The sequence below is a fragment of the Lepisosteus oculatus genome, chromosome 10 (assembly GCF_040954835.1).
Source record: "Lepisosteus oculatus isolate fLepOcu1 chromosome 10, fLepOcu1.hap2, whole genome shotgun sequence".
NCBI lineage: Eukaryota > Metazoa > Chordata > Actinopteri > Semionotiformes > Lepisosteidae > Lepisosteus > Lepisosteus oculatus.
This window is the reverse complement of record NC_090705.1, coordinates 37,545,093-37,833,450: the sequence shown is the minus strand read 5'-3', so window position 1 is coordinate 37,833,450 and position 288,358 is coordinate 37,545,093. Positions and strand designations below refer to the sequence as shown.

The following is a 288,358-nucleotide window of genomic DNA, read 5'->3' as shown; positions in this document are numbered from 1 at the left end:
TCAGCATGTTCTTTCATTGAGAGGTTTTTTGCATTGTCCAAGTCTGGACTTGTCTGCTGTAGAAAAAAACAGCTGCTGGATATCTGAAAATTAGAAGTCATTAGTCACATGGCCTGATTTTCCCTATGGGAAATTGCCCATTAAATTCAGTTACTATGGAGCGAGCCATAGGACCACATGGGAAAATAAAGACCATGGTGACAAAGCATTTTTTTTTTAGCTTAAAGATTACTGCATTAACTCTTCCTTTCCTGCCACAAGGTGTTACCTAGTTCAAAATGATTTTGATTTCTGTAAAATGCCAATTGTGGATTAAATTTTAAAACACTAATTTGGAGACTAAAAACAAAGCATGTGGTTAAGTGATCAGATGCTTTATAGTGGGTGCCCCATTTCTGTGGGATTCTTCTGCATTTAAAACTCTATACAAAAAGTAATAATTCATTATTAGTATTAAAACATGGTCTATATTTTAACACTAACATATATAAATCACCTTAGAAAGCCTTGGGTATTGGCTTTTTCTTTGACACACAGGACTTTATTTTACTGTAGTTACACCTTTTAACACATTGACTGTGGTGATAACTGGACTTTGATTTTAATTTTTTTAGCTTTCCCTTCCAAAAAATGAATATTTGATAATTTAAGAAAATAATTGAGCTGGAAAGGAAAGATATGGCTTTCTTCCAAAATGTAAACAATTAAAAGTAAATACTTTAAACATAAATAACCAAAAACTGAGTTGTGTATTCTGTGCTCAGACTTGAGTAGAAGTCTACGTATTGTACCATTATTAAACTCATTCTTAGCAAACTAGTACTGTAATATTTAATAATGTTATTAATAGTTTGATAGTCACTGTCTTTTAAAATATTTAATCTCAAGAGAATTCTGCACCACTGTAGAAAATAATATTGATGCACAGAAGTAGTGTCTGCCACAGAATGTTACTTTGGAGCTGAATTTCCACCTAAAAGTTTATTTTTTCTGTTTCACGTACAGCACATACTGTACAAAAGACCTTTGTGAACATGCATATTGTCCTGCTGTGAGTACAAAGGTAAATGCTGTTATTATTTTAGATTTTATATGAATCAAACAGACAGAATAATCAGGGAAAAGCACTTCTCAGACTAACTAGTACAGAAAAGATTATTTAAAAAAATGAATATTTGTTCTTAATCATGGCTTCATCTACAAATTCTTTATTACTGCAGTTGACTGTGTGAAAAAAGGATGCTTAATGCTCATATTCAACCATTTCCTCAGGGAAGGAAATAGTGTGATCTCTTAATAATCAGTACTTTCAAATACTGCTGCATTACAGATAAATTAAACAAGAAATTAAAAACATTGCTTTTTAAAAATGTTAATATTTGTTGTCATTTTAAAATTTGTCTGTAACAACAGAAAAATGACAGTACAATTAAGCTATTTTGAAATGTACCTTATACAGTATTAAAACAAAATTAGAACCCATTTCTGTATGCTTACTCTCTACATTACAGCAAGATTTTATACTTGGTTAGTTTTGCTTGCTCCTGAACAAGCATTTTGAATTTAATTAATACTCCAAATGATGTATGATTTTATTCTGTGATTTGGACAAACTGCAAGGAGAACCTTTTAATACAGAACTTCCCCAGGAGTGATAATACTGAGCTCTGAAATATATATATATTTTTAAAATACAACAAATTAAGATATTATTATGAAAATACCAAATCTTTTTCATAGCAGGTCAACTGTCACTTTATTGACGACATTATTAAGATAATTCGTTATCCTCATTGACTCACTGCGAGTGGGGCATAAAAGCTGCAATTCTTTAATGCATATTTTTGCGCAATGCAGGTGCTATCTTGTGGGATGGTATTTGTCCATACCATCACAATTGGACCTTGCCATCAATTGGTCTTTTGAACAAATCAATTAGCATATCATTCTACATACCTGCACTACACTTGATTAATACCCATTAGGTGTACACTTTATTAATATCCATGTAGTCAACACCAACCCTTCTTTCAAACTTTCAGAGGACTTGTCTCCACAGCAAGTGGAAGTTTGCTGAATTATTCTCTTGATTAGCATTTTTCTTTCTTTTCACCAGGCTCAACTTTCAACAGGTTAAATCGCTTGTAATCAAGAATCCCATGAACTTGTGCTTAGTCAACAGTCAGAGTCAATTGGGTGTGTCATAAATGGCCAGTTTAGAGAACTGACACCAAAAACATTTAATCCATTTACTATATCCATCCATTTTCCAACTGCTTCATTCAATTCAGGGTCTCGGGAGAGTCATGTTCTATCAAAGCAAACCTTTAGTACAGGGCAGGACACATTTTGGATGGGACTCCAGTCCATTGCAGGGCACATACAGACACAGACATGCACACACTCACAGCAAGGCCAATTTTCCCCACAAACCTCCAGCGCACATTTACTGTTTTTTTTCTAAACTCACACATACTGTATAATGATATAACAATATATTATTATATACTATGTAATAGGAGTTGATCGATGCTCAGTACATGTATTTTGTCTACTCTACACCTATTTCTTGTGCATACTATAATTGTTGGTTAAGCAACAATTAATATAGTAAATTCATCCTGAAATAAAAACCATCTGCTTTTAATCATGTACGTATAATCACACTGATAACTGAATCACTGGAAAAAATACTTAAGTCAAAAGAATGTGGGGCTATTATAACACTGGGGTTTTCTGAAACATTTTATTACATTTAATTAAAACCATTTGGCTATGTATGAATGCAAAGAGAAAACGCCACCGGACGATACAGAACAAAAATAGTTTCTTTCCACCATCCATCTTACAACTCATACAAGAACCAATACAAAAAGAAAATAAACTTCAAGATAAAGGAATCCATGACAATGTGTCAATTAAATAAAACTATTCTGATGATAACTAATGCATGTGTTTAATTGTGTGTTCCTTGTGCCCATCTGATAATCTGGCCAGGCCACAGGATCCTCTTTCCACAGGTGGTAAGGAGCTCAAAATATTTTCCAAGAATTTGGCATTAGAATTGTTTTCTGAAGATTGTCAACCTCGGTCAGAATTTAGCATTCTTTTTTTATATTTTTTTTTCATGGTTCTGATTTTCTGTTGTGAAACATGAGCAAAATATAGCTGCGAGCAGGAATCTCTGGTGGCCAAGTGCACAATCTGAGTCTTGTGTGGTTACTGTTCTATGTTTCATGTGACATGCAACTGGATTGCCAAGGATTTTATGAACATTTATACACATTTTTGTAGACAAAAATACCCTATCAATAATGAGGTGTCCAATAACTTTCCCCCGTAATAAATCATGCTTAATTAACTGTTTTTTATCTTTTCTTTGAATTTTATATGTTTGTAAACGAAACTGATTTGCTTTCCAGTGGTTTATAATCAGATTTTATGCTTTATCATGATAAAATATCTGGAATTATACCACAAGTTGTATAACAGCAAAAACATGAAGATGGAGTGCAAAATAAAAAAAGCAAGAGAAGATAAAGGAAGAGAAGAGCCAGATGATTCAAGATGAGACAAAATACAGGTGGTGAGTGTACTTTTGCGAAGCTGTTGAAAGAACCCACAGAAAGAAATACTAGAAGGGTTCCTAGAAAAGGAGATGGCTGTCAAGGGGATAAGCAAGAACCAGAGAGCTAAAAGCCCAGATGAAGTGCAAATGGTGACATTCAAAGAAATGAAAAGGCAAAGATGGGAAGTATTAAGGACACTGTTCAGCGCACACTCAGAAGAAAGTGCAATGTAAGATGTAGGGCATCGTACCAGTCCCTGTCTTTGAAAGAAAAGGAGATGTACAAGACTGTGCAGGGGGGTAGTACTTTATATTACTTTTGGACACATTAACAAAAGCTGTCCAGAAGGGGCCTCTCATAGTGCACACTGTTCCCTGGCACTCTTCACTCTGTGAAATGGTGACATGGTGGAAGTGATGAGATACTGTAGATTGAGAACAGGAGAAGAACAATGGAAGAAAGTAGAAAGTGCAGGTGCCTATGTGAGAATTATGAGGAGGTTTAAAGTAGTGAGAAATATGTAGGTTGATATGACTGAAGGGAAAGGTGACAGAAGTGTGTGACATGTGGAATTATGTTAAATGACATACTGTAGGATAAGTGGCTGTCACAGCCGGTTAGATTTACATAGTCCAGACTTGAACCCGAGACATCTGGGCTATTGGACTTTTGCTTAAGCCACATGTTATCCCTTCAACATTACTTTTATAGCAAAATGTTTGACTAATGGGAAAAATCCTTCATTGTTTTAATAGATTTATATGATTATTTTTCTATCGCTGCTTTCTATAAATATAAATATAAATATTTGTTTGTTGTGGAAATAAATGGCTTGAAAAGAACTTTGTTATTAAGTAAAAATATAGTTTTTCAAGCTGACCAACTTGTGGAACAAAACGATTTTAAAATTCATTTCTGCAGTAATGTAAAATCAAGAAGGCTTTTGTAAGACTTTCTTTTCTTAACACTACATAGTTCTGGCATTTTCTCTTTGTACACTCAGAAAGGAATGGAAACGCTTTTTTGTAAGAGCATGTAACAGGATAACTAGACTTAACAGATAATGCCTAGAATAGGGATAAAGGCTAATGTGCTCTTCTGATAAATGGTAAGAAAATGCAACGATTGCAGACCCATTAAAGTAAGAGGGCTGATGGGTACAGTATGTTATGTGTCCATAAATTAACCTGAGAAGTAGGCATTCAGACCTTGTGAGAATGTTTTTTCAAAATAAACAGACCTTTTCACCTACACAAATTTTATTCTCCAGTGTCTGGCTCAAATGAAAAGCAAAAAGTATATCCTTCCTCGATGCCTAGATTTAATTGTAGGAGTACATGAGATACTTGTTGCATTTTATCATTAATATTATTCCTAAATTGAAGTTAGCTCACAAAGTAGAAAGTCAGAATTCTAGAGTACCTGGTAACTTGAAATTTGTGAGAGATTTTTCTTGAATTTCGGATTTCTTTCAGTCTAAATGAACAAATACTGGTATAAAAGCACAGATATTATATTTACTTTTAAAAAATATTAAAAGAAAGACATACAACAAAGTCTGTCTTCTAAACCTAAACCTACAGTTGTCAGATCCCTAAGAATAAAATAGATAAATATTGAATTTCTTAGCACTTCAGACAGCCGAGCAAAGCATATTCTGTGATAATCTACAGTATGTAAAGTCAACCCAATGTAGTAATTTTTCTTTTTGACGTCTATTGCAGAACTGCATAATGGTTGCTGTAAAATGTTTCATAAATAATTTACCTCTTTTTGTTATTTTTTCTTTTACGATGCATTGACAAGATGCTGTCCTCCAAGTAAAGCAAAGATTGTTATCTTCCCATAGTAAGATCTGTGATTCTGTTCCTTTGGGATCTGAAAGCTTTATCAGTGGCGCCTTATTGCAGCATTTCCATTTTCTTGGTTTGAAGATACAATAAAGATTTATGTTTGATGCTGTGTGATGTGGTTTCATCTAAGAGCAAAACAATTCTTTATTTTTTAAAGAAAATCCCATATTCCCAAATGAATTGATAATTACAAACAGCATCAACGAGTTATGTGGCTTATATAGATTCGAAAAGTATGAGCTCCATGCTGGAGGATATTTTTTATGAGTTTGGAAGGGGAAAATAATTAGAAATCCTTATGACAGTTTTTAGAGAAAGGAAAAGAAATATGATCCGCAGATTGACTCTTGACACCGTAAGTACATTTTTATTTCATGTCATTTCAAATTTTTTCACTTTGATATTCTCCTCATCTTTTTCAGTAAATAGCCTGTGGACCTTTATGTCTGAATAGATGAAACATAATGTACTCTGAGGAAATCACGTTTTATAGGCTTGGTTCATGCACATACTGTAGCTCAAACAGACATAAGCTCAATAAAAGCAGGACAACTGCTTTCAGCAACTTGGATTTATGGAAAAGTTTGGAATGTTTATTTCTAAACTAGTTTGTCAGGCCTATAGTAGGGTCAGTGCACTGGAAATGAGGACTTGCATAAACCCATCACAATGGCATAATGAGGGCCATATGCTATTCACCCTAAGACTAGACCATGGTTCTCAAGAGGTTCTCATTTTCCAGTGCTTGTCTATACATTTCTACATGCGTCTCCTGTTAGGGTGCCATTTATTTTAGCATGTTAAAGTTCTGGAAGTCTACAGGGTGGGCTAAAGTTAAAAAAATATATCACGGTCCTTTGGTATGCTTCAAAATATATTTCCGTAAAAAAAAAATGTTTGTTCTTCCCCATAAAGCTTTTTACCCTCTCATGAAAAAGATATTGTTAAAAAAATATCTGGGCAGAGCACATAAGAAATATGGTTTCCTGTACAATTTTGTTCCGCTTATCTATAGATACCCTAAAATGGATGATTAATGACTGTTACGACCCCAAGTGTCTAGGAGTAAAGGGGTGTAATATTTAGGATAGTTTTTGAATGCAGGTGGGTTCTGGTGAGGGACTTAGGAAGCGTGATAACAAGGGTTGATGCAAAAGTGATTATTATAAGGTGAATAAGTGGCTGGTATGAAAGAAGGATAATATAACACACAGGGTAAGGGAACTAGAGTGGTGCCAAAAAAAAGAAAATAACAAAGAAAATGGAGCTGGCTAAGAAAGCGAGGGAAAGCTGACCTAACTACAAAACCCCCCCCCAAAAAACTCGGTCTTCGGCATCTTCAAACACCCTAGCGAACCTTCACTGACTACACAAAATCATACAAGACAATAGGCACTCACCCATACTAAACTAGTGTAACTAAAGCAAAAATCAACTACTTGTGCAAAATGTACCCAACAACCTAACCTAACCCTATTCACAAAAGTTCACACAAATACACAAGTGAACTATGAATACCAATTAAGGAAAACAAGAGTAGACACAAGTAACAGGGTACAAGAGAACACAGAGGTTGATACAATACGTCTGGGCAAGATAATGGCTAAACAAGGATAAACACAAACAAACGAAAGTACAAAGTTTGGTTTAGAGACTAACACAAACCAACAAAAGCCAAAGCTAGACAAAAACACACATGAATGAAGCAAAGCCAAAGCAAAAACCAAAAAGCAAAGCGAAACCAAAGCTGAGCCGAGCAGGACCGAAATCAAACGAAAAGCCCCTTCATTCAGAAAGCCTCCAACTTATATACTAAATAATCTGCACTCTGATTGGCTGAGAAGCTGATTGATGATGATGTCATAGGGAAACAATGATGTCATGATGGACCAATGGGGGACAATCAAGGTCAGGAAGCGTGGAACATAGCAACAGAACACACATGGACCACACACTGGGACGTAACAATGATGCTTACAAAATTACATTCTGTTTGAAGAGCAATGAAAAGACGTTTTAGTGGCAATGCATACTGTATTGTCTTTTAATAGTGGTGACATAAATATAGCTTTCGAAAGAATTGGATGTTTTTGTAGGGAAATCACATATGTGTTTGGTCTCTCAATGCAGGATCTCAAACATTTGCATTACACAAGTTTTATTTCAACCCCTTAACAGAGCATGCTACATTTTAAAATTCAAAAGAGCATCAGTGATAACTGCACAGAGAGTAATTAGCCAGTCATTGGTAAAAAATTGGCAATAACAAAAAATATGTCTGTTCCCACCATGGTCTTTTCTTTGAGACTTTGAAACTGTCTGAAGAATTAATTTTCAATAAAGAATAAAGAAAATTTCATGATTAGTCAATATTTAGAGTATTGTGTAAACTTAGTAAATTACAATGTTATGTTATATGTAGCAATAGAGCCCTGCTCTTGCAGAGTAAGCATCCCAAAGAATGCATAACATGCCTAATCTGATCAAGCAAAATACATCCTGAGCCTGAAATGGAGCCTGTTCTATTTCTTTCTGTTGTTTGTATTTTGTTGTTTGTTAATTATTAAAAATGAAGTAACAGCTGTACTTAACCAGATAAGATAATGATGCAAATAGTGAGACAAATGCAGATGCTTTATGCCAGAGGTATTCTTGAATTTTGTTTAATGGGCTTCACTGTCTAAACTATGATTTAAGTTGAATGAAATGCAAATTAATATGAAAGTGGTTTACTGAAAAAAAACAACAACTGGATGGTTTTGAAGATGATTAATCATAAAAAAGGGTTTTTGCTGTACAATGCAATGGAGGTCTTGATTGTCGAAATCAAAAGGCTGTAGAAAAAACTGTCGCAATATACAAACAAGTAGCACTTGATCAACTAACGAAGTGAAATTTTTAAATTTTGAAGTATGTTACATGAAAGAACATGCACTTGTTTTTAGCCACACATTTCATGCGGTTGCTGATGTTTTAATTACTGTCCCGTCTCTTAAATATACAGGTAGTTATTCTCCTAATGAATGTTGTAATAAGGAAACCTATCCAGCTATACTAGTGCTTTATTGGAGACCAGTGTTCCAGTCAGACTTAAGGGAGGACAGCGTTCATTTGGCATTTGTGTGTTCTCATTGTGATCGCATGGGGTTTTACCAGGTGCTCTGGCTTTGTACCATCTCCCACAGACATGCAGACTACCTTTGATTGACTGCTCTAAATCGTATTTTTCCTGGGGGAGCTGAAGGAGGTTTCACATGTGGGTGATTTCTTAGTACGGGCAATTGGACGTTAGGGAAATACAACTTAATCAGCACAATGAATTATGTTCAATTGTGGCCTTTCTGATGTGAAAGCCCCATCTGCTTAAATTCATTGTATCAGCACAAGTGACTTCTCAGTAACCTAGAATTGGGAGTTTCTAGAAATAAAGAAACCTTTTGTTTAGGAGTTAAGATTGACCTTAACTTCCTAAATTTAAAGTGTAAGTCCAAATGTGTAATGTGTGTTGGAAATGGTATGATAATTAACTTGTAATTACTCCTGTTGATTTCTGACTTAAATTGAGATACCATAAGGTTGGTGATGAACCTTCAAAGCAAAGCAATAGCCTCAGATAGAAAGTATAGTTATTAGAGTTAGCTAATTATGACATACAGGTATATCAATTATAAGACTGTGGTTGCAGAAGATTAATTAAAAGTAAGTTAATACAAGACTCTTTATTTTTGATAATCGAAAAATAAGTGACTTTTATTTTCTTTTAATTTGTTTGGATCATACTTTTGATTATTTGTTATATATATATACAGTACCTTACAAAGTATTCAGACCCTTGAATGTTTCACATTAAGTGGCTCCTAAATTATGCAGTTGAAACACTTTGAAGTAGCAATTGACATTATATACATAATGTACTCCACACAATTAAAGCAAAACCAACTAAGAAGTAAATAGATCATATAAATACAAGCAAGCCACACGATTAGGTGAGTGGACTCTGTGTGCAATAATAGTGTTTATTTTATGATTTTATAAAATTCAAGTTTATTTTATGATTTCATAAAATAAAAAAAACACCTGTCTCTGTGAGGTTCCTTGTTCAGTTAGTGAATTTCTGTCAAAGACTCAACTATGAAGTATTAGGAGTTTTTAAAGCAAGTCAGGGATAACATCAATGAAAAGCACAGATCTGAAGGCTCTGAACATCCCTGTGAGCACAGTCCACCACCCAGAACTGCCTACATCAGTGAAACTAATATAGAATCTGGTGAGGGATACCACTGTGAGGCCAACCACAACTTTGAAAGAGCTACAGAGTTCAATGACTGAGAAGGGAGAAAAGATTCGGAATCATGCCATAGGGATGCTTTTCCTCGGCAGGGTCTTGAAATCTTTTTAGCATTGAAGGAAAATGGACAGAGCAGAGTACAGGCAAATACTAAAGGAAGACTTTTTCAGTCTGCTAAAGACTGCTGGGGAAAAAAATCACTCTCCATCTGAATAATAATCCAAAGCACAAGGCCAAAGTTACAATGAAGTAGGAAAGTGAATCAGTGGCCAAGTCAAAGTCCTGACTTGAATCCTATTGAGAATATATGGAAAGACATGAAAACTGCTGACCACATCCAATCCCCAAATAAATTGGACCAAGCAAGTGTGCAAAGTTGGCAGAGACTTACCTAAAAAGACTTTGAGTGGTAATTGCTGCCAAAGGTGCTTCCACCAAATATTGAGTTCATGTACAGTATATGAATACTTTTGCAATCATCATATCTATAGATCTATAGTTATAGTATAACATACTAATTGAGTATAACATGGTGACAATAACTATGTTGTCAGCATAGAGGTAGTTATGAGAGTTAAGTATTGTATTAGAAGTATCACTCACAGTAGATGGAGAAAAGAGTACAACCAAAGACAGGACCCTGAAAAACACCCATAGCAAGTGGGAGAGATTGAGAAACAATCTGTCAGATTTTAAAACACTGTGTGGTGTTACAAATAATCATAAAGCCATGTGATGGAGTTCATACCAAGACCTTTACTTTTGTAAGTGCTAAGTTTTCAGAAGAAATGAGTGATGCAAGTTATTGAAACCTTTGGATAAATCTATAAGCATAGCTGCACAAACTTATAATTTATTAAATGTATTATAATATTTATGAGAGCTTAAAGGCTACTGTATCATATCGAAACCTAGCCTGAAAAAAAACAACCTCCATAAGATAGAAAATAGAATTGCTGCATACAAAAGAGTTTTAAAAATGAATATGTTATTTAATATCCAGTTCTTATTATATCCTAATGACTATTTTTGTAGGGGTTAATTTGTGATGATTGCATAACAATTTAATACATTTCTAAATAAATGAAAACTGAAATATATGGGGCAAAGTAAAGAGTTAATTGACTTCAGACCTTAACATTTTCCACCATTATTTCACAGGCACAATTAAACATACTGAGAATTTATGAATAAATTCACTGTGACAATGTTTGCACTCTAAAATAAACAAACTCATTGTGGGTCCTCTTTTACATATTGTTAATTTATCTGAATTTCATTTTGATGCAACAGGCCTATGTTCGTGTCAGGTACAGCAAGGCAATTATTCATAGAAATTTAGCATGCTGACATGTTAACATTTGTCTCCGAAATGCCAAACCATGAAATTGACACTGTGGACAGAATTTTCCCACAACAGAAGATGCAGGAATGAAGTGTATTGTGTTATGAGATGCATGGCATTTTATACCAGTTCAGAGAATTGAAACTTACAGTCTCAAAAGTTTATATTCCCATTATATAACTTGAAATTAAAAAAGTTAAATATTTGCTTTTGAGGTTGTTAGCTGGTAGTGAATATGGCACAAAAAATTGAACTTGACTATTATACAAATAAACCTACAGTAGGTCACCCTCTGAAGATGGAAAAAAAATCATACTGACACGTATTTTTGTCTCCTCCAAAAGCTTAGTAAATCTATATTAATTTTAACATATTTTTTAAAAAATTTAATGTTAATTATACATACACCCAAAGTCAATAATGCAATGGATATTGAATGGACTCAAATAACAGTTGTTTTATAATTTGCAACAATCAAGCACTCAAATCAGAAAACAATACCATTTTGTTAGAAAATATGAATACTATAAACATTATATATAGTAACAAAACTTGTAATAAATACTGAAATAAGTGATATTTATAACTGGAGTGTGCTGAATAATACTATAAATGTCTGATTTAAAGTACCTGGGTTAGTGATACTGGTTGTTTGCACTAATTATTCTTTTCTGTAGCTGGTAGGATGTGATTTGTAGTTCTATCATTTCAGTGTCTTTATGAGTGTCTTTTTCTACTTTAGTTTAACACTTCAGTACACTTTGGATTCATATGTGTCCTTATCCCTAAATTTTATATTATAAATATCAAATATATTTTAATTAAACACTATGTCCAATAATTATTAATATAAAGTTTCCACAGTTTAAACACTAAATGTCCAATTTTCAATCTTTATTTTAATGGACACTTACACCTCTCTTACTCTTTATTAGCAGCCACTAACCTTTTCCAACACTGACTTTCATGGCTGATCCTGTTTGGCCAGGGATGCTACTCTGAAATCAAAACTTGCATCTGTGACACAGTAGCAGCTGGTTAGTTGTTTTATAGACAATGTTTCTGTTGCTATTAAAATTAGGTATATCTAGATCTCAACCAGTCACTATGACCCCTTTCTCACATATGGATGGAAAACGTATTGCAACAGAGCAAAGCAACACCAATTCTTTCAGGTCCAAACACTTTGTCAATCCTGGCCTAGCCTATTCTTCAGCAGGAGACTAAATCCTCATTGGTCCTGGAAAACAGTTTGTCAAATGGCAACCTTCAATATCCCTCAGCGCAGACCTCAGATGTATTTTCTTGAGTATACCGAGGTCACCCAATTTTACAGATCTGTTAACCAGTTCAATCCATGGCTGCGGTGAACTCCCCTATACATACTGTACTCTTGCTCACTCCTTATAGCCTGCACCTAAATTCAGAATGAAAATGATCTTTTTTTCAAACTGCTCCCATAAGTCTCTTAATTAGCCTAGAGGAGTGATGAATGACATGCAAAGTCTATCTTATCAGCTCCTTTCCTTCATGTGGAATTTCACTATTTCTGATATATATATACATATACCAGAAATAGTGAAATTCCACATGAAGGCATATACTGTATATATACAGTTCAGTTCATTCAGGGAAGCTGTGTCTCATGTGCTCCAGTGTACTACTTCATGTCAACAGCATAATTTTTAAATTATTTTGGTGAAGAAACTGCAATATTTGCACTCAAGAAGCTAAATTGCAAATTCTAACATAGAAGATTTTAAAGAAGATTTATTTTCAATACATTCAGTCAAGCGGTAAATGATACATCAATTTCATTAACTTATTGACACATCATTTCAGTATTTTAAACAAATGAAATTATATTTGTAGTCTCTAAGATGTGAAACTTTGCTAGAATCCTTACCAAATTAAATAAATCTTAAATTGTGTCTGTAATTTGAATTACATATTCTTTGCAAACATACAAAATATTTAGTTAGAATCTTAATATGTAATACTCTTACTTCTATTTTGTTAATTCCCAATATTAATAGTAATCTGTGAATAAAATAATTCAGTAACTTGTTTTTATTACACCTGCTATAGAAGTTAATAATTCTTCTTTGCCTCTGGGAAAAGTAAAAGTTTTATGAGGAGAAAATCTCTGAACCAAAAAACTACTCAGTGAGCAGGAATGTAACAGTAGATTGCAGATCACAGAGGCTTGAGCAAGACTTAAATCACAATTTCAATTCATAGTTACTTGAAAAATTTTCTTGACATAGTCCACCAAGTAGAATTCAGAAAAATGCTGTTGGTTTATTTTTTGTGGGAAATAAACATAGTTTTATAAGCCAGAACTTAATAAGCTTTGTCCCTTCAAAGTACTAAAGTTACAAAATAGAAGAAGGCAACATTCGAAGGGAAATAAAAAACTAAATGATGAGGTTTGGGGCTGGACTGTCAATCTGTTGTTCTCCAACATTGCTCTAAAAATGAGGAGGCTGCCTCTCTTGGCTGGAGACATGGCTCAGAAGGCAGGTGGGCTGGTTGCTATTGGACAACATCACAGTTAAATAATTATAGGTTCCAGTTCAAACTTTGTAATGGTCTCCATTTTATGTCCGAGCAAGTCTACGTTATAAACAACATCAATAGCCAGCTCCATCTGAATGAGATATTTAAAGGTAAGACCAAAATATCACTCCACCCATATCACTTAACCTTCCTTAGACATACAGTAGCCATATCATGAACAAATGTCTAAGGTTAAGGGAAAACCTAATCATAATGATTACTCATAATGTATCTGAATGAGTTGGAATATTGACAAAAAATGTGCTTAAATTCTAATTTCATGTAAATTTAGGAAACATGTTAAACACAGTGTTTAAATGCCCTTATTAATACTGCTATGACCAATCCTGTTCTTGGGTTTCAGTTAAAACTAACAGTAAAGATGGACTTCAATGAATGCATCATTATGTCTGTGACTTTTACTTAAAGGTTTTGGTACTTTTCTAGGTTTCCATTTGAGATGTATCTATTGTAAAGCCTAATAATCCTATATAATAATAACCCCATATAATAAAATATAGAATATTTCAATTGCAACCACTATCCATAAGATTTCAATTCATTTTCAGTTTCTACTACAGGGAAGCACCATGAATGTGTGAAGTAATGTGCATTGCACAAAAACAGAGGAAGGTATTGTAATTCTGCTGTTTTGTGCTTGACTTCTAGGAATTATACAGAAATGACAGAAAACAATAACAAAACAATACAGCAGAACAGCCATTTGTTGTTATTTAAACTACTTTGTAAGAGTCTGAACCAGTTGCATCTACTTTATATAGTTCCCTAGTGCATTATTTTTAAGAATGCTCTTGTCAACAATATGGGTAGTTTATTCGCAGACTTTAAAATTTAGTGATTTGCTTTTTGGTTTGTATATAATCTGAAGAAGAGAAGAGGATTAATTACATTTTCATTGTTTCTTTTATGTATTTAATCTAAGACCTTACATTCTAAAGAAACATAAACAATAGTCATCTTTCTTCCCCTGATTTGCAATTTGCATCACTTACATACAGGTGTGCATCCAATCGACACAATCTTGTATAAAAAATGATTGGGAAATCAATACTTGTATACTGTACATACATACTAATAGAGTGACCTATGAATATAATAGTAAAATGACCATTCTAGTTCAGTGATCTAATATGTGATGTCAGGTGATGTCTTTCTGGAAATAATTGCCTTCTGTTCAGTCAGAGTAATAATAGAAGAATCTTCAACTGCTTTTTTCTCAGCTAATTGGATTGCTGAAAGAGATCTGTTGTTCTTTGTTCTTTCCCTAGTTAATGCCACATGTTGTAAATATTATGAACAGCAGATTAAAAACCTTTGTCTGTATTCCTTCTAAAATGTAACTAATCACTGTTTGCACAGTCCATGGGTGTTAAATATAATTATTTTCTTGTTACATACAGTATCTACAGACAATACAGACATTAAATTTAGGTTATTGTACTATAAGTGCTTGATCCTGTAGTGAGTTAGTCACTCTCCCTGACATTTCCTACATATTGACTGCAAGTATTATTCAGGCATATATATATATACAGTTCAAGCCAACTTTTAATATGAAGAATACTTTGCTAATAATTTTGATCCTTCATCTGAAACTGCTTTTCTGCAGCTCAGCTCTTGATCGAGTAAACAACACAGCAGAGACAGAAATATCCTGAGTCACAGATCCTGGAAAATTGATTTACAGTAAATCTCTCTATTAAAGTGCAGCATGGTGGCACATTGGTTAGCATTGCTGCCTCACTTTTCTGGGGCTCTAGGTTCAATTCCGGATCTGGGGTGCTCTCTTTGTGGAGTTTGTATGTTCTTTCTATTTTCTCTCCGTGTTTGAGTGAGTTTTCAGGTGCTCCTGTTTCCTCCCACAGTACAAAGATATAATGGTTGGTTAATTAACTTTGTGAAAATTGTCCCTGGTGTGAGTGTGTATCAACACTCCAGGGTGTATCCTGTTTTGCGCCCTTTGCTTACTGGGATGTGCTCCCCTGTGACCCTGAATTGGATGAAATAGTCAGAAACTGTATGGATGTACTGTATGGATTCAGGAATCAGCACTAAGTATTTGAGCGCATGGATAACTTTCTAGATTGTCAAAAGAATGTTATATATTTAAAATTTCTTTAGATTTAAGAAGCTTAGCATAAGTTATCTTCCCCAAATGAGGAAAATAGCTTTTTTCTTCAGGAACAATACTGCTTTTGTAACATCCTTTTAAAAATGGATACCGCTGTAGTACTACATTAAATCTCTTTATAAGTTTCAGAAGTTCCAAAACATAGCATTTTAAATGTTAATGTGTTGCAAAAAACAAGTATGGTTCCGAGTGACACACTCACAGGTGGTGGAGAAATACAAACATTCCCATTCACTCATCTCAGATAACCACAGCTGAATTGACTTTATGCTATAGACCACCTTGACATCACCAAATACTTAGAACAGTTGATTTTAAACCCGTAATTATATCAATTAAGAAACAAAGAATTCCTCTGAAATGAAATTCCAAATAACCTGGGGCCTCAGACAAATTAACTTGCCACATCAATTGAACACTGACATTTATTAATGATTATTCAGCTGTAATTAAATTGATGATAGCTACCTGTAACCCCTTTGTGTTTTGTGGCTCTTCACTTACAAATTTGCCTACACCTGCTCTACAAGTTGCTTGCAATGTCAGACAGACAGCATCCCTGAGGACCCCCTTCATTATCAATGTAAGTAGAAGTGACTCCACCTATAATTCATAAGTTTACAAAAGGTGCCAGAACAGAAATGATAAAAAAACGGCAGGTACAATTCTTAGTCAGAGCTACTGTACACACCTTGATGTCACATTTTGTTTTTGGCATCCTGCTACTTGATCCTTAAGCTCATGGGAAACTTTAATCTCCCTTCTGAAAATTGAGTTGTGTTTAAGGGCACGTTGGACTGGTTGAAAATACAAAGTTTGGAAGGGATGAATCAATGATGTGTAAAGACCTTGTGTTCTGGACAAGGGCGAGCAGTTTGTGGATGATTACTGTTCTATATGAAAAAGAAAGAGATGAAAGATAAGAGTAAGATTGGATTGTTTTGCAGCACCCTATGGAGTTTAGTAGTTTAGTTTCTTTCAGCATATTGAACAAACACGCGAATAAACAATTATTTTCAACAAGTAAAATATATCATGAAATCTAAAACAGAATGTTATTTTTCTATTTGAAAATTAAAATGAATAAAATCTAAATGTTTTATGAATATGACCTAAAGCGACATGTTTTTGCCAGTCACACCTCAAAGTGCAATGTCAACACACTAGTGAATAGATTATTGCAAAAGAAAAATTTCTATGTAAATTAAAATCACATTTTTATTCAGATACATTATTAGTATTATTAGTATTATTACATTACATGCTCAGAAAAATTTGATAGAATTCTGGTCATGCAACTTCAATGACAAATCTAGTGCTTTAATTATTTTCTCATTAAGGTCAGCCACTCCTCTGAAATACTTTAGCTGTTGATGTTTTTCATTTCAGATTCCTGATTTCTTATTCCTAGTCACTTACAGCACGCAAACACAGCTGTACATAGCTGCAAACTGCTACACTAGTGTAGTACTATAAAACTGATTTGCATGCTGAATAAACTTGTATCCTGCTTTTAATGGCCTGGTATGCTGTTTTATATTGCTTTTAATGCATGTTTTATTTTGTTCACAAGTTCATGGCCTTAGGTCTTTTCACGGATTACCAACTGCCATTTTCCTAGCTGAACTTTAAAATAATTAAAAACTGTAATTTTAGAAGTTCGTGGGAGTCACATAGAATCGGGAGGAATGAAGAATTTCAGTGGTGACCTGCCTTTGGAAGTGTATTTCCAGTTATATTACAGATCCTGGCACTATTGATTCCTTAAAATATAAAAGAAAACTGGACTTTCTTGAGCTGACTTTCTTGCTCTGGTCTGAGCTGCCTGACCAGAAGTTCTTTTGACTTTTTGCTCCAAAAGTGCCCTGTGACAACTGATAAGAAGTTACTAAAAAGCAAAATGTATTGTTATATTTACTGCAAATTTCATACCATAATTTGATTTTGACAATGCGTATTTCTTTATTTTGTATGAACACAGATTGCTTAAACTGTAAATAATTAAAATTATGAGATTTTATTTGTATGGTGAACACTATGGAAAAAATAATAATAAAAGTAATAAAATAGGTGTATACTGCAATGGGTAAAACTAAAAAAAGCCAAGTTTATTTAGCACATCTCAGTGATGACATTGGAATTCAGGTGTAAAGTCTCAGATGGAATTGCTGACAGAGATTAGAGTAATTGGCATTTGGAAGGCAGAGGTGCTTCCATGCAACCACAATCCAAGTGGAGAGTATAGGAATATGGGGAGAAATCTTAATCTGGCCAGGCTTGGCTTGTGGCAAGAGGCACAGCGGTTGGAAAAATCAGGGATAATTCCCATTTTCTTGATGGAAGTTAAAAGGCCTAAAGTTCTGAAACACTTGAAATAGGGTCAAAAGAGGTTGAGGAGGGAAGACTGATGAAAAGACAATGATGTAAAAAAGATGAAACATCTAAAAACTTTTTTAACTGTTACGAACCGCTAGAGGGCTTCTGGAAGTGTATCAAAAACTTTGGGGAGCTTTGGCAGCCGAAAGCGATGCAGACGGCTGATAAGTAATTGTTTTGCCAGTGCACCTGAAGGAGTTGTCATTCTGTAAACAAGGTATTTTGCCCTGTCAGGTTGACGAGAGATATGGGGTGGTCAATGGTTGTGTTTAATGTAGAAGAGGGGACAAATCATGTAGTGAGCGAAAGCCGGAATGGAGCACCGACTGGAGATCATCACAGGCTGCTGATAGGAGGGAGAGTCCAGGGTAGAGAGAGAGTCCAGGAGGTAGTAAGAAAAACAGGTGGAAGGAAAATTCTTAAGTGAGAGCAGAAACATTAGTGTGGATGGACAATGATCATTTAAAGGGACCTGACCAACTTGAAGCGGAATATACAGTAAGTGCCGAGGGCACACAGCACGGATTTGTGCTCATAATGAATGCATAACCAAGGAAACAACATTTTTGCAACTTTCTAATTTACAAAACCCCTCATGTACTGAAGGAGAGAACAACCCTACAAGCAATGATCATTCTAAATGGAAATATAATTAAAAGCTAATTAAATACATTAAAAAACCATGAATTACCTATTTTGTTAGCTTTATACTAGTAAATATTACCATTGGTAAATATAAGATTGCAACACCTGAACATGCCATGTAACAAAGACTTTTAGTTTGAAACATGTTACATTGAATAGGTGTTTACGATATGTTATGTGGTCTTTCAGCATCTTTTCTATGCGTTCTGAATCTTTCTTATTGTTCTGTGATTTCCCATTATGGCTTTAATGTGACAAGGACACTTTTATGGAATGCCTTATGATCACCTTGAAATAAATTAATGGTTCAATGGTGTAAAAACACTGGAATTTTAAGAGGTCCACATCAAAAAAATTGTAAATATAAAGTGAGATGATCATGCAATTTGATTGATCTATTAAAACAAATGCCTTTAAAGATTCAACTGAGTTGCAACCTGTAAATAATGTACAGAGCATATGTTTTCTAATTTTTGATAAAACTTGCTTGCAAAAGTTGAATCTTAACAGAATCTATTTTGTTGGTTTTAAATGATAACTACCCAAATCTTTTTTAAATTTATGTGAAGGGCATAGACACTGCTTTTTTTCATCCTAGATCTACTCTAAATTTTCAGTAGAAACTTTCCAAATGTCACATCAGTGTAAATAAGGTTAATATTAATAAATTGCCTGCATTATAATGCATTAAACCGCAAGCTGTTGCTAAAATTCATAACAAAGTTTGACCTAAGTCAATGTAAGAATTAACATTCCATCCCCACATCTCCACTTTCACCTATAGCACAAACATTTGTGAAATATGTAGCTTCTGAGGCAAATTCAATGTTATTGCTTGTCAGTTGAGATAAGTTTGAGAAAGTAAAACTCTCATGAGATACCACAACTCCATGGAAACTATTCTCCATCACAGATGTTAAAGAGAACAGAAATGAAACAGTAAACCACCGGAGTCCCATGGGGAAGCTGTAGCTTTGCTGCAAACATGAATGCCCATGAACTAGAGAATATGACACTTCTGTAAATGTAGGTAAGGGAGACAACAGGGACTTCCCGCTTTCCATCCAATTTAACTGTTGCATATGGGAATAAGCATCACTGATTTAAGAACAAACAGAACTTCAGATTTACAAAACAAAATGTTGTCAAAAACTGCTACTCCGTGATCTTTTTTCTAATCTTATTTTACCCACTTCTGTTCTCCTGAACTTAAATATATCACTTACGAAGCATCTCCTTTTTGCTTCTTTCTTGAATTAGGTGTATTGATCTCATCAGCAACAGTTGTTTCTAGCACTGGGCAATGCTAGATTCTTTCATTTCTTCATTGTTCCTGCATTTCTTCTTGAAATGCTTTCACCACTCCACCTCCTAGCATTAACCAGCAACCCTAGCATGATTATATACAACCATGGTTCACCTCCTCCAATACAGGAATTTGTTCTTTTGAGACAGATTCTGGGAACAAGAATTGCTTCTAGCTTCACCTCTAACGAGCTCTTCAAACTCTATTGCTCCATGCTCTGGACAACAAATGGCTGCCTAAATTCACCATGATGTTTGTTCTTTCCATTCAGTTCATCTGATGTACTCAACCTCACTCAGGCTGCAGAACAACCACACAGGAGAGGGTGAGAGTGGAGGAGCACCACTTGCCAAAAGCCAAGTTTGACTGCTCTATCACAATTCTCACCAATTCCTTCTGTTTTAACTATTAAGCTCCCTTGTGCATTTAATCTATTCTATATATATATATTTCTAGTGCACTGCCTATATTCCTGATATTCCTTCCTTCCTAACACCTCTGTAGTACTATATAAACTAGGATGCAACTGCAAAAGCACACCATTTGGATCATGTCAGTATCTAATAAGACAATGTATATTGAATATTACTAGTTGGAGCCTATTCTAATCTTTGATTCCAACCTTTTCAGCCCTACGAATTTCTCTGTCCTCAGTAATATGCTATGGTATAGGAGGGCTCAAAAATATTACAGGTATCCCTGTCTTTAATGCTATCCTATTCTTCATGAAGGACTCAAAATAATAAGAATTTTATAAAAAAATATAGGCTTATTATTAGAGCAAATGTATGGTATAGCGTCTTCACTTTAGTTGACACCTTTCTCAAAAATGACTTACAGTAGTATAGGGTTTGCGTGTGTCAAAGAAAATGTTTGGGGAAGGAAAAGGTTGGATTCAAAGGGTCATAGGATCACCAAGGTATCTATATTCCTTTCTGATGGGAAAGGTGAAAGAGTCACTGTGGTCAGTGGCAGAGCAGTTAGAAACTAGGAGGAATATCCTGGAAAGATGATTTAGTGAGGTGAGTTTTAAGGCAATGCAAACACATCCATTTTGAGATAGCTGGGAGTCATTCAAGAAATGCCAGAGGAGAGGTTCACAAAAGGATAGACAAGAAAGATCTACTGTATAAATCATCCGCAAAAAGGATATCAAAGAATTCAAATTTGGAGGTAAGAGGTGTAAGAAAGTCTTGTATGAAGGGTGACTAGAAAGAGTATGGTTTGGAGAATACATGCATTATCAATTAATGGACTGTATTAGTTTACACTGTACTTGCAAGGACAAGTATTTATAATTTGTCATTTAAAATGTTCTCATTTGTTATTTTTTTCACAATATGTTTTTATGTCAGTAAAGTGAAAGTTACATATGAACGTGGAAAAAGCATCAACAGCCACCATCTGCTCAATGACTTAACCTCAGTGTCTATATTTAAATAATAAGAAAGTCTATATTACTATTTCTATGTCATATGCTTTCAGATTTGTAAAACTCCATAGTTATGCACATTTGCTTTTAATTACACGCTGTTTTCCATGGAAATCAGTAAGAGAAGATCAATGATCTTTGCTCAAACATCTCTTTTTAATAATAAAGAAGTAAAAGGGAGTCATTAATCACGTGTGGGTCTTTTTGTTAAACACATTCAGCTGGTGGTGGGGGGAGTTATAATTTTTAATGTTGGCAGCATGTTTTTTCATAATATATTGTAAAAAGAACGGCTACTGTTTTCTGCCTTCTGCAAAAACATTATTGAAACTAGTTAATTTATAAACTTACATTCTTCTGTATTTTATTTATTGTTTTATCAATGCACGGTTAACTTAGTATGAAAAACTTTATTTCCAAATCAAAAATGTGTTTACTGGAGGTGAGCATAACCATTATAATAATCAGAAATTGTCAGGAAGTGAAAGTAATTATTTTACTGCAGTTGGATTCTAACACTTCAACAGCCATGTATTTTGTATGTGAATTGGATTTTATGCTTGTCTCTGGCTATACAGGGCCTTGTAACTGTATTCATCCACTGTGAGTTTTCCACATTTTATGGCAGTCTGAGAAAATATTACATTTATTTTAACTCTTAATGTTATCATTCTCTTTGTGATTGAATGAATGATCTGCCATTTTTATCAAGGCAGACTGATTTATGTGTAGTATTATTCTTTTTGGTTTACTATGCACTTTTTTGTTTAACTTGTGTTTTGATATTGCTTTGTATTTGTCTGAGAGGTTCCTAGTAGTCATTCTGCCAATTTTCTGTTTCAATGTCTAATTATTCGGTGATGACAGTATCATTTTATTTAGTTTCTTGTCTTCAGTGGTTATTAAGCAAAGTAAAGGTGAATATCTTATTGAGTTAGACAAGAATCTGAAACTGGAACAAAAATTGAAATTTTAGCAGAAAAAGTCCAAAGTCACACTGGAATGTTTTAAGAATAAATGTCCTTGAATGCACCAGTCAAACCCCTATCTTGACAGAAAGTTTAAATGAGTACTTAATGATTGCTGTTCATTAACAATCCACACCAAACCAAATGTACAGATGCAGCCATTCAAAATGCACGGTACAACCCCGTACCGCATGCAATTACCCACAGTTCACTAGGTTGTACCGCGGTACGTGATTGGCTGGCCAAAATTACCAACAGCTGGAGTTTTCACAACCTGTCTATTGTGAAAACAGCCAAAACGTTGTGTTTTATCTCTTCTCTTTTCAGCATGGAATAAACATTACTTGTTCCCTTACTGTAACTACTGCATGATTTCTTTATCCGTTTCAGCTAAATGAGGGGAATTAAATCAGTCAGAATCTCAGAGTGCCAATCGTTAAAATAACCCTTCTGCCATCGTTTGTTTAACTTAAAGAATTTCGTGAAAAAAGTTTGTAATGTAGGGAGCTCCGAATGAGTTTGTCAAGATCATGGTTTCAAAATAAAAAAAAAACATCAAACCTTAGATTGGATGAGAACGTCATGAGTGTTTAGCAAGAATGTGAACTTTGAACGTTTTGTGATATTTAGAAATACCAACAAATTCAATATAGTGTCGATAATATTTATTATCAGTAATAACGACAGTAGTAGTAGTTTTAAATTATTCATTGTTATTAATAAATTACTTAGATCGAACATGTTGTGATATTTAGAAATATAACAAATGTCAATATAGTGTCCATAATATTTGCTATTTTAGTTTTTCAAAGAAATTTTTATTTTTTTAATAATATTTTATTTGTTAAATATGAATATAATTATGTCATTATTAATTTCTTTAGATACGCGATCCAACATTATATTCCCTATTAATCAAATTCTAAAAAGTATGCTTTTGTTTACAACGATAACGAGTGTAATCACAGAAAAGGTTGAAACATTATAACTTTTTACAAAGTATATAAACTTAATATAGACAGAAGAAGCATGTAAAAACTTTAACTGAATGCAAGACTTTGAAGCTTAAAATGTTTAGGAAGGAAGTGGAATACTGGTGTGTATTTTTTATTTAAACTACCAATACCAGCCATATACAGTTTGCATAATATTTTTATGTTCTTAAATTAATATCATTTATGAGCATGTGAATAAATGGTGAATCTGAGATTCTCAAAACTTACTTTCTATGATTGGAAACTAATACGTGATCGGATCAACGAAATGCTGTGGCTGTGGTTACGTTTTGTCAATGGAAAAATAAAGTAATTTTGTGTTGCAACAGTTAAACTGATGCAGATGGTTACAAAGAATACGGTAATACTTTGAGCTTACAACCTGTCCAAGGTCATTCATTATTAATACTATTAGTAATATCTTCCATAAAGACTTTGATGCATAAAATATGTCTGCATAATTAAAATATTTGTGGAAGGTTGCTGACTTTTGTCCAACTGAGCAATCTTGCTTTTATAAAATATACCAACTTTTTAATGTTTAATGATTAACCTGCTGTAATACACAGTTTAAAATTATTAAAAGTTTTAAGAGTATTAGATTTAAATTCTTAATTGGAAAAAGATTGTCCCTCAGCAATGACCAGGATTCGAAACTGGGCTTTTTCTGGCGACAGCTCAAGTGCTGTACATGAGACGTTAAGCTTTATTAGCTCCACCTGGCGGTTTTACAAGATCTTACACGGTGCTTCCAGATACTATTATCATAATCTAATTTGCATACTGTATAATGCGTTATACTGCACATCTTATTTAGGATATTCATTTTAATATGTTCTTCATACGTAATGATGAGTTGGACAATGGAACATTCCACCAGGAAGGAAATATTCTATACAAAAGTAAAGTGTACATATTACAGTATATAACTCTCCGCAATAATAAAATGTAAGATGTTCCATTTTCAGTTTATACACGTTTATTCACAAATAAAAAAAAAATAATTCTTGGCTCACAAGAATTAAATTGCACTTTAAAAATGTTAAAAAAGTTTCAATAGTAGCTAAAGTACATCAATAAATATAGAGTGCAGGAACTGTCTGTGCACCTTTTGCTCTAGAAACTTGTATCTGATCACTATGATCCAAATGTCCAAATGTGCTGATAAAGCCAGTGTCATGTAGCTTACCACATAGTAGGGGCTTCACAGAGTCTGATGGAAACTATGACTGTCTGGCAGGTGGCACTTAAGTTTGACTGTTTTCATTTTGATTACAGTAAAAGACAAAGAGCTAACTCATCATAGGTAGTGGTTGATTTATTGCTCAGTATAGGAGAGGTGTTCTGGGTTATGTGCCAATCATTCTAAATTGAGATATAAATTCTAAAAAAACAAACTGACAATCAAAAGTATTAAAACAATAATTTCCTAAAAAATACCGTATATCTTTAATTCTGGTGGTTTTAGAAATATGACTAATTCTGACCTTTTTCAAATGAATTATAATTTGAATCTGTAAACACAAATTCAGTATTTTGGTCCATTAATTAATGTTTTATATATATAATTCCTTGGATTAGTGCAGATTAGTGTTCTTAAAGTATTTGCTAACTTTCTAAAAATAAATTATATATAATGTTATCTCAAAATCCAAAATATTCATTTTTGGTGAAAGAGGTTAATCCATTTTCCAAAAATAGGAATTTATCCATGACCTTTGAATGATTTAAGGATTATTGTGTGTTGTCTGTGTGTTGTGTGTTTCTTTCATTTTCCTTGTAAATCATTTGTCTTGTACATTTAACATTAGCATAAAATCAATTATTTGGTAACTTACTGATACAGTATATCACATTTAATTTCCCATAATTCCCACTATTTTCATTCAATGATTTACTGTACAAAAGTTAAATAGCTGCTTTGGTGGAAAACACCTTTTAAAGCATTCCTTTCTGTTTGCTATCTCAAAATCCTAAATTAGTTCTTAATGTAAGTGTATTTATTAGATGAATGGCTAAAAACTGATGGACAGTGCATCCAAACAGCATTTTATTATAGTGGCATTCTGGTTTAAAATATTTTAAGAGTGTAAAACACTGTTAAAATATTAAACAATATTAATGTGAATACAACGAAACACAAAACTAAATAAAAGGAGACATAAAAGTGCAGTTTACTTAAACTTAGCTATTTTATATTTGTCAAATATTACATGCATGTCTTTCACCCACCATTAAATCAAGGGCTTAAAAGGAAGTGTCCTTCAGACGAGACTTAAAATGAGGTCCCGATTCTCCATGGTTTTTAATAATCTCCCAATTAAAAAGGACATTTCTCGTACAGAGCAGGGATGTAAACTTCAGTGTCCTAGCCAAAGTTTCCCCTAGCCTTTATTAATCATGGCCTCCTAATAACCCACTTCTTTGAGTTGGCTTTCTTGCTATGTTCTCCTTCCCACTGATAGATCATGTGCAGTCGTAACTAGTCTCCATTGCCTGTAGAGTGCTTTGAGTGGAGTGATAAGAAAACTGGTATAAAAGTGTAAGGTATTAGTATTACCTTTTCTAAATGTCCATTCAAGCTTTCCTGAACATGTAATATTTCCTAAATTCCCAAGCTTTTCAGTTTAGGTCTTTATAATCTAGACTACCTAAATTATATTTAAGTAGTCTTATTACATTTTTAAAGTTTTTAATCAATTCCCCTTATCCATCTTTGAGTTTCTAACTATTCTTAGCCTATTATGTTGCTACACAAATTTAAGCATGAAAAAAGCAGCTTTTGTAGATTTTTCTGGATCAAGGGATATTATGGTAAAATGAGGAGAGTGGGAGTTAAGTTGTCACTTACACAAAATTACACAGATTTAAGATTTATGACTATTTCTTTCTGAACTTATTTATTTTCTGATGTAACACATTACGAATTTTAACATGACCATTACTGGCAATAAAAATGAGAAACCCAATTATTTTGTTCCAGTGAAGGAGTAAAACTCTTTTATCGATACAGTATGGGACAATGCCTGAGATGTTTACTTTATGTGTCTAAAATGGTACAGCTCTCCTTCTCTGCTAAGCTTTTATATGGATTTGAACTGCAAGTATGCAGCTTGGGGACAATTTAGAGAGCAAATCAGTGCAAGCCTTTGCATGAGGCTGACTAAGCAAAATATATTGCATGTAATTTAGATTACACTTCGCTTCAAACAACTGAAGAACAAAGGAGAAGTCCTCATCATGAAACAGAGTATTGATGGTGAGAATGGTCTACAGGTTCTTTAAGACCAAGGAAGGCGGACTTCTGTAGGTTAAAAGGGAAGGGGGAATAGGTTAAAATGGGGGAAATTGTGGTTAGCTGTACCATAGGCTTTACTTTAGAAGAGTGTAGTTTGTTGTAATCTCCCCGTGTTAAGGTTACAACAACAGGGGAATCTGATCATGCAAAGAAGCAAATGGACCAAGTTTGGACAGGACAGTTTATTACACCAGTATCACACCCTCACAAATATAGAGACCCTACTTTATTTAATTTTTCATTGTTAATATTAAGAAATTGTTTATTAATGTGTGTTAATACTGTAACACATACGGCCACCATTACAGGTTGTTCGAGTCGGCTTACCAACGCAGTGACGTCACCGCCCTTCCCTGTGAATAGCAGGGACCGCAGCTGTTGGGCTGACGGGAGATTTCCGATTAGCTCAACTGGCTAGGTCCCTGCTGAGTTACGCCGGAGGCCCGTGTTTGAGTCCCCAACAGCGGGGAGGCCGACCTGAGGCGGCAGCGGCGAGGGGGCATATTACATGAACCCGAGAGCGCTACAATACTGTGTATTAGCAGTTGTTTATAGGTGGCACCTTCTATATTAGATACTATTTGATGACAGCTACTGACATCTAATAATTCTATCAACTGATAATTCTAAGACAAAGATATCAAGGAATGAATATGTTTCTAAGATGTAAATATGAAAAACAGTCTTTAAAATTGACTAGATCAAACTTTTGTGCTTTTAACCATCCCTATCTTAAATCTTTTATCCTAAATCCTAAATCTTTTGTTTACTCTTTGGATACAGATAACATTAGGTTTACCATGTGTCCGCGTTTTTCTGCACATATCCTTCATTATCATCTTGAAAACTGTCCAGGAGGAGTTTTCAAATTTCTTAAAAGGACCAAGATTTTTCCATTATTCTTATTCCCCAAAGGGTTTGATACAAAGTGGTTCTTGGGAAAAAGAGAGTAGTGATCATTTGAGAGAGAGAGATTATGTGTTGATTATAGTCAGACATTTGTCTAGTTTGCTTCCCATTTAGATCTTTATTTGATATTTAGAACACTATATACAGCAGTATTACAACACAACGAAATAAATGCTATGATACAAGAAGTAAGCTCCCCCCTACCCCTGACATACTGTAGTGTTCTCTTTTTGAAATGTTCATATACAGTATAACCCTAGTAAACAGATACCATGGGAAGACAAGTACAGCTTGTACAGAGGCAGTTTATATCTTGGTATGATTTTCTCATTGGAGTCTGAATGTCACAGTTGTCATCCCTCCTCTAGAGGGCGCTCCTACCTTTTCCGTATTGTTCTCAGTTTTATTAGTGTCAGCTGTGTTTCATTCCCTCTCCGTTATTTAAGCCCGGTGTCTCCATAGTTCCGGGCTCAGCTTTGGAAGACGGACGACCAGAAGCCCGCCTACCACCGGGCAAAGGAGTGGCCCGAGGGCACAAGCTTCATCATGGCATCCTGACCTCTGAGTCCGGAGCTCGAAGCATTAAGCCCCGTTATGCTTTTAACTTTTCGTGTTCCCGGTCCCAGTTCCCTGTTCCTGTTCTTAACCCTCTGCGTCTCCGATGTATCTCCTGGTTTCTGGATTTTGGACTGCACCTTACTACCCCTTTGGACTTCATTTGGACTCGTTCATTTGCGCTCCCCCCATGCAATGTAATGTAATGTTGTAATGTTTCTTTATTAGCCCTTTACAATTTCTTGCATGAGGAATTCGTCTTTTCGCATACCCCAGCTTTTCTCCATGTGACACAGACAGGGAGACAAGCTTGGGGTCTGAGCGCAGGGTCAGTCATTGTACGGCGCCCATGGAGCAGTTGGGGTTAAGGGCCTTGCTCAGGGGCCCAACGGAGTAGGATTCCTCTGCCGCCCGCGGGATTTGAACCGGCAACCTTCCAGTGACAGGCGCAGATCCTGAGCCACAGAGCCACCGCTCCGCCCCAGATGCATCAGATCATCTCAGTCACTGCCCCCTGTGCGTCACCCGACCTTACCTCGCCGTGCCTTCACTGACGTCATTCTCCAGACACTTCCGGATTATACCGTCACGCATAGGGTCTTTAGCAATGCATTTCACGGGAGTCTGACCCGGCTCCCGTGACACCAGAGTTGCAAGAATGAAGTGTGGTCTTGCTCTGGTAATAACTGTGTTTTTTACTTTTGTGACAAAAAGTTTTCGAAGAAGAGGTTTATCTACCTCTAGGATCCTTTAAAATCCTAGATTTTAAATCCTAGAATCCTCTAAAAAGATAATATTCAATTTTGTTCTCCTAAAAGCAGACTAATTGATCTGTGAAGTGCTTGCCAGTGATGCCCAGTCTTTATTTTCAGTTTGGCCCTGCAGTAATGTAAATTAAAAAAGCAATGCAACACGTTGTTTATGTCATTTAGATGCAAGACTGTTCAGCAGTGGAAACTTCATTGGCACAATCCTAAACAGCATCAAAGTAAATTTACCATTTGCAGAGCCCCCTACATGTGTTATCATTAAAATGTGAGTGGAAGTGCAGTGAAACAAATAGCAATTTTGAAAGTTTACATTTCACTACATATGCTTGTAGACTTGTGACACACTATAATGTAAGTCACTACAAGAGGAATAATTGAAATATAAATTATTTTTTCTCTGTTGATGTAATGTGATGTTTCTTGTTATTGCTCTTATGTTAAAGCAAACATTCTTTTGAAATGCAATATCAATTTCTTTATAACTCATATTTTGTACTTACTGTGTTTTGTTTGTGACTCAGGAATGATGGTTTGCACATTTTTCTTTCAAAACAGGCTAAAAGATGGAATCCCTTCTTTCCAGCTAGGAGAGGCTATCAGTCCTTAAGCTTTATTTTCTTAAATCACAAAATAGATATCAGTTTGTGTGAAAAATCCAAAACCATAGCAGCCACACCTCCTGGTTGTCCTATAGAGTGAATCACAGGCAGTGGATCTGAGTTAGTCTAATTAGTTAATTTTAATTTTACCCCTGCTCTGAATCAAATGTGCAGGAAGTAATAGGTGTTATAGAATATAAATCCACTCCAAAGTATCTACAATCAAATAGTTTTTAACTATAAAATACTGTATACCATCATTATCAGTTATTGTCGACTAGAGTTAATATACGCAAATCATTCTTCAGAATAGGCAGCAAAAGCACATAGGATTAGAATTACTGATATGCCCTTATTATTATAATATGACAGCTTTACTGTCTATTTATAAGAATGATTCTCTTAGTTATCATGTAAAACAGAAAGAATTTCCTCCTATTTTTCATTATCATAAAAAAACCTTACAGGCTATTCCTTTCTCTATTCCACATTGAAATGACAAAGTATTTCAAATTCAAATTGAAATCTTTAAGAAGGATGGTCTTTACTATTTCCAGGACTTTATTTCTCAATACAGCTTCCTGGCTCTTCTTTCTTTCTGTACTCACGTCTCTTTACTGTTCTGCAATGTATGTGTTAGAGAGAGGCAAAAAAATCGGGATGTTTGGTCTAAAGCTGGCAGTGAATGACCAGAGGTTCTTAAGCTTGTCATTGAGCAGGAAGGGGGCTGGCTCTGGAACAGGGTGTGAATACAGAATGCATTGTTACACTTAGCCACATGGTTACAGCCAGCTGCCCTGTCCACTCCCCAGTCATCATAAGGACACTTCCACTATCCCCAGGAATCTGATTCCTAATGGACAGTACCATTTGAAACTACCTATGAAGTCAATGTGTATGTTTTGTCTGGGGGCAAAATGAAACTTAAATTCAAACTTTTTTTAAGATCATATTTTGGGAATATTAAACGGTGGTTACGTTCTGGAAACAGGTCATTTCTTGTATGCTCGTTATTCTAAAATAGGGATATTCCCTATTTGCACTTGCCTGGTTTATGACTAATCAGGCCCTCTTGCTGCATCAGAAAGGTACAGTATCTGGTTGGCTAGTCACACTGCAGCTAAAGAGGTGCTGCAATGGTGGGAGCTTCTGCATCTCCTCTCCTGACATAACTCAGTCTTTTTATCATTTATGTGGAACTGCTACAATCCATAGTGCCTGTGGGAGAAATGGTGGAGACTAGGTGTGCTACTGCTGCAATAATTAAAGCCTTATGGTATGTAAATTGAAGTTGAATTTTCTTTTTGTGTCCTTAGGTAGACATTTGGAAGGGAGTACCACTGAGGGGATGGGTGAGAGCATGTTTTGGACAGAGCAGTAGGTGTTATGTTATTCTTTTTGTAGTATTGTGTTAGAACACACCACAAAATAAATTGATTAAAACAAAAAATGACCTTTTTCAAGTATTATGGAATCATACCTTGAACAAAATTTTCAATCACAACCTTTGCAAAAAACTTATAAGAAGATCAGATTAAAGAATGAATCAAATGTTCAATAAGAAAGGAAGTGAGTACACGTCTTCTCAAAGTTACTGTTTGTGGGATTACTATAAAATAAGAATGTATACTACTTACTAGAGAATATTATACTTCTCAAAAGTAATTTTTCAATATTGTTTTCATTAAGAAAAAGAAACACTATAGAGGAAACAAGAAATTGTTTGCTATTTTTCAATCTATAAATAAGTTAAAACAGCCCCCCTACACACATACCCACAAAAGGCTTCAGGCATTGTTCTTTGTTGTAACTAATCATTTATTCTTCAATGCATACTGCTTTACCATGCATAATGAGTTCTCAGTTATCCTCAACTTTAGTATAAATGAGGACACTAAGCAGTGAAAAGCAGATTAGATTTCAAAATGCGTAGATGCTGAGAAAACATTTATAAATTATACATTGCATTTTCTGTCTATAAATTAGTGATTATTTATGTTGAGGATGTTAAAATTCAAATTATTCCATCATCATGTCATTCTAAGATTTAAATTTATTGCAGTTTAGGGACGAGTGCTGTTTAACTGGGTCAGATCTTCATCTAGAATTTAGAGGTACTTTGAGGACATTTCCTAGGAACTGCCTTACTCAGCAGTGTTTCTAAAACTCACTGAAACTCAGATCACTGTGAAACTTGGAAAAGTCCATAGCACAACACTTAAAATGAAAGTCTTAGAATGTCATAGATACACAATTTTTAATTCACAGCTATTTGATTTAATAATACAGTACATAGGCTGGCACATTGTAGTCAGTGTTTGGGATTCTTTTATGCATGAACATTAATTTTATTTCACTATAGGTAAGCAACTGAATTTTTTTTTCTAAAAAAGATTCTAATGCATTCTATTCATGTAAAGAGGTTATCGTTTTGTGATAGTAAAAATGTATCACTGGCTTTTTATTGAAATCTTTACAGCCTGCTCACATTAGAAGCTAGAGCTTCTAATTTTCCAGGTTCTTGGGTTTGCAAAGTTTCATAGAACACAACTTCCTTGTTTGCATAAAAGTTTTGTGTTCAAGTGTTACTAAAGCTGGTTTTCTAAGAAATTAACCTGTCACCCATAAGAAAGATGCATATCTGCTGCTTTGTTGCATGAAGTGACCATTCCTATTGCAAATGAGCTTTACAATGAACCTGCATCTCAGTAATTTTCAGAATTTAGTCTGTCAGCATTTTAATTGCTGGACAATGTATTCTTAAACACGCATTCCACTGGCTTTTAGAAGTTTTCTGTTCAGAGAAGACTGAATTCCCCTGCGATAGCGATTGACACTGCCTTTGATATGCAACAGCATATGCTTACAGGCAAAAGTGCAGAAGTTTGTGAGGTGCCCATGATTGTAAAAACCAGGTCTCATGATCCAGACATGATTCTGGAGTAGGAAAAAAAAAGTTCAGCAACTGGAAATGTAATATCTGGGATTTACCAGAAATTGTGTGTAGTTATAATAATTCACTGTATCTGTGAAGATGCTTTGCACGCAAAAGGATTCCAAAGCCGTTAACAAATAGAGGTGATCCACTTTGTCCACAAATGAATAAAGCCCCCACCTACTGTATGGGGCAGCCATTGTGTGCTAGCAGCCCCACTAAAGAACAGATTAGGTATAAAACTGGAAAAAGGGCTAGACTATGTAAAGCTTAAGAGGAACATGGAACAAGAAATAGGTTTATTCCATGCTGAAAAGAGATGAAAGAAAACACAAAGTTTCGGCCGTGGAGCCTTCTTCAGGTGTAAGGGGTTAAGAGGAATATATCCAGGATATTTGGGTTAATATTTCTGTTTTTACAAACAGTACTAATGGACTATTCACGACCATGAAGTCAGGACCCTGATTTAACGTTTAATCTGAAGAACAGTACCTATAGAAAACTGCATATTCTTTTCAAGTTTTACTTAAGGTAAGTATTATTACAGTTAAGAGGTTTTGATTTTCATATTCATCACAATTTGGTTTTATTATTGCTTCTGAGATCCTTTGGGTCAACTTAAATGAAATAAAATAAATCGATACATATTCACCAGTGTGTGGCCCAGTTAGTGTATATGGCACAACTAGTGGTTATTTTGAGGAGATTAGCAACGTCTTTGCTGTGGGCAAGGGTTTCTAAAGTGAATATGAAAAACAACAAAACATCAACTGTGGCAACTGTTTTGAAAGGTTTACTATACAGTATCAAGTCAAAATGGTATTAAAAAAGTAAAAGCAGTCTTTCAATTTAATATTCTGTTATATTCAGTTGAATACTTAGATGGTCTGAGCTTGAAAATGATAAATTGTGTATTAGAATATGTTTTTGCAACCATATAACAAACTATTTCCCAGGGTAGACAGATTAGCATCTGGCAGATAGTGGATAGATTGTGTGAAAGTGGGTATAATTTACTCTACTGCAACATGTAGGTAAGTCCCAGTCTGTTTCCAAACTAGAAATCATGTTTTATACATCGTTTACATTTGTTACTTTATCACAGCACAACTGAAGTACAGTAGTACCCATCAAGTGGCTACAGACTACTTATCTCCAAACAGTTACACAAGTACTGATAAGACATGATAGGTGTGACAGTGTGCTGTATTTAACATTGTAGTTACACTAGGTGTAACAGAGTGATGACCGCTTCATACAGTAGGTATGGACATTTGAGCTGGATAGATTGTCTGGAGCCAAACAGAGAAAGTTCTTCATAAATCCATATAATTGATTTTATGACAGCTGAAAGTTAGCTGCCCAGGCATGATGATTTCAGATTTTAATGCTTTTGGGAGTTTCTTTTATAACTCCACATACTGAACCTGATGCAAGGAAAAACAACAGTCTGGTGTTTCAGATACAGTATACAACTGACATTTGAATCAAATATGAAACTTAGTGATTATGCTTCAGAGATCTCCTTTTTCTATACCAGGGGTTGCTCATTTCTGGTTCTGGAGGACGGATGCGTCTTCTGCTATTTTAGCACTTTTAAAAGTACCTGCACCTGAGAAGCTGAGAGAAGTTGATAAATTGGTCCAATTAAGCCAATAATGGGTTGATTTAGGTCATTAAGAGCTGAGTTGGAATGAAAGCCTGCAGGCACACTGGCCTGCCAGGACTGGGATTGGATAATAATTACTAAGAATAATTACTAAGAAAGACAAACTAGTATCTTCAATACAGATAGACATTTTACCCACTCCGCAGTAAAATGCTGCACTATGTCTGTATTTTCAAAGAAAGTATACAGCATTTAAAAGAAAAGGCCCACATATCATTTGTACTTTCTGTGATACAGATGAGTAAGCCGATCTTGTAATTAAAGTAAAATTTACAGCAGTTGTTAGTTTTCGAGAATATAAAAATACATTTTTTTACTCATCCAAGTTTGAGTCTGAAAGGACTGAAGGTCAGATTACTTTTTTTTATGTGACAGCGAATGCAGCAGAAAAAAAGAAACAGAACGAGACACTTACGTTAGACTTGGCTTTAACATTGAATATTAACAGGTTATGAGAGTTTTTTTCCCCTTTCACCACAGATTTTAGATTTTGAAGGATGGTACCATTTTTCTTTTCAAAAACAAAGGCTTGATTGTATGGCCCATTAAGTTAACTAGTGTACTATGCCCAGAACCATTTCGGCTCATACTTTAGGTGAGGTAATGTTTATGTATGATTATGCTATGTCACTTACAAAAATTAAATGAATACAATAGGCATATTCACACACCATTTCTCTCAACAAATGGCAGCAAAAATAATAATAAAATAAATCCTATATTTCTAAGTTTAATAGGCATAATTATATTGGTGATATGGTAATGTGGAGCAGCTCTCTTCAGTCTGCTGTAGGGAACAAAGAAGTGGTTGTCAGACTTTTTCGAATCAGATGTTAATGATATTTCATGACTTTGTTGAGTCTGGGTAGAAACGCTACTGCACCTAAAAGGGAAATGACTTCCATGCCTAACCTACTTCATCCAGGCTCTCTGATACAGGGGAAAATTGGCACTGAACCACTCTGTTTTACTTTCTGTGTCTGAGTATGAAATAAAACTTTCAAGACATTATTCACAAGTTTTTCCACCAATATCAATGGGGGTATTAAGCTTTTCAGAAAAGCAAACAAATTCTATGAAGAGAACTGAATAACTTCAGTCAAATAATTTGGGGTATTATTATTTTAATTTTTTTGACAGTGATTTTGTTTTCCAGTGTTTACTTAAAATGCCAAATTTGCTTTCATGAGTGTTTTTCTTGATCCCTTGTCTTGGGGTACGACTCTCCCAAGATCAGAAATATTTCAAAATCTGTTTTTGCAGCTTGACTAAACTTAATGAAACAAATTATTATAATTATTATAGAATTATTATACAATTCTTATCAGCTATTAAAATGCTGTGTTAATATTTGTGTTTACATCAAATACTTTTTTATATTATGGTAATATAGTATATGTATACATTAAAATATACAAGGATTATGATTTAACAGACATAGAATTGGTTATAACTGTCCGGTTAGTGATTTTTCCCATTGAAAGCAAAGGATTAAAACAATTTATTTTGCATTTTAAAGGTTTTGAACACAGTTGTTTTCATATTTAGCTATCCACATATTTATTTTGATCACACACAAAATTCATTATGGGGCCAAAAGAGCATTCCACATAAAATATCTGTTACAGTAATATACAACTAAATTCAATATTATTACAGTATATATATTATAACCACAAGAAGCCAGTGACAGTCACACATTATAAAGCATCATACCAATTTAGATTTACTAGCTCACAGTCACATTATAACTGCTGTAGGCTTCACTATTTGTCTTGTTGTTTCTGATCATGTTACAGCCCAACCTAGATTCTGTATCAGTGTAGTTCTTGCTTCACCCAGGCTTTACTTTTACATTACTTCATTAACTGAAAAAAGCAAAACTTTTTCCAGGCCTGAAAGGCATACATTTTAGTTGTCATCCAATTCTGGATTTTTTAATTTCAACACCCTTTTATGCACATCGCATAAGCTACAGTATTATAAAAGTATGTGTAAAGGACAGTTTGGGGTTACATGTGTATGCATTGCATAATGAGACATCCTCCCAACTTTTGGATTTTTCTAAGAATATAGCTGATTGGTTGGTATAGTTAGAGGTATGAGCATTCTTTGATGTCTGGCACAGATCTGATGAGAAGAGTAATAATTCAGGCACACTTTGTTGAACAAATATTTATTAACAATTACAGTGACACACAGTACTCTACACACAACATAAACATACAACAAACAAGTTTCTTTATTTACAGACAAGGCGTTTTAGAGACCTATGTCTGGACCACCCAGAAAAACCCCAGACTGTTACAAAATATTTGATTCTTAAATAATGTCTACAGAGGCCAAATGCAGAGAAAAGCTATGTTCTAAACTAAATAGATTACAACCTGTGGTTAAATCTCTATCTCTGCAAACATGGACATCACAAAAATAAGGGAACCTATCTACCAATTCTAAAATGCACTTAATTATTTTGAGAACTGAATTAACTAAGGTGAACCCAGGTAAACTTTATGATTGCTTTGATCAATGAATCTGAACCCCTTACATCTCAGCAAACATCCCCTTTGCTTTGATGCTATGAATTTTGACAATATCTAGGCATTATTCATTGTTTCTAGATTCCCCCTAAGTCACCTACAGCTATAAAAATATTATGACTTTTAAAGAACTATATTCTGTTATATTCTGATATTCTGTTTATTGAAATATGTTTAGCTCTAGAAAGTGCAAATGGCATGGGAATGAGAAAATAAATAATGATATTAGGAGGGTAACCATATGATCCTTAATATATTGTTTTTGTATGTAATATATCATTTCAGAAATGCATATACCCTTTTGTCAGAGTTCTGCCTTACAAATTTATCTTTGCACATGAAGGGTATTTAATCATCACATAATCTAGTATTGTAGAAGTCTGCAGAGAAGTGCTATTTATTTGGCGTCGTGGTTGCACATGACATACACTGACCTTATCTGTTGCATTGTAAGCCTATTTATAGCTCCCCTAGAGAGACAGATCTGACGAGGTAATACTTGTTTTCCACTAGCAGTGCTTTAATACACCTTAGTTGAATACACCTATGGGCTGGCAGAGGTTTAACTGAAAAGCATTTTCCTGTATAATCATTTACAACACCTTACAAAGTATTCTTTCCTTATTGTAATTGGTTAGTTTGTACCGTATATCGCTGAATAGACTTAGAGTGAAAAATGACTTCAAACAAAACAGGGGATATGGAAATAGAAGAGTAACTATTCAGTTGAAGATTTCACAGGGCTAATGGCTTTCCCAGGTTTCCAATTAAAAACATGAAGTATCCCAAACAGGTTTTCCTCAAACCGTTGCTCAAATCTAAACTAGACCATAACCGAAGCTTCTTCTTCGTAACTGTTTCACTGTATTATACTCTCTCTCATCCTAGCGTTAAACCCGCATCAGCAGGGTCCGCTTGTCGGCACGCCCGTCTCCATTTGGTGGTTTGAACCAAATCTTTGAGCTGACGTTGCCATTAAATGCGACCAAGAAATACTCCAAACTCCGCCTGCTGTTGGAGGGGGAGGAGAACAAAGTAATGTAGCCAATTCATAGAGGCGTATTATTAGGAGGCATAGGAAATTTGGCCAGGATGCTGGGGTAACACCCCTACTCTTTTCGAGAAACACCCTGGGATTTTTAATGACCATGGAGAGTCAGGACATCGGTTTTACGTCTCATCCGAAAGACGGCGCTTGTTTACAGTATAGTGTCCCTGTCACTATACTGGGGCATTAGGACCCACATGGACCGCAGGGTGAGCTCCCCCTGCTGGCCCCACTAACACCTCTTCCAGCAGCAACCTTAGTTTTTCCCAGGAGGTCTCCCATCCAGGTACTGACCAGGCTCACACCTGCTTAGCTTCAGTGGGCTGCCAATTGTAAGTTGCAGGGTGACATGGCTGCTGGCTCGTTTCACTGTATTATACTAATCTTCTTAAATCTTAATCTGGTACATTTAGAGTATGTTTTGTGTAATCCATCCATTTTTCAACTGGTTCATCTAATTCAGGATTGCAGAGGAGCTGGATCCCAGCAAGCAACGGGCGCAAGCCAGGACACAACTCCCTGGATGGGATTCCAGTCCGTCACAAGGCACACACAGTCACAGACACAAACTCATGCCTGGGCTTTGGACTGTAGGAGGAAACTGGAGCACCCAGTGAAAGCTCAAGCAAACAAGGGAAGAACAAACTAACTCCATGAAGATAGCACCTTAAATCCAGAACTGAACCCCATGGCCCTTGTGGTGCAAACAGCAATGCTAACCACAGTGCCACCAAATTACTGTATATCAGCCAAGCTAGTGGGGAATGGTTCTCCACATTGTATACCTCATGATTACCAAGGAATGTAAAGAAATAGAAGATGATACCATTTCCTCTGTGTGCTGACCATCAGTTTATATAAATGACTATTGGTATGTATCACTGGTGCATTACCTAAATCATCTCAAACATGGCTAGCTTACCAGTTTGGGCAAGAATTAGCAGACACAAAAAATGCCCAAAAGAAAGAATTCAGGTCGCAAGAGACTACCGATGCAGAGTTGTGTCATCTGCTGTATGAGTGAATGCTGCACAGGTTGACAAGGTTAACTTGAAGTATTTGTATATGAAACCTTTATAAAAACATTGTCTTTATTGCACACACAGATTGGCTAGCTATTTTTAGTTATTAAAATGTATAATAACTATCTATAATTAAGAATATAATAATTATTTTCTTTCATCTTATGCTCCTGTACTATAGGTACAAAAATGAGATTTGCAGAAAATGTCAGTAAGATTCTAGACAAACCTGATTTTATGTATCTTCAATTGGGTCCTAATTGTGTGGTTTTAGACATCTGAGTTTAAAATCTTTTTACTTTATTGCAAATAACTATGGTAAAATAAAAGACAAAACAAAAGGCAAGAACAGTTTAAGAGAAAAAAAAACAAATAATTTATTCCCAGGTGATGTGCCTCCTAAACATGTCAATTTACAAAACCAACAAAGGTTATATACTTTTTAAAGTTCGGTAGGTTCACTTATCTTTTCTGTTTTTGTGAACCACTGCCTGAATAAGATATGTCGAAGCCTAAAACATGTTGAAGTGTCATATACATATTTTGAAACTATGGATTTTGTTTTATTTAAATTTTGTTGGTATTTTTCCTTTCTGAGCAGACCTTTTCTGTCATGGTGTTTCCTAAAAGGTAGAAATCTAGAGAAAAAATGCAAATGACAGATCAAACGAATGTAACATAAAGCATAGTTTTGTCATTTTAGCTGGAGTTTATTAGCAAAATTGTAAATGGAACCTTTTTTATGTGACATATGGAATTAACATTTTCTGGTTTTATTAGTAATTGTGTAGACGACTGCATTGTCTTTCCATGCCTTAATTGGATTATAATTACATTACAAACAACTGAATAAAAGCTTGTAATTTAATTAGTGGGTTCTGTGAAACCTTTTTTTTATCTTAGATGAACTCCATTTTATGATGGAAAAATGTTTTTTGGCCAGTGTGCGCTTTTAGTAACACACAGTAGTACTTAGAGAAGGAACTTAGGTAATCATTTAATATACAGTATTTAGTCAGATATTTCAGTTAAAATATTACATCAGGCCTGACACTAGCCTAACAAAAGTCATCCCTTCCTGATTAGAGAATAGTGAATGAGGTCACATAATTTTGAGCCATAATCAAAATAACACGATTTTAGTTAAATCAATTGGACACTAGAGACGAAAGATTATTACACAAACTAACATAGCCACAAGATAAAAAAGACATAAACACATATTTATGTTATGTAGTAGCTTTATTTAACTTAAAAAAGGAAATTATTTCATCTGTGCTTTCCTAAAATTTTATTTTTTTTTAGATTTTTATTTTACTTTAAATTTTAAAATTTACATCCCTTCAATTCCCAATACCCAACAGGTTTCAGTTCATCAATAAGAAATCCACTGGTGAAGATGTATTGCAATCTTCTCTTCTGTCTTGTTGCTTGTACCATCCTGTTACAGTATATTCTGTTCATCTTCTGCCCTATATGCTTTGTTTTAAGAATAATATATGGACACTTCCTGTAATTTCCTGATAAGTGGTCTAGCCATTTAGTCTCCACTCAAATTGAGATGACATTTACTTAGATACCACTGCACCAATGTATATACCTCATTACCCCTTTCATCTAGCCATTTCACTATACTAATACCTGGATGTTTCTTTCTTAAATAATGGATAATAATTTAGGCATTTTAAGACCTCTAACACGTAACAATATGGAAAGGACCTGGAACATAGGAAGGATTAAACACTTTCAGACAACCTCAAGAAATATGACAATAATTATATAACATATAGTATGAATAATTTGTCAAACATACTGTAAGTTTGAAAAAATAAAAAGGGCATTTGGAAATATTCCTAATAAAAACAGGCACCTTCAAACACATACTACATTGTATTTCATTGTTTTTTAATGAACATTAAAATATATTAGTTAAAAGTGGAAAGCAATTTTCAAATATGTATTTTTTTCAAGGAACTAAGACTTTCATGCAGTGTGAAGGAAGACTTTAAGAGTCAAAACCTTTGTTTTCAAAGCATTCACCGCAAAAGGCATGAAAAAAGGGGTCCAAACACTTGTGGTGAATACAGTACAATGCAGGATACATCCGTATTTCATTGAGTGGAAAGCAAGGTTGAAAGGAAACTAGGAATGCCATCTGGAGCCCCAGGAACAGCTCCCACACTCATGTTAACAGAAGGAATGCCAGAACACAATGTAATAACGTAAAAACCTGCATGTAGGTTACAGTTAAAACCTGCATGGGTTACAGCATGTGGACGAGTTTTGTTGGGTACTTATGACAAGGCAAACGGCGAATGATGTGCAGTGTTACATTACGAGCTCTGATCTTCAAACCAAAGTGGTGGCAAGGCTTCTGCCCACTTCACATGAAATCCATGTTTTGCACACCTGCACTAACTTTTTTAATTTAGTGTAAACATGTTGATTGATGACAGCCACGGGGAAAGTGGACAGCAACATGGTGACAATCATATTGTCCTCGTGCATAAATACAAAGAGTGATTCTACCGAAACTCATCCCATGGGCTTTTGGTGGGGAGTCAAGTCAAGCTTTGCCAGTAAAACTGGAAAAATTGATCCAGTCCTGATAATTTTGTTGGAGTCCGTTAGGAATTTGTCTTTCGGCATACCCCAGCTTGCTCAAAATGAGACACACAGGCACAGAGATGGGGAGAGAGAAGCTTGGGGTCAGAGCACAGGGTCAGCCATTTATACGGTGCCCCTGGATCAGCTGGGGTTAAGGGTCTTGCTCAGGGGCCCAATGGAGTACGATTCCTCTGCCGGATGCGGGATTCAAACCAACAATTTTCGAGCCACAAGTGCAGATCCTTAGCCACAGATTCACCACTCCGCCCCAAGCAGAGCCTATCCCAATAAAGCATTAGGCAGAGGTTAACCATAGCCTATCCATTGCATTGCAGGGCAGACACACTAGCGAAGGCCAATTTTTCCAGAAGCCGATTAACCTACCAGGATGCTTCTGGGTTGTGGGAGGAAACCAGAGCACCAAAAGGGAACCTACATGAACACAGGGAAAACTCCACACTGGTAGTAGCCCAGATCTGGAATTGAACCCAGGGGCCCAGCGCTGTGAGGGAACATTGCTAACCACTTTGGCTCCATGTCTCCCACATTGACTCCCATCTAATATAAATATTTCAAAGTCACTACTGAATTCATAGTGGCACCCCTAACCAGTTTCTTGTTTGCTTGACTGGTTGGTTAGGAGGTGGCCTGATGTTCATCCAATGCCTAATGAAAAACATCACTATACATAAAGCAACGAATCAGTCCATTTGGAATTTTAGCGTAACTTTCGCCTGATCTATGCTTCTCTACTGATTTATCCCTAACTTGTTTGGAAAGCTTTGCTCTTCCTTAATAGTTTGGCATTTCACTATATGCGTTGTGGATTAAAATTCAATATACAATGGAACAATCAGAGACAGATATGTTTACTTTGATGTCAAGATGAACAACTTTGAGACCTATACTCTGATTTTGAGACATTTTAAACCGATGTTTAGGGTTTTAGGGTTGCCATATCAAAGGGGTTTAGTATTTACGTAATTGTGAATATTCTAAAATTTCTAAAATGTCTTATAATATATTCTAAAATATCTTAAAATTTAGAGAAGATTTTCTTTGAAAATGTACATTATTTTTGTAACTTACAATCAGCAGTTTTAGCCTTATCCATTTGGATAAGTTCTAAATTTATAGTCTGATTTAAAACTGGTATTATTGCAAGCTTGTAAGAAAACAAAATGGGAAAGATTTGGTTGGAGAATGCAAAAAGTTCATAGGGTACTTTACATAGACAAGAGACATTATTAATGACTCAGTTCTCTAGTTCATCTGTGCATTGTATTTTCATTCAATATTTTTTCATTAAAAGAATACATTTCCAATTTTTAAAATGTAAGAAATGAATGTAAAACTTCCATTTGGGACTTTTAAATCAACATAATAAAAGGTTTATGTGGCTCATTAGAGCATTACATTAAAATTATTCCTAGGTAGTGACAGGTGCAAATTGTGCTCAATGTTTTATTAATGTGTATTAATAATAATGTTATGTATGTTATTAAAAGAATGGATAAAGTACATATTATTTTTCTTATTTTAATTTTTAAGGGTGGTATAGTTTTTTTTAACACTCAGAGCTTCTAAAAGCAAATAGGTCTTTAATTCAAAATATGGTTACTTTGCATTGCTTTAATATGACTTTGGATTCTATCAAGTACCTAGCTGTTACAATAACAGAAATATCCTTGTTTCATAGAACATACTGTTACTAACTAGAGAAGAGTCAGATGTATCTCTTGACTTGATTAGTACTATCAGCATCTAAAAATCACAATGACCTTTTTTAATGGCATTTCTTGGGGATGCACCCTCACTGCCTCCAGCTACAGTATGCAGCACTAATAGCTATAACATTTAGTTAATTACAGCACAAAAATTACAAGGTTAGTTCAGTCTCACTGCATGTCTACAATGACATTTGTAATTGAAATGTTTTCCCAAATGCTGTGAATGACACAAGAAAATGAAAGTGCTATATTCTATTGAAATAATTCTGAAAAATCAATCCAGTTAAAAAAAAAATCAAACAGTAATAATTCTTATTTAGCTATTACTAAGGTTATGTGTTGAACATCATCCCCAAAAAAATATTTAATTCTGTTGGCATTATTATTTTAAATCTGGCCTTATATCAAGAAGTTCTGGTGTATTTTCCTGGATGGAAAAAAAAGTTTTAAATAGTGGCATATAGTAAATTGTTAGGTTTTGCCAGCATTATAAAGAATGATGTACCAAGTATGTGTGAGGGAAAAAATCACATCACTTGCTGATTTAGTGATAATCTTAGTTTAAACAAATATGTTAAGATAGCATCTCAGCCCACACTATTCCATTGTGGTGACACAATGCCTTTTGTTGAACAGAAACATGAGCGGTTTGTCTAAGAAAATAAATACGGCTGTGTTAGTTTTATGATTGTGAAGCAATTTTTATGCCGATGTTCATCAAGCTCAGAGATTCGACTCAGCATAAAATAGTTCTAATCTGTAAATAGCATTGTTTACATTGTTTTTGCTGGATGTTTTACATAAGCTTTTAAGAGCTCTTATAAGCTTTAAGTGGGGCATACACATAAGACATAAGTCCGGTTCACTGAAATCTTGGAAACGTCACCCAATTTTTCTTACTTCCTCAGGGTTTACTCAACGTGGAAAAGATGAAAACCATTTTACAGAACTGTAGGATTAAACTTTCAGAATGCTTACAGTGACATTTTAAAGACATTTCAGAATGATGCAAGCGTGAGGTAAATAAATTATAATGCAGGTGTTTTTCTGTGAAAGCTGCCCCTATTTGACAAGACTCAAGGATATGAGTCTATTACTGGGTGTTTTATTGCAACAATATTTTGGAAGGAAGTGTTGTAATGTAACATGACTATCTTTATAACTCCATATTGAATTGAGGTTCACCCAGGACTGTTGAGATCTAAGACAGTCCTGATGAGATTGATGGTTGGTGATACTATGAGCTCTATAAGCATTTAAATAATTTGAATAAGTGGCATATGAGATTAGATTAGATGCATGCATATAATAAACAAAAATATACTAGGAATGTTGACTTTTACATCTTTCATAAAATGTAGGGAAGCAAGCAAATAAAAAAATTCAAATCAATTATGTTTGATTGTACAATTCCCTAGTAAGGCAGGGTAGAATATTGTGTACAATTTTGGTCACCATGTCACAAAAAAAAAAACTGTTCTGAAATCAGTATGGAGAACAGCAATTAGATGCATTCCAGGACTTAAAGGAATGTCCTACACTGTAAAGCTGAAAGAACTGATAATTTTTAGTCATGAACATGTACGTTAAAGTATGACAGTATCTGTTACAAGTATTCAATGTTCTCAAAGCCAACACAAGGGACTTCTTCAGAATATACAGTGAAATACAAACCAGAGGAACAAGTGGAAATTATATGGCAGTGCATTTAAGATGACACCTTCAAGAAACGGCTCTTTGAGATGCTTGGGTCAATAAGCTATATTGTGTTTATTCTTTCTTTTATACCTTTCAGTAACCTCTCATTGTTCCTTTGTCTGTGTTATATAGTTTGTGAGAGATATTGTTCTGTACTATGCTGCAAATGCCACAGTAATCCTACAATTATGATATATGAAATGCTAGGTTCATAAAAATAATGAATGACAAGACACCTGTAATAATGTAACATCAGCAGTCATAAAAATAAGTATTGTGAATGTTCATTGTTATCTTATTATTTTAAGGGTTAAATGAAATGAATACTTCCTGTGGTTTTTCACTACATTGCTAACAATAGTCTATTATAGGTTGTAATGGAAAGTCTATCATAAAAAAACAACAACTATTAATTCTGGTTATAGAGCTTCTAGAATGTTCCAAAAGAATGTATTATGTGACATATTTGATGTAATTAGGTTTTAATCTTTGTACAGTCAACCCTGCATTTTTGTTTTTCCTCTGCTGTGTTCACAGAGAACATGACATTGTATATAAACATGATGGGAAATCAATCTCATTCATGTTGTTTCTTCTAGAGTATTGATCTTAGAGTATTATCAAGCTGTTTATTAAAGGATCCCTAAAGAACTGTCTTCAATAATGGAGATTCAAAGATTATTCAATACTGTATGAAAATATTTGTATGAAAAATTGTATTACTGTTTCTGCATATTATTGGGTATGTGTATGTAATGAGTATTACTGGGTTCTGTGTTTGAAATAGTGGCTTTGGTTGTGTTTGTACAGTACATACAGGTATCTTTCAAAGTTTTGAACATCCCAATAAAAGTTTGAAAAAGTCTTAGTCCCGAGGCTAAAGATTTTCTAAAAGGACTTAATATTTACATAATGGACTAAGTAGTTGAAAGCTTCATTTTACAAAAAAAAGAAAAAAACTTTGTAAAAAAATAATGTTTGAAATTAATTGTCAACTTCTGAATCATGTACAAACATTTCCAAATGTGAAATTTGATACTGTAGGACAGTAAAGTACAGAAAAGTGGAAAATGAAGTGAACCTTATACTGACTACTACTGATTGATACAATAACTATTTAGAATCAATATTTCATTATATATATTTACAATAGCCTTTAATTTCCATGCCTAAACGTTTATTTAACAGAGAAAATGTAGGCTTATATCAGGATGTTTAGAACATTTAGGAATTTAAAAGGTATATAAAATATATGAAAAGGAATAGGGGATATTTTAATAGTATTTCTGAGTACAATATTTGATATATTTCAGAATACACGATGCCCGGATTTGTTCATACCATGTAAATATGCTGAAAATGAATACTGTGAATGTAAGTTTAATATCAGGTGTAGTGTCCTCAAGAGGTTAAAAACTAATGGAATCACTGCCACCTCACAAGATACTGAATTTTTAATCCAAACGTGCAGTTGAAAAGTGGATTTGAAGATTCAAGCAAGAACATCAACAAAAAACCCCAAAACCTGTGGAATTATGTGTATACAATGTCTCCAAGAGTACCATACAAGGCTGAACTCATGAGTCTGGTGACTGTGCTCAATGATATCATAAAAAGGAAAGAAATGCACTTTCTAGCATGGTAACAACCTGGAATACACTTACAAATCTACTGCCAAATAGTTAAGGGAGCATAAATCATTGTTCCAAATTGGCCATTCCAATCTACAGACCTCAAATTGTAAGTACAAATGGTTAGAACGCCTGCTATGTTCTTATACTCTTAAATTGAACACATCAGTGCTTTTTCTTAAATCAATATAAAAATATATTAAATACAGGATTAAAAAATCAATATCAATACAACTGAACCTAGTATTGGCATCTCATTAACCAAACATACAAATAATGAGTCTTCTTTTTATGTGGACCTCTTCATTTCTGAACTGTTACTATGAAATACTATAATTTTGAATTCTGTTTGCCTGTGCATAATATGCCGTTAGAACAGAAAACAGCGATAAGCCAAAATGGTTTCCAAGGTAGCATCATTGCTTCACTTCTGAGCAAAACTTTTGGTTTCCAACTTGTTTTACCATTTTTATTTTATTTAAAGCAATACTGAGAGTGCCCAAATATTGTCATGTGTATACAGCATACAGTATGTCTGCACCAGCTTTTTTTTTGCAGCATTTCTAATTTACCTTTTTCTTGTGTATATTCTTCTTTTTCAAAGTTCAAACTTCGATTTGTGGGTTAAATCATAAAATTATAAAATAAACATGGTAAACCATCAGCCTTGCTATACATTACAAATTGTTCAGAATACATTGGCAATTAATTTTATTTCATAATAGACTACTTTGTGCTTGTCTATGATTTGTGTTCACCATGCTTTGCTTTAATTGTCAACTTGTATGTTTTTAATATGTAGTATAATATACATATAGTATAGGCTAGATATGAAATGAGCTTGCAAAAAGCATGTATTATGATTTGTTTTAAAAGTACTGAGGAAAGTGGTCTTAAGTGGTAATATCAGAAGAATATATATTTTCTAAAAAGAGAACAGCTAAGAAAAACAAAGGCAGAAACCATAAGAACATGTCCTTTTAATTCTTTGTTAAATCTATAAATGCTCCATTTTATATTTTTAACATTTCAATGTTCTTAAACACCAGGAGATGCCACTTATTCCCTTTAATATTGTAGCAACAAATGTCTCTTCAGGGCAGTGAGGGTCAAGGAGATTTCTTACAGACTCACAGGAAGCTTTATTGACCATTTTATTTAAAATAGGTGTGCTAATCATTTTGAGGTAGCTAAGGCCAGGGACAGAGGAAGAGAGAGAGATGGGCTTTCCTTGGGAGAGCACAAGGGAGAAAGAGAAAAGGCAGGGGGCTGCCCTCTTTTTTAAGAGTAAAAAAGTGGGAAAGAGGAAAAGTCACTGGAACAGTCTATTCCAAGGGGGACAGAATGCTACAATATTTATAACAATGTATTACTTATTTACATGAGTAGTTTTGTCTTAAATGAACATCGAAGGGAGTTAAAGGTCTTGGGCAGGCTGTTTCGCTCCTGTTTTACTTAATGTCAAAAAAGGTGCATTTACAGAGAGAGACTTTGAGGATTTTTGGAGCTTTGAAAGACAGGTAATATAAAATGTACTGTAAGTGAATGTTCGAATTGACTCAATAGACTATTAAAAAATATATATATGTAGTGTCACCAGTGCTGTTGGCTCTTGTTTAATCATCTGTATCATCACACTTTGCACATATGTTGTAAGAAATAGGTGGGGGGTGACAAAATAAGTACTATAAATACAATCAGTATCAGGTCCTGATACCAGTTGCTCTGCATGCAAATTATTAGAGTAACAATAATACACCCCCTATTGTCAGGGAATACCAAACATCACCAGCACAACATAAGACAAAACAATTTTTTTGCATCAATGCACAATTTTTGAACTACTAATACTGTATGAAAACATATTTAAAATACTGTGAGTATCAGAGCTTTACCATTTACAGATATATATACTGTATATATCTAGGCACAAGTAAATTATATGGAAAAGAGGGAAACTGTTCACTCAAAATAAAATGTATTTTTCTCTATAATAAATGCTAAACAAATAGGAACCTATCTACCTATTTAAAATAATGAATAATGAGCAAAATGAGATATTTATTTTAGCATGTTCATTACCAAATAGGAAATTTCAGTACAGAGTTGGGCTCTTCAGTGCTCAAATTCATAAAAGTTATATACTGTATTCCTCGTCTACAAAGGAGAAAACTAACACAACCTAGTTGCTTATACTATCACTTCCAGTCTGTAACTTTTCTCATACCTCTCCCTGTTTCTTTTTGCTCTTGAGGCCTGCTCTGCCATCTCATTTCTTATGCAAGCTACCTTAAGGATTTAAATGCAATTCGTTTAGTCCTAGCTAAAAATGACGACAGTTGTTTGGCTGTGCTTACTGCTTCAGATTTGACCTGATAAAGACAGCTAGATAAAGATGTATACTGTACATCTCATTGTCTTACATTTATTACTATGTTTAGATTACTATGTGTGGTTTTTTACAAATAAAAAAAACACACAGGTCCTTGAAACAGAAATATACTGCACAACCTAATCAAATTCCAATGGCATTGGCTGATAGATTGCACCGCTTTAGGCCTGGTATGATTTTGTTTTTTAAAAGCCTGTTTTTGTCTATTCAGTGATTCACATAACGTGGAGAAATCAAGAATGGAAGAAACAAAAATGCATTTTAACTTCCTGTAATCTTTGGATACGAGTATATCATTTAAATCTTTAAGTAGTTCATGAAAAATCTTCAGAGGCAGATTTGAAAGGGTGTGAGCTTCTGCTTAGGTAGAAAATCACCTGCATTATTAAAAGGACTCTAATAAGTGCATGTAGAACATATAAATATTTGCAATTTCAGCATTCTATGATGCAGAAGTAACTTGCTTATTTGTTAATAGAAGTCTGCCCAGGAGATGGGAATAATTTCAATAAACTAATGGTTATGCCATTGCAATATGCTGACCACTTAATCAATTTAGGTTTAAGTACATCTATTCCACCCTTTTTAATAGTGTTAATTTTCTTCACTATTGACAAAACTTCAGTTAGCTTTCACATTCCTGAAACACATTTTTGAACATACACAGGTCAATATTTCAATCCATATGTCTCCACATTCCATTCAATTCCAGTCCATTCATTTTCACCATGAGAAGACATATTGGCATGCAAAACATTTACTCAGATATAATGTTCAAAGCATTACTAGTCTGCAAGCATTTTTGCAAGGACTTGATTTTATTTTTCATTGTATTGGATGATTGGCAGAGTTCCCAAATATAATCACATCTTTCCACCACTGCTTAGCTTTGACAAAATTCTGTATATATTTATTCCAGTAATAGGTAACTTTAACATTTCTAGTGTAGTCTTACACATGCCCCATGGGCAGTGATAAATTTCCTAGTCTCTAAATATCTTTGTCTTTCTAAATTTGAAGAAAGCAGTACTCCTTACTCTCATCCAAGGCTTGTCTTTTACCTTAACACTTTTTTTCAAGCAGTATATCACAAACCACTGTCAATTTAGAACAGCCTATAATTTCATGTTCCCAGACAGATCAACCCAGATCAAAATTAACCTAATTTATATCTTGAACAAATTAAAGAAATATATGAATGGTAGTTTTTTAGTGTGCGTGTGAACAAATAAACTGAGTTTTGACTCATTAGTCCGCAGATGAACCTAGAATTGGGAAGCACATTTATCAGTAAGTGAGGTGAAACTATACAGTAGTTTGATCAAATCAAGGATCTAAATCCAAGATCAAATTTAGAGTTTTTTTTCTAAAAACATAAGTTACATATTTCCAATGTAAAACTTGATATCATTGGTATACCCCTTGAACATCACCCTTTTCACTGAATCTGATAATTGGCCATGGAAGGATTCAGATCTGCCATATAACTTAGCATCTTAATATATATTTTTAAAATTGAGTACTTCTTTATTAAATACCCCATGGTAGTTTTCATAAGAGTGGGTGTGCTCACCCCAGTATCCTGACTGAATTTCACTCTGACAATACAGCTTGACAATACGGCCTGCCTAAAACCCTCCCTGAATTTCAAATAGTCAAGTCACTTCTCTCTTCTCTACCTGATTTGCTGTGTAATGGGGCTGCTAGCATATAAAGGCTGCCACATATCATCCAGAGTGCTGCATTTCAGTGAATAATAAAAAAGGTTTCTACATATGTAAAGTGATTTGGGGAAACTTTGAGATGAAACGTCTCACATAAATGCAGTTAATTGGTACTATTAGTATTAATTAAACAAAAAAACTGTGGGTTTTTAATGTATAAAACAAAAGTAAATGAATAAATGTCAGAAATACATAAGAATTTACATACATAAGAATTGTCAAGGACAGGGATTAAATCAAAGCCTTGACTGAACTGCTAATTACAAATGTCAGAAATGCACTTGATGACAGTTTTTTATTTGCCAGTGGTTTCAACACCTACCTAGCAGAAGCAACCATCAAGTGCTGGATTTGAAATATACAGTTGGTAAGAAGCCATGGTTACTTTGGGATTTTGCCAGCACATTTGATTATTCATTTATATATATATGTGTGTGTGATGTAGTGAGAGGTGGCTCATGGAGGAAGCCACCATCTTGTCTTAAAATCCAGGCTGTGGAGAGGCCTTGATCCAAGATGGCCAACAGGTAATTGAAAAGAGCAGCCGAATTAGACAGCTGGACTAACACTAGCCTAGAGCACTCCAAAGGTTCTATGGCATGGAAAGAACAATCAGGATGGTAGATTGGATGGTCACGGAATTAGTCAAACCTCTGAGTAATCCAGAAACCTAAAAGAGCAGCCTAGAAAAATGGGAAACAGTGTGCATCTAGGCTGTAGCCTAGAGTGAGTGAAGGTGTTTCTTGCTAGAAATGAATTGAGCTAGCTAAAATCCCGTGGGACTCGGTAAGCTTTGGGATCACTTTAATAAGGTCAAGTAAACACTATACTGAGGTGTGTCACATGTCCTGGACAGGTGGGCTGCATGGGTAGTCTGTTTGCCAGACCTAACAGGGAAGCTCTACATTGTGGATGGCTAGGAATAGGAATGGCTAGTTGGACCAGTTTGGACAGGAGGTGTTAGCACCTTGAGAAGTGGGGTATTTGCCTGGCAAGGCACAAGTATATCTATCCACCACAGAAAGGTGAGCAAGTAAGTGGCAACACAGAATGAGTCCCTACAACACCCCATGTCTTAATAGCTGTACAATAGATAGTCATCCTAAAGAGTGAGTTAAAGGGAAAGGAACAGTTGACCTTTTGAAGCTGTCAGGGATGCTAGCTTATAGAGAAGGATCCGTGGCCAAACAGGATCTGTTTGGAAAAGTGAGATAGATAAAGAAAATGAGATGAGAGTAGTGAAAGGAAGTGTAGTAAGAAGACCGTAACAAGAGTAACAAGACCGTAAGAAGAGAGAGAGTTTATGAAGAGAAAGTAAACTGGGCACAAAAGAGGAAGTCAGATTGAATGGTATACCTAGTAATGAGAATGAGAGAACAAGAAAGAAAAGGTGTCATAGAGTGAGTCAACATCTATTTTTCATTACCTAATGTAAAAGAATAAAAAGGTTTGTGAGAAGAGGAAAAGATCAAGAAAGTGTGTGCAGTCAAAAGCGTTGTGTTTGACAGAAGAGACCAAGATAGAGATGATAGAGAGCTACGATTCCAGCGAGGGTCCAAGTACTGTAGTTATATAGTATGAAGTCCAAAAAAAAGCCACTAAAAAGCTCAAAGATCATGTGATATGGCTTGCAATAGGTAAAGTAAGGTAGGTTTTTAGGAGACTCAGCATTATAGGTAGATGGAGTAACTATAACTGCATTTTTTTAAAATAATGAATTTTCTGCACAGTCCTTGTGAGATTAAGCTGAATAAATAGGTAGATGAAGTGTAGATTAGTACAAAGCTATTCTTCCATTAGAGTCAGCATATTGGTCTGTATGCTTCGGCTTTACACCCTCCCCCAGGTTATATATGACTCAACATTTGTAAATTTGATCTTACAAGGTCCCATAATAAAATTAAGTTAAAGAAAGCTACAGTTACATACAGTACATAAAGAGCACATTGTGTGGTGAGTTCTTTCCATTGATAAATAGTGTGGAATAGGTAATTACTACTAGCATCAAAAGGGGCTCAATTTTACACTTTGCCTCATGTTGTTCATGTGTATAATTTATTATTATTCTCATCAGCATATTGTTTTGTGTTTTCTTGCTGAAAATTGTGAATCACACATTTTGCATTAAAATCACACTTCATTTTGTGTTCATTACCAAACAGTACAGTTAAGTGTAATGAAATATATAGACTAAATTTGTTAAAAGGTAATACTCTCCGTGGTCACATTTAGTGTGTAAGTATTTTAATTGCATGTTTTTAAAATGTTTTCTATTAAGAAAAACATTTCATGCATAATCATTTCTGACTTATGCAAAAATTAAATGTGATGGGGAATGGGTATACTTCAGTCAACCAATGTCTTAAAAACACCTACACAAAATGTGTTTGTGTCCGAGTTTGTTTCCATGTGATGCTAAATTTATATATCCCCAGTACACATCACATTTGTTTTCAGGGTTTATTTTTCAATACTAATCCATAATACTGTAATGTTACTACTTGTCAGCCATTTACAAGCAGTTCCATTCATATTCATTTAAAATTAAAGGTTTTTGTTTGGGGTGCTAGACAAGGTCAATAATAAAGTCACCTGTTCCTGTACTGAGTGTTGTCACCCCTTGTAGCAATGTCACTGTTGCTTCAACGCTTCATTTACCAAATAAAAGCTTGAATCTCACTTTGGGAAATGGTATCCCATGCTGTGCTAGTGACTGTGGTTGTCTTTTAAAATCATAGTGCAGACACTTACAGATGTCCCTGGGATGTTCACTTGGATTTAAATCTCAATTCATAAAAGACATGTTAACCTATTGAATCTGAATTCCATACATGTACTGACTGGATCATGGATCTGTGTGGGATGAAAACCCGATTTTTGAACATGTTGATGGGCAAGTACTCATCTTTCACATACAGTAGATGCCTCCTATGGTTTGTTGAGCACATTGGAAGCTCTGTGTGATTATTTATTATTTAATTCTGTTGCATACACTTGCTATTTGTTTTTTAATTTAGTTTCTAATATTTCAATTTTATCTAATATTTAGATTGATTTGTTTTAAGATAACTGGACATGATATCTCATTTATTTTGTCCAAAATATATGTTAAGATTTATTAAATGAATCACACAATGTCTTTAAATCTAGTTAAATGGAATATTGCAAATGGCTCATCCTTTTTTTATATCTAGTGTAGGAATGATTTTGAGATATAGCTAGGTGAAACCCAAAAATGGACAGAAGTGAAAAGTATGTAGATGTGCGTTTAAGACCAAGAATAGGAAGGCATTTCTTCACACTAAGTGTTGGAACGAGTTAGTGTTGTTGAAGCTGGTATCCTGGTTTCTGTTAAGAAATGTCTGAGTAAGATCCTGAGATCAATTAGCTGCTAAATAAAACACAGTCTTTGAGCTGAATGCTCTCCTCGTTGTGACTTTTCTTAAGTTCCTAGATATTTAACAATATCATACATTTAATTTGAGATATCAGTGAATAACAATTTGTCTTACTGTAAATGTAGTCATATTTGAACACTTTTCAAAGTCAATGTATTGGCCAGCAAGAGACTGGGCTAAACCCTGACAACTGACTGACTTAAAGGACCAGAACTGATAGTTACATTTTATAACAACAAAGTTAAAATCTGGAACCCAAACAACATTTCTGATAGAAAGCACTCTGGTCTTCAGGTGTGTGTCAAGGAATTGCAGGTGTTGTTTTATTTGGTATTTATTTATATCAAATCTATTATCATTTTGTGCTTTATATGTTTATATGTGAAACTTATCGATAGTTTCACATCCAAGTAACTATTCTTGGACAACCTAGTGTTCTTTTATTTAAACAACTCTAGGAATAGCTCATCTTGGTGTGTGAAACAAGTCCATACAGTACAATGTCTATCATTTTTTTACAGGATACTGAATAACAAGAATCAAGATTTAATTACCGTTTATTATTATTTAACCAGCCATCTATGAGCATCTCATGGCTGTTCATTTGCCCAGCCACTCTGACAACACCCTTTTTATAATCACAGCATCAGATTTACAAAGTCAATGACTGCTACGCATGTACAGTCTCTTCCATATAATTATTCCTTGATTCCTATTGCCCTTCATATACAGAAACAAGTGACATGCATGGAAGGCATTATGTGAACAATAAGTGTTTTGAATCTTAATCCCAACTTTGATACAAATATGTAAATATTTAAAGTGTATATAATTTACTTTTATGAGCAGTATGTAGAGATGTAAATACTGCTTTAGTCAGCATTAAAGTTTTTTATTTGGTCACAATATCCTTCTGTGCACATGCTATGTCTCCACTGTTCTTTGCCAAGTCCAGGGTGTATTTTTTCTCTTTCTTTAAAGAATCGTTCATTGAAACTGACAGAATCTGTAACCTCTGTGGGGTCATATCTCTAAATAGATTAGAGCACTGAAGTCTGAGTTGCAAAGCTTAGCAGAGAGACCTAGGCCAAAGGGCATCACATTCTAAATTTAGGAATAGCATGAAAGGAATTTAATGCAAGTCGAAGAAAAGAAAGGAAGAAGACTTATGTCCTTGTGACAGCTTTTTGAATTAATTTTTTTTTTCACAGTGAGTGAGAATGGGACAGAAAATCAGTAAGACTAGAAGCTTAATGAGACACATTCATCCAATATCATTGCCTACTTTATTCTCAAATTAGCATAGTCTCTATAGAAGAGAACATTATGCTTTTTTACTTATGTGGCATTTGTGCACACCTCAATTTGTATGTACTGATCTTATTTCACAGACTGCATGCCAATTATATTTTAATTTGTGACTTTTGATTAATATTGGAATCAAATCACACACTTTCATTGAACTTGGGACGAGACATCATCTTGCGGTGCTTTTCTTGGACATTGATGTATGCGAGTTTAAATTGAATCCAAATACTATAATGATGTGCATTTTTTTTTTTGCTCTTTCACAGCATTTCCTGTGTTGGAAACAATACAGATTACAAATTATTTGACCCTCTGACAAAAAATAGAAGTTCAAAAGATTTTGCTGCAATATGTGATAAAATAAATGTATTATTAGCTGTACATTTTGTCTATTTCTTCCTGATTTTGTAAAGGACAAAGTCAGGACAAATGCAAAGAACCTTTTCTTGAAAAACATTACAGTGGAATCTTGGCAGAATGGGGCACAAGGTACACACATAAGCTCAATTGAGAGACACCAATTACTGTATGTACTGCAGTCGGCATGTCTTGGAAGGAGTAGGATGAAACTGGAGAACCTAGCTACAATGCTTGTGAACACAAGGAATGTTCATATACTGCAAAGAAATGCCTGGTTCAGAATTGAACCCAGGACCTAAGATCTGTGAAGCGGCAGATCTTGGACAACCCTGCAGTCCAAGATTCACACCAGGAGAGGAGAAAAGAAGAGTACAGTGTGTGTCCTACAAAACATGAGCTGTTTTATTTTCGTAACAACTTTAATAAAAATAAACATTATTTTATATAGCAGAGTTAAAAGTGGCTTCTCAAAGAGCTTTGCAGAAAAGAAACCTATACAAAATGAGAAGAGACAACAGAACTACACTGTTAAAATTAGGGACTGCAGTAGGAGTAAATGCAAATGGTCTGGCACAGCAATCAGTTAAATAAAAGCCCTACAGAAGAAGAAGGTTTTGAGTCTTGATTTGAAAGAGCCCAAGGGAAGTGACTCTTTTCGGCATAGCAGGAGAAGTTCTGTTACCTATAGCGTGTAAACGAGCTTGGGAGACATAGAGGAGACCAGAATGAGACAAATGAAGTTTGAGAGGTGGGGAGACGAATAATAGTAACTCAGACAGGTACTGGAGTGCGAAGCCATGCAGAACCTTATTGCAAGTCCTGTAGTACAAACAGCAGGCTACAGGGTAGAGAACTGCTACTGTACATTGATAAGAGACTGTAAATTCACAAGTGTACTGTCAGCCAAAAAGGCGATAATCTATTGTAACCATCTGGGGTGCATTTGGAGAATTGTGCACTACTCTTAGGGAATTCCAATGTCAGATTTAAATACAGATCTCTGATCCTACGAAGACTAACTTTTGAAAATCTGTTAATTAGTGTATTGTATACAAGTGGCTAACTTTGCAAAAAAAAAGTTTGTGTTTAGCATCTTTCATTAATCTTTTATAGAAATGGCATAGGTTTCAGGAAATCATTTCGCATGTGTGTAGATTTTCCCACTCAAAAATTATTTTAAAGTTTGAAAGATACTGTAGCTGTTGGTAAACAAACCAACAAAAGCTGAGTGTGTAGAAAAGGTTTTTATGCCAGCATGGTTCCTATTGGAAAAAGGAAACTGTATCAGTAAAATTGATATTTTTTTTTCATTTCAAGGATAATAGCGATTTTTTTTAAAAAGAGTAAATAGTTTTGTAAAAAATATTCTTAAAGATATACTATAATGATTTTTGGCAAAATCATACTGGTAGGCAATTGTGCTACAACAAAATGAAGTTTGTTTTGTAATTTATTGTTGTGATTTGTAGGTCATGCACATCTGAAAGATTAAAATCAATATTAAGTGACTAAGGGTATCACAGCAGTTTAAAATGAAAAAAAAAACATTCTCAGGGGAACAATTTCCTTGAAAAACAAAATATTTACCGCAAAATATGTCAAAAAGGCTCATATGAACTCTGAATTCCTCTCTAGTTGTTTCTGCCTGATATTTTAACCCATGAAACTGTTCTTCGAAGTAAAATGTCCACTAGTACTACAGTACCTAGTCACTATAATTACAATAAATATATTACTAGACCACCAATCTCTTGTTATATTTTCAGTCTTGCTTTTAAAACTTCTGTTGAATTTATTATTTTTTTAAATTTAAGAACTGCTTAGGCATAATGCCCAGTATCAGTGTAGTTGTTTGCATCATGTTGTGATTTCTATTGAAAAATACTTATATAATGGATTTACTAGCAGGAGATTATGGTCCAAACAATGATGATTCCTGCTCAGGGGTCTCATCTAAGAACTAATGAAGGCCATTTGTCATTTTCCTACTGTGTTCTGTGAGTTCTGTGTACATGCTTTTGTGGCAATGTTAATGTTAATCAGCAGTTGCTTGTTCCGACTAAAAAAAAACAGCTTTTATTACATGATGTGGTGTTACCTCTTGCCTTTCAAAAAGAAACCACTAAAGACATCATTAGATCTTAATGAAAGGGGCAGCTTGGACAGCACAGCAGCACAAAGCATTACAGATGAGGTCAGGCAGTGCCTTCTGGCATTTACTGCTACACTGTTTTTGCATTATTATTTTTTTAAACAGAAAAAGCCAAACAATAAACTATAACATACAAAAAACGGAATAAGTGGGAGCTCACAAAAAAATAAAAAAAAGGAGGCTAATCAGACAATTTGCACAAGCGAAATGTAATCTAGCTCTATTTCTTTCTTAGGAGCATTTTCTGCAAATGAATGGAAGCCGTTTAGAGGTATCTCAGTCTTCAAGTCAGTTTCAGCCAGTTTCATTATCTCACTTGCCACTAGATTTTTGATGTGGTTAGACCCGTGAACAAAAGATATCAGGCTTGAAGATTGATCGTAACCTGGGAATTGTTATTTAACAGTTGGAAGGTAATCAGCATAGTCACAGAAAACAGATTAATCACCTATTCACAAAAGCTCTCTGTCACTGGACACTCCCAAAATATCTGTCGTAGGCACCAGGTACACCAAATGACAGGGAAGTGCCAGCATGGTGATGCATGTACAGTATTAAATGTGCAAATTTGAAATTAATTAATTGAGGTGTTATATTTACACAGGGAGAGAATGTTTTGCCCCAGACTACATACTATTCAAGATTACCGCCAAGCTTGTTCTCTATCCCACATAAAAATGAATGGGAGGGGACTGATTTTAACTGTGAAAAGTCATATATAAAGAAAGGAGACAACATGTTGAAACTATTACATCAGTCACTGGATGTGATTGTAAAACAGTGTTACACAGCACCCCATAGGTGCAAAGGTCTGAACAAGGTCTGTGATAGATAGGTTAGGAAAACCTAGGAAGCATGTTTTCATCAGATACTGAAACATGAGCTGACCATTACTATCAAGGATGTCACCTAGAGTATGAACATTTCTTCTGACCTGAGGATTTCTCAGTAACAGAACATAAACAAAAGAATTAGGGCTACATTCAGGCAGACTTGAGCCAGCTGTACAACCTGTAAATATAAATGGTCAGATTGTGGAGGTTTTTCCTTGATTTAAATATCTGACACAGATTGATAACAAACTAAATTTCTAAGACAATACAGAATATCTTTTCCAGAAAGCCATGCAGAGATTATTTTTCTTGAGAAGGTTTAATGTAAGACAAATTTGATGTCTACCAAGTCTGGTAGAGAGTGCTGTTTTCTCCACTTGGTAGGGGAATCTTGATGACAAGAGTAGTGCCAAAGCCCTCAAAGATATAGGTATAGACAACAAATTTATTGGTCAGAAATAGAACCTGTTGTACCATATCTATACTAGACATGTTTACAGGAAAGCAGAGTTAAACTGTAAATGATGCCTCACATCCACTACGCTCCCAATTTGAAAAATTACCACCCAGACAATGTTTCAGAACGCCTAAGGTTATAAAAAACATTTTTAAAAAGTCATTAATTCAGAGTGCCATTACTCTTTTAATCTTTGATATTTCAAATTTTCATAAGTTTAATAAACATTTATCCCTTCAGAGCATTGCATTGATATCATATACTGTACTGTATATGCTTGCAGCTCACACTTGTATCTTTGTACTGTATTGTATGGTACTGTTATTTACTGTATATAACATTGATTGTATACATCTGTAAAATCCACTGCATGTTTTATATACTCTGTACATACACTGTTTTTATTGTTGTCCAAATTGTTGTCTCAATGAGGCCAAAGGAAAATTTCCACTGTATGTGGACAACAAAGTAGATTCTGATTCTAATTCTGACATTACTGGAAGTTAGTGAAAGCTTGTGAAATCTTGAAAGGTTGCCAAGGGAGTTATTGACTTCCAAATTTCCACTGAGTTTACAGTGTCTGGGCCCATTTGCCCTTGGGAGCAGAAAATAATAAAAAAAATCTAAAATATAAGTAAAGCTTATTCAGCTGGTCATCATGAAGACGATGTCTCTTGATCCAACATTACATACCTGAAAACAACTGAAACATATAACTGGAAAGCCCAAAATTAGTATTTAAAATTAGATACTTTCAGGCCACCAACATCTTTGAAGTGTAAAATTGTCTGCCAAATCCTTAGCCACTTACTCCTGTAAATTAAACAATTATAATAGAGGTTGTTTCCATTAGGCATTGTGCAAAGGGGAAATTTTATTATTGAAAATAAAATGATTTAAAAAGTTTATTATTTTTATTTTGGAAATCTTACCATATAGTGTAGTCTCAAAAAAGAACAAGTAATCTAATCCAGTTTTCAGTAAACAAATTCTTTTTAGAAATCACCTGAAAATGAAGTTTAACATATAAATACAATAACCACTTTGTGATACAATAAAAACTAAAAATAACATTCAGTAGTTACAATACTACTAAAAGTACATAATGCTGTATTCACTTGAAAAAGCTATACTAAAGGTGTTGATGTTGATGTACTAGTTTGTATTCATTCCAGGTAAGAACAGTAATTCTAATAGTTCAAAATAAGATCAATATCAATTAAGATGTGGAATATCCCTCAGAATTTGGGTTAAAGAGCACAGAGTTTGAGTTTATTAAGAATACCAAGAATATATACAGCATTATTATACTGCAAGAGACATTGTGTCATTGTGTTGGGCAGACATGGCCACTTACTGTCCCTCAGGCTAAGGGGAGATCATTGTTTCCACTATTAAAAAAATAACAGCAAACACTCATCACACTTGGTTAAGATACTCGGGATCATGGGTTATTGTGTGGTACACAGCAGAGTTTAGTGACTCTATACAGCCTATAGAAAGAGAAGAGTCACTAGTTTGGTGTATAATCTGCAGAATATTATCTCTCCATCACAGAAAATAAGGATTCAACACTCACAGATATGCCACTTTCAAGGGAAGTATGCTTCTTTGTTAAGACCTCAATGCAAGAACAGGCACAAAAGCAGACTTCATCAGCAACACAGGGACTATACAGTCACTGATGTGGACCCCTCCTTTACTACTGCATTCAAATATATGGCTACAAAATCCCACAGCCATATAATACTGTACATCAGAAGAGCACACCAGTCCAAAGGCACACTGATAAAGCCCAGAAAGCTGTATTGCCTTAACCACATGGCACATTATATCACCACATACCATGAGATAGGGCTGAAGCCTGAGACAAGTACTTTTCAAATTCTAAATCAATGAACTAACAGAGGTGCTAGAAGTCCTCAGGTACTGGCCTCTATACTTGGGTGGGTAAATCAGGAAATTCCAAACCCAAACTGGCAAAGGGATTTCTGAATTGTAATGAAAGTGGAATAATCTAGGAAGAACATGTGCTTCACCTGTGTTATGCCATGATGATGCATTTAAATTTCTGGCTGACTGAAGGATAAGCTGTCAAATAGTATAGTAAAGAAATCTTAGAAAAAGGTTTGAGCCTTGAGGGTACATGGCTTGCTGCTCCATCTCTTCACCATGCCTTCAACTGCTGTTGCAGTTTTGATGTTCTACAGTATCTTAGGGATGGCTTCTGTTGTATCTTTCTTCTGGTTCGACATACAGTATGTTCACACACTACACTCTGACCATTCTAACTACAACACACATACTTCACACCACATTTGCATCTGAGGCAGGCTTTGCTAACACTTCACTCTATAACAGGGTCCACCTACTTCGTCAAGAAGGAGAGAGCTGCTGCAATCTTTTCTTTAGCTTCTGCAGGTGATGCAGAATGTGATGCAGACAACTTTAACATCAGCAAAAACACTGGTTTTCAGCAAGACCAGGGGTAACATGTGACATTGTCCTTCAGCATATGGTGCAACAGATAGTCATGCTTATACTTGCACCACTGAGCAGTCATATCAAAGTATGGTGAAAGCATCTACTGTATCTGCTAAAAGCCGTCTGCATAGTAAGAAGCTGTTTTCTTCTTTCTTACCTCTGATTTTGGGGGATCTGGTGCCCTGCTCCATGGCTGCCAAAACGTACTGTTTGCTGTAATCATGGTGAGACTATACACTTGGAGAACGACATACACTGAAATTTTATTTATTTTAAGTAAAGCTGGTTCTAAGATGCAGTTCCTTGATTAATGAAGCACCTTGGCCAGGAGCCATAGGAAGTCTCACATTTCATTCCTTTTCAAAAAGTCCTTGGTATTTTGGTAGTGGTTCAACCTCAACTTGGAGTATAAAATATTTTGTGGTCTATTTAATGCAGAGTGCAAAACATTTTTCTTGGTGTAAATTTTGTACTCCGATGAACAGATGGCTATAAAACAGGGAGTTTGTTTTTTAAAAACATGCACTGGAAAGTAAGCAAATACAATTTAGGTTCAAGCATGGAACTAAAGGACACGTGATGCTGTGTTTTATTAACAAAACTATATTTGTTTCAGGTTTCTAACTTTCTTTCCTAAGTTTCTTGCAATGTCAAAGTGAATAAGAACCAATAAGAATTTATTATAAAATGTACCTTTTGCTGCTGAAACATAAGTGAGATTTAATTGTACAGAGTATCCAGAGTATCAGATCATTGTGATATTAAATATTATAATGGTGGCACAAACCCATCAAAACCATTACCTTTATTGTATTGGGATAATGTTAATTATCCACTCAAGAGTATTTGTGGAATTATGACCACAAAATAAAAATATTTTAATCTTTTTAAATTGGAATATTTATGACATATACATGAGAAACGTTTTAGTCTTTGTTCCCAGAATTTATTTATTTTCTGTATTACTGATATCACAGGCAGGCATGTTTATTAGCTCATATATATTTCTATTAATATGTATTATAATATAGGAATATCTAAAACACTGTTCAGTAGTCATTTTAAATGGACACTAGCTTCCCTGCGGAATATGAATAGAAGTGAATTTTGTTTTACAGTGTTTACAAAAAGCTTGATGCATGTTGTGTTTATGTTAAACAAGTTCGATACATTTTTTAGTAGTATATTTGAATTTAACTTTATAGCTTGCTTCATTCTGCTCAAACTCATAACCTTTTATAAATAGCAAATTTCTCAGCATGTTGTCATATGCCTCATTACTGGCATTAATATTAAATAAGAAAGTAATAAATATGTAGATTTCAGCTTCAGATTTTGTGAAGTTTTAAGTAAAATTCCTGCTGAGCCAACACGACGCAATTAATTATTATGTTTTTTAATAAGAATAAAAAAGTACACTAGTTTCAATTTTAAAACTCCCTAACCAGAAAATCACAGGGAAATCACTTCATAGAGATACTATGCAAAAGAGTCCATGCTTACTAATGACAGGACACTAGAACTTCTGATGTGGTAAATATTTAGGGTGCTTGCTGCATAGCTTATGAAGCCTGACACATTGAAACATTATAATGATTATTCATAAAAATCATTACTGGGCTATAATAATAAAATGTCATTTATGAGTACTTTTTAAGAAACCTCTTTTAAGAAACTGATACTGCTGCCGTACTGCTGCAATAATTATTGTATACGATCATGCATTATACAATGGAAATCAAAAGATAAAGAATGAGAAGATGAGAGTATTAAAAAATTCTCTAATAAATCTGGACAGTGAGATCTGCTGATAATGAACTGCACACCTGAAAGTTCTAACCCTTATTGTGCTAAGCCAGGTCTTTGTCAGAGTACGATTCAACAGGCTTATCTCATATTAAGAGCTCCACTATGCTTGTACAATAAGTGCTTAAGATAGCCTAATAACCTGGAGGGACACCATTCATTGCCTTATATGTGAGCAGGGAAACAGCAGAAAACTCTCTTTGGTTAAAAGCAAGTTGCAGAATTCACAACATACAATACCAAACCTTAATTAGTACCTTATACAGTAGGTTAACTCAGCAAGGTGTTAGAGTTTTCTAAACTGGATAAAGCATACACCAATATTTTAGCAACCTAAAGGATGGGAAAAGCTGCTGAGAAATGATAGGCAGGTGGAATAAATGTACCCTTGTATGTTTCTAGCATGAACTTCAAATGATAATGCAGGATCAAATGTACAGTACCATTAACTTTTCTTTCAGCGCTGTCAACAACAACACTAATGTAACTAACTGAAAAAAACTATGTTGGAAGCTTTTGAGCAAGGCCTTAGCCACAATTTAACTTCAGGAAGATGTATGGTATCCATATCTTAATATGTATACCTGTAAGGAGCAGACACAGTAGAGGTAGTAAGACTGCCCATACAAAGAAAGTTTTCCTATTTAAATTCAAATCTGTGTAAAAAGAACCAAGGACTGACTAAAAATCTTTGTAAACAGCATGTTATTTTAAAGGGCATAAACTAACAGAGTAGTGAAACTAGATCATGGGAGGACATAGGAAATTTAAGGGGAATTAATTTAGAACAGAGGATAGAAAACATTTCTTTTCTTCCAGCATAGAACACAAGAAGCAAAAACGAACGAAAACTGAGAGAAACGAAGCTGTAGCAAAACAAAAGTGAAACGAAGCTGAGTCGAGCAGAACCGAAGTCAAGCGAAAGGCCCCTTCATTCTGAAAACCAAGTTAAATAGTGAATAAGATGAGTTCTGATTGGTCGAGAGTTCATTGATGATGACGTAATACGGCATTAACATTAATAAAGACTACTTTGTATTGTTTTTCTGCCTAAAATCAGACTGCAAATGCTCGAAGAGCTCATCAGATGAAGACAAAATTGTAATTGACCTGCTAATTCCAGCTTTGTCGTTTTTTTCGAGTAAGACAAATGGGAAATAGCATGTCAAATACTTCAATATTTGACTAATGATATTTGTCAAATACTTTGGGGTCCAGCATATTACTGCAGCCATTGCACCGATCTGCTCTTGTCAATCTTATGATCCTCTCTACCCCCACTCGTGAACAAAACCCCGAGGTACTTAAACTCCTCCACTTGGGGCACCTGTGACCCCCTTACATGTAGAGAGCACTTAATTCATTTCCTGGGGAGAACTATGATCTCAGGTGGTTCAGAATATAAAACTCTGATCTTACTTGATTGATTGTGAGCTTGACTGCCTGATTGAAAGACAGGCAGTGTTTGAGAAATGTGTCCAGAACACATTCGTACAGGGTCAGAAGGAGGCTAAGGCCTCTGCAAATGTGCTGGTTGCCCATGAAAATGTTGGGACACAAACTGCTCCCAGCCTGGGTGTAACAGTCGACTTTGACCCCAGTCTGCTCGACCATGAACCTGGACTGCTTGCTTCCTGGTTTCCTTGCCTGCCCCGGCTCCATGCCGGCAATCTGCCTGCGTAGTTCCCCTGTATGGATGCAGCACTGTGCAATTCTCCTGTCTGCACACTGCTTGCAGGTTTTCCTGACTCATCTGCCTCTCGCCCAGCATGTGGGTTCACTCTATACCTCATAGATCAGCTGCTAGTTCCACCACAGCAGTGAATTATTACACTCTCATTAATGAATTTTATCTTTCAGTGGAGATGCAGCTGCCAAATTGGGCCTTTACAATCTTACAGTCTGTGTATACAGTATAGTCACAGTTGCTGATACACAACTGCAATATATATTCACAATTAATAAATCTGTGAACTTAGTCAATATAGTATATACACCAATGGAAGTATTCTCATGTGTTTTATTTTTCAATTAATTAATGGTTCTGAGAGAGTGTGTGTGGTGTTATTCCAGTGATATTCAGTGTGCATTTTTTAAAAAGTATGTCTGAAAATATATTATTCATAATTTTCAAATACAGTTGTTAGAATGATGAAAAAAGGAAATGTGTTTCTGAAGGCATTCTGAATACAGATGGTGCTAATCAGACAGCCCACAATTAATAAGAAATACTGACTGAATTAACCATCACTCTAAAGTGTTTAATTTTTGTTGATTAGGTTTAGGTTGTGTAGATTTGTTCCAGTGTTAATAATAATGGTTTTTCCTGTCAATATCATTTTTGTATAAAAATATAACATTTTGGTACTAAGGGTGATCCATTATGTCCACCTAGCATATCTATCACAGTAAGGTGAACCCTCTGGGCGAGGAATGTTCCTGCCTCATGTACCACTACGCCACCTAGCGGACAGGGAGTTAGGCCCCTTTTTTACCACAGGTTCGATTTATCTCCCAGAATCACCAATGCACTCACAGACCAGCAACAGACACTAGTATTTGTTAAGTTCCCTTTCTATTTTCTGCATACTGTACATCAACATGATCTATTGTTCTAAGAAGCAAAAAATAAAGACTTTCCACAGCAACAAAAAGGTAGTTCCAAAGGGCACAATGAAATCCAGAGGGACAGCAGTCTTCTCTGTAAGTACTGAAGAGAGGCCACTAGAACATTTCTTCTTAGTATCTGTAAAAGCCGTTGATGGCTCAGAGAAGAACAGCCACTTTAAAGAGAGGGGTACCACGTACAGTAGTTTAAGTTCCCAGTCTCCGTTCAGGTTACACTAGAAACCCTCCCTGTATTGGGCTGTATTACATTCTCCTCAGTTTGTATCAGCTAGCCGGTACAGTTTCTTTGTTCTTTGCCTTCAGGTATTAAAAGTCTCAGTGCAGTACTTCTGTTCCAATGCCAATGTCTCCTGTTGTCGTCAGCTCCCAAACCAATAGGTCCTTGCCTCTGTGGACTTGCACTCTGCAGCTTCCCTGGCGCTGTCTGTGTTGTCTCGAGGGTCTTGTGGGGAAAATGGGACTGTACTCTGTTCCAGGTCAGATGTTTTTATTTCTCCCCTTTATCAGTCCCCCTCAGGGGGTTTTCCACTGTCCCTGTCAGAAACGGGTTTGCCCAGTATTCTACCAGGAGGAAGCTGGTGTTGTTTGAGGGGTGTGAGAGTGCTGCCTTTAGGTGTTATGGGCCCTTTTCACTTCTTTGTTCACTTTCCTGCTCTTCCTCTTCCTCCCTTGGTCTGGTTAAAACTGGCTCAGCAACTCCTCACACCTCCATGCATCAGTACCTACTGTAATTGCTTCCTGAGCGACTTGGGTGTGACTGCTGTTACTGACTGTTCCCTGCTAGGCTGTATTCATTAGAACCACTGAAGTTGCAAACCTTGAGTGAGAGGCAACATTGACACCATCCTGGCAATCAACATAAAGCAATCAAATCCCAGCCTGCCACTGCCTCAATGACCCTCAATGATCCTGCGACATATCCTTTTACCATTTTTGAATTCTTGAAATATAATCAGAGAATAAAAATAAAGAACACTTAATTCTTCAGTTAAGAACAAAAAGAGAACCACTCATTGTATGTACCACTGACATAAGAGAGTTAATGATCTACACTACAGTACTTGTATATATATATAGATCTGTTTTATTTCAGTGCTGGATTTTGCAAGTGAGGCCTTAAGACATTCTACAGTATAATGAGCATATGCTTTTTATTTTGATTCTGTTTTACTTGGTATTGTTTGTCTGCTTCAAGCTAAGATATATGTTTGATCTTTATTGGTCATGTATTGTATTGTAAACTTCCAAGTGATCACAGTCTTTTGTGCTCGTCAGCCCAGGGCTGCTTTGCTACCCAACAGCACATTCCATGTTTATTCCATTCAACTGTCAACTTTCCTTTCTTATATGGAATGGTCTGAAAATTGTGAAAATACAAGTTGCCCCCTATCTGCAAGTATACATTTTTATCACCTAGCCTTGTCAAGGACCAGTTATTCAAATGTTAATGGATTGTGTTAAAAAATATTTTCCCAAGACACCTCAGACTTGGTTTATTACAGTAGATTGTGATCTTCAATAATGATTGAGGGTTTTCTGATCAATTTAGTCTTGACTGCTTCAAGTGACTTTGCATCAAAAATCTATAGAAATGTCTTTATTCTTTCTTGTCCTCTTAAGTAGCGTCTCCTCAGGATGTAGAAAGATACTAATTTAGATTCAAATTTAGTCTGAATATTTTGGGGTTTTTGTAGTATTTGGATGTTTGAAGAGGCAGATTCAGAAAATAAATCCAAAAAGTCAGGAAAAATTGCAAATTGGGTACAATATTCTAGACCTTTTTTAATAGTTATGAAAAGGAAAAAAAAGTAGATAATAGTTGACGAATCTAAATTTAAAATTAAATTCTGGGATTTGTCATTTCTTCCATTTCAATTAACTTGTATATCAAACATGTCACTTTTAATCTGAGGTCTTGTCATTGTGGTTTCATAAAATCAATTGTTATAGTTTGTTAACAAGTAAACTTTTTGAGTAGAATCTGAACCAGCCGTAATTAAACGAACTCAATCAAAAAAAGGGATTAGCTAGCTTGTGTAGTTATTATGATTCCATAAACTTACATGTCCATGTTTAATTTGACTGCTTCCAAGTAATGTTCAGTAAGTTAATATCTGTTCCACATTATTAAGAGCATCAAATGTTAAATAATGCTATATGTGCATTATTATGAAAGGCCCAAATATGTTGCTCATATTAACTACATAACTCCTGTTGTGATTTTATAGTATAACATGGTAGGATGTTTCTAACTTGCATAACAACATAAATGAGTTTTCAGGAACTTTAAAACCTCTAGTTGAGCTGTGGCATATTTAGTATTTTAGCTGTGGAATTTCTGAAAGAGGGCCAGTTATACAAATTGCCTATGAACAGCTTGTGCCCTTTTCCCAGTAATCTCTGAATGCAGGGGAGTATAAAGAATCAGGCACACCAAGACAAAGAGAGTAGAAACAAGAGTCTCTACGTTTTTGAGGGTTTGGTGCTGAGAAGCGTTGTGAATAGTCAAATTGGCATAGAACAAAGTCCAACCCTATTGAATAATGTATTACAGCATATAGTACTGTGCAGTATGTATGGTTAAGATTTAAGTAACCCTCCCTCAACAGTACTATAACAAACTTATTGTATTGATTAAAATAATCAAAATAAATCCCTCCTCTGCATCCAGCCTGGACATTCTCTCTCTGCCTCCCTGATTATCAGGCCCCACTGTAATGAAACTGTCACTGTGAAGTCATCTCCAGTTTGTCTTTTTCCATGTTGAGGACACAGGGTGTTCTCTGGAGTGTTTATTACAGTGTTCTGGAGTGTTCGTTACAACATAAGAACAAGCAATATATAGCCTGTTGTAATGTCGCATATTACAAATAATTTTGTACCAAACTACTGACACTTTGAGGAGATCACTTGAAGGCCAACGTCCCTTTCCAAACAAAAGCGGTTAATTTGTAAATTACCTGTTGGATTGGGGAGAATACTTGGACAAACCTTTCTCAAAGGGCAGAAATTATGTTTTGGATTTTATCCATTGAGTTTGGGCTTTGTGTGGTACTATGTGAAAAGTGAAATACTTGCAGAAGTAGTACTACAAGTACTGCAAGTATGGAATCGACCCTGAGAAAACAAGTCACCACCAAAAGCTTTGGCCATCACTGGATTTGTGGACTAGTTTTCCTTCGATAACTTCTTTTTGACTGATGCCACACGACGTATTGTAGCCAAAATGTGTATATTTTGACAAGTGTGGTTTTGCCTTCTTGTGGATCTTTGAATTGAAAGGAAGCTGTCTTGTGTCTCATAGTTCTCCAGCATGCATATTTGTTTCTTGTGAAATGTGAGACACAAAACTTTTCATCGTTAAACAGTTTTAAACGGTCGGCTTTAGTTAGATTACAAGAGAGAACTACTTTGATATCCAACTTTGAGGGAGTAAACTTGAAACTCTCCTTCATTCTTCAGTCAGAATCAGTGCTGGATTTTTTCATGTACAGTATATCCTCAGTCTCAGAATATGAATTTAAAAATAAACTGGATTTGTTTTTCTGTCAGACATTTTTTGCTGGTATGTGGACATCGCTATAATCGGGCTTTCTCTCAAGCACTGAGTTTAAAAACATGCCAGAGGGCAACATAGACATATAAAAATAAAAACAAATTTTCACAGTGCTTTGTAATTTAGGAAATTGTATTTTAAAAGTTATAGGACATACAATACATTCATTACTCCCAGGGGCTCACAGAACTTTTGATGTATAATTGCATCCGTAATACTCATTAAATGCCAGACTTAAAATATTGTGCAAAAATGCATCTGTGAAGTTAATTTTATTCACAATTTTTTAACTGTGATGACACCTTTTTTACAGTAAAGATTTTCAGAAACATGGAAAAAATACAAGATGGAAGAAAACAGACTGGATGGTGCTACTTCCCCAAATAGTTAAGATATAAGAAATGCCATCTGAGATGACTTGAGAATAACATTAGATTATACATTTTCTTGCATGCTTAGCTTTCTCTGCAGCACACACTCCACACATTCTCTGAGAATATCAGCTCTGCTGCAAAAGGGACAACTATTGTAATACTAATTTCACCTGAGCCTTACATCATAACCTGCTGCAACCATGGCTGCTGGTGCTGCTGTACATGCCATTGTGTGTCTCTGCGTTGGCCCACCAGGTAGATACATCTGTTCTGACCAAACTATCCTATTCTTCTCCCCACATGTCCGGATGGCACCCGGGCTGGGCACCATTTGAGTTGGATGCTGCATCACTGCCATGGATCCAAGAGGGAGATCGTGGATATAGCTATCGTTTAGGAGGATTTTGCTGGTCTACAGAGATCTGCATGGAGTACTGACAGAGATTCCTTTTTTTTAATGTTAGCATGCCCAGAGGAGTTAGGCAGCCAGATGACCTTGGACCCCTAGAGGTTTTTTTTTTCTCCTTACTGAGGAGTTGAGCAAATTAACATGGGAACAGGACATTCTTCTGCTGACTTGACTTGGAAAAGACTGCTGTTTTTAGCACCTTGCTGCAGAGATATACAGCCCAACTCCTCTGATGCTTTCCAGATAGTGGACAGTTTAGTGGCAGTAAAACAAAGGTATGATGAGAGAAAATAAGTCTATAAACCTTCCTCTGTGTCCAGTACGAAGGTACCTCTGTTCCCTCTGATTAAAGAGACTTCAACACTAGCTTATTTATTTTGCTGATTTATCTCATCTCATTGAACCCCTGGATTCTTATTCTTGTTCCTGTTCACATTATATCACTGTGGTTAGTTTGAAAGCATTGTATACTGACTGCCTAATAGAATAAAAAAGTCACTTCAAAATCATTTTTTATAAACAAATGAATTGATAGAAACAAAGGTTTAATTAGTTACTTTTTGCCACAATAGATATGTGTAACAGAATCGAATAGAGTATTTGTTATGTTTTCATTATATTTAATAATCACTGTTTACCTATTGATACTGGTATGAGTTGACATCCATTTAATTACAGAGTAACATTTTACAAACATAGCTTTTAATGGATGTTCTCATCCACGTAGTGCTGTCATCTTAAATTCTAAATGCAAAATTCAGCATGCTTTTCATTTCTAGTTAAGAACAAAATATCTTAAGAATTTAAGAAATCTGTTATCCTTGCAAATGAACTCTACTAAACATCAAAATAGTCTGCAGGTATAATATTATTTTCATTTCTTAACATTTATTCCCCGTTTTTAAAGAACTTCCTCCTTTGCCTTTATATATTAAACTAAACCTTAATTAATTAATGCATTTGTAAGCCGAAATCCTGTGGAGCATGCATTGATGCTGATAAAGCATTTTTGATCATTACTATTAGCTGATCACAGCTCAGTACATTACATAATACTTTTTTCTTCTAAAGTGTCACATATACCACAAAATAAAAGTAAAAAAGAGCCAATACTAAGTATGACCTCAAAAAAGGGTAAGATCACTGTACCCATTGATAACTTTGAAAGGGCATTATAGAATAATGTTCTGTATATGGCTATGGTTGTTTAGGACATATACAGAGTAAAAATATTTTGTGATTGATAAATAGAGACTTCCCTTTCTGATATTTCTGAACCTGGAAATTGCTACAATAAACAACCTTTTAAAGTTTTGCTGTTTTTTTCAGCACTGTCTTCTGCAAGGGCTGAAAAGGTTCTTGGTCTGTTCATGCATAGAGCAATGTCCAGTCCTAAAACAGGGAGGAAGACTCTGCATTGTAGTTAATCAGAAACTCTCGGTTACATTAATACAAAGAAGATGATTACAAAAATATAACACTTGCATTTATACTGTACATTGTGGCTGTGGAATTAGCTATAAACAAGTGTGGAAACCTATTGGAAATACTGTATATTAAGAACTCATGTGTTTAATAAAATTTTAAAAATGTATTAGAAGGTACATGGCTCAAAAACTCAGTATTTTAAGAACCATGAGGGTGAGCCTTGTTACTGTAATAGCCGGTATTTCAAAATAAATGCGAGGTTAATTTTCCATTGGTATTTTATGGGGTAGCAATGTGGAACTTGATTAGTTCAATTATTTTCCTTTTTTAAGACATTTCTCTTAGGTCATATAAGTATGTTAACAGAGGTATTTAAAGTCTTCTGTCATGGAACGGCTGCCCCTGAAACCTTTTTCCCAATGATTTTATCTCTGTTGAGATTGCCTGCTGCCACAGTAGCAGGGAGATTTCTGAGCTGTAGCCTCAAAGAATTTTATCACTGTGATAAATCTATCACCTAATACAGAGTTTTAAGATTAACCTTTGAATTTAAGGCCAAAATAAGTTCTGATGGCATCTAAACACATTTAAGCTTTACATGCAAAGTAGAAAAAGAAAAATTATAATGAACTTATTAACTTCTATGTACTTATAACTTGATTTAGTAAATAGAAACACTGCACGTACCAGCACTTACCAGTTGTAAAACATAGGTATCACTTGCTGTACATATGTTGCCTGCCTACTTAATTTGCTTAAAAAGTAATGTCAGAATTAGAAATGGACCAGTAGAAGTCAGATCCTTCACACAATTTTAATAAAAAATTACCATATCTTTTCTCTTCTTTTACCATTGCAAATTAAATTAATAATGCTTCATCTCACATACTGTATAGAGACTATATTGTACTCTGTATCCTAGTTATGGTGTTCAGGGAGTCAATGAAATAATATCTATTTGAAAATTAATAAAAGTTTTTTTTTATTATACTTATTTATACTAATGAAAACACCAAATGCATCATCAGCTTTAACATCATTTGGCTGTATCACTTTGTACATTTTGCAAACATCTGAAACAATAAAAAAAAAACAAAATACAAATAATACTGCACTCCATAAAATAGCGCCACATACTGTACCACACAGAACTCGTACAGTATCTCACAGCACTAATTTTATAACACTACAGAACAATATCAACTACAGAAAACAAATGTTTTATCACTACAGTATCAGAGTACTAGAGTATTTTATCATAATGTAGAACAATATCCAAAAGTACAGAATTAATTTTTATTTTATTTATTAATATATATCAAAAACTGATAAATGATTATCAATATACAGTCACTTTATCTTATATTATATACATTTAATATACTACAGTACATGACTCTGTTCAGTACATAATATGTACAGTCAAAACTTGTCACATCTACCACATTTAGTACAATTTTCATAAATACAGATTCCACAAAATTGACTGACATTTCTATCACACAGCATCTTTGGTGAAGATGCATGTACAGGCAGCTCTCCTGTCTTCAGACAGATTGAGTTGAATGATTTCAGCTGCAAGTACATGTCCATATTTGTTTTCCTTCATTTCAAAATGTTTCTAGGAGGTCATGTCTTACAACTGTTGAACACTTACACCAGCTGTGGGCTCATTTTTCTTTTTTTTTTTGGGGGGGGGGTTCATGTATTATTTCTTTAAGAAGAAATTCTACTGACTTAATTCCTACTTTCTTTAAATCCTTACAAGAACTTTGAATAGGTTCCAGAAACATGGTATCCATCGCAAAAAAAAGTAATGCATTTACACTTTTACATATCCTTGACTGAAAACAATTGATTGTGAGCATCACATGCCTTTTGCCATCTACTCCCCAAGTGCCGTGGGAGCAGATTGATTTCTCTCGGTCCATAATTCAAACTCGTATTGTCAGACTCTCCATGCAGTGTGCCTTCATATGGCTCTGGGGTTTAATAGAAATGAACGGGAGTGATTTGAAATCTCTTTTATCTCACTCAGTGGCAGTTGGAAAGGAGAAGGAAGATGTTTAACCCAAGGGGACCAAAATATCTCAGACAGAGTCTTGGGAGTTTGAGTGGGGTTGCAGAAGGGCTTTAAAGGTTTTACTGAAGAAGTGCAAAGCTGCCACAGTTTGATTCAAATATGCTACAGTTTCCAGACACCCTGCAGCCATACAAACCCCAAATAGACCACCCGTTACTTCAAACACTGAATTTTACAATCTGATATTATATATATTCTGCCTCGGTTCTGATAGGTTAAAACAGAAGCTGCAAAAATATTTTAACTTGTTTTGTGTGCGTCTCACCATGTCCGATTTTACCAATAAACCCAATTAGTTTATTGCTTTCTACTGTATACAGATTATTAGATTATTCAAAACTCTAATAAAGTAATCCAGCATATGATGCATATAAAAATGTTCCTCAAAGCAAAGGGTGAATAACATAAGTGGGGAAGTATTCTATTTAACTTTTGCACATACATTACTTTTGCACAGAAGTATTCCATTTTCTGTTTTTACAACCGTTTGCTTTCTACCAATTGTTTTCTTGAAATTATTCTAGAAATAGCAACTTTCCACGGTATATTTACACTTTTCTGCTTGTTTTTCCTTTAGATTTTACTCCAATTAAAATCACATAACTAAAGTTTTGTGTGGCTTGGCTATACCATCATAGTGCATTTATAACAGGGCGCATGCACCAAGCCAGTTACAGAAGTGACATAAAACCCCCTTTGGAAAGCTAGACAGGGTAAAACTGCTGAGACAGAAGACCAAATCTAGTGGCGCAGCGTAATTCTTTGCTGGCTATAGAGTGGCACTGTTTGGCTCTTGGTTTCCTAGAAACTTTGATCGAATTCTGGCATGGACAGTTGTACTAGTAACTGGTCTTTTGGCGTGACAAAGTTGCTGTGCATACTCAGAGCATGTGAGAGATTCTAGTTCTGACAGGCAGAGAGAGCTGCGTGCATTACACATTATTATAAAATTCAGTATTGACACTTTTTTCCATGATAAATAACTGGAATTGATGTTTTGTACGATATTACCCTTTTCACAGTTTACGATTATAAATCAATGTATAATAAAAATAACAATTATTGCATTTATATGAGGCTTTTCAATCCCAAAGGTGTCCAGATTTTCTACTGAACATGTACAAACCTGGGAATGTGCAGCAACCCAAATATGAAGAAAACCAGTTACAGAAGTGTAAAACTGATGCATAAATTAATTATTGGAAACTTTACGCATTCCTGACTGTCTAAACTCAGAGGTGAATTTAGCCAGGACACTGGGGATAACTCTCCTAGTTTCATAAACACTGCCATAGGATCTTTATTGACCATATAGTAGCATTTTTATATCTCTTTTATCTTTATTGTGTAAACTACTTCTTTAAACATACTGTAGATGTACAGTAAAGATTTGGTGAACGACAATTGAAGTTTTAGGGCCTCTGATCTATGTGCAGGAATCGATTTATTTTATGGTTTATGGCATGGAAGAGTGTTTTTTTGTTTAAAAACAAACTTCTTTGAGGGATACGGTACATCTGGGTATTGACAAACTATACTTTAAGGATCTTGTCCCTTCTATATAAAATTATCAGTATATTTAAAAATAAGTGCTGTGGTTAGGTTTTGCTATAGAAACTTGACATTTTCTGCACAGTTTTCTGTATTTTCCTATTAGCGGGTGGTAACTAATGACTAGAGGAATTCTGCTGCCAGGGATGTTCTTACCACTGGTTAAACATTCTCTCATTCTATGGCTGGTTCTATTTCCTCTGGATTTATATGATATATAAATATTTCCTGTGGAAAGCAACATTTTTTTAAAAAGCTACTAGCTTGTTTAGAAAAACTTGAGTATTTTTGCAGATATATATGAATCTTAAAAGTTGAGAAGAATGAACCAAGCCTCTGCATGAGGAGTTGTAATGCAGATAAGACCGAGAGTTGGTAGGTATTTAGTAATTATTTAGTATTTAGTAATGTTAATAGTGTAATTTAAAGCTGTGTTGGAAATATACAATACTCATTCCATGTTCTACTATATATTCCAGCCTTAGGTGGAAATAAATAGATAATACTTTATTAATCCCGTAGGGAAATTGATTAAATAAATTGAGGAAATGTGCTACCAATTGAATGATATGCTACTGTCAATATCTATTCTGACTTTCTTTATTGGAGTAACTAGGTGAGCTAATGAGAAAATAAATAGTTATTTTTTTTATTTTTTACTTATAAAAAATAGTTTTCATTTTAAAAATACAAACTAAGATGTATTTCTCCAAGTCTTTTTGAATGATTGGGTTATGTGAAGCAGCCTATGTTTTTCACAAGTGTGCGGGAAGTTTCTAGAGTGATCATAGCCAGCTTTATATCTATCCCAAGTACAAATTTAATACAGCTTTCGATAAAATTTGATGTATTACTTCACCCTAATGTACAGAAAAAAGTTTGTAATCTTATGTTGTTTTGCTAAAAACAGGCTTCATAAAAAACTGAGAATTTGACAACAGCAACAATAACAACAGCTAATTTTAGTCAAATTAAATCTGGATAAATCAATGCGCTTTGGACATCTGATAAGTCATAAATTCTGGAACTACAGTACTTTTTCCTTTTCAGGATGTAAAGTGTACTTTTATTATAGTTGCAGTTTTGTATAGGAAAATAACTTTTGTTTTAATGTTTGCCTCATTCTCACAGTGAGACAGGAAAAAGCATATATTAATTTATCTTCTAGCAAGTAGGTATTATAGTATAGAGTTAGTGGTGCACTGTAAGTAATATGATAGAGGTTTCTGTTCACTATTTCGAACTCTTGTAAATCCTGGTGTTATGAAACTATGTTAAAGATAAAGATATGGTGGTGTAGGAGTGTATATTTTATGAAAAATATATTTAGTCACCAACTTATAAATTAACGGGAAATCCGGGGGGTTCTAACAGTGAAAAACTATATAGTATGCTTGAGTTAAATGAGTTTCCATCCTGAGTCATACTCCATGTACATTAGATAGGTTATACAAACACCAAAGCATATGCTAAATCTAAAAGGTCTTACAAAAATAATCTGTTATGAAAATAAGTTCCTTTGATACAGTATACGTTTTTTGCTTTAATCTTTCCTGACAAAAAAAAAACGTATCCTTCACAAAACATCAGTTTTCCACTTGCAACAAATCAGCAGTCTGAGAAATCCTACAGAGGTATTGTGATTATATAAAAACAGTTAGGCAATTCTGGGCTTCTGCTATCCAAGAACAGTTGCACTTCATAATTGTATTGATAGAGACGTTAATTAAATAAGACAATAAGTGTAAAGGTTACAATCCTGATTAATTTGTGAAAGAGCAATCTTTCACATTCATTGACAAACCATGTTAACACAAGACAAAAATACAATGCACCTGATAAAATTATTTTTTGACTGAGAAAAATGTTGTTACAATACAATAATACACAATTGTTACAAAGGTGACAAAGCAAATACAGAGAACAAAAATCAATAAAATGTACATAATGTAACAAGACATAACAAAACAGAATGTGACAGTGTGAACAAGTGTACATGTAAAGCAAATACAGTTTAATCATGCAACTGCAAATGTCCTTAAATACAAAGGTTGATAGGCTCAGTTTACTCTGCAGATTGTTCCAATCATTGATAGCAGCAAATTGAGAGGATGTGCACCCAAAGTTGGTAGTTGCTCTCGGAAGGCTCTATTTGATAAATGTGCTATTTCATAAATTGTAAGATGGCACAGAGAAAAGCAATAAATTATGCAGATAGTAAGGTGTTTTCTCAATTAAAGATGTGTAATTAACTTAAACCAGTGAAGCATTTGTCTTATATGCAGAGTGGGTGAATCAATCAAACAAGAAAGATTGCAATGATGTTGTGATAGTGGGCTCTAGTGATTAATTTTATGGAGACATTACATTTTACAAGAACAGCTTTAGAGACCATTCTGTACACAACAAAACCATAGTTCAAAATGGGAACTGTGTACATTTGAACTACTGCACACCTAGAAGAACATGAATAACAAGATATGTTTGGGATAAGGAAACCAATTCTAGACTTCACCTCAGCTTCTAATGTATTAATTTAATTTTTCAAAGTTTAAGCACTATCCTTCCAGTTGCAGTACCTACATATTTATAAACTGTGACATGCCCCAAGTTTTTCTTACTTAAAGTAATGATTTTTTTTATCAGTTGAGCTAACGTTTTATGAAGGTCAGGCTTAAGAGCCCTCAATCACCAAATGTTCACCACCCAAGTAGTCTCTCCTTGGACCCTCTTTCCTTTCTTTTTACCATTTTTGATCTAGTAATATCTTTTGGCATCCTACCAGCATAACTGCCCCCTACTACTTTATCTCCCCAGCATGCAATTTCTAAGATGAGTCTTATAACAACATTTGTATCTTTGCTTTTCCAAGTTTTTCACAGACTTTTTTCTGCTGCTCCCAAAGCTTTAAAACTTGTGATAAGAGCTTTTTCCTGCTTTTTGAAGAATTCAATTATTTTTAAGGTGAAACTGGAGGTGACCCAGATCAGGGCAGATACAGATCATGACACCTCTAGCAAAAGGTCTCCTCTGGAAACATTATTTTGGAGGTTGCTTGTAAAGAGTTTTTCTTAAATTATTCCATGTCTTATGAATACAGAGATCATATTAAAAATTATATTACATTCACTCGTCTTTGTGGTCCTTGTGCTATACACATACAGTATGTACTGTATACTGTATGTTCTCTGGCTTCTCAGATTATTAATCTGTAAGCCATTTTTTTCACAAGAAAAAGATGGAAAATCCATATTAAGAGTTGACAGAAACTGATAAAAATAACATTGGACTACCTGGTTTCTTTATTTTAGTCTGTCTGAAAGACTTTGTGATTGAGAGATGGGTCAATTTATGTTAAAGGGTTCTGTTCTTGCTTCATCTAAACAGGGAAAGATAAAAGCAGTTCACAGCACAATGCTATCTGGGACTAAAATGAGACGTGCGAGGGCTCAATCACTATGAACTAAACCATAGGAAGGTTATTACAATTTTCATGAAGACAGTCTGGATGGAATTTGGTCTGTCATATTCTTCTATTTTTCTTTAATAGCCATCTCTGATCCAAGTCTGTTACTTGTGCCCCTGAATGATTGAATCTTTTTCAGAAAACTTATGACTTCCAGAGCTGGTGTCAGCCTCCTAGTAAATGGGGCTGCTGAAGTGGTCTTAAAAAATTCGGGATCACTTCATGTGGATGGGATACGGGGACTTCAGGTTTTCAGATTTTCAGAGATTGACAACTACACAGATGTTTTCAAAAGTGGGGACTTTTTTAAGTCCCCAAATCTTCTAGAACAGCTCCTGTTTATAACGCCCAGCTACAGTTTCCAAATTATAGTAGAGGACAATTTCCAAATTATAGTAGATATTAGAGGATAAAGAATTTATAAGTATTTAAGAAATCCCTATTGTTACACTAGTTATTCCCATGTTTGTTCTTTTACTTCATCTTTTTTTTAGCATTTTTATTAACCACTAAACTCTCACCACCACTGTCTGCGTTTCATTAGCTCACTTTTCTAAAGTTTGTCTTTTTTTATGCAGTGAAATATAATTGCATCTGTATTTTTGCACATGAAGTAAATGCTAACTTTTCTGGTTCAGTAAAAGCTCTTTTATTGTACTGTACTTGAGCTAATAAATTTTATTAGCAGATGTGAACACTGAGTTGAATATGTAAGTTATTTGTAAAATGTATGTTTGTATTTCTTTCTTAATTACTTAATTTATCCCCATACCAAAGTACTTGTATTGTTTTGCTTGGTTTATGCAGTTTTTTACACATATTTTCTTAGATCAATTAATGATATTTTAACAAAATTAACAGAAAAATGCTAATTTCATTTGTTAAATTAATTGTATGTTGTTTAATTTATTATGACCAGTAAGTATTTTTTTTTCCCTGTGTCTTAAAACTTTTGATCCAGCTCAGTTTTGGAATACAATTACTGAACAGTGCAATATACAATATACGCAGCCAAAACTATATTACAAAATTTAAGATAGTAGCAAAGTATTACCCATGCTTAAGTTCATTTGGGCTGCAAAATCCAGCACTGAATGTAAAAAATGTCTAAGTAATGTGGGATTGCTAACCCTAACCCTAGTTGGGGTTTTAACTGAGCAATTCTGCAATCTGTCTCTGAAGCCCCTCAGTTTATCAGATATGCAAACCAAAAAGTCTCAAACCAAGTTTGAGTTTGGTCTCAAACCAAAAAGTATGAGTCTAAAACAATTAAAAGCATTGAAAAAAGCTTTAGGAAATTCATATTCTTCAATAATGTCTTCTTTAGACACATTTTCAATCAGCTAAAAACTACTGGTCATATGATAAGTAAATGAGAGTGCATTACAGGCCAGTGTACAGTTAAGATTACAAGAACCATTAAATGTTTATTCCAGTTGTACATCTAGTTTCAACAAGACTGAGAGAGTTTACCCAATAAAAAAAGGTTTTCTTAAAACCCATTTTGGAATACAATTACTGAACGGTGCAATATACAATGCAGGCAGCCACAACTATACAAAAAAAATGAAAATGGGAACAAAGTATCACTCATCCTAAATTAAATTTGGTCCCCTCATTGCAGCACTGAATGTAAATAGATGTCTAATTAATGCTGGAATGATAACCTTAACCCTAGCTGGGGTTTCAAGTGAGCAATTCTGCTGTCGCTGAAGCCTTCCATTCCTCAACCCCAAAAATATGAGCCTAAAAAAATTGAAAGCATTGATAAATGTTCTTGGAAATTTATCCTCTTCAATAATGTATCTTCTTTAGGCAAATTTTCAATCAGCTAGAAAAGGTTGGTACAGTATATACTGTAAATAACAGTGAATTTCAGGCCTGTGTACAAATAGTACAGTTAGAAAAACCATTAACCGTTAGATTAAGAGAGTTTACCTTATAGAACGTTTTATTTAAAGAAGAAAACACATAATTCTATTGTTTATTAATTCCTAATATATTGTTTCACAGCATACTTAAAATATACAGTAAAGGTTGTTTTTTTAGTGCATTTACAAAAGCTGAAAATGGGGATTTTCCTTTAACCTTAACTGTTAATACTTTTTGCACAGGGTCGAATACAAAACCTACAACTCTGGTATTTTAAAGTCTTCTTATTCCAAAATTATATATCTTGTTTAGCTCAAAATTTCAGCCTTTTTGAAAACTGGCCCAGCGCAGTGAAGTGTAAGAAATACTGCAGTCACCTTACAATGCTATACGAGTGGTGGGGGTTTGGAGAGTCTGCTAGAGAACATGAACAGTACATGAAAGGACCAGTCTTCCCTGTTCTGTTTCTTCAATTTTCATTTAAAACCACATTAGAGAAATTAGCCTGCCATTAAAAATATATGAACTCTTTTTAATGTATTATTACGATGTGTACAGAACAAAGAGATGAGTTCTACACTGTCTCGTGACACAAAGAAAATAACTTAATTAAGCTGCTTTCTGTATTTGGGAGCCTTATATGTCATGAAAAACACAGATCTGTGATGGGGAAGCCCTGGCAAAACCGTAGTTACAAGTGATGTAGAGTCATTTGCTTCTTAAACTGTCCCATGAAAGGAAAGGGAAGGGGATATGAGTTTTCTGGCATACAGCCAGGCTGAATACAAAAATGCCAGAAGACAGATCGATTTCTGTGGAAGATCAAATTAAGTGTAAGAACTGTAGAATTTAATAAAAGGGGCAAATGCGATCTTGAACATTAATATTGCCAATGAGGACCATAAGCATAGAAGTGCTGTTTAGGACTGTGAACAATAGACTTAATTTCTTTAGTAGTAGTTTTGTTTCGCCCTTCTCAGTGTTTTCCTCATATGGATTTCTGTGTGCAACGCGGTGTTACAGATTTTTAAATTTTCTCTTGAAGCTTTTGCAAGTACTGTATGTATTTTTACATAGCTCAGTTTCATTGAGGAACATGCCAGTAGACATTTTGGACACCGAATAAACTTCTTAGTCATTCAGAATCTTGGCATGTGATACACATTGCAATTCTTTGTATCGTATATATGTATATCTTATATATCTTTATGCATAGTTTTTGTATTAAAGGTATGGTGTGCCATGAGGTTGATTTTGGACTCAAAGTCCTTTCACATTGATTATTTGGAGAGGAAATTTCATACACAAGTAGTTAATGTGTGCAGTTTTCCCCATAACCCAGCACCATATGCTGTACTGGCATCCTTTACATAAATTGATACGATCGTGTTGCCTCAAAAAACAAATTTTGATTTGAATCTTTATCATTTTTGAATTGATTCTATGTAATAAAATGAGATTCAAAAAAATTAATAAACACTCCCCAAGTCAAACTGAATTCTTAATGCAGTTCCTGTTGGACAGAGACTTCATGCATCTACCTGCCTTTAAATATCGATTCTGTAACTTTCAATAGGGTTGTGAGCCAAAGCTTTGTTTAAACTGGCCCAGGGTGTGATCACTGAGGAATGAGGTAAACAAATAATTCAATCATGTAACATTTCAGGCAATTTGTTCAGTTAATTGCTTTCAATGACTTGTCAATGACTTTTTGCATTGTACAGACTCTTTGTTTTTCTGTTTAATGTATGTATTTGATATTGCTGGCACCTATTTATTTTCTGTCGCAACATTACATTAACTTTAACACTTTAAGATAATAATATGGTAACGCAAATAAATTATGAACTTTACATCACATTGGAAGAAAGCCCCAATCAAATTAAAAAGTCAACATTTGTCACAGATTATCATATTTTTTATAGTGGTTAGCTTCTTGGCTGAATGTTTAGATGTGGCCATCTACCAAAGGGCCAATGGGTTTTTAAGCCGTTTTTGCACTGTTAATCATTGGTGTTATTTTGTTTTACTTTTATGTGTTTTGTTTCTTTTTCAAAATCTGCCCTCGCATGAACCATGATATGAAATAGTTATGCTTTGCAAAGCTGAAATGGATTCGTTCAGACCTTCCTTCCAGTCACACATGAGGCAAAAGCTATCCTGTGTCCTTCAGCTTTATATGAAGAGACAATTTTGTGAAAATGGTTGAGCTAAAACAGATGCCCTCAAGTCAGCTCCTTCGAAGAGCTGCAGTGCTTTGCTTTTGTATGGCAAACGGTTGTCACATGCTGTATGCAGTACTGGACAGTCAGTGGTCAGTGGACAGGCCTTATAGTGGGATAAGCTGTCCAAGTCTGAAGTTTTCATTATTAGTTTTCTAAAAGATGTCCAAGATGCCACAAAGCACAAAGGTGTTTGCCTTAAAGGTTTTGCTGCATGATTTACCCATGGAAATTATGCAATAAAATAGCACACTGATCCATTTCATCAAAAAGACCTGTAGTTTATTAGGTTGCTTGGAAGGTGAGAGTCCCACTTGAGAGGAGAAAAAAATAAGTAAGGGCTATGTGACAAAACAGCATAGATCATTCTGAAATGTCAGGGTGTTGTTGTGCTACTAATAAGGATGGGAGAAGAGACACTCTGTCAAAGACGAAATGGCAGCATAGGCAGTTTTGGCATCATTCCCATCACGGAAGATCTGTGGAACTGGAACAATAACAATCAGTCACATTCTTTGTAGCTAGATGACAAAAATATGACAAATGGGACACTTGCTGACCTCCAACTGCTTACATGTGACCATGCTGAATTCCATCAATAGATTATGCTCTTGACATTATTATTCAACAAGCACTAGAGCTGATGTGAAGTACAACCTACAGAGGAGTATCTGGTTTTGCATCAACAGGAAAACTGTTTGCTCTTGCACAGAAAGTCTTTGTGGACTTGATACTAGGGGAATTAATATATATGTGTGAGTGCATGAATATATTATAGACAAATATATGACATGTAAATTGGGAACTTCATTATCAGGATAGGGATTTTACTGCTGTCAAGTGTTCCATTGAGATTTTCACTTTTGAAGCATTAGTAGTGATTTAGGCTTGATCATTTGGGGTCTGGGTAATGTATGCACTGTATATTATGAAAAACATTTTCAGTTTACGGTCTGTTGCTTTGTCCATAAAACATTGTAGCTTTGGCACATTGTTAGAGATTTTTAAATCTACAATAGCCCTCTATTGTTTTTATCTTTCCTATGTTTTGTGGCATTAATAGGACTACAGTACAAGTGTCTCTTTTCTGCTTATTATTTTTATTGTCATTAAATTTTTAACTGTTTCTGTAATGCGTTCATGCTCTTAATTCCCTACTGCATCTGGTTCCTATCATGTCTTGAATTTGGTGTTAACAGATATATAAAAGAATCCTTGTGCTCTTAATAATACACTTCATTTTGCAAAAGGGGCCATTTTGAATGACTGAGTGTGTCTGGGAAGGGATGGAGGGAAATTAGAAATTAGAGTACTTTGTAAGCTACAACTAAATTATTGTCTTTGTTTAAACTAAGACAGTATGTGAGCTGCAAATTTGTAAAACTTATCTAAACGTAGTGGAATACCTAACATTTCTCATTCTTTGTTGATATTTTTGCAAGTGTTTCTGTTAATATGGAATTAGTGATGAAAACCATAGACTTGTGAGTCAATGTTAATTATGTCTTACTAATGAGCACCAAGAAGACCAAAACAGTTGTGGCTACTAACTGTGATAATACTTATTTATTTTATTAATGAGTAACTTAATAGGAGTAGATACTGTATAGTAGACGAATAAATAGTATAGAGACCAGTCAAAAGAAAAATGTACTTTTCATTGGCTAAATTAAAAAAAAACTGCTGCACCTGTCAAATAAATACATTAATAATAAAGGGAAAAATATGCATTGTTACTGACAATATCAAGATGATACCCAGACACAGATCATTCTGTAGTTGGTTTTGAACATGAAAGAGCACACCAACCAATCTTCTCGGGTGACTTAAAATATTTAAATAGAACAATAGTGTTTAAAATGTACCCTCCATTGCTGGCTAACACAGGGATTTTTTGGAGGCATTTTTAGCATTATATTTTAATGTTCTAGAGAGATTTAAGAAATTAAAATATGTGCAGTAATTGCATTAGATCCCCTCTCACTGTCTGCACTGAATACAGCACAGTGAATTCTAAAGGAGAAAATAAATCCCATTTGCGTGATACTTGTAAAAGCTCTGTACCTCTGAGATTTTTCTCAGGACAAACTGACATAAGCTGAGAAATGAAGAATGAAAAATAAAAAAAAGATAATTAAAAGGAAATTTCTGGCTATGCAAACTTGCTTAAGGTACTTAAAATGGATGCACCAGCAATATGTATAGAACATTGTTTCTATATCCACTGACTAGAGAAAGAAATACACATATATTTTTAAGGACCCTGTTCGAATAATGTCATTCCCATTATGGTTAAAAAATAAAATGATATTAGCTGAAACTATGAAGATGGAAGTTGTAAAACACCAGCTATCACAAATTGGGTAACAGATCATTATTGCACTACAGGTTAAATTTGGAGACGTCTTCAAAAAAGTTGCCAGGAGTTATTCAATTTTTTGCTTTGATACAGTCTGATGAGATCCTTCTCCCTTTATACAGTATCCTTTCTCGTAGTCTTCTATTTTCTTCAAAGAAACAAAAATTAAACACATTCCTAAAATTAACCATTAATAGACCTTCTTTTCCTCTCAAAAAATGCCGTTATTCCAGTGTGCAATTTTAAGCTTGAAAGCACAAATGAAAAATGAGTCAATCATTTGGAATTATTAGCCAAGCAGTCCATACTCTAGTTACAAAATCTGAAGCCAAAATAGAAGATTTTTTTAATATCCTCTACTACCTCAGTCACCAATTTGCATAATGGGATGCAAACTGTGGCTTTATTAGAATTTCAACCACAATGTCACATTTGATTATCATCAATGTAATGTCTAATACTGTATACATGTATGTGGTATTGCAAATGAGGTATGAAGAAGTTAGATAAAAACCTGTAATGTCTATTAGTCATATTATTTATTGCATTTTAAACAATACCTCCTCCAAGCAACCCTATCTAAGTCTACATATATTTGTAAAGTAGTACAACGAAAATATGTACAATATTAAGATATTATGAAATTACTGTAGATCAAAATGTATGTGTATAAATATTCTTCTGAATGTGGTTATTTTTCATTACTGTGTATTGGAATATAACATAGCCATTGTACAAAATAAGGACAATATACACAGCTGACAGCATTCTATGGATGCAACTATGAAGACTAAGAACTTCTCAGTTTTTATGTGGCTAAAACTGTTTTCACATTAGAGCTTCCAAGTGACTCAATCACTTGAGGGCACAGTTCAGAGCATTGGCTGGACCCTGTAATTAAGAAAGTATTGGTCTGAATGTGGGCTATGCCATTAGTGATCCATGACTGGCTGCCCCTATTGAGTGGTGAACATTTGATGGAGTACTGCTGTGTTTAAGTGAGTTTAGATTAAGCAACCTTTTTTTTTAACTTGACACACAACAGGGACCATGAAGGCATGTTTGATACCATTGAGCTTGTAGCAGCATAAGTTATGAGCTCAATCAACCAACCAATACTGTGGATCTAATGTTGGTACTGTGGGCTTGGCATATGAAAAGGAGCCAGTGTCCTTACTGTGCCTTTCTAAGGTTTCAAAGTGCACATCTCTCCAGTATTGATATAAAATATTTACCAATGAGCGAAGTTGATAAAATATGGGGATAGCACAAGAAGTTCCGGTTCTTTTAATAATAATTCATACTTTGCACTTATCGCTATTTTCTTTTTCTTTTTGGTATTATTTTTTCGACATAATGCATTTTGCATGAAGAAAATACAGTGCTTGTGTCCAACACAGTATGCTTGTTTTAAATGTATACAGTATTTCAAAACAAATGGATTGTTGCTGCCACGGATGTCTGAAGGGCCGAACTGTGGAATGGCAGGAGAGCGAAAAAAGACCCTATGCGTAATGGCGGGACGGGAGTTAGCCCGGGCTAAGCTGTTCAGGAAATGTTGTATAGAAACCTATGCCCTCAGGCCACAGACGTGGGGCGACCTGGTACCTGGTCAGGACATCCTAACCTCAATGCTTAATGAAGAGGAAAGCGTGACCCGGAAATACATAGCCGTGGACAGAGACACAACGGAAGGACAAGCAAAGCACAGAAAACCAGGGACAGGACAGAGTAGGAGTGCCCTCTAGCTCTAGAGGGAGTGACAGTTGCCAAGAGGAATGCTGTACATCGGCTCCCTTGGATTCATTATATATAATCGGTCCAGAGGTGATAACAGCTTACATATTGAATGCTAGTGTTGCAAGGTCTGCTTCTGCATAGCTCTTTCTGAATAGCCAAAATGACAGAAAATCATAATTATTTTCAAGGAAAAACATTTGTTTTGGCCCTTTTGAAGCGATTAGAGCATATTGTGATGTTACAGATTCAAAATAGTACTCCCTGCTGTTCAGAGAATGTATGAGATTTGGCCTGTAACAGCACTTTCATAAATAACAAGACATGAAAAACAGCAATAATCTAAGTTATGAACCTAGCAGACAAAGCTTCATATCAGGAGTGGCAATAATCAGCATAAATTATGGCCAAATACACAACAAAGAGCTGTGCTTTCTTGGATAATGATACTGTCAGCACAAACTGATGCAGGATCAGCATGTGCTTGAATGTACTCAAAATATGTTAAAATAATTGTCCTTTCTCTTTAGTCATTATCCTTTATAATTTCTGTTATTTTCATTGGATGAAATGCCAGTTTTCTACTAGAAGTCAGAAAAGTATCCAGAGCTTAAAATGCGTGGAAAACACCAGTCTTAAAAAACATTTACTAATAGGTCATTAGATTACAGCACCTTGTCAGTCTCACCATAGAGCTGTTTAAAGACCTTGTCTCTTGCCATGCAGTTTTCAGCTTCTGAGATAAGAGAACTACACATGAGCATGTATAACAGGATCAACCATTTTTTTTCCAAGAAGAGACTTAGAATGTAGACTTAAATGTTTCTGACACGATGTAAGATAATTTCAGTATTCATCAAATTTGTTTCTAAAGGATTCTTCCAAGTGAAAGGGCAAGCTACAAGATTTAAGAATTTGTTGTGTGGATTTTATTCATTATTCATTAGCCCATTGAAAGAGCGTTAAAAAACGATCTTTCAAAATGATATTTGTTCTGGTTATGTGTTTTTGCTTTTTTATTGCAAAACATTTAGCAATCAAATTTATAAAATGAAATAATTATAGATGCATTGATAGCCTAGTCTTTGAGGGGGCTGTATTGTAAGCGTCTCATGCATGCCTGAAGTCTTCTATCATTTGTAATAGGCACAAATTGGGTCATAAATAGTTAATTAACAGATATTGGTGATGGCTTTAAAATGCACTTTCTCACATGTGTATGGTATATGAGGGTACAGTAGCATCAGAAACTGAACTCATTTGTTCCTTAGGTACTTGTATTTGTTATATCATATCTGCTTATAAAGTCCGAGTTTTTTTGCTTTTCACAGATGGCTTGCGTTGACAGAAATCACACAGAAAGGAGGTCACTAAGATAATGAGTAGTCTACTACCTATAAGAAGTTCAAATCAGAAAACCATATTCAGCCAGGTGCTAAATGTTATGATGTTAACATTTTCTGTGTAGTATTAATTTTCCTGTTGTCTGCAGTAATTGATAGAATGTTCTATTTATTCAGTTCTATTTATTGCGCCTCTGTCCTTTAAATCTAAACAAGAGAAATTAATTTTAAACATGTAAATTAGTTCGATTTTAATTTTACCCATAATTTTCTTCAACAGCATCCAGTACGTATGCATCTAGAAAGACATGATGTTTGCCCCCTCATCAAGATAGTTGTGGTAAAAATCAAAATCACTTCAGTTTAACAACTTTATATGTTTTCATATTCATGCCTCAAGAACATGGTACACCATAACTTTGATAAGTACAATTCAAAAGCTGTAAAATGAAGGAGTCTGTAAAATGTGCTGTAAAGTACAAGATCCATCCAATTCATGAAAGTTCTACCTTTTAATAAAGAATCACAGTCACAGTGTCAAAAGCTGACAAAAAATGACCTTGAACTCTACTAATCATAGTAGGATGCTGTAGTAAGTAAACAAATTCCTGTCACTCAGTACAGAGAGAGATTCTGTTTTATGGGAAGTGAGAATCCTGTGAATGATTTAACCAATCAATTGCAGTTGCATGAATATAGCTTTCCATTGCTTTGGGGAATTCTCAACTTCAGACAGCAAGGGGCACAGTATTTAAACCAGCAGGTCTTAGGCTGTAAGTTTCATTGTGATTCATTTAGGGAAGGAGACTCTCAAGAACCCAAAACATTTACCAGTGCAGTTACAAATGTGGAATGTGTTTAACTTTCCAATCTGTAAATGTAGCCACTTCTTTAAAATAAACATTTCATTATTTCCTAACAAATGAGTCACTAGAAGAAGTGTAGTTGAAATATATTTAGGTTTTTCTTGTCCACAATTATATATTACACTAAACATATTAATACAACTTTTTTACAACCTGTTTTTGTACTTGAATGAACATATTTTACAATTCTAAAATGAAAATGGTATCTAGGAAATCACTGAAAATGCAACATGTGCAAAGCAATGTATAACTATCATACTATGAAATCATACTGCTCACAATATGTAAATATATCATGTTCATATTCCAAATGCACCTAATTAGATAAATAAACCATTTACTTTAAAAATACAACTATTAATATTTGAGTTATTCTTTACTATTGAATTTTTTTAACATTAAATTACTTGCAGTAATTTACAACACAAAATACACGTTTTCACTCTACAAAAATGTCATAAATCACACCATATATTAGATATTTTTTGTCCAAAAACCAAATCTTAAACAAAACATGCAAATACATACCTCTAAATTAAACTGATATTGTTAAAAATTATTACAGTATATTACTATCTCAGTCATATATTAACCTACAGCACAATCTTTATTCTGCATTCATTTTGCATACTGTATGTTCTCATCAATGGCAGGTAGTGTATTGTGTATCAATGTCTAGTAACACATCAGTTACTGATGCCAATTGGCTAATGCAATACAAAGGTCTTTTGGTTGGTGTTTTTTGTTAGGCACTGCTTCCATGCAAAATGAAAGAAATGAAAGACCTTAAAGGGACATAGAGTTGTGCATTTTAGCCACTGATTCTTCTAAGAACAGAATTCAAAGGTTCAAGTGATAGGATAACAGTATTCTCCTTTATTAAGGGAACTCAAAAATGATGAAGTAATCAGAAATCCAAAATAATCAACCATATACAAAATAATTGTCTCACAGTAATTCACATCAGAAACAAATCTCCAATGATTAGTTTTATACTGTACATGAATTCATTTCAGCTGTGGTAACCATCCTGTCTGGATTAGTTACTTAATTGTCCAGGACCATACATGGGGATGTATGTTTTGTTGTTTTGATGTTGATCTGAAAGTGGCAAATTATATTTTAATATCAGAAATCATGGATTTGATCTGACAATCCTGTTATTTTCTTTTATCGATTGCCCACAACACCTGACACCACTACAGATGCAGTATACTACAGATACAGTATCTATACTACTAATTAATTGACTAACAGTTAGATTTGATATTTAAAAAAAAACCTACATCTGGACAGAAAAAAAGTAATCAAAAAACTAAAATGAAGCCATACGTACATAATAAATAACCTCATATCAGGCAAGCCCGGCGAATTGTTTGTTGTAAAACTAGAGGTCATTGATGTATTTGTTTACTTGAACCAACATTTGTTATTCAAGTCTTTTATTCTAACATTTTTTTTATTTGCAGACAAACATAATTACTTTAAATGTTTTAAGACCAAATACAATGTAAACAGAGACTGAGGCAAATGACAGTACTATGCACTGACGTCCAAGAATGTGGTTTTCTTCATGGAAAAATAATGAGTTAAAGATGAAGTCTGGCCTCCAGTTTCTTTTGCATCTATGTGCAATCAGTTTTAGCCTGGGACTGTAATTCAAAGCGTTTAGAATCTTCTTTTTTCCATTCTTTTCATCTGAAAAGCCACATTGGCATTATTGTCATGAATGGTTGTAATGGCAGCTCTAGCGAGTATACAGAGATGAACGAATTTAATGACAACGCTTGAAAATTCCTGACATTACCACTGTTGTGCCCTTAATCCATCAGGTTGTAACGCATGTACTCTGCAAAATCTTTACCCTGACATGAACTAGACCTCTGCCCAGTGCACAAGATGTAAATAAAATTGAAAACGTCTTCAGAAAAGCCCTTCTTTTTATTTGAATAGGGTACACAGCATTTATATCATACAGTGCACAGACATTTTAAATAGCTGATTTAAAGAGCTGATAGTCTGTGCTAATTAGGAGGTGATAAAATTATCTGTGAAAATAAACATATACACTCATTTCATTTATCCACTACTCCTACATTAACTTTCCTTAAGGTACTGTGTACCTAGGTATGTCTGTGAAGAGAAAAGTCAGAATATCATTCACACCGATGTCAGATATCTGTGAATATTAACTCCACCCTTCCAAAGCTTGCAAGATAGGTAATGTCCAGTAGTGTTCTTCACTGTTATAGCAGCCTAAGGATGCAGAATGAGGTCAGAGGTGGATAACAGTATCCCAGTAGAGACTTTCTGAATGATGAGGATACTGCTTTCAAATTTCTATGTTGTGCTCCCAGAGGGAACGTCTGAGGTACAATCTAAATTGACCACTTTCCTGGTTATAAAACAATAAGCAAAGATGGAACAAAACTCAGTTATCGATATTCAAATTGAATATGTAATTTATGTGAACCCAGAATACACTCACCTGCTGTCAGGAACACCTTAGTCTCTAAGGCAAATATTCTGCAAATATTTTATTATGTTTAATTTATTTATATGCTTATTACTATTATATTATTGATATTTTATCATGGTTTTCATTTATGATCTTCATTTATCTGGCTGCATTACTTATATATGGACACTTTTATGGAGATAAAGACCTCTTTAGGCTCTTTTAGATTCCTTTTTCGCATATAAATTTAGAGATTAAAAATAGGGATTACACCATAATGTCTATGAATGCCATATGTTTAATTTTACCTAATTTTCCAATAACATTGTGATAGTCTTTTCTGGCACCCACCTTTCTTCTTTGTTCTTACTATATATCAGAAAATGATACCAAGGTATTATATACAGTACAGTATCATTATACCACAGCATCATCAATTCTTTGAAGAACAACCAGTTCTTCTACATTTTCTACACAAAAATGTCAGTTATCTCTTTTAAATGCCTCCTTTTATTGATTACTTACTAAGGTATTTTTAAGTTGTACAGGGTATGTATCTACATCTACAGAGACAACATGAACATTCTCTTTGTTGACCAAATTGTTCACATTCAAGTGTTTATTACGCCAATCAGGAGTTACCTGCCTGTGAGTCATATTATCTTCAAGAACAAGCTATATATAATTCTGAGCTGCTAAACTTTTGACCAGTAAAATATATTTAGATTGCATCAAGTATGATGACAACAGTCTAGTATAAGTCAAGTACAAGGTTACGACTTAATATGATTAAACACTTGATTCTTTTCAAGACAAATAAATATAAATCCTTATACATTTGTGGTTTGTGGTGCGTCTATTTATTTCTAAACACAGTATGTGCAATACAGCATTGTAAAATCTTGTCTTCAACTTTCTAATATTGATGATATAATTTTAGAAAATCTTCATGATCTTCGTTAATGTGGTTTCATGGATACACAAAGTAGCAAATATTTAGTTTAGGGACAAGGTTGAGGAGAATGTCAATATAAGGTATTTTTCTCTACTGCTGCACTTCTCAGGATTCAAAGCTACTGACAACTGTTGTCAGTTTGTTTCATTAAGCAACACTTCACACTTTGTAAAATATGATCATTTTGATTAGATTTTGTTTCATGTTTTTTTCCATTCGCGGGTCTTTTTTTGTTCAACTACGATCTCTAAATATTCTAGTCCTCTTTCTGTACATGCTGCACATACTTTCAGCCTTCCAGCTGTCAAATATGTCCATTATTATATTAAACTGAGCAGCAGATTTCTGTACTATTAGATTTAGGAAGTTGTGTTTCAGAATCAAGACAGTTTTATTATAAGCCTTAGTGATAAACTCGACTTTATGTTAAAGCACTTCGCAGTTGTGTCCCACAGAGGTCATTTTCAGGTTACTTTTGTGGTAAATCTGTAATTGTCAAATAGAAGGATATTAAATTCATTCTTTTAATCCTGGTACAAAAAAAGCAATGTGATCAACGAAGCAGTAATTTATATACATAAAGTATAAACTTTTTTGCTGTGGTCTCAATTTGGCAATGAAGATGCACATGTAATCATAAACAGATTTTTGCCAGCAGCACAAGATATACCACAATTTCATATTTTATGGTGGAATACTTTTGTTTTAATATGTTCTTTTACTAAAAAAAAATACTTCAAAGGAACATGCTCAGGCTAAACGTTCCTCCAAGATAAGAGCAGAAAATCAATTTACTTTGGAAACATTTGTTTTTAAAAATCCATAAACATCTTGATGGAATACATTAGGAAGAGTGCTTTCTGTACTTAATTTAACAAACAGAATTATGAATTTTGTACCAATTTGAAATATGTAGTTTCATGTTCTTTTTATATTTGCAGTGACATAAGTCTTTTGTTTAATATTTATACTATAACAGACTAATATTGAAAAGGTTTTGGTACAATGCCTATCAATTTCTAAAGTATGGAAAATATCAAAATTTGTTCCATGTGTATTTCTAGTCATCCATCCATTTTCAATAAACACTTAGACTAATAAAGGGGTGCACACATGTGTTTAAGATTTAATTTAGTTAGTTAAAGAAACCCAATTTTAACCTCTTCTACTACTGCTTTGCTGAAAACTGGGATTAAAATCCCTGATCAGTAGGTCTGTAGCACTACCATCCAGCATAATTCTTGTACGCTTGTATTTCATTGTATGATACCATTTATATAATACTGCAAACAAGAGTATTTTCTGTATTGGTTTCTAAAATGAAAAACGCCAGGAAATTATGAGGGTTCTGATGATACCTGTGCCTAACATTATAAAAGAACAAATGTAAGGCGTTCGTTGGCTGCATTGTTTGGGAGATGACAGTGGTGTCAGATGGACAATGCTGGAGTTACCGACTCAGCAAGAGGAAAGGGTAAAAGGGAAAAGACTTGTTGTTTGGGATGAAGGAAATGGGGACCAGTGGCAAGAACAGAATTATCTTTGACTGTCCCTAATAAAATGAGAGACTTAACCTTAAAAGTCGGCATTTAGTTTCTCCATATTCTGTACCACAGTAAAATAAAAGATTCTGAGGCAAAAAAATGGCTGTTTCTGGGGTATGATTTATTTGCAGCCGGAAAAAAAGTAATTTGGCTGAGGGGTAAACAAATGCCATATATTCACCACACCCAGATCAGACATATAATTTCTCTGTGCTGTAGATGCCAGCAATAGGACATTCATCATCGTCAACTTTGATCAGTCATGCATACGATTCATGACAGATTTCACGGGATGTACCCAAAATAAATATTTAAGTCAAACGAATACAGGAATTTGGATTGGAGAAAATAAAAATCTGATTCGGACATTGTAGGGCTTAAACTAAAACAAAAACATTTTTTTTCAAAAACATATTATTTACCAAATATGCCAATCTCTTTAGTTTATCACCCCCTGGTTCCAATATAAATATTGAAAAATTCCTTTGCAATACAATTAAAGCATCTTTTATTTAGTTTTCTGCACAAAATGAGGTTGCCTTACACTGTATATGGGAGAAAAAAAAATTCTAGAGATATAATTGAAAGAACACTTTTCCTAAATATCATTTTTGTCCTAGAACACTGCCATGACCTCAAAAAATATTTACGTTTTGCAGGAATCCTAACCCTAACCCTAGCTTTGGGTTTGCACCAGGTTAGGGTTAGAGTTAGAATTTCTTCAAAAAATTAATGCAATCTTCCACTCATTGGAGTGCAAAATGTACTTCACTGAGACAAAATAATCTTCTGAAATGGTTAAGCAAGCACTCCATACTAAAGAGAATGTATTAACAAGGATAAAATTCAGGTTTTGGACAAGTATTCTACTATTGGAAATGTTGTGTTGGATGGTGATCTCAATGAGCATGGTTTCAGGTTCAACTTGGGTAAGAGTCAGAAATACTCCAAATATTTGGGCTATATTTGTTAAAATGCATGTGCATTCCATGCCAAAGGCATGATTTTGAACTGTATTATCACTTTCTGTCAAACATTTGACTTTTGGACAATATAGGCAACATTCCCTTTTTGAGCAATGCAGGGCAAATAGCTATAAATGGGAGAAAAAAAAATTCCAGAGATATCACTGAAAGAACACTTTTCCTAAATATCATTTTTGTCCTAGAACACTGCCATGACCTCAAAAAATATTTACGTTTTGCAGGAATCCTAACCCTAACCCTAGCTTTGGGTTTGCACCAGGTTAGAGTTAGAGTTAGAATTTCTTCAAAAAATTAATGCAATCTTCCACTCATTGTAGTGCAAAATGTACGTCACTGAGACAAAATAATCTTCTGAAATGGTTAAGCAAGCACTCCATACTAAAGAGAATGTATTAACAAGGATAAAATTCAGGTTTTGGACAAGTATTCTACTATTGGAAATGTTGTGTTGGATGGTGATCTCAATGAGCATGGTTTCAGGTTCAACTTGGGTAAGAGTCAGAAATACTCCAAATATTTGGGCTATATTTGTTAAAATGCATGTGCATTCCATGCCAAAGGCATGATTTTGAACTGTATTATCACTTTCTGTCAAACATTTGACTTTTGGACAATATAGGCAACATTCCCTTTTTGAGCAATGCAGGGCAAATAGCTATAAATGGGAGAAAAAAAAATTCCAGAGATATCACTGAAAGAACACTTTTCCTTAATATCATTTCTGTCCTAGAACACTGCCATGACCTCAAAAAGTATCTACGTTTTGCAGGAATCCTAACCCTAACCCTAGCTTTGGGTTTGCACCAGGTTAGGGTTAGAGTTAGAATTTCTTCAAAAAATTAATGCAATCTTCCACTCATTGGAGTGCAAAATGTACTTCACTGAAACAAAATAATCTTCTGAAATGGTTAAGCAAGCACTCCATACTAAAGGGAATCTATTAACAAGGGTAAAATTTAGGTTTTGGACAAATATTCTACTATTGGAAATGTTGTGTTTGATGGTGACCTCAATGAGCATGGTTTCAGGTTCAACTGGGGTAAGAGTCACAAATGCCACTAAATTTGGGCTTTATTTGTTAATATCCATGTGCAGTCCATGCCAAACGCATGATTTTGAACTGTATTATCAATTTATGTCAAACTCTTGCCTTTAGGACAATATAAGCAACATTCCTTTTTTCACCAATTCAGGTCAAATAGGTATAAATGGGAGAAAAAAAATTCTAGAGATATAATTGAAAGAACACTTTTCCTAAATATCATTTTTGTCCTAGAACACTGCCATGACCTCAAAAAATATTTACGTTTTGCAGGAATCCTAACCCTAACCCTAGCTTTGGGTTTGCACCAGGTTAGGGTTAGGGTTAGAATTTCTTCAAAAAATTAATGCAATCTTCCACTCATTGGAGTGTAAAATGTACTTCACTGAGACAAAATAATCTTCTGAAATGGTTAAGCAAGCACTCCATACTAAAGAGAATGTATTAACAAGGATAAAATTCAGGTTTTGGACAAGTATTCTACTATTGGAAATGTTGTGTTGGATGGTGATCTCAATGAGCATGGTTTCAGGTTCAACTTGGGTAAGAGTCAGAAATACTCCAAATATTTGGGCTATATTTGTTAAAATGCATGTGCATTCCATGCCAAAGGCATGATTTTGAACTGTATTATCACTTTCTGTCAAACATTTGACTTTTGGACAATATAGGCAACATTCCCTTTTTGAGCAATGCAGGGCAAATAGCTATAAATGGGAGAAAAAAAAATTCCAGAGATATCACTGAAAGAACACTTTTCCTAAATATCATTTCTGTCCTAGAACACTGCCATGACCTCAAAAAGTATCTACGTTTTGCAGGAATCCTAACCCTAACCCTAGCTTTGGGTTTGCACCAGGTTAGGGTTAGGGTTAAGAATTTCTTTAAAAAATTAATGCAATCTTCCACTCATTGGAGTGCAAAATGTACTTCACTGAAACAAAATAATCTTCTGAAATGGTTAAGCAAGCACTCCATACTAAAGAGAATATATTAACACAGGTAAAATTCAGGTTTTGGATAAGTATTCTACTATTGGAAATGTTGTGTTGGATGGTGATCTCAATGAGAGTGGTTTCAGGTTCAGCTGGGGTAAGAGTCAGGAATACCCCAAATATTTGGGCTTTATTTGTTAATACGCATGTGCATTCAATGTTGAAGGCAATATTTTGAACTGTATTATCACTGTTTTTCAAACATTTGCCTTTAAGACACTTTAGAGTACATTCCCTTTTTTTAGCAATGCAGGGCAAATAGCTATACTGTAGTAATGCTTATTAACAAATCTACAAACATTTTCTTTGAACGAGCCTCCTGTACCAGGTACAGATTCTAATTAACAAAATGCCATAGTCCCTCCCTAACCCCCCTTCTTCATTGTACCTCATCAGTTAAAATCACTTTACAGATTTGTATGTGCTGCTTCTGTTGCTGAGGAAATTGTTTCATCAAAAGTATTCGCCTAGTTTACGTTCATTGAATGAAACATTAGACTGTCATAATGTGTTTGGAGACCGGAGAATGAGAATGAAGATTTTCTGGACAGCTCACACATGGCACTCCAGTTTCTGTAATTTAATTTCTTAAATCATGTCATAAAATGACCCTTTGCCATTCATGCCAGCTTAATCATTCAGGTCAGAACTCATGTTAATCATTTGAAATGTGTTACATTTATTTATTCTCGATCAAGTATTGCACTGCCATATTGTGGTCATGCATTAGTGTTCACTTTTTATGAAAAAGATGACCAGTGCCTGTTAAACATGAGCTTTGAAACCAAAACTTTGCAACAACATGCTTCAAAGTGATGATAGGTTAGGGTGCAATGGAAGGGTAGAGAGAGCACAGATTTTTGAAGCAGAGAGAAGGGAGTTCTGGAGATGGGAGTTTTTTAGCATGGAGTGTGTACTTTTGGAAGAGGAAGGTGGATATCGTAATATAAATGCAACAGCAAATCTAAATAACTAGCACAGTTAGTGGGAAAGATCAACCTGTATAGATTCCAGGACAGAATATAAATATTATTCATGCATATCAGAAACCAAATACATTGTCAAGAAATAATGTCATGATTAAAAAAGAAAAACACACAGCAGCTTCTCAATGAAATAAGAAACAATGACAATGTACTACTGCACTCCACTTTCTCCAATCAGGACAACCTACGCAAAAGAAGGGACCACAAATGTGAGCCTCTTTCCCCATATCCCATACTCTAGCCCCATACCATTGCTCTAATGATATGTACTGTAGTAGCACCAGCTACTACATATCAAAATTCCCCTAGTAAAATTTCCTAAACAAATCACTTCAATGCAACAATGAATAGCCATCAGAGAAGAAAAGGAAAAAAAAAACAGCCTCCAAAAACATTCAAGAGGTAGGTGCCAACATGGGTAAAAAAGGAAAAAAAGAAGTAATAATTCAATTAACATTAACTATTGTAATACAGAACCTCTGAGTTGATACCATTCTACAGTATGTAACAAAAGCAACTATCTGTGTGTACTGTCCATTTGAAAGATAAAAAGTTATCTTTATTTTTTCTCCATCAGAGATGGATCAAAACTGGTGATTCCCCCTGCCTCCTGTATCAGTGTAAACAGATAGCTAAAATGGGGGATTTTAAGTACAGTGAGGTGAATTAGGAAAGACTAGACACTTCCAGCTCCAACAAAAGCCCACATCTGCACGGCTGTTGCTGGTGTGCGTTTCTCAATCACAGCACACATTATACAGTGATTTTCTATGATAATGAGCATATTTTCCCACAGCTGTGTGCCGAGTGATACAAGTGTAGTGTACGCCTGGCAAATAGGAGCTTTAACAAAATGCTCAAAAACTTTCTTGCATATTCTCACAGAAAGTTCCTCCTGGAGTTACAATACTTAAAATAAACATTACATACCTTCTGCTGCATTTCATTTTGCTTTTAAATTGACAGCTTCTGCAATTTTCATAATGAGTGGCACGTTATTTGTATTATTTGCATTTGCTTAGACAAAATCCAACCAAACTTTTTGTGACTCTACACTGCACTACACTAACATAAAAAAATGTTATTTGCATGTACAATATCCATGTGGTCACTTAATGTTTTATGAAGAAAAAGTACTTCAAAAAATTATTTAACTTTATTAAATTTATTTTAACTATTTAATTTGGGTTAAACTGTGATATTTGTGCTGTTTACTATTTAAAATCTTCAGACACTCTTGTGCTGCAGATTTGCCCAGTAAGCTACAAAGAGCAGAGGTTCATAAAACCCTTCTTATATAGTACTTACTGTAATTTTAGGCTGGTCAGTTTGCAGCCCAAAGGTGTTTGCTCAACAGAGATCTGGGGCTTTTTAAAAAAAAGATTTTTCAAAGCCCTTTTATAAAAAAAACTATATAAAATGTCAAATACAGACATAACTTTGATAATATAAAGGACAAAATCTAAAACAAAAATTGAAAAAAAGATGATAATTTTAGCCTCTTTATATGCAGTGGTGTAATTCATATGAATTGGGTAAATCAACATTCTAAAGCAATAATAGCAAAGGCACCATCATTATGCTATTTTTTTTAAGCGATAGAAAGTTTGGGAGCACGAATTTTCACAGTGTGCAAACAGCCTACAGTATGTAATCTATTAGCTGCACAATGGGCAGTTTATCTATAGTAGAAGATATAAGGCCTGGATCTCCTTAAAGACAGCTTCTTTCTGCCCAATACTGTTGATCCATCACCAGTTAAAAGTCGAAGTTTCCTGTCCTATGAAGATTTATTTCCATCCATAAATGTACAGACATACTTAACTTTCCTTTTATTATACAGAATTTAGGTTGTACAGTACTTTCATTTTGCACATTTAGCAAACTGCATCTCCAAAACAAAACAAATACAAAATGTGTTTTTGTTTGGTGTAAGTATTGGCGTTAGACACAAAGCATTGATAATAAGAAGTGTTCAATGCATTTTGTGTTCCAGACCATTTAGCTTTTAAAACAAAACTAGCCATTAACTTGAAAGTTAACCACTTATCCTTCTTGTTCTCTACTTTTTCAGAATAGTAATATATTCAGTCAATACTTTAACTTATCTGAGATACACCTTCTCCAAGTACAATACAATATAAATAGAAAAAACAGCATTGATCCAAATTTGTAATTTATTCCAGATTCTTATTTATATTCTATAGTTATACAGTACCTATAATCAAAGATCTAAACTGTAATCTTTTTAACAGAATAATATTTGAAAACCCAATGGTCTCACTCCCTTTTTTAAGTATAAGGAATGATTTGCAGCTCCTATGCCATTCAGTTAAACCACTATAGGATTATAGATGACAATAAATGTGCGAAAGTCAAAATGAAAGGAGTACAGTATTCAGTGTTTAATTTCTTTGTTTTTTTAAGCTTTTTTGTCACTAAGCAATGTAGTTTCTGTACTTGAATAATTTGTACTTACATATATTTTTCAGGCCTTAAAGATGATATTGTTTTGTTAAGGTGATGTTTTACAAATAGCCACCTTACTTTTATTTCATTCTGTAAAATATTGCCAACATCATGGTATAATATTGCCAAAACAGAGACTACATAAATTTAACCAGATTTAACCAGTATGGAGAAAAACTGCATGCTCTAAAGTCTTACATAAACCGGCTGCAAAATACAGGTGGGGTAAATAGCTTGTGGTTCTGCAATGTGCATGGAAGCCAGGGCTCTTGTGTGTGAGAAACTAGGATTCTTGGTGGCCAAAACTGTCTTAAGGGGATCAGAGGATTTGGTACTGTATATAAAGTCATTTTTTGCTAGGCTTTATCAATGATAGCCCCAGCATGGTAAAAAGGAAACCCATGACCAACCAAGCTGGGATGCTTGGACTCTTTCCATTTTTGCAATTCGTGGGCAATGTTGAAGTTTGGCATGGGCCAGTTACTAAACATTTTAAACACAAAATCTCCTAATAAACTAATAGACAGTGATATTCTATATATACTGTATAAATATTTCCAGGTGTTATTGAACAGGTGACATTCATATATACTGTACATAACCCACTCCACATATTCAAAGAAAACAAATATAGATATAGTGAAAGAAAAATGGAGAAGCCATGATTGCACAAGTACTTAAATCCTTTTTTGGGGCAAACAGAAATTAAATTAGGTGTCCAAGTCACACCATAAGTTGATTCTTTGCAATAACAGAGGTTGAATAATTTCAGAATAAATACACCTGTCTCTGTAAGGACGGTAAATTCCAAGTAAAAATGCAACAATAAAGATTCAGTAGCTTTCAGACTTCAGGGATAGACAGAGTTGTATAAAAGCACAGAGCAGGCAAAGGGTTTAAAACCATTTCAAAGACCTTTAATATCTCCTTGAGCATGGTGACGATGATCATTAAAGTCATCTCACGATAGATGGCGATTTCATAAAGGGGGCTTCTATGGAATTGAAAAAAGAAAATATTAAATGCCTCAAATACTGCATAGGGTTTGCTACAAAGCACCTAAGTGATACAGTGAATGTGGTAAAAGGTTTTATAATCAGACTAGACAAAAAATTTGAACTTTTTGGTCTAAACTCATAGTGTTACATCTGATGTAAACCCAACATAATGTATCCCTCAGTCAGCACCATCCACACTGTCAAGCATAGTGGTGACAACTTTACTGCATATAGTTCTGCTTCTTATGAGAAAGGACTTGTAAGCTTTTTTGTGTAAGTCTTTAACTTCTCAAGACTGATAGCAACATAGATAGAGCAAAGCACTAGAAAACCTAAAACTGGGACATGCATTCAATGTTCAGCAGCACAATGATCTAAAGCACAAGCCCAGTGCTATAAAAGTGTGAGGCTAAGAATAAGAAAGGGGAATGTTCAGTGTCCCAGTCAAAATCCTCACTTAAACCCTAAAGTTCTCAATAGGATTTATGAGAATGGGCAAAAAGTTACATCAAGCTGCTACGCAAAGCTTTGTACAAGACTAACTTCTTAGCAACTTCACAAAATCATATAGGCTGTAATTGGTGCCAAACATGTTTCCACCAAACACTGAGTTCACAGGTCTAAATATTTACAGTACACAATATATTAAGTTTTTCTCTTTTATTTTTGCTGGCAGTTTCTTATAACATCTTACACTTAAAGGTCTTATTTGAATATTCAAGCTCTGAAAGACATTAAATAAAAAACAAATCTGTTATTTCAAAGAAGCAGCTTTTGCAAAGTGATGTATCTAGACTCTCTGAATGTTAATTAGTTTGCCAGGGTACTTGATTTTGTATTGAATGCAGTACCAAGCATAACTGGTAAAATGTAACAACAATAAAACACAAGGACAGGTTCACAATGTTTAATGAATGTTGTCAATACCAGTAAGAACTGACACTAAACCTAGACAGTGTCCCTGAACTGCAGGGAACACAAACCCCCATCCAGCTCCCTCCTGGGTACTAATATACCCTATGTTGATTCTGTGGTATGTGGAATCACCAACTAGACCAATCACATCAGTTCTTTCCCTCCAGTGGCATTCCAGTCCCACAAGGCACTAATCAGGTAATTGAGCCAGGTGTGACCACTTTTCACAGCCAGAAGAGAGTAAAAAGCCTTGGCTTTCTCCATCACATAGTGATTGTATTTAATAGTTTCACATTACATAGTGAAATATTTTTGTCCAATTGCTCTTAATGTTTCCATTGTACCTCTGTCGTATAACTTGTCCTTCTTTAGATCAGAAATCTTCAACCAATCCTTAATATAGGCCAGGAGGCCATTAAAAGCAGAAATTAATATCTGCCTTCATTCCAGTTGCTGTTTCATTAATTTGTGGTTTAAGTGCACTGAAGATAATTCTCTTTCTAATATTTATTTTAATATTAGAATATTGATATTCTACTTGAATAAATACTAACGTTTGTTAACAATGTGTTTGCTTTGTATTATTATTCCCAACAAATTCAAGCAACATCTTTAAGGTAAGTTGTTAAGTGATTCCATTCCTTAACGAGCAATTTTAAGTTCCCTATTGTCATTACTGCAGTATCTTGCTGTGTATGAAAACACAGTATCCAACTTGCTTTCTGATATGTTTGTTTATTTGACATAATTTACAAAACAGGATAAATTTTTTACGTTTGAATATGTTGAAAAAGAATAGGTTAGAATACCCCCTGTCTATAGTTATTTATGTTCCATACAGAAGATACTACACCATCCCATTTACAGTTACACCCAGATCACACAGTGTATGAGTCTATTTTATGGTTCAATCATTTCCTGCAGCAACCCACTACAATATCAAAGAAAGCTTTTTATTTAAACTTTATAACTCTATCATCTTTCGTGCCCCAACAACATGTAGAACTGTAATTATTATGACAGGGATTGTACATTGTGCAGTCCAGTTGGTCACTAAATGGCCATCATCAATACTACCACCAGCATCCAAATGATGTAGTGGTTCATTGTAGACGCCTGGGGTTGGAAAGATGTGGGTTAAAAGCAAAGCCAAGTTTGAGTCAGCCTTAGACCTAAGTCTAAAAGGAGATTTCTTGGTCAGACGAAATGACCACAGAGACTTCATCTACTTCAGGGTTTCTCTGTCTTTGCATGAAGACAGAAGTCTGCCAACAGAACAATGCTGGCTTAAATATGCTTATTAAGAGTACTGTAAAAGAAATTAGATGGGAACAGCAATGTTTGTGACATCTGCTTTCCTTGAAGCTACATGGTACTTTGTATGTGGTGAAATATTGTTTTGATGTGTGCAATGTCTTTCTTTTTAATTTGAATATAGTGTTTGATCTTTTAGAGTTAGTTCATTGTATTAGTCTTTTTTTACTTGACTGCAAAACATTGAGCTCTGATATTTTGGCTACTATAGCTCTAGAAATATTATGATTTACTGTTTAAAGCAATGCAGTTTTCATTTTCCAGAATTTAAGATACAACAGAAAGATAAGACAGCACCCAACTATAGTGATTCTGGATTAAAGACCCATAAATCCGTATAGATTAAATGGTGTTTGTCAAATAAAAACCTGGAATGCAAAAAAATCTAGGTTTTTGCCGTGCATCAAAATAGATGTACAGTATTATAGATCAGTCAACAGGAAGACATACAGTATCTGAGACTATTACATAAGATAATACCAGACAATAGACTGAGAATAAGAAACAAGTTAAAATCTTCACATATGGTAAATTATGAACTTTATAAGAGGAGAATAATAATCCAATTTAGTTTCCTCTTTCAAATCATTATTTTGGTAATCATTCAAGAACACTTTCCTTTCACTATAATAACTGTTACGTTTGCTCAACATTTTTTCCATTGTAAACAGATATATCATACAACTACAATTTCACAACAAAATTCATCATACATTTTGGTATCATCTGTGGGTTTAGCTGTCTTTTAAGTACTGTTTATGTATCATCTAAAAGATTCTATAAAAGTACAGTGAAAATATTTTAAATACTTATTTTAACACTGCACTCCATGTAAGTTGTTTTCACTTTAAGACATGTGGCTGTGTGTGGTTAGGTCATGCTGTGTGAGAGAAATAATACAATTAAATATAGAATATTTTATGAACATACAGTATGTCAATTTAATGTGCATAACATAACACCTTCATTAACACAGTGTAATAATAGTGCAATGCTGGTCTACCAATACCACTTTCAATGGTGACTTGTCTCCTCACCCAGTATGGAGAAGGCCAAACCATCCTTGATTTCTGAGATATGAAGGAATGGTTGAGATATAATTACACCAATATTCTTGAGACTTATTTTCTTTGTAGTTTATTATTTTTCTGTACATTTCTAATACTTTCTAACCTATAAGAACCACTAGTCACAAAAGAAATTAAGAAATGACAATCCATGCATGACTGTGGTGGCTCAATATGTTTTAGAGAAATATGCTCCACTGGACATATGGATGCAATAGCAACATGGAAAGCCATTCTCACTGATAAAATGAAGAAATGGACAACACTACCAGTCCCTTCCTTTGTACTGTGTAATTGATTCATCCTGGAAAGCATACAATTCAACTTCAATCGCCTTGAGTAGATTATTTTTCTCACTGATGCCCCTTCTGGAAGTGCTGCTGCACTGGTTTTCAATTGCAGCTTAATCGAGACACCCAGAGACAATGATACAGTATATCAAATAATACTGCCTACTACTGAGAAGAAATAACTCCTAAAGCTAATTGTGTGGATCAAAGAACAGAGGAGTTTGCTCAGATATGAATCAATGGAAGGAAGCCTAGAAACTTGTTTCAATTACTGTAATAAGGGATTTTCAAACTCTGTCAAGAGGCTTTCAAAAATGCCTCCACAGGGAAATTTTCTGTCTTCTTCTCTGGCTGGTGAAAGATAGTAGGCATGAAGATGTCAGCTGAATAGACAGCTTATGTTTGCTATCAATCAGATCAATCAAGTCTCGATGGAAACCAACAAGTTAGAAGTCGGCAGAGGCAGAACAAAAGGTTCAGCAAATAAGGAGCAATACTGTACTTTCAACCATCATCGTCAGAAAAAGAGATACATTGTGAAATCAAAGGTAATTCCCGAAGTGTGATGGAAAAAAAAAACAAGACATCAAAAATCCAATGATAAGGAATAGTTACCTTCTTTTCATTAGTGAGCGTCAAATGTTTTCTGTCTTCTGAAAGGGTGCAATTACAGTCTATTTGTTTTGATATATGTCAGAAGGACCAAAATGCTATGTGAACATTTTAACATTTTATCTCCCGGAGGGTTGAGAGGACCTTGATGTGACAACTCATCCCGATGACAGTGCTTTCCACAGAGATGGTTCTAGTGGATTTTTTTTCTGTTGACTATAGATATGAGCCAGTTTGACATTTTACAGATTTTACTAATATACTTGCATTGTGCAACAGTTCTACATATTACTTGCTGTTTCAGAGTTCATACACATTACACCTTAAAACTTTGTCAGCTATTTGTTGTTCTTACCCTAAACATCTGCTATGTCTTAGTTATTTATTTTAATTTGCAGCAAATTTGCATGTCGGCAAGTCCTGTAAGAAAGCAAATTTTAAATAAGTACATATATGAAAATAAAAAAGCACAACAGATATGACTATGTATTATTATATGCCCCTTCTGTCATGAGCATTCAAGAATCCAAGATTGATGACAACCAATGTGCAAAAAGGGCATTTTTATTGGCATTGCATGCACTTCATGTTTAAGCCACATTTGTCATTTAATTAACTTGTTTTATGTACATGATTGTTAATTTACCTCATGTAAATGCCTTTTTATGCATTGCACTCTGGATAAATACGTGCTAACAGAAATTAGTAATAGAGTTTGTGTCTGAAGCCAGGATGAGTAGCTCAAGAAATGGTTGTAATAGTTGTATTTGTTTCATTACAGAAATGTTGCTGCCCTGTTGTCAGAATAGCAAAGTAAAAAAGCACAAACTAAATTTGTTTATTCTTAATTGACATTCAATGACAGCAAGTTTTTTTTTTAAAACCGTTGAACATTTGGGTAAAAGAAACAGTTTGATGGATTTTGTTTGCATACATTTGGGTTAATCCAGGTTTCTTCATTTATTTTTTCCCTCCTGCATGACCATGTAATTTATTGCATCCTTCTATGAGCATGATTAACAGCAAGACGTGAAAATATACGGATGGCTGTAGCTATTTTTCTTCTTATAACTCCAACATCATTAGCATTGTAAAATATGAAACATTACCTGTGGATATGACTGCACAGCAATACACTTTTTATTTCAGATAAATGAGAGAGGCATTACTACTGATTCAAAAACAGGCACCATCCTTTGATATATTGCTTCTTCAGTGAGAGAAGGATTTTGTTCCTTAGCAGTCATATGTTGATGTGTTGAAATAACTTCGGCAGTTTAAGGAAATAAGAAACAATAAAAGCAACAGGGCATCACAAAGCTGTTACATGAAATGCATTGTAGCATGCTATTAACCCAAGGAGATAAGAAGTGGGACTGAACTTGGAATGCACTTTGGTGTGTTCCTGATGGTGTAATTATTCATACTGGGAATAAAGGACCTATGGCATATCAGGGTAGAAAACTATTGATGTACTGGTAAGTGTCCAAGTGATAAATTTAACAGATTTAAAATGAGCTTGGAAATGGAGGCTGGTTCCCAAACTGAAAAACCCTAGAGATAATGACAATTTACTAATTCACATGCCGAAAGTATTCAGCAGCATGCTCGATGTAAAACTGACTTTTATCTTTAGTAGAATATGGCACAAGGAAACTTGTCATTGTTTACAGAAATACAGTGCTTGCGAAAGCTGAAATAAAACTCTTCCATATTGCAATTTTATTTCTTGCACAATATAAATAAACAAATGTTTCTACAATTCTAGAGCTATAACAGATAAGGGAAACTTCATGACTGAATGATACTCTGCACAAATAAGAGCCTTAATAGAGCTGTTCAATATAAAAAATGTTGTCCAGGTTCCTAGAAACAAGGAACTAGAAACAAATTACAGTACTGGATGTATTGTATCCTTAGAATTAAATATTTCACATCTTTTCAGGTAATTGATTCTGGAAAATTAAATTTTGTCTGTGGGATCTTGTTTAGTGGGAAGTGTGGTGACAGTGATCAAATATTTGCATTAATAATAGAAATTGTTGATTAACATAATTAGATTTATGTTTGCTAACAGGAAGTTTGCAGACAGGCTGAGCTCTAGTTGATCATTTATTACTTGCTTAACATTCACAGCTTAGCTTTCCTCCAAACTCCTGGGACTTTATTCAAGAGGTTTTAAATACAACTCAGCCAAAGCCCATAGAGTTTCTATACTGACACATGCTTTCCTGATTCATGTCTTCAGGCTCTATAGAACATTAATATCTTGACCTTGGATGCCTCCTGACCGTTTTTTACATATATCAGTCATGTCTATGAATTCTCACTTTACAACCAACATTAATAATAATATACTGTCATCTTTGGAGTGAATTCCCATTTACTCATAATGTCATTACAAAGACAAATTAAAAATAAAAACCTTCAAACCAACAGCGAAGCATTAAATTAATTAATCTTTGCTAGATTTTGAAAATAAATGCATTTTGAAAAGCAGGATTCTTAACTGATAATATAACAATGAAGTTTCTCCTTTATCTTCTAACCAGCATTATAATTAGGGCTGTGTATTCATTACAGCGTATTTTCTAACATTGCAATATAATATTGAACCTCCAGAGGTCTGTATAGGCATTTAGCTTAGCCGCTCATCTAAATAAAAATCTTTTAATCAATTCATTAAACTGTCTCATTAGGAAATACCCCCATCCCTAATTATAAAGACGATAAATACAGCTATAAACATATAATTTGTGTGTATTCTACAGTTAATTAGATTAAGTATCTAACACATGTATAAAGACAGCCACAGATAGACTTTTTTAGCATTTTTGTCACTATTTATCATATACTATAACTGGGTATAATATTTGTTGTAAATCAGAAATTGGAGGATGTGTTTTGCAAAAATTACATTTTCTTTTTAAGAGAGAGAGATAAGATCACTTTATTGGCCATATACAATTTCTTGTAATCAGCACCCCTAGAGCAGTTGGGGTTAAGGACCTCACTCAGGGACCACTGGAGTAGGATTCCTCTGCCAGCCACGGGATACAAACCAGCAACCTTCTAGCCAGACGGTGGAGATCCTTAACCACAGAGCCACCGCACAGCCACCTTAACACTTTTTAAATCGAAGAAAAATAATTTCCTAATTTAACAGTCCAGCAGAAAATTCGATCCCCAGCTTGACTAGATAGTCACCAGCTAGCATTGTTTTTGGAAAAAATTAAGGCTGGTCTGGACCATTTACTAGCAACATGACCAGTCTCTTCCAGCCATCTAGCTGGCCTAACCTTCTCTTAACTTGTCAAACTTTTGTGATACCACCAGTCTTGAAATATAAATATAATAGTTTATACTGTACATATACTTTATATCAAATTGATATCTGTCACTGTGTGGTACAATCTTACCACACAGTTACCACACAATAAACAAACAATAGCACAAATAAAGTACAACATTGTGTGTTGGAAAAAATAAGGATGAACATTAACCAGTGAAAAAGAATATCCAGAAACAAAGTGGGGAAGCGGTGGCCTTGTGGCTAAGGATTTGCGCCTATGGCTAGAGGGTTGCAGGTTCAAATCCTGTGGGCCCCTGAGCAAGGCTCTTATCCCCAGCTGCTCCAGGGGCACTGTATAAATGGCTGACCCTGAGCTCTGACCCCAAGCTTCTCTCTCCCTGTCTGTGTGTATCATGGAGAGCAAGCTGGGGTATCTTAAAAGAAAATATGCTTTCTAAATATGCTAAGAAACCATCAATCCATGTCTGCTTCATATTACAAGTATAAAATACTTTATTACACAAGTATATATTGCTTATTTTCTGTCCCTGCTTTTTTCTGTTTTATCTCAGACAACATTTTAAATATCTTCTAATGAACTTCAACTTTCTTAATTATTCTCTGTTACTGCATGGACAAAAGGTTTACACTTCCAATTGAAATTGGAACAACATTCAGATGTTATTAGATTTGGATTTTGTTTTTACACAGAGACCAAACATAAACAATTGATAATCCTTATACTGTCCAAACCCTCAGGTATCTAGGTCTCTTTGAGTCATTAATTGCTTTGGAAATATGGATTTGGGAAAATGAATTCAACTGAACCCACCTTGCTTTGGAGATTGTAAGTAAATAATTTAAAGAAACCTACAAAACTCTCTCTACAAGCACTTGGATTGCGGATCCTTGAGCTGCCAACAGAAAACATGACAAACAACCTGCTGTAGTATATGCTGAATCTGAATTGCTTCTTGTAAAAGAAAAGAAAATGTTATGAAAATATGAACATAAATTATGCCGTACCATATTGTATTCTTATTTGCTTGAGAGAGTTTAAACAGCTACATCTTTGCCTGCTTTTAATACACTTTTTCTTATCAAAATATCAATATTTTTTTATCTTCTTACATTTTAGTTTTTCCTCTATGATCATGGTCATTTTAGATAGATATTAACAATATTATACATGTGAACAATGAAATAGAATCTTATATTTTCAGGTGCTTAGCAATATGAATATGAAATGTTTTGTAATATTTTGATTAACAATGGTACAAAATGTTCAAATCTGAAAAGTTATTTATTTCTTTTAAATATTATTTTAATATGATATGATTTAATCATGAAAAGAAGAAATATGAGTTTTCTAAGCAAGATAATTTTGTATGTTCATTTCAGTTCTCAAAAAATGTTGGAAAAGGTATTTACTGTATAACAATACCCACAAAATAATTCTGTTTTGTTTTCTTTTTTGTTTAGCAAGTAAAAAACTAATGAGAGTGATTTTTTTTTGGAGAGCAGGCAACAGGAGATGATACATACAGAAAGATGAATTTAGGGGGAAAATGTAAAAATGCACAACAAAATATTATTAAAAACAATTTCTGAAATTGCAAAGTGCGACAAAAAATGTATGACCTGACCACCAGTTTCACCATATCTATACTAGCCTCACCTGCCATATGAAATGTATGAAAAAACAGCACTGTATCCTTAATACACTTTTAATATCACTGTTAGCCTTTTTTAATCAATTTTGATTTGATGCAATATTTTGGTTTATTTTACATTTATTGTTGTCTTTTACCAAGTAGAAAAATAGAAAATTGTGTCACCTGATTACATACTAGTAAAATATAATGTAATATAATGGTGTGTGAACAAACTGACATTCACTTTCCTTTTAAGAAAGCTTGCAGGAATACTTTAGTACATGGTATATATATACTGTATACAAATGTCAAATATCACAATTCAAACAGCTGTCAGAAGGCCAAAATTATATCTATGTGATATAGTGAGAGGTTGCTTTGTAAGAAAGCTACCATCTTGGCTCAAAACAGTGGTGTGGCCTTGAGCCAAGATGGCAGCCAATAAATTGAGAAAACTTGCAGAAAGAGGCATAGGTGGACTGGACAAGTAAAGTGGACTCAGAGGGGCTGAGATTACACATCAGGGAAAATAAACTGTCAGGATTCGCACTCCTCAGGACTAATTAAGAGGCTTATAAGACCAATTTGGAGGAAGATTGTCTCAGTCTATATCTACACTTCAGCCTTCAGAGAGCTTCAGGAGGAGAGCTCTTGCTAGTAATGCATTGGGCTATCTTACAAGCCTGTGGGACTTGAGCTAGGAAGCCTTGAGAAAATATTGCTTGTGTTTTACATAGGAGATTCTGGACAGGTCAAATGGGGATAAACTGAGTGTGCGAGGGCTGCCTCACTAAACCAGGGCTAATGGAGGTGCTGACACCTGAAGAGAGTAGGGCATCACCTATTAAGGTACAGTAATAGTGTTTCTCCTCCCCACAGTTGTGGAGAGAGATGAATGTAAATGGCACCGGATGAGTTCTGAGTACTCCGTGTGCCTAGTCTTCAGCAGCTAGATGGGCAATCTCTAAACGTGAGATAAAAGGAAACTGTAAATCCAGCCGCTGGTGTGTAAAGGATACAGATGTTTATTAAAGAGACGTGTCTCTGGCCAAACAGGATTTTCCAGGGAAAGGTAGTGATTATTTTAATACTTAGTGATATAGTGGATATCTGCAAGAGTAGTGAGTAGAGCCAAAAGAAGATCAGCATAGAAGGAAGAGAACTAGGATCCCAGAAGAGTCTGGAAGAACAGGAAAGACAATGTAAAACATGAAAACTGTGAAAAACAGTGGCACACACTCATCGGACATCCTAACACTGCCAGCATGCCACCTTAGTTGTTTTGCATTTTTATGGTCTTTCCTTTTAATTATGTGCAAGAATTGTCTGGCAAACAGAAAGTCTCTGTGGACTACAACATTTTCTATTTGTACCTTTTGCAGGTCCACATAATATAATTTAATTTTGGTCACAATCTGTCTCTCAAAATTGTTTTTACAAACATTGAACCTAATTTTCTGTAAAAAGGTGCAATTTGATTTTATGGTATACAGTACTTAAATAATTTCAAATATGGATGCATGCAAAATGTTCAACCTTTTTTCCTGCAATTACAGTGTAACTGAGACTGTAGGAAAATCTAGAAAAAATGCAAGAAATTCAAATTAGTAAGCAAGTGTGAAACTATTTCCTATATATTTTGGCCTTTTACTATAGTAAATAGGAATATTTTCTTTCTTTTAGAATTTATTATTATATTTTATTATTTGTTAGAGGTATGCTGGTGTTTTTTTCCAAAAGGTTGTCATAAGTTTACAGTACAAGTGCTTTGATATTAATCTCATCACTAATGAGGACTCGTATGTCAGCAGTCTCCTTCTCTTTGATCTTGTATTTTTGTACTCTTGTTGCATACTGTATACAAAGACTGAATTGTGAATCATTTATTTTATTTGGAAACCATGAGAGTTTGCAAGACCTTTGTTGTTAAGTTGATTGACTTTTACAGCTTTTGTTTTCAAATACTTCATGGTTTATTTTGTAAAAATTAGAACTGCAAATCATAAGTGATTTGTTAAAAAATATGAAAAAGGGTAAACAGATTTGAATACATAAAATATAGTATAATTATACAGTATAATTAAGTTTTCAGGAGATAGAAATCAGAAGAGAGGACACTTTTTGTTTGTTTATTTTCAGATGACAAATTTATAACAAATTGACTCAGTCTTATCTCATAAGATATTTCAAACATGCTTAGATGATACAAAACTGAAATGATAGGTAGTAACAGATGAATGCTGAAAGAGACAATTAATAGTTTTGTAGCACAGGATCCTGTAAAGTAATGTAAAGAGATGTTTCTGAAAAAGGAACTTAACCAATTTGCACAGAGGGTATGAAAACTGCAGCCAAAACTTGCAAAACATTTTGTTTTGCCCCTAGCAAAACTGTCTCAATGGAAGGGCAGGGTCAGAGCCACTTTGAAACATTGTCATATATACTGTTCCTTCCTGCTCTGGATCATGAAAAATATTTATACAATTTATTTTAAAAGTTTCTGTAGTGAAGAGACACATGGGAGAAAATTACTTGCTTAAAAGTAATAGCTGTAACTTAAGAATACCCATTATTGCACTACTCCTTGTAGGCAGGCTCTTTGGCCTGCATTCCAATCTTCTGAAGAACAACTCAGAATAACCTTAGCCATTTTTATCAATTTAATAGGCTTATTACAATACACAACATTAATGCTACATAACTTGAAATTCCTGATACATTACTATCTTACCCCACCCAAGGGTGTACTATTAAAGCTAGTATAAATGTACAAGCACTTATAAATTGCAGGGATAGTGTACTGTACTGTATATCTGAACAATGTTCTAACCCTTGTATAGAGAACAAAAGAGAAAACATTACTCAAGATCAAGTACATCTCCATTGCTATATCAGTTTCATGAATCACTCAAAAGATTTTCACACTATTATTTTGCATTACTTTTTGACAAAAATCAAATTTTAATTAGGAAGTCCTGTGTGCCATGTCAGTTATTTAGTACTGTATTAACACTATTATAGTGTTTAACTGTATGATTTATGGGTAATTCTGTTAAACATACCAAATGTAACTAGAACTTCGAGGTGAGACCTGTGTTAGCTACAAAGGACAAATTAAAGATTAATTAAATGCTGAAAAATATTAAGGAGAAACATAACATTTTGGCATTCAGCACGGAATTAAACGTTTTCCTTATGAGCTAATTACTTTCAAAGTGATATCACACATATGTAAACTGAGCATAAAAAACATATCACTATATAAACATAGATGTTCTTTGAAAAATAAAATATAGAGATTTTAAATGTTTTTATGTAATTTTTTTAATTCAACAACCAATATGTGCTGCTTTTGAAAATAACAAAGCCTTTATCTTTAAGCAGTCTGTGGTTTTCAGAGTCTCACTTTCTTAATGGGAACAGCATTACTACTAAACCCAGTCAATCAATCCAATATGGAAAACCGTGAGTCAAGATACCTCACTAAGACTGATGAGAAGATCCACGTGTGATGGTCTGGCCAACTGCACAGCACTGTAGTGATCTAGTTGTGGGGCACCACTTGCTGCATTTCTTGCAAGTTTATTCCTAGAGGGCAACATCATAACAGGACAACACTCATCCCCATGGTTCTTGTGTAACAGTAGATTTTTTGCAAGATGAAAATGTGACCTATGTGACCTAGTTATGTTGTGCCCTACTTGTGACCTATGTGACCTAGTTATGTTGTGCCCTACTTGCTAGACATGTGCCCCGTTAAACAGTTTTGAGATGAGCTGGAATGACGTGCGTCATCTAGGTTGGCCAGGATGGACAGGCTCAGGACAGGTAAAGGACAAAAACCAGACAGCATCTGAAACCTGATGAAAAACATGCATCAAAATTATATTTCCCACAGCAGTGTCTACACCCACTACTAACCTGTGGCTTTCTCAGTAGACCGCCTAATGGTCACTTCTGTTCATGAGAAATAGCATAATGAATTTACTGTACCTGTCCTGTGTGTTCAATATAACGTCATCGCACCGTCTACAAAACACCGACATTTCCTTCATGCTAGATTTATGAAATTCTACATTTCATAAAAGTGAGTTTCTTTTGATGCTCAATATATTTACAGTATGCATTTTTCTATTATTGCAAGCACCCACACTTGGAATCACTGGTAATTTTCAGTTTTCATACTCTGAACCTGAAACCACCATTTGCTATCCGATTCAGCAAGCTACTGTTTGCTTTTCTCTTATACTGTATAAACATATGTCCCCACTCAGTAATTAAAGACTAAACCTTCAGTTTTTGTAGAGAAAACAGGCATTTCACTTAAGCACAATATTGTGTGTCCCCCCAAGGACAATCAAACATGTTTTGGGCCAGATTAGCAAACTGTGAAGAATTGATTACAATACTGATCTGATTTTTTCTCAGCTTTGTGTTTTACCATATCATAAGAATAAATTAAGTAGGATTATTACAGCTTTGCACACATTTTCCTCAATTTTGTTGAGGAATATCTGGAAACATTTCTAAATTACATTGTATTTCTGTCCAAGAGAGGTGTTTAACAGTTGATAACTTTTCAAAATCCATAATATCTCTGGAATGACGCTAGTTCATGCTTTCTGTTGAGAAAAAAAAAAAACTTTCAGGCTGTTCTGATTTTTTTTCTGTTGTAGTCTGTGGATTTCACCTGTCCAACTTTCAGCTGCTCTGGACCTCTTAACAAGCAAATTGTCAATTAGTGATTTTTCACAGAGATCCAGGACATGCTCATTAGGAGAAATCAGAATGGTCTGTCAAGATGAGTCTCACCCTGTCAAAGACAACCTAAGACATTAACCATAAGGGAATCAGTTGTCAGTTTTTGCCTCACTTTATCCAGAATTATTCTTAATTTTATCATCTGGTGTCACATACAGTGGCTCCTTAGTGTCAGATGTCACTCCAGTTTTGTGTCTGTTTTTGCCATTAATGCATTATCAGGTGTCATGCGCATTTAATGTCACTGCTCAAATCATTTTTCTAGTGTACTTCTGCATCTTGTGCCCAATGTGATTGTTACGTGTACTGTATAACTTGAGATGGAATATAAACATACAGTACTAGCACTTTCTCTGTTGAAAATGACTGACTCATTTTAACCAGTAATGAACCTTAGGTATAAACTGATTTCGCATTTAAAAATGCTTCCAATTACACTAAAAACATGGTACTGTAGATGTCACCTTAACAAATGACTGATTCTTAGACTCTTCCTGCCTTTGCAATGCTTTTTTATCAAACAGACACCAGTTCTATTGGTCTGTATAGGTGTTCATGCATGCATTTTCTAACCACTTTATCCAGTACAGGGTCATGGGTGAGCCAGTAAGCAACAGATACAAGGTGGGATACACCCTGGATGGGATGCCAGTCCATCACACTGCACAGACACACAAAAACACTCACACCAGAGGTAAGTTTTTTTTAACAAATTAGCCAATTAGCCTAATAGTGTGTCTCTGGACTATGGGAGGAAACCAGAGCACCCAGAGAAAACCCAAGCAAATGCAGTGAGAACATACAAACTCTATAACAAACTCCTGAACCCAAGAAATTGTACGATTCTAAATAGGGTCCTGGCACTGTGAGGCAACAATGCCAACTAATGTACCACCAAGCTGCCCCTTATTGTAGACAGGTACGTATTGTGCAATATACAGTGTTTTTACCTTTATGTGCTCCCTCTGAGGAATTTAATACAGATTGGTATTCAAATCAAAATGAAGTTGTTCATGCAGAATTTACCCCCCATGCCTTGAAGGCTGCTCGAAAAATGTATTTTCTAAACAACTTCTACTGGTTTTGATGCAGATTTCAAAATAAGGTGATCCAATACCGGTTGGACCAAATATTTGGAAAGGGTGAGGGTGGAGATAAAACTGAAAGAAAAAACCCCACAAATAATGAATGGACTAACACCCAAGTATCTTGTTACAAAAGAACACAACTTTGAATGTTACGGAATGTGTTATCTTTAAAAGCTCATGGCAGCTACACTGGAATTAAGACATAAAATAGCTGTTCAGGTTGATCATTATGCAATAAGTGTCTGTTTCTAAACAACAGTATGCCTTATGTTCCAAATAAACATAATCAGTACAGCCTTCAGACATCCTCTTTGGTGTACCTCACAGTGTGCTCACACAGAACGAGTTGTGCCCATTTAGGTGTTGAGTGTGTTAGTGAACACAGTAAAGCCTTGTGGACACTTTTAATGTAATTAAGTTAACTGATGTGTAGTTGTGGGGTTTAAATGAAAATGGAAAGATTTCCAAAATTGGATTTAAAGCTCCAATGGGAGACATTTGCACAAATTAATCTTTTTGTAATGTAAATACAATCATATGTTATGATCACTTTTTGAAAGTATAGGTCATACAGAATTTACATATCGCTTTTCGTCTCATGGTGTTATACATACTGCACATGAACAGGCATACTTTATTCACCACTGAGGTGCACCATTTACCTGCCTGGCATGCAGTTTCCAATTTTCAACAGCATCCTCTGTATACACAGATCAGGAAGAATACAGAGAAAGTGAATCAATAGTTTAAAGGGAAACTTTAGGAAGGCCAGATTGTGAAATCCAAAGTAGAAGGAACACAGGGTTTGACGCACCTTCCCTTATAATCAGTGTCTCCAGTCACCATACTGGAACTTTTTGACCTTAACTACTTAATTGACAAAATTAACTAATTACAAATTGATAACCAACTCTTTAGGTCTTCTGGTTGAAAAATACCTGTAGGACTCTGGCCCTCAAAAACTGGGCTTGGCCATTCCAGTTTTCACTATTTCACTGTCCCCATTGTAGTAATGTTTATACTCTATGTACTGTATAGTAATGCACAGCAGCTTGGTGGTTAATTCTGATTTCCAGGTCCCTGGATTCAATTATAGCCTTAGACTTAAGCTTGGGTAAAGTTTGAATGGTCTCCCTTTATTTGCATGGGCTTTTTGTAAGTGATCATTTTTTTTCTCCAAGCAGCATGGTGTCTAGGGCTGGTTGACTAATCTAAATTGTCACTTTCTCTGTTGACCTGCTATGGACTGGCAGCCTGGGACAGGACAACCTCACTGTGTTATGTGGCTTGTTAATAGTAGATGGATACATAGTGATTATAGGGATTACTAAAAACATAATTGCTCTGCTCTAAATTTTACTTTTGAGAATGATCTATTCTGTCCAAAACAATACAAAATGAAATGTGTTTTAACATTATATGATTGAATTTCTTAGACAAATATAATTATCATACTGAATATGTTTACTTTCTCAACAAAAAGCAGCACAGACCTTGCACCATAATTCAAAGTACAGTATCAGTGATGGGAAGCATACAATTACTTATTATGTTAAACAGTGCTGTTCACTTTTCATCTGAAATATGAAATATTTGTTGATGTTCATTTCTTACATAATTACATATGGAAAGAAAATTAACTAAAGTAATTCTGCCACTTCTTAGTGTTAATGCAGTTCTGTATGAAGCAATTGCTGGTATTTGTCCAAATTGTGACTTACACAATTGCTCAGGGGAAGTAAGCTTGAGATTCAGTGGTCTAGAGAGAATTTTAAAAGTTTAAATTTAAAACAGTTTTGCTAATGGTATTGCTACTGACAACACCTTACACACAAACTGCAAAATGATATTTATGTACAGTAATTATATATTTCCCTTGGTAATATGGAGCATTGTAAGATTAGTGTAGATTCTTTAATGATTCTTTTATATCAAATTCATTGGATATCTACAGATTCACACCTAGAATTTTACAGAGCCTCACTTATTTACCTCTGTGTCCTAATTTAGTACAATTTCCACAACTTTAGCCTTTAATTTAACAGTAGATGAAATTGTATTTTTGAAAATGATAGTGTTTTAAGATAACATTTTAGAAGTTCAAACTTTGTTGTTTCTGTTAATCAATAAAGGTGTGAATTAAAATTTGTTAGCCCTGTTAGAGGATCGGCTATAGATTATTTGTACTGAGATTTTGAAGTTCCATATCTTCAAAACAAGGGGATTTTTGGATATACTGTATGCTCTTCTCCTTTTACAAAATGGAAGCAGTTTTGCAAGGCTAAATCTCATGATGTGTTTTTTGCTTTATATTTTTTGTATTGTCCAAGATCTATATCAAATAAATGTTGTTTTTAGCATTGGATATTATTACAAATGTATTACTAACTGTGACATAAAGACTAAAAATGTAGATGAAGTGGATAAACTGTATTGAATGATTCTGAATATTTTGCAATCTTCCCGTGGTAAGATGAAATAAATGTCATCAAGAAAAATCAATACAAAATGAAGAACAAGAAGTTGCATCACTTCTTATATTGCGATAATTTGTGGTTCCTCATATCAGCAACTTATGATGACTAAGGCATCACAGTGACAGCCTGAGATTCCCCAAAGTATAAAAATATCCACCTACTGTAGATGTTATGATGAGTCTTAAAGGCCAATGACTGCTGGACTGTACTGTAAGTAGCTTTCCTTATAAACAGGCTGTAGCACTTGGAAAGAATAGTGGTTTACAACCACCAAGATGTATTGGAGCCAAGTCTCCTGGAGAGCTATTTGCCTGACAAATCGATTCGTTTTAATCAACGTTTTAATTTTGGATAATTTAGGTGTAAAAATATTAACAAACATCTATGTATACAATAGCGATGCTATTTAATATGATATACTGTATGTACTGTACACAATAACATGCATTTTTAATACAACACAGCATTGCCTTTCTATTTATGAAATACTGTGTATAATGTATGAAATCAAGCCAGATAGTGAAAATGTCAATTAAAGATAAGTATTGTTTGTCTGATTTGAAATATGCACACAAGCAAATTAATTTAAGAAATTTGAGAGAAGACAGATGTATAGCCGCAATTTAAAATGTGCATGGGTCTTACCGTAGGCCATCTTCACATAATTCATGTAATTGGTGTTATCAGCATAATACTACAGTACTTTAAGCCCATCGCACGTCTTGATGTGTAAAGAAACTAACTACTGTAGGTGTAACAGTTACATGTACGTTCTTTGGTACCAAAGACCATTGAATCTGAAAAGTGCTGAAACTTTCTGCAGTGAGAGGCTTCGGTCTTTTGATGCACTGTAGCAGAATTCTCTTTTGTCTGGGGAGTAATGCTTGTGAAGCTGAAGCTGGAGATACCGATGAGAGAATGTTTGAATCCCATCAAGGGCAGAACTAACCCTAATTGCTTTTCCAAGAAATGGAAGAAAAAAATAGTTCTGACGTATGAAGATCTGGCAGAAATTTCTTGATATCTTATTTTATAAGTGACTCTTGTAGCTAATACAGTTAATGTCTTCAGGCACTTAAGAAGAGGCAAAGGAATTTCAAAAACAACAATTCAGACTGGGCAAAATAACATTTAGCGTAGTGAAGAGCAGAGAGTTACACACAGCAAAAACATCAGATAAGTGCAAAATCTGAAACCCTGAACTTGAAAAAGCTGCATGAAAAAGAATTTGCTGTTAATTCAGCATATCATTTGCCTCCTCAAGACAATTTAAGGAATAAAATAGTCAAACTACTACAATATTATGAAATATAGTTATAAATCATTCATTCTTCCATTTTCTACCGGCTTTACAAAATAAAAAAACGTTACAGGGAAGTTGAAGTCTGTCCCAGCAAGCAACAGCCACAAGGTAGTATACACTCTACATGTGACACCAGTCCATTGCAGGGCATACACATACACAAACATAGACACATACTGTATACAGTACACTCACACTTACCAATTTTCATCAATACGTTACCTGCCCTACAAGGCATAATAGGATATTGGACCTGTGTTATGGATCAGTTAAGAAAGCTGACAAATCCCTGCGAAAGCACCACTGGGATCATCCGGCCACAACGCTGTGCATTGGATTCTGACCTATAAAACTGCCCTGAAGAGACGTAAAACTGAATGAAGAGTGGTGCCGTTCTGGACCGAGGACTCCATACAGCGATTACAGGATTGCTACAGTACGATGGCACAGACTGGGTCATGTTTAACCACTCATGCCCTGATCTCGAAGAGCTGACAGATACCAGTTCCAGTATGTGTCTTTCTGTGAAAATCCTGTTACTCTTTTGAAATCTGGCAATGTGTATCCTCACAACAAGTCTCTCAAGTCAGCTCTGAATCGGAAAAAAATCCCTTTCCATCAAGGTGCTGCTGTTCTGTTTAAGGAAGCGCAAAAGAATGTCAAACCAGAGATTAAGAAGGCTAAATGTAGGTAGAAGGATAAAGTGGAGGTAGCAATGTGCAACTCACACCCTGCATGGGAGGGTATTAGGTCTATGTTAGGAATGCACAAGAATGGAGGTAGAAGTATTAATACATGTTAAATCAGACGCTGACTTTGCCGATGATCGGAATCAATTTTATCTTCTTCGGTTTGACACACCTGATTTTAGTGCGTTCAGTGGCAGGATCTCTGATTGTGCAAGTAGAATTGACGAGTCTAAGGTTTGTAAACGGTTCAGTCAGACTAAGGAGAGGAAGGAGTCTGGGTCCTGATTCGGTTGGGACAAGAGTTAAAAAGGTGTGTTAGACAGCTGTGTGGCATATTTTCTTTTATTTTTTCAAATATCATTAACCCAACAAAAGGTTCCTAAGATGTGGAAAGAATCAGTCGTTATCCCAGTAGCAAAAGTCAAATCTCCCAGTTCACTCAATGATTACAGACCAGTAGCCCTCACCTATCTGGTTAAGAAATGTTTTGAACAGATTGTGAAAAATGAGATTGTGGCCAAAGTACAGGATCAGCTAGATCCATTACATTTGCTTACAGGGCAGGTAGGGGGTGAAAGATGCTTCTGCATGCCTTCTCTATCTTGTCCTCCAACATGTTGAGGGAAACAAGACCCATACTAGGCTGCTGTTTGTGGATTTCTCCTCTGAATTGTATTCACCCTCACCTACTGGCAACTAAGCTATTGTCAAACTTTGGTCTTGATCTCAATCTTGTCACATTATTTCACATTATTTCACATTACACCCTTTGCTATAGTTTCAGATGTTTTCAAGTCACCTGTGCAAAATAAAGTCAAAAACTGATTCCTTAATCATGGTTACCAAAACCAATTGTAAGAGGTAAGGACAAAGAACCTTTTAAGCAGCAGCTTTGCTCTCACTGTAGTGTTTTTATGTTTCTTTTCTTTCATTTGTATTTCAGTATTGCAATTGTGAGGAAGTTTCACTTGTTTATTTTAGTACTATTTACCATTGCGTGCTATATACATGCTTTCTCTTTTACAGGAATTAAAATTACTCAGTCTGCCGATACCTGAGTCATTTGAAGCCCTTACTATGTGTCATCAAGTCAAGTTTTCGGAACTAAATTTCTGTTTTCTTTTTTATTATGCACATGTGAGACATATTTGAGAAATCCGTTGCTCAGCTTTGGGTGTTTATTCTTCCAGATTCAGAAGTCCCCTTCTCTTTGTGTTTTAATCCTTGCACTCTTCAAAGTGTGCATTTTTACACTAAATGTCATTATGTGTAGTGCTTTACACTGCCCATGCACATGATGTAAGGAACCTGTGAAGTGTGAAATGCCCAAGAAAAGACGAAACAGGGAGCAGTAGCATTAACAATGCCTGCCCTTTAATAAATGTCATGTGTCAAGGAAATGCAATCATTTAATCCAACATAAAATTTAAACACATTTTTGTAAGTGTTAAGTGTCATTCTACCATGGCCTTATTGAACCCAACTGATTCATACATTTCTGTGTGTATTACAGTACCTGTTCATGTGATCTGACGAGTAAGATATAACTGTGTTTTTCACATCTCCGAATGCAGCTACGAATGCTGCACCCACACATAGGGGAAAATATCTATTTGATATTGAATGTCATGCTTTGAATCCTGGCTGGCCAGACTCACAGGAAGCCAGAGCCTTTCCCAGAAACACAGAGCATCAGGTGGGCCTCAGACGCTGCTGCTGCCCCCGGTTTGTTAATAAGTAACAGGACGTATGTCACGAAGAAAGGTTAAACTTAGAATAACCAATCAAACCTAGCCAAATTTTTAAAGAGTTGTAAAAAGACACTGGTGTATGTGGAGAAAACCCACAAAAGCATTGGTAAAGCATGCAGGCTGTACTCATGCAAATGCTTGAGACCAAACCTTAGATCTGAATCCTACAAGGCAGTATGACTAAATGCCACACTACCATGAGGCCCATAAATTTAATATTACATGATTAAATCTGTTAATTCTACATAAACCAAGTCACACACCTGGCCCAAGGTCAAAATATTCCAAGTTTTCTCCAGAAGTACCAGTTTCTTCTAAGCAAGTCTGAGCCTTTTCAGGAGATCCAGGCCTAATCTATATATATATATTAATTTATCCTGAAAATAGAATGGCATAATGGAATGGGTTTTATTTTTTTTGTCTCACAGATGTTCTCACTCTTTACTTGCTGCTCGAATTTTCACCCACAAAAGAAATATATTCTTATTGTATACAGTAGTATCTCTATATTGTGCAGTCTGTGTGCCCTACCATGGACTGGTGTCACTCCATGGACCTATGATAACCTGTGCCCTTTGTCTTTCAGGTTTTTATTGGGCTCACTACAACCCTCTATTGGACTAAGCGGATACTGAAAAGTGATGGACAAATGTCCTTAAGATAACTGTTGGCTGTTTAGAGATAATGATGTTCATCATTTGAAATCCATTGTGAGGAAGTATTTCTGAGAAAAGGCTACAGTATAGAGCATAAAGCCAGTCTTGACTAGAATTCTTTAGTAGAATACATAAAGGAGGGTAAACTCTTCTAAAACCTTGGAAGGATCTTAAATAAATATCTCCAAACGCTTTTCACTGATGTATAATGAATTAATGAGGTAAAGAAGTAATGACGCACAAAGTGCAACTGTGACCTTGAGATGCTTGACTGACGCAGTTTGTGTCTTGTGGGACTGCTTTGAAAGGAGGTGGTACATCTCAAAGGCTTACCCTGTTGTACAGAAGTCTGTACGTATAAATCTTGTTTTGCAGAGTACTAGGAGCTTCAACAAGAGAATTGTTTAAATCTTCATCAAATAAAGCTGATAAAGAGTTTTAGAAGATCATGCATAAGTCAAGGTCTGTCGTTATTGTGCAGCACCGGACTTGTCTTTGAAAAACAGTAATTGTGATGAAATGATTTTTTTTCTGTTAATTGATCTTAGCAGAGGAATTTGTGAACACTTATTGAATTCCTCTCATAGGTGAGAAGTAAAAATGATTACCTTGTGCAGAATTTCCTTATGAATCTGACACAATTATTGTTTAATATAAAGTATACTTTGTAATGTACAGTGGGAAATGCAAAACCTTTGGGAACATTGATGTATGGTACAGATTCTCCTCACCTTTTCACCTATGAATTCATTTTACTGCTACATACTGATAGTGAGATATTTCTGCACTGTTAGATGGTTGCATTGAACATATTGTTAAAAATGTATGAACAAGCATCATGGACTAAAAAAAGAACAAGCAAGAAAGTAATTGTTAGCAATTGTAAGTATTTTAGCCAATGTTAAAATAATGCAAATAAAAATGTTTGAGCAAATCCTTAGGTTAAAAGTAATCTAGCCTGATTTTCTTATCATCTAAACTGGTTAGAGAACTCATAAACAAATGAGAGATTTTTAAAAAGGCCACAAGAAAAGGTTTTGTGAATCTTTCTTGTGACTTCATGGCACTTTGATATAGCCATTTTGTAGAAGCTGAATCAATTTTTTGGTATTCCTGGAAAATACTGTTGGACCAAGTTGGTAATTTTTGCCTTCCATAATACCATTTGGTTGTAATATTGTAGCAATCCATTTTAGAAAATATAATTGTTGTATATTATTGACTATCAATCTATACACAAGGGATCAAACTAATTAAGATGTTTAAAGCAATATTTTTAGTTACGATGTTGTATGGTCTGAGAGCTTCCAAAGCAAGAGAGTATTCCATCATTGTCTTTATGTGTGAACAACAGCGTGTACACACCCTTGTTTCTCATTTTCTATTTGCTGAAGTTTTGTATAAAATATTAATGTCTTGTTTTGTAACATAGTTATGGTGTGCAAAAAATAAATACAATATTATTGTTCAGATTAAATCAGGAAGATACATTTAAAATAAATATTTCTGGTGAAACTATACATTATGGTTGCCCAGGATTATAATGAGTGTTCATGCTGTTTTTGATTCTTTAGATAACATTTTACTTACTCTTTTGCCTCTGATAAATGTTTCTGGAACAAGACCAATGCAAGACCAATGAGGGTCCGCTTAATTACTGGATTGGGATCAACGAGACTGCTGAAAGAGCAGAGCAGTGAATTAGGACCAGAGTATGTCCATGGAAAATTTTGTCCAGGATGCGGCTGTTAATTATCTACAATTATCCAGATGAGGAATTAGTTTTAATTTTTAAGAGCAAATCACTGACTATATGGACTGTTTTTAAGGTACCATAGAAGGCGGATGAGCTTAACATCAAATTAATGGTCTTGGTGAAGACAGTGTCTCAACTTGCTGTCACTACAGCAGTCTCCAGGCAGTCTGGGATGGGCTTTCTTGCTACAGAAAATGCAGCTAGCTTTGGGACACAAGAGCCAGGAATCTTGGAACCATCAACCCACCATTAACTCAGGATATGCATTCCATTGGGAATGGTTTTGTTTGGAACATGTGTAAGAACAAGGAACATTTAACTTTTTCCCCCTCTGTCGTGCAGAGATACTGTGTTTTATGTTTCATTGACTAGAACGTACAGTATATGTGCAGATGTCTCAGGTCAGTGACACCAGGCTCCTGTGCAAAGAAATCTGATGCAGGATCAAGGAAGCTAGGAAGCCACCATTAAGAGGAGGACAGCAGTAGTCTTCAGATAAAGTCCTCTACATCTGACACCAGTTTAGAATCTATGCATATTTCTTTTAGCTAATAACTACCTGTAGGTTGTAGAGGTCTGTTTCAGCTACGTTTATACCACTGTATTGATTCAGGACACACTGAAATTGCAAATTAAGCTACATATTGAATCAATGGCCATGACACTGAGTGTTAGTTTGTTTTCTCAGCTTACAGAGTGAATCAAATTTATTATGTGTGTGTTAGTAAAAGAGTGGCAGGTTGATCAGTTGATCTCAGACACTAATGTTCTTAATCAGCCTTAAGGAACTGATACCCACGTAGGAGTATCTGATTTGGTTGCATTTGAAGTTGCAGCCAAAAATTAAGATTTCAATGAGCAGGACTATAGATGTGAGTATCGTGTTGCAAAGTGCACACCTGCAATCATGTTCCTGGGCCATGCAGCAACTTTTGTGGTAACAGATGGGTTCCTCTTAATGTCAAAGATGCAACTGTTAAACAAACCACATTGCATAGAAACAGTAAATTCATGGATGTGTTCCCATTCACTGTGTTGGAGGAATTTGATGTTGAGATGGAAAATTTACAAGTGATTTCCTATCCTGAGAATGTGGGGGTAGCTGAGTTTGGCAGTACCAAATGTGGTACAACACTGCTAAGAGTCTCTTAGCAGTGTTGTACCACATTTGCTACTGTCCCAGTAATGAGCAATGATTACAGAATGCAAAACTCTGGCTACCCATTAATGGTTATGAAGTATGGCATTGCTTTTCTTTTCACACGTTCACTTTTTCTGTGACTAACAACAGCAGGTGTGTGTGTGAATGCAAAATTCATCTGATGCATCTTCTGTTTTCTGCTATTTTTATGTGCTAGTTAATAAAAAATAAGTCAGAAGAGATGATCTAGTCATTGAATCATCCATCAAACCCAATGCAGCATAAATACAACATTATACACCTGCAAACAGTAAAATATGCTGCATGTTTTGGCAAGACTCTAGTGTAGAAAGGTCAATCTTAGGATGTACAGACTCAAGCGTACTGTAGTACAGAAGTGCACATTAGTGGGAATGGCTTATGCAGTATACCACAAATGGCTATACCGTGTTAGAGTTTATTTTACTCTTCTGTTTTTGCCATGTGTTGCGTGAATGTGTAACTGTAGTTTGTGTATGGCACAGCATAAGGAAAATGTCACTCTGGGTCGAACTTTGACCCCCGACCCCCACCAACATCCTTTCATCAGATAGACTTTAGCCAGACTCCAGCCGGATCTTCTTGTGGATTTGAAATATAACTCTACATCATAATTCCTGCAAAAAGAATTTAATTTGGAAAATATTGTAGCTTGAAAATGAAGTGTATCTGTTTAAACCATTTTCATATTTGCTCACCTTTTTTACTTGTCCCTTCATTTGATATACAGATCTGAAATAAACATACACTTTTAATTTTCACCCACAGAATTTATAGCTTGCGGATAAATTTTGGCTATTGACCTTTAAAACCCAACACACACCATAATGTGCCGAATGGCTGTCCAGGTGAGCCACCTGTAGGACTGACCTTGTGCTCATACCATTTCTATTCTGTAAGTCCTCATGTGTATGCCTTTTCTTCTGTGCTCTTTAAACCAACTCTGTGCATCTGTTCCTGTTTTTGAGCAAAGATTCTCCCCCTAGAGGTTCTATTTCTGAGTTTAAGGCTGGGGTTATTCTTTAAATTAAAAGCTGCTTCATGGTGCATTCTATTTCTCTGCGGCTTCCACATAAACAGACTTTTTAAACACATGCATGTACTGTATAGTGGTTGTAGTTGAATGGCTAGATGTCAATGAGAGTTAACTGAAATGAGGAGTATAATTTAACATAGTTAAATAATACAGAACTGGGTGTTTCAAGCTTATAGTCAGGGCTCAAACTTATCAGTTTGTATTTTCTGACAATATTTACTTTTATATGACGTAGTTGGTCAAAGGGTTTTCTGAACTATTCCTAGAATGTTTTTTTTATATTATGGTAGGATATTTTTTTTAATTCCCAGTCTACTGAGCACATTGTAGTGCCACTCACTAAGTTTATAAGAATCTTTTAATAATTTGAATTGGAAGACTCCTTTGCACTTTTTTACGTTTTACAGTACACATGCTAAATTCTTGTTGATTAAACGAGATCATATTTCTTCAAAAGAGTAAAATGGCATTACATTCTTATATGATCAAATAAAAAGCTTTCACTTGATCAGTGATTGCACATATTTGTGGACAATGTAATGGTTTTACTGTACAGTATGAATTACATTTATCTTATTATATAAGTATGAAGTTTACTTTATTTTTAGATTATGCTACTGTATTGACTAACACAAACCACACACACAAATCGCTTTTAATTAGTAGTAATTTCTATGTTGAGCTAGAAAGAAAATCAGATCTAAATAGGTTTAGAATAACATCACAACACCACTTCATTTGCAAAAAGAAAATATGGAAATATGATATGGAAAATGTATCCATATCTTTAAATATCCATCTTAAAAAATAGTAACTTTTTCATAGCTAATGGTTCAATGGCAGGCTACACTTCAATTAATATCAAGAATATGATCTGTTTCTAAGAGATACAGTACATTATCACTGAAAAACTGTATAAATAAATGTGCATCTAACAATATATGTGATGTATTTAGACTTGTATCTTTAATGGAGTGAAAATATTCTGATGCTTGTAGAATTTTATGCAGGTTTATCTGAGCTTAAGGATATCAAGGAAATTACCAGGGGACAGTTTTGTCTGAGTTGGTGCTCTTGATTTAAGAATATTTTACATGATTTAATTCTTAATATTTACTGGATTTGTTCAGATATGTCAGGATTGTGGACATATATCTTGCTTCTGAAAATATAATTAATCATAAATGTAGATTGGGAATTTCTCATTAATAAAAAACAAAAATAAATGTGTTTAAAACCATCATACACACGTAAAAATGCTGTTAAGGAGAAATGTTTTTTTACCATTGATAATTAAGTTTGTTTTACTGTATACTTATTTGTGTTGATTTTACATTAATCTTTTTACAGTATTATAATTAGAGTCCTGGTTTCAATACAATAATGGCACTTTTTACATTCCTTATAAGTACAGAGAATGCATAATGGAAATATATTATTGTTGCCTTTCCATTTTAATGCTGATTTAAGCTTGTTTTAAATACATTCATTTTAGAATTTTGGACAAATCATATTACCCCAAAAAAATTTTCTGTAATAATAAAGCTTATTCTTCTGCATGTTTACCTTGTTTTCAAGCATTAAATCTATGACAACTGTCATATTTCACTGTTGTTATTATAATTCTTATCTGAGGAGAAAGAGCATTTTGCCTCAATTTACTATGCAGTGGCCCTGAATGAAATGTGGAAACTGATTTAACAAGGCAGCAGCAGTGTGAAAAAGTAAGTGATTGCAGGTGGGACAATGCTGCTGTTCCCCTGAGCAAGGTACTTCACTCAGATTGCGTCAGTGAAATTCCCAGCAGGATAAATGGGTGCAAATTTAAGTCACTTTGGATAAAAGCATCAGTCAAACAAATTAAACGTTATAATAATATCCTGCATGATACAAAGCTGCTGCAGACAATTTAGAGTAGAAGTGCAAAGAAAAGCATTTTATGGTTCCACCAAGAGCTTTCAGAACTTAAATTCTCACACTATCACTCTCTATTTTTTCCCATTTGGGGGCCTGAAAAAAACGTCTCCCCATAACTTAAATTTTGTAGAATTATCTGGATTTCAGTAAGGATGGGAAATGTTCTCAGATACAAAGAACAAAGTTGACGTAACGGGCATCTTACTTATTGAGTGACAGTCACAATTAATTTACAAACTGAAAGTAAAATGAAAAGGAGTTTGCAAACTTTACATTAGATTTCTGGTTATTAAGGACAATGCACAGTGTGTAGTTTAATAACCTAAAAACTCAAATATGCACTAAAATTCTAGCAATGTAAACCATGCACTGAAGAGCTTAAATCCTAATCCCTTTTGTGTCTGGGCTAAACAAACTTTGGTAGGAGTTAGGAGAACATTTTTTTTCCATTGTGATAAAGGACACAGTGCTTTACTTGGATTTAACAAGAAGACATAAGGCACAATTTCAGAATGATAAACATCAAACACCACCCCTTCTCTACCTCCAAACAAAAAATAACCAGCTACAAAATATTTATTTCCTTAAGTAGTGTTGCTTGAAATGAAACCCACCCCCTTCCCCCTAAAACCTTTCATTCTTACATCATTTATGTCTGTAGCACTTTTTTTTACATCTAACATGACTACTTTGTGAACATGTAACTGTAACTATAAAGTTTAAGTAAGCAACACAGGTGAATCAAGCAATGTACAGCGCAGGTTTAAAACAGCACACAGTGAGTATAATAATTGCCAAATTAAACTAAGATTTGATTTACTGATATAGTTCTGATGGAACATAGATTCACAGATTAACTGTTTATCCTGCAAGTCGTGTTTATTAATTTGTTATTTTTTCTCAGAACAAATATAGAACTGCTTTTATTTACATTTAATTTTCTGTGAATATTAGAAGCTTTTACTCACACTTACTAAACTACAAGGCATGTTTTTCTATACATACCGTACATGAAAAGAAATTGCACAATAATATACAACACATGTGCAGACATTTAAGGGCAAAGAGTAGCAATCGAAAACCTTTTCTGAAAGTTTTTGTTGTCCGGTAGTTGCGTATGCAAAAAGGAAACTTTAATGTTAGTTGTGCTTTCTGTGGAGTACAGTATGTAACCAATTTAAGGCAAAAACACATCAAATGTATATATTTACATAAATAGCTTTGGAAACTTTTGAAAATAGTGCCTTTATATATATTTATTTATTTAAATTGAAGTGCAAATTTTAAAATAATGCTTATCAAACACATTAAGGAAAACATTTTTTCTTGGATATACATTAAGGAAGAAGATGCATGTTTAGAGTTACACATGACACAGTATATGCTGTATACTGTATATACAACATGATAGAGATATGGATGCAAGATAAAATGATTAACTCATAGTACTAAGTTTTCATTTATTTACAGACTTTTCAAATTTCAACAATATTTTTCATACTCCTTAGGAAACCAAACTAAAATGGTGCCATTTTTATCTTGGAAAATTAAATGATGATTTACAATAATGATTTATTACAATAAACATGCTGATAGCATTATATCATATATATTATTTGGATCAGCAGTCTTGTTTAGGTTACTTGCAATGTCTGAAGTGTTAGCAGGAAATAATTGCCACGGTGCAACACTCATGTTATTATATTTCATAGAATTATTAAAAGACCTACAGTAGATAGCTTTATACAAATAAGTCACGGCTGGGCACATCGATAACTATCAATACTCATTTTTGCTGATTAAATTTAATTTGTGTGAGTAATTTAATGGAAACAATTTATAATTCACTATATAGCTCACAATACATTCTGGTAACATTCAAAATGGCAAACGTTTAAGAAACTTCAAAATACAAACTGCAAATAGATTTCCTTAGGAACATTTAAACTAGATGTTTGGCAAAATATATAACTACACTGTATGCCATAGAGAGGCATTTTATTGTTGACTATTTTCTGTTTCTGAGAAAGTAAAAATGTAGTGTAATAAAATCACTATTTTTTTCTGTACCAATTTTAGTATATCAGGTACTATAGTTACAAAATCTGTCCATGTTCTTATTTTTAATTTTTTTTCTACGATATTCGCGTATCACCGAAAACTCTTCGAAGACAACTGTGGTGTCAAATTTAGACAGACGAGGGAAACAGAAGCATTTTAACAGGGCATATTAGTCTAAAACTTGAAATACCTAGATGATTGATGGATACAACAGGAAAGTTAAATAGTTCAGTAGCAGACCATTTGCAGCTTACAAATTACACGACATGAAGGGAAACCAGGCGCTCTTAAAATTACATGGTGCTAAAAAAAGTATTTTTTTTAATCAATAAATGATCTCTGACAAGAAGGTCATCACAACATTTATGTATAAATAATTTGCTTACAGTTTTCAAAGCAGTTCAGTTTGTCATAATTATTGGATCAGAGAGAATATTTAGAACCGACTGCTGGCATATCTCTTTAATTAAAATTTAAATTAAATCTTCATGAATGTTAATCGAGATGCTGAAGCTATTATCGGCAGATGTTGTTTGAAATGCATACTTTTAAAAATAATTGTCAATAAAGAGTGTTGTATAGGAAATACAAGGGCATAAATACTTTTGGAAAAACTTAATTTTCGGATTTATTTAAGTACAGTATCCTAAGCTTCAAGGCAGTGCGCGCATCTCAGCAATACGATTGTACCATTTATTTCCATAAAGATCTGCTCTACATAACATGAATTACACGGGGAATCTAACGTGTAGAATGAGAACATTGTCATTAACTACCTTATTATAAAAAAAACAAGTATTTTATGAATGAATCTTTGTAACTAATAACGACTGAAGAAAAAAAAATACATTGTTGTGTGTCCCTGTCGTTCTTTATATTTTCTTAAATAACGAATCTTAGTAGATCGCGATCTTAGTAAGAAAGAGTGCGATATCGTTACGAATGTCGCATCTTATTATAGAGGGTTTATTCCATCAGGAGTTTTACATGGGAGACGTAAGTCAACCTGTAGCGCTCAATGTCCAAGAAACTGCTTGCTGTACGCAGTGTACAGCTATAGCATCTGTCTCTTTAAGAGCGCTCAGGCTAGGGTGGCGCTTTCCTCTGCAAAGGCTTCTTGATATTAATAGTGTTGGTGTCTTGAAACTGACGTAATGCTTGGAGTCTGAGGTCCTGACAAGCGATAACATTTCTGATAAAGAACTGAGCTCACTGCAAACTAACCTCCTTTTTTTTCAGTTACAGGCGTTTATTATTAAACACAGTCACCCCGATTGCACTTGCATAGGAGAAATCAGAAATCTCTAAATCCCCTAAAATAACCAGAGATCAACAAACAAACAACACAAAGACGGTTCATGGCTCAAGCCAAAGCTCCACCATCTTTCAGACTGCAAAGATTATTGCAATTTAATCAACAGGTAAGGTGAAAAGAAACAGTCAACGTAAAGAATGGAGCAAACAATGTGATGCGAATAATAGTTCCTGAATGCTGATCTCTTTAGGATTGTTATGTAATGTTGGGGAGAGCTAAGGGATTTTGTGAATCAGTTGTGAGCTACTTTGCTAAGAAAAAAGAGCAGGGCTTCTCAGATTTCACATGGCATTTAGGTTTTGTTGGGTCAAATGCATGAGAAATTGAAATTGGCTACTTGCAACTTGCAGTAGCCTTAATCGAGAGGTCACGTTCAAGAAAGGGAAGAAAAACATGATTTCCAGTAGGTTTGTGGCGAAGTTTTTTTTTCCCTTTTTTTGGTTAGTGCTTTGATACGTTTACCAGTTACAAGATTGTGACGGGCGAAAGTTTCTTTTAAGTGTTGTGAAATGTAGCGATATTATGTAGCGCATGCTGTGTACATATTGGTATTTATGTTCTAAATATGATACATGTTTAAGTTTTGTTAAAGCTTATAGCAGATGAGCGAAAAGGTTATCAGCTACGCTGCGGAACTGGTGGTGTTACTTAAAACTTTCTTAAAAGGAAGGTTTCTGTAAAAGGGTAATGATGCGTAACATAACTACGGAATGGGGCCGTGTGCTTGCAAGTTTGAAAACTTTCAACTGTGAAGTCTGATCTTAACTATAGATAAGCGATTAGAAACGTATACATGTTTTAAATGTGTTTGTCGCAGACAGCATCCTGAATGGGCTGTGTGTTTAATTCAACCGGTTACAAAATTCTGCAGTTTATCCAGAATAGTGGAATATAACTTTCTTTAAAGAATGTTTTACTGGAATTCAAATAAAAAGGGGGAAAAAAACCCAGGTATTTTTGTGTGAGTTTATGTTGCGATAGAAAACAGAACGAGGTTTTTTTTTTTTAAAGATAATCTTTATCTGCTTTAAGGTTTGGATTGAATTGTCTAACGTGGTTTTGAAGTTTTCAGCGGATATTGTTCTCGAACTCGGTCTCTACTTCTCTATATTAGGTATGGCAAGACTTGCAAAACGATGGTACTCTTTTATATAAAATTAAAAGATTAACAAGGCAGAATACTTCAAAGTTACGGGGTTTTGACGATGGCTTTAATGTAAGCAGACAGGCAGTTCGGCGCTATAGTTCAGTAGTAAAAAGTTCTGGGTAGCGTGACTAAGCAACATGTACTGTAGTTCTTAAGTACCTTTTCTAAAATTCCTTTTCGTGAAAGTTAACAAAGGAAAGTTATATATCTAACTCCTTATTTCCGTACCGTTTGATCAAACAAAAATGAATTAAAATATGTAAATTTCCATCTTTATTATTCTTTTTTAATACAGAAGAAGCGCTGATGACATTATTTCCAGACTTTCAAGACCAAATGCTTTTTTTATATTTGCTCATAATTTTAAGAGGAAATAGTTGCATGATTATTTTGGATAGTGATGTGTTTCTTTTATGAAAGTAACTAACCTGGTAGTGTAAATAGGCTGCGCTGATACTTGTAAATTAATTTAAAGCTTTTGGATTTGGCAATGCCAGCTTTAAGTCATTTTCAGAAGTTACCTGCTATCATCTTGAATCAATATTAGGCTGCTACTATGTATAGCTGGTTATGACACAAAAATCCCGTGTTGGTTCCAGTAGATGAATTACAGTATTTCCTGTAAACTGTGAAACTGACAACACTGTCTGGAAATGATACGGCGCTTCTACCCATGAAAGATCTCATTATTGTTGGTGAAAGTTTGTTAATGACGTGGCCAAGGCAAACAAATGCGGCTCATCTTTTGAAAAAAAAAAAGGCCATGTTTTCAACTTGTCAGATGAATAATAAGAACTTTCAACGAGAAAGTGCTACCAGGAAAACTGATATTTGATCAAAAAATACCAATACGGGGTAAATTATACTGTTATGCGTTATTAAACTCCTGACGGGGTTAGCTATTTCAATGTTATGTTACATATATTAGATGTTGTTATTATTAAACAGGCTAACCCCTACTTGATAAACAATAATAAACTATTTGAAAGCTGCTTACCTGCTCATTTCTATACTTCTATCCTGAAGTAACAGTTTTAATACTTAAAAGAATTTGGAGAAGTTCAATTAGGCACGTAAGAAAAGGCAGATTTTAACCTTCAGAAATAAGCTGCTTCTCAAATAGTTGGGCGAGAAAGTATTATTAAGCATCATTTTGTAAAGTAGTATTTCTCGGGGTGTGTTGTATTCTTCCTAGAAATACCATATGGTATTATTCCCTATATTGAAATTGAATAGTCTTTAATATGTTTGAAATGTAAATGGGCCGACTTCAGTTTATGCTCCAGTACGACTATAGATCAGTTCAATGTAGTGGGAACTTTACGGGTGACAAAAGAATTTTAGATCTCAGTGTTAACAGAACCCATCTGTGGGGGGCAACCATTTGTTACACATGGCTTTATAGTTTGCATGACTTAAGAAAAGTTAAGACATTACTTGTGTCTGTTATATTTATCTATTTGTGTTTCCATCGATTTTTTTTTTGTACAGTTAAATTGGATAATGTAAACGTTAGGTACCAGTAAGAAATTCTAAAGAAAAAGATCTCTTTAATGTGTCTAACATTAAAAAAGAATAAACAACAACAACAGGCGACTGACTATATTAGCAAGATGCTTGGAGTCCTATAAAGCCACCACGCCTGTTCAGAAATAGTTTTTAGTAATTCGAAAGTGCAGCTGGAATGTGTTCTTGTGTTCTATTTAATTTTAAAGGAACAAAGAATGCTGTACAGTAGATGAATCTACAGAATGTTAATTTGTTTTGTCTCCTGCTAACTTTAGACAAAATACTAGTCCGTCTTGAGAAATGTCTTATGCTCCTAACTGTAGTTTTCTTTTAATACATTACAATGAAAAAATGTTATAGCAAATACTAACGCAATACTTTATTATGATGGATAATGAAAACAATAATTCTGATGCATTCTGTATTTTGGTATAACTCACAGGAAAAAGAAAGACATAGTATATATGCTTCTGCTTTGTACAAAAAAACTTAGCTTGGGGACTGGGGACTGTTAGGACAACAACAACAGTTTGAGCTGTTCATCAGTAGTTTCCTATTAAAAGGATGTACAGTACGATATAGAGAATATTTGATATTAATGTACCCAAATTAAAAATGAGTACAGTGTTTTTTTTACTCTGCTAATACAGGAATTGGTATAAAAGGGAGGATAGTAGGATCTGCTTAACCATCAATTTAGTGAACTTTTTATCGTTTCAATAGGTTACATCTATAGTGGTAAAAGTAACATTTTTTCATAAGACTCACTCTGAAGAAATATTTTTTCTAGGATAAAAAATGTACGCCACACTTTGAGCAGGATGCTATATGAAAATGAACCTTTCATTTTTTTAAGTATTTTAATATCTGAGATCTGCCTTTAGGCCTGTGTGAGTACTTACACTGCAGTGATCTGACGATTCTTGAGTGGCTTTCTCTGATTTCTAAATGGAGAATAATCTGGAAAACCACTTTGTCGTTATTTGAAATTATGTTACAACATGAAAAGTTTACTGCAAGTAAACCAGTAAGAACAAAGTGCAGAAGAAAAATAACTATTTAAAAACTAAAATACTTGTCTAAGTATTCATTTTTACCAAAGTGCCCAATGCTCGGGGAAAAAAATGCTCTTGAAACAAAAGACCCTTTGAAAAAAAGGTGACACTGTCTCTTTAAAAAAAATGTTCCATTAAAAGTTTTTGCAAGTGGCTAGACACCTTCCCTGGTGGTTTAGTTTATCCAAGCAGGAAACTTTCGATTTTTTAAAACCATCTGACGTAATGCCAAAGTTTACTTTGAAAGAACAGACAGCAGTAATTGGTAGCCTTAAACTTTTAATAACGCTTTGGATTCATTCTGGTAACCAAATGGGTTGTTTTTCAGATTCAGGAAAATAGGACTGTGGTCGGAGTAAGAAAGGGCTGGTTGATGCAGTTATTTTTATTCTTGTTTTTAAATCTGTTATTTAAATCCTATCCTGCTGAGCTGTGCTGGATTCCTCCAAAAGGGCTCTTTTGTGATTGTTAGTGCATTTCAGGCTACTGCTCCTTGATAGTTTTGACAACTGTAGAGTTTTCTGTTGTTACATTAAATGAAGGAATATCCTTTTTCAAAGGTTGTTATTTGGTGATCAAGACACAAAACCCCACTTTAGAATCTGGTCTTGCTATTTGAAACTTCCTTAAAACATTTCATCTGACCTCCTAAACAACCAAGTCTCAAAATAAACACAGTCCAATTTAATTGGGAAACATATGTCCTGAAATGTATTTGTAGCTATCAAGAAATCCTAGATTTAGAGGTGAGGCCTGCAAGAAATTTGAACATTTAGGATTTCAGATACTACTAATTAAAGAAAGAGGTATTAGTATTAAAGCCATATGTGACAAAAAATTACATGGAGAAAAATGTTAAAATCCTCACATTCATTGAAGGTGCTTCAACAGATGCGAAGTGAGAGTAAAAGAAATTGGATGCATTCTTAAATTAATTATTTCTTGGTTGTAGGTGAAGTGGTGGTGGCTGTCTTAAAAAGTAAGTAACTTAAGAGGGAGCTAGTGTTTTCAGAAAAAAAAAGAAGTGCTGGAGTGAAACTTGCTGTTTTCCTACAGAGAAATTATAAATAAACATTTGGTTGTTCGCTACGGTAGCAGTCAGGCAGAAGCAGGCTAAGGGAAAAAGGCAGACAGTGCGTTTCATACATGACTTCTGACCAGTGTGGTAATTTGTCACAAGCTAGCAATACTTTCAGAGATGCATGTCAGCCTTTACTCCTTTGCTGGTGGAACATTATAGCTTTTTGTACCTGTTGTGAGAATGATCGCCACAATGGAAGGGGATACACTGGGGGAGTTGGAAGTTCAAATGGTGACTTACACTTTTTAAACTTTTACATCTATTTTTTGTGTTAAAGGGGAGTTCTGTGAGGAACCCCACAGCAAACTGCCGCATGAGAGCCTTCTAAATTGTAAATATACAAATGAAATACATTTTAAAAGCATCAAACTGTCAACAAGCAGCATATTATTAAATTTAAGGCCTTGATAGAATCATCTTATCTGTAACCAGGCAGAGCCAAATTTGGAAAGTTTTAGATGCTCTTCCAGGGATTGTGTAAAGTTTAGATAAGAAAAGATTTATGTTAGCAAAATGAAACCGCTGTGAGACTTAAAAAGAAATAAGTTGCTCAAAAGTTTTTTTTTGCCTGTGGAGTACTCCTTATTAGTCTGTCTTTCCATTACCTAGTGTTTTAGAGAATGGTACCTATACAGCTCTGAGGATAAGACCAAGACTTTTTAAGTTGCCTTCATTTACTATTTCATCTTCAGTGTTCCAAACAGTTAAATGTCCTTACTTCCTTTCAAAACACCACCACGATTTGAGGGTTAAGCGATGTGTTTAGCCTAAGATCTTCCTTACACATCTGCTTTCCAAGAGCTCCGATGACTCAGTCCTGTTATTTTTTTTGTTTTGTTTTTTCTTCTTTTTCTGGGGCTAAATGCTCTATCCAGCTGTGTGGTCCAGGAATGATAAAGTGGATGCATTATATACTGCAACATTGTTGAAACAGGTTGGGCAGGATAGCATGAAAAGTTGTTTTCCTAGCGAATGTTTCTTTACCTGCTTCCAATTTTGTCACCAGAGTCGTCTTTAGAGCTCAGAGCATCTATTCATTAATCAGCATCCAGTTCTGAGATGCTAGAATTAATTCATTTTCTTTCAGTCAGTCTATTTTTTTTGGAGGAAAAGGGGGTAGTGGTTTTTGGCTCGTAAGAAAATTAATGCCATACAATAGACCACCCTTATAGACAGTCTTATACAGTAGGCTGGAACTTGTTTATGAGTTTGATTTTTCAAACTATCTTGATATTGACGGTTAACAATTTTTACATTTTTTTTCCCTAGAGTTCAGTACTTTGACTGCTGTGGTAAATTTTATGTCCTTCAGTATTGAAGAAATCCCTTTTTTGTTGGCTCTTGAAGAAATGGAATTAAAAGGATATTTTTCATTCTTGCTTTGCAAACCAGACAGACATTGTAAAAAGACACAGAAAATCTGAATAATTTGTGATGCGTTACTGATTGTTTTTAAAAAACAGTACAATCATTGCAAATAATGCAGCGATTCAGCTGGGGCACTGAGGTATGTATTTGCTTATTGGAAAAACAGTTATTAAAATTTCATTTGAGTATTTTATTGCAATTTCTAAAATAATTTGCACTGTATTCTCACATTTGTATCTTCTAAATCTGGAGATGTTATTTCGTTGTTGCCTGATACAGTATTTATAATTATGAGCTTTCTATTTGCTGTGGTTTGGAATTTTATTGTAGAAATTTTATTTGTCATGCCTACATGTAAATTTGAAACTAAACTGTCTTGTGTCACAGCAATTCTTTCTTAAATAGGTTATTTGAAAGATAATTATTTGCTCTTGTATGAACCTAACAATAATTTAAACTAATAATATAAAATATGTTTCTATGAGCTAAAAGAGAAAAAAGTTCAGGAAATGTAAAATTTTGTAATAGCTGGAGACATGTATAACAAAGTTATTCTACACTTCTGTAGGACCAAATGCTTGTACTGTAGGAAAATTAGAAAATAGTCATACAATACATTCAATGAAGAATGCAGAGTATGTTTCAGTTTCATTTCAGTACTTTATCTGATTGGAAAGAAACTTCCAGTACTGTTAATGTGCAGTATCAGAATCTGAGTAACGTTCAACTTTTTAGGCATAAGATATGCAAGAGGCTACTACTAAAAGACAGTTTTGTTTACTTTTATCTGAGTCACAATTAATAAATCTGTGCATTGAGGTTCAAGGCTTTCCACAGCTAGTATATAGTCTTTGTAAAACATTTACTGTTCCTTTAAAATTCTGTAATATGCGTGAGCATAACATTGTTGTTGTATTGTAAAGTTATGAGTCCATAAACACGTGGCTATACATTTGTACAAAGAAAAGAGTTATAATAATTGGAGCTTACTGAAATCTTATATTAAAATCTAAAAAGTACAGTACATTTACAGTAGGTTAGAGGGATTTATTAGGGTGTTGTTGGATTCATTATATGAAAAAAAATGGGTACCTATTCCTCATCTGTACCTATGGGTACTAAATAAAAAGTCCTTTCCCAATTTAAGTTGCATACACTAACAAATCTTTTGCAAAGGTTTCTGTCTTTTCAGCAGATTGTATAATTATAAACATATGGTTAATTTTCCTGACTATACAAACTCACTAATAGTTACAATCAAATCACTTAACATGAGATGTTTAATTCTTTTCTACCTTCCCTGAGTACAGTGATGATAAATTGCCAAAGTCAAATGAATTAACCCTTAATCCACTCCCCTAAAACATGTAAAGGCACGTCTACCTTCTCAAGTTTGCTTTCTGTGGTACACTTGATTCACAATGAGCTGGCTGAATGCTCAATTGGTAACTTCTGTTTTGAGTAAGGCTGATAATTGATACGAACAGAGAATTCTCTTTGCACAGCAAGGTTCCATTTCACAGTCTCGCAGTCGTAACCATTTAAAAGTTCTGAAAATACAAACAAAAGAAGTAGCCCATAACACAATTAAGAAACGGATGAATAGTTTCTTTTATTATCTGTATACCAGCGAATTAATCTATTTGATTTACGTGTGTTATCCCCTTTTCCCAATATTAATATTAATGTCGGCATATTTTGCTGTGTATGTATGGTTGAGCCTCGTTTGACATAGATTTGCATATGACTTTAATTTAAAATAGTTACTCAAATAAATGATCCTTGTCTCTGTAAGCGCATTCTTCTTACAAGTATGTTTTAATTAATGTACATGCAAATCAAGTTGCACTGTCTTCATGTGTGTGATTGCATATCAGTTTGAGGAGCTTGTCTTCTGAGCAAATATGCATACTGTACATGTTTTAGAGTAAGTACTTTTTTCCTAAGATGACTGTATTCTGATAATTGATAAACTGTGAGTGATTATTGTGCGAATTGATGAAACAAAAATAATTTTAATAAATTTAAAACAAAAATAATTTTAATAAATTTTTGTAGCCTGATAACTTAACTATATTTACATTTTTTTTATATGAACTTGCTCAAATTCAAAGCTCTAGTAATGTCACACCAGTAAATTGAAGTAGCTCAACAAACCCAGGTGTACAGTTTCTGAAAACTTAATGATTGCTGCTGAACTATGCCAATCACATGAGGCATTATTAAAGGATTTGTCAGGCAAAAGGTTATGTGGTTACAGTGTTAACATTGTGAGATGTAGAAATCTAGCAGGAATTTTCTTTATCTTATCAAACATAGGTGTTTTCCATTATAGATGTATAGTGTTTAATTGGATTACTATTGGAATGGTGACATTTGAACATCATTCTGAATGAGGTGGGCTAACTTATCATGTGTAGTATGCTGACAACTTGCTGGCTGTGTGTTTAATATCGCATTAAGACTCTGTTGGTTAAATTAAGAGAAGCCTCTAACTTGTTCAATCCTGGTATTTATTGGTCATGTCTTTTTGTAACGATAATAAGGTAAATTCTTCCCAATAGGACTTCCACAAACTGTGTATTATTTTCAGCAGACTGTGAATGAGGATATCCCCTGAATTGATACTCTTGAACAAACATAATTTGAAATTATAGGAAGATGCTCAACTTTCTGTTGAGGATATTGCCTTTTCCTTCTCATCCATTGTAGTTTATTGTTTAATTGTTATTATTTTTTATTTACCTTTTATTAATCTTTAACAGTCTTAGAATATACATGTCTAATTTATATAACCTGAATGCCAAAGTTGTTTTTTTTTAAAAAACAACAACTGTAGAAATAAAAACATGTACAGTACAATTTCAAGAATTCCGGAGTTCTCTTGTAAAAAATAACATTTTTGGAATTCTGCTCCTATTATTTGACAAAGGCCATAAGTATGAGTATAAGTATGAGCCTAAAATGCACATATTACTTCGCTAGATGCTACTGTGGAACTCATAATGTCAATGCAGCCAGAACCTTGACCAGGTCTAGTGCAAGTGATCACATTACTCCTATCCTGGAGTCTTTGCACTGGCTTCCTGTCAAATTCCATGTGGACCTTGAAAATCTTTATGGTCACCTATAAGGTTCTGCATGGTTTGGAACCTCAGTACCTGTCTGAAGTATTATCACCCTATTTCCCACCTCAAACTTTCAGTCTAACTGTCCTAACTGTCCCCCCAAGCCCATCTACATTGTATGGGTGACTGGGAATTCTCCAGTTATGCCCCCAAGCTCTGGAACCCTCTGCCTCAGGATATCAGAGAGTCATCTTCTCTAAACTCCTTCAAATCCAGACTCAAAACCTTCTTCTTTAGAAGAGCCTTTACTTAACTGGTTCCATTCTTTACCCTTCTGCACATACTATACTTCGTACCACCATCCACGGTCTCCTCTGTTTATTGTAATTATGTTTTATCTTGTGTATTCTTTTTATTTATTGTTGTTGTTGTCATTTTAGAAAAAAAATTCTTTGAGAGGCCACTATTAAAGGCACTATATAAAATAAAGTTAATTATTTTATTATTATTGTAATGCAGCTGACTTTTATAAAAGTGCAATAGAACCTGGCTGTGCAAAGACAGTTCTCTTCATATATCAATTATCAGCTTTATTTAGTACAGAAGTTAACAAATGGTTACGCATTATGGTGCGTTGAAATTTGTAATAAGATGCGGAACAGATAGATGATGTGAGACTGCCAACTCCTCTTTAATTAATTCAAGTGATGGTGATCACTTGTGCACATATTATTCTTGATTGTGGAAAAGAAAAACAAAAGCAAATTCAGAGTTCTTGTCACGGTGGTCAAAGGTCTGATTCTCCTAGAGTGAGCGTAGGTTTAGTAGACGCACATTTTAAAGTGAGAAAAAGTGAATTGGAAGGGTGATAAGAATTAAACTATTGTACCACATTACAACTTCAGGGGGAAAGGCAGAAGTTACTGTCCAAAATAAACACAGAACTAAAAGACTAAAAGCATTTTAAAATCATTTAAAAATGCTATACAAACACAGTGTTTTCAAATACCTTTCATAAGGTGTGTTCCATACCTGTAAATGACTACCCAGTGGATGTATGTTTTTTTTATGAAGATAATGGAAATACTGCTTCATATACTTCACAAACATATATACACTTCACAAAGATATTGTGCCTAACCTTGACAAAAACAAACCAAATGAATATACGGTATCCTCAGTGATCATTGTCTATGGAAGTGAAAAATAGGAAGGGTAAATGAAAGTACAGTAAATGTGCTGCCACCTGATAGCTTTGCATATTCATATATTTCCTCATGGTTTAATATTTTACAATGTTTAACCCTATAGCATTAATTTAAATTTGATTAGGAGAAAGCAAAGGGATTTTCTCAATATCAAAAACAAAGGAGTTACTCATAATAATATACTATTAAAACATTATGTATAAGCTTGAAACTGCAGAAAAAATAGTTTTACAGAGAAGCTGCAGAAATATGACTTAACATAAGTCTTAAAAACATTAGAATTTTAAAAACACCTTTCATGTATTTATGTAGAAGGCTAAGTTACAAATATTATCTTTTTCATTGTCCTCAGTGGCCTAAATGATTTGTTTTACAGTTTGCAGTCAGAAAAAAATATTATCTCCTTAAAATATTTAGTCCACTTCAGAAATCATTACAATATCAGAAATGTACAATCCGGAAATCGTGATTTATATCGGTAGATGCATCTGGCATTGCTAGATGCCATTTATTTCTGAGGAAGCAATTTCCAAACTGGCTTGCATTATGGTACAAATGAAAAAATATGTTGCAGAAAGTTTCGTATGTGAGATGCTAAATCAAATGGTCTGAGAGAAAGTGACATGAAATGAATGGTTCTAAAAATAGCCTTTTAAAAAAATACCTTTACAGTAATTGCCTGTATTGATGATATACATTTCTGTGTTCCACCTTTCTTCTCAAAAGAGTACTGAAGAGATTATTATAGGATGAATTAAAATTTTTTCCTCTATGAAATTTTAAATACTTATTTTCATAAACAATCCCATTTTATTTCGCACACAGTGGAAACAGTATCTCTTTAAGTTTACCGCGCTCTGAGACTTTGCTGGGTTCCTTTAACTGTGGCTGTGTTTTCTTTTAATGAGTTCCAGGAGAGCTGGAGTCTGTTATCTTTCTTTTTGTACCTTCACATAATTCTTCCGAAATTCCTACGGTTTGAGACGAAGCTGAATTGCTGATCTCTGCCGCAGCACCTCAACACCTATTATGGTAAACAGACACAGAGCTATTTCAGTTCTCCTCCACTGATAGACCATGGTTTGAAATTCTTCTTATTTGTCTTTTCAACATGTTCTTAACTTCTAGATAGGAGATAAAATATCTATAAACAGTACTTGAAAGGAAATGTAAATGTTTATAGGCTTGCTGCTAAACTTATCTGATATTGTTCTTATTTATACATTGTGGACTTGTGTGAGTTGTTCTGTGCTGAACACAGCCAACGCTTTTAGCACTCGATGAAAACTTTGCCAGCTGCAGCCCACAGGGAAGATTTAAGGTGACAATTGGATTGTAAAAGTTATAATGAAGTAAACTAGAAAGGATGATGTGAAACAAAAGAAAATCAGATCCCCCATTTTTAGTTGTGCACTGAAATGAATACACTTAAATTATCACAAAGCAAAACCTAAACCTCAAAACCTCTCTGCACCGTATTACAATTTAAAGGCTTTGAATTCAAGAACTACTGTTTTTTGTTATACACTAAAACCTTCTTGGGTCTGTTAACTTTGTTGCTAGGCCCAGTCTTTGGAATAATTAGCTATCAGGAAAAGGACAATTAAGTCAACTTTCACGAGTGTCTCTGTTTTATTATTACTGTAAATATATATTGTAAATTGAGGAACAATATAGTTGTTTTGTGCGTTACTTTGCTTCATCTTCTTATTTGAACAGTATCTTCTCTTAAGGAGTTATTTTTCCATTAGTTAGATGTCCTGAAATTGAAAAGGAAATCCCCATTAGAAGCATGCATGAAAAACTAATCTGGGAATCGTGAGAATCAAAAGTTCAATTGATTAAAAGACAAGGATGACAAAAATATGAATAAAATACATACTGGAAATTAATGTGGTTACTAATTAAGCAATACATACACAATCAAGTTTAATGCTATTTTGTATGAAACAGAAGCCAGTCCTGCCAAAATCATTGAATGTTGTAGGTGTTAAAAGCTGAACTTTGTTATGTTTTACAAGCTTTACCAAACAGATTTTCCTTTTTGCTGCTCAGAACCACGTGACTTAGGTTATGTCCATGGTGGATGCAGATTGCAGCTCACAGGTTTGCAATCACATTTCACTTTTTTTTTGGCTGTGAATTTTACTGATGAGTCATGCTTCAGTGATGTGTGCAATCACACCAACGAGTAGGTGGACTAATGAAACTGGAACTTATAATCAGAATTGAGAGAACATGAGAACAAGACACAATTTATTTCCAGGAGACAGCCTTAAACAATTTCACATGGCTAATGTAATATTTAAATAATACTCCCTTTTTATCATTTGTACTGCATGATAGATCCCCAACATAGCTGGAAGGAGACCAAACATCTCTGAGTTTTCTTCTGTTGTCTTTGAAGGCCAGGTCAGTGGTGGTCTCTATAATGTATTTTGATTTTTGGAGCTCAACTTTATTTCTACAATTTAATTTCCAGTATATTTTGTCCCCAATACCAATTTCCAGTAGATTCCCGAAAATCTACTTTTATTTATTACGTCGATTGTTTAATGTTCAGCATTCGTGCTGTCACCACTTCGATATTATGTATTTTTTGCAATAGCGTTTGATGCAAGTAGAAACAATCTGAAGAAAAAACTTGAGGGTGTTAACCAATGTACTTCAGAGCCATGTGTGTTAAGAATTAGTCTGTTTTTGTATTTAGATACCATGTAACATGAAAAAAAAATCCATCCAGTGATAGAATTTGACTCAGTAGTAATGAAATTGGTAGAATCACTGATAATTCTATTTTATAGATAGTGTGTTAAATATTTCATTGAGGCCTACTCTTTCTCCATTCTGTCATGATGTATTTCAGTTTTCTAAGATTTTCAATAGACAACAAAACTCCTGTGCCCTTCTTGAAAAAAGGCCTAGACCATGGCATTTTCTTTTGTATCTTAAACTCTTTAAAATTAAAGAGTGAAAGTCAAACATACTGTATTTAAATGGTTTGTTGTAAACTTTATGATATGTTTCAAAGTATACCTAGGAATCATACTGTGTGTCATGTAAAGAAATAGAGAACTATACTGTGTTATACTTGTGGTGATTAAAATAATCTTTAAAATAGCAGAAAATAGCAGTTCAATTTTTCTGAACCTTGCAAGTAAACTACTCTACCAGATAGCTGCTAAACATTGAGGGCCATGGGTTTATAAAGTTATGTATTATTTTTCTACTTACAGCACATTTATAGTTAGATTACACTTTCAATACTGATGAAAGAACCCACTTGTTCTGCTTAAAACAGTACTCTGGAGTTGTTTTTTCACCTACTGTACCTGTATGTGTCTGTGGTTTTCAGTGCAAAGTGAATTTGTTTCAGAAATAGAATGCATTCTGGTCCTTTATTGTTGATTTTAACTAGGTTTTTACAGTTTTATTATTGTTTTAAAAGTATAAGTCAAATATTTTATTGCTGTTTGCAGTGGTGTTGATGACATTGAAAGATATACTGTACATCATGTTTACAAAGATCTTGCATGGGTTTCAGGGATACAGCCCTTATATTAAAAAGAATCATAAAAGGGAAAATTTCAGTTTGCTATTAGGCTTGGATACTTTAGAAATGTAATATAATGTTACCAAGAGATTGAGAGATATTGAGTGATCAGAAATAGTTATTGTTGGTCTAGTGCTTTTCATATAATCTATTAAAGGAATTAAACATTAAAGTAATCAGTGGATTCATTTCATAGGTACTACCCTAATAGGTCCTATGTACTGGGGAAAATATTGGGTTTCCTTTAGGAGATATTGAGATTCTGCTACCTTAAAATGGATGCACTGATTGAAGTGCAATTATGCGATCCTTTGAATCTAAAACTTAATTTTTAAAGTTGTCCAGTAGATTCTGATTGCAGTGTTTTGTCTCATTAATTTTTTATGACGCAGTATGTGATTCTGAAGCAGGCAATGTGATTTGTCTTGTTTAAATTTATTATAAATTGTTGTTACACTGACTATGATTCACTTTATAACCATCACAGTTGTGGTGTGGGATTTTTTTGGTATTACTTAATATTGCAGTATTCCTGTCCATGGTGTTTCTTGGTTCCTTAAACGATATTTTGAACTATATCCTGTTTATTGCAGTTAGGTTCTATTGCCATCCTTGAGGGTAGGACATTGAGGAGGTAAGAAATGACATTCATAAAAATCTCATAATAATCGTTTCAATTATCAAGTGGGATAGAGGAAATGAAATCTATAGTCCTGCTGCAGGCTATTAAATAAAACAGTCTTAAATTCCTTCATTGTAAAGCATGGAGCAATTGAAATACAATTATTTAGTGGAAAATTTTAACACCAAGTTCCATGTCTTCAGCTTACTGAAGGAATTTCATAAAGAAAAACGAATTGATTTGAATTTTACAACACCCTTCAAAGCTGGTGAAATCAGTTTGGTATTTCAACAATGTTTGCTGTCTTCTTTCCTGTTGCTAAATGCTTTATATTTTTAGAGGACTGTATTCAGCCAAGTCCTGCATGTTGCCTTTATTGGTGGAAAATACATGTTTTACATATGAGATGTGTCAGAGCTCATAGGTTTTAATTTTCATTAAAGAAAATAATTTTAGACCTGTGTAAATGTTGACAACTTTAAATGTTCTTTCATCTAGTTTTTTTTAAAGATGTCAAAAATACCGTCATGTAAAAGCTATTGTTTGAGAAAAAGTATAATTGATAAATCTTAAAAAGAATCTTAATTAAGTGGTAGATCACAGCCTTAGAAAGAATTGAATTGAATAGTGATGGCTAACTGAATAAAAATCTTAAAATTAAGCTCTGTCTCTTTAAAAAAAGTGCAGCTCAGGGCTATGAGGAATACTGTGTGAAGCGACCTGATTCACATTTGCATTCACTTGAATCTTTTAAGCCTTTTGAAGTTGTGATCTGGGTACAACGACCGATCTGCCTTATCACAGGAAGTGTTGCGGAAAGCAGTTGTTCTTTCTTTCTCCAGTTCCCAACATGTGTTGATTAACAACTGTGGTCTCTGAGAACTGATCATTTAGACACAGCCCTTATGGGGAAGTGAATATGGAGACATTTAAAAAAAAAACTTTCAATAGTCATTTCTTAATTTATTTGGGGGAGCAAATGGTATAACATGGTTTTATACAAGATGACTAATGGACATATGTAAATTAACTTAAATGTTTGGAAAATATTTGCCACTTTTCACTAATCACTTTTATTATATTTAATATATACACAGCCTTGCAGAAGTATTCAGACCCTCATACCGAGTTCATAATTTGTTGATGTAAATCTTGCAATCACTTTGAAATAACAGTATTAACTACATACATAATATATTCCATGCATTCAAATTATAAACAAAAAGGAAGACTAAATAGATAATATGAAAGAAAGATAGAAAGGTCTTCAAATTATTTGCTGTGTGAAATTTAAAATTAAATGAGCGCAAGTGGCTTCTGTCTACGTGCAATAATGGTGGTTCTCATGAACCTAAAACCTCATGACTAAAAGCACCTTTTTCTGTAAGGTTCCCAGGTAGGTAGAGAACTCAAGCATGAAGACTAAGCTGCATTCGAAGTAGATAAGGGATAAAGCCATTGAAGTCATGTCCAGGCGAGCATGATGCAATCATCAAAAAAATTAACACAAAGATGAACACAAAGCTGACCTGTATGACATCTCAGGTTCCACATGTAGTTTGCAGCAGAACACTAGAGTAGATTGGTATAAATGTGGCAAAATGTGTTATGGTCAGATGAGATCATATTAGAAATTATTGGTCTAAATGCCGAGCGCTACATTTGGCTCAGATCCAGCATAGCCCATCGTCCCAGTTAACATACAGTAATCTCTACAGTCAAACATGGTGTTGGCAGCGTCATACTATGGGAATGGTTCATTTCAACAGGGACAGGAAAGCATGTATAGATTGTAGAAAAACAGTGCAATATACAGGAAAATACTAGAGGAAAATCAATTTCAGTCTGCCAAAGACCTAAAAATGCAGCAGTACAATAATCCAAAGCACAAAGCCATAGGTACACTGCAATGCCATAACAATAAGAAAGTGATTGTCCTTGAGTGACCCAATCAAAGTCCTATATAGAATCCTACTGAAATCTGTGGAGAGATTTGAATACTGCTGTCCATAATTGATCTCCAGGCAGCTTGAAAGAGTTTGGGTAAACTGGCCACCGAGCCAATATGCAAAGTTGGTACAGACCTACCCAGAAAGACTTAATTGTAATTGTCGTCAAAGGTACTTCCACCAAAACCGGAGTTCACTGGTCAGAATACTTATACAATCAACATATTAAAGTTTTTTTTCTTTCCTTAGTTTTTATATACATTTCCTGTATCTTATCTTACCCTTAAAAAACTTCAGTGTGCCCATTTGTGCTTTGACTTAAAAGATAGAGTTTAAAACATTGTTTACATTGCTTTTTTTACATTTGCAAATGAGACACCATAAAAAGGGTCTGAATACTTTATATTATGTCAATGTGATGCGGGTTGAATGCCATGAGAGTTATTTCCCAAATAATTTGAAAGGTTGTTTCAGCTAACATGTGAATAAATAGCTATCATCAAGGTTTTTTTTCATAGGGATCAGGTCTCAAAAATAACAAAAAGAGTAAATCATTATACCATCTCTTGCTTTTCTTTGTATTAAGTTGCATTATTTTTTAATGTCTTTATCAGATGTTGATATAAAAGGTCTTTTATTAGTGTCAGTTCATTGCTAACTGCATCTTAATGCAACTTTTCGTTTCTTAATAAGTGTGAGCATGTTTTTTACATACTTTAAATGGGATACATTCGACCGGCCATATTTGTGGATAACCATTTGTGTTTTAAGCATGCGATTGTTTTGGGCTTGGAGTGATTTTATTCTTTCACAGCAGTAATAAGATTTCATTTTGTTTTCATGTGCCTTTCCCACCTGCTCTTTTGTCATTTACTGTGTTTTTTTCTGCTGTAATTGAAATTGCTAACAGCTGCAAGTAAAGGATTCCTTTAAGTAAGAAATTCCTTAGTATAGAAACCCACTTACAAACATTTTTCTTAATAAAACCTGTGGCATATTACTTATACCACTGTAGCAATCCACATACTGTGACTCATTGTTGTGCATTTGAATTTTCCTCCCCATTATTGGATTTTTGAGATGCAGAATGAACTTTATTGTTGTTTTAGTCCAATTAACATATCTTTCCTTAAGTACATTGAGTGGCCAGATTGATACATCATTATTTTTTTTTAAATATAGTCTGCTTATTTAAACCACATGGTTTTAACTTTTCTCTTATTTTCTGTTGTTTTTGTACAATTTATATACAACATGGCATCTTTCACTGTCAATATTACAAGAAAGCATCATTGACTAAGAGTACCATAATTAACAATGTCTTTCTAAGCACCTTTCGTACTTAAAAATTAAAGAAGTATACATTTTGCTCATTTTAGCTATAGCTCAATGGTGTCTCAGTATGTTGCAAAATATTTTTCTATGAAGAGTGCTGTCTTTGTGTAACACTTTTGGTTTAAGAGAAGGTAATCGTGTTAAAAATAGTTTTTATTTGGAAGCTGGTATTTGTCCAAGGAAAAATTATTGAAACTGATAAATTGAAACTTCATAAGTGCTGTGTTCTCACCTTTGGGAATAGCTGTACTGCTTGATTTCATTCTCTTGGCATTTAGCTAATGATAATTAATTGTAGATGTTTTGTCTTAGTGTTTCTCATAGAGCTTGCTCAACTACTAAGACAGAATATAGATGTATTTTTTAATCTTCTAAAAGTTTAAATGCCAGTCTGACAATAAAACGTGTGGCATTCAGCACCATTTTCTTAGTCTCTTGTAGTGACATTAGAAGTGTTCTGCAAGGGAAAGAAATGAGCTCCTTTTTAGACATGACCACACACACATGGTATGTACTGTAGACCAAAGCATGTCTCTCAGCATACACTGTTAAAATATATATATGTATTTAAGAAAACTAATCTGTTTTGGAGCCCAGCAAGATTTTCTCATCTTATGTTACAAAAAGTCTTTACTCTGATTTTCTTAAATGTGCTGAACAGAGTCATTTATGGATACAAATGCCCAGACAGCAGGGCACGAAGAGAGTAAAAGGAAAATTTTTGATCAGCCGAGTGTGTGACGGATAACAGAGCTACAACCAAAGGAAAAGCATCCATCCTTAGTTTTAACGTTATTTTTCCTATATATGTTGCTTAACTTTGTTTCCTGTTGAAAAACAGCACTATAGGTTTTTATTGCAGTCATTTATAAAGGGAAATGAGAGTAGTGAGGTGAACCACCCTGTTGGTACAAGATTCATAGAACTCAATTCTCTGCCTGGATGATCACAAGTAGGGGTAATTTAGTTGCAGTAACCATCAGTTTGAAAGTCAGAGAATCATGCCAAGAAATGAAATGTAATGCAAATGTATCAGTTGAATTATGAGGGAGAGTGATTGTCTAGTTTTAATAAACATTTTTGCCACCTACTGAAGAGAAATTGACCCTTTTTATGTTTTATTAGGTACTGCAGGATACATAAACTAAAACATGCGTTTTTATGCTGGCACTTAATTTTTATCAGAAGGTCAAATAGATTGTGGAAAATTATGCGAGAGGTTCATGCTTTGTGTGTTTTAAATAGGATTCCTCTGATTTTTCAATTTAAATTTTGTGTTACAGTCATTGTCTATACGTGTTAAACAAAGTCTTCGTTTTTTAGAACACCTCCTGTATCAGCACCCCTCTCTACTGTAAACCATATGGATTTTCAACAATGATTTACAATGTTTTGCCCGCTGATTTTAACAGTGTAGCAAATGGCAACAAACCAAACAACAAACAATTTCACTTATCGGCAACTGATTTCGCTTATGGTTGCTCTGTTCACTTCAAAGAACTTTCAGACCTGAAACCTTGATATGTAGGATAAATTATTCTAAGCTTAGCAGTGTTATTGTTTTAGAATAAAACATTGAATGCAGAGCGGAAAGAATAATCCATTGTGTACGAATGTTTGTTTATTTTCTGAGGTCCCATGGTGCCTGGACAGTCTCCTAGGACCTCCAGGCATTGCTGGGCCTCTGAATGAGAGCCAGTGAAATAGTTAATTTGTCTTTCATTGCAGAGGAAATAAAACTGCTGTTTAAAAACTTTTTCAAATGCTTTTTCTGATTTGAATTTTGACTTTAAGGATTTTGTTTATATGGTGCAGTCTTGCATAAACCCAAGACATTTAGATGTGGCCATTATTAATTTAATTTTTGTTCCATTAAATATATTCATCTTTTTTATATAACAATTAAAACAAGCAAAATTAAAAAAAAAATTGAATTAGAGGGACACAAAATGCATGTGCAACTTTCTAATAAACCTTCTTCAAGTTACTCATCAAATACAAACGAACATATAAAAGACAAAAAAGGCTTTGATTAGCTTGTCATCTTTTTAATAGTTTTGCTTGAAATACACTTTCTCTTCAGGAAATTTCGGAAATTTCCATAAAGTTAATCTTAAAAGTGATTAGCAAACGTCTGTGAGCAAAACAGAGTCCAGTATTATTTTCCTGTGAACAGCTGGACTCCAGGCAATTTTTCTTAAGTGTGTCCTAAAGTTTATTTCACTTTACCTTCAGAGCTGTTAGAGGTAAAATGCAGCAATTCATCCTATTCGGTATGCAGGTCTCGGCCAATATACGATTAGTCCCTTTCTTAGCCCCACTTTTTTAATTAAGAAAATGGATTGTACTCTCCATTTCAAAAGGCACATTATATTCTTATTAAGCAAGTTCTTGAATTAACACAATAATGGACTGCGAATGTTCAGAAAAGGGAAGTAAAACAGCAATTTGATTTGATTGGTACTGGAGCATTAGTAATGCCCGCAAACTATAAAAAGCAGATTATACCATTTCTGATTTGGGATCAGTATTCTAATATCTTTTGGTTTCCCCAAAGTGATATTAAACACCACTATATCCAGTGAAATGGTAATAGTAAGGCGCATTGAGATCTTCCCATTTTAGGTCATAGAAGATATTATAAAATTGGCAAGTCAAGATGTGAGAATTTATATACACTATTCCGAAATGCATACTTTTCATTTGGCGTAATGTGACTTATGGCATTAATAACTACAAAATATTAGCCTAGCACTGTTATGGAGTTAATTTTAAATATCCTTGATAGTTTCAAAGTGCACCTTCAGAATGATTCATTTTTAACACACCTGTGGCACATAACACATTGTGATTTCAAGCTCCCCCATGCGTATCTCTGAAACTTAACCATGTTGCATAAAATTTAAGAATCTGCAGTCTTTTCCTATTATATAAGAAAATTAAAATATCCCACCTGTCACTGTTCCACTGATTCGGCCAGGCTGGGCTCATTCATTGAGCAACAATATATTGTGGATCCTATAATCTAAGATGGTTTCAGGTGAAGTAGTGGTGCCATTGTTATATCAGAATGGTAAGGAAGATCAGTCCTGGGACTATGTGGTTATGTGTTGCACAAGACTGGCAGTCAAGGAAGTTGAGTTGATTTTAGTGTTCTGCTGGCCATTTTTATGAACACATTTCAATTTCAGTGTGTAAGGTGTGAGTGTTGGTACACCAGACCAGATTGTAAAACTCCTGAAGATCTGTCATCTTTTTTCTTATGTTTCATAGGTCCCACTTGTAACTCATAGTTTAAATCAGCGTTACACCCCAGGTGCTCTGGGTATCTTGTTAGCTTTGTTGTTCTGAAAAAGACATTAAGATTTTTGCGTGCTTGGTGTTTGTTTGAGTGGAACATAGTAACAATTTGTTTTCCAAGTTTGGCTTGATGTGCCATTTCCAGAAGCCTTTAGCCTCAGGAAATGATGTAGAGTTTTAAAGTTTCTTCAAGCATCATATCTTGGATGACCAAAGCGATGTTGTTACAATTATTGAAATAATTCTATGAAATTGTATTCCATTGCTATAGGAAACTGGCACTGTGATGTAACTCCGTAAATACATGACAGTGGGATTACTTTGTATGAGGGTTTGGCAGTTAAATAAACACTTACTACACATTATGGCGGAACTGTTCACATACAATATGTAAATTATCCAAGTGTATAATAGACCCCTGGGTAATCAAATGCTATATTTATTAACATTGTTGTGGGGTTAAGTGGGCAAAAGCAGACCAAACTTAAGTACAGTTCTATTAAGTTTTTCCTCTGTTATTTAGGGCCTTTGCACTGTAAATCCAATCCATCATTTGTCAGCCCACATATGAAAAATTTTGTATGTCACGTTGATTATACATTGGATATGTTAAAACTGCATCGGAAATACTTAAATATTGTAGCAGTTAAAATGAATAAACACAAATATGGTAGTATAAATGTTCATAAGAAAGAATACTGTTCAGATTAAAATACATTCAAATTATACATCTGTCATAAGAAAACAAACTTGCTATATAAAATGTCAAGAGTCCTTTCTGTATGTGAAGTAAGATCCTGTATAACCTTTGTGGATATCCAGTTCTTCTGAACCATGACAAATGTTGTTTCCTAAACCCTTCAACTACACTTTATTCTGACAGTACTTATCCTGCACTCTGATAAAGGAAGGTTGTCATGGGCTCAATATTGTATGTTCATGTCATAATTGTTGTAGAATATGATTTTAAGTTTGAATTAATTGCTCTGGCTAGTTTGCCAATCATTTGAAATTTGTGGGTTTGTGGTTTGTAGAGGGGGAGGGGTCACTGCACATACACAAATAAACTTGAAAATACACAATTCAGGAGTGGTAGTAAATGCTGTATACAATAATATACAATAACAGCTTATTTCTGCCTAGCTCCCTGGCAATAGCATTCAAGTGTCTTTGTATCCTTTATTTTATTATACTGTTCCTTGTGTTGAGCTACTTAAGCTTCTCAAGAGTTATGTTGAACACACAAACATGGAACAGAAAACATCTGTGTGTAGCAGACTAGTTGATAATGATCGGTCTTATTGTTAATGGGCTTCAAAGTGGATCATATTGAACTTGTTCAGGTTGATGTATCACAGTTATACGATCATTTTAGACATGATGTGCAACATGCAATAGGGGATGCATATACTGATTGTTTTGCAGAATTTTTCCACACATAAAAAATCGGATGTGTGATTAGATGCATTACGCATAGGTTTTTAGTTTGCCAAGAGACATAAGCTTTTCAAACGGTCTACGTTTGTCTAAGTTTGAAAAAAGCCAGCCAAACATAGGATGATTTTCTCAATAAAGTGGGCTAGAATTAGTTGGAAAAAATACACTAGAGACACATGCTGAGTGTTTAATGCAATTCTCATTCTTGATTAAAAATGGAAAATATTTGAGAAAACATGATTTGTGTGATAACAGCTCTATTAAGGCAAGGGGGTGCCATGAATTTGGCTAGTATGATTAAATTATGAATACAGATTTTTAGCAAATTCTGAAATTATATGTTTAAAAATTTAAATGGTTTGTCACGTAATTACGGTACTTATTCATGTTTCCAATGGTGTTCTTTGTGAAAAAGAATTTGACTTATTTCACACAACCCAAATGAAATTATTACAGAAAAGTCACTTGAATAGCGATTATTGTGAAATAGTTTAAAGTAAAAAAAGACAGTACAGTGGTGAGACAGGGTGTGGCGATGTCAGAGAGCTGTTTACTCACATTTTGTCTGTCTTTTATTTATAATAAGAACAATGTTCTGAACGGCATTCTTTCAAACAGAAATCACCTTCACCTTTACGACAGTAAAGAGAATATTAATTGTTTAAAAAGATATAAATGTATGATTGTGTTCAGTTTTAGATGCATGACATTTTAAGCACATAAGGTAATGTCTAGATTTGATCTTTGTGCAAACATTTATTTTCAGCTCCTTTCTGACATTTGAAAACCCAAGTCTAAAGGAACTAAAACTTCTACTTTTTGTGTATATCTAGAAATAATACAAGTCTCACAGTCTTGGCTACGATATGAAAATGACTGCCTTGTAGTTTAATATATGCTTTTTCTTATAAAACATATTTTAGCAAATCCAAAAGGTTCATTTTCTAAACACCTCAGGAAGTACTTTCAACAACATTAGTAACTTTAATAGTATTTTTTGTAAATTGCTGTATTTCTACTACAGATGGCATTGTTTTTAAAGTAATATGTACAAACTTAAAAGGGACTTCCTTACTAAATTTTGGAGCTGCTGTACAATTTCCAGTGTTGTTCTGTTGTTTGTTTGTGGTGTGTGTAATGTTTGTGATATTAGTGTTATTTGATGTTCAACAGAGTTGTTAGCATGGTGTTGTAGAACAAGAAAAGAGAAACATCACGGTTAATTTTTTTTAAATGAAATGCTATTGTAAATTTAAGAATATTCTCTACTTTTTGTAGTCTGGTAGTTATACTAGACCGCCACTAAATCTGAGCGTTTCTTCTCTTTCTTGGTAGATATGGTCCGCAAAAAGAATCCCCCTCTGAGAAGCTTTGGTGGTGAAGGTGAAGGTCCAGAGCCCACAGGTACTGAGAGTGAGGAGTGTGTGAGGAACAAAGACCTATCTTCAGATCTCATGCAAGACGACCTCAGTCAGGGAGATGTACTGGAGCCGGACAAGAAGGAGGATCATTATATGCTTGTCTCAGAGCCCTCTTCCAGCATCAAAAAAGATTTGAAAAGCTCAACACCAAGTGAAAGGGCTGGCTTCAATTATGAAAGCCACAAGAAGGGAGGAAATGTTCCATCCTTCCCCCATGATGAGGTGACAGACAGAAATATGCCGGCTCTCTCATCTCCAGCTGCTGGGGGAGTCTGCGATCTGCTGAAGTCTCCTCCAAGATCAGATCCAGATGATGTTAAGGATGGGGCCTGTGGCCCATCTGGGGACCTGTGCGAGACAAAAGAAGGGCACCAGTTGTCGCCAGGGGCCGTGAGTAGCAGTGTTATAGTGCAAGGTGGTCAACTGGACCAAGGGAGCCCAGCCCCAGATGATGAGTCTGTGGCCTCTGAAACCCCTTTAGTGCCTTCTACAGAGCCTTCTGTTGAGGGTGTGGACAGATCAAAGCCAGAGGCCCAGAACAGTGACAGCTCTGCCGACACGGCCCCCTCCTCCCCCAAACTGCAGGACTTCAAATGCACCATCTGTGGTTATGGCTACTATGGCAACGACCCCACAGATCTCATTAAGCACTTCCGCAAATACCACCTGGGTCTACACAACCGCACCCGGCAGGACACAGAGCTCGACACCAAGATCCTGGCTCTCCACAACATGGTGCAGTTCACTCACTCCAAAGACTTTCAGAAGCTTAACCACAACATGCTCACTGGGGTTCTCCAGGACATCAGTGCCCAGCGACCCATGATACTCAATGGGACTTATGATGTGCAGGTTAGTATACGTTGTGACCAAATTCTTCTAGATTTCTGAAACTGAACTGTTGGTTGTTTTTTTTTGGACATATGAAGACGTGCATTCAGGGATTTCCACTGGCTCATAATTACGGAGCTTATTTAGAGCCTTTTAATTCAGTCACCACTACTTTGAAAATGTGTAGGCCATTAGCCAGCTAGAAGATATCCCAAGACACACAACTGCCTGAGTTCTACTGAAGTTACCCAGGCTATCTCCAGTTTTCTGTGCAATAGTGGCAATTGAGATTTGTTTAGAACCTTTTAACTTATGATGCTGGTAATATGTGCAGAAACTCTCTCTGTACAGAAACTTTTTTTAATATTACGAAAATGTCTTTGTCAGAGTCCGGTTCCCTTTCTTGATGTGAATTTTGGTCCTTTGTATTTTTTTTAAAGAAAGTATTAGGAACAATTTAAAAGCTATTTGTAGATCTGCTGACATTTTTACTAAAGGAATTTTTGTAACGTAAGTACTTATTCACTAACTTAATCCATCAGTGAGTAATAAGTAGGTTTAGAATTTCAGGAATGTTCAGAAAAATAGAATCAAAGTAGTTGTTCAGTTTTCAAAAAGGTTTCCTAAAAACAACTTAAGATTTAACTTCAGCTGATAGCACACCTGCTATTATCAAAACATTTCACGTTTCTTTAATGAATTAACTTGTTCATTTTTTAATTACAGTATGTTTGAAATTCACTAATTCAGTATGACCCTAAGATTTCTCATCTTTATTTTAATGTTTACAGCACGTTTCTGCAAATGTGTTTTTGTTAATAGATGGTATACGTATGTTTAAAAATGGTTAATATACATACAGAATAGGACATGCTTTTGATGTTACTCTGCACAGTCAATGATTACATGCAAATGTCTAAAATGTTTCTCTAACGAGTTTTGCTACTTCAACTAAATGTTTCAGCGTGAGAAAATGTGAAACTGTAAAAATTAAGAGTGTAACTCTGGATTCTTACAGAAGTAACAGTTAATGCACAGTAATGTAGAATTACTTTGACTAAGTGTATAGCAGTTTTCATCTTAAACCTTTTGACAGTGTAATAAAGATACATTATAGATGCAATTAAATATATTGGGGGTAAAGCTAAATGACCTATAACTGCATGGAAAATTTTAATTTTGACATAACTATGCTGGATGTTCATTATAGCCTTATGACTTATGACATTCGTCTTTAGACGTATGTTTTGACAAGATTTCTGAATGGTCATACAGCAGAGAGATTCATGCCAGAGTGCTCAATTAAGAGCTCCAATTAATTTATCGTACTACATACAGTAAAGTTATCAGTGCGATCGTCTTAGGCAGATTCTTTTGATAATTAAACTGTGAGCTATCTCAGTAGGACATTCCTGATATTTTTACTTTGAGTTTCGACTGTAATGTGTATTGCCGAAATGTACGCACCTGAAGTATGTGTTAAAAATAGAAAATTCATAAAATGGTGGTCACAACGAGACTACGCTCACTGGTTTCTACACCAGGCAGTTGTAATACAGTATACTCTGTGTAAAGAGTCATTATCTTAATGTTGGCAGCATGCAAGTAATATAAAAAATATAGATTTAAGGTATGTATACTCGAGGCTGGGGCAAGCATGTACTATACATGAGGGAGGGGACAATTAATGATTGTTTTGTAATCATATCAATGCATATTGTGTTGCACATGTTAGAACATGTAATTCTTTCAGTAGATAGTGACAAACAGATGGCAAGGTGATACTATTCTTAATTTACTCCAAGTAATATTTTAAAGATGCCTGATAACTAAAAGTACAAGTGTACAGGGTTTACAACACTGCACTTGCTGTGTGCACATACTGTACACAAGCTGTTTTCTGAGATTGCACATATGCAATTAGAGACATAAGAAACCAACATGCAATTGCTCTACCTCACCCCTCATTCAAATCTACATAAGAACACGAAGAGAAAGGAACCTTATTTATTTTTAATTGCAAAGCACAGTTCAGTGCAAGGGCTGAACAGTGGTGATTAGCATTGGTGTCTCATGGTCCTGGGGCCCTGAGTTCAATTCCTGACCTGGGGTGCTCTCTGTGTGGAGTTTGTATGTTTCCCCGGTGTTCATGTGGGTTTCCTCCAGTTTCTTCCTGCAAGTCAAAGACATCCTTGTAGGTTAATTGGCATCTGGGAAAATTGGCTGTGGTGTGAGTGTGTGTATGTCTGTGTGTGGCCTGCGATAAACTGGTGTCCTCTCCAGGATGTATACTGCCTTGAGCCTGTTGCTTGCTGGGATAGGCTCCAGCCCCACCGTGACCCTGAATTGGATGAAACAGTTCGAAAATGGATGGAGTTCAGAGCAAATACGAAGTCGAAATCATTGAAGCCAAATTTCTTACAAAAATGAAATTTATATCAAAGGTTGAGAGAATGCGGGCATGCAAGTTCAAAACTGTACGCAAAGGAGAATATAAGAGAGAAAAAGAGATCAAAGTAAATAATCTATTGTACTTTGAAGTGCTTGTTTTTGTTTCAGACTATAATATTCCTGAACAAACATCAAAACATTAGTAAACTCTGTCACAACACTATAAATAAGAAATTTAGTATACCTTATTTTTGGGATATGAAAATGAAACTTTTTAGGTAGGCTAGTCCAGTTGCCTTTTAACCTGATTTTAGCTTAAAGATACCTTCCACATAGTTTTCCATAGTTAATTCTTTTAGAAATTTCTATTTAATTTCATTGTAGTTGGTCATGGTTCTATAAACCTTTCCACCTCCAGCCTTGTATGAGTTGGCATCTAAACGTACTTGATGGACACATGGCTGTGATTTCATAATCCTAAAAGATCCATAATGCATGAATGTGCTATGTAAACAGATGCCACAGTGTTGGTCTTTAACATCTTAGGATAATTTCACTTCCACCCTAACAAACACATCCTTTCTACCTTCTCATCCAGTTTTGAAGTGAAATGCTATTGTATGATCTATGAGAATATCAAGGTGATGATTTATACTCTCATAGTATAAATTGGCTTTTTATATAAAATATAAAATCTTTACATCACGGGTTTAGAACAGAAATGGTGGTGAAACTTTGCAAACAGTATAATTACGGACTCTGCCAGTATAATATTCAGGTATAATATTAGGTATAATACATAAGGGAAAATGTAGCAATTTTTCAGATATGGTGATCACATAAGGTAGCAAAAATAAAACCTTTTAATACATTTAATACTGACCCGTTGTATTCTCAAATGCTCATCACAGGATCAAATTTATCAAAGGCCAGCCTAATGGTGTCATTTGATAAAAGCCACTGCCATTTCTGTAGGTTTGCACAATGTATACTGTAGCTTTGCTCTGAAAATGACAAATTTGAGGTGGTCAGAGAACACTGAAGAAAATTTAAACTGGCAGTGGAGAGTCGTAAAACATGAAAACAAGGCAAGGGTTTATGGACCTTTTACATAAAAAAAACTGTTGAAACAGACTTAGAACAATAAAGACTTTAATTTGCTGAGAGATTGGGCTTGGCTTGTTGTGAGTGTTGCGGTTCAACACTACTCAAGCTGTCTTTTTATTCGTTCAAATCCTGTTTTTAATAAGTGCTGGACAAACATTAATGACTTGGGAACAGTAGATTCCTTTCAAATAATCATCATAGTGCGTCATGTTCTGTGTGTTGTGCTCCATCATACACTGTAACGTTTACTCTTCAGGTTCTTGAATACAAACCTGACCTGAAAAGTTGAGAACGTACAAAGGCTAAGTATTCTCTGTCGCATTCTGTTAAATAAATGGCAGCTCCTAACTATAAATTTTGAATGTGGTGTGGTTATAATTAGAATTAAAACAAAAAATCCAACATATGTGTCATCAATGGAATTTTCCATGCAGTTATAATCTAAAATTATGATCTCTCATTACACAAAAGGAAAAAAAAATAAAACATAAGCCAACATGATATAAGCAACTCAGATTATTGAAGAAGAAAAAAAGAGGTAATGACAAGATGTCATATGAATTTATCTGCACATTTGTTATGGGGTCGGTTCTATAATTCAGCATTGTCATGTTTACTATTATTGATTATTTCTTGAAAATCATGTAGGTGTTCACACTGCATGTGATTTGGGGCAAGTTACATTTCAAGTGACATATTTTCCTTCCTCAAATTAAATATCTCATAGAATGTATTTTGCTTGTTCTTTTTCCGCTTGGGAAGCAGTTTATCTGCTGGATGATCAATACAAGATTTATAAAAATCTTGAAATGATCACAAATTTGAAAAGGAGATTAAACAGCAATAATGAGTCGATCTGATATGCTGCATTCAGGTTTTTAAAAACAATCCTTGCTTATGAGAGCTTGTTGAGATTGTTTTGTCATTTTAACTGTCAAGGGATTATTTTAACGTTGCCTAAAAGTGGGTACATGTCCTTCAGGAATACACATGGTTGTATAGTGTGAGCACAATTTCTAAGAAAAATAAAAAACGAGTAGTTTTCACTGTGAGGCCTATAGCATGGAGCTTGGTGTTTCCAGTGAAGGAATTGCAGCTTGCCCACTGTGGTGCAGAGTCACAGGACAGTGTTTAATGTCCCTGAATGCTGCTGGCACTAGAATAGGTAAAGAATAGGTAAAACCTTTAAGGGAAATCTAAGTTAGAGTCAGTACGTGTTGGCTGGAAGGGTTTTGAGGTGTCAATGAAAATTGCAGTTGTCTTCTGACAGATGCTTGAATTCCAGCTACCTTTATGAGAGAAACTACCCAGTTTCACTGATGAATAGCAAGTAGCAATTCAGTCATTTCCAAATACGTTAATGCTATATAGTTCTTAAAAAACAAATGTCACGACTATTATTCCAGATGTGGAAGTAATTGCATCCTGTTTCCTTGTTATTTTATCTCAGCTAATGTGCTATGGGAATTTAACAAGAGTATATTAACTGAAAACTGGTCTTGCGCATCATAAAATCCTCCAGAAATTCCATGCCCACTAAACCACATCTGTAGTATGTGCTCTGACCGACAGACTGCTGGTCTTGGTAGTGACAGGAGTAAAGTCTCATCTTTTGAACAAATGCAACCACACTTCTGTCTAAGGCACCTCACACATGAAGTTACTGTACATTTAATTTCCACACTACAGAACTTAATTCACTACTCACTTTTCATGCTTTGTTTTTCAAAGTGTCTTTATCTAGCAAATTAAGACTAGTTTTTATTCTCTTCCTTTTCCATTTTTAACATAGCGTGCTGCCTTTTATTGTAATATTGTACTATAGTACAGATTCTCTGCCCTACTGAAGGTGTGTATGTCTTTCTGAAAGCATTTAAGAGAAGTTAAAAGATCAATATAATAATTTTGCGTTCATAAGATTACTATAGTATAGTACTGTATCAGCAGTGTATTTGCAACAACAAGATTGTACACTTTTTCACATGTATGCTTGAGCCCGTTGAAGGTGTGTCCATTATATTACGTTAATAAAATCCATAGAAATAACATAGTCCATTCCTAATTCATTAAATAAATGAAACATTTATTTCAAAAGACCTCCTTTGTGTTAATGTGAGCCTAGAAAAATCTAGTTTTAAGTTCAGTTTTTCTTGTATTACAAGGTACTTTGTTGATGGAGGTAAAGTAGATGGTTACTTACGTCTGCTGTTTAAGCACTGAAGAAAAAGATAGCCAATATATTCTGTACATATTCTGTAATGTGCAACTCTGAATTCAATGTGTAGTAACAAGAACTAATATCGTGGCAAACATACGGATTCTACTTGTTTTATTTTGTAAAGAAAAGTAAGCTGTGTCACTGGATGGGTAGTGAGTTACATCATCATGTATAGTATGATCTGCAGTCTAACAAGATGACTGTTTTCTATATAGAGCCTGTTTCCTTCTAACTGTTGCATAACCAGGCTTCAGAAAGTGTTTGTTGTGACCTTTGATACTTCGGTATATTAAAATGCTTTTAATTACTGTTCCTCTTCACAGTAAGCTTCATAAACACTGTGTACAACTTCTCCAATAATGCATTAAATTGGCTCTCTTTACTGTATATCAGATTAGCAACACATGTAACACACCATTAACTTCACTCCAAGTCCTGTCATGTTGCAGACCTTGTCTAATGAAAACAGGATTTTGTTTTTCCAATCTTTTACACATTCAGGATAACCACTGGAAAGCCACAGTCCACCAGGTTTTGCAGCTAATTTATAATCCTTAGTGAATAAAGTTATGGCAACAGTGGTAATATAGACTCATCCAGTTTGCTTGCATTGCATTTTGTCACTGGACTATATTCCAAAACAGATGCTGAATTTAAAATTCACCTAGTTGATTCCTTCACTTCACTTTCTCATTATATCAGAGCTGGATATTACTTTGCCACTGAATTGTTGATCTTGTACAAAAGGTACAGATTAAGCAGAAAAAATAAAGCTGTATTATCAAAATGAATTTCCCATTTAATTCCTCAAACTATTTGTGCTTGTTTTTGCAATGAAATGTGGTGCAAAAACCACTACCGATAACTAGATTACATGACACAAACCTCAAGTTGCTTTATTGTTTTTCACAGCTTTGCAGCTTGACAGTTTCACAGCATTCTGCAGTCACTTGACATACTGTAGTTTTTTAACTGAGTGAAATATTATAGTTCAGTTATTTGGGGTGTCAAGAGCTTTTAAGCCACGTAAAACACTTATCGCCAGATCATGTGAGTGTCATATCTTACCACAATTGTCTTGAAGACTATTGGGTGACATACAGTACTGACCTGTTGTATACAGACATGTGGGAGGTTTTGATACTATTTATGCTACTGAAAAGTACTACATACTGTATCTATAGTTTAGGAAAGCATATATACTGTACCAACTTCTTTCAGACCATGTTTCTCTGAAATATGACATTTGTTAACATTTATTGTGTTGCTGATAGTTAGACATAGCATTAAAAAAAATATTTTTCGGAGATGGTGAACCAAAAGAAAGTTATGAATACTCCTAGTGCTCAGTTCTGTGTTAATGACCATATACTGCATTTTTGAAAAGTGTTCCCCAGATGAATTGGAATGCTGTGTGCATGTAGTTTCAAATTAATGCTAATAAAAGAGGAAGGACAGCAACTTTTTAGTTTTTTTTAAAGTTAAATGGAAAATTCTGTGTACTTCTGAAATCAAAGTAGGAGGGAATTATTCAACGGCCAAAGGTTTTTCCTTCAGTACTGTAGGGCTCTTAATGAATTTGACTCTAAAATGCTGCATTACCATGAAAAACGCACCAGGCCCCATGATCAACATGCACATTTTGTCACTACCACTGTATGTAAGAGTTAATTTTTAAGTTTAAAGTCTACTGTGAACATCATGGACTTCACTTTCACTTCTTAACATATCTTTAACTCACTGAAAATTACTTCCTGTTCACGCTTCTGTATATTTCTGTGGTAATTTACATTAAGGAAGGCCATAAATGGGAGCTAGAAAATATATTGCACCTCATTAGGTAACTGGTAGATTGCTGGCACACATTAGGCCATTACTCTTAACACCATTTTCAGGACCTTTGAAATGGAACTTCTTTTGTATTGGTACTCTTAGAGCAGGTTGAGACTGCTATGCTAAATTTTACCTGGATGTTCCTTGGTTCTGCAGGGATTCCCCATGTGAAAACATACAATTAGCCACATACTTCCAAGGAAGTGCTGGAGTATCCCAATTTTTAGCTTGACATACTGTATAACAGCGACACCTTTGACATAACAGAAAACGTCTGTAAGCCTACAGATTTGTGAGTTAAAAACAGACCATTATTCAGTAAATTCTGACTCTTCAGTAAGGTGTAGTGGTGCTTTCAGCATATTGAATGATGCTTGGAGTGAGCATGTCAGAGGTCTCTTGTGTGGCATAGTTGCAGCAGTGAGCAGAGTATATTAACGCTTGTCAATTCTTAATTGGGAGTCTATAAAACAAGAGAGAAAGTGATGATTCCAAGGTAATAAAGAGGAAAAAGAATAAAAAAAAGTGATCCTCTTATAACTGAAACAATTTGTTCAGTAGTCCATAGGGCCTAATTACTTTGTTTTAACGGGCATTTGTGTTATCACAAAAAAGAACACCATGTTCCTAATTGACAGTTTAAGATGGGTATTCTCCATGATTTTTTTGTTGTTATTTCCTTAAGGAGTTATCAAGGGCTTTTACATCACGGTCCATGCTGCCAAACAGGCTACCTTATAGAAGATTTGATCTTGCATATTTGATGATATATAATCAGTGGTTAGACGCCTGTAAAAAAATAATAACTCATACTCCACCATTAAGACTTACTGTTAATTTGGTTTGTTTTTTTGTGTCATTTTTCTGTTTACTTTCAAACTTCTGAAACGGATTTTGATCATGCTGGTTTAGAATATATAAAATACTGCCTTAATTTAGCAGGTTAGGATAACATCCAAAGAAACAAATTTTGATTCAGAAGAACAGCACTTGAAATTATTACATTATATATTTTACATTTTCCTCATATTTTGTTTTCCAGTGTGATTATTATCTGTGCTGCACATTATATACAGCAGCACCTTTAATCAAAAAGTAATTGAAATCCCATTTCAATGAGAGAACGTGTGGCTATGAGGCACATTTTAAACTTACAGTGGTCTGACGAAACAGATCAATAGTGTAAGAAATAAGTCAAGCAAGAATAATCATTAGCACCCACAAAATAGAATATGAATGAAGTGAAAACTGAAAGGTAACTGTAGATTACATAAATTTATCTCCTTCAAAGAAATAATACTGTGCAACTGAATTATTTTAAAAGCTAGGCATTTGTTGACTGGCAAGAAAGGCAAAATTAGCACAATGCAGTGGGAAAAGACAGAATAGTACAAAGGATTATCTAAAGTCAAATCATTCTTAATTGTAAAAGTTCTAGTTTTGACATCTCACTGTTCCTTATGTAGTGTTACTGTGTGTAGGTGACCCTGTCAGACATTTTTTTGCTTCACACATAGCTCGTTATATAGTGGGGTCTAAATCACACCTTTTCTATTGAAGTGTAAAACCAGTAACTAAAGCAGCAGTTTCTTAAGAGAAAAGAGAATATTTTGTCGCAGACCCTCACTTACTGTGATAAAAAATTCATTTAAGTTAGTAGTATCTCTATAAGTGAAGGTAACTTTCTTTTGGTTCAGTATGCTTTGGCTGGAACTCCTTCAAAGTGCTAAGGATATTAGAAATGTAATCTACCTGAGTGGTTTCAAGTGAAATGGACCCTTTGTTCTCTTACTGCTTCTCAAATCTTTCATCCAGTCCTGCTTTGAATTCTAAGAAAGAAACAGGTATATCAAAAATTAGTCTTTTTGGATGCCAAGGTTTCAACAGAAGATGACAAATCATTGCACCAGGATATTTTTGCTTTACGATCATTTCTTTTGTTGTGTAAGTTATTGGTGACTACTTGCTATATTTTTAAGTTTTTCAACTTTGGGACATGTTTTCGTATCAGAGCTGGAAAGTCTTTGTGTGAAACTTGCATTCATTTAAATTCCTCGGCTAACATTCTTACTTGAATTATAAAGAGGAATCAAAATCAATAAATGCACAGTTCAGTGGAAACCTTATGAACTTTCTTTTCTTTTTGTATGAAGCTTTTTATGCAAAAGCATCTTTTCCCCACTGTTTGTTTGTACGTTTCAGTACATACTCTTTCAGTTTGATATCTGTAGGTGTTTCATTTAAATCAGGCGTTTTATATTTTGAAAAGCTGTAAGCCACATAGAGCCTTACAGAAAAATTAGCAACAGGTGAGAAGTAGTGTGTTTCTAACTGATTTCACTGTTGGAATGTGTGTCACTCTGAAGCTACAGGAGTGACTAATTCTAACCTGACCTCCAACAGCACTTTGTCAATTGTGCAAATGCTCCGGGGGATTCTGGTTCACAATTATGAGCAGTCGGTTATGATGCCTACTTAATATACAGTGTCTCAGTGTGTTTGGAATTGAGTGTCTATATTGGTTAAGTCACTTGGGAATCTCCTTGATGCCCATTTTTTGTTAACATGTGTCACTGATTTTATTGAGGACATCTTCAGATACACTTACATCACATGTGTATCTACTTACAACTTTATTAACTTATTAAGACCTCTCGCATACTGTTTATGATGCTTTCTGTTAGATGTCATGACTAAAATACCATTATAGAGACTGTTTCATAATGCTTTTAAACTTCACAAACACAGTATACACTTATTTGTTCTGTATTTTATTGGTTTATCTGATTTCAGAGGATTTCTTAGATACTCAGAATTCTGTAGTCTAAAACAATATTTGCCTCATTTTCTCAAGCTTTCAGTATTACATTTTCTTGAGGGCATTGTTTTAGCACAGTAGTTTTTTATCTCCAGTTTCTTCATGGCCGATTCATAAACATGCACAACTTAATGCTTTTAAGTCCTGAAGATACAGTATATTCAAAGAGTTGACTCTTAATGTATTCATGCCCCTAACCCATCTGAAAGTTGGTTCTATAACAAAATCAAGTGCCCATTCACGATTTGTTACAGACAGTAAATAAATGAAAACATAAAAACTTGTGGGGTTTCCATTTCTATTTCTCAGAGTAGGCACTATACTTGACTTGCCACTCTGATTTGCTTTTTTGTTCTTAGTTTTTTTCAGTTTACTCATTTTAAAAGGAATTTTAGCATTGGCATTTGGTTTTCCAAATTTTAAATTGAAATCATTGTGTCTTCATTGTTTTGTGCTCACTATAGTCGGCTCGGTTGTGTAGCTATTCTGGGTTTCTGCTTTGTTCTTGGTGCAGTGAGCCTATGACCAGTCTGAGACTGCAGTAGTTGATGTGCTCACTCCTGCTTCTAGATGTGTGTAGCCCTGCCATTGGTGATAGGAGCTTCTGGAGCATTGCTGTGAAATAAGAGATTGTTCTGTTATTGGTCTTGTTGTTTGGTCACTCTCCCTTGACAGTGTATTATCTCCAGATTTCTGCATTTCTGACCTGGATATTGCCATAGTGGTCGTTATCTTTTTCACATTTGAATTAAAAATATGCTTATGAAAATTGCTGTCGGTTTGTTTTTCTGCGGCAGGATCTTAATATTTCTCATTTTGGAACTGACTTATTCAATCCAATACCTGTGAAAATGTTCCATGCTATTCCATACAATATGCAAAGATTGACTAGTCTTGTTTAATACTTGCTCATTAAATATTAAAGCAGTATTACTAAATAACTTTAGCAATGATAGGAAACTGGAGTTTTTTTTCCTATTTAAGTCAAAATTTGTTAATTGTGCTTGAATTAATTGTACTTTAAATGTAACAAGCTCTTGGATTTAGTCATCACTTTTTTCTTCCAAACGACTGTTTGTTTCAATGAGACATTTACTGTTTTTTTCCATTTTATGCTTTAGTTTGAAAGCTTTCACAATTGGCAGTCAGTTGCCTCACTTTCTTATTTTCATTTCTATTGTGCTTTGGAAGGTAAGGTACAACAGTTCAGTGTCTCCATAATACTTTTATTTTTTATCGTGGATCCAGCTACAATGTGGTCTGTCTTTTTTAAGCAGCGTCTCATAAACAGTGCCATAGGAACCAAGTTTTCTGGTTTGAGTGTATATCTTTAATTATAGGCTTGCCTGATACAATATTGAAAAGCTATGGCAAGATCCAGCCATTATGATACCCAAATTATCAAGAATAATCGAAGAAGACCTTTTATCAAATTATCAATAACAAAATAAATCCTAGATAGACTTTTTTCCACCATTAATTGGTTGCCTGGTAGATTACCTGCCTCATGTCATTTATGCACATTTTTCACATCTAAGCTTGATAACATCTGGCACAACATTCTCATGGGATTTTGTAGCTGTGAGACAGGATGTAAGAAACACAACAAACCATTTCCAATCAGATGGGTAAAACAAAATTGTTGATGATTCTAATTTTTATTTTAAAAAAAACTCCTCCACGGATGCCAGTCCTATAAAAATCGAATATGGTAAGGGATAATTGGATTATTTTTCAGCCCATATCTAACCTGTTCTTTTCTTCAAAGATAATAGCACATACTGTTGCAGTGCACCTACTGTAAATAGGCACTGCACTTTAAAAAAACATTTTCAGACAAGTACTGTATATAGCAATGAAACTTATGTTACAACAGCTGCTAATGATCTTCTCATAATGGGTCATAGAGCTCCACTATCTTAGTTCTCATACATCTCAGGGCTGTAATTGATACTGTAAATCATGACATTTTGCCCAGTTGGAGAGCTTATTTGGCATTGAATGGCTTAAAATTGTATTTCTCTATGTGGGTTAAGTCCTGAGGTTGGATTGCTTATATCTGATGTTCCACAGGGATCATACTTAAATTAAAGTCTGAAGCCATTTCTACAGAATGTAGATGATACTCAAGTCAATGTCCACACTCATCTTGACACCATGGTAGCTACTTCAGTGTTTTCTGATTGCATGTCTGATCTAAAAGCTTGGATAATGCTGTTTTTTCACATCTTAATTGTGATTAGACAGAGGTAATGTTTTTGTGTTTCTCTTATCAGTTTTGTAAAGCCGGTGCTTTAACCTTGTCAGCTGACATTGCTGTGCTTTGGATTAAATTCAGAATTAAAATTTGAGGATAATCTTCCTTTCTGGATTTACCTTTGTACCCCATATGAAGGTAATTGTAAACACTTTGTTTTTCCATGATAAAATTATTGCCATGCAATATCCTATGCTGATTCTGTCTGTAAATAGAAAAAAAAATTGTTTTGTAAAGGACTGTACTTATTATAAAACTGTAAGTATACTTTAGTTACTGTGCAATATACTGTATTCACAAACTGGCAACTAGAATCCTGCCAAGGTACGCCAGTGCACAAGTAATCACATAACTTCTGTCTTCTGAGTTCTTACACATGACTCTTCAGTATCTAGACAATATCTGTTATCTGTTTACTCTCCCTCACCTGAACTTCCCACAGCTGGTACTGGGTACTGTATGTTATCACTGTTCCTCTACTAGACTGTATGAGTGACTGAGCCTTTTGCTGCAAAGCCCCAATGCTCTGGAACACCATTCCAAGTGAAATCAGAAAGGCTTGTGATTTATCTTTATACTCTGTTTTCTTAGTTAGTAATTTTCCTTATTTTTTGTGTGTGCCTTTAATATGGTGCAGAGCAATTTATGGTGTTTTTGTCATAAAATATATTTTCTAAATATTAATTCAACATTATCCACAGCTCAGCGATCGGTATTTTGTTCTTTGGCTTTAAGAAAACAAAGAAGGTGCTTCTTGTAGCCTTTTTGTAGGTTGGAACACTTCTCTGTAGGGATATACTGTATGAACATTATTCCATACATATCTTCTCCATTTTCTTTAAATTAAGTGGGTTGTGCTTGCAAACTGCTTTAGTTAGTTCGTAAAACAAGCTTTTTATTGGTAATAAAAAAACTTAAAAAATGATGTTTTATTGGACTGGGTACTGAAGATTGTGATGAACGAGGATCAAAATCACAAAAGTTCATTTAATGCTCCTTTAACCCTTTTGCAGTAAGTTTAGAGGTGAACTTCAGGTCATTATTCTTCTGAAAAGTCCAAAACTAAGAGGTTTTTAGATAAAATATCCCGATACTCTTTGGAATCCATCTATCCCTCAATTTCCAACTGGGCACTAGGATCAGAGTACACAAAAAGCTCCAAAACAAAAAATCAGGAATACAAAACATGTCCCATACATTGTGAAGATTTTGTATTCCTTTTAAACAAGAATATTACCTTTACGTGTAAATATTACCAAAAAGGAGACTGTCCAAAAACTCAGTTTGTGCGTCACCATGTCTTGCACTCATTCATTGATACTTAGAGATAAAATACTGTATCATGTGTTCGAGTTTTTAAAGATTCACTTCTTGCTATTAGGTGTGAGTTAGCTTCCCAAGCCACCTTTATCATCTCACAAGTAGGAAGAATGTTTTTAAGTCCTTTTCCTGGATATCAACCATCCCATGAACGTTGAATGTCTGGATGATGGAAATCATGGTTGAAACTGGGTTCTCTTGTGAAATGTTATAGCTGTAACTAGAGCTGTTGAGGTCAATAATCTTACTTTAGACCTGTGCTCAAATTCTCTGAACTGTTTTTAACGATGACAGTGTGTTGGTTCTGTGTTCAGCCTCTTTCAATATGCAGTAGTAATGAAGGTGGCTTCCAGAAGCTTCTGCTAATAACCTGAGACCTTGTGAAACTATAAGTTGACCAAAAAGCATTATTTTAAACACATTTGCTGGCTCTGAAGAGATGTTTGTACATATTTTTGTGATATCCAACACCAATAGCCTTGTGGCACAAAATTGGAAAAATATTGAATGCATACCTTCATTTTCTTTAGGTTAAACCACCTTTGTCACATATTATCAAGGTTATGAATATATTGGCACCAACTGTATTTATATATGAATATTATGTGTAAGAATAGACTAAGAAAAGTCTGAAACAATGTTTGCGTGTTCTGCCTGTACTGACTTTACAAATCATATGAAATTCCATCCATCCATTTTTTACCTGCTTCATCTGATTTATGGCTGGGGGGAGCCAGAGCCTATCCCAGCAAGCAATGGGCCCAAGGCAGGATACACCCTGGATGGGACGCCAGTCCATCACAGGGCGCACGCTGGCACACACATGTACACCAGAGACTTTTCTCAGAAGCCAACTCTGGCTTCTGCCACTCTACCACCCCATATGGAAATGCATAATTTTTCATTTCAAGGCCAAACCTGCATGTTGTGTGACTAATTTTTTTTTTTTTTGCAGGTTACTTTGGGAGGTACTTTCATTGGAATTGGACGGAAAACGCCAGACTGTCAAGGCAACACCAAGTACTTCCGATGCAAGTTCTGTAATTTCACCTATATGGGCAGCTCTTCATCAGAATTAGAGCAGCACTTTTTAGCCACCCATCCAAACAAGATAAAGACGCATCAAGGAAACTCCGACATGTCAAGAGACTGCAGTAAATTGTCAGAGAGAAACTCTGGCAAAGCTAACTGTTTGCCTCGCTCTGTGGAACCAGGCGAGATTGGGAAATGGCCAGACCGAATTACTATCCGAGCAGAGGATGACACCATTGTGGGTTATTCTGTCCCAATCAGGTCTATGGAATCCCCTGGACAAAATAGTACGGATAACACCAGCTACTACTGGTGCAAGTTCTGCAGCTTCAGCTGTGAATCATCCACCACACTACGGTTATTAGAACATTACAACAAAAAACACTGTCAGGCAGTGAGCCCCAACAAAGAAGGCGGTGAGAAGATCTTAAGAGAAGAGCCGATGATCCAAAGTGATGTCAGTAAAAATCCCGACGGCGATGTGCTTGCCCCAGCAAATACAAAAGAGGCCATGAGCAATACAGCAATCGAGGACACAGTGGTGACAAGCTACAATTGTCAGTTCTGTGATTTTCGTTATTCCATGAGCCATGGTCCAGATGTGATTGTCATTGGGCCTCTTTTGCGTCACTATCAACAGGTGCACAACATCCACAAATGTACAATTAAGCATTGCCAGTTCTGCCCAAGAGGCCTGTGTAATCCTGAGAAGCACATGGGGGAAATTACCTACCCCTTTGCCTGCAGGAAAAGTAATTGTTCCCATTGTGCCCTTTTGCTGTTGCAGTTGTCTCCTGGTGTGGCAGGGAGAGCCAAAGTTAAGCACCTGTGTGATCAGTGCTCCTTTTCAGCGCATGATGTCGATGTGCTTTTGCTTCATTATGAGAACATGCACAACTCCCAGATGGCAATGGAAGTCAAGCCTGAAGATGAGCATCCTGGGATTGAACAGGGACAGTTGCCAGTGAAAGAAAATAAGGAGCATTCTTGCTCCAAGTGCGATTTTGTTACAGAGGTTGAGGAGGAAATATTTCGTCACTACAGGTGAGGTGAAAAATGTCTTCCTTTTTCTTCAGTTATCTTGTGTTTTAACATCTTTTGTAGCTTCTCCACTCCAAGGGGATGTAGTTAAATGACTAGCTTTCGGATGTTATCTTGATAATATGAATTATCATAACAAATGATATGCAAGAAGACCACTTGACCTCTAATTGGTGTCATGGTTTATTCCATAATATAGACAAAAATGAAGCATGTTTTTTCTTTAATTTTCGTTTAACTTATTATTGAAATTGTTTATTATAATGCTTCACTAATTTCTTGCTCCCTGGATGTTCTTTATAGGTTTAATATTTTACTGTACAGTATATGAGTAGCAGGTGGTTTGTATGTGCTCCAGAAATATTTGTGTAAAACTGAACTGAGCAATAAGTACAACCAGTTAAAATAAAAACATAGCTGGTCATCCCACTGTCAAATAAAATGTATAATATGCTGTATTTTCAGGTTGGACATTTTTTACATGTTGGTGGGATTAAAATAACATTTTGGTAGAAATTAGCTATATGCTGTGTCATAGTGGCTTTTTATATTACAGTTATAATAGAACTATAATATTGCTCATAAAACCAGTTGGGTATATAAAGTTTCACATAAGCAGTTAAACAAGGTGAAAGATAATGTAAAATGGAAAACCATACCTCCCAACTTCAGTTAATAGCTAGAAGAAAGGTTATTAACAAGCTATTTTATAAATAATGAGACCATTGGAACTCATACACTAGAGGCACTGTAGGGGTGATTCTTGAAGAAAGTAGAGCTAAACTAAAAGTATTATTTTTAAGGTGGAGGAATTAAAATGTATGAATGAAGAATATGAATGCATATTTTGATATTATATATCATGTTCATATTATACGAATGCATTAATAATGCATAGTAATATGTATATATAATATTTTACACTTTATAGGAAAAGGCAGAATAGAAAAGACAATGCTTACTATCACACATATAAATGGAAATATATTTGGAATTCTCTAAGACCTAGAGAATCCTGTAAAATCAATGATAAATTCTAGTTCATATCGTGAACCCTATGTAGAAAAGAATTAAACTGAATATGATTTAATGTGCTAGGAGTAACCCCAAATCAAGGGTGGTCACATGCTTATATATGAATGTCTGTCATTCTGTAAGTTTTTAACAATTACTTGAAGAATAAAGAATTCATAATGTCGCCATATATACCATAGTTACATTTTGTGAAATATTACCAGGTCTCATGTAAAATACTAAGTTTTCCTCGATAACATAATAATAATGATTGCTTACACTTATATAGCGCTTTTCTGGACACTCCACTCAAAGCGCTTTACAGGTAATGGGGTCTCCCCTCCACTACCACCAATGTGCAGCATCCACCTGGATGATGCGACGGCAACCACAGTGCGCCAGAACGCTCACCACACATCAGCTATCAGTGGGAGGGAGAGCAGAGTAATGAAGGCAGTTCATAGATGGGGATTATTAGGAGGCCATGATTGGAAAGGACCAATGGGAAATTTGGCCAGGACGCGAATTACCTTAGTGGTTATAGCAAACAATTTAGAAAATGTACTCAAAATAGTGGGTTAAATACAAAATGGCAATGGTATTCAATACAATGGTGCACTCTTTACTCACTATGGAGGAGAAAGGTAGAAAACTATGTTATGTGTTTGCTTGTATATACAGTGCCTTTCTCTCTCTTGCCGGACAGACCAAGAGGTGACATGTATGGATTGCATATCACAGGAACACCTTAAATTCTAGTAATCTTATTATTGTGTGACGTCTGGAGCACCTGTAAGCCTGAGAATAGTCATTAAAATTTAGTGAAGGGGTCTCTTGCATTATAGAAGTTCTTGTTTAAGATTTTCCTATCAGATACTCTTAACAAATAATGCAGTTGACTGGCTACAGCCAGCCATGTGTTTTTTTTTTGGTACAGTATGTCTAAGATTCACAAGTACAATTCCTGGGAAAGTGTTTGCAACAAATATTGCCATTCATTTTTCATGTAGCTGGCTGGTAGGAATCATTCAAATCATGTTACTGTTTACTTTAGACATGTAACTCTTTTAAAACTTCTTAACATGTCATTTTGTTATAAGTATAAAGGAATAATAACAATCCTTATATAGAACTTTTCTGGACACTCCACTAAAAGCACACTACAGGCAGTGGGGACCATTGTGCAGCTGGCAAAGTGCAGCAGTACACTCACCACACACGAGTTATTAGTGGGGAGGAGAACAGAGTAATGAAGCAATTTCATCGATTATTAGGAGGCTATGACTAGTAAAGGACAGGGAGAAATTTGGCTAGGATGCCAAGGTAATACCTATTCTTTATGAGAAATGGGTTTTATAAGGACTACAGAGAGTCAGGACCTTTGTTTAACGTCTCATTTGGTGCCCCTGTCACTATACTGGGCTATTATAACCCACACAGACCTCAGGGTGAGCACTCCTTACTGGTCCCACTAACACCTTTTCTAGCAGCAACCTTAGCTTTCCCAGAGGGCCTCGCTTCCAGGTACTGACCAGCCTCACACCTGCTGAGCTTCAGTGGGGCTGCCAGTTGTGAGTTGCAGGGTGATATACCTGCTGGCTGCAGGTATTATAGACAACAAACCTCTGCATTCCTCAGCATAATAGATATAAACTGTGTATCACTGTAATAGAGATGTTTGTTTTGTGTGTCATTTTTCTATATTTACCATTTTATGGTACTCTAATAGTACCGCACTCCACCTGGTACCTACAGTATTTGTAACTGCTTATATACTGCATGTTTAAACATTATTAGTTAAATCTCAGCTGACACATTTCCATGCTGAGCCATCTCCCCAGCAGTATATTGAATCCTCACTCCCATCAACATTTGTACTGTTTTACAATAATATTTTTTTTATTTGTATTATATTGTTTTGAGACTCATACAGTACTTCAGTGTGTGGAATAAACGTAAAAATTATCAAACATCCAATCCGTTCCCTGAGGACCTTGTACTATAAGCTGGTTTGGAGTCTGTTCACTTGAGTTGACTGTCATTGGAAATAAATAGAACAGTATTGGTCTGAATTTATGAGAACACAGGCGGAGACCACAAATAGCAGTCCTGCTTCTTGTAGCTATTTGACTGCAGACCTTCATACAGCTAGATCGTGAACGTTCCTAATAAATCAGAAGCTTAGCAATGCACTCCAGAAGCCCATAACAGTCTGTGTCAGGAGGAAAAAAGCCGATTTTAAAGTATGTCTTCTTGTGTCTGTCTTGTTGCTTAGTTAGATTTTGGTTGTTTAATGTACAATGTCGATCTCCATCAGGGTTCTGTAGGCCTCAATAATTTCCTGTCAGCCTCCACAGCAGCACAGGCTGAACCAGCTGTATTTAAATGTTATTTTTTCATATTAGCATGTCCAATTTAATTTCTACTACTTTCTTTCGCCACAGTGGCGTGTTCCTGCATTTAATCCAAGAGAAAGCAAAAAGGACAGCAAAGTTACGACTATTTTTTCCTTGAATTTTATGCACGACAAAATAAAGAATTTACTTTATTATTAGGAAAGAGCTATTTTTTATGAACATCTAAGCAAAGATCCAAAACATTAGGGCACTTTATCAAAACGAAATCCCACATGTGGCAAGAAGATAACTTTAAAAAGAGTTTAATTAAGCAGACTTCAAAAAGGTTATTTTAAAATGATACCGGGAAAAGCTAACGTCACCAGACATAAAGAACCAGTTTTTTAAAGTAAATTAGCATTCCTACACAAAATAATGCTTTCTAAATTAGAGTTTATAAATCAGAAGCATATCAGAATTATATTTACTATGACAGGTTTAGCTACGAAAATTGAAATTCACATCTCTTCCTCTACGATGTTTATTTACTGTACTGAGCCTGCTTCCAGTAGCTTACTAATGAAACACCTATTCCAGTATGACATGCAGACAATCAATATAAGCTACTTGTCACAAAGCCGCTGAGTATTTCTTACTCTCTATTTGTGCTCAGGGTAATAACTCATAGTTTTTTTTGACCACTAGTTTTTTTCAATAGTAGTGTTTCAGCAGCCTTTCTTTCCTACAGCCCAATACTATTCAGCTCTCCAATAACAATCCATTACACAGTTTTGCTGAGTCTAGCCTTTCAATTATTTTGTTGATAATTAGAAGGAGTAATAAAACAACTAAACAGCTGTTTGTATCAAATCTCTGCAATGGGATGGACTGGAAGGGTCACACATTGACTAGCCACATTTGAGCCTTATCTTCCTGTTTGAAAAACTGGGGGGATTTTTTGGAATGAAAAGTCCAGGAATTATTATTAAGTTTCAAACATGGTGATGATTGTGGATTACTTTGTTCCAGTTGTCACAACAACGTGAGTAGGCATTATTCCCTATTTGATCCAAATTTAAATCTTGCATTAGATCTTTGCAGTACATTTTAAAATTTTGAAACTCGTAATATAGAATAGATTTGTTCAAAATTATTGGGGATGGTCATGGTGGCATAGTGGCAAACATTGCTTGCTTCACAGCCCTAGGGCCCTGGGGTCAATTCCTGGGGTTCTATCTGCAGGGAGTTTGTATGTTCCCCCTGTGTTTACATGGTTTTCCTCTCTGTGCTCTGGTTTCCTCTTACAGTCCAAGGGCGTACTGGTACGTAAATTGGCCCACTGTTGTGAGTGTCTATATTTGTGTGTACCATGTTGAGGGCTGGCATCACATCCAGGGTATAATTCTGCCTTATACTTGTTGCTTGCCAGGATAGGTGCTGGCTCTCCCATTACCCCGCATTAGATAAAGCCATTAGAAAATGGATACATGCATGCATGCATGTATGGATGGATAGATGGGAATGGAAAACAATTGGGGTTATCTTTTTCCTAAGTGTACTGCAGTGAAAGCCTCTTGATTAGGAGTTTTGTTTGTGCTGTGCTTTGAGATCAAGAAACTTTTTATTTCAGTGAAAGAGGTATGGGGGGAAAAAAGTAGCACACTGATTAAGTTAGCTGTTCTAACAGGTTCATTGTTTACCCAATGTTACTTGCTGAATTAAACAAGCCAGTGGTCTTAATGTTTATGATAGCATATCTAAGAAAGGCAAAGACCTTCTTAACTGAGTAACTCAATCAGTTTCCTCCATAGTGCTAAAATTAGATTTGGTGAACATCACAAGATGGTAATTAATTAAAAATAGAGGCATGTTTTAGAAATACTAATTGCAAGTTTAAAGGACTGTTAGAAGTAAACAGACATCAAAATTGTATTATTGCTACCTTGAATAGGTGGTCAGAAACAGTGGATTTGGTGTTTAATGATTATTTCTGAACATGTTAAAGAGGCTTGAGCAGACATTTTTGCATTGCTTTATGCAGTTCACATTACAGCGTTACTTGTTTTTGTATCTTGGAAAACTATACTTTGTGAATGGAATGAAGAATGGAATGTTGCTACTTACTTTTTGTTTTTTTTTTGGTGTTTGGTGTTTTTTTACTTTAAAGCACTATTACCACCCTTTTCTAATTTTGGCAAAACCTAAACCTACGGACCAGACCAAGCTGCTGCATTACCATTGGAGTTGATAAGCAAAGTTGATCACTTCCTATTCTGTGGGGAAGTTTTGTGTTGAGTATGCTTACAGCTACAGAAAGCAGGATAAACTCTGAACTGAGCAGTCAATCAATTCAAGTACTTTTACTTTATCAACAGGGACAGATCAGTGAAAGAAACCATTCGCTTCTGCTTAGGTATAAATACAGTATTTAAGCCCATCCTTCCCAAAATAATTGCTTTGTCTCTCATCGCCAATTTCAGCAGTCCCCGAGCTTGTTTCACATCAGTGATTTCTGCATTATATATTTATAAAATGTATTATTAACTGTACTGAATCTAGTCTTACTTCTAAGTCCTATTCTCAGAAACATTATCAAAAATGGGAAAAAAAAACAAAGCACTAGAAAGTCTTTATCTGTTTAGAAAACATAAGAATTTCAATGATTAAAAGGAGAAAAAAAATAATTTGGTTTAGAAACAGTTATGCATTTCATTGTCATTTGTTTGATTTGCCAGAAGTGGTCATGAACTGTGTATCTTTGAATAAAATCTAATTATTTACTTACATTTTTGGAGAATGTGTATACCATTGAAAATTATTTTTTGAGATACCAATGGTATTTCGCAATTGAAACCAATAAGCAACTTACAGTTAAATTAACAGGCACATCTGGTCTGTGAATGTCTGTGAATGTACCTGTAAAGTTTTTCCATTGCAGATAGTTCCTAAAGAGGTTTAGGAAGGGGAAAGAAACTATTTTTTTTCTTTTTTTTTTCTTTCTGCGCAGAATCCTCAAATAAAAAAGTCTGAAACCTTTTGGCGATCTCCTTTGTACAGCACAGAGTGCCGGACTGCCAGATCACAGCTGACAAACATGAACATGTCTGTAATCTCTGTCTCTTCTGTTTAGGAGGGTGCACAACTGCTGCAAGTGCCGCAACTGCAGTTTTACTGCAGTGGATACCCAGGCCCTGCTTGAACATTTCAACACCGTTCACTGCCAGGAGATGGACGTGGCCACAGCCAACGGGTGCAGCCTTACCAGTAACTTGAGCATCAAGGAAGAGTCCAAGAGCGACTTGAAGTTATACAGCCTGATGCATCCAGAACAGAGACCACCTGACCCGGCTGGAGACAGCGCAGTGAAGAGAGAAACGCTAGAAGATAAGGAAGTGCTCAGGGAGAAAGGCTGGGGGGAGTCCTCTGGCGACCAAGCACGTGGCATTGTATGGGTTCCCAAAGAAAGAGGCATGGATATCTTAAGGGGAAGTCCATCGTATGGGCAGGGTGCCTTAGGCTTGCTCACTACGGTTTCTGTAAACCAGGAGCAACAGAAGCCCATGATCAGGGATACCCCTAACATTGTCTTTGGGTTGACTGGGGAGTCTAAAAGCTTTCTACAGGGGACACCAACAGGCAGTGGAGAAAAACCTGGTCATCTGACTCCTCAGTATTCGACGACAGGTGACAGCAAATCTAAGGAGGAATCACAGTCACTTCTGCGGGTAGGACATGCACTTTCTTTTTCCCTTACTCAATTATAAGTGGTAATAATTGGCCTATTATTCTAAATTATTAGATCATTCTCATGAGGTCATATGGGTAATCAAGAAATGTTTATGAATGAAATATTTCGCTATTTAATGTTTTGGAAAGAAGACTGTATTGATAAATAGAAAAGATGAGACGTTCTATAACATCTCTCACGTCTGTATTGCTGTTTTTCATTTTCCTGGCAGATCATGTAGTGAGCAAAACCAACAGGCAATGTATTTTGCCTGTTTTATTTACTTTTACATCTTTCTGTTTCTTGAAGTGCAGGTGTGCGCTAAAAGCATATACTGTATGTGAAAGACCAACTAGTTTGTCGTTCACATTCAAATGCTAGTTTTTCTAAATATATACATATGTCTTCAAAGCAAATATATACTGTATATGCCTTGTTGTTAATTTTTGGTGGAAAAAATGATACTCAGTACCTTTGTTTTAATATTATTATGAAGGTTAAGGATTGTGACTAATAGAAAAAAAAAAGTTTGAATCCTCCCTCCAAAAAGCAAACTTTTAAGTTTATGAACTGCAGTTAAATTACTATAAGTGAGGCCTTTCTTTATTTGCACAGTAATACTTTGGAATATTCTCATTTTGTATTTAGATGTCACAGCTGAATTTTCAGTTATTTTATTGTGTGCTGTAACTGTAATGAAGACCAAGTGCATTGCAGTACTACATTCCAGGGTTTTGAAATGTACGTTTCACCTCTACAATTTTGTAGGTTTTGGTCTATTTCTATAAGTGAGACAGGACTTGATAAACATTGTTTGACAAACATTACACGATAGAATTAATTGAGGACACTTTATTTGTAGGCTAGAGGATTAAATCTTCAAAAATCTTCATCATTTTGGGGTTAGCATTCTTCCAGGTGTCATTTAAACTATGCAAGAAAAAAGTATCTGTAAAGGTTGTTACATTATGTTCTGGTATTTGAATTGTTAAAATACTCCTTCTGAGCATTGTGGTGCACAGATGTTTTTTTATAGCCATTAAACTATATTGAAAAGCATTTGGGGCTATTACTTCATTAAACAGAATTGAGTATTCATCTGACTCAATGACTGTCCCTCAGGGTTTATGTGTTGTTATGCACAAAGAGATAGTGGGCTGTATAAACTGCGAATGTATTATTTAATGTTCTGCTACTTTTAAAAACAGTACAAGAATCTAACCTCTCTATAACAGTTTTAATTTAACTCCTATTCAGGCAAAGATGCTCTAGATGTAATCTCTTAATTAAATACCAACTCTCAATAAAAGATCAGCTGCAACATTGGTATATTGCAGTGCTGTCATATTCTGCATTGAGATGATGTAATATAGATGGTAGTCTCAGGAGTAGTTATGCTTTGCAGACATCAGCAAGGGGTGGTACATCTCCATGAACAAGAGTGGTGCTGCAGTATTACTCTGCAAATGATGATAGCTGTCTGTTATGATTAGTGGAGCTGCTTGAATCTACAAAAGTAAGAGGTCGACAGAGACAGTCTGACAGTGACAGAAAAACATGACACGACTAAGTAGAGTTCAGCTTTTCATTCCACAATTAAAATGTAAAATACATACAGTAGGTTGTTGCCTGTAGGTAGGTTTCAGGTTTTCCTTCAGTACAAACTGCAATCTTTTTTATAGCTAAAAAGCTGTAGTCAATATACAGAAAATAATTATTTAAGTAAAGAAAGGTGTTGATTTTTCTTTTTCATTTCAATGTTGTGCCTTGTCAAACATATATACACCTTTCAGATATCTTAATTTTTTTTCTCTGGAGCAAAAACCTTTTAAAATCACACTGCTAGCAACTTGTTACAGCACATCTTCAAATGTAAAAAAATATCTCTCTTGTCTCTTGATCTGGAAACCAAATCATTTAATTAGTAACATTTGATCAAGAGCAAAAACTATTTAACTGTTTTATGGCTATTTTTTTTGCTAAGTGTATAATATTCTCTTATTTAGCTCTTTGAGTCAAGTGTTTTGTTTTTGTTTTAGATATTGTAAAATTAATTCCTTTTAAGGACTGATGAATACAAAAATCTGTCAAACAACAGGTTGGGTGAGAAGTAATATTCTAATTAGGTCAAGCTCTTTTGAAAAAGATTGTGTATTCATTTGTAACAACATACTGAAGTATTAGTCCTAATTTCCTATGACTGTTTTACAATGGCAATAATCATGTTTCTCAACACTACTTTTTGCTGTAAATTATGTCTGTAGATTACATTATGTTGGGATTTTTTTAACAACTACTATAACTAAAACTCCAGTCACTTCCATTATATGATTGCATCAAAAATTAATACGAATGAAGCACACATTGGTGCATACCTTCTACTAAACAGTACAATCATTTCAAGAAGCAAAACTTTGTTTTTCACTTGTCAGATTTCTCCATTTTGCATTGACTTAGTGTGATGTGAAAGAAACAAATATCTCTCAACAAGCAGTGAAATTAACATTAAAAATGTTTTTGGAAAAGCAACTCCAACAACCTGATAAATGTATTGGGCAGTAGTTCACCATGGTTTTGATATGTATATTTTTATTGTCTGTATTTCATTGGACTTTTAAAAAAAGAAAATATTGGAGATCTCGAACTCTGGGTGTGGTGGAAAGGGTGGTGCAGTCATTATCTAAGGCGTGTCGGTAAGCTAAATGTTAAGGGTGTAGGTGGATGTTGTATTATAACCTTTGGAAAATGTTGAATCAGATTCTAGCTGCCTAAGTGGTAAGGCACATCTGATTCTGGGGTTTCTATCAAATATTATAATGTTTTCAAGTTACCAGGCTTTAACTCATGAGTCACGAATTCAAAGAAGAACAAGGCAGGGCTGAATAGGTTTTTCTAAAGCTGCCCAAGAATGTAGTTTCATAACATTTTTTATATTCTTTCTTAGTTAATATGCTCTGTAAAACGGCTCTCCCTGGAGACCAGAATTCAAATAATATTCACCTGTCGTTAGTAGCTTCTGTAGGATTGTCAGTATGGGAGAGTCACCCTCAGATGATATTTTATTTCTGTACTGTAGTTTGTATTTTTGTTATGATGACAGGTCACAAAGGAAATGTCCAGTGCCTCAGTGATTTACAGTTAACTTTCACTATAATATATTCATTTAATAGTGATGAATATTATATCCTGGTATTTTATGGTGACAGGAGGTGATAGCAGGCGTAGTTGAAATGTTAATATCACAACTACCATGTGTTGTTTTGCAGATAGCTGTTGCAAGTGAGGTGTTCAATATAAAGAGATGTAAAATATTTCTGTGACAGCATCGTTTGCATGTACTATCAGTTCTTTCCAATCAAATAAAAATGAATGCTTGGTTTTCAGCAGGGCGGCAACAATAATGAAAACGGGAAAATCTTGCTTGTTTTGGAATTGACATTTACTGTTATGTCTTTTTTATTGTCACAGTTTCTTGTCATAATGAAAATTGAAACATATTTTGAAGGTTTACTGTGAACAATTCAATAAAAGGTAACTTTTTACCACAGAAAATATTATAATCAATGTCTTTCAGTGACATTTATAGCAACATTTGCATGAAAGTAAGAAGAGCAAAACTGTAACATAGTATCAAAATACTTTGGAAGGAAGCAGTCCATAATGATAAAAAATGTTGAGAACGTTTGGGGAAATAGGAACATATCCTGCCTATGGCCTGCTATCCCCATTTCTTTTGATATTTTCAAATTCTCTAGACATTTACCTGCAAGCATTTCTCTAAAACTTTAGGATTGTTTCTTATGATCAATAATTCTTCTGTAAGACTCTTCTGAAGAGAATCCACAGGGAAGCCATCTGCTTGAAACACCACATCAGACAAAAGGAAATAACATTTAGGAATTCTTCAGCATGGTTACCTGGGAAATGTTTTTTGCCAGCACTTTCTGGTCCTTTTTAAAGAGAATAATTGTACAGAATAATGATGTAAGAACTATGTATAAAGAACCGCATTTCTAATATAGCATTTCTAATATATTTCTAATATTTTCATTTATTTTTACATTAAATGCCAAATTTCTGTATGGCTTCCAACAGATTAAACATAATACGCAATGATGAATTATATGTTATTTCACATTTTAAGGAAATAAATGTATATTGCAGTCTTGTCTTTAAGGTTTTCTTACTAAATATTTAACGTTGAGGAAGTTTTCTTTTGCCATAATGCGAAGTGCTTTGGTGACTTAATGTGCATGATATGGAAGCTTAGCACACTTTTGTCGGTTGCTTCCTTTCTGTTCAAATTTTCCTACTGCTCAATTCCTTAAAGCACTTCCTTCCAAACTTAAGAATCTAATCAACTTAATTTTTTTCTTAACCCCTGAAGCTGCTTCCTGCTGCTTTATTTTGATCATCATTGCACACTGGATTTCTGCCACATTGGCAAATTTAGGCATTGTGACCCTCATTTACATATCCCTTCACAAAGCATTTGCCCATTGGCTATGTGACGACCTATAAAACCATCACCTCTCATGAAACACTGCACCATATAAAGTGACATTATGCTTATTAAAAAGGTCACACCATGGTGCTGCTTCAAAGTATTACGGGCTGCGCTACCTTGAAGTCATGATGACAGCAGTTATGTTTTGTTTATTACAAGTTTGCGTACCATCTTGGCTTCGATGTAGTAATGTTCCATTTCCGTAGTAATTGTACTGTCTTCAATTGGAGCTAAAATAATTATGTATAATTTATTGTCTTCTGTTGGCTTTTTTTCATGTGTGCTAATCTTCCAATCCAGCACATTGAGCGGTCATATTTTGAAGTATGTTGTGATGCATGTTTTAGATTTTTCTGTTTTTTAGGGCAGACTGTTATTTAGGGTGGAAGTTTCCAGGCAGTTGAATTCCTTGGTGTCCATTTGTTCCAGCAATCTACTGGTGTAAAGTTATGTCATTAATATGAATTTTCTCAATTGTTTTGATTAAATTGAGGTGTAAATATTATTTGCCTCATCAAACAAAATAATGTAGACAGACATATCAAATTTATGAAAATGTTCAAATATAATTATTATTAATCAGGCATTTTTAAATACAATTTTTATTGTTTGTAAACTGGGATTGTTTTTGTTCACATTATAGGGTATATTATGCATTTACGTTCATTCCATGAAGATCTGCTCTGACTCCGGTAGCATAGCTGGTTGGAAATGAGCCACCCTGTTCCCCTCCTGTTAGTTTTGTTCAGGTTATTAAAAAAATCTTAGAAAGATTTTTCTTAATGTTACCTTTGACTTAAACACATTGCATACGCAACATTTTTAATGTGATCTTTTGTGTTAGTGAGTAAGAGATGTGTCTATAAGAAAGGTCAAAACATTTAAAAAAACGTTTGTTGTGTTAGGTGTCTCCTTGAGTCTAAATTCTAACATGCACCTAATCAGACTTAAACAGACCTATGATGATAAGTCAGAGACAGCTCCCTTACCTGGAGCAGTTTTCTCCCTCAGGTACAACTTAGCCATTCCCAAATAACCTCAAACAACAGCAGGTGTAACTTGAATAGGAGTAATTTCATGTCGGTTTTTAATAATAGGGTGTGCTTCTTTTGTAGAAGTTAAATCTATTTGTAATTGCCTTTAAAACCTTCCTTATATTAAAAATGTATAATATCATTATTTTTTAATACTTTGTTTTACTGTAGCTCTTGATTTCTTTATAAACTAATGGACTAACCTTACATTTTCATTAACATGAAAATGTCTAAAATGTGTAAATGCGGTCCTGTTTCTTGTAGTTAACCATATGACGGAGAAAACAAATGGAAATTAAGGGGAAGTGTGTTGGAAAAGGAGAACAACAGGTACTTTGTTATACAGAGAGCTGTGGGAGTCTGGAACAATTTACCTATCCATGTTGTTATAAAGTACCTGATACCCTGACATTCTTCAAGAAGTGAGAGCCTTGATCAATTAGCTTCTAGAAAGGAAATGATCTAGACAGCCCAAAATGACTCCTTGTATTTGCAGCGTTTTAGATGTTTTTGACTGTTCTGTTTGTGTAATATTGTGGAATGATCCAGAACACATATATTACTTTTATTGTTGTACTTCCTACATTTGCACATACATTGTAAGCAGCTTTCTTAAACGTAGACCATAATCAGGGTTTAAATGACTTTCTCTCAACTTTAATTTGTGAATAGCTCTGTCACTGCATATCACTGCATTGTGCTCTTCTTCTGCAGTGATACGTAGAGGTCCTGAAGACCGACCTTCCAAAAGTTTGTTTTCTCCCTTCACACTGCAAACCTAGGCAGTGCCAGCAGAGTCAATGAGCCAACCAGGACAGATATGACTTGCAGGTACACTTGCAGGTGTAGGTGCCCTATGAATGCTGAAATCTTACCAATGGACAATGACGGAGCATAACAGCAACAACAAGGCTTTTCTAGTATGATATTTGTTCCATAATAATGTATCCTTTCTTTAGAAAAGTGAAATGCAACTGGGGTTGAATGCTAGGCACATTGCTTAAATGTCTTTGTTTCTTGAGGGGAATGTGCCTGATTTATTCCCAACACAAACCAGATTTTATTTTAAAGACATGTGCCACTGATGCTCTTCCCTTCTGAAAAATGATACTTTTCTGAATGTATTGGAAATCCAGTTTAGCAATACCATTTTTGCAACAGAAAGTCACACTGCAGTATGTAAAGGTATCAAAGCTTCACGTGACCGCTACAACATTAAAGCTGGAAAATAAAATGAACAGTGGTTGTTACCTGCATATAAAAAGGAACAAAGCCAATTGCCCGCAGTGTAATAACACACGTGGCAGTGGAGCTCTGCTGTTAAGGAGAAAGCATATGTTGTCCTTGGAGGGATACTGCTGTTGCTCTGGTGTGTGCTGTTTTGAACTATGTAGACTGTTTTGAGCCCAGCTGTTTAGTTGTGCTTAAGTAACTGCTGACAAATACAGTAATGTTTTACACACATCTAAAGAACCACACATTTATGTTGATTTGTCTTTTGTAATTAAGTTGAGCTTAGCTAAATACCTTGCCAAGCACAAAGCATTCTTAAATGTAAAAAAAACACTCTCCATAAAAGTCAGGTTATGGCTGCTTGCTGCCTCATGTACCCATAAAAATATATACAATCAATTGTCTACTGCACTCAAAAAAAATAAAACAAATACAGAATGGAGTGCTGCATGATAAACAGTAACTATTTGGGCATTATTCACAGATTGAAAGTTATATAATACTGATTACTTTAATAAGAATAGTGTGTATCAGATATTCACATCAGTCACAGGATAAAAAAGATAATAAGTGAATACAACCTCTATATTAATAAGATGCCTGTTTCTGGTGATATATGTTGAGATTGGGATTAATTCTGACCTTTGTAGTTGCACATAAAGTACTACCTGTGATGATGTATATTAAATACTTATCTGGACTCACAGAAGTATACTTTTCCATTGATGTTTGTATCCTTTTTATTTTCTCAATTATAAACTAACTAACACGTGGCTGCCTCGTTGTAATACAGCAGTAACCTTTCAGCCTCTGGTCCCAGAGGAATATGTGCAGTCAAATCAATTTGTATTAGAAAAGGTTGGCAGTGTTCCGTAGTCTTCAGTCCCAGCTGACAGAATTGACACCACTGGTTGTTAGTTATAGTCCCTAAAGACTTTTCCATTTAAAAAGTTGTTAGTGCTCAGTGAAAAATGTGATGCATCTGAAATAATAGTTATACTATGGGCAGTTTTGCTAGTGGTTAAAGTTTTATTTTTAAAGTTGTATTTGTTGCTGTCTTATTCCCTTTTCAATTTCCTTACCCTGTTTAAATGGGTTAAATGGTTTTGGAAGCACATCTTCTTGTGTGGTAGATGAGATTGTTTATTTAATCTCTTGTGTTTCTTATTAAAATGTCCCTACACCAGCTGCACATATAGGAAACACTTTATTGGCAAAGCTGCAAAATTAGTTGTAAAATAGTTCCCTAGAAAGAGGAAACAGAATATTATGTTGACACATTCCTCAGTAAAGTGTTCATGCACTTTACAATACTAATATTAGTCTATTTTTATTCTTCATATTTCATACATTCTTTTAGTGTATGGTATGACATAATGCTTCAGGGGTAGTCTCTAAATCACTAACTCATTAAATAATTGACTGTTCTTTTCTTAGAAAATCAAAGTAGTTTTATTTTCTATACAGTATATAGTGTGTAGAAGGTATTTGGGTGGGGAGCTGCATCAGTGTGCATTAGCTGCAATGGAACAAGTAAAAAATTAATTCCATGCTGAAAAATAGAAAGGAGAAAGGAGCCTTCTTCATAAGGCCTTCTACTAAACCTTTCTCTTGATCTTTAAGCAATTCTTTCTCTTCCTCCCTGGAACCTTTTCTCTTAACAAATGAGTATTTTGTCTCTTCGCAGCAAATTACTCTAAGACTAGATTGTCAACAACTTCTACAGCAATTTTACAGATTACTAATACTTTCTACTATCCTTTCCTTAAAAAACAGGTTACCCACACCAGCAGTAGAATCAAAGAAGCAAAGAATGTTTTGTGATAAGCAGCTCCTCAACATCTTCCTTTTATTACCAACCTCATGAGGTCCCTTAATTCCAAGTTTTACCCTCACCTCAAAAAATAGTTTCTCTGTTGTATTTTCAGCGTGGAATTAACTTTTACTGGTTCCTTTATAGTATATACTCTATATATTTCACATTCAAAGATCACAATCGTATTGTGGAACCTGGGCAGGGATTAATACATGAATAGCATCAGTGGAGTGAAGTAAGAAAGCTGCTTTAGTTATGGTGAACTCAGTACCATTGGTATGAATCAGTCTCTGCCAATGTCCTCAAAGTCCTCATTGGCAGAACAGGCAGAAGATGATGCCCACCTGAAATATCTTCATGACTCTTCTGGTAAACAAACAGTGCAGCAGAATGAAACCATATTGCTCTCCATGCCATTGGAGATGCACATGTCGCATACAAAGATCTTCCATCTCTCGTACATTCTCCTTTCAAACTTGGCAACAAGATAATGGCAATGTGAGATAGGTAATGGATCCCTCATTTGTTCCCTGCCTAGGAATGGTTTGATAGTACCCTAATGAGTTTCTTTAACATTCATAATTATTGCCTTTGAGTTAGACACATTCACATTTCTGACTACACATTGAAGTAAATATTTTCTTCAGTCCTTTTATTTTTTAGAGAACCAGCCATACCTTTAATACTGAGCTTCATAATGATGACCATCACAATCAAAACTGGGATGTTTTTTTTTCTGTTTTTAAAGCAGGTTGAGTTTGGTCACTAATATCTGCCTTAGATCCTCCAAAAATTATTTGACTTTCCCTATCATGACAAGCAGCTGAGTGTTTTGCTCCTGAGTGTTTTTGTATCCTTCTTTAAAATTCAGGGGCAATCAATGTGACTTCCAGAAGTTTTTGTCAATTTATTGAAACCTTCTGGAACAACCTCATAATCAATGGTATAAATACATTTGTGGGGAATGTATCGTATATACAGTATTGATATTACTAATGCATTTAAACAGTATAACCTTTTGGTTGGGAAATGTATGAAACAGTATTACATGTTGAAAGTTATAGTGTCTACTCCACCCTTTGGTGTTTTTGGCTAGAACAGTGTTTGATAACCCCGGTTTTGCGAGGGAGTGATTCAGACATAATACTACATTATCTAAAACTTGGCAGACTTCTTAGTTTTTTTTTCTTTGAGGGAGCAGTTCTGTCATTATCCAAACAACATTTTATCTTTATAAATAAATATAACAATTTTAGTTACATTGTGTTTTTCCTTTTTTAAGGTGGCAAATAAGAAATAAAAAGTCATCATTGTACTGTAAGCAGGTCTGATTTTGAAGGTGAGAAGATGGATTAGGTTTTTTGATAAACCGTTCTCAGTAATCCCTTTTACGCTTGGGTGTACTGTTAGATCTTTGGATTCACACTTCACTTGCCCCATGTGTGTTGTGAATATATCACAAGTTGCACTTCCAAGACTGCCAGCTTATATCCCTCTGGCCTAAAACTATTTTAAATTGGTATAAAGTAACAGTAGGTGGTATATGTCTTAAGTCTCTAAAAAATACTGTCTTAAAGTACTGACAAACGTTTAAATTGGTATATTAAAAGATAAAAAATCAAGTGAAACTTGGAAAATACGCATACAATCCTTGAAGCAAAGCTTTGTGGTTTGTCCATTTAGTGTTGCTTAGTTCATTGAAGCTAGATTCCAAATGAGATTAATGGTGTTGCCATTGTTTCACTTCAGTTGAATTCTTGAACTTCTTAATTTTAAGTTGTAAATGTTTAGCAAGGTGTCTGTAACAAAGTTTCGTACTGTACCTCTTTATTACAATATATTTTTGATGCATTTACTTGATCCTGCCTTCAGTCTTTCAAAAATGACTTCTGTTTCATAGACCACCAGCATGTGCCAAACAATCTGCTGTTGTAAAGTTTTCACATATCAAGTTAAAAAAAAATAATGTAAGAACAACGTGTATTTCACTGTTTTTCATTTGACAGTTTGATTTTTGATTTTGAGTATAAACTGGATGGTTGAGGAATTGAATTTAATGTGGATGACTGAACTCAAGGAATACATCGTCTGTTTATGTCATTTCATATAATGTATCACATCATCTCATACTTCGTAAGAGCTTCATATCAGTTTCTTTGGCTCACGTTCAAAAAGAAGTAGTTTTTTTCAAAACCTTTAATGCAAACAGTTAGTTTGGAAAGGTCTTATGCATCAAAGTAACAGTAGATGTGTGTATGTTATAGTAAGTGAATTATACAAATGAGAGTTACAGTAAACAAAATGTCTATTTCAACCAGATTAGAAATGAAATGAATTAAAAGTGCTATAGTTTACATTTTCCAATGTAGCTTCTAATTTTATTGAAAGAAACGATATAGTGTATACAGTGTGCAGGGTAGTGGGTAAAATATTGAGTTACATTTGGACTCTATTGTTTTCCTTCCTGAAATGTACATTTGTGAATGTAAAGCACACGATAGTAGCTTGACTTATTTTCATCTTCCTAAATACCTGCTTTTCAAATTTGCAATGGACTTTTTACAGAAACCTGTTCACCCTGGTCAATTAGTGTCTCCAGCTATAGCATGACAACCTGTCTCATTTCAGATTTGTGCCACACCACAATATCTGAATACCAAATGCAAATATATCTTTTAGTAGGAATTGATTTGCTTAAGTTTAGGCTTGAACTTGTTCTAACACTTGAAAAAAAGACTATCTCGCTTTATAACTGTAACTCAGAGTTGGTCAAAATATTTTGTAATCTAGCATTACTAATTGTAGATGACAGCACAACTAAATGACAAGAAAACAGGAGACATTTTGTTTTACATCATGACTAAATGGAATTTGTCAGTGAACTGTATTTATCTTGCTGGCATTTTCGAAATTGTGACTATAAAATCTTATAATTTTCTATGAAAAGAGCTACAGATAATTTCAGAGAAAATATTACATTAAATCCAAACATATTTTAAGCATATTTAAAATTCTTTTTTGAGTCTTGTTCAAAACACAGTTTTACTAGAACTTTAGTTGGGCTGTAGGGACCTAGTTCAAAGCTTGAGCCAGCAGAATATTTCCAAGACGGGACTCTAGTCCATCACAGGTCACACACAGACATGTACACACTCACACTAGGGCCAATTTTCCCAGGAGCCAATTGGCCCACCAGTATGTCTTTGGAATGCGGGAGGAAACCGGAGCACCTGGCACAAACCCATGTGGACACAGGGAGACCATACAATTTCCATGGAGACAGCACCCCAGCACTGTGAGGAAGCAATGCTAACCACTGTGTGGAGTAGGTCGTATGTATAACGAATAGGATTTGCTACTTCCAAGTGTCAAGATGGCACGATTTAAATTTTAAAAAATGTACCAACTGTGCAAGGGACTGAATACTTTTACAAGGCACTGCAAATAGTCCATTAATCAAAACTGGCACATTTATTTTTGCATAATGTAAAATGCAAACCTATCTGTTGTTTGTTTCCTCTCTCTATAATGAATATACAGTGAGCCTGTATATTACAAAATAGTTGCCAGAAATGTCTTGTGGTGGGGCTCAAGCAACTTTCTTGTTCACTGTCAATGTACTGGTTGGTCACTGCACGTCGTCAGCCTGGTTATTATATTCTGTAATAACAAAATGGAGTTAATACAGATCAGAAAGCAGTAAAAGTTGACTGTGGCTGGATCCAATTACAAAAGCATTTTTATATCAATGTGAAACTGACTTTTCTTATGCTGAACTTCATCCCAGCAGGGTTTTATTTCCTACATGGACTTCCACCAGCATGCAGCTGCACTAGGCCTGCCTTCCTAATGGAGTACAAATCTGGTCTTCATAATGATTAGGTAAAGAAAACATCAGCAGGTTATGCTATTACCAGATCAAACAAAAACAACAGAAAGTATCGTCTAAGGTCAGTATGTTGTAAAACCAAATCCCACCATCATGCACTAATGTCATTATGCACAAATCTGTCAGGAAGACTATTGCAATGCTTGCACCCTTTTACTGTCAGATCATTTTTAAAGCGATTAAAAAACATTTTAATCAAAAGACAGTTTGTGTGTACAGTAAAATCTTGATTTAACAATCTAAAAGGGGGTGAAGGTTAGTCCCTCATTGGTGATTGTCCAAATCGCCAATAGCAAAAAAATCGATAAAATCGCCAAATGTACAGTATATTACCACCACAGGACAATGGTATAAATGATACAGTAAATTATTTAACTGGTAAACACCATAACAACTTAATACATCAATATTCACTTTAATTAAAATAACACTATACCTATAATGAATGAAGCAATGATTTTAAAAATGACAAATACCATACTGTGTAAATACAAGGATATGGTATGCTATTGCTATTGTGGAGTGTTAACAGAACAGGTAGATTGATTTGATTGTGTAGTTATTCAACATCATGTTTGTCAGTTTTAAGGTTATCTTATAGATGTGCATATTTATTACAGAATGCATGGTAATAATGATTACATTATTGTTTTTCTTATCAAATTAACACTGTATTTTGTTTGGAAGACCTACGTTTTGTGTCATATAACTGTGCCTTATTTACACTTCTTCTTCATTGGAGCCTTTTTTCTTGGGTTACATAATTACCATTTTTGTTGATGAAATCTTCATATTCAGTCATCTGTATATACTGACCATGAATCCAATAATTCATAACACCCAGAATTATATACCATATATGATTGGTACTGTTATGTTACATAATCTAACAATACATATTTAGGTTTAACAGACATTGTCCATTGATTTAGCATATGTCCAGTATTTATTGACTCTGGAAAAATGGATCAGGATTATTGGAAACTGTTAAATCCAAAATCCATTCTGTCAGGATTAAATGGAGGTTGTATTGTAATGCATATGATTAATAATTATTTGCTTTTCTGTAGTATTTTTTCTCCAAAAAAGAATCTCAAAGCACTTCAGATCTAGGAGGGAATCCATTTCCCTCCTGGAGGGAAATTTCCCATTTCCCATTTCCCTCCTATTACTCTTTCACCACAGTAATGCAACAACCAGTGCCATAAGATGTTTAGTGAGTAATTTAGACATTGGATGAATGTATTGAACGTCCTTCAGAACACTGGGGCAATCAGGGCAATTCATTAGAAATGTTGGCTTCAAGGGATGAGTTTCAGCTAGTGATGTACCATTCAGGAATCCTTAACCTTGTTTTCCAAAGATGTCTCCCATTACAGTACTAATCTGTTACTAAGGTACCAATCTCACCTTGCTTTTGAGATCTATTGAGACCTACAGGCTACATTGTAGTAAAACTGTTGTCTTGCATATTTTTACTGCTGTTTTTTTTTAGCGCTACCAAATGATCAGTGTTAGCTAGGAATTGCTAATCATGTTTGTTTTTAACATTTGATACCACATTATTTTGAATAGGACGGCTGTAAAAGGGTTGGGTTTTTCCAGTGTTTAGTTAACAGGGAAAACAAAAAAGCATACAAGAGGAAAAAATGAGTAATAGTTTTTTTTTTCTTTATTGGTAATAAATTGCATGTGGCACATTCCACTGACAAACCAGACCACAATGAATGGTGGCTCTAGAGAGAAATGGATAGACTTTAACAATCTCCTTGGAAACTCCAACTGAAACCTGCATCACATTTTGTGTTCCGCATTGAATTAGTAAGCTGAGCAATGTGTACAGTAAGCTTGTGAAGTCTGAATATCTTGTAATTATACTTTTATGGCATAGTAGAAATTCACATCTGACAGACTATTCTCTAGCATTTCTGGATAGCTAAAGATAAGACTGAAAAATTCCAAACTTGTTGCTAGCTATTTCAAGTTTTTTCAAATGTTCTGTTGTTACACATCACTGGGATGTCTATGGCCTTATTGAAATGTTCTCACCTGCTAGTCCCCTGGTTTTATATGCATAGTCTGATTTAATTTCACATGATACATAATAAACTACAAGTTCAGTCTGTAACCCACATGCGTTTCGGACAGGGGTACTGTTTAGTGTTAAGAAGGGTGTGAGCATGATTAAACACATTAGAATTGGCAGTTATGTTGCATTTTTAACAGTTGTGGTGTCTGCTTATTACATTTTCCTAAACTGGATTGTTCTGCTCTGACAATGCCAGCAGGGTCACACTGATAGTTCGTTTAATTGCTTCCTTATGGAGGGCATGGCTATCAGCCATTGGCTATTTCCTCATTCTGTCCTCTAGTTTGATGGAGTAGATTATAGGGAAATGAGTGATAGTAGGTTAACTTATCAGATGTCTCACGTTCCCCAATCATGTGGAATGCACAGGTAATAATTAGTTGCACCTGTGGTTGATATCTTGTTTTAATGGGGGGTGTGTGTGTGTGTGGGGGGGGTGCATAGAGTTGTGAAAAGTGTATCTACGGACAGTATCACATCAGTATACAGTATATAAGTCTAATTTATTGTATCGGTAAAGTTGATTGCAGTTGTACAGTATATATGTTTATGTATATTCTGTTACAACACTAGCTTTAAATGATAAATTATTGATACTTTCTAAAATGTGATTAACAAGTGCATAGGCTTATAGCAGTGGTCTTATTTTTAGCTCTTATTCCAGTGAAGAACATATTCTAAAGAAGATTACATTTATGTGTTTGCACATGTATTAATGCAAAGCATGTGCCTAGCAGTGAGATTTGCATAATAAGTGTTGCTGTTGAACATTGTATAGAGTTAGTTGGAATTACATCGCTTCATTCACTTCTCAGTAGTGTTTGACAAAGTATTGAAACCTGATATTGTTTGATGAACATGTGAGCCTAGTGTTTTTGTTGTGAATGGATTTAGAAGTGCCATAGTCTATTCTAGTGGTATTAATGTTGTTCTCAAGAGCACTTGTATAATGTCAACAAAGCTGCTTAGCAGTAAATTATGTCCAAACACATCATGCAGTAAACTGACAATAGGTCAGATCCTCACTTCTGTCTAGATGTAGAAATGGTTACTTATAAATTTACTTAAATATCTCTGAATAGAAGTTTCATTTTCATAATTGATATACTTTTGTACACTTTTTCAAAAACAAGTATATACTCCCCTACAGAAATCATACAGTCTCATATACATGTGTTCTGTAACTGCGGTGCAATTCAGTGACAGCATCTTCAATAGTGTTGGCTTTGACTATTTTTATCCCTATATGACGTTGCCAATTCATTTTATGTCTTTCAAAGAGAAGAGAGTAGATTGAATAATTCCAGGATTTTGTTCTGACGAAATGGTGGAAAATTGGAATAGCTGGAAGATAGTTGGAATGAAAATTAGACGATTGTTAATATACCAACACCCTTGACTGGCTGGCAGAAAATGATAGAAATGAATCGAAAGTCTTGAGTTTTGCCTGGATGAAAAAAAAATAGCTGTCTGGGTGGTGGGATGGAAAAGTTCTTTTGGAGCTTGTGGCTTTCAAAATAATGACATAGCGCAAAATGATGCAAAGGAGCTCTGCCATATTTTCAGTGAAAAGCACTGTGAAATTTCTGGAATAATGTTCCTAAAAAACAGTTGACTTTCATATTATTTTTAAAACCATATTGAAAATGTCATATATCTATGGAAACACGCTTTAAGTACTTATAAAAATAAGCAATTTGCAGTTATCAAAATATTTAAGAAATTGCGTTTGTGCCTTACCAGTGTCTTGCCTCTTAAAACAAACTCTTCCTCAGAATGACTTTGCATCATGTAAAATGATGACTTCACATTCACCATTAAGTGAGCCAAATGTCGGGAGTGTACTGAATCCATATGAGTTCATGAGATGAAATGTGCAAGGTGTATTGTGTACTTATAGGCACATTCATTTCTCAAGAGCTTTTTATTTATTCACTTTTTTCTGTATAATCCTATGGCTTACTATATAAAAATTAAATGCTTTACACTGTGATTGCAGTTGTCATTTGTGCATAAATTGTTTGCGTTTGTATTTTCATTAATGTGTTCCCGTTCAAACAAATTAATTACTTTGAAAGAAATAAGGTAGGGTTGCAATGGGAATGTATACTGTATATATATAAACTGTGTACTGGTCAAACAGTGCTTTTACAGTACACCTGCTTTAATTAAATGGCCTACAAAGTAATATATACAAATTCAAATATGTACAGTATATATAGTCAGTACTAGCTTTAGGACTATAAAGAGTGAGAAGAACTTAATGGGCCCAATGGCCTTCTCTAGTCTGTGGACTTTCTGATGTTCTGTTGAAAAGCTTATTTCATTTGTCAAAACTTAATCCGCTGCCAGTGATACTGGCAGACGTTTTGTTGCTCATTATTTCCTTCATCGATTTTGTGCTGTTGAATAAATACTTTAAACGGCTTTTGGGAATGCTTGAGAGTCGAGGATTTAAGTCAGACATAGATTGAAATACTTTCCCAGGTTTTTTCATCTATAGTATGAACTGAGGATTACAGAAAGTAGCAATTTTGCATGTAAATATAAATTGGAAGTATTCTGACCTCTTCTATGGTTTCACTTTTTGTGAAATTACAAAATGAGGCATACACATTTATATTATTTTTATAGTTCTCAAACTGAAGACTTTTAAGGTAAGATAATTCACAATAAATGGCTGCAAAAAATAAAGAGAAAAATAACAGAAATGCATTGATTGGAAAAATATTCTAACCTATGACCTAGATATTTGGTGAAAGCACCTTTGGCAGCAATTACAGCCACAAGTCTTTTTGGGTAAACCTGTGCCACCTTTGCATACCAGATTGCAATTTGCGGTGATAACTTTTGCCCATTCTTCTTAGCTGATTCACTCAAGCTGCTTGAAAATCACTTAATTGACAGCAATTAGCAAGTCTTTCTACAATAAAAGGATAGGATTCTCAACAGGATTTAAATCAGATTTTTGAGTACTAGACCACTCAAGGACATTCACTTTCTTATTCATAAGTCACTTCAGTGTAGCTCTGGCCTTGTTGTCACAATCAGCAGCATTGTCCTGCTGAAAGGTGAATTCTTTCCCCAGTCTTTAGCAAAATGAAGAAGGGTTTCTTCTAGTGTTTGCCTCTACTTACCTTCATCCATTTTTCCTTCACTCCTTAGAAAAACATCTACAGCCCGTGCTGAAGAGACGTTTCCCTACAGCATGATGCTGCCACCACCATGCTTAACTATTGTGATGGTGTTGACTGGAAGACGTGCTGTTCTTGGATCTGCACAAATCATAATACTTGGCATTTAGACCAAAATGTTTCAATCTGGTCTCATCCGACCACAGCCCATTTAGTCACATTTTTGCAGGATCCAGACCCAGGTGCTTTGTTGCAAACTCCATGTAGCATATGGGATGGGTTTTCCACTCTTAAAGGCCAGCTGCTCAGAGTGACTGGTATATTGTTGAGTGATGTGCATTTTTTCCCATCTCAGCCATTGAATTCTATAGATCTTTCAAGGTTGTTGTTGACCTCACAATGACATCTCTCACTGATTTCCTCATTGCCTGGTTGCTCAGTTTGGAGAGACTGTGTGATCTAGTCAGCGTCTAGCTTTCTTTTCTTGATTGTGTAGACTATGCTCACTTGCTTTGAAAGCTCCTTAGTCTTTGTGGCTGAATCTGTGCTTAGAATTCACTATCTCACCAAGGAACCTGATAGATACAGGTGTTTTTATTCTGAAATAATGAAAACCAGCCTTGCCATTACCACAGCTAATCCAATCATGATTTCATGAATGCAAGCTTTAAAGCAACAAAATAGGAAAAATGTACGAGGTTCTGAATAGGTATTATATACAGAATGTTTACTTGAATGTACTGCAGCTTTGTGCAGATGTTACAAGAAACAACATCCAAATTCATCTCACAACACAAATATTATAAAATCTTAGTTGTTTTTTTCTCTATGAAGTACAACATGTTCTGATGAAATAAATCAAAGAATACTGTTTTTCAGTTTAAAGACACTTTTCCTCTTTTAAACATGAAGCCTTCAACTAGAAGTAAAAATTAAAAAAAATGTTTTTCAAATACATTAGCTTTCTATTTTTTTTTGTTTTAGTACTGTTTATTTCTGCATGGTATGAGTGGTGTTATTCCGTTTTTCCTCGGAAATATTTAGAAGCAGATTTGAAATGCCATAGTATTTCATATGGTAGTGTTAAGTCTCATGCTTCAAGGGTACAGGTGGACTTAATAATGGAAGCTAAATCTGAAGCCGGACGGAGTTATTTATAAATTAGAATATGTACATAAATATTAAAAGTTTTGCTTTACATGTAATTTGAATGTTTATTTGAATTAAAGCTTCAATTTAGTGAACAAAGAGCTTGGTTTCTTAAATGTTTGAACGTTGAGGTATCAAACCAACTTTGGCTGGCTACAGCAGTCCGTCCTTTTTATAAAGTACTGTACAACTCACTGATCTGACAGAAATATAACCAGCATTTTTTTTATTGCTTTCATACTGTATTTAACTTTACACTGTCAAAGGGGTGGAGTGGCAGTCTGCATTGCTGTAGTCCAGAACAGAGTTGCGTGTAGATGAGTAGTTGTACTTGGTGCCCAATTGCAAATGAACATCTGGACTGCATATTGGTTCCATGTGTGAAAATGAGATCAGCCCAAATAATGACCAGAATCAATCAGGCTTCAATGTAAAAGTAATGTACACTGGTACTGATTTGTTAGACAGCTGAAATTGGCAGCACCTTATATAATTAGGGAGCAATTGGCTGAGATTAGACTGGCTTCGGACCCTGACCAATCATTAATTTGATCCCCCCCCAAAAAAATATTTGGAAAAGCAATATCAGCTGCAAGCTATTTGTCAGGACCCCCCTCTCATACCAGGCTTAATTGTTTTAGACAAACAAGCAAGCTTGTGGCCTAGTCGTTTTATACAGGAAGACATGAATTCTTTGATCCATACAATATTCCTCAGCAGAGCCTTGGAGCTATTTACTAAGGAGATTTATTCACAGACAGACAGTGGAACAACTGTTCCTGCATGAAAACGAGTTCAGTTTGCAGGGCTTCTGCCACTTCAGAGGAAATAAAACCCCAAACAGTTTACTGTGGTTTCTGAATGTTGATTAAATGCGATTTCTAGAACTGACCAAAACTGTTGTTTTCTACATATTTTCACTTACTGCTGAACAGATTCTTATATATATATATGTGCTGATAGTGTTTAGTTTTCTGTGATTTGCCTTTTGATTTTAAAAGTTAGCCATTGGCGGAAAGACGAATTGACTTGTTCTGTCTTATTATCAGATGTTAACATGGAATTAACATGAGTATGGTGTAGATTGTTTATCCTCAAGTGAAATCATATTTCTTCTTAAATGGCTTCTTGCTGCACAGCTAAATTGCCATGAAATCTGTTACTTTTGCAGCCACTTTCGAAGAAAGTGCCAATTTTTGCTTGGTAATGAACAGGCAATAGCCAATTAGGTAGGTATAAAATCTTTCTGTTTCATGAATCCTTTCACACTTATAAATGTGTTTGGAGAACAAAATACAATTTAACCGTGTTAACTCTCACAAGGAGTGTGATATTTTAAGCTGGTCTTCCTTAATATGAAACAGACATGGAATAGTGGACCAAAGTGTGTTTACGACTTAGCCAAAGCCATGAAGTTCAGGGTGTTTAGTTTAATTTATTATCTTATTTATGTGTTTGGAAAATATCACTTTTCAGGACCTTCAATCAAAAATGAAAATATATATAAGTTTCATGTAAGTTTCATGTATTATATCACCATTTGGTATGAAGATCCTTTATCATTATAGTACATTGAAACTAACAAGTAATCACAATAACAATGGACACCATAAAACAACAACAAAGCTTTATTAAAGCACATTGTTTGGTTAAGGGGGATATTGAAGTCCTGTCTAACACAGTACATCACTATGTCATTTTACGATATTCTTTAAGCTATTAAGCCTGCAGTTTTTGAGACAACACCTTTTCTGTCCTTCTTAGCCGATCCTAGTGCAAGTTATGACATGCATTTTCTATGCACTTATAACAGGTAATTTTTTATATCTCTTTGATAATGTCTTTTTTTTTTTAGTTCTCTCCGGCTTGGCTTTGTTTGGAGAAAAGCCATGAAACAGAGTATTATAAAAACATGCTTTTTGCTAAGGAATGTGTGTATTAGCTTTAGATTATTTCCTATTAGTAGATTAGCTGCAAGGCTATTGGCTCAGGGAAGGTCTTAGTGAGTATTTTGTTTTGTAACTAATTCAAACCATGGGAGAGGAGGACTGCCACAGAAAGCACATAGAATAAGCTGCTGCTGCCATAGAAACAAGGACTCACAGTGGCATTGTTAACTGTGGAAGTGAAGAATGAGGTGCTGAGACTAGAGCCAGGGCTTTGTTAATCAAACGATTGGACTTCTTTTTTTAGATGTAAGAATCGTTGATAATGAACATTATGTAACTATTTTAAGTGTCATATTGGCAAAAATCAAATTGATTTATATTGCTTTGAAAAGAGTAAAGTAATTATAGTTTATTTTTAATGGGGGGGGGGGGTAGTTTATGCAGAGGCTATTGTTCTGATGTTTTTCATTAGATCAGTCACAAATAGTTTTGTAGTTGGGGATTTGATTGGCGCATTAATTTTGCATTTCTCACTCACTCTTTTTCCACAATAAGGCATCTTCTTGAGGGGAAATTTTCACCTTTTTATTTTAGTTTTGAAATTTCTTCCCATTTCAATACCATTTGGCATGCAGTATAACTCTGTGTTAGGTCTTGGAAAAGTTGTAATGGAAATCTCATTTTGAGATGCTTCTGTGAGCAGAATGCTCCGATATCAATCCACTCCTCAGCCTTACTGGTTTAATGTTAAGTTTACTTTTAGGCTCTTTTATGTAAACGGTGTACAAATTGAGTATACTGTATGCATTCATTGTCAAGAGAGGCACAAGTTGTTAGTAATGATCGATGAGTAGTCTGTTATTGTACTATTATCATGGATCTTTTATTCATGCTCTTATTCCTTCCTGATCTGTATGTTTCAAAATTGTTTCACTCTTTCAAAACATATTTCTACTAAAACCATTTATGTTTAGGAAAACCATTTCATCAGTGACTTAAGAATTTTGAACACGTTTTTGCAAGGCAAGCATGCAGTCGCTTAAAGCCATATACTCTTAAAATTAGCAGCAAGTACAGGTTGAGGCTTTATAGCAACTAAATTTTTTTATGCCTCAGGGAAATAAAAGTGGATCAGTGATATTATGCATATTTTGCTTTTAAGCCCTGAAAATTCAGCTCAATGTTCTTCAAAATGTCAGAATTATTTCATACCTGTGGTAATGTCTTTCATTGACACAGAGGCACTATGAATTAATAAAATAGCCTAAATTAATATAACCTCTTGAATTGCATTTAAGTTTCCAATAGTGCTTCGTGATTGGACTCACCTAAACTTTCAATTGCAATTTGCCTTTGATCTGCTTTGAGCTGACATATAGTTATCTTTACATAAACTCAAATAGATTCACCTTTTGCCTATCACAGAAAACTCTGGAAAAGCAGATTTACATGAAAACCCATAAATTATTCTGAATTATTTTTTTCTGTCACCAGACGATTACAGCTGTTTTTGGAGTTCTCAAATCGAAAGTTCTTTTAAAACAAGTTCCAAACTTTCTTTTCCACTGGATTCTGTATAACTGGAATATGAATGTATTCTAGATTATTATAGAGCCTTGCATAAGCCTGTTAATTTAGTTCAAGGAGTAAAAGACCTTTCAAGAGTTTCAACATCTTTCAACAAGTTTCTTTTGTGGCTTCAACTGAGCCTTAAAGTCAAACTAAATTTATATTGTACAGTATATACTGTGGTGTTTAATGACTTCTTCAGGGCTAAACAGAAATCATTTCAGTGGAGAGTGACCCTATACATGTATATTCCTGGGTTTAAAGTAATCCTTATACATGTATATTCTTGGTTTTAAAGTAATGTCCTACACTACAGAGTAAAAGAAACAGTTTTTTTTAGTCTTTAACAGAGAAGATGATCAGAGTACCCACAATATTCCAAATCCTTAAAAGCTTTGAGGCCGTAAACGTAAGGACTTTTTCTGTATCACAAGGGTATGACAAATTAGAAGTCACAAACAGATGTTATAGTGATGAGCTTTAAAAATATTTACTGAAGGCACCTTTTTTACACAAAGACTTGTGAATGTCAGCAGCAAACTACCCAGCCAAGCTATTGAAGCTGATGGCTGGCTTCTTTTAAAAAGCATCTGGATGAGGTCCTGAGATCAATTAGTTACTACCAACCAATTGAGATAGATGGGGTGAAACCATACATATTTGCTCATCCTGCTACGACATTATTTGGTTGTATACTCATACTGCTTTGTTGATTCTCACGTTGATAAAAAAAAAGTAATCTCTGATATGTATTTTAAATCAGACAGAATGTACAGAACAACAAATGTTATATTTTCTTTTATATGTGCATAATCAGCATTGTATTTTTATCCTGGTTGCTAATATTCAAAAAGGTATTAAAAATTGCATTATTATGAGTATCCTTTGCTTAAACATTGCAATGTACATGTTACAGCCTTCAGGCAGGTTTTATGCCAATGATCTGGAATAAAAAATACATGATTCCTAATGAGAATTATTGATGTTGCTATACACATTATTTTTCATTTCTGTTTGATTTTACTAAATCAAAGATGAGGTAATGATAGTCTTTGACAAAAATAGAACCCAAGAGGAATGATTTAAAATTGAACAACGAGTGCTTACCTTTGGAAATATTAAGCTTGAATTTTCCTAAATTCCAAATGTAACTTTCTTATTCACTCATTTTACTTTCATGTTAAAAATAACTTATTTTGGTCCACTTCTCCATTCTTCAGTAGTGCTTTGAGCTGTCATGATATTAAAGTATGAAACCCTGACTAAGAGTACCAGTAGTGATAAGAAACCTATTGAATTCAGTATTCCCAACTGTCCCTTGAGAATACATCCTAATAGTTCTATTCTCAGGACTTTCTCATACAGATTCCATGCACTAAATAGGTCATAGTCTCACAGTCAAGATTTCTAATCTAAACCATACAAAATGTTAGTGTGCTATTGCATAGGCCAGCACCACAGAGTAGTAAGATAATTCCATATTTTGCCATTGCTGTATTTATTTCCAGAAGAAACCGGTGTTCACTTATTTCTAGTGTTTGTGTGCTACACAAATGATTAATTGAAACATATCTTATTAAGCAACTCTCAGGTAATTGTCATTGGTATCAGGAAGAATAATTATCATAAATCTGAAGGAATTTAACAGAATTTGTGAAAAAAAAGAAAGGTTTTGTTCTGGAAAAAACGGTTTTGTCACAGATCTGACAAAAGCCTATGAATGAATTCCAGCTTTAATGTTGTAATAGTTCCTGTCTAATTTTTTTTAGAAATTCATTTTCTGCCCTTTCAGACTGTACAAAAAAAACATATGTGACTAAAAATGAGCACATTGCTTCTGTGCATCAATATAGGGATGTTAAAAGTAAAATAAATCTTTGCATTACTGCAAGCATTAATCTGGTTTCAGCATCCTGCTACATGTTGTCCTGGTAAGTAAGTGGAACCATATACAAGAATTGTTCCCTTGTCAGTGACATCACCATGTATTAAGAATAATGTATTGGTCGCTTGTGATTCACAGATGTTTTTCAGCAGGAGTATGTGCTGAAGGAGTGTCAGAGACAATTGGTTTAATCAGCAGATCCAAAGTGCGTAGCTTGAAACACTCATAAGATATGATCTGTATTGCAACCTGATATTGTCACTTTTAGTTAGCATTGTAGACATTTCTGCAACTACCTCTGGATCTAAAACAGGATATCATACAGTAGCTGTTTAAGCTAGACGTTGGTTCTACGTTTATTTTTATTGTTTTTAAGAAGAAGCATTAAGTTAAAACATAATATATATATATAATAACATTACTTTATTAACTGTTACAATTTCTTGCATTAGGAATTATCTTTTTGCATACCCCAGCTTGCTCTCCATGAGACACACAGACAGGGAGAGAGCCTGGGGTCAGAGCACAGGGTCTGCCATTGTACGGCACCCTGGAGCCGTTGGGGTTAAGGGCCTTGCTCAGGGGCCCAACGGAGTAGGATTCCTCTGCCGGCTGCAAGATTTGAACCGGCAACCTTCTAGCCACGAGCGCAGATCCTTAGCCACAGAGCCACTGCTATAATAATATAAACGTGCTATATTATATGATGTATAGTTATGATATAATTTCCTTATTAGAATACATTTTACTCTTGGGTATTTTTTCAATATAAAATTTGGTTAAATATTAAATTGTGAGGTGGCATTGTTGTTAGTAGTTCTAAGTGTCTTATCGGCCGACTAAGTCAATGTACATGTATGGGATGTAGAAAAAAAGGCAGATATGGAAAAAAAAGACCAATTTGCTTTTAAAGCGGAGCTACTGACATGTACCACACTTATGCAGAATAAGGAAGATGTGTGGCATGGTGGCAAATTGGTGAGCATTGCTACCTTGCGGTACAGGGGCTCTGGGTTCAGTTCCAGATGTGGGGTGCTCTTTGTGCAGTGTCTGTATGTTCTGGCTGTGTTTGTGTGGGTTTCCTCTGGGCGCTCTGGATTCCTTCAACAGTACAAAAGGAAAATTGTCCCTGCTGTGAGTGTGTTCGTGTTTGAGTTTGTGTGTGCCCTGTGATGGCATAGCATCCCGTCCAGGTTGAACCTTGCCATTGCTTGTTGGGTTAGGCTCCGTCTCCCCGGCAAACCCCGTTTTGGATACATTTACACACCTACAAAAAATTCCTGAATTCAAATATATTAAATCTTGCAACTCTACAAGTGTCAAAGATGGTTGAAAATGTGTGGTTGGAAGTTAATTTAAATTATTGCCTATATTTGAGTACCATGAGAACTGGACATGATTAGTAATAAGAATTGTGGCGGTCTGCCTTGAAATTCATTTTTAACTTCATTATATGAGTGAAAATGGATCAGTTCCCTTTTAATACCATTACTTTCAGGAATGGGAGACTTTGAAGAGTGGTGAAATGAAGGTCGTGAACCCACCTACTGTATCAGAAATGGACAGTCTTTTTTTAAATGTATTTTTAAAGAGACATAGTCAATATATTTCATCGCCTCATTTTATATTGGCAGTACTCAAATGTATTTCAGAAGTTCCTGCTTTAACTTTTATCTCTGGTGAATGTTCACAGGCATCGGGAACATAACATTATTCAAGGAGGAGCTCATGGTCTGTGTTTAAAAGTAAACATTTTAAAGTTCTCATAGACATATGGGAAAGATCTCATGGTTAGATGAATCCAAAAGAAAAAAAATACTTAGCCTTGAGCTTACAGAAAAATTAAGTTTCACAGATGTCCCCTCTACCTCACCATGAAAAAGTCACAGTTATTTGACACAGAAGACTTGCATAATTGCATCTGTAGATAGTGACTCCATTCTTCTTTATATTTGGTCCTAGATGGGAACTTATTCCAAATGCATCTCTCTGTGAACATTGCTTCATCTTTACAAAGACAGAGCTTTTTCAAATCTCCCATTAGTGAGACTGTTTTCCCAGAATCCAATTAGCTGTCTCTTCATTACATTACTCTTGAGCATTCTGAATTTCTCCATGGGTGGGTGGATTAATTTAGAACCTGGAAATAGAAGTTACCATATTTTAAACAATTTCCAAATAGGCTTTCTTGTTGAAACAATAAGAACCATTGCTGTATTTGTAGGCCTGATCTCACTACAACACATCTGCTGCATTTCCACGGTGATACATTTCCCGGTGATACTTGTGTTTAGAATATGACATCAAACTGTACTTTGTGAAAACATACAGTAGCTTAGATTTTAAGGTTAAAAAAGTCATAAAACATAGTCTTCATTTTAAGAAAAAAACTGTGAAATTCCACAATGCAGGGTTAACTCAATGGTGAATCTGTTTCAAACTTTTTGATGTAAGTGCACACCCTTTATGATTTTATGGTTTAACAAACTTAAACATACAGTACATGACTATATCCAGGTCTATATATATAATTAAAATTAATTAAAATCTTTTTATTTTACAAATTGGTCCCAGTAAGGCATTTTCTATACACCTTCTGTACATATATTGTATATTTTACATATAACTTTGTATGCACCACAGTTTCATTGAATGTTTTACATCACTAGAATGTCAATCTGATGGAATGTGCTCCATTGAAAGTGTATTGTATTAAACTCTAGTAAAAAAAAAATTCTGAGGAGCAATAACAAATGCATAATAATCAAATTGAGGTCTGGATAACAAGCTCTGTGTTGACTGAGCAATTCCGATGTGTTTAGAACAAATCTAAATTACCTTGAGGGTGTAAAGCATTATTTAGCTTGAAATAAAGAAATTAAGATTCATTAATTCAAATGAGCTGCTTCAAATACCCCTTAGGATTATGACTCATCTTTGGCAGATTCTCTCTTGTCAAGGCTCAGAAAGTGACAGAGTTGTACTCAATGGGGTCGTATTTAATAAGACTCCATGCCCATATCTTTTTAAAGAAACTAAGGCTGACAGGGCCTTCACTGACTTTGTCTAATATGGTCTTTTTCCTGCATCACCTGTTTTTAAAAGCATGTTATTAAATGCAGGCCCTGTTAAAATGTTGTATCTTAGCTCTGAGTCAGCAGGCAATTTGCCATCTCCTTCTGGAAGAATAGTTCTCTCAGTAGTATTATCTGCTGTCTGACCCTGAACCTCTAACAAACAGGCTGATTCCTGTATTTGTGTTTCGCTGTGCTTTGTATCCAGAACAAAGGTGTGTCCTCACTTTAGAAAGATGAAGCAAAATGTATTATGAGACTGCTTTCCTGTTTTCCATGTTTTACTTTGCAAAATAACAAAACCTTTGCAACAGAAATGAATAATTGCTCTCTTCAACACTGATGCTAAACTCCATGGCAACCACTTTGATTAGCTGTCGGAGGGACACAGAAGGTTTTAGTCTTTGGTGGTAAAGCAAAAGTTAAAGCAGTATTCATTATAAAGAAATTCTGATTCACTCACCAGTGCAGTGACCACAATCATCATAAGATGAGGAAAGATTTTTTCAGACTAGGTCTTCAGGATTTTAAAGCAAAGCTTTCTGTGTCAAAAACATGCTTTTTGCAAAAAATAAATGGACTGGTTTGGCTTTCATGAAATGTGATAAATAAACTTTGGGAGAGCAACTGGATGTGCAAATTACTTTTTTTTCTGAGTGATGGCATATGTTAGTGGTGTCTGTAGCTTTCTAATTAAAAGACAGCCCTTCTGCCAGAAACTGAAGCTAATGTGTTTTATTTTTCCATTGCTTTAAGTGATGTTTACAAGACCCCCACCTAGATCAAGTATTTCTGAAACAGAAGTACCTGTATGTTCTTTCTTTCTTTTTTTGACTGGCTTGTAAATATGTTTTAGTGTTATTTTGTCATGTGTCCTACGTGTATTGTGCTGAATCGAGGAAAAAAACCTCAAATCACGTTTTTTGGGATCTCTAAATTTAAAAATAATAGATGTTGTTTTTCTCTCTTGCTTTGGAATGTACCTTATATTTCAGCAGATGCATGCATTAAATTGTATGAGTCAATAGTATTACAACTACAGTCAGACGGGGAACAGCTCTGATGTGGAAAAAAAGAGAATAATACTGTTTAATGCATCTTCCTAAAAAATGCTTCAATTAGAATATATTTCAAAGCTCTTAAAATGTATTAATTTTTTTTTCATAAATACAAAGATACAGATCAACTTCTAATTCTTAGATTAGATAATCAGGTATATTTATATATATATATTATTGTTGTTTTATATTGTTTAAAAACTGCATTTCAATAAATCTGGTGAATATCAGTAATGTTTAACTTTCTAATCCTTCTCAGTAATATTTCCATCCTTTGAATATCATGCTTAACTCTGCATATTATCAGTGGATATGGAAGTGCTTATTGATATTCAGGTTTCTTCCCACACTTCCTTTATGGAATCCAAAACAGTGTAGGAGGCAGGGGAAAAACTACTCACATGAAATGTTGCAAAATAAGCCTCAAGAATTTTGGTTGAACAGGGGGATCCCTTAGCTGCCTATCCTACTCAACCCACAGCTCTTTTGATTGGCTGTGAATCAGATGCAAGCTTTTGCCAGGTGGAAGCACCAGAGAGGCCCCAACTACGTTTGATCTAGAGGTGGTTTTCAGAGATTACAAGTAGATCAGAAGAGGACTTCTTAAAAATCTGTTTATCCAAAAGGTTTTGGAAGGCAAGAGAGCAAACTCATACATCAAGGACAGAAGGTATAATAAAGACCCAAAGCCTCTACAATTTAGCTTTGAGGCTCCATGTAGAATGTTAATTGTTTGTGGTAATAAGGGTTATAAACAAGTTATAACAGTGAGCGATTGCTCAGAAGTAAGATTGTAATAGACACAGATGATGGAAATGAAACAAAAGACTGCAGATTGTGAATGGTTTTGATGCAAGTCACAATCTCAGAGAATATTCCTTCACAAAGTTTTCTGATACCAATTATGATTTTGCTCTAGTTGATTTTTGCCCTTAACCTTGTATGCTCATCTGTGTAATTATTGATAAACACAGTTAATAACATATAAATAGAAGGCATTAAAAAAACAAGCCTGCATTTTTAGAGATTTTATGGGCAGTAACAGTGTTACTGATAAGCAAATTAAAACATATGGTAATGTACAAAGGTACTCTCTTATAGTTTGGAAAGGTTTGGGAAAGGGAAACTTGATTCAAGCATCAAATTGTATTTACAGTAAAATTGCTGTATTGTGTAAGTTCAGGTCTTTCATATTACAGATGTTGTGTCACAGATGGGCCTGTGATCATAAACTAAAACCAAAAAAACTTTACCCTAAAAGCCACCTCACTTTTCCAGCTCTCACCTTGCTTCATGAGACTAAACCACATTCCTACCAAGGAAAAACTAAAAATAATATTGTAAGAAGTACCTTTCTTACATACTGGCCTATTAGCCTGAGCAGCTGAGCAATTATGTTTGAGCAATTTAATATAATTTATACAGATATATATTCATGTAAGCAACCTTAACATTATTTAAACTTTATTTATGATGTTTCTAGCATCATTGATTTTACTTATTCTAAGATTTTAACCTTCAAAATTTTGTGAAAAGGTAGTCTCAACTAAGTGCTTTTTAAATTAAATACAATTACTGCTTTAAGGGCTTCGGCATATTCCTGTTCTGCCTATCAATCAGTCTGTATTAAATTTAACACCAGCAATAAAATGTTTTCAGGAATTAGCTATATTTTTAATTGACAGCTTTTAGGATTTGCCTAAAAAGGTCAGCTTTTAAGTTGTCCAGTTGCTCACAGTATGTAAATCACACTAGGCAGATTTTTAAGAACTTGTGGAGATACAAGGGCATAGTTCTCTTGTCACAGTCACAATTTTCTGGATCTTGCCTGTTTCTATGTATGCATATACTGTTTATTTTCACAGCAATTTTTATTTAATTTCTATTATAATTATATAATTAGTGCCTTAGAACCATTCTGTACAATGTTTTTATAAAACCTGAGAGAGAAATATCCCACCTGTAATTGCATTTTCAGCTATTTTTCAGAAGCTTAAAGGTTTTGATTGAAAAGATGATGTTAAGTGATTCTAAACACTAGCTGCTCATTAACATATATTAATGAATATTCTCATTGTAATTGAGTACAGATTAGAAAAGGCATTTTTGCATTCACAAATTTAAACTCAAAGATGCGGACAGTCCAGTATTAATGTGTACGTTACCTCAAGTAAAAAGAAACAAACTTCTAAGCAAAGAACTACTATATGTCCATTATTAAAGTCATAACTACTGTTTATCAGCTGATCTGCAATGATCTGGGATCCCATCCAGTCCCGACTTACCAGTACCCCATATCTACCTACTTAGGCCTTGACCCACTATAGAATGGAGAAACTGAGGATAGTGGATAGATATACAGTATCAGCTGGGCTCAGTTCTGTTATGTGTGAAAAGGGACTCTCATTATGGATATCTCAATGCTTCTATGTACTTCACTTGTGTAAGCTCCTTTATGTTACTCGGATTCAACAATATTCATAATCGTGCTCCTGTGTTTGGAAGTCAGTTATATTTATATGTATTCAGACAACAATTGACAGTAGCTGTTTGAATACATTATTTTGAAAGACAAGCAATCTCAAGTAATGAAAGTGAGGTGGATGACGAAGAGCTTTCAATGGATTTGTGTCCAAATGCTCAAGGATAATGTGCTGCAGCAGAAAAAAATATCAAACAAGTTCTGTTTCTAAAGAAAAAGCATAATCAATGTTGCACTGCTTCAGATTCTGAAGTTCAGTGATAAAAGATAGCATATTTTTTCAATGCGCAGCATCTTTGATTTGGAACAAGACCTTAACCTTGCATTAACCCAGCATAATGTGTGAATTCTTAATCATGAGCCAACAGCTCTAAATTATGTGTTCTCTCATGACTGTGAAGCACGCCCTTTGAGAAGTAGCTCAGTTATCATATTTCCCTTCTTACAACTGTGACCTGGTAGAAAACTGAATTTGTGTAGTGAACAATTTGTTGAGCGCCTAATGCCAGTCTTCAGCTGGCACACATATGAAACAGGGTTTATTCTTCCTGCAGTTAATTAGCTGGAGAGATTTAAGGAAGCCATTTTATCTCTCAGTATAATTATTTCATGATTAACCACAGTGAAGATCAATACAATATAATAAAATGGAGGTGAAAGAGAACAGTTTAAGTACAGTACATACTTAGAACACTTGCAGTTGGAATGAAAAATCCATTGTACCTACAGTATGTGTCCTAGATTTCTTTTTTTTCATCTGAGGATTCTGTAGCTGCTAGTCATCCACATTCTTTATTTTTTTTTAATATGGTTACATTTGACTCCAGGCAGTATGATAGATATCCTTATTAAACTGTTTTTTCATGATTCACACCAGCTTCAGAGCTATCATTCTAATGCTTGAGAAACTGTATGAGATATATCCTTTCTCTCATGTCCCCAAACTATGAGACTGACAACAAACATTAAACATAAGTTAGATCCCTGTCTTACTCCAGTCGGAATCAGCCTCAGATTTTCTTACGTCTTACGTCTTGACATGTACCAGTATCTAGTAAGAAAACTATAAAGCACAGCCTCTATTGATGCATGATATGTTATGAATTAGAATGTACTTTGATAAAAGTGATCATATTTAGATATTTAGTTTCTAAAAAAAACGTATCTGAGCCTTATCCATCCACAATGAATCTGTTAGTATCTCAGGGTAGATTGAATGATAAAACTGTTCTTCAGACAGATCTTTGAACATATGTTTTGAATACAGCTTCAAGGCACATCCTAGTAACTAGTGTTATATTACAAAAATGAGCAGATTAAAACAGAAAGGAAACATGTTTCAACATTTTATCATCACTTATTGTACACCAGCTGTAATGAAAGAAAGACTAAAATGGTTCAGTGCAAACTCTTTTTTCAGTGAAAACAAAAGGCAAATACTGAATGTTACAATATAGATTATACAATATATAAAACATCGAAGTTCCCTAAAATGACAATACACTGTTTTTCTGGACTGTCCTGCCATATTTCATTTACCTGTTACAGAAGGTTCTAAAATACTGTATACCGTAAAGGTCTATGGAAATAAATAGGCTTACAGTTCTTCCTTTTGTTAGTGTCTATCAAAATATAGGTTATGGAGTTCTGAGCATGTCATCCTTGCCAAAGTTATATCCCCAGACATGGATGTTCTGAAATGCTTACTCTGCATATGTATATATGCATAACTCAGAAAAATTGAATTCAAAAGGAGATGGATAAATCCATTTGTGAACTACTGTATATGAGCATGCTGGTGAAGTATAGACATATTTAGTATCATTTGGACTCCTGTACAGCATGTTTGTGTGTTGCTTGGATAAGTTGTTGATGAAGGAATGGTTAGTTCACACAAGAGAATTCTTCACATCAATAGAACAGGAATGTCTTCTTATTACAATACAACTTCTGACAGAGTGGAAATGAGATGAATCGTATTCATCCATACCCTAAAATCTATAATCCTGAAAGAAAAGAAAAAGAGAGTACATACTGTATGAAAATGCTCATTTTCATCAGCAACAGAAGCCAGGTTTATATTACAGGTGTCTTAAGTATCTTAACATTCGGTACATTATGCTTTTAATTTGAAAGAGAAACTTTGAATTTTGTGTATGTATCCTACTTAAACATTTTGATTTCAGCAATTTTATTATGAAATGTTAATGGATGCTTTAAAATGATAGTTTTTGAGAATTCATAATGGTGAAACCAAAATGCACATGTAAGCAGAATTAACATACCTTGTAGGTTTTTATCCCACTCTACAATTTGTTGATAACAGAGCTTGTGATTATGACACATTCAAATAGGACTATATATTATGAAATTTACACAATCTACCTCCAACTGACAGAGCTGCAAAATGCTGTTTGTATGTAAAACAAAAAAAGATTTTTAAAGAAAATTAGAATATTCTCAGTTACTGTACATAAGTATTCAGTCCCTTTACCAAAGCAAAAAAACATATCAGAATTAAAACTACATAATTAATTTTTCAGGAATAGGTACAGTAAGGGTTGTTGATGCCATAGTGTTCATTAGCATGAGCTTTACCTTGCCAAGGAACAGATATGTTTAAACATTTTTCTGGAAAGCAGGCAGATCTTTGAAATATTACCTTTTCCTTATTTTTAATACCTTTTAATAATGCGAATTGCATAGATTTTGCAATACAATTTAGAATGATTTGCAAGTATGAAAATCTATCTGTTTAAGGGAATATGTCTTGCAAATTAGTCCTCACCCTAAATCAATCATGTAAGTGCCCTCAAGGCCAAAAGTGATAATATCACACTTTCTCAGTCTGCAAGAGTTTTCAGAGGCATTTGACAATGTACAAGTGTAGAATGGGATATGAGAAAACAAATAATAGGAAATTGACAATATTTCATTGTGGACTGTTTAATGAACTAATCAAATCAAATTCTCATCCTGTAATTCGTTTTGAGACCCAATTCTTGTAACAAAACTTGGAGTAGCTCATAACATCTGGTAGTTCCTGACATATTTTCTAATCCTGATATTTTTTTTTCATATGTTGTTGTTTTCTATGCCTGGAATTTTACTTTGTCCCAACTGTTCCCATAAAATATCACATTCAGTATAATCACAAAATCAGTTCAAACGCAGTATTAAAATACAGTAAGACTAATTGGCATGGCTCCAACCAACAACTGGCCTTTGGTAAGAATTAACTATCACAACAACATCATACTGTACTTTTCAACTTTGTTTTCTTTTGTTTTGATTTGGAAAACCTTATTTTTTCAGCATTGTGTAACACTAATTTACTTCCCCTGCGTACCTCATTGTACACCTGTACAATCATCTTCAAACCAGCTCATGTTGTTGTTGGAGATGGTTGGAATTTCATGCAATGCAGATACTGTATTTTACAGGTATGGTTACTTAGCATGTGAGACAAGAAAAATAACAGTGCACATACATTACTGTACACTGGTAACTTGAAAAAAAAAATAAACACAACAATGGGGAAAGCTGCACAATTGGTCATATAAAGTATTATTTAATCCAAGCACTGTCAATACCAACAATAAGTATTTGTATTACAAGTAATGTCTAAATCACAATTTGACTAAGAAAAGAAATGGGTAACACACCATAGATCTACAAGATTCTGTAATGGCTACTACCTGTTAAGCATCATGATGGTGTTTCCTGAGCCTAGTATCATATTAATTGCTCTCTGTTTCGTTTCCTTACAAAAGGCAAGCCCTAAATATTTAAAATTAGAAATCATGGGTTGTAAGTGCTAGAAGAAAACCAGAGGGAACTCAATCAGTAGTGCTTCACTAATATGTTTAAAAGGCATTCCCCTGTGAAAGTATTTCATGCCAGTTTAAAAACAATTGATCAGTCTGAAAATGTGAAACAATACCCCTGAAGGGGGAAAAGTATTGAAATCTGTTTATTCAGGCACTTCTTTTAGAGTTGCTTTTAAACCCAAAAAAAGTATTATAAAAAGGCTGAGTGTGTATCAGTGTTTATCGATCAAAGGATTGGTAATGACATTTTCTGAGATTTTGTGGAACACATTGCTTTGTTTATTTAACCCTGCTTAAGTTCCTGGCTGACATTCCAGAATAAACAGCAGTAAGCTAGTCTGTTTTCCATTTTCTCTTAATGAAACACTTGTTCTCAAATAAATTGATCTGCAGAATTTGTGGAATTTCTAAATTGGTGAAACGATGCGTATGTTGAAACTGGCTAGTTCAAAAGTATTTTCTACAGTAACAAAATTAAAGGGCCTGTTACCGTTAACCATAGAACTGTGATTAACAAAGTGCAGGCCAGCAAAAGGAAGACGGGATTTGCCTTTTCTTGTCAAAAGGAACCTTGGTTAATACTGTATGTACAGAACATTGGCCTCTTTAAACAAAACCCCAAAAGTATGAATATTTATTATATTTTAACTTTCTGATGTCAAGTCATGTATTTTATAACAAATTTGAATGTCATAAACCATATTTAGTGCTCAGGATGTTTTGAATGTAGGTTGTTTCTTGTTTTTTTTTTCATTTTTGAAAAATGGTCTTGCACACAGTGACAGATATGCAGTAATTTTAACTGACATCATTGAGGTGATCCGATCTCTCATTGAGATCCATCAAGCAGGCACAATATCCTAGCTAAACTTGTGGTCAACTGCTATTGCATTAATTTACAGATTAAAATTTCATTTGCCATTGCCATTGGAAAGGAATTTCCCAGTACAGAACTCACAAATGCAATGTTGATACAATACAATTGTTCAGAGTGAGGTCGGAACTATAATATTTTGTATTCATGCATAACTAGCTTATGTATAGATATAATAAATCCAGCAGAGAGACAAAATAAATCCACAGAGAGCCTTGGTTTTCAATGTATGTTTTTTCCAGTTTTTCTAAATTTAAACTCGGCAGCCTTTCATATTCTTTACAAATCAATTAATGCAAAATTAACCATGTTAATTACAGAATATCCATCTATATACTGTACACTCAGGTCAGAGATAAATGTTAAATACAACCTGACATACTGTAACTCCTCAACTTTGTTACATCTTGTACTGTAAATGTATGGGGTGGCTCAATAACTTGATGACGCATGTGCCATGTCAGTTTGCAGAGTATTGGGATGGATATACATACAGCGCTGTGCAGTTAAACTTTGGAAAAAAAACAACAACCAAGTATTATTTCTATAATAAGAAGTAACAGTTCAGTTTTTTACAGCATTCTCAAGATCATTCAGTTTTTAACTGGGAAAGTCTATGCAATTTCACAAGTTTTTTTAATATTAAAAAACAAGAAAATAAATAATTTTAATAAACTGCCTACCCAGTTAATGGCATGAAATCATTATGTTTGATTTCTCTGCATAACTTAGGTCATTACAGTGATGTGATGTTTAGCTCCAAGGTTCAAGGTTTGATTCCAGCTTGGGGCTTCCTTCTGTATGGAATTTGCATGCTCTTCCAACATTTGTGTGGGTTTTGTCTTGGTGTTCCAGTTTCTTCCTCTCATCTCCCAAACTCATGTGTATTTGATTTGATTTATTACTCTAGTGCCTCTCAACCTTGGTCTTGAGAGACCCCTGTTTCAGATAAATTAATTGCAGGCCAATTGATTTTGTTTTCTAGGTGAGGCATTCTTTTGAATTTGTTTTCAATTCTTGAAAATATAGATGGGTATTATAACTGGCATCACTTTCTGGGATGCCAAACGCCCCTCACATAGTTGTGTTGGCTAAAATGTAAGAATGTAACCCATTGGAAAGAAAAAAAGATGGAAATAAAATGCTCACTGTAGGAGCAACTGATAAGTTGTTCCCTCCTGTAGTTTTTCCTCTTAAATTGATTACCCTTTAAGAGCTCTTCAAGGCTATTCCTTACTGAAAAACTGTGTGTGCTGACTTTGTTGTAACAGCACTCTTAAAGTACGATACTTTTTTAGACCAAAGACTGAGTTGAGAAACGGGTAAACGAAAGTCTGAACAAGCAAGGAGGTCAATTAAAGGCATCAGTTACCACTGCTGATTAACAGCTCAGTTGGAATGAAAACCAGCAGACACAAGAGTCCCCTAGGATCAGGACTGGTTACCTCAGCTCTAAACTGTCTCTTTCCAGGAAGGGTTTCAAGAGGATTTCATAGTTTGGGGGTTTGTTACCAGTATTAACTAAGGAAAAACAGAATTTAAAAAAGCATGATGGGTTGAATGACCTCCTGTCTTCTGCGACATTTCTAATATTCTACATAAGCTAGAATTGTCACCAAATCATTTAAATGATACAAAACACTAATTATTTATTTTTAAGCAAAGTAAATGAATAGTAACATGTAGACACAGTAAATATACAGTATATGTATATGTGTACACGTAAACAGCTGCAAATTGTCTGCCGTTATTTACAGAATCCTAGCACCATCTTCTTTGTTATTATTGATGTTTCCTCTGATGTTTTTAAACATATTGATGGACAGTTTAAGAAACTAAGTTGCTCACTCTTTGGTCATTTTGCAATTATTCAGCCATTGTTTCAGCACAGCACAAAAAGCACACCTTCATCAGGGCATGAAAATGTACTGTACTTCTAAAAACAAATTAGTCACACAATGATGAGACAAAATCTGATGATTACACATGGGTACTGAGGACGATAAATGAATCATTTACCAGGAATTGTCATTATTTTCCATGCAATCTTTCTGAGCATTTTGCTGAAAAGAAAACATACATTTTGCAATACAGGCTGTTCTTTACTCCTAAATAGCCAACTCACTTGGATGCAACATAATGCCTTCTGTTGCCCATGTTCATGCATGGATTTAGTGAATTAGGAAGGAATGGGATTAAGGATCTCCAAGACTTGGAAGTAGTTTTTCCCTAGCCTGTGTGTCTTGTTAGACTGAAATGTTTTTCATTTAGGATTTATATGTGTTACAATTTACTTAAAAAACTAACGTTTAGTGATGAGACATTTTTATAAGGCAGCCTGTTGTAATTACAGAAGTAAGGGACATACTGGCCCCTGTTTTGTAAGGAGGGGTGGTAAATTCATGTAGTGCATCTGGTCTAGCAGAAAAAAAACAGGGAAGAGCCCTATAAAATTAAACAAATGAAATGTATTAAATGAATACCTGTCAGATGACTGTCTAATTTTACAGATAGTTAAGTCTCATTCAAGCATCCTAAAGGTCTCACTGTTTAGGATACCCATAACATGTTGTTTTACAGTCTTTACAAGAGACCTGTTTCCTGTTGAGAAGGCATGACTCTAGCTTTATTGCATCAAAGAGTAAAAAACTGCCTTTGTCTGGGATGTCTCTCAGATTTTGTCATGCTAAATCAATTATAGGCCATTATTAATTTATTGTACCACTTCTTCCAAACAAGAGACTCCCATTTCCTCTTTTAAAAATGTATATTTTCGTTTTTTTGTTGTTTGCTGAAAAAAGATACTGGTAAAGTGATAACATCTGGCTGGAGCTATTTTGTGCCAAGTAAAAAAATGGTTTCCTCTCAGTGGGCCTGGCCAGAGTCTGATGTTGTGCAGATGTGCAGCCATGCCTGACTGTAAAAGTTATAAGTATTGTCATAACATTGTTCGACTTCTCTAGTATTTCCTGTCTTCTGCTTAGCACTTTATTACTAATTCTGGCCCTCCGCCAGTATAGATACAGTGAGAGCCCTTTTTTTTTTCTTTTTGGCTGCTGAGTTGGTTAATTTCATTTGGTCTGTTCACTATGATGACCCACACTTGTTAAAAAAGGTATTCAATTAACTTTAGAAAAAAATCAGGTGTGAAAAAGGGAGTTGGATATAGCTCTCTTGGTTTTTCTTTTCTTTTTTTTTTTACTTAGGCTACTGTCTTTGAAGTTTTAGAAATGAAGAGAAGAGACTGCTATAAGGAACAGCTGATTCAGAAGCTGGATAGTTTACAGAAAACTTGTGTTCATTTCCTGTATTAGATACAATCCCCAGACCAGAGAAAGAGCCTTTCTTTCTGTGCTTCTGAGCGTGTTCTTTCCTTTGGTTTCCTTCTAGATCAGGACAGCTGAGTAAAGGTCTATGCCCATAAACTCAAAACATCAGGGGTTTACCAGTGTGAAAGGAAGGACTTGGACTAATTTAATGTTTTCCGTCTGGAAAAAAAAAGCTTGGGCTTACTTTTAAAAATGTTAAAATAGCATGTTTTCTCTGTTGAAAATTCTTAGTTTAGGCTCCTGGTGTTCTATTTATCTATCATGGAACACCTTTCAGATTTATGTGTGTGTTAAGAGCATGCAGTTGCTATGGATTATGGGAATGAATACTAATTAGCTTGTGGTGTTTCACAACACTGAGGGGGATGGAACGGTCCAAAGAGACTTCTAATTGTGCCTTTTTTGTACATGAAGTTCAAGTTTGCAGCCTTGGACAGCTTTCTGCATATTCTCAACAGAGTGACAGATATATGCAAAATGTATTTTTTGAAAGCTCTTGGGTTACACCCCCTCAGCAATATGGAACAGCAAGAGACGATAGTTTTGAAGATTTGAAGAATAGATATACAGTAGGACAGATATATACAACTAGACAAGAGATGTGGCAGACAGTAAGCTTATATGTTCAGTAAAATATCTGATAATCCTTTGTTAAATGAAAGGCTAACTTTATTTTCTGTTCATACTCTTTTTTTGACACTGTTCTGAAGTTTATTTATTCACAGTACTACATCTTGTTACTATACTGCATTCTCTCTTCTTACCATTACATCTCTGCTGGATTTTACCTCGATTCCCTACACTACTTATATTCTATTGTTAATAATTTACATTTTATTTATTATTTGGTGTTTTTACTTGGCTTGACAAGGCAGCAGTTTTTGTTTTCTCTGTGTGGAAAAATTCTTTAAAATATCATTTGTAATTGATTTCAGGTGAATTTCGACAGTTAATAACATTTCATTAAAATGTGAAAGTATAATATTACTAATTAGTGTTAAAAAGCCCTTGAACAACTGGACAAAAAGCTCTTTTAAATTCATAGTAAGACCAAGTTTAATTACTCATTGCAGTTATGTGAAACTACCTGCATTGAGATGCTATAAACTTTATCAGTTGGATAAATTATTACTTTCATTCAGAGTCATGTGATGCTTCAATTTATGTTAATTTTAAGTTAACAATTTATGCTTTTAAATTATTTTCATTTTAATTAAATGGCTACTGTTTATGGGTTTTAACCTTTGTTATGTACATCTTCACTTCATGAATCGTCTCTCATGTGTTCTTGCTGCTATGCTTCACACCAGAAATAGGGGATTTTTTATTTCAAAATGCAATTTCAAAATGAAACACAAATAGAAAAGGATTGTGTCTGAGGACTAACACTGAGGGTTGCATTTGCGTCATGATGTTTATATTACGTTTATATTACGTTAATGTGACTTCCAGTTACCAAGACTGGGTAGAACACGTATATTCCCTTAGTTGCTTTTGCAGCAATGAGGAAAGCAGAGCATGACTGAGTATAACAAAATATACTGTTGTTTTTTAACCTGTATACCTTTGATTTTAAATAAATGTGGTCAACAACTGTTTGTGTACTGCTTTGTGATTTATGAATTTTAAAAACATCAAAATGAAGAAGTGGTTTAGGATAAAAAGAAACATTTTTAATATATGCAGTATACTGACAAATACTGTACATCCTCTGTTTCTATAAACTTCTGGGAAAAAATACCCTATGTGTGTAAATCCTTAACAAGACAGCTGAGAGTAAACATATAAACAGTTAGGACATGCATGACATCGCCACATGTTGCCTCCTACTACTGGTTTTGCTGTAAAAAGCTTCTCATAGGTAGGCGGTACCTTTTTTCAGATGAGACGTTCTGCCATTAAAGATTACATGACAGTGTTCAAGAAAATAACAGAATCAGCCTACTAGATACTTCCACTTGAACTATCTGACCTACCAAAGGTATCTTCCCTTAGATAAATTGATTAAATAATTTATTTCTTCTCAACCTTAATTATTGCAAATTATTGCTTCCATGTGAGACCCAGGTGGACACTACACTTGAAGGACAGATGAATTGGATCCATATGCAAAGCACTTTGGGAAGAAAAGTTCTATGCAAATGCAGATTTTTTATTATTATTATTATTATTATTATTATTATTATTATTATTATTATTATTATTATTATTATTACCAATACTAATACTAATTCTGAGACCATCAACTTATTTCTGTCTATCTCTATGCATAAATCTAAAGACAGGGCCAAAACTGGCTTTTATTTCATATTGCAAAACAGTGGTTTAATTGGTAGTTTTGTCAGACGTCTTCAGTAAGTACCTTTAGATTGTTTACTTTCAAATAACTTTTCTAAACAGATGTTCCAACATCTTGAAAAGCTAGAGTGGATCATGCTTCCACTCTATTTCACAAAATTAATTTCAAAGAACGCTATGAAAAGCGGAAATAGCCTTCACCTTGCTTAAGTTAATCCAAAAATAATTCCAAAATATGGTGTGTTACTAGGGTGTTTTCAGAGTTCAGAGATAAATCATTTGTATTCTGCACAGTATGAAAATGTATTCAGATTTTTAAAGGTATTAAATTTGCATCAGATTTAGTCAATTAACCTGTCATACAGAACCTTCATGTAAATGTGAAATGTTTTGTATATGTGTATTTATATACGTATATTTATTCATATGTGTATTTTTTATATATTATACATGCTTATATATATATATGTTATCTACTGTATATGAGATTTTCCAAATGTTGTAGAATACAAAAGGTACTCAAAATTCACTGAAATTCATGGGAATACAACCCCAAAGGCAGGCAACTTTCTTGTTTTGCATACAGGGCACTTGAATATTCTCCATAAAGGAGGAGATGATCAATTTTGTGCATGTTATAATACTATGCTGTGCAGTCAAAGACTTACAGTCACGAATACCTTCATTAGACAGACATGCTCCAAAGTACCTAAGCAAAAATATCTGAAGCCATTTGAAGCTGATCACTCCTCGGGATGCATCATGATTCACATATCTGTTTATTTTATACAAAACGAATACGAAGTACAAGCCTTTCCAGAGTTTTCATTAGGTGAGTTGTCAGTGCCACTGGTCTGTAGTCATTCAAGGGTGCCCCTTTTTGGATACTGGCACCAGGCAAGATGTCTTCCAGAACATCAGAACCCTTTCTAATCTCAGGCTCAGGTTGAAGATGTACTGCAGCACTGAACCCAGTTGGTCCGCGCAGATCTTTTGCACCCTAGAGCTAACAACGTCAGGACCCGCTGTCTTCCCTGCATGGAGTCTCCTCAACTCCCTTCTGACCTGGTCAGCTGTGATGGATAGGCCGAGGAGGGCAGGGGAAGATGGAGTAGGAGGGATCTCATGATGGGGTGACTGAGGACATGAAGAGGGTGTCTGGGGTGAATGGACAGTGGACCCTGTATCGCATCTATTAAAGAAAAGATTCAGCTCATTGGCCCTCTCCAGGCCTCCCTCACTCTGTTGGCTGCCAGACAACTTGTATCCAAAGATCTTCCTCATGCCATTCCACACTTCTCTCACATTGTTCTCCATCAGCCTGTCCTCCATTTTCCTCCCATAAGCCACCTTGCTCTCCCTAACTCTCACCATCAGCTCTTTCTGTAACTGCCTCAGCTCCTCCTTGTCACCTGCCTGAAAAGCCCTCTTTTTCCTATTTAGGACGGGCTTCAGATTGTTTATTATTGGAGAAGCAGCACACTTTCCTGGTGGGCACTGCACTGTCAACACAGAACAGTCTAGGATTATTATTTTTTCACAATAATGACATTGCATTTTAGTTACCATCAAAGACTGTGTTTTAAAAATTGCAATATTAAAACTACCCTTTCCACCTTTTTGTCAGATAACTGTATTGTCTTTTACTGTTACACTGTAATAATGCTCCCAGTTGCAAGCTTCATTTCCTGTTTTGACTTGCTTATTTTAATGAATGCATCATACTTTACAGTGCTTGTTGGAGAATATTGTATTTTGCTTTTTTGTCTCCTGAGGGTGTTTTTTTCTCTCAGTGATGCTCCTGAATGAAGACAGCATTAATTTTGGAGGATCTTATTGCATCTGATACACCTGAGCATGCTTTCCCAGCAGCTAGGTGTTTTCTAAATAGCTACGGAGCAGCTGCTCGAGCCAAGGCCTAATTTGATGGTGGATTTTTTTGTATCCTAGCAGGCTTTTAAAAGATGAATCTATTGCAGGGAATAAGAAAATGAAATTGAAATCTGGAATTCCTGGATCATTGCCAGGAAGTCTCTCACTGGCTGTCAAGTCAGTTAAAAAGCAGCCTTTTGTATTCAGGGTTGTTGTATTTCAGATTTAGTGATTCTGAAGGCCCACAATTTGTTTTCTGTGAGAGAGATTTGTTGCGGATTTTTTAACAAGGCATGCGTATATGTGATGTTTAACCAAATATATTGGCCCTCTGTTTTTTTTTTTGGAATCACAGTAAATGCCATGAAACTTTCAGACGTGCTGCAGTGTAGAAAATGTACTTCTTCTGTTGTCTTTTGCAAATAATACAGTGGTCTTCATCAACTGGAAATTGATTAATACATTTCTGTTCCAATTTCAAGGACACAATGGTTTTTGTACCGAAAAGAAAAGTGTCAGCGAGATTACTTTTTTCATTTCCAGTACCAAACAAATGATTCAATGGTTTATTATTTCTAGTGCTGTGCATTGTGTACATTTGGATTAAATATGTACTAACAGGCTGTACTGCAAACCTAAAAGAACTGAATCATCTACACCCCACCCTAACAGAAAGGGCGAGGTGATAAAATGCAGGTTTTGCAGGTTAGGAGTACTGATGCGATCTGTATATACAATAATGCCTGTATTATCTACAGGATGTGATTTTGACTTTGAGCCAACATTTAATGTAATGACATTCATTCTGCGATGCCTTAATTATTGAATTACACGGAAGAGAAGTTTCAGTGTTCAAATTTACGGTTGTATTATTTCGGTACATCATGTGTGTGTGTGACTGAAGCCAATACATGTACTTTTAGTCTAATTACAACATGGAAGGTGTTCATTAAAATTCTTAATATTCACTCATTGGTTACATGATTGCATAAAAGCCAAGAGGTCTTAAAAGTATTCTGGCATCTAATATAAAAAGTTACATCCATTTTTGTAGTTTGCCATTACTTTTCCTTATTTATGAAAACTGTAAACCTAGTTTACAAAATGTTTGTAAAATTAAGATTAAGATGGAAGATCAGCATATAGATCTAATTTCTGTTTGTATTAAGTGATATAGTTGAAATTAATACATTATTTGAAGTGGCTGAACCCACAATACCTTCCTTTTAAAAAAACTACAATGGCTAGTTATTTGTGTTATTTTAACACAGATATTGTAATCACCATTTCAGTTTTTTTCACGTTTTGGCTTGCAGCTACAAGCTCTGCAACTGCACGTAGGGGAGAATGAGGAAGTGCAGGCAGATTGCTCTGACCTGCCTACACTCAAATTATTTGTCTCAAATAGCATGTCCTGGGCTACATGGCACTGTATCAGCAGTTGGAGGAAATATTTGTCCCTCGCCAATAGCACGACGAGCCTGTAAGTGCACAGAAGGCTGCAGGGCTCTGTGTTGCTCAGACCTGCGAAGAATCTCCCTGGGATGGGACACTTCAAAGTTCAGCTGAGCTTTTTAGAAACATTACAATGATCTTTTAGTCATATTGTATTTTCTTTCATGTGTTCTGGGGAACTATTTAGAATCTTTTTTTTATTTTTTATTTTTGGGTCTATTTAGAAATCTTTAAGAGTTACTTTTGGAGGGAAATCCCTGCAAAATTAGTTATGAAAGGCAAAAATGGAAAGCCTTGTTGTCAATGGAATAAAAAAATGGAGAAAATTTCAAACTAAAACTTTGGCTGTGTTTTCTATTTATGCCATAATGGAATCTAAACATCAATTATATGCAGTAGTTACACTGGCGGAATGTTTGTCTTTTATGTACTTTAACTATCACTGTCATTGTAATTAGCTAAACTCATTGTGATTATGAGCCACATGATTAATGTGGCTGTAAGCTTTTACCTACAGTTTGGCAAGATAAGTAGTCATCATTGTGTACTGTATGTGTACTAATGTCCAGAGGACCCAAGATGGAGTCCTTCATGAGATGTAGACCACAGGTCATCACAGCAGGTGTCAGGGTGTACAGTAGATTATAAAATAAAGAATGGATCATTATGGTGTAATATGTAGATGTACCTGTAGGCTTTTCTTCTGTCCTTTAACTGTGCTCTTGTCAATGTTGGCATACCTGCAGTGTAAAGTATGCTATATTTTATCCATCAACCCATTCATTATAAGTTAGCCACTTGTCTTTGTGAGGGATGAAGCAGTCCAAGGTTAACCCAGTGTTCAAAATGGGATTGGCAGCATGCATAGCACATACCAGTCCATCACAGGTCCACAGAGAAAGCAATATTTAGGATAGATAATCAGACAGGCAGAATATGTCTGGGAAGATATCCAGGTATAAAAGCTACATAAATATAGGAAGTATATGCAAATTCCACATAAACAGAATCCCATATCCAGTATCAAAACTAGAGTCTTGGATCTGTAAAGCAGCATGACTAACTAACTCATCTTTTGCTCTTTTATTAATTTTTCTTATCATTTATTCATTGCAGTAAACTCCGCAAAAATGTCACGTCTCCATTAAAGCATCGGTTAGATATTGTCCGAGTGGGTTAGGGTCATGCTACAGTAAAGTACTTTTCATTAAATTTATATTCTGAACTGCACTCTGCTAATGTCAAAAATGAAAAAGGCAGTAGTTTTAAATTAAAGAGTAGTTTTATGATAACACATAAAGTCTAAACTGAATTTTGGGGGGAATCTCAGTGTGGCATTATCTAAGACTTTTTGCCAAACATCATTGATAAATATTTAATGTCTGGTGAAGAGGCTGCATCTGAGAAGGTAAGAGTAAAAATATATCCTTAGTAGCCTCATAAAATTGTACTGATATCTATAAGGTATACAGTGTTAACATACTTATACTATAGAATTGTAGAAGGTTTTACATTTCTGTATGCATGGTTTATAACCTAATGCAGTAATAGCGTGGTGGTCAAACTCTAGAGTTTTAACTGGAAGGCTGGGAGTCCAATTTCCACATGGGATACTACTGTGGCACCCTTGAGCAAAATGCTTCACTCATATTTTGCCAGTAGAATACTACATGCAATGGGTAAATTGCTTTGATAAAATTATCATCCAAATAAATTAACCTCAATACAATGCCTTAGGAATCTAACTACAGACTGTTCAGTCATGCTAAAGTGTTAAATCTGTGAGGTGCAATAGCTAATATACCGATTGTTACCATAAAATATCATGTAACTGAATTGGAAACATTTTAACACAAGTGTTTTAGGGAATATTTACTGCATTGAGCTGTCATTTCTATTCTGGTTGGGGAAAAAATGTTTTATAACTCCCATTGAGGCATGGTGATTCCCCTTTTCTCCATTGTGGAATAAATCTGGTAGCCCATGGCACAGTTTTGCAACAGTTTTTATAGCTGGCTTCATTTACATATTCTTTGACATGTCAGTTTTTCTTTGTAAGTGAATACTCTGTGCCTTTTCTTCCATATACATTCAGCATTCTCTGTGTTTTATTAAACATCCCCCAAAAGGGTTGTTAGTGTTTCCATGCTAGCCATTGCAAATTTAATTGCTTATTATGGATCCTTTTATTGTGCTTCCATCATACATTGTAAGTATAACATATCGCACTTGGGAGAAGATATTGAGGGGCATCAGTTTCTAATTGCCAAATGTGTCCTAAACTGGTAGGGGAAAGGTTTAAGATGCTTTGATAGCACACTACTTTTTGTCCTACTCTGCTTTTGCTTTTGGATTTGTTCATAGGATGTTACTGCTTTTTAAAGCAAATCGTATGGTTCTAAATTCACATCCCTAATAAAGTTGCTTCACTGTAAAAGCTTTAAACAAGAGTCATGTTAGTGTGCACACTCACTCAGTAGGAGTCAGATAAGGATCAGGGGTCCCACCTGTTGTCTCTAAGTTGTTGTTTTTAAACTCTGATCTGTAAAATATACCAATGCAAGAATATCTAAACATATTCAAGTGCCTTTACTGGAAGTAATTCCAATTTTTTTCATGTTGACATTTCATGTATTTCATTTTGGTCTATTTGCATAGGTACAGTACCACTGATATTTTGGTGGTTTATTTGTATCTCTTAATGTTATGTCTTTAAATCTCAGTATACAGTATGTACTTCTTAATTTTAAGAATTGAGGGTAGCGCAGTTGAAAGATGCTCCTTATACTCTTCTTTTTGAAAAACATTTAGCTCTTTAACAAAGTAAATAATAAATAACATTTTCCCAAAATAAACACGTTTGCACCATGCAGATATCTCTGCATCGTACATGTAAATTTCATGTTTCAATTAAATGTTTACACTATGAAAAGTAACACCCTGTTCTACAGAATCTTCTCTGTGGCTCAGATCATTCCAATAGTATAGCATTGGTTAGCTTTGTTACACCACGGGTCAATTCATTAACTCAATAAATTTAACATTCTGGTAAGAACCTGCTCTTATAACATTGATTGCCCTCTGCCATTAGCAGCTCTGTAATTTTGACAAGATGTGGTCAAATAAAAAGTTGAATTCTGTATTTTGCAACTGTTGAATAGCTTAATGAAAAATAGAAGTGCTATGAATTTGTGGTGTGCTCCTGCATAGCTGTTGGGCCCAACTGTGGATTGTAGGAAAGACAGCAGCTGTACTTGGCATGTTTTCAGTGATTTCTCCCCAATGACCATTAACAAAGCAACAACTATAACAGTAACAACAAATTACATGCAACTTGATCTCAGTGTGCCTTAGCTAAAGAAAGTGATTTTACTGCTATGAGTTAGGAACTCTTTTTTAAAATTCTAATAAGCTTAACATAAAATAAGCCTTCATCCCAAACTGGAAATTTGCTTTAACAATACAGTGAGCAGAAAACACACTAATTTTATCAGAACCCTGCAGTGCTGATTGTTGGCAAACATGGCTTTTAAATTATACATTTATTTAAAACATTACTTTTATTGATTGCTAAAATACTCATAGCAAATTGCCTTCTAGAATAATTAAAAAATGTAGGCATGCAATCCTTCAGGAACTTTGAATGGTTCTGTTATATACAGTGCATATTCTGCACATTTGTTTGAGCTGGAGTGCTGTAATATTTTGTGTTTGCCTCATTTAACTCACTGTATTAGGTGTTGTGGGTGTAAGTAGGCCAAATTAATCACTGCAAAATTTAGAGTCACTATGTCTAGTTGTTAGGCTCATAAATGGAGCAACCAATTGTGAAAGTTGGGATTATGATGATGATGATTGTTGGTAGAAATAATAATAATGATGATGATGATAAAGTTATATTTAATTTGATACATACTACTTTGTCTAAACACTCTTTTCATTTTTAACAATTTTGTATACAGTACGTACACAAATATATAAGGAGTTTAATATGTAATCTTATATATGTCTGAAATGCACCGCACTGTCTTCTTTTATATAATGAGTTTCTTAGAAGGGCATTACTAGCTACTGGAAGATTGTAGATCATTCACCCATTCTTTATGTACAAAATAACAGATTTATGGAAGTAATGTTAATTAAATGTGCTTAGCCTCTATATTTAGGGTTTCAAAGAGTAATTAATAATGGCTTGTGACTACAGTTTTTACAAAGGTCAATAGTGAGGTTGTTGGAAAAAAATGCTGGTCATGTTATTTTTACATTTAAGGTCAATGCTTAATTTGTACAGGGTATCTTTAAATACAAGAGTTGGTGGAAATTAGAAACAGGCTTGTTATTCAATTTGCTGCAGGGCATAGGGGGTAGTTCACTGTATCTCCCGATTGAATCAGTAATAAGTCTCAGTAGTGTTCTTTCCCATTAATGTTGAGGGATTCACTGAAAGAGATCCAACATTGAGGCAGTTTAAATGCATTTCCACAGTTTATATGATAAATGCCGGTAATGTTTTTGTTTTCATGCTCCAGTGTCAGTGCATTTCAGAACATATTGTTATTTATTGAAGACCCATGATTGTTGTGCTTCTCTGTAAGTCGGGTTCTCTTAAAGGCCTCATTTTTGAATGATAAAATTACATCACCCTTATGACATCTGTGGCTCTTGTTTGTTTAGATTTAGGTACAGTGTTAAACTAACACAAGTGAAACAGTGAACATAAAACAGCGCTTGGGCTAGACAGATTTCCATTAGTTTTAACATTTTGTCCTGACAGATTGAGTAATTTAAATGCAAACATTTTTTCCTACCATCTTAAAGCATGTCTGTCTAAAAGGTTCCATTTTAATTCAAAAGCACTGCTCGAGTGATTTGATCTGTAGTTGTATCAGCAAAAGAAAAGATATTCTCCAAACCTACAGTAGATATCTGTTTTCAGCAGTACTTGCTTATGCTTAAAATAGAAGTCTACTAGAATCCTTAAACATAACTATTTTCTTCTACATTAAAATATATTTTAATCTAATTAATGGCACATTAAATTATAAATCTTGTTTTTTACACTTGCAGTTAGAAATCCATTATGTCTTCACTTACTGTACATCAATGGAAGTAGGAAAACATGAAAATGTTGATCAATCCATCTATCCATAGCTCCATCCTTTCTTAAGATACCCAGAAAATCTAGGTCTCGTAGATTATATTTTTAATAAGATAAGCTCTAAGGCTGTATTCAAAAACAACTAATATACTACTCAAAGTCCTTGCCACAGCAACTGTGGATTAGGTGCATGAAATAAAACAGTTGTGCTAGGATAACATTTCACTATCGCAATTTCATTATTTCTTGACTGCAGACAGTGACAGAATTTGAAATTGATTCAGCTAAAAATAGGGGAATAAAGTAGAAGAGGGTAAAATGTGTAAGAACTGTAATCCAAATTGGAATGTAGCTATGGTATGTGGGATACCAGTGGCATTACATGTACATCTTATAGCTACAAGACAAAAATAAATCAGTAGCCAGAAAACACACAAATATGCACATTAATACTGTATGTAAGTGCAGTATTGTCATTCAAATTACATAAAACACAATGTCTAAGATGAAAGCAGTAAAATTATCCTCTCTGAAATAAGATAATTTTATTGTTATTGTTTGAAAGACTGCAGAATCAGTGGTTAAAAAACAGTGCTGCCCATTTGTAAGGGACATCAAGTCGAATAAAATGGAAAATGACAAGGCACGCTTTAAGCAGAATTTCTGCCCATGGCACTCAAGCAGAAGATTGATGGAAAGAAATTACTTTCAGATCACGTGACAGTGACACTGTCAAACTACTGTTTGATTATCATCTCCATATGCCTCCTGCTTGGAATTCAATACCCCCTGCTGCAGTTTGGGTCAGGGCGTAGCTGGTTTGAAAAACCCTGGGGATCAGAGAAAATCCAAACCGACTCTAGGCTTGGATGCCTTTGTACTGTTGGACATATAATTTTTATTTTCCTTTTCCTCCTTAGTGACCTGTATGTGCACATTAACACAGTAGTAGGGCTAATGTCATCAAAATAAATGTAATATGGGTCACAGGGGAAGACAGACTTGAAACGAAAATAGTCAGTGTGCCAGGCTTTCTCAAGATGTTGAAAGTTTCCACCCCAGCCCGTTTAATCTGAGTGTCAGGACGGCTCATCTGTAACTCGACATACCTGTACACATCTGTTACTAGACATGACTTGCACATGATTCCTACTATAGTGTTTTGTTTTTTTGATCAGCACTGAAAGTCATATGGAGCACAGTGCTGCGTTGTAGCATCTTTCTGATTGGAAGTGATGGGTTTTAGCCCGAGTGCTTTTCCACATGGATATCATTAACTGGGGATTTAATAGAATAAAGTGGCTTTCATTACCCATCTGTCTCAGGGCTCAGATAATCAACCTAATTACAAACAAAGAAAAGTGGACTTGTTATGGCAAGAATGAAGGTTTTTACTTGACTACCACCCTTTTTGGGGTGGGAGTGTACATCTGCACAAGCCTGTATTTGTGATTATTATATTGCACACTCTGATTATGGAAGTCAGACTTTCATTAAAGTAAACTTGGTGAAGGTGGCTTTATGGAATATATTTTTTTACTTTTTTCATGTTTGTACAGGATGTGTTAAAACATGCTAGTAAATGAGCATGCAATAAATATATTTTACATTGGTCATCCCCATAAAACATGCACACCCACCTGTTCCCTGTATAAGGAGAAAACAATTGCATTTTCATACATGTGTCAAGGTCATAAAGTTAAATGAATTCATTTTTTTCCAAAATTATGATTTATGCCAAAGTCCAGGGCAGGCTGGTCATGATTATAAGAATAACACAGGTGCAGGTTTATTTTAAATAGATTATTTTTATTATTACTTAAACTATCCCTAGGTGACAAAACAGTCTTGAGTATCCAGATTAAATTTGTTGTGTTTTCATGCCAATGATTTTAATATTACTAATTTCTACTTCTGTTCTACAGCAACAAGGGAGATAAATACTGACTATTATCCTTATGCCTCAGCTTGTGAGCTGAACAGATGTCTTCCAGGCATAAAGTACTGAGACAGGCAAAGGTAGATATATGAATATAAACACTTTATTATGTTATTCAGAATAATTTTACATGGGGCCATACATTGAATACTTGGTTGCTATGGTAAGCATTCAAAACAATGTATTAAGATAAGCACTGAAACCAATTTTTGTTATAGCTGTATGATGTATTGAGACATTTTCAGATAGATTAATGTGTATTGTGCTTAAATCGATTGTATAGATTGTATGTATACATACACATGAATGCTAATGAACAAAATAAATGCCACTCAGAGTTCTTTCAATGGTTTCAATGGAAAATTAAGAAGTCCCGACGGTTTGGTAGCAGATGTTTTAAACCTAGATAAACAAAATCAGAGAAAATGTGAACAAAATATAGCGGAAAGAATCAGTGAGAAGTGACACATTAAAAATGAAAATAGTCTGTATCAAGTCCTGGCATCACTGATACAGTATATAGACCTCTTCTGCCTTTGAACAGAGTGCTATGAGCCATTGGGCCACTCTTTGAGCAGCTACAGACAGCTGGCGAAGGTTGGCCAATTTGTTCAGTAATGTTGGTCTGCTGGAGTGGTGAGCTGTTTCCAGAGATATTCTCTTGGACACAGTTCTGGAGAAAAATAAAATAACCGTGGCAAGACCTCAACAAGGATTTCTTGAAGTTGTGCCACTGCAGTTCTAACACTTGTGTGGTCTTGAGTTGCTCTACTAGAAAGCCAGCTCTTCCGAATTGCCTTTCAGGAATGGAAAAACTGTTGACTGAAGTGCTCACTGTATCACTGAGCAGTAATTCTGCCCCCCAGTGTGCAGCAAAGGTGTTCTTCTGTTATGGGGGTTCGTTTCCAACTCTTTCTTACTTTCACTTTCCTACTAGTTCAACATTAGAAAAGAACATTTAACACAGCATGTCCACACAGATTGTTATTTATTATGCCCATCGAATGGAAAAATGTCATTCACTGCCCCCTTTGCCACCACCTTGGATGTTCTTTCTGCCAGAGATGATGGCACTGCAGTCTGTCAGCTGTCAACGTGTTCCCCCTTAACGGCCTTTGAGCATGCAGATGATTGTTATTCAGATGGCGGATTTCAGTAATTTTGCTGACGGGCAGGTTAAGTTTTCCTTTCTCATGCTACAGTACAGCCACTACAGTCTGAAATACATTACGCAGATGAATCGGGTGATTTTGATTATTTTACTGGGGTATGCTCATATCTTTTCCTACATTAATTAAAATCATGTCTTTTTAATAACTATTTATACAGATATTTAATCAGTTAATTTTGATCATTTTAACTTTTCCTCAAAAAGCAAACATTGGGTACTCTGTTTTCACGAAATAACAACTACTCAGCTTAGTGTTTTGTTATCAGAAGAACCACTCTAATATACAGTAACTAAATCAACACCTACTGAAAATAAAAGGAAGTAGAAAAGATTTGCTCACCAACAAATGTTTTAAAATTTAGAAAGCACTTTTGTCATAAGATATTAAAGTTCTTCTCAGTAAAGCTGTAGATAATACGTCTATAATAGCATAAAAATGGAATGTAGCATGGGGGAAATAAAATATTTTGCTATTTCAGTTATTCAGTGAAAAACTGACTATTTAATATGTGCAATAGTATGTGATGAGGAAAAAAGACTTCTCACTGTGAATTAGAAATTAAGAAGTAGTTTTTATATCCTTTTAGTATATCAAGAGAATTAGTTTGAATAAAAAAAAGTGGGAAAAGACTCACAGTGCTGTTGTCACTTGAGTCTTTTAATATTGGTCTTCCTTTTTTTGAGATATTGCTTTCGGACCTCTATGTCATTACTTAGAATAATTCCTGGCATTGATATATTGCTTTTCATCCCAATAGATCCTAAAGCACTTCACATATAGGAAAGGACCCACTTCATCTGCTACTTAAGGAGAGCACCCACCTGTGTGATGTGTGGCAGGTGTTATGCGACAGTAGACACACCACCCATGAGGGAAATTGCTGCAAAAATGAAATTAAGGGGGAACTTTTGGGAGACTGGGTTATTTCAGACTCAAAGTGAAATTAAGCCAGGATACTGTTAACATCCCTACTCTTCCAGGGAGGGCCGTGGAATTTTAAAGAGCAAAATAGTTTTTAAAATCCAAAAGTCCTGACATACCATGTCACCTATCTCAATACTCAAAACTTAAACCAGAGTAAATAATGAGGGAGCCCATATGATTAATTTACTGTCTCTACACTCAGGCACCTAATATGGATTTAGTAGAATTTATAAATAATCTGGCACAACGTTATCACTGGGACGTAATACAGTGTTTTTAGCTGATACAAAGATTTTGGAATTTTGAATATCCTTTGCTGCATTACTGCTTACTAACCTTATTTTTATTTTGTTGGTTTGGTTATTATCATCTGCAAACTTGTCTAATTTACTAACTATAGCAGAATCTAAACCATTACTATTAATTAGGAAGAACAGTGGTCCTAACACAGAACCATGTGGCACTACAATAGTTGTGTTATCCCAATTTGAGAATTAACATCTTATCTGTATGTACTCTGTTTTCATTCCATTAACCATTTCTAGATGTGTGCATGAATTATAAAAACATGCCGTACATTTGATACAGTATGTTCAAGAAAGCATACGGTATAGAGGGGCACTCACATTGGCAACCCAGATTTAACCCACATTTAGTTGCTTCCTGGTAGAAACTATGAACTTAACCTTTACCTTTGGTAAAATATTTTTATTTCAATTGAATTCTTTCAATGCTTAAATGTTGGATATTTTGCAAAAAATAGTAAGGTTAATAGTTTATTTTAGTCTGGCATGTAATTTGTGCCATTCCTTTCAAACAGTACTGAGCTGCAAACAGAGATGTTGGTTAATTTTGTATAGTCATTTGTTGTCATGTTATTAAAGTATACAGTACATTCACTGGTATAACTGAAGCTCACTGGTATGTGAATGAATCTACACAATCAGTGAGATCCTGTGGAATTCTAATAGTCGGATGAGATTTGCTCTCATCACACACCCATACAGTAATTGTCTTTATATTAGACTGCATTATAATTGGTTCCTTAATTTGGTGGTTTGCAGCACAGACCTAACACTAAGCTTCTTGAATGTTCAGAGGTTTCAAATACATTATGATTGCATGCTTATACAGTTGATCTACTGTATCTCATGTATTTGTCTTAAAATACACCTGACACATAGGTATAAGCACCTAATTACCTGATCTTCTGATTTTCAATATTGCCCCTTGGGTTCCCTGTTCATTCTACTCACTGTTACGCTTTGCATTCTAGTTTAAGAAAATCAAGGAAGAAGAAAGAACAGAGAATGTACCAGGAAGAACATCTCTCAAAGTAAAACTAAAATTGTCTTGTATGAAAGAAATGCACAAATAAAACTTTACAGTCACATGAGTATGCTCAACTAAAATAGAGGGGAATCACAGGCCGTTATCTTTGGCAATGATGGACTACCATCATAAATTTTGCTGCTGTGCTTTCAATAAATGGAAGTTATTGGATTTATTAGTGTGGACATTCTGTACTTCATAAAGTTCCAGTGAGAGTATTAACCTTCACCTACTGCATACAAATACGTTACATACTTTTGTTTTTCAAGAAGCTTTGCTTGCTACTACTATATCACTACTCTCAAACATGTAGCTCCAAATTTCTTGGTTTGAATGTAATTACTTTTTTAAATACAGGTTGAGCAATATGCATATCCTTCGCTGTTATATTATGTATTATGTAAAATATTATCTTTTAGTTTTCTGTTCCGATGGGAATTTCATCTCTGGGTATTTAGTGAATTACGTAAGAGAGAGATTCATATCTTCATGCACAGCATTCTATGAAAATGCAACTCTAATCAGGGTATTTGAAAACAATGTTGTTGGAATCATTTGGTTCTTTTCAGATCTTCTACATTTATGTTCCAATTCTAATTAAATCCATACCCCAGAATCTAGATGGCAAAATCTTATGAATTTTGTCTGGATTGCAAAGGCCCATGGGATGCTTTGACAGCGGGCACATGGCTTGACTGTCATATTTTGTTATGGGATTTATTTGACACTTGCCATGTCTAAACTGTATTCATGGCAAACAGACCGGTAACATGCTTTGGTTGCTGTCTGGCAAAAGGCTGAATTACAATGATTTTTTCTGCCAAAGTGATTATATGTATAGCAGGCCATGCTGTCTAGATTGCTCATTGTATGTTGCTACCTTAAACAAGCGATGCTATGGTTTGTTTGGCTGCTATAGGTGATGATTGTATGGGTAGTTGTGGGTAATTGTATTTTGTGTGTATCATTTGAAATCATGGTGGTACAGTGTGCCAGATGCATGAAGCTCTAGTCCGAGGCTCACCTGAATCCACAGTGAATGTGGAAATGAGGGCAATCAGCTACACCATTTGACCACATGGAGAGCCTCTTTTAAAGAGAGGAACCAGAGTTCCTAACAGTTTTAAAAACTCATTTTAAATCAGTTAAAGTACAAATACTGGTTTACAATCTCACCTCATATCCTTGTCAGAAGATTTAAATCTGGTTATGATTAGTCATACTGTATGTTGTGTTATATTTGATTTGTCAGAAAAAGCATTCAAAGTTAGGCTTTGGATACTAGAATTGAGTCCTTCTCAGGATTGTTCCAAACAAATTGCTACATTAATACCGCTACTTTAGAACCTGTCTGACTTACCACTGTCTTACTCCCCACCTCCCAACCTTTGTTTAAATTGGCTTTATTTATTTATGGTTCTGTGTCTGCCCACCTGCTTTCCTACTGTATTACAACAATTGTTATTGTAATTATGCTGTGTGCTCTCATTGTGTGCTTTTTTTCTCTTTACTGTGAAGCATATTCAGAAACTACATTCATAATGGCTTTACTGTATATACAATTCTTCTTATTAAGAAAATGTTGGAAATGTAGTCTACAACTGAATCATATGATTTGGTTGCCATATAAGACCTCTGATCTGTCATTGTTAGATTAAATAAGTAGCTTGCATATCTGTATGGTTATCCTGTGTGGTTATGGAACATGCATAGGATTGTCTTGGTTTAGTAAAAAAAAAAGGCAGTGGTTATAACTCTAGTCAGGGTGTAGATAAGCCCAGGTTTATTATGGTACACATAGTGTATAGGAAACCAAAAGGAAAATAGTGTACATTTGATCAACCTGTGCTGGTTTGCATGATTGAATGACTTGCCTTTCACATTTTGCGCAATTTTAGTTTTCTTGAGGAGGAAAAACATCTTAATTATTCCTTGGGTTTCAGTGTTGCTCACTACAGATCAATTTTAAAATTAATATATCGCACACACATTACATTTCAGGGAACCACTAATTATGGTGAATAAATCCAAGCATTTCACTGTTTTTAAAAGTAGTATGATCCTAAAGTGTAGACTTATTGATCATTTGGATGACAAAATGTCCCATAAGCAATGAGGAACATATTAAATGTTTAGCATTTGCATTGATCTCAGACACCAACAAATTTTGAAATTCACATTTTCTTAATAGTTTCATATAAGGTCAATCCCTGTCAAATCAGCAGTCTGGCTGCATTGATTTTTAACTCCCTTAGGAGAGGTCTACTTTAAAAAAAGAGATTGATTATGCATTTTCTATTTTTACACCACCGCCAATAAAATACTTAAGGAAAGAAAAAAAGGGGTTTCACTGTATACATTTCAAAAGTTAAAACTGAACTGTAGGAAGTTAATCGGAATAGTCTGTTATATAGACTATATATGTATGAAAAATGAGGAATAGCATTATTATCTTAAAAATATCCCTTTAATATTATGGGTAGTGAAATACTTTTTTTCATGCAAGAGTTAAGAGCAGAAGGATAAATTTAAACTGCATGATTTTGAACCAGTCCACAAAGAGGACAATTAATAATTGCAATGTTAGGGTTAGTCTTACAACAGTATCATTTTCTAATATACAGTATACCCTTACTGAATACATACATTCATTTCCAACTTTTCTACAGTATATTGGCAAAACATTCTAACTACAGACCCTCAATTGAAACTACAGTGAATTCAGCTTCTTGTTCAACAACAATAATAATGTAGAAAACTTTTATTTAATCATGTATCAAGTATAAAGTAGTAAAGATGTGTTCCACATACAGTACAGTATCCTTTTTAAGAACTATTTTAAAAGGAAATCTATGCAGTTATTATCTAACAAAAAAAACAAAAGTAATTTGAGATATAGTCTTAAAGTTTTTTTCCCCGTCATATTCACGTGATGATTAGTTAAATTCTTTAGAGAAATCCAGGCACAGCATGAACTTAGAAGATACTTTTTCTATAATCCTTCAGGGCCTGTTTAACTCTGATCAGTAAATTTATATATACAATATATAAAATTGGTACTCTAGGCATGAATTTAAGTAGCAAATTTTAGAAAGATTTGTGAGTTTTGTCCATCTCAGGTGCTTAGTTTCTCCGTGCTCTTGGTTTGTGGTGTTTTCTTACATTCTCTTTGCTTAAAAATTCAGGAAATTATAGCAGTGCTTTATATACTGTATACAGTACTGATAAAGTATAATTAAATTGCCTATCTAGATAAACACTATAGATTTACATGCTGAGTGTTTCTTATTATGATGATGTTAATGTCAGTACTAGGAACTTGGGTTTCAAAGAGTTGACAGGCAAGCAGTATGGTTCTGGAATTCACTAGCTTTCACCATTTAATTTATCTACAACATTTTTTTTCTTTGGAACCACTTTAAATTATTTAACACTTTAGGGCCAGATTTTGTTAACCAGCACTTTCTCATATGATATGCAAATGAAGTCTGCTATCATGACATATGCACAGTACAATTACTCTCATAAAATCTTAGAAAGGAACACCTTTCAGGTTTATGATGTGTTTTACGACTACACAGTCAGCTGAATTGTAGAAGGTTCTGCTTTTCTCGGTGTTGTGAAATGACAAGAGCTAACATTCAATCCCACAATTCATTGCTCTGAAATCACACCTTAAACTTTAAACTGTATCATGCTCATGAGATCTAATAAGAGGCAAAACAGATGTGTCTGTTGCTGCTGACTTTGACTTGATAAATACCAGCCAGAATTAGAAGTCTCTTTTAAATGCCCCCTTTCCCCTTTAACATTGAATTTTAAAATAGGCTAATTTGAATGAAATGGTTGGTGCTAAACTGCACACCTTCTAAAAACTAGCTATTGCTTTTGGCATCTTGACCTGGTTGTTCACAAGAAGCTGTCAGGAAAATATAATTTAAACTTCAAATAAATCAAATGGGAGCTGGACTTAATGGAGCACATTCATAAACCATGATACACACCGCAGAAAGATTCCATTGTGATAAAGAAATTTATTTAATTAATTATTGAACATAATGGATGAAAGAGGTCATTTTTATAAAAACAGCATAAAGATAAAGCTTAATTGAATTTTCAATTGACTGTGACTGACATATAAATGTCGTAATGAGACGTCATAGGACAGGTCTCTCCTGTACAATTATGATTGGAGTAATTGCTAATATTCATACCCACAATCCTTTGCAAATTATACTCTCAATTTAATTAAAGTAGAAAGGTGTTCCTTTCCATAGTGTATGTACATAAAATATTATCTGTGAAAAAGTGGAGCATTTCACGATTCTCCCTAGCTACTGAAATTGAGATTTCTGTCTTTTCCATACTACATTAAAACAAACTATTAAATGAAACTATGTTAGCATATACCTTCCAGCAATTTTGTGGGTTTTTTTGTTGAAATGGTTTAGAAAAGCATCTTGCTCCTGTGGACAAATTACTTCATAGCCACTGGGTAATAAATCATAAACATGGTGAAGTTCTACTTTATAACACCATTAGAACTTTTCATTTCCAAAGAATTGGGAAACTAACAGATATTATTGATATACTATACTTGTATCCTAACAAAGAAAATATACATTTATACATAGCAATGTACCTCAGTGAGACCAGCAATTCAGGCAAGTGAAAAATAAATGATCTTCCATTTTAGATAAATTATCCTTACTAAATTATGTTTACTGATTTTATAATGGTGATGATTATAGCTATTAATTGTGCTTTTTAGGCAAAATTGAGACTTTGCTGTTAAAGTGTATCCTATTATAATGCGAGCCTTATTAATTTGGACATATGCATATTGCTTTACTTTTAAGATTTGCTGGGATTTAGGAAAAATAGAGTCCTGCAGTGTCATTTTTGATGGAGAAGTCTGAAGTCAATATCTACAAGTTAAACAGCAGTGCTCACAATGATAACTCAACATCAAGTGCACAAACATCTGAAGCAGGCAGCGTAATGACGCAATGAGTAGATGTAGAAGGACACATCTTGTCGACAGGGAGGAGAATCCAATACCTTAAGCTCAGTGAAGGCTCGGAGACAGATGAGAGCTGATGGAGAGTGCCAAAACAGGACAGAGAGTAGTAAGAGATGGGACTGATCTGTTATAGTAGGCGAGGGGAGCTACTGTACATGTATCAAGGCTGATCCAGGCCGTGTGGCTGCATTGCTCACAGGGATGCGGAAGGTGGGTTTGGATCCATGCCAGTGGTCCGGTGCTTGGCTGGCTGAACAGACAGGGTTCAGACAGGCAGGCGGGTTCGAGACAGAGGATCTTCTGGGCACAACTGAGGCCAAGTGTCCTTCTGAGATGCAGGTTAGTTATTCTGAGAACACTACCCAGGTTAGAAGTATCTCAGTGGCAGAGCACTGGATCAGTGGCAGATCAGGATTTAAATTTGCTGAGCTTGATGGGACTAGCACCCATTAATTTGAAGAAGGCAACAAGGACAATTTACTTGAGTGAGTCCGCACAGCCCTGGGACGTTTTTGACTCCTCACACATGTGCCCAGTTTCCGAGGAGAGCAAAGGCTGTGATCTCTGCTTGGCCCGTGCTACAAAAAAAGTTCAGGGATAGATAGACAACGTTGAGTTGTTTATTGCAATGTTTTGAACGATGCTTTCATTTAAAAAATTAAGTTTTTAGAGAGGTTTTGCAGTTTTGCATGTGAAACGTCCACTGCTCTTAAAACAGCTCAGTCGAAATCAGTGTAGAAGCATCCTTTACGTAGATAAGAAATAATATTGCCACTTTAAAGATATATAATAATTGTACTACTCAACAGCATTTGGAATTAAGGCTTGCAGTTGCAAACTGCAAAATGCAAACTGGTGCATACAAAGAGCATATTTGAAAAATTATTGAAAAAATCATAATTCTGCATCAGTTATGGTAATAGAAGTAGTGGCTTCACATTATAGCCTTTGATGACAGTGAGAATAAAGGACTGAACAAAATCTTAAAAGACTATTTTTTACAGCACAAGGTGTCCTTTTTTAATCTCCCAGTGTCTTTTTATATTTGAAACAATTATTGGCATAAACTCGATTCAGTCCCATTTCTTTCATAGAGTATAGGCACATATACACCTGTTCACTGCACTGGATTCATAAGTCCAGAGGAAGGACAGTGAGAGAGGACTTAACTAGTCTGGCCCCATGCAGTCCAATTGCCATAATTCGCTGCAAATGGATTTCTATGGCGACAAGACATTCCTTCCCCAGACTATTATCTTGGACCTGCCCATTGATTGCTCCGTTGTAAACAACGATTAGGATTTTCATTCACAGCCATCCATCGGAGTACCCTGATGATTCATTTCTAAAGACTACTGAAACCATCGAAGATTGGTTAGCATTGGGCCTCTGTGTGGTCATCTGCCCTTCTCAAATTTGAATAGCCAATGTGCAGGTTGTTAGGAACTGTCATTTCAGATTTGGTAGAGCTGGCTGTACAAATGAGATTACATGGATGGAGCATGATGAGGTTTTAGTCTGGGCAAAGTATGACACATGGGCTTCCACACTGTGAAGCTTGCGAGTTTAAAAAAATTGCTGGCTGTGAATGCCAGCTTCCAACATGAAGGTGTATTTCTATTGATAAATGGAGCCTATCGATTCCTTCCTTCCTTCCTTCCTTCCTTGATTTGCCCCAGGCTTGAAATTCTCTACGGTAAATTACCCCATCACTTGAGCCCAATTAACTCTCTCAATATTAAGATAACTTAGACATGATGTAACAAAAGTCTCACCAGCATATCATTATTAGGTCAGTTACAAAATCCTGAATTAATCAAAATGACTGAACAAATTGAGTATTTTTCAAAACATTGTGATAAAAATGTTAAAAAGATCTATTGTAGATCCAGAATCATGCAAAAGACCAAGCACAGACAAACAGCTTCCCCAGCCTCACCCTTTTATACTTTAGGTTGAGAGTTGATTAACAGGGCCTGTGCTCAACAAGCTGCAGGTGGATTTCAATTTACCCTGGGCTCCACCTCAATTAACAACATAAGGAGAGAGGGGAAAAATACAACTAAAGCTCAGAGTAATACATACTGTGATTTTTAAATATACATTTATAGTGATAGATTTATTTGATGGACAGAATAATATGATAAATCATTGTCTTTTAGTCCCCCTTTTCCATAATGTTTCCTTGTTTCTTTTGCTCTTGAAAATAAAAATTCTGGACAATAGACAAGTTTTGAGAAATCATGAAACAGATGATGTACTGCCTACCTTTTCTTATAGCTCTTTGCAATTTTTTATGATTACATTTTAAACATTTTGAAAGGCTGAACGCAGTTTAGCCTGTTTGAACAAATGGATTATGTCAACTGTATTTTCCTGTTGTTTTCTAAATGGTCAACCAATTTGTGTTCAGTGGATTCTAATCTGGGTTACATTGCACACAATGTCTCAAGTGTTTTAGACTTCTTTAATAGAAAGCAAGATCTCAACATACAGTACAATACTATCTAGTCTGTTATAAAAATAACTTTATGCAATAACAACATACTGTGCTTAGTACTTTATCTGCCTTGAGGGAAGGTGTGTTTGCATTTAACATTGTTTCATGTTGTATATTGTTTCTAATCTTCCTTTATAGCAAATTTTGAGTCAATATACTTTCTAAATTAAAATCTAGAGCAGTTTTCAGTGGCATTTAAGTTAAGCCATTAATGATGCACAGAAGGAAAGGGCACAGCTTCATGTGTTTTGCAAAGTAGGTGCACTTGTGTGAAGCACATTTATTTCTGCCAGTTTCTGCTTTTGCTAAATGGTACTTTTAATTGGTTGAACACATGGGCACCAGGTATTTTTGAATGGCAAGAAATGAACACTGGAAAAGTAAAAAAATCAGATATCACAATGTTATGAAGGCATACAGTATGACAGGAAAACACAAGTCATCACTTCAAAGTGTGGGAAGATGTTTTGAGGAACCTTTAGATTTTTTTTCTGTTCTACAAGTTAAATCATAAATTATTGATGCACCTAATCTTGTTAAATTGCACCACATGGGATTGTATTTATTTGAATGATATATGGTATTTAGATATTGTATACAGTATTGGATCTACTTTAAGGACAGTACTTTCATATAGCAGAGGTTCTTAATGTAGATCTATCAAATTGTTGTGATATTGTCAGTTTATTTTATTTTCCTGGGACAAAAACAGCTGTTATTTCTTAATCTAAGTAGGAATGTTACCTTAAAGCAAATATACTTAAGAATTTTCAGTCAAGGTGATTTGAGAAAAATCAATGAAACCTTTTCTTACTTTACAAAAGCTAAATACTTGTCGTGCAGATATTCAAGATGTGTTGTTTATTTAAAGTGCAGGGGAAAATTTAAAATAAAAAATAAGTAAAATGTGTTTATATATATGTAAATTTTCTGCATAAAGGGTGAATTGTTGAGCAAGCACAACAAAGTTGTTTTTTAACTTTTTGTTTTAAAGTTTTTCTTTACCATGAATTCCAATTTACTGAGTTAAAGAACAAATTACAGAAAGAAAAAAATGTGCATTTACAATTTTCATGTTATATTGTATATTGTGACCTCTTGAGGTTTAGAAAGTGCTTGGAAGAATATATTAAACTCTTCAAACTGAATTACACAATTAGGGCAGTAATTTACCAAAAGCCGTTGGATTCAAGTAAACCCCAGATAACCTCCACCTTATATAGGACTTGATGGTTCGCAATGTCTAGAATTGTAACCAGATGTGCTCTAAAGACTGCTAGATTCTAATGTCTGAAGCTGAAATGTTGATGCAGGATTTCTAAAATTGAAATTGTCAGCAGGGGTCCACCTAATTTCCCTGCAGCTGATTAAATAATCGTTTATTTAATATGAGTGCCCACAGATTGCTTAAGTGAATTAAATGTAATATTGGTTCATAGGGTATGTTTATAGTACACATTTTCTTTCAGAAGCATTACTTTCACTGCAGTTACGTTTGGATTTATTTTTTATTCTAAAGATACTGTATTGAATATGTAAATGCACGGTATATAATGCTATATACTGTATGTACTCACACATATGCTCAGTTCTCCAGTAAAAGTATTAAGAACCAATACCTGAAAATAACTAGTTCATCACAACAAGCAAAAAACCTTTGTTCACTACATAAATGTGTGTCAATTAAATAAGCCATGTCTGTCTTGCTGAAGTGGCTTTTTGTCTGCCTTTAAACTGGTATATCTCATAGGTGAGGGATTGTACAATCTATAGTGGGTCATACCAGATTTTTGCAGCCTGGTAATTTATACATTTTTGTCGCACTTACGGTTTATGCAATAAAACTGCATTCCCTGGGGTATAGATATTATTTCTGCATAGTCAAGTGGAGTTTAACCAATCAAAGGCTTATTTTGGTTGCAAAGATGTAGCTACAGATGTGAACACAAAGCAAAATTATAGTGAAAGACAAATGGATCTTGCTTTTGAGGTGTGTTGTGAATGGTTAATGAAAGTGGACCTTTAAAACATTTTATGTCGCCAATATCCATGGCTGTAATAGGATGGTAAAATAGGATGATAATTACTAGGGTAAGAGTGTGTCCGTGTACTGTAGTCTGAGATGATGTGATGCATTTATTTGGAGTGGGGCTGATGAGGTGTGAATGCCAGAGGCTTCTGCAGAATTTAGTAATGAGGTAAAGCACTGGCAATATAATATCATAGTAGAAGATAAAGAATATATTGTGTACGTCTTAGAGTCACCACGATTTCCTGTATGTATGTGGAGAAAAGAGCTCTGGGTTAATCCTAAATCTGTTGCATTATTATTCACAGGGGAATTACAGGTTTAATGAGAGGATTTATGGAAACCTGGCACCACACTTGTTAAATACATGAAAATAATTAGGTCTTAGTCCTAATTACCTCAGTTTCTTGATTTCTACATGGCAAATGAGTAGAGGTCTCCAGTCACCCATAGAAATACATGGTAATTACTTGTGTATTTTAAGAGGCTTCTTTTCAGATTTAAGCATTAACCAAACCTGTTTCATTATGAAAATAGTAAAAAAAAAATCAATAAGAGTATTCACTAAAAACATTTCTTTTAGTATTCACCTACAACTGTAAAAAAAAACAAACAAACAACACTGTGTTACTCCACGTGGCAAATGGACAATTTGTTTTTCAGATTTACGTTTGTAATTCCATTCGATAATTAAAAGTTCATGTGATAAGCAAGCACCTGCTTCAGTATTACCTATGTGATATATAATTTACTGGAGTCTAAATGTTAATGTGAATGGTGAATACTAAAATTAAAGTTAGTTGTGAAATCTGGGGGATGTTTAGTATGTGATATAATTTGATAGGCTTTAAGTTCCTGAAGCAAAATCAGCAAAATATTTTGGCATTTAAAGTATAGTTTTTTATATTGATTCAATGTCCCCTGAACTCAAATTATTAGCCAATCTGTATGATCACCCATTGAACATGAAGAGTATTACTGTATCTATGCAAAGTGCTTGGGATAATGCATTGCACCTTAGCGTGGGTAGTGACAGATATTAGATAGAGCTTGAGCAAGACAAGATGGTGATGTACTGAATCAGGTCAAAAAATGAAGAGGGGCCACTTTTGCAATAGCCTGTGCTTTGGCAAAGACAATACATTACCTTGAGCTGACACGTGCATGGCAGGGAGAAAAATGGGCCTGCACTTAGGGAAAACAAAGACAATCACAGCTTTCTTTCGTGAGCAGCTGCAGCCAGCTAGTTTAATGGAAACTGAAAAAGCAGAAACTGGCAGTGAGAGGTATGTATTAGTTTTTACAGATGGCAATGTAGACAAGTTGGTAATTGAAAAGGAAGTTGGGGAACCTGAGTTATTTGACAGGGACAGCTGATTACTTTGCTTTCCTGTGTAATTGACACTTGAACTGACCAGAGAAATCCCTCACTCCCACTCCACCTACTCCCTTCCCAAACAGACCCCCATTTTGTATTTATATTTGGTATATTCTGTATTTCTATATTCCTAGGTTGCACAATCCCTCTACAGAATCTGTATTGTTAATAAAACATAACATGTGGCTTAACAATTTTTGGCTTTATCAGAAATTTATCAGTGATTCCCACTGTGCATTATGTAGGTTTAGTTTAGTAGGTTGGGGATTTTGTACCACAGGTCTAAAAGTTTGTTAAAATCTTATATGTTCAGTAGTTTTTAAAAAGAGGATTGTCAGTGTATTCTAAACAGTGCTTAATATTCAGATGCAGGGATACACAGAAATGATGTGGACATAGTTTAGAAGGTACAGTAGTACATCATGAGGACAGACTGGGCATGTTTATCATTGAAGAAAAATTTATTGTCGACTTTATTGATTACTGTATAGAGATTTCTACTATGAAGTTATTAATTACAGAAAAGTATGCCACTGTTACAATGACAGTTACAATTAATCACTTTGAATAATTTTAGGACCATTTCTGGCTATAAACTGTTGCATTAATATTTGAATGAAGTAACTCAACCTAGTTACTACCTAAGTTTGCTTTATCAACTGTCACCTATTAAGGTTGCTATTTTCCCACTCTAACTTTTGCATTGTTACAACCTAACCTGAATACAACACTTTTGTCAATTTGGTTAAAAATTGTAAACATGTTATTGGATTTGTGGATTGGTGGATTTGTGTTCCACAAAAGAGACGTAATTTGGAAGTGGTCCTCAGTATAAATATAACATCATGTTATTTATCTTGTGTTGTTGTCTTTAAATGTCCAGAATTATTTCCTTGGTCAAAAATTGTGGAACAATTTTTGATTCATTGAAAACAACTTTCTCTTTGAAGTACAGTACATAAGACTCTGAAAACTGGTTTTATAAAGGCAGGCTAGAGAGAAAGTGTCCACTTGTTAATATTTGTCATGAAATTCTTTTTGTAAGTCTTTAATGAAATTAAACTCTTTAATGGAATTCAAAATGGCTACTTCTATGCTTCTCTGGGCAAATTCAAATTTCTAAAGCTTCTTTGCAGAAGTTTCTGCTTTGATTGAACACAAAATGTATTATGTGCATCATAAAATGATTGTATTGTCAGTGTTGTGACCTAGGTCTCAATTCTTAGAAATGAGACTATGTACTGTATTAATAGCTTAATTGATGTAAAATGAAAAGTTTATGTTCATTTCCTTGTACTTTATATTTATTGAAGTCCCATGTTTGACATCTGGAGTATTTGAAAAGTGTACAATATGAATACTATATGGTAGGACTAACATTTATTTTTTCAAAATAATTGTGTTAGAATAAAAGGCTGCCATAGAATGCTTTCAGAGTTACATTTAAACATTAAGATTATTTCCATTTTCATTTAATTGTGAAGCTTCTGAAACCAATAATCACTTATCATTGTTTTTGAAACTAAGTTATTTGGAGTATTTCTGTTAAAAATGTTCTCCTTACCATGGGATTTAAGTAATTTTATGTTTTCTCATTTGGTTGAAAAATGAGAGATATGCTTGTTATATTTAAATAAACATATTTATATTTCCTGATAATGAATGTCCTAGTTGTTGCTAATCCTGTGGTGCATCTGATATGATCACTTGACATTCTGTGTAATTATTGCAGCAAAAGACTTTGCTGCAATAGTAGTTGTAGTTGACTACTAAGAAATTATTGCAATTAATGCAAGGTTGGAAAGTGCTCTAGACTTCTCTATTAAAACTCAAAAAGCAACCATACACAAATACTGTACACAAGTAAAACTGCTCATTCTCGTTTCCTCATTTCAGTCACATTTTGATTATGCCATTTTTTCACATTCCAAAGTTCAACGCTGAATGACTTATCAATCTGAAATTCTCATGACATATATTACTAATATGTCTGGCCAAGCAAAGAATGGTTCTTTTCCCATTCGCCACTTCTACACTGAGACATCTCACTCACTTCCTTGTCTGGTTGTATTGTCAGGGCAGAATGTGACCTTTAATCTGTTATACTTATGGCTTGGAATTTGTGGATGCTTCTGAATCCCATTCATCTTTCAAAACAGATTTTTGTTTTCTGTCATGCTTGCAGAATTACTTAATTTTTACCACACGTTGAAGAATATAAGTATGGTTTACGCAAGAAGTAAGAAATGTATTTATAGGAATATTCAGAATATTTTTTCCTAAACACAAACAAATGGTAATCACATTTGAAGAATCCTAAGTAGAGGTATTATAACTGTGATACAACATAATGGGACAGAAAGGACTATTAATTATGTTATATTCAGCCACTAAACATTTATAATTTCCATCTGCAGTGTGTTTTGCACAAAGCTGTATAACACTGAGTAACGGAAAACCAGATGAAAATACTTTGTATTAGTTATCCAAGTGAGAAGTGTAAAGTAAACCAAAGAATTTGACCACTATTAAGTAAAAACATACCACTAATGACTGGTATGTGGAAATTAATTCTAAAACCTACAGGAAATTATAGCTATATATTTATCTTGATGAAATGCTTTGGCTTTTCAAGGATTCAAACTTCATATATTTATACAGAAATACTGTCATTAAAAAAAATCTTTTTGATTTAAAATATTCAGCTCAACCGATTGTGTGTGTACCACTGACTTTCAAAGGTAAGACAGAATCCTTCAAATAGGCAAGTTTTTGTTTCAGAATGTGCTTGCAAACAGTAGGCTTGTTGTTTTAGGTGAAGCCAAGGTAAAACATTCATATTCCATTAAGATGTAAAAATGAAGTGCAAGCTAGATGACTGAACCATGAGTAACTGCTTTAGGAGAAATTTTGTTCTGCAATATGCAAGTTTAACAAGAAGCTGCCGAAAATCTTCTGTTTACACCATCAACTAACGGAATACAACCAGCTGTAGTGAATGATATTACGTTCCTGGTTGAAAAGGGCAATTGTCAGACTGACTTTGCACTTGCTGATAGCTCACTAAAAACATTTCCCCAATCTCATTAAATTATTGCAGTCATTTCGAATTTTTATGGCTGTGCAGGCTACCGTCTCTCATTTCGTTTCATTTCATTCATTTTCCTTGTATCAATGATTAATGGCCGATGTCGAATGTTAGAGTGAGCAGGCATCAGCAAATGCAAGATCATAATTAGTTTAGCTGACGAGGGCCTCAGATAGCACTTGCATCTGGATGGAAAAATTACCCTATAGGGAACTGGCTGCTCACCAGAACTTTTTACTGATACATTGTGAAACACCCGATGAATCAAATGCCCTTTCATTGCCAAGAAAGTGCTCTGGCCTTGAAGCCAAAATTATGTCTGCAGAAAGCTTTCCATTCTAAATGTATCAGAGTACAATTATAAGCATTGTATTTTTCTGGCATAGATTCTGCAGTCCTACACAGCCATGTAAAGTTAAAATAAATTGCATGAATTCTATAACACCAAATGTATATGACTCATTATATAGGTAATTTATACAATTCTTTGGTCTAAGATTACTTGAGATTAAATTTGGTTGTTAGCTGATGACGTTACTGTCATACTTGTTTTGACGATTCTTTTTTGCGTTCTTATACTTTGCTGTCGTCCATGTTTCGTAAGAGGGTTTTTTAAAGGCTGAAGATTTGGTTTTGTGTAGTTTTAAGCAAATTAATGTCACAGCTGGTATCTACTATATTAAAATGCATACTGTACATTTTATTACATGTTTTATGATCAGATTGTAAAGAGCAGGACTTGATGGATAGTTTTATTGAAGGATTGTTCTTTGTGATAAACAAAATGTAATAAAAACAGTTCAGAAAGAAAAAAAAATAACTCAAAATTACATTTCTTTTTCTCACAATGTAACTGTTTTTAACTCGCTGCCTGTTGATGCCTTGTATACAAAAAATAGTTGAGAGTTTGGAAAGTTAAGTCCATTTCTTCTCAAGCACAGTGGTGTCTTACAAGGCTCATTAATCACTCTAAGGTTAATTATAATGAAAATCAGCTGGATTCTATTAATCACCATTGAACCCGACCTTATTATGGGTAGTGTGGTTTCATACCATTAGGGCTGCCATCTTAGTGCATTAAACCCTGGAGTTGATTTGTCCTGAGGTCTTGAATCACATCACATGACTCATCTTTGACCTTTTTTCTCCCCTCTTTTGTTCTGTTTCAGAGACGCAGAGGCTCTGGAGTATTCTGTGCCAACTGCCTGACCACAAAGACTTCTCTCTGGAGGAAAAATGCTAATGGTGGATATGTATGCAATGCGTGTGGCCTGTATCAGAAGCTTCACTCGGTAGGAAGGACTTGATTGGTTTGCCCAGTGGAAAAAAAAAACCTTCGAAACAAAACACACTAAATGAATTCCTGGTGAAACAGGACAGCTGTGATGTGTGCTGCTTGTTTGATCAGTACCACTCCCTGGCCTGCAGTTAATTTCCTTGCCTTGGTCACTCCCCTCAAAGTCAGATGCAATTCATTGGCATATGCAGTGAGCTGCATCTGAGGAAATGTCTCCGCCTTGAACCTTGTTGCTTTTAATTATCTTGCAAGGCTATGATGCACTGGTGCATGGTATAACCTAACATGGTCTGTCTAAACCACACTGTGGGATCAGTTATATCATAAATCTGACATTGTTAAGTTTAATGCTTTATAGAACTATGATGAAAAGATGTTTGCTTATCTAAATATTAGCAACAAGCCCTGAAGGTGCAGTGTATAAAATGAATAGTTATTCATTACTGCTGTGCTTCTTGGTTGGTACTGTACATGCCTACCAGGGTGCATGGAGAAATGCAAATTTAATTATTGTAAGAAAAAAGATATTCTTATGAAAAACAAACATGAAGAGATGTAAATGAAAATGAAAACAATTAATTTGAAATGTTATGTTTTAAAGCGAACAAAAATGCCAAACACCCTTTAAATTTAAGTTTAATCTTACGGATAAGATAGAAGGTTTTACCGTATTGAATCCCTGCACCGACTTTTTGTATTCCAGAATGGAATACAATAGCTCTGTATCTATAAAAAATATATTCTATATATTTGGGTAGTACTGGTTCAGCTTCCAAAATGAATTTTCTCCTGGAGGATTCAAATAACCATTTGGGTGGCTAATATTTAGATTTTGTCAGCATGCTGTGATTGAGATCACTTTTAGTTGAGCTGTGCAAGGCAGCCTTTGGATTATTTTAAAGATAGTTATTTGAAATTTACAGGTACGTGCCATCTTATGATTTCAAAAAGGTTCTTACAATCAAGCAGTTATGGAAATATTGAGGTTTTAGGATTACTTTCGATATTTTGAGTTTTAAATATATATAATTTTGAGTCCAATTTGATGGACATGGACACCTTGATATCAGGACAATGTCATAGACGTACATCATTAAAACCCATATTTTTTTCTCAATCGATCAATATGCTGTAATGCGTATCAGATTTAAAAGTAACTTAGTGGAGTCAATACAGTCTGTTCTACGAATCACATTATACTGTAGCATTTTATACATAGTGTATTGCATTTGTTATTTTTTATTTTGATATCATACTTTTTCATTACAATTTTGAGTGCTCTTAGCGATAAGTAGAATTACTGTATGTGTACATGGAAATGTTGCATAAAATGAACATTTATTTCTTCAGCATATAATATTGTTTTTAAAGGTATGATTTTCTCTACTTGACATCCACATGCCAGAATACCTTTACATTTGTAAGATGAGGTTTTGACAGTTTTCTTTCCATAAAAATAACACACACATCTTTTCAGAACGTTTTATATATTTTCCGGTTTTTACAGTGTCATGACAAATGGCTTATGATAAATTAAAAATAATGTGTGACTTGTTTAGGATTCTAAAAGACTTTCAGATAATGGGGAGAAGAAGAAAGTGTGATAAGTACTTCCTTATCTGTACATTCTTGCCTTGTATATTCAGGGCAAATCAGTTGAACAGTTAAGTAAGCACCTGATGAAAGAACCAGATGTACTGTATCTGCCAGACTATAAAGACATCTCTGCAAGATTATTTTGTCTGTTCTTTAACTGTTTCACTGGGAACTCACTGAATATCATGTAATGACAAGCAGGAAATGCAAGGGAAAAGCACACATATCACCTAATAATGCTTCCATTATTAGAGGCATATTAAAAGTTTTTCAAAAAAATCAATCAAGCAAACAATATTTTATATATTGTTTATATACAATACCTACTGTCAACACAAGGCTTAAAGTTTGTTCAAACTTACAAAGCATGCAATAAGAAATAGTTGGAGGGATTGTGTATTGATTTTTGTTTTTTGTTATCTTGCTACAGAGCTTGAAAAGCATTCCAAACCTGCTGAGTTACCTGAGTTTTATTTTTGGCTCAGCAGATTTGTTTGATTGCCTGTGTATTGCATGGGTTTGGTGATGAGGATGGGCTGAGAGATATCAGATCAAATCCCAGCTAAGGATGAGCCTTTTATCACTTGAGGCTCACTTTTAATCATGAGACGTGAGACGTGCACAGTATAGACAGTATCCAAGCTTTTATATTTTCAATGTTAATAGATATGTTTCTTTTTTCTTTTTTTTGGTTTGTTTTTTTAATTGTTTTCTTAAATATCATATTTTTTCTTATCTTATATTTACAGTAACACAAGACTTATAAATTACACTGATAGATGGTAGTCACAAGTATATTAAGCTTCTTCGTTACTCATTAAACATTAAACTTTGATAAGCTTATGAAACTCTTCAGAGATGATTGATCCTTTTTTCAGGTCAAGGTGTTTTTTATATATACATTTTTTATATTCTATTTCTCTGTATTGATATCATACTTTTCTCTAGTGTGGGTATATGGGGTACAGATAGTTCTGAACAAGTGCCTCCATTATCTTTGTTGTAATGCCAATTACCACAAAACATAACATATAACTGTTTATGTTTTATTACACTCTACAGATATTAATGTAAGCATAGTCAGTTCTTTTACTTGGAATTTTGCTCTCACGTACAGTAGAAGGCATGTGTGCTGTCTGAACCAACTTATGTTACTTTTATATTAAATATTGTTTTTAAAATACAGTAATATTTTCTCTTGACAGTTAAAAACAAAACAGTTACAAAAAATATATTTAAAAAAAATTAAAAATGAATTTATTGAGAAAGAAACACTGGCAGTGTTGTTCTGCTTCTATGATGCTTGGTTGACTTGTATCTTGGCAACCCTGGGCTCTTTAGAAATACATTGCTGAAACTGACAAGGATGGTTCCTGTGATGGCATTCAGATTTATCCTGCTTGTATAAGGAAAGCTGTGCAATTTCTAAAGCTGATTTTGTCATTAAGACCTTTTAGTTTATATATTTGAACTGCTTTTTAAATTGTGGTAAATATTTCACATTAAAAAAACATTCAGTCTTATGCCTGCTACACATTTACAAAGTTATTATCAGGAAAATGAGTTTTTTTATAACTTGTACACATTTGTATTTCATCTCAGCTCTTCTTACCAGTGTTCAGTGGGGTATGATGAGCAGAACATCAACAGTATAATTATTACATTCTCATTTCTTAAGAGAGCAACTGGTTCACGGGTAGCAGGAGGACTTTGTGGTACCATGCAGTCAGGATGTCATTAATCATAACAAGTGGAATTCAGTGGTGACTAGACACTTCTGGCCAAATCTCCAGACATTGACCTCCCTATTGATCATGGTGAGGTGTTCACCCAATTTGTGCATCTTAGACGGACAGTTTTTGGCCAAGTTAGAAATTGCTGGCTGCGAACGCTACAGATGACGTGTGACATCCAACCTATAGCATATTTATGGCACAGAGTTATTGTTCTCTTGATAAGCAGAGCATATTGTTTCCTTACTGTTTTTTTATTTATTTTCACCATGCTTGACATTCAGAAGGATAAATGACCTCATTCCTTGTGCCCAAACAAGTCTCCCACTAATAAAGCAATTTAATGCTTATACAAAAGTCAGGGAGTCTCAAGTGACATGGCCAGTCATGAATAACTAATCAAATAATAGCAAGGACATATAATCAATATCCAGAATTCATACACTATACTGTACTGTACTATACTGTTTTTCTACTAGATTTTTATAGAACAGTAAAGCCTCAGTTTAACATTCCAATAAGAGAGAAGGAATGTAGTGTTATTGCCATTAAATCACAAGTGATGTTTTATTCAGCCCCCAAAACGCTATTATGTGAGTATATACAGTTTATTATGTATACAGTAGGCTTTCTGGATCTTTTAAGTTATTTTTTAACAAATGCAAGCTACATACATTAGTCAATGTTCCTGTGCTTTTCAAAATTGTTTGTGTGCCTTTTATATCATAAATATACAAGCTCTTTATTTTATGTGTTGTAAATATACTGTATAAAACCCAAAATTCCCCATTAGCAGATTTTGTCCATTAAATCTGACGCCAAGGGTTTTACTGTATATAATATCCTAACTAATGTATCATCATCATCATACCACAGGGTGAGAGAAAAAAAAAGGAAATATTAGGCCTTCACAATTAGACATCAATCTCTCTGGTATATTAGGGAACACAGAAATGTATTCAAAGACATTAGTGATTCCAAACAATAACGTCTCTATTCCAATTTTTTCTCTACATAGTGCTTCACATCATTTTATGGTTCTGTAAGTATGCAAAAAATGGAAGGAGTAACATTTTCAGTACAATTTTCTAAACAATCATCACAGATCTTTTTTTTTCTAATTATGAGAATCAACCAATGCTCCAGTCATTCCCATCTTGGCAGTAAAAATTAAGATTTTATTTCATAACAAATTTATATCCTGTACAGAAATCATTTCATAATAGCACCTCATAAAACTTTGCTGTAGTGGGCCATTAATGGACGCTTGCGTCTTTACTGCCAGAACACATTGCAACAGTTAATATCTTTTGGATTTTATCTCCTAATAATATTTTTTGACAGACTTCTACTGTATATATATGTTGCATTTCCTTTTTTCCCTTTGCACCATACGGTATTTATGAGACAGCCCTTAGTTTAAGATGTAGTCATACCATTATATGTTTATCCACTACGGGTGATCCATAAAATAATTATACGCCTCTTGTTAATATTCTTTCCAGCTTTGCTAGCAAAATGATTTAGGGTCAGATGGAAAAAATATGAATTGTGAAATGAATAAAATAAGAAGAAGTAATGTTGCGCATAACCTAAAAAATAACTGATAACATTTTTTCACTATTGCTTACCTGGTTTTTCTTATTGTGTACAATGGCTTAATTGTTTTCATAGTATTTACAAGGCTGAGCATGAGAATTGGGCTAACTTGTCACTTATTTAGATACTCATAACCCAAGAGACAGACTATACACACAGTCTGGTGCAGGTCTAAAGTTTGAAAGCTACAATTGTCTCTCAATGAGAACAATACAATGTAAACTTTTAATGAGTAAAATTGAATTGTTGCAGTGCATCAAATATAATGCTTTTACTGGCATTGTAGGAAGACTTACATCACATTTGACCTAAAAAAGAAGTTTATACAAAAATACACTTCTGTAATCCTTGCAGTTCTTGTTACATCATTGGATTGCTTTCTGGGTATTTTTTAACAGTGAAATATAAAATTAATAATAAAAATAAAACTAAGAAACTGTTATGCCTTTATACTATAATAAGACAACACATATCCTACTGTAACTGGACAGCATACTCTCTTCAGAAAATTCTAATAAACTGTTATATGATTACAAAGTAGAAATTGAGAAAAGGTCTGGTATTCTTTAAGGAGTGCTTTGTTGATCAGTCTTTAACTGTAATTTAAGGAAATATGGAGAGATGACAATACTTATTCCAGCAGTTTATTAATTGTTGATTCCATAGCCCTAACCTGAATTTGTCATTTGTAATGTATGGAATAATAATAAAGAAAATGTAGTCTTTCTTTCTGTATGCCCATAATTTAACACAAGTCCTTCTTGACTATAAAATTTAACTTAGTGATGCTGTTCCGTTTTTTCAGTACATATGAACAAAACCAATTTGTATTTAAGTTTAGATTCACTTGTTTTCATTCAGTTGATATGACTGTATTCAGCAGAAATACAGATTTCACTACGTTGTGAGAAGCCAAGTCTGCTAATTATAAGAATTTTGCAAGACCAAATACTTCAGAACAGCTGAATCTATATAAAACTGATATCTGCAGTTCTTTTATGTATTATAGTATTTATAATTTTGTTGGATCTTTATAAAAAATGAATTGCAAGGAGCACTAAAGCTGCAGTAGAAGAGGAAACAAAGACATCAGTAGAGGGCACTCTTTCTTTTTGGTCAAAACTTTTTGTTGTGAGATCTATCTGGCTTTGTACCAAGGTTTGTGTGCCTAAGAGTAATTTTCACTGTATTTATTGAGGAAATTGAATGTTCTAATGATACATTATAATATTACCCTCAGTGGACTTTTTATCATGACTTTTTAAAAACATTCACCAAATTCTAAAGTTTATTATTAGGCTTCATTTGTTTGCCTTTAGAAAGTAAGTTTAAATTTTATCTGGAAACAAAATTATAGATTTGTTTATGAAGATGTAACTCAGATGCATGTACTAATTATTTAATTAACTGCATATATGCAATACTGACATTTCATAGGTAATTGAATCTTTAATTAAGTGATATTGTGAGCAATCACCTGACCCTAAGAAAAATCATACTTGTCTAACAAAAAATAATAATTTATAATTATTAAATGATTAAATGACTGCTAAGACTGGGCCAAAATTTATAGATGACACTCGGTTCCTGGGGAGTTCAGTTTGAGTCTCCACAACACCCCCAAGACAGAGTTTACATATGGGACTAAGAACTAACTTCACCAGCATCTATGAGGTGTCAAATGGACTCCTTGCAAGCAAAGACCATCCCTATTGAATCCAATTGGCACTACTTTTAAGAGAAAGGAGATATGCCTATAAAGGTTTTATGATCATATACAGTAAAACAGGAGACTGAGCATACCTTCTCTGGTTTTGTGAATCTTCGTAATGAATTTCAAATTTCAGTTAAGTGCATAATCAAATCTATATGGAAAACCCGGACTTTCGTCAAGGGATGCCAAGATAAAGTGAGGTCAGGGTTAAACCATACAAATAATGCACCAGTAATAGAAATAATAATACAGAACTAAAATTGAAAACTTGGCACAGGCAGGGCTTCCTGCGAAATCTTTCATGCAGTATAGTGGAGAACTTAATACAGGGTCAATTCACTTTCCATATGAATTTTGATATCTTGTGTGCCATCTACCTAAATTGCCAAAGGGAAAGAGAGATGAATCATTCAAAAAAGAAAAACTGATAAGGAAGCACATTCATTTTTATTACGGAGACAGGAGCCTAAAAAGAATTGGGAAGATGGGTCAGTCTTTTTAGGTCATCAACTACTTGTTTAAGAATGTTATTATATCTGTGATGGTATGTAAAGAAGAGTAAATCTCATTACCAAGATGTCTGGGATGTTTGACCAGTGTCACAGTTTGAGTAACAGTAAGTGGGTTGGCTGCACTGCTGAATGTACTGGGAGTAAGGTGCTGGGTCAGCTGTAAATCTAAAATAATTCTGTTTAAATCTATGTACACTAAAGTCAGTGTAATATCTAATCAACAAATTGAATCCTTTTATCACGTGTTATGCATCCCAATGCCATGGCTTCAGAGACAGCAAGGTGTATTTAGTTTCAAGTCAGTTAGTTTCAATTAAATCCATATTTATGCATTTGTTAGGCAAATAGTGTACAGTACAATTGTCTTTAGTAAAACTTTTGATTACAACCTGTAAAATGTTAAGAATTCCAATCAAGCCATGGATTAATCATGAAATTCCTCAAATTTATCTATGCTCTGTCATTTTCTAGAAATGCATCAAAACAGCAGTAAGGGCACACAATGATTTATTAATTCAATCAGGCCTACCTTTTCAAAATCCATATTCCCTATTATCTTATCTCCATACAGGTGATCCTCTAGTTTATAATTACGTCTATAATTCTATAATTGTATCAACTTTCTTATAGACAGATACTATGTTAGCATTAACCAATTCATGTGTATGATCCCTGCCTTGAAGTCTTGAGCGACTGTTGGTTGCATAAACAAAAATCTGTTTTCTTGAGTAGGACTAGTCAGATATCATTGAGCCCTGGGGGTTTATTAATCTTGAGTACTTCTAGTACCTGAAGTAATTATACCTCTTCTATGCTATAATTAATAATCATAGTATTTGGTAATATTTTGCTATTGCTTATTAACAAATGTACTGCTCTGTCTTCTGTGCCAGTTGTGAACCGATCCTCTCACTTTTGAAAAGGTGCAGCTCTGATAAGATGTCGCTGAACTTGTATGCATAGAAGCACAGCACTGATCTCTCTGCAGAGCAATAAGGGCTGAATGCCTCCTCTCAAAAATTGTTTTCCTTATTTTTCCAAATTTCGGGAATCACTAATCTTTTTGGTCAAAAATCTGATCAAATCAAATCAAATCTTATCAAATTTCCTAAGCTGAGGAAAAGCCTTGTTACCAAAGTCTATAACAGTTTTGAATCCTGAAATCTCTATTAAGGAATTTTGTGGTTCAAAGTAGATCTTGAAGAACCACTGCTCTGGTTTTAGATGGAGTTCCCTTGATCTGCTGCAAAGCCACATCACTTGGAAAGTTAAATAAAGGATTTACCAGTTTCCGTGTAACCTGTGTCCACTCTTTCTCCAGGATGCCTCACAAGCTCAGATGTATTTGTTTAAGAATCATAGAAAGAAAGAAAATAAAGTGTTGGCATTTCTCCGGAATCAATTATCAATGGCAATATGTATTGCTACTTCTAAATAGAGTTCTAAAAGGGGAGTATGACTAAGTGGTCTCTTTCATTATAAATCAATATTCATATGGATTTATATTAGTTTTTTAGGTGGCTTGCCAAAGATATTCTGTATTTTTTCTCTCATCTCTGTGCAAGTGTCCATTGTGTCAGTCAATCTGCAGTCTCTGTCTTTCATCAAAGAAGCCTATACTCTGACAGAGTCCCGATTATTTCTTTCAGTGCGTACAGATTTGATAACATCAGAATGATGTCAAGACCCCCACATTTCCAGATGTGAAATTCCTGCTAAATTCAATTCTCATGTTTTAGCTTGTCACTTAAGCTCCAAGACATTGTTTGACAGAGCGGAAAGTCCATAATTTATCAGAGCGAGGGGTGTGTCTATTCTCCAGGTGATACAGTAGGTGATGTAAATCATTTAACAACCAACAGTTAATTTAGCCAGAGGGCTTTCTTTATGCAGTACCCACTGTTTGGGTCAGTTTAGTTGTAGTTAGGCAGTGATTGACTAGTCCAAGATCTGTTTTCCTTTGTTAAGTTGCATAGCAACCAGTGGTTATTTGGGGAGGAAACAAAATCGTATTGCAAGCCTTGACAAAATCAAAATTCTTAAACCCACTTATTTTGGTTTTGTGCTTGGCAGTTATTGCTAGTGATTGTAGTGCATGCCAACAGTAATAATCAGTAAATACTTTGCCAGTGATTTTCCTTATATACTCTTATAAATGAATTGCTGACATTATTGTTAGGAATTTCATGATAATTCTTAATTAATGGGAAAAAATGGGGTTACAGACCTGGCCATCAGACCTTCAGTGATTCAAGTGACAGAAGAAACAAGGACTGTAAATAGAACCTACAATATGTACATGATAAATACCAGTAATTTTCTAGTAATGCCGGTAATACCTCTTTTGCTATTGTACTAGGCAGTTTGCCTACAAAACGTTATTTCTAGCAAAAATTCATTACTAGCTACTAATGACAAATTATGAACTATTTCTGATACACTCTCTCCAAAAAGAAAGATGAAAGAAATTGATAAGAAGTCATATAATTGCAAAGTATACCTTCCATTGTTACAAGAGCATCCAGTTTTGAAGCATTTGCTATTTTCACAGGGATCTGCATATAGTGGCAGGCAGTGGAATAACTTTATTAATTTCTACAAATGTATTTATTGAGTTTTGTAAATTTGGAATTACATTCATGTCAATGGTGAACAAACAATGTAGTGTATTATTGTGTGTAGTTCACTGCAAGTCAGGAAAGGAGCCCAATGGGAGACAGAGGAAGAGAACACCAATGGTCAAACTCCTCTTGTATGTTCCAGTAAATAAATGAAATTGGCTATGATAAGATTGTAAGGAATATGAGTGAGTGAGATTTCAAAGTGCATGTATCTGACAATCACTATTTTAAATGGAAATAATTTGAAATAGTTAATTCCTATGAAAATTAAATTAATATCCTGTGCTCTTACCAATATTCAGAATTGACATATCTTGTAAGAGAACCAGTTGGGTCTGTAATAGAGAGGAATAGGCCATCTACATGAAGAGTGACCTGATGTACCTCTCCCCCTAACTATACCACACATGATTTTATCTTTAGGCAGAGATGTTGCTAAAGGTCCATTGCCATGGAAAACAAAAGAGGGGGCTGGGAACAGCTCCTGTCTTGCGTCATGATACTGATTGATAATTTGTTTGAACCAAGGTTAGAAGGGATGAATAAGTATTTTCATGGTATTAAAATTAGGACAGAACCAAACAGCCTGATACCAGAGAAAAGATAATGTAATTAATTACAGCTAGTAATTTCATTACAGTGAGTCACAAGTCTTTTTCACATCATGGAATATTCTCCTTCCAGAAAGGGAAGGATGGGGAGAAGGAATTTGTTGTGTCAAAATGGCTACAAAGGTTAAAAAAAGAATATTCCTCCTTGATTAAGATGGTTAGGTTCTGGAAATATGGATAAATACAGATTAATTTTGGGAAGCTAACATTTTGCACCCATGGTTGAAAGAGAAATGAGATGGTAAGAGAGGGTGTCAAGAGAATCTTTATCCTGTAGATAGTTATAGTTTGATTTTAAAAAAAGTTGTTGGGAGAGACATGGTGTTTAATGATTTGTAAAATTCAGAATTTAATAGGAGATGTTGTAAGTAGAAAATTTTATACTATTCTGTGGTCATCAGTTCCACGAGCTTTGGAGAAGTGTATACTGTAGATGTACTTTGGTGAGTTCCTTAAGCAGAATTCTTGCGTTTGATGGTAAAATGATGAATGGCTTATCTATGTTTTAAAAACAATCTACTAGTACAGAATCCCTAAGGGGTTCAGAGGAGTAAATTTAAATAAAAATGATTGAATTCATCATCAATCTTGAGTTTATTCACAGTTATAGAATTCAAATGTGCACAAAGTTGTACTGTATATTATTTAAGATGCAGCTGTTTTTGGAAGCTGATGAGCCAAAACTCTTCTATGTTCTATGCTGTGATTTTAATAGTTCTGGCAAGAACTCTGTTTGTATAAGAGGAGTTATATTTCAATATTGACAATCCAACTGAAAGATACGGTCATTGAGATCTGTTTATTAGAATGGACAGTATAAGAGATACTTTAGCCCCGGAGGTAAGCTTTTGAGGTCCCCCACAGAGTAATGGGAAACATCAGTGTTTCTGTTAGTATCTAAATAGAACTTTATCTGTATATTCAGAAATTCAACAAAGAGTTAAGTACTCCCCTGAAGAATCTCCCCAACTGAGATGTGATTATTCCAGCTAACCCTAAACATTAAATGATTTTTCCTGGATTTATTTGTGCCATATCACCCTGCAACTCACAACTAGCATGTGTGAGCCTGGAAAGAGGAGACCTCCTGGCAAAAACTAAGGTTGCTGCTGGAAGAGGTGTTAGTAGGGCCACCAGGGGGCGCTCACCCTGCAGTCTGTGTGAGTCCTAGTGTCCCAGTATAGTGACGGGGACACTATACTGTAAAAAGGCACCGTCCTTTGGATGAGACATAACTAAAACTGAAGTCTGACTCTCTGTGGTAATCAAAAACTCCCAGAGTGTTTCTTGAAAAGATTAGGGGTAATACCCTGGCCAAATTTCCTCCTGGTCTTTACCAGTCCTAGCCTCCTAATAATCCCCATCTTTAAATTAGCTCCATCACTCTGTTCTCCTCTCTACTGATAGCTGGTGTGTGGTGAGTGTACTGACACACTATGGTTGTCGTCACATCATCCAGATGGATGCTGCACACTGGTGGTGGTGGAGGGGATCCCCATTACCTGTAAAGTGCTTTGAGTGAAGTGTCCAGAAAAGCGCTATATAAATGTAAGGATTATTATTACGAATTTCTATTTGTCCTTCAAGGAATCAAATGCATTTTTGCTTCTTTCCCTCATAAAGTTTTTGTTGTATGGTTTAATTACGTCATTATTGAGAGAGACATTCTTAGAAACTGTTTATTTAAAAACAAACATGGTTAATTCATTTGTTAATGAGTTTAAGGTTGAAAGTGGAACACATGTCTTTCTGAACGAACAGAAAAAGCAAGGAATTTGGAAAAACCTGAATAACAATAAATGGAAAAAAAAACAACCAAATTATTTGAATAAAAACCCAATATGCCAGTTGGCTGGGGTAAGAGCCTCTGTTGATATTTGTGTCTGTTGTTGGTACATAGAGACAAATTAATTGTAACAGCATGAACATGAAGATATGAGTTGCCCAGTATGGTGACATTTGCTTTTTCAAAAGGGGTTTGCACATAGTTTATGGTCATGGATTATAATACATTTTTAATATCAAGTGTCATCCATAACTATGATTGCGTATGTACTTTTATTTTGTTTGAATTTTAATTAAATTCTTGAGCACTTTAAGTTGTACCAATCAGAGTTCTTTAAGCTAAATGCAAAAGGAACACAGCTATTTATCTTTCTAGGCTCTGTGAATTTTTAATTTAGCTGTGCAGTATGAACTGTAAACTGTTGCACTTGAAATCAGAAGGAGAAAAAAGAGACAAGACTAATGATAATGAATTTCTTGTTATGTTTCTTCAGTGTAATTGTGGTTGAATGATGTCTCTTGTTCATAAAAAAAGCAAATTACTGAAGCTGTAATCACAGTCTTGCAAACAAAACTTTCTATTTCTCTTGTTATGGTTAAAAAAAAATGCTGCTGGGAAATTCTGAGGTGACCTTTCTCAATTTCCTTTATTCCTTTAGACACCCCGGCCTCTCAACATCATCAAGCAAAACAACGGTGAGCAGATCATCCGCAGACGTACCAGAAAGCGCCTTAATCCTGAGTCCCTTCCCCCAGAGCAACTCGTCAAGCAGCAACGTGTTAACAGTGAGGAACAGGTCAATGGAAGCCCTCTGGAGAGGAGACCAGAGGAACCTCTGTCAGACACCCACCAGCGAGAAATGCAACAGAGTAACCTAAACAAGTATGACGCCTACAGTTCTGGAGCCAAAAACCACCCAGCTCCACAGGCCTTACCAGTTAATCAGACGCTGGAGATCCACAAAAGAATGACGCCTTTGCACATACACTTAAAAAGCTCTCAGGAAAGTGGTGGAGATCCTGGAAATGGCTCAGCTGCGGCAGAGGGAAAAGGAAGCTCAGAAAGGGGGAGCCCCATAGAGAAATATATGAGACCCTCCAAACAAGCTAATTATTCTCCACCAGGTAGTCCAATTGAAAAGTACCAATACCCATTGTTTGGACTTCCCTTCATCCACAATGACTTGCAAAGTGAAGCTGATTGGCTGCGGTTCTGGACTAAGTACAAGATGTCTGTTCCGGGGAATCCACACTACTTGAGCCATATGCCTGGCTTACCAAATCCTTGCCAAAGCTTTGTGCCTTATCCTGCCTTTAACCTGCCTCCACACTTTTCATCTGTTGGGTCAGACAATGACATTCCTTTAGATCTGGCAATTAAGCATTCCAAGCCAGGCCTGACAACAAATGGAGGTGCCAAGGAGAAGAGCAATGTGCCAAAAAGTTCAAAGGACAAGGAGCCAGTGAACGCTGAAAGAACCGAAAAGATTGACAGGGGCACTCAGGATGAACTGTCAACGAAGTGTGTTCACTGTGGCATTGTCTTTCTTGATGAAGTTATGTACGCCTTGCATATGAGTTGCCATGGTGATAGCGGGCCTTTTCAGTGCAGCATATGCCATCATTTGTGTGCTGACAAATATGACTTCACAACACACATTCAGAGAGGCCTGCACAAGAATGTTGCACAGGTGGAAAAGAATGGAAAACCGAAAGAATAACTAATACTTAGCACTTCTTAGCACAATATGAAAGAATGAGGTTTGCTAACAGCAAAAGCAGAAGCTTGTACTGTCCTAGCAGTCTGCATAGGGAACTAATGACATTTTAACATTTAAAGGTGTTTGATGTAAAGCTAAAGTTATTTACTATTTACCTATTGTGATTTTTTTTTCATGAACATATTTTAGGAAAGTGTAGGTACATGACCATCCATTGTTTTATTATGGTATGGTATCTCAGACAAGGCAGTCCAGCAAAGAAGGTACAGTACATCTGCATATTATTTCAGTGGATTGACTACTTTAGAAATCAATTATTCTTATAATGTGCTTAAACATACAAAGTTTAAACATTTATTGATTTGTCTTTATTCTTCATCATGTGCAGTAAGCAAGCCATGTGCTCTTTTAAAAAGAAATTACAGATGCATTATTTTGTTTCAATAATGCTGTGTCATCTGATAATAATTCTATTCATGTAAAAAACAAAGCCCTCAGGGAATTCATTCAACTGAGTGAGAACATTTCATATATCATTTGTCTTTCTGGTGATGGTTAAGATTGAGCATCTTTTTTGTATGTATGGAATTTATGTTTGTCCTTTGTTTTTCTTTACCTTACCTTGTGGAAATGACACCTGTTACACAACTCACTTTAGGCATTGCAAGCTGCTGCCTTTCTGGGATACAAACCTTGTATCACTAAAGAAATTGGGAGAGGAGGTAGAAAAATATTTTTCTAATTATTAATGTAAAAATCATAATATCGGTGCCTGATATATTGTATAAAAATATTTTCTACAGTGTATGTTGGTATGCAACAATGAATACACACATTTGAATAAGAGTCAGCTGTTTGGCTCTGGGTGACTGTTTACATTTGCAAATGTAGCAAACAAAGTAATGAAGCAAACTTCTCCTAATTCAGCATTTTTTTATATTTTCTTTCTCTTTTTGAAATGATGAGAAATGCTAGTAGAAAATTGATGCCTGTGTTTTGTTTTTTTTAAAGAAGGAAATGCATATATTTTTATGCCTAAACACACACAAAAGTGATAGCACTATTCATTCCAAGCAATGTTCTCTTTTTCTTAAGCTCTTAATACATATTATGCTTGTAATAGTATATATCTATACTCATTTTATTTGAAATTGTTGTTCTTATTTTATGTTTTCAAAGAAATGTTTGAGAGTGAATTTAAAAGTACTGTTTGAGCTTTAAGACACCTACTATATCTTCCTGTTTTTATCCAGTGCACACCAGTTTTGCATCTCACTGCAAAAGGATCTTTACATTTAGCTTCGTAAGTGCTAAATCTGATTCGGTGTCAGTGTCCACATCTTAAAGTACATTTTAAGTCCCTTATCAAATAGTTTTAACACTTTCTTGCTTCCATTGGAAATGGTCAATTCTAGGTGGATGTTATTAGTTGTAAAAGACAAAAACATTAAATTATGAATATAACAGATTTCGAAGTAAACAAAGTCGGGTGAGTTCTCCGCACTACGGACAGTTACAGTATAACATCTGAATGGATGAACCATTCAATCTAGCTTAGGAGTTAAGAAGAGATGCTGGCTAGTAGATTCAGCGCTATTTAAAATTCTACGGTAGACAGCAGACATTTGATGAATTAATCAAGCAGTCAAAAGCATCCAGGGTCCTGTTTTGATAAATTATGGTGAAGCACTGGCATGTGAAAATCAATTTGTGTTTCTGATGGTGTGATTTTAAACCAGGCTTCTTTATTGGCTGGCACCATTCAATCAGTGAATGTTAAAGAAAACGGAAGTGCAAGTAATCCCATATGAAAGTATATCTCCATAACACAAGGAATGTATAAAGAGAAATTCTTAATGTAGTTTTGTAAGTAAACATATCTTAAATTCACCATTTTACCTCTGAATCATTTACCATCTTAAAGATTGTGAAAACATACTCATTAGCAAAAAGCATACAATAATGCATTTTAACTACAATAGAAATCATAATTGAAACACAATTCTTAAGATTTTTGCGATGAACTTGGATGCTCTTTTTCATTATTTTAAGCAGTTATTTTTAACAGTTGTTGCTCAGCTGAAATAGTTTCAGAAGTGGAAGAAAGAGAAGACATATATCAGCTAGAGAGAAGAATAACACTGCTAATATGCAGAGAAAATGTAATTTGGCACTAATAATACATTATTGTGCATATACTTTTGCTTGTTTGCCTAATTGAATTGGTTTTAAAATGAAAACTTTTCAGTGATTGTATGATTTTCCATTTATCAAAATAAGGCCCTGGGTGAATGGTTATATTTTTCTCTGTAATTGTAGACACCATATGTGGGGTGGTGTAGTTATGTCCATCATTACCATGTATGTATGAAAGTATGTTACCCTGCATTTTAATGAATAACTCTGGAATTTCAGAGTCACCTTAGTTATAATTTATAAACTAGTACCAAAAGCTCAGTAAGACCTCATAGCGCTGCTTTATTGCAATTGCCTCCTCTTATGAAAAAAAAGAGTTTTTTCCCCTTTCATAGGAGCATTTAAGGAAATAATAAAAACCCATAGGAAGGTTTTTTTGTTGAAAATCTCATTTTCTTTTAATTTAAACTTTTTATGCTTGCACTTCAATTATTATTCATTTTTTACTGCAGAGGAAGAAAGAATAAAAGTATAATTAGCATGCTACATACAGGTACTGCAACATAATTAGCAAAAGTGTTGATTAATATTTTAAAAGATTTACCTTGAGGCTTAAAATACACAACTATAAAAACATATGAAGAATATCTAAAGCTGTAAACCAGTGAGGAAATGAATCTGTCACAAGGCAAAATATGTAAATGTTTAACCATGAGTCTAGAATGTGTTTGGTTTTTAACGTTTCTGCCTTTACAGCGTATAGATAATGATTTAGGTTATCATAATTTATCTTATTTTCTGCTGGCACTTAAACATTTTTATTGTTTTATGTTCTTCATGCAAAACAAATCAGTCAGCAAAGATGTCTGTTACATCTAAACTTGAATAATAAAATAATAATAAAACATTTTTACCACAAATTGTAAGTTATTTCTAACTTTAGAATTGTGGCAATAAAATCATTTGAAATTCTTTGTGGAAATTAATTTGAAGTAGGGATGAAAATATTGTGAGATGCGCAGTTTGGTTTTATTAGCAATCATATGCAAATATAATGCAGTGGTGAACAAAAGGGCTATTGTGTTATCAAGAAACTTAGAGCTTAGTTAAGAACTTTGAGGTGGAGTCACCAGAAGAAGAATATGATGAAACATGACCTGCCAAACTGAGAGCTAACCTCATTTGCCTTTGGTAGTTTCCAGTTATACCTTTCGCCCAACTGTGCTGAAAGCTGATTATACCTACTGTTTTCAAATATGTTTCTTTTTGTGCTGCTCAAGTGTAGTGAGACTTTAGCTTTTGGCTTTAACTAAATAGATTCCCTTTTGATTGACAAAAATAATAAATGGAAAAAAAAATTTGAACAGAGACAACACTCTCTAATCCAGGTCTTTAAGGGTACTTTGATACAGTACATTTTTGTGTTGGCCAGACTTCACACAATCTTTTATTTTTCAGACCAATGTCTTAGTTACAGGACCGGACCCAGGAGGTTGGGGGACTGAAACATCCAGTTGCCTACCCTGGCAGGAAGCTCTATTACCCATAGAGCAGTGATACAGTGACAATGAGAAGAGAATCTTTATTGATTAAATGGGTAAAGGAAGCGCTTTGTTGACAATGAGAAGAGAATCTTTATTGATTAAATGGGTAAAGGAAGCACTTTTTACTATCTACGGTATTGTTCATTTACCCTGGTAACAGATCACGCACTGCAGATGTGATTACTTTGGGTCAAAGATTGCAACCATGGATTCGAAGACGTTCCTCCCTGCAGGCATTCCAGTTCTGCTTGCAGCACAAGTCAGAGAAAGAGCATCTAAAGGGTGACTTCCTGTCTCAGATCCCAGATGCCTTGGTCCGAGTCTAAATGGGTAGAGGACTACTGCATCTGAAGATGACACAGCTGGTGATAATTACTGCTGTGCTGGCTCTCTGTCTAAACCAATGCTCTCTATCAGAAAGAGGGGTGTGACATAGCCGGAAAAAGAATGATAGATGCTCAACTCCAAGGCTCTGTAAAAAAAGCACTAGTGAGAAAAGGAGAGACTGGAGGATTGAACCAAAGACCAGAGCCACTGGAAGAAGCAGCCGATTGGCTGACAGCAGGAAAATGAGAAAGAGAAACCAGACAAATTAGCCAGCGGTCAGAGTCACTGCAAGATGTGGGGTTGATGGTGGAAGATAGAAATCTGAGACGGAAAGTTTTCTTTTTGAACTTTTTCTGCTTTTTAAAAGAATAAAGAGCATGGTTGCCTGCAATTTCCCCACCTGCTCTGTTTTTTCATTACCAGCCTGTAACAATGCCTCATTGAGGGTCATGATCCACTTGGCTTTATAACCATCCTTGAATTCACTGCTTTAGACCTTAGAAACTGATTTGGTCATATAAAGTAAAAATGTAGTTCAATTACATAATTGGAAACTACAGATGACCTTGTGGTTCTTGAGATGTGAAATTCAGAAACACTTTTACTTGTTCCTGGAATCATTATTCTAAGTGTGAAAAATGGAGATGAGAAAAATGAGAAAAGTATACTGTAAGTGGGGCATCAGGATAATTCATAAGATTGAAGTTAAAATTCTAAACTAGTTTTATTACCATTGATAAAAATAATCAGAAACAGTAATGGGTAATTCCTAACTACTGGAAATGACTAGAAATCTATTACAAGGGACCTACTGTATGTGGAAAGACCAATGTGATTGATGACATAAGAACCAAGCACTGTGGGCATCTGTATCAAGAAGTACATATGCATTACATGCCAACTCACACATACTGTTGCATTGCTTCCATTTCACTTGCATTGTCTTGTTCATGTTGCCTTTGGACCATATAAAGAATGCTTTTCAAGCATAGGAATGAATAAGATTAAAATTTCCACATTCTGTTACTGTCTTTTATTAAAATGTTGACAGATCCTTATTTTATTAAAAATGTATTAATCAAAGAATTCTGAGCTCCATGTTCTCACCACCACACAGAAATTAAATACAGGTAAGCTTTGACTGTAAATAGGAGACTCTTCTTTTTTTCGTAATGTTGAACAGACCAAATAATGATACTATAATAGGAATACTATGATCATAAGTAGAAGACGTGACAAATCTTAAGACACGGTATGATGGGGTTCTTGGATCAATATGCTAAAAGGAATCATATGAGCATGACTGAATGAAAAGCCTGCCCTTAAAGGTAACAGTTGAAAAGAGGGGATAAATACAGTACATTTACCTTGCACCTTCAGAAAATAACTCTCAAATTATTTTTCATAACCTTTTGGGGTATGTTAGAGGCACTTGTAGTTCTGCAAGTACTGAACAGTATATTGCAAGAAGCAAGAAGTAATGCCTACATGTTGCAATTTTGGTTAAGATCTGGAAACAATTACAATAGATTGTTTAAGATCAAATGAAACCACACTAAATATTTTTGTTTCACTATTAAAGGAATTCTAACAGCTTTTGACAAGGCTTTAATTCAATAGATGGAAAATATTCCCTGGGAAAATAAACTTTTGTTTGACTAAAACTATTTTTTTTTTAAAAACAGCACACAAACTTTTTTCATCTCATTATTCATTTGTCAGATATGAATAATTCTGGATCAAGATTTTACCCTTGTAATTTATGATCATGATTTTACCATTGTAAAAAGACCAATGTGGGATATTTGAAGCTGTAAGTCATCTTATGATGTAGCTGGGCTTATAGGTCTTCCATCATACCTGTCTACTTTATGTCTGCACTCACAGTTATCAGTTGTTGTACAGTAGAAGCACTCTACAGTACTGTATGTGTAGTGCTCCCAGTTGGGACATGGTTGACTAGGACTAGGACTAGGCCAGTACTAGTTGTTTCCTTTAAGTTGATGGTGTATCTGGTATAAGTTGATGGTATAGTACAGTATATGGATGAACCCAGAATGCCTTGCTGACTTCATGTTATAACTTCCCTTCCAGCAATATTCTAAAAATATTGGAATCTCACCTTTCACATACAAGCTCACAAGTACACATTTCTTACCACACCTTTTGATTTTGTACTCGTAACTGAAAAAGGGGGCATGTTCTTTAACGTTGTCTGTAGACATATTACAACTTTTATAACATCATATTTACGTTAATCACCCTTGCACAATTCAAAGAGAAAATATCGTTTCTCAAGCAGTTTGGTATTAATTAAATTAGATGCTATCATTTCTGTATTATTAGAAAGGCTAAGCTGTTTGTGAATCACACTGCACAAGCAGGCCTTCACAAACCATTAATTTGCAGGATGCTAACTCTTCTACATCTGAGGCACTCCACATCACCATCAAGGAAAAACAAAAAAACTACAGACTAGGACAGCACAACAGCACAAACATTGGCTTTAACAGTTTAGACTGGATGAAAAGTTTTGCACTTACTGTTTTCTGTCTGACAAAACACTATTGTCAAAAACACAGATTTGATTTTGGCTACTTTACCATAAAATATAACTTTTATTCTTATTTTTAATGTACTTTGTAAACCTACAAATAATGGAAATAGGCATTGGAAGTGTACAACAAACCAGATCAACAGTAGTGACTGAATCTAAATGTGCTAAAAAATAAATGCCTTGTTTTTTAGATGAAGCAACTTTTAAAACCCACATACAGAGTTCTATCTTCTTAAATGATAAAATCTTATTTTTTATATAGCATTCTCTTAATAAATATATTCAGCATGTATCTTTTGCCCTTCATAATGAGAATGAATAATTCTAAAACAGTTTAATGGCTTCTGTTCCAGTGTATATGTAATACATTAACCCTTGGTAACTTTGAGGTAACTAAGGTAAGGTAAACTAGACACAGTACCTTCTAAATTTAAAGGGGTAATTATTTGGTTTTATACTTAATTCAGTATAATATAGTGTAGGACTATTCACACTTCTATGTCACACTTAGAACTGTAACTCCTATCTAACTGTAATACAACCTTATTTCAGTATGTACTGTAGCTACAAAAATTGCAAGTCTCAGATATAAAATAATTCAGCAATTCATTGATTTTGCCTTTTTTTCACAAATGACTAGCCATGTTACCAGCCAAAAAATATTCTAATGAATGTATTTGGAAACATAATTATTTGTTCACTCTTCTGTTTCATAAGCCAGAAAATCAAAATAGAGTGAAGTGATCTGGAGCAAAGAAATAATACATTTTTATGCTGCTTCATTTGTGCATTGTTCATGCCCTTCTTCATTGGTAATTTGATTACTTGCACACTCTCTAAAGATCTGTTTTCAAAATCTGCTTAAAAGAAAAATAAATTATTAATATTTCCTGAATATGAACCCTGAATAGTTTTTATTGGATCTCCATTTGACTACAATCTCGTGATTGTTCCTGAAGTAGTTCACTTCATGATAAATAAATAAAAAATGGAATGTTTTCTCTCCTAATAGTTAGAACCACTTTTAAATTTGTTTTAGAGTTTTAAAGTAGATTGTAACATCCCATATTAGCATATGAGTCATACTCTACCTGTTTGAGAGTGATCTACTCCTTCACTGTGTGCTTCAGATGGTATTTCCCTAACTAATTATCTGAGGTTTAAGAACCCTTCAGAGTGACAATAGGTGGTAAGGCATGTCAGCACTACAGTGCCTGGCTTCAGCACAGAAATGCTCTCGCAATAAGCTTAAGAGCATGTTGTGACACTGATTTGCTTTTTCCTCTAACATCTTCGAAGAATCAGTGTCAAGAACTGTATTCAGATGCTTCTGAAACAGCAAGCTAAGCAGATGAAGAAAATCCTTTAGAACATATAAAATAGGTAAAACAGTAAGTAAATAATCTGAATTACTCCATTTGCTTAATACATACGTGATTCATCAAAGTTGGATTTTGACTATAGTTATATTCTTATTACAATACATTAAAAATCAGTTCTTGTGTTAACCATTTCTTTAAAGTTTAATAATAATAAAACAAGCTGACAAATATAAAGGGATAGTATACTTAAAACATTGGCTGTGCACTTAATAAGTGTCATTAAGTGTACGTAAATTACTCACTTGGCTGTGGAAATGACAGCATAGGTCTGAAATCAGCTGTGTCACACCTACCCTCACTTTTGTAGGATGATCCTGGGAGAAAATTATACAAATGGGGCAGAGTGGGTGGAGGAAGGGTATAAAAAAGATGCGTGCAGGGCCATGTGCAGCCAGGGAGCATTTATGCATGGGGGAGTGGAAGTTCAAGATTAGAATTTGACCGCCTCCCAAATTTCTGTTTCAGTAAACATGATTTTTGTAGTACAGTAAAATTGTAATAATGACAAATCAAGCAAATGCACCTAAAGGAATACTGTAGCATACGTAATACTTTGGAGCTTAATATTTTGAGGAAATGATGGTACTGTTCACAACTGCTACAAAGCTTCAAAACAATTTCCAAAACACTAGTGTATATTTTTAATCCTGAACTAAAAGCGAATTAGTTGCCTGAAGAACAGAGAATAGCATATGAAGTGCATATGGCACAGGCTTGAGCTTGTTCAATTGAGTAGATTCACATGTGCGGTATTTTGAAGGAACACCGCAGGTGAATGAAGTGAATGAGAACCATGTATGATGCAAGTGATAGAACACCAATCAGCAAAGAGGTGTCAGTAGCAGCAGATAACAACACTAGCAGGGGCAGCTAGTTTGAGATTTAGATTCTGTGGTGGGCAGTGGAAGTTGCTGTCCTAGAAGAGTAGTCAGGCACGGAAGGTGAAAGAGAGCTACCGCTTGCTAAACAGAATGGATGAGGATTCGTTAAGAGCAGAACCCCCAAGAGAAGAAATCTAAGCTATGCTCACAAATGGAAGCTTTGGGAAAGGGAAGAGTTGAGGGCTGACATTACACCAGTTGGACATCAACCAACAGAGAAGGTAAAGGGCTGAGGAAAAAGGATTGTGGGTGCCAGGGACATTGAAGGGCTGTAAATAAAGAGGTCTTGAATCAGTGTTGACTGATGACATGTACTCATACCTATGGGACAAAGTGGGCACCAGCGACCTCCACACTCCTTTTGGGACAAGATTGGGAGAAGGGGAGAGACAAAATAAATATAGGCACAGTGAGTGAGATGCTCAATCAAAAATGTGAAAGTTTGAAGGATGTAGAGTAGAGTGAGTGGGAATAGGAAAGAGAGAAGAGATAGGAAAGGGGGTTATGAAACAGTCACAGTTGTTCTGAATTCTTGGAAGGGCTGATGTTGGCTCAGGAGAACCAGAAGAAAAGTACAGATGGTATGGCAGCAGCAGAGCCTCTTTAGTTTTTAGTGGAGTGTTTGAGGTTGAAGAGGCAAAAAAGCAACTCCAGTCTTGGCTTGTAGGAGAGGTATGCAATAAATGTAAGGTCCCAGCAATGCAGAGTGTGAAAGACATCCATCTGTGATGAAACAAAACTGTTAAAAGATTTGTGCAGCCAGGGATGATATGTGTAAGGGAGCAGAAGTTTAATATTAGAAATTGACCTTCTCCCAAACATTTGTTTAAATAAACACCATTTGATGGCTACAAAGATGTTTTTTATCACTGATTTTAACAAGACATCTGCGGCTATCTTCTGATTAATGTTTTCTCATTTTTTCACACTAAGAGAAGAAAATATGTATATGTAAATTAATTAGAGACAGCTATGGAATAGTTTACTTACAGTATATCATGTATTTGGCACACTTTTTAAACTTGAGTCAGCTTCATTAGGGACTCTTACAGTCTCTTACCTATACAAAAGGTGTGAGTATAAGGGCACTTAAGCTACAAGTGTGAGTGAGCACAAATTACTAATTCTTACTTTATCACATCGTTTGTTGTATTCAAGATTTGTGATTTGCAAGCAGCTGAACACAATTCTAAAAGTAAAGTGATCCAACTTTACCTCATTTGTAATTATTTGCCTTAACAGTAAAATAACATTTAATATATTTAATATATGTTTACTGGACGGTAAATTTATGCAAACAATACATGCAGTATACTCATTGGAGAATAGATTTCGACTGTGTTTATAATTATATGCTTCACAACACTTTCACTGTGAGGGATCCCAAAACTCGACACATTGGAAGGAACACACTTCATCCCTCAATGAAGTGCATCATCTAGTTAGAGGTCTTCCACCTTACTCTTAACCAAAACCATCCTTGATTTGTTTCTGAGCTTTACATCAGCTTTACATCAGTAGTAAGTGTATTACTACTGGATGTTTGATTTAGTCTCCTACTCTTGACATGTATCTAAATGATTCAGACGCTGATGGAATTAATTGGTTTTTGTAACAAAAACAGCATGCTTAAAATGATATTTTATTGAATTAATATTGAAAAGCTCAGCCCTTGCAGACCAAACACCTAACCTTGAATTGACAGAAGCTTAGAATACTAATGAGCATGGGAAAATATACTAATAAGGAACACAGATATACAGTACAGTAGGAAGGAATAACAAAAGGAGTGTAATTGGAGGGTAGAGGACAGAATCCTATTGACTTGGATCCTGATATATGATAACATATAGTAAAAACATTTGTTAGAATGAATAGCCTTTAAACACCCAAACATACTGGGGCACTGGTTTTGGAAATTCTGGTCCAAAGAGACAGGCATCATCTACTGATCCACCAGCAATATTTACTGTCTTTACACCACTTTACACTGTATTTGCTTGCAGTACTCCTACCCCAGCATTGGCCAGACAGCCTTTTTTAGCTTCTGAAATCTAATAAAATCAGATTAGTAGGTGGTAATGCTGCTGTAAAGTCCTTTTTAAATCAAGCACTTAACATTGTAGAAGTCACATACTGTATCACATCTTCGTGAAGTTAAAACATTCTTTTGTAATAAATGCCTTTATTGTTTTACATTATTTTAATTGGAGTGATTATGCATTTGTATTGCTTTGTGTTATCTTGGAAACACATTTGTGATCCTTTTAACCTTTGCTAAATTGTGAGGTGCATGCTGTTGGAATTTGCACAGATATAAATGTCACCTTGCTGGTTCCTTTCCTCTTAAAGCTTTATTCATTTTTAAACATTATTGAAATGAAAGATGAATTGCTGGAAAGTCTTGGGATGCCTCACCATTAAAACCGCTAAGCTTTTAAAGTGTTTCCAACTACTCTCAACATTCAAAATGCAATCAAATTAATACATACCTCATAACAATTACTGTACCTGCACTCACTGCCAGCAAAACTGCAGCTAATTACATTATTGTTGTCCTGCTTTAATTTCTAGGTACAGGACACATTTTTTATAATGAAAATGTGCTGATTAGCAGTTTTACCTCTATAACTCTTTGGTAGTGACCACCTTAGCTTGCCCTTTAATTTTGCCATTAATGATGTCATCATTTATCTCAGTCTTTTTCCATGTTCTGCCCTATTACTTTAGTGCTTAGTAGTACTTTGCAGTTTTGCTGCCCCATTAGTCCCCCTATCATACACATTTTCTGAGTTCTCCATACAACTGAGATAATTAAATGGTGTCTTTCACTATCTTCATAACCTTCCTGTCAGTTCTTCCATTCATTCTCTTTTCCAAAATTTCTTAGCTCTCAGTATATCTGGCATACATTATATCTGGGTGGAAGTACAATTCTAATCTAGATGCATGCTTAAGATTTAAACTTTATCTGTCCTGCCTTTTCCCTCTCTGTCCCTGATGCAAATTTTAATTGCATCAGGCATATTATTTAAATTCATTAACCTAAAGTTCTTTCTCTAAATTGACAAAAAAAATGCACATTTTTGATTGGAACGTTGGACTGCCTCAAATTAATTTCACCTGTACAGTACATGGTTTAATTTATTCTTACCATTTAGGATGCACATATAGTTTTCATTTCACTGTAACACACAACATAATATTCAAGTTTTTTATATATAAATGTGCTGTATATATATGAAGAATCACCAAAATTCCTTGATAGCATCATTTTAATTAAGAGCATTATACTCATACAAAATTCACTTTAAACAAAGTAGTTTATAACAATTTATTTACAAACCATGGGATATTTTTCCTTTTTACATTACTTTGCTTAATAATTTTAATTTCTCTCAAACACGAGATAATGCCAAGTACCTACAGTACCTAGTGGATGAACAGTTAGCAGATGTTTGTTTTGTTAAGTAATAGCATATTTTCAATGTATCTTTGTTTTCAAGCAATCTATGTAATTATAATTACAGCTTGAAATCAAAATGAATTACATACTGTGGTATTAAAGTATTTGCTCAAATTTTTCTTGGTTACTTTTATGATAATCAAAAGCTGATACACACACCGAAGAGATCTCAGATTCCTGTGTTTCCCTACATACATTCTTCATTGTAACCAGCCAGCACCAATACAGTATTTCAGATTTACTCTGCTGAATACATTGAATGCTTGCTTTTATATGCCCTGGAAATTCAACAGCTTTAAATGATTTTAGTGGTTATTTTACCTGGCATCTCTTGCCTTTTATTTGTCCTTGACTGAGGTTGTTAATAATTCCTTACACTTATATAGCGCTTTTCTGGAGACTCCACTTAAAGCACTTTACAGGTAATGGGGAACTCCCCTCCACAACCACAAATATGTAGATCCCACCTGGATGATACAATAAGGTAAGGTAAGGTGCACCAGTACACTCAACACACATCAGATATCAGTGGGGAGGAGAACAGAGTAATGAAGCCAGTTCATAGATGGGAGTTATTAGGAGATCATGATTATTAAACGCCAGGGGGCAATTTGGCCAGGACACTGCGGTAACACACCTAGTTTGGCCCCCTACTTACAATTATTTCACTTTCCCATGTGAAATTCCTCTGTTACAGGACTTTTCTTATTTAACTCCTGGTGAACACAGTTTGTCATTTAGATTCTCAGACACAATACCTATCGGGGGGATATGATTTTTTGTGTGTGCGGTATCTGAGACGTCTTTTTGGAAAAGTTTATTTTGCAACCTTTGTAGATTTCGTTTTCTTAACTATAATATGTCACTGGCAGATCCTGTTTGGCCTGAGGCTGGAACTTAATTAAGTCTCCAACAAGTCAAACACCACAATAGAATGGATTTCCTCTAATTTGTAAAACCAAGAGGCTGTTTTTTTAAATGCTGCTTTGTTTCACCCAAAACTTTACTGTACCCTGCACCCTCTTTGCTTCCTGTTCTCTTTTCATGTGAAATGAAAAGAGAACATTGTGAGGAACATTGTTTTCTTTTGTCTGGAGTGATTACCAACTATCTTCAGCAGTCTGAGCTATATCTTATTAGATATATACTGTAAGGAATATGTTGTATTTCTTGATGTTCTCATTATCAATAAATACTTTCTTTTTCAAATATCTAATATGTAAATTACATAATACACATTTAAATCTAAATGTAAAACAGGTAATGTATTAATGTAATTATTACATCTATTACATTACCTTTGTAGTGTGGATTGGAGTACCATTTTAAAACTGTAGATCTCTGTTTTAGCATGAATAGTAGATGTCCTAGAAGTCAAAATCTCACTCATATCAAGTGTCTTGTGTGTATGCAATATATGTATACTGTTTGTATTTCATTAATATTAATCAACAGGATAAAGGACAAAGACTTCTGCTGACATTTCTGATAACATTATTACCAAATACAAATCTGGCATAAAACTTAAAACTAAGACAAATGTTTTTTTTCTGATCAATCAATATTTTTCATATTTTAACAATAATGAATATGGGAAAAGCTGAATCCAAAAGGTGTCATGAAAAAATAAATGTAACAAATTTCTCATGTAGGCAACATAATGGCACAGTGGTTAGTATATCTGCTTTGCAGTGCTGTGGCCCTGGGTTCAGCCCTAGACCTAGGATCTGCTATCTGAAATGTTTATGTTCTCCATGTATTCACATGGGCTTCCTATGGATGCTCTGGGTTTATAGTGCAAAAACATACAGGAAGGTTAATTGGTTTCTGGAAACATCGGCTCTAGGTGTAAGTGCATGTTTGTCTGTCTGCCCTGTGATGGACTAGTGTCCCATCCAGAGTGTCCCTTGTATAATACCCTTTGCTTGCTCCCCCTCAACCCTGAATTGGAAGAAATGGTTAGAAAATGGATGGATGGAAGTTTTGCATGTAGAGCACAAGATCTGTTGCAAAGTTTCTTTGCCGAGCTAATAAAGTGTTTCAGACCTTTCTTCCAAAATAGTTATTTAACAGAAAAAAAATCTTATGTCTATTAATAGTAGGTACTGGAAATTTAGAAAACATCCAATTAAAATATTTGAAAGCTGAAAGCAATTCAGGTACATCTAATAAAAGTGTTCAAATCTTTATACATTTTTATGTTTTAATTTATCACATCAGTTCATTGTTAATCAAATATTTTAAGAAGGGATGGCGAGAGAAACGTATGTGGAAAAATGTTTAAGAACAGAAAAAAATATTTCCAGTTGATTTGTTTCAGCAGTCATCAAACACAAACATCACCATAGGCTTTAAAGACTATCTCACTAACTCACAGCAAAGCTTTTACTCTATACTGTATACTGTGACAGGCTCTGGTGTTAATTAGTGCAGTCAATGTGGAAAGATGGCAGTCAGTGCTAGTCACTGCAGGGAGGTAGCTGAATAGCCAGAGAGGGATAGGGCATCTACAGTACTAGACAGACACAGGGCAAAGGCTTCCTTGTTTTTTATAGGAGAGGAAGAGGAAAGAGTGAGCCATTGGGAAATGGCAGAAGGCTACAGTATGTTTAACATAACTCTCCTTTGTTTTGACTGACAAATTTTACAGTCTGAATTTATTTTAGTATTTGTTAAGGCTTTTGACTATTCATTTTTGTTATGGAGACCACTAGCATTAGAAATGAACGAAAAATATACATTTACAGGGAACATATTCCTTCAGCAGATTTACATTGAGCTTGTCTGAAACCTATTGATCCCCAGAGTACAGAACACCACTCTGATTCTTTTTTTTTTTTGCTGTACAGAAAAAAAGAACATCTTACAACTTTACTGCAGGTTGCATGTCATAAAAAATCTTAAATGCAGAGATTGCACGCATTTGTCCTGAAAGTCTCACATTATTTTCTAGGTTATAAATATATATATATATATTTTTGACAGGGAATATCTTCCGGCTTGAGCACAGCCTGACAACAGCATGTTTGTGATAGAGAAAGAGATGCTCCAACACATTTCCATTCCCTCTGGGCTCTCGTGTCTGAGAGACAAGAAAGAAAATCTACTACCTTGTTCAGATTCCCAGCTGGATACTACTTTGTTAACAGAGAGTGTTGAAAGGCAAGGAATATTATGTAACAATCAGAGACTTCTTTTCTCCCAAGTCTCTGAAAGCCATTGTCCTACACTTCTGCTTTTCCCTTCAGATAACATTTAAATACATAATATCCTGTTCATAGCTTAGTATATTTTTTTTCCATCCAGATTAGTGTTGCAGTGTGGAGTGTTTGGGCACTGAACCAAAGCAGTAATAACAACTGCAAGTTTGTGGGTTCAAGCCCAGGGTGGGCATCTTTCAATCAATGAGAAACTCTTATATTGCACAAGGTAAAAATGCCCTTATATAGAAAAGGTTATAAATGTAAGTCGATAAAAGTGTCAGTTACATGAATAATAATTTCCTTGTTTGCCATACAGTAAGACACTAGTTTCAATTCTTGTCAGAGTTCTGGACTGATCCTTTGGCAGTGCTAGACCTCTGACAATTGTGTGGAGTGCCTTCCTTTAATCCATTGCGGATCTGATTTGATAATTTTGTAAAATAAAGTAAATGAAGTATTCTAGATCTGGTATAAATATGCTTTTGAAGTCATTGATCAAAACCATCACTTTGGTCATTGTCTGTCTCCAACCTATAGGTAGGAGCAGCATAAGAAATGTGTAATAACTGTATTGGTAGATCTTGATAACTGTAATTGTGCTGGATAGCTACATGATCCTCTTTCAGAATTTTATTTTAAACCTAATAAATGTAATGATTTCTCATGAACTGAGCATCTTAAAATCATTTAAATTACTTGGCATTAAATGATAAGTGGGAGATGAGAGATCTGCAGAGAAATGATACTGTAAATGCAATTTAAAGGAATACCCTTTTTGAACTGTTACTACAATTAATTTTGTAAAACAAAATGAATCAAACAATCTAGAAATCTAGGTATTTAGCACAAATAATTGATTTTTTCATTGCTGATCCATTTTTCCCCTCACTGTTTGCTGCAGTTAATATTTTGGACTTGCCCACTTTTGAGGAAGGGTCAATTGTTTTTGTCGGCACTCCTTCTAATTCATTATTACACCCTCTTTCCAGGTTACATACAGTAAGGCTTGCCTTACTGTATGTAAATCTGAGTTTAAATCTAAACCTCTTATGTGTATTTTATGTTGTGTTCAATTATTGAACATTACAGTGTATGGTAATTGAATATATGTCTAAATTTGTTAAAAGTTCATTCCTATCCAGTATTTCTCTACTGCAGTGTATTTTTATGGGTCCCCTAATAAAATGTTCAAGTTGCAGAAAGGTTTCCTAGATAAAGTGCAAGTAGCACAGGGTGGTCCTTCCATGGTTTATCAGCACAAAGTACATATAATGTGGTTACCACCAGGGCTTCATTTTAGTTTCAAGTTCACTTTGTTTTCTTGCATGTTTAACTTGCACTTTTTCACTGAAAACTGTATGCGCTCCATATGGCAATCATGTCAGGGAAGCACCTGTTTATTTTTATTTACTGTGTGTCTTATTTTGTGTCTAATTACTGAACAGTATGGTGTGGGTAATATATTATACAGTATGTACATTTCTTAAAAGTTAATTCCTGTCCAATATTTACTGTAGTTTATCTTTTTTACAAATATGCTATATTTGGGCAATATTTGGTATTTGAAGTATTATAATTATAGGATTTTAATATGTTTTTTCATGATCAATATATAATTTCTTTCCCTGTATATACTGGGGTAAATTTCCTCTCTCTACCTCATTGTCTGTGGGCTGCTGTGCTTTCTGTCTTGCTCTATACAGCACCTCTCCCTAGTGATTAACGCACACACACCTGGTAACCATTAAAGGACAATAAACCCTGTTAAGCCTGCAGTTCTGCTCCATTCTTCCTCCTTACTCACTTGCTGAAACATCTACTGTAGGTGAAAAAAGGCAGGATTGCTGCACTATTCTCTGCATGTGTTCACATACAAAGAGTCATTTCTGATTTCCATAAAATTCAGGTTATGATGGTATAGTATGTAAAAGACTTGCAGAATGGAACATTTACTGTACGTAACATGGGTAAGGGAACATAAAGTGGGTGTATGTATGGAAAAAAATGGCTTGTTTTTCTATCTGACCATGAAATCAGATATCATGGCCACCTTTATGACTGTGTTCAAGCTCTGGCAAGTTCATTCTCTAAATCATCAGCTTCTTTTAGAAACGATTAATCAGAATGGAATTATTGATTACCATTGTAAGTTTCATTGAAGAGGTTACATCATTTTGTGGCAGGCCTTGATCAAATTTACTTTATCTTGTTTATAATTACATTTATGATAAATATATCCATTACAAGTTAAGCATTTATTAAAAATCTGTTGGTAATGACATTTATGACATGAGTGATCAAAGAGAGTCAGGCAGTGTTGAATGAAAAATATAGTGTCCTTCTAATGTATTCCTACAGGATCAAAAAAAGGAATGAATAAATTCTGCATTAGATAAAGTATTGCTTAAAAAATAAAAATAATAAACTATAGTCATACATAAATTAAAAAAATAATACAATTTCAGAAAACACGAAGAGCAAATTTATTCATATCTCTAAATGTTTATTTAAATAAAATAGCTAAATAAAAGGTCAGAGAGCTCTCTGAGTTTCACTAAAATCCATGTTGGCTATAAACGATGTCAGTTTTATAGCCAACTACTACTAGTCACCACATTCCACTGTTTTGCCCGTTATGTAAAAAAATAAGGTGTAGTAACTGCTCTGCCAAGAGCAAAACAAGTGTATCCAGCCATCCACTGCACCTAATCTAGAGGCAGCACATGGAGAGGACATCGGCTGGACGATAATGCCACTCCCTCTGCAGCCCTGTCCAATGGGGATAATGTTGCCTGGACGATAATGCCACTCCCCCTGCAGCCCTGTCCAATGGGAACAATGTTGCCTGGGCGATAATGCCACCCCTCCCCCCCCCCCCCCCCCCGCAGCCCTGTCCAATGGGGAGAATGTCGCCTGGACGATGGCACAACCCATCCCCGCAGTATTCATCCAAGGGGGACGATATCAGAAGGGTAAGGGAGTACTTTTGGCCATGCAGCATTTGATCCAGGGTCACAGCTGGGTGAGCAACTCTCCTTCCAGACTTCTTCTGATATGGAGGGCAGGCAGACGATCCCTGTTGTATTGCTGTGTTGAGCTGAGAAGGAGTAAAAGTCGCTGGCTGGAACTAAATTTATATTTCTCCAGTTGACTGTATATACTATTTCCAAATTCTGAAATGAATTATGCATTTTGCTTACTTCTGTTTTCTTTTCATGTTATCTTGTTCCTGCAAGGATTATATTACTTTTTTTTCTTCCTGGCAGTAATACAGTTCAGTACATACAGTACAGGAATAAAGATTCAGAAACCATTGATTACCTGACACCAAAACTGGATAGGTTTAAGACAGATTTCACTTTATTCTATTTAGCTTTTCAGCTGCAGCCTATTAACATATTCCCATACTTTATTCAATACATTTTCATTTACATGGTATTAACTGTCAGTTTGTGCTTACATTAACACTGTACTTGACTGAAAGATATCCTTTTTTAATTTCTGTAACAGCACAATAAAATCAATAATATGGGACACTTTGATGGGACAAAGTTTGATACAAAACTGATATTTGCCTATTAACTTTCTTTTATTTTGCTTGTGAAAACATAAATAGCATAAACATTTTAATTATATAAACTCCCAGATAAAGAACTTGGCATGCACACAGAATATCCAATACATCTAAATGACTTTCAGTTAAATGTTTCCTTAGCTTTAAATGCTGCTGCTTAGAGATAAATTAGTGTATCTGCAACAATAAGCAATCAACATAATGAATTTAACAGCAAGATCCTTTGACCTATACCGTGTGAAGTTCACTGGAGACTACTGAAGCCTTCCAGTGTGTCTTTATTTTGTGTTGTAAGGCTTTCTGGGTGTAAATGTGTCATCTGACAAATATGCATCATGTGCAAACATAAAGTCAGTGGCTACTTGATATATATTGGTGACTGTTTTCTGAAAAAAATGGATTTGTTGCTGCTATCAGAATCACTGATTGCATTAAAATGTGTCACAAAATGATTCACTTCTCATTACTAGATCTGACTTTTACAATTACTCATATATTGACTATTTACAGTACTTTAGTACTTTACAAAATTGTAAGAATATCTTTTTTTTTTTGCCCCATGCTTTTTTAAGGATATAGTCCTTCATTTCTGTATTAGTTTTATGGATATGGTATTGTTTATTGAGGTTTGCTTGTACTGTATAGTTATGTACAAATCTAGGAACATGGATAAGGCTTTTGTTTACTTTTGTCATGAAAAAATAAAGTATGAATAACTTTCAGGGGCATGAGTGGCTTATAATTTATGTTCAGCGCTAGTGCTGATTCACTGCTGTGAAGTTATCATTAACAAAAACTTGGAAAATCCACAGTACCTCATCTGTCTAATTTACAGCAACAACAAACTGACAAATGTATTGTGCCACCAGAATGAATAATTATGAAGAACATTAGTAAGTAAAATACTTAACTGTAACTAATCATCGGCCTTTACCTGTCATGAAACGCAATAGTTGTCTACTCATGGAAATGCTGAGTAAGCACTTATAGAATAAGAAAGGGGGGTCGACAGTGGAACTTATGTCGAGACATACAGTAAATAAAAAAAAGTTAAAGTGATAAAAGGAAGGCAGATAAGAAGGAGAAACGCTTGTAATTGTGAAAAGGAAATTAAATTGTCAGCACCGATTGGCAAACTAACACAATGAACATTCATGTTACACAATACTGACTGTAGTTCAAAATTACACAAACCTTTGTGATAGAACTAATGTCATTCATTTTATAAGTCTTTTTTTAGGTAACAACACTCAAGATAGGGATTAAAAGGTGCATGCTCATACATGTAAATTAAAAAGTTCTTGAAAAATAACTAGTAGGGGAAAAATCACTTATTACGTCACATATTACAACCATGTTAATCACTACAGTATAATGTATGGCAGTTTTATTCCTTTAAAGCTTTTTTCAGATTTGGTGAGTATTTTAATTGATAAAAGCCTAGTTTCTGGTGACATTTGTAAATATCCAAACTTCACTATGTGAATACAACTAACAAAAGTGTTTTTGATATATTTTAAGCTAAAAAAACAGTGGATGATTTTGAATGACGTTAGTTTGGCAACACCTACAAAGGTATTAAAATCTAAATAGAGACAAGAAAGCCACATGAAAGTGTTTCTAGGAAAGAACAGGTTATGTGAATTAACAAGACAGCAAATAAAATAGTGATCATGTGCCCATACAGTAATTGTCCCTAAAAGAAATGGTGTTCTCTTAGTGAAATGGCAAGACAAATTGCTCTTTGCTGTGCAACAAAATGTATTGTGGAAAAGGAGAACAATCAGAAAAATACACTTTACAGAAGCCCAGTTGTATTTTCCCTAATTTGCCCATTCACTGATTTAATTTCTAAACCAAAGCAAAACAAAAAAATACAAGAAGGTATGACTGGGAGAGTTGCAGCTTGCAAACCACCTAGTCACATGAAGAAACTCAATGAAATAAGAATAAAACTCTAAGAACTAGTCAACCAAAAAGAAGTGTGATATGGACAGATGAAACATGTCTGAATTTTTCAAAGTGGTACAAATAGTGAGAATTTTTGTGTAGTGTTTACAGAATTCAAACAGGTGAAAGTTTGAATGTTTGGGTTTGTACTGACTTGGGAGTTAAGGTTATATCATTCTGTTTCAGTGAGAACATTGTCACGGACGTCCAAAGGGACTAACCGTGGGGAGTAGGAGAGCGGAAAAAGACCCATATGCGTAGCGGCGAGACGGGAAAAAGACCCGGGCTCATAGTGCAAAGAGTTCAGGAATGCCGTACAGAAACCTATGCCCTCAGGGAGCGGACGTGGGGTGCCCTGGTGCTAGGCGGGTCTCAGGACATCCGAACGTCAATGCTGAGCGAGGACAGAGTGCAAGACCCGGAAATATATAGCCCAAGGGAAAGAGAGGGACCGGAAGGACAGCAGACCGGAAACTAGGGACAGGACAGAGAAGGAGCGCCCTCTGGCTGCAGAGAGCGTGACAAACATATTTTCAGGGTGTTTACTTAGAATTCACAAAACAAAACCTCATTGTTGTTACACAGCCAGTTTAAACTTGAATAACTAGACACTGACTTTTCAAATTTCTTCACTGGCCTTTTCAACCACCTGATCACTACCATTTTAAAGTATTGTAAAATGAGGTTGGCAAGACAGTAAAAGTAAAGATTTAAATTATTTATTATGCCGTAGAGTAAGTGAGAAGTGAAAATGCATAAATAGAATTCAAAATGTAACATTTGTTTTCCATTTTGGTTATCAAGCTTTATTTTTGTGTTAATTTGAATCAGATCCACTTAAAGCTACCCATAGTGTAGCCTTGCCTTGTTGGTGCCCCTTTCTGAGTCTCTAGACACCTATCAAACAGACAACCTCTGAAATAAAAAAGAAGATAATCAAATTATCTCCACTCAATTAGAAAGAGCTACTGTGCTAGAAATGTCAATGTCTCACAGGCTTTGCTTTAGACTGAAATAATAGCAAGACAGACAAAACTAGATCATTTCTGTTTTAAAATATAAAGCAAGAAATATATGAATCATGTTGCATACATGGAAGGCTAGGAATTCAGGTTTTTGTTAATATCAAATGAAATGTTGACAGCATCAAAAGGTAAAAAATATAATGCAATGCATTGTGCAACTAATAATTATCAAGAAGCTGATCAGAATTTAAATGTCAAATGTCAAATTAAGTGCATAATACTTTAAATTAGGAAAATATGCTCTAGTACCAAATTTATCTCCAGCTCAATACGTCACACCTATAAAGGTCAGGCTACACCCAATATACTTTATAATTATATATATCACCCTGCTGCCGCCATGTGGTTGACACATTCAGCAGTTGTGAATCGACATTAGCTCTATTACTCTGCAGTATATGTACTGTATACTAATTTTAATTTTAATGTGCTGTACTTTTGTATCTAATTAGTTTAGTAAATAGGCCATTAGGCAGTGGAATGAAATCCATTTACTTAGTCTGTAGTAATTTAGTGAATCAGGTGCACAGGAGTTTAAATGTGCATGTGAAAACTGCTGTAGAAAAGTACATTTCAGTGGTTTATTTCTATTTATGTTCCAAAAATGCAGTACATTCCCAATGATGATTAACATACTGTATACCATTTACTGTGTATCGTTGATTTACATTTACAGTTAGAAACCTATTTCAAAATAGCTTTAAGATGTTAACATGAGAACAAAAGAGGCTGATTAGTTAAAACAACTCAAGAACCTGAATGGAAAATAAGACATGTTAAGACAAAAACCAAGACTGATAAAAACCTGACAGATGACTTTAATGTAGAAAATGACAGTTACAGTAAATGCAAGTAGTACAAATATAAAAAAAACTAAGTACTTTATGGTTACTATTTTCTTCTAGGTAATGTCAAAATGCCATGAGATGTGCGGTATGGTTTACTTTAGGCTAAAGCATACACAGAATCTACTGTGTGTCTCACCAAACTTTCAAGATAAGCCTTATTCCCACTCTCTTTTTTAATTAGGCCATCTGAAAGAGCGGAGAGCTGGTTGCTCATTTAACAAGCATTAGAGCCAAAGCAAGATTTTAGCAAAAATCAGTAAAAACAAACTTCCAAAAGTCAGCAAACAGAACATTATTATTGGATCTACTTATATCTCCATCCTCTGTTTCAACTGAAAATAAAATATTATCTGCTGAAAAGTATCTCAAATTTCATCTTACAATATGTTTTGAATAGTTTTACAGTAATTGGAGCTAGGGTTAGGGGTAGATCTATCATTAAATAGAGATGTGACAGAATGCTCTGTTTCTGCT

General features: G+C 34.7%; 1 protein-coding gene and 1 long non-coding RNA gene across 5 annotated transcripts; both read left to right on the top strand.

Annotated features, from left to right (window-relative positions):
- Positions 1-107,284: 107,284 nt before the first annotated feature.
- LOC138241637 (uncharacterized) lies at positions 107,285-125,088 on the top strand. Its single transcript, XR_011190897.1, has 3 exons — positions 107,285-107,416; positions 116,232-116,340; positions 123,541-125,088. It is a non-coding gene; the product is annotated as an uncharacterized lncRNA (long non-coding RNA).
- A 7,618-nt stretch (positions 125,089-132,706) lies between these two features.
- trps1 (trichorhinophalangeal syndrome I) lies at positions 132,707-268,034 on the top strand. Of its 4 annotated transcripts, none has more exons than XM_015357079.2 (6): positions 132,707-132,981; positions 156,843-157,780; positions 172,659-173,779; positions 180,257-180,851; positions 250,972-251,094; positions 263,930-268,034. In XM_015357079.2, the coding sequence occupies exons 2-6, from the start codon at positions 156,845-156,847 to the stop codon at positions 264,989-264,991; spliced, it is 3,837 nt and encodes a 1,278-aa protein (XP_015212565.1). In that variant the 5' UTR covers positions 132,707-132,981; positions 156,843-156,844; the 3' UTR covers positions 264,992-268,034. The 4 variants fall into 4 exon arrangements, with proteins under 4 accessions (XP_015212565.1, XP_006635633.2, XP_015212567.1 ...); XM_006635570.3 differs by lacking the exon at positions 132,707-132,981 and adding an exon at positions 133,151-133,278; XM_015357081.2 differs by lacking the exon at positions 132,707-132,981 and adding an exon at positions 133,151-133,282.
- Positions 268,035-288,358: the final 20,324 nt, after the last annotated feature.

Excerpts from the sequence above, each read along its gene's own strand:
- trps1 (XM_006635570.3), top strand. Across the intron at positions 180,852-250,971 it reads AATCACAGTCACTTCTGCGG|AGACGCAGAGGCTCTGGAGT; the intron begins GTAGGACATGCA and ends GTTCTGTTTCAG. Across the intron at positions 251,095-263,929 it reads TGTATCAGAAGCTTCACTCG|ACACCCCGGCCTCTCAACAT; the intron begins GTAGGAAGGACT and ends TTATTCCTTTAG.